Source organism: Embiotoca jacksoni, unplaced genomic scaffold (assembly GCF_022577435.1).
Source record: "Embiotoca jacksoni isolate LCO1_2020_lvr unplaced genomic scaffold, fEmbJac1.0.p SCAF_72, whole genome shotgun sequence".
NCBI lineage: Eukaryota > Metazoa > Chordata > Actinopteri > Embiotocidae > Embiotoca > Embiotoca jacksoni.
Genome location: NW_027185428.1, coordinates 1,047,289 through 1,335,646, shown reverse-complemented (window position 1 = coordinate 1,335,646; position 288,358 = coordinate 1,047,289). Strand labels below are relative to the sequence as shown.

Genomic DNA, 288,358 nt, shown 5'->3' with positions numbered 1-288,358 from the left:
GCCATGGCTTTTAACTAAGTGTTTACGAACAAATTTTTCTTCATCAGGAATATGGCAAATGGGATAAACTACACGGCCTAACTGGCTTCAAGTCACTTTGTGTCTGCAATTTTACAGAAAACAAGTATTTCAAATCGCACTTTCTCTGCCTAATTTAAAACTGCATCACAGCGTCACGTCTTAAACTAAGTGTTTACAAACAAATTTCTTCATCAGTCCTATTGCAATTGGGATAAACTACATGGCCAAAGTGGTTTCACGTCACTCTGAGTGGACAATTTCACAGGAACCACAATGTTTCAAAAACAGCCTTTTCTCAGCGAGAAAAGCTCAAAAACAGCATAAAACTGCATTACAGTGCCACGGTTTAAACTATGTTTTTACAAAGAAGATCTCACATCTATGGCAACTGGCCAAAGTGGTTTCAAGTCACTTTGTGTCTTCAATTTAACAGAAAACAAGTATTTCAAATCGCACTTTCTCTGCATAATGTAAAACTGAATTACAGCGCCACGGCTTAAACTAAGTGTTTACAAATAAGTTTCTTCAGCAATAGTATTGCAATTGAAATTGCCATTACCATTTCAATGGGATACACTACATGGCCAAAGTTGTTTCAAGTCACTTTGTGTCTGCAATTTAACAGAAAACAAGTATTTCAAATCGCACTTTCTCTGCCTAATGTAAAACTGCATTACAGCGCCACGGCTTAAACTAAGTGTTTACAAACAAGTTTACTACTCAGAACTATGGCAAAAAGGATAAACTACATGGCCAAAGTGGTTTCACGTCACTCTGAGTGGACAATTTTCACAGGAACCACAATGTTTCAAAAACAGACTTTTCTCAGCGAGAGAAGCTCAAACACAGCATAAAACTGCGTTACAGTGCCATGGCTTTAAACTATGTGTTTACGAACAAATTTTTCTTCATCAGGAATATGGCAAATGGGATAAACTACACGGCCTAAGTGGCTTCAAGTCACTTTGTGTCTGCAATTTAACAGAAAACAAGTATTTCAAATCGCACTCTCTCTGCCTAATTTAAAACTGCATCACAGCGTCACGTCTTAAACTAAGTGTTTACAAACAAATTTCTTCATCAGTCCTATTGCAATTGGGATAAACTACATGGCCAAAGTGGTTTCACGTCACTCTGAGTGGACAATTTCACAGGAACCACAATGTTTCAAAAACAGCCTTTTCTCAGCGAGAGAAGCTCTAATACATCGTAAAACTGCATTACAGTGCCACGGCATAAACTATGTTTTTACAAAGAAGTTTCCTACTCAGAACTATGGCAAATGGGATACACTACATGGCCAAAGTTGTTTCACGTCACTCTGAGTGGACAATTTCACAGGAAACACAATGTTTCAAAAACAGCCTTTTCTCAGCGAGAGATGCTCAAATACAGCTGCATTACAGTGACACGGCTTAAACTATGTTTTTAGAAAGAAGTTTCCTACTCAGATCTATGGCAACTAGCCAAAGTGGTTTCAATTCAATTTGTGTCTGCAATTTAACAGAAAACAAGTATTTCAAATCTCACTTTGTCTGCCTAATGTAAAAGTGCATGACATCTTAAACTAAGTGTTTACAAACAAGTTTACTACTCAGAACTATGGCAAAAAGGATAAACTACATGGCCAAAGTGGTTTCACGTCACTCTGAGTGGACAATTTTCACAGGAACCACAATGTTTCAAAAACAGACTTTTCTCAGCGAGAGAAGCTCAAACACAGCATAAAACTGCGTTACAGTGCCATGGCTTTAAACTAAGTGTTTACGAACAAATTTTTCTTCATCAGGAATATGGCAAATGGGATAAACTACACGGCCTAAGTGGCTTCAAGTCACTTTGTGTCTGCAATTTAACAGAAAACAAGTATTTCAAATCGCACTCTCTCTGCCTAATTTAAAACTGCATCACAGCGTCACGTCTTAAACTAAGTGTTTACAAACAAATTTCTTCATCAGTCCTATTGCAATTGGGATAAACTACATGGCCAAAGTGGTTTCACGTCACTCTGAGTGGACAATTTCACAGGAACCACAATGTTTCAAAAACAGCCTTTTCTCAGCGAGAGAAGCTCTAATACATCGTAAAACTGCATTACAGTGCCACGGCATAAACTATGTTTTTACAAAGAAGTTTCCTACTCAGAACTATGGCAAATGGGATACACTACATGGCCAAAGTTGTTTCACGTCACTCTGAGTGAACAATTTCACAGGAAACACAATGTTTCATAAACAGCCTTTTCTCAGCGAGAGATGCTCAAATACAGCTGCATTACAGTGACACGGCTTAAACTATGTTTTTACAAAGAAGTTTCCTACTCAGATCTATGGCAACTAGCCAAAGTGGTTTCAATTCAATTTGTGTCTGCAATTTAACAGAAAACAAGTATTTCAAATCTCACTTTGTCTGCCTATTGTAAAAGTGCATGACATCTTAAACTAAGTGTTTACAAACAAGTTTACTACTCAGAACTATGGTAAAAAGGATAAACTACATGGCCAAAGTGGTTTCACGTCACTCTGAGTGGACAATTTTCACAGGAACCACAATGTTTCAAAAACAGACTTTTCTCAGCGAGAGAAGCTCAAACACAGCATAAAACTGCGTTACAGTGCCATGGCTTTAAACTAAGTGTTTACGAACAAATTTTTCTTCATCAGGAATATGGCAAATGGGATAAACTACACGGCCTAAGTGGCTTCAAGTCACTTTGTGTCTGCAATTTAACAGAAAACAAGTATTTCAAATCGCACTTTCTCTGCCTAATGTAAAACTGCATTACAGCGCCACGGCTTAAACTAAGTGTTTACAAATAAGTTTCTTCATCAATAGTATTGCAATTGAAATTGCCATTACCATTTCAATGGGATACACTACATGGCCAAAGTTGTTTCAAGTCACTTCGTGTCTGCAATTTCATAGAAAACAGCATTTCAAGTGTCACTTTCTCTGCCTAATTTAAAACTGCATCACAGCGTCACGTCTTAAACTAAGTGTTTACAAACAAATTTCTTCATCAGTCCTATTGCAATTGGGATAAACTACATGGCCAAAGTGGTTTCACGTCACTCTGAGTGGACAATTTCACAGGAACCACAATGTTTCAAAAACAGCCTTTTCTCAGCGAGAAAAGCTCAAAAACAGCATAAAACTGCATTACAGTGCCACGGTTTAAACTATGTTTTTACAAAGAAGATCTCACATCTATGGCAACTGGCCAAAGTGGTTTCAAGTCACTTTGTGTCTTCAATTTAACAGAAAACAAGTATTTCAAATCGCACTTTCTCTGCATAATGTAAAACTGAATTACAGCGCCACGGCTTAAACTAAGTGTTTACAAATAAGTTTCTTCAGCAATAGTATTGCAATTGAAATTGCCATTACCATTTCAATGGGATACACTACATGGCCAAAGTTGTTTCAAGTCACTTTGTGTCTGCAATTTAACAGAAAACAAGTATTTCAAATCGCACTTTCTCTGCCTAATGTAAAACTGCATTACAGCGCCACGGCTTAAACTAAGTGTTTACAAACAAGTTTACTACTCAGAACTATGGCAAAAAGGATAAACTACATGGCCAAAGTGGTTTCACGTCACTCTGAGTGGACAATTTTCACAGGAAACACAATGTTTCAAAAACAGACTTTTCTCAGCGAGAGAAGCTCAAACACAGCATAAAACTGCGTTACAGTGCCATGGCTTTAAACTAAGTGTTTACGAACAAATTTTTCTTCATCAGGAATATGGCAAATGGGATAAACTACACGGCCTAAGTGGCTTCAAGTCATTTTGTGTCTGCAATTTAATAGAAAACAAGTATTTCAAATCGCACTTTCTCTGCCTAATGTAAAACTGCATTACAGCGCCACGGCTTAAACTAAGTGTTTACAAATAAGTTTCTTCATCAATAGTATTGCAATTGAAATTGCCATTACCATTTCAATGGGATACACTACATGGCCAAAGTTGTTTCAAGTCACTTTGTGTCAGCAATTTCATAGAAAACAGCATTTCAAGTCTCACTTTCTCTGCCTAATTTGAAACTGCATCACAGCGTCACGTCTTAAACTAAGTGTTTACAAACAAATTTTCTTCATCAGTCCTATTGCAATTGGGAAAAACTACATGGCCAAAGTGGTTTCAAGTCACATTGTGGCGATAATTTCACAGGAAACACAATGTTTCAAAAACAGACTTTTCTCTGTGAGAGAAGCTCTAATACAGCGTAAAACTACATTACAGTGCCACGGCGTAACCTATGTTTTTACAAAGAAGTTTCCTACTCAGAACTATGGTAAATGGGATACACTACATGGCCAAAGTGGTTTCACGTCACTCTGAGTGGACAATTTCACAGGAACCACAATGTTTCAAAAACAGACTTTTCTCAGCGAGAGAAGCTCAAATACAGCGTAAAACTGCATTACAGTGTCACGGCATAAACTATGTTTTTAAAAAGAAGTTTCCTCCTTAGAAATATGGCAAATGGGATACACTCCATGGCCAAAGTTGTGTCAAGTCACTTTGTGTCTACAATTTAACAGAAAACAAATATTTCAAATCGCACTTTTTCTTTCTAATTTAAAACTGCATCACAGCGTCACGTCTTAAACTAAGTGTTTACAAACAAATTTCTTCATCAGTCCTATTGCAATTGGGATAAACTACATGGCCAAAGTGGTTTCACGTCACTCTGAGTGGACAATTTCACAGGAACCACAATGTTTCAAAAACATACTTTTCTCAGCGAGAGAAGCTCAAATACAGCGTAAAACTGCATTACAGTGCCACGGCATAAACTATGTTTTTAAAAAGAAGTTTCCTCTTCAGAACTATTGCAAATGGGATACAGTACATGGCCAAAGTTGTATCAAGTCACTTTGTGTCTGCAATTGAACAGAAAACAAGTATTTCAAATCTCACTTTCTCTGCCTAATTTAAAACTGCATCACAGCGTCACGGCTTAAACTAAGTGTTTACAAACAAATTTCTTCATCAGTCCTATTGCAATTGGGATCAACTACATGGCCAAAGTGGTTTCAAGTCACATTGTGGGGATAATTTCACAGGAAACACAATGTTTCAAAAAAAGACTTTTCTCAGTGAGAGAAGCTCTAATACAGATAAAACTGCATTACAGTGACACTGCTTAAACTAAGTGTTTACAAAGAAGTTTACTACTCAGAACTATGGCAAAAAGGATAAACTACATGGCCAAAGTGGTTTCACGTCACTCTGAGTGGACAATTTTCACAGGAACCACAATGTTTCAAAAACAGACTTTTCTCAGCGAGAGAAGCTCAAATACAGCATAAAACTGCGTTACAGTGCCATGGCTTTAAACTAAGTGTTTACGAACAAATTTTTCTTCATCAGGAATATGGCAAATGGGATAAACTACACGGCCTAAGTGGCTTCAAGTCACTTTGTGTCTGCAATTTAACAGAAAACAAGTATTTCAAATCGCACTTTCTCTGCCTAATGTAAAACTGCATTACAGCGCCACGGCTTAAACTAAGTGTTTACAAATAAGTTTCTTCATCAATAGTATTGCAATTGAAATTGCCATTACCATTTCAATGGGATACACTACATGGCCAAAGTTGTTTCAAGTCACTTTGTGTCAGCAATTTCATAGAAAACAGCATTTCAAGTCTCACTTTCTCTGCCTAATTTGAAACTGCATCACAGCGTCACGTCTTAAACTAAGTGTTTACAAAAAAATTTTCTTCATCAGTCCTATTGCAATTGGGAAAAACTACATGGCCAAAGTGGTTTCAAGTCACATTGTGGCGATAATTTCACAGGAAACACAATGTTTCAAAAACAGACTTTTCTCTGTGAGAGAAGCTCTAATACAGCGTAAAACTACATTACAGTGCCACGGCGTAACCTATGTTTTTACAAAGAAGTTTCCTACTCAGAACTATGGTAAATGGGATACACTACATGGCCAAAGTGGTTTCACGTCACTCTGAGTGGACAATTTCACAGGAACCACAATGTTTCAAAAACAGACTTTTCTCAGCGAGAGAAGCTCAAATACAGCGTAAAACTGCATTACAGTGTCACGGCATAAACTATGTTTTTAAAAAGAAGTTTCCTCCTTAGAAATATGGCAAATGGGATACACTCCATGGCCAAAGTTGTGTCAAGTCACTTTGTGTCTACAATTTAACAGAAAACAAATATTTCAAATCGCACTTTTTCTGTCTAATTTAAAACTGCATCACAGCGTCACGTCTTAAACTAAGTGTTTACAAACAAATTTCTTCATCAGTCCTATTGCAATTGGGATAAACTACATGGCCAAAGTGGTTTCACGTCACTCTGAGTGGACAATTTCACAGGAACCACAATGTTTCAAAAACATACTTTTCTCAGCGAGAGAAGCTGAAATACAGCGTAAAACTGCATTACAGTGCCACGGCATAAACTATGTTTTTAAAAAGAAGTTTCCTCTTCAGAACTATTGCAAATGGGATACAGTACATGGCCAAAGTTGTATCAAGTCACTTTGTGTCTGCAATTGAACAGAAAACAAGTATTTCAAATCTCACTTTCTCTGCCTAATTTAAAACTGCATCACAGCGTCACGGCTTAAACTAAGTGTTTACAAACAAATTTCTTCATCAGTCCTATTGCAATTGGGATCAACTACATGGCCAAAGTGGTTTCAAGTCACATTGTGGGGATAATTTCACAGGAAACACAATGTTTCAAAAAAAGACTTTTCTCAGTGAGAGAAGCTCTAATACAGATAAAACTGCATTACAGTGACACTGCTTAAACTAAGTGTTTACAAAGAAGTTTACTACTCAGAACTATGGCAAAAAGGATAAACTACATGGCCAAAGTGGTTTCACGTCACTCTGAGTGGACAATTTTCACAGGAACCACAATGTTTCAAAAACAGACTTTTCTCAGCGAGAGAAGCTCAAATACAGCATAAAACTGCGTTACAGTGCCATGGCTTTAAACTAAGTGTTTACGAACAAATTTTTCTTCATCAGGAATATGGCAAATGGGATAAACTACACGGCCTAAGTGGCTTCAAGTCACTTTGTGTCTGCAATTTAACAGAAAACAAGTATTTCAAATCGCACTTTCTCTGCCTAATGTAAAACTGCATTACAGCGCCACGGCTTAAACTAAGTGTTTACAAATAAGTTTCTTCATCAATAGTATTGCAATTGAAATTGCCATTACCATTTCAATGGGATACACTACATGGCCAAAGTTGTTTCAAGTCACTTCGTGTCTGCAATTTCATAGAAAACAGCATTTCAAGTCTCACTTTCTCTGCCTAATTTAAAACTGCATCACAGCGTCACGTCTTAAACTAAGTGTTTACAAACAAATTTCTTCATCTGTCCTATTGCAAGTGGATAAACTACATGGCCAAAGTGGTTTCAAGTCACATTGTGGGGATAATTTCACAGGAAACACAATGTTTCAAAAACAGCCTTTTCTCAGCGAGAGATGCTCAAATACAGCTGCATTACAGTGACACGGCTTAAACTATGTTTTTACAAAGAAGTTTCCTACTCAGATCTATGGCAACTAGCCAAAGTGGTTTCAAGTCAATTTGTGTCTGCAATTTAACAGAAAACAAGTATTTCAAATCTCACTTTGTCTGCCTAATGTAAAAGTGCATGACATCTTAGACTAAGTGTTTACAAACAATTTTACTACTCAGAACTATGGCAAAAAGGATAAACTACTTGGCCAAAGTGGTTTCACGTCACTCTGAGTGGACAATTTTCACAGGAACCACAATTTTTCAAAAACAGACTTTTCTCAGCGAGAGAAGCTCAAACACAGCATAAAACTGCGTTACAGTGCCATGGCTTTTAACTAAGTGTTTACGAACAAATTTTTCTTCATCAGGAATATGGCAAATGGGATAAACTACACGGCCTAACTGGCTTCAAGTCACTTTGTGTCTGCAATTTTACAGAAAACAAGTATTTCAAATCGCACTTTCTCTGCCTAATTTAAAACTGCATCACAGCGTCACGTCTTAAACTAAGTGTTTACAAACAAATTTCTTCATCAGTCCTATTGCAATTGGGATAAACTACATGGCCAAAGTGGTTTCACGTCACTCTGAGTGGACAATTTCACAGGAACCACAATGTTTCAAAAACAGCCTTTTCTCAGCGAGAAAAGCTCAAAAACAGCATAAAACTGCATTACAGTGCCACGGTTTAAACTATGTTTTTACAAAGAAGATCTCACATCTATGGCAACTGGCCAAAGTGGTTTCAAGTCACTTTGTGTCTTCAATTTAACAGAAAACAAGTATTTCAAATCGCACTTTCTCTGCATAATGTAAAACTGAATTACAGCGCCACGGCTTAAACTAAGTGTTTACAAATAAGTTTCTTCAGCAATAGTATTGCAATTGAAATTGCCATTACCATTTCAATGGGATACACTACATGGCCAAAGTTGTTTCAAGTCACTTTGTGTCTGCAATTTAACAGAAAACAAGTATTTCAAATCGCACTTTCTCTGCCTAATGTAAAACTGCATTACAGCGCCACGGCTTAAACTAAGTGTTTACAAACAAGTTTACTACTCAGAACTATGGCAAAAAGGATAAACTACATGGCCAAAGTGGTTTCACGTCACTCTGAGTGGACAATTTTCACAGGAACCACAATGTTTCAAAAACAGACTTTTCTCAGCGAGAGAAGCTCAAACACAGCATAAAACTGCGTTACAGTGCCATGGCTTTAAACTAAGTGTTTACGAACAAATTTTTCTTCATCAGGAATATGGCAAATGGGATAAACTACACGGCCTAAGTGGCTTCAAGTCACTTTGTGTCTGCAATTTAACAGAAAACAAGTATTTCAAATCGCACTCTCTCTGCCTAATTTAAAACTGCATCACAGCGTCACGTCTTAAACTAAGTGTTTACAAACAAATTTCTTCATCAGTCCTATTGCAATTGGGATAAACTACATGGCCAAAGTGGTTTCACGTCACTCTGAGTGGACAATTTCACAGGAACCACAATGTTTCAAAAACAGCCTTTTCTCAGCGAGAGAAGCTCTAATACATCGTAAAACTGCATTACAGTGCCACGGCATAAACTATGTTTTTACAAAGAAGTTTCCTACTCAGAACTATGGCAAATGGGATACACTACATGGCCAAAGTTGTTTCACGTCACTCTGAGTGAACAATTTCACAGGAAACACAATGTTTCATAAACAGCCTTTTCTCAGCGAGAGATGCTCAAATACAGCTGCATTACAGTGACACGGCTTAAACTATGTTTTTACAAAGAAGTTTCCTACTCAGATCTATGGCAACTAGGCAAAGTGGTTTCAATTCAATTTGTGTCTGCAATTTAACAGAAAACAAGTATTTCAAATCTCACTTTGTCTGCCTATTGTAAAAGTGCATGACATCTTAAACTAAGTGTTTACAAACAAGTTTACTACTCAGAACTATGGTAAAAAGGATAAACTACATGGCCAAAGTGGTTTCACGTCACTCTGAGTGGACAATTTTCACAGGAACCACAATGTTTCAAAAACAGACTTTTCTCAGCGAGAGAAGCTCAAACACAGCATAAAACTGCGTTACAGTGCCATGGCTTTAAACTAAGTGTTTACGAACAAATTTTTCTTCATCAGGAATATGGCAAATGGGATAAACTACACGGCCTAAGTGGCTTCAAGTCACTTTGTGTCTGCAATTTAACAGAAAACAAGTATTTCAAATCGCACTTTCTCTGCCTAATGTAAAACTGCATTACAGCGCCACGGCTTAAACTAAGTGTTTACAAATAAGTTTCTTCATCAATAGTATTGCAATTGAAATTGCCATTACCATTTCAATGGGATACACTACATGGCCAAAGTTGTTTCAAGTCACTTCGTGTCTGCAATTTCATAGAAAACAGCATTTCAAGTGTCACTTTCTCTGCCTAATTTAAAACTGCATCACAGCGTCACGTCTTAAACTAAGTGTTTACAAACAAATTTCTTCATCAGTCCTATTGCAATTGGGATAAACTACATGGCCAAAGTGGTTTCACGTCACTCTGAGTGGACAATTTCACAGGAACCACAATGTTTCAAAAACAGCCTTTTCTCAGCGAGAAAAGCTCAAAAACAGCATAAAACTGCATTACAGTGCCACGGTTTAAACTATGTTTTTACAAAGAAGATCTCACATCTATGGCAACTGGCCAAAGTGGTTTCAAGTCACTTTGTGTCTTCAATTTAACAGAAAACAAGTATTTCAAATCGCACTTTCTCTGCATAATGTAAAACTGAATTACAGCGCCACGGCTTAAACTAAGTGTTTACAAATAAGTTTCTTCAGCAATAGTATTGCAATTGAAATTGCCATTACCATTTCAATGGGATACACTACATGGCCAAAGTTGTTTCAAGTCACTTTGTGTCTGCAATTTAACAGAAAACAAGTATTTCAAATCGCACTTTCTCTGCCTAATGTAAAACTGCATTACAGCGCCACGGCTTAAACTAAGTGTTTACAAACAAGTTTACTACTCAGAACTATGGCAAAAAGGATAAACTACATGGCCAAAGTGGTTTCACGTCACTCTGAGTGGACAATTTTCACAGGAACCACAATGTTTCAAAAACAGACTTTTCTCAGCGAGAGAAGCTCAAACACAGCATAAAACTGCGTTACAGTGCCATGGCTTTAAACTATGTGTTTACGAACAAATTTTTCTTCATCAGGAATATGGCAAATGGGATAAACTACACGGCCTAAGTGGCTTCAAGTCACTTTGTGTCTGCAATTTAACAGAAAACAAGTATTTCAAATCGCACTCTCTCTGCCTAATTTAAAACTGCATCACAGCGTCACGTCTTAAACTAAGTGTTTACAAACAAATTTCTTCATCAGTCCTATTGCAATTGGGATAAACTACATGGCCAAAGTGGTTTCACGTCACTCTGAGTGGACAATTTCACAGGAACCACAATGTTTCAAAAACAGCCTTTTCTCAGCGAGAGAAGCTCTAATACATCGTAAAACTGCATTACAGTGCCACGGCATAAACTATGTTTTTACAAAGAAGTTTCCTACTCAGAACTATGGCAAATGGGATACACTACATGGCCAAAGTTGTTTCACGTCACTCTGAGTGGACAATTTCACAGGAAACACAATGTTTCAAAAACAGCCTTTTCTCAGCGAGAGATGCTCAAATACAGCTGCATTACAGTGACACGGCTTAAACTATGTTTTTAGAAAGAAGTTTCCTACTCAGATCTATGGCAACTAGCCAAAGTGGTTTCAATTCAATTTGTGTCTGCAATTTAACAGAAAACAAGTATTTCAAATCTCACTTTGTCTGCCTAATGTAAAAGTGCATGACATCTTAAACTAAGTGTTTACAAACAAGTTTACTACTCAGAACTATGGCAAAAAGGATAAACTACATGGCCAAAGTGGTTTCACGTCACTCTGAGTGGACAATTTTCACAGGAACCACAATGTTTCAAAAACAGACTTTTCTCAGCGAGAGAAGCTCAAACACAGCATAAAACTGCGTTACAGTGCCATGGCTTTAAACTAAGTGTTTACGAACAAATTTTTCTTCATCAGGAATATGGCAAATGGGATAAACTACACGGCCTAAGTGGCTTCAAGTCACTTTGTGTCTGCAATTTAACAGAAAACAAGTATTTCAAATCGCACTCTCTCTGCCTAATTTAAAACTGCATCACAGCGTCACGTCTTAAACTAAGTGTTTACAAACAAATTTCTTCATCAGTCCTATTGCAATTGGGATAAACTACATGGCCAAAGTGGTTTCACGTCACTCTGAGTGGACAATTTCACAGGAACCACAATGTTTCAAAAACAGCCTTTTCTCAGCGAGAGAAGCTCTAATACATCGTAAAACTGCATTACAGTGCCACGGCATAAACTATGTTTTTACAAAGAAGTTTCCTACTCAGAACTATGGCAAATGGGATACACTACATGGCCAAAGTTGTTTCACGTCACTCTGAGTGAACAATTTCACAGGAAACACAATGTTTCATAAACAGCCTTTTCTCAGCGAGAGATGCTCAAATACAGCTGCATTACAGTGACACGGCTTAAACTATGTTTTTACAAAGAAGTTTCCTACTCAGATCTATGGCAACTAGCCAAAGTGGTTTCAATTCAATTTGTGTCTGCAATTTAACAGAAAACAAGTATTTCAAATCTCACTTTGTCTGCCTATTGTAAAAGTGCATGACATCTTAAACTAAGTGTTTACAAACAAGTTTACTACTCAGAACTATGGTAAAAAGGATAAACTACATGGCCAAAGTGGTTTCACGTCACTCTGAGTGGACAATTTTCACAGGAACCACAATGTTTCAAAAACAGACTTTTCTCAGCGAGAGAAGCTCAAACACAGCATAAAACTGCGTTACAGTGCCATGGCTTTAAACTAAGTGTTTACGAACAAATTTTTCTTCATCAGGAATATGGCAAATGGGATAAACTACACGGCCTAAGTGGCTTCAAGTCATTTTGTGTCTGCAATTTAATAGAAAACAAGTATTTCAAATCGCACTTTCTCTGCCTAATGTAAAACTGCATTACAGCGCCACGGCTTAAACTAAGTGTTTACAAATAAGTTTCTTCATCAATAGTATTGCAATTGAAATTGCCATTACCATTTCAATGGGATACACTACATGGCCAAAGTTGTTTCAAGTCACTTCGTGTCTGCAATTTCATAGAAAACAGCATTTCAAGTCTCACTTTCTCTGCCTAATTTAAAACTGCATCACAGCGTCACGTCTTAAACTAAGTGTTTACAAACAAATTTCTTCATCAGTCCTATTGCAAGTGGATAAACTACATGGCCAAAGTGGTTTGAAGTCACATTGTGGGGATGCTTTCACAGGAAACACAATGTTTCAAAAACAGCCTTTTCTCAGCGAGAGATGCTCAAATACAGCTGCATTACAGTGACACGGCTTAAACTATGTTTTTACAAAGAAGTTTCCTACTCAGATCTATGGCAACGAGCCAAAGTGGTTTCAATTCAATTTGTGTCTGCAGTTTAACAGAAAACAAGTATTTCAAATCTCACTTTGTCTGCCTAATGTAAAAGTGCATGACATCTTATACAAAGTGTTTACAAACAAGTTTACTACTCAGAACTATGGCAAAAAGGATCAACTACATGGCCAAAGTGGTTTCACGTCACTCTGAGTGGACAATTTCACAGGAACCACAATGTTTCAAAAACAGCCTTTTCTCAGCGAGAAAAGCTCAAAAACAGCATAAAACTGCATTACAGTGCCACGGTTTAAACTATGTTTTTACAAAGAAGATCTCACATCTATGGCAACTGGCCAAAGTGGTTTCAAGTCACTTTGTGTCTTCAATTTAACAGAAAACAAGTATTTCAAATCGCACTTTCTCTGCATAATGTAAAACTGAATTACAGCGCCACGGCTTAAACTAAGTGTTTACAAATAAGTTTCTTCAGCAATAGTATTGCAATTGAAATTGCCATTACCATTTCAATGGGATACACTACATGGCCAAAGTTGTTTCAAGTCACTTTGTGTCTGCAATTTAACAGAAAACAAGTATTTCAAATCGCACTTTCTCTGCCTAATGTAAAACTGCATTACAGCGCCACGGCTTAAACTAAGTGTTTACAAACAAGTTTACTACTCAGAACTATGGCAAAAAGGATAAACTACATGGCCAAAGTGGTTTCACGTCACTCTGAGTGGACAATTTTCACAGGAACCACAATGTTTCAAAAACAGACTTTTCTCAGCGAGAGAAGCTCAAACACAGCATAAAACTGCGTTACAGTGCCATGGCTTTAAACTATGTGTTTACGAACAAATTTTTCTTCATCAGGAATATGGCAAATGGGATAAACTACACGGCCTAAGTGGCTTCAAGTCACTTTGTGTCTGCAATTTAACAGAAAACAAGTATTTCAAATCGCACTCTCTCTGCCTAATTTAAAACTGCATCACAGCGTCACGTCTTAAACTAAGTGTTTACAAACAAATTTCTTCATCAGTCCTATTGCAATTGGGATAAACTACATGGCCAAAGTGGTTTCACGTCACTCTGAGTGGACAATTTCACAGGAACCACAATGTTTCAAAAACAGCCTTTTCTCAGCGAGAGAAGCTCTAATACATCGTAAAACTGCATTACAGTGCCACGGCATAAACTATGTTTTTACAAAGAAGTTTCCTACTCAGAACTATGGCAAATGGGATACACTACATGGCCAAAGTTGTTTCACGTCACTCTGAGTGGACAATTTCACAGGAAACACAATGTTTCAAAAACAGCCTTTTCTCAGCGAGAGATGCTCAAATACAGCTGCATTACAGTGACACGGCTTAAACTATGTTTTTAGAAAGAAGTTTCCTACTCAGATCTATGGCAACTAGCCAAAGTGGTTTCAATTCAATTTGTGTCTGCAATTTAACAGAAAACAAGTATTTCAAATCTCACTTTGTCTGCCTAATGTAAAAGTGCATGACATCTTAAACTAAGTGTTTACAAACAAGTTTACTACTCAGAACTATGGCAAAAAGGATAAACTACATGGCCAAAGTGGTTTCACGTCACTCTGAGTGGACAATTTTCACAGGAACCACAATGTTTCAAAAACAGACTTTTCTCAGCGAGAGAAGCTCAAACACAGCATAAAACTGCGTTACAGTGCCATGGCTTTAAACTAAGTGTTTACGAACAAATTTTTCTTCATCAGGAATATGGCAAATGGGATAAACTACACGGCCTAAGTGGCTTCAAGTCACTTTGTGTCTGCAATTTAACAGAAAACAAGTATTTCAAATCGCACTCTCTCTGCCTAATTTAAAACTGCATCACAGCGTCACGTCTTAAACTAAGTGTTTACAAACAAATTTCTTCATCAGTCCTATTGCAATTGGGATAAACTACATGGCCAAAGTGGTTTCACGTCACTCTGAGTGGACAATTTCACAGGAACCACAATGTTTCAAAAACAGCCTTTTCTCAGCGAGAGAAGCTCTAATACATCGTAAAACTGCATTACAGTGCCACGGCATAAACTATGTTTTTACAAAGAAGTTTCCTACTCAGAACTATGGCAAATGGGATACACTACATGGCCAAAGTTGTTTCACGTCACTCTGAGTGAACAATTTCACAGGAAACACAATGTTTCATAAACAGCCTTTTCTCAGCGAGAGATGCTCAAATACAGCTGCATTACAGTGACACGGCTTAAACTATGTTTTTACAAAGAAGTTTCCTACTCAGATCTATGGCAACTAGCCAAAGTGGTTTCAATTCAATTTGTGTCTGCAATTTAACAGAAAACAAGTATTTCAAATCTCACTTTGTCTGCCTATTGTAAAAGTGCATGACATCTTAAACTAAGTGTTTACAAACAAGTTTACTACTCAGAACTATGGTAAAAAGGATAAACTACATGGCCAAAGTGGTTTCACGTCACTCTGAGTGGACAATTTTCACAGGAACCACAATGTTTCAAAAACAGACTTTTCTCAGCGAGAGAAGCTCAAACACAGCATAAAACTGCGTTACAGTGCCATGGCTTTAAACTAAGTGTTTACGAACAAATTTTTCTTCATCAGGAATATGGCAAATGGGATAAACTACACGGCCTAAGTGGCTTCAAGTCATTTTGTGTCTGCAATTTAATAGAAAACAAGTATTTCAAATCGCACTTTCTCTGCCTAATGTAAAACTGCATTACAGCGCCACGGCTTAAACTAAGTGTTTACAAATAAGTTTCTTCATCAATAGTATTGCAATTGAAATTGCCATTACCATTTCAATGGGATACACTACATGGCCAAAGTTGTTTCAAGTCACTTCGTGTCTGCAATTTCATAGAAAACAGCATTTCAAGTCTCACTTTCTCTGCCTAATTTAAAACTGCATCACAGCGTCACGTCTTAAACTAAGTGTTTACAAACAAATTTCTTCATCAGTCCTATTGCAAGTGGATAAACTACATGGCCAAAGTGGTTTGAAGTCACATTGTGGGGATGCTTTCACAGGAAACACAATGTTTCAAAAACAGCCTTTTCTCAGCGAGAGATGCTCAAATACAGCTGCATTACAGTGACACGGCTTAAACTATGTTTTTACAAAGAAGTTTCCTACTCAGATCTATGGCAACGAGCCAAAGTGGTTTCAATTCAATTTGTGTCTGCAGTTTAACAGAAAACAAGTATTTCAAATCTCACTTTGTCTGCCTAATGTAAAAGTGCATGACATCTTATACAAAGTGTTTACAAACAAGTTTACTACTCAGAACTATGGCAAAAAGGATCAACTACATGGCCAAAGTGGTTTCACGTCACTCTGAGTGGACAATTTCACAGGAACCACAATGTTTCAAAAACAGCCTTTTCTCAGCGAGAAAAGCTCAAAAACAGCATAAAACTGCATTACAGTGCCACGGTTTAAACTATGTTTTTACAAAGAAGATCTCAGATCTATGGCAACTGGCCAAAGTGGTTTCAAGTCACTTTGTATCTTCAATGAAACAGAAAACAAGTATTTCAAATCGCACTTTCTCTGCATAATGTAAAACTGAATTACAGCGCCACGGCTTAAACTAAGTGTTTACAAATAAGTTTCTTCAGCAATAGTATTGCAATTGAAATTGCCATTACCATTTCAATGGGATACACTACATGGCTAAAGTTGTTTCAAGTCACTTCGTGTCTGCAATTTAACAGAAAACAAGTATTTCAAATCGCACTTTCTCTGCCTAATGTAAAACTGCATTACAGCGCCACGGCTTAAACTAAGTGTTTACAAACAAATTTCTTCATCAGTCCTATTGCAATTGGGATCAACTACATGGCCAAAGTGGTTTCAAGTCACATTGTGGGGAAAATTTCACAGGAAACACAATGTTTCAAAAACAGACTTTTCTCAGTGAGAGAAGCTCTAATACAGATAAAACTGCATTACAGTGCCACGGCATAAACTATGTTTTTACAAAGAAGTTTCCTACTCAGAACTATGGTAAATGGGATACACTACATGGCCAAAATGGTTTCACTTCACATTGTGGGGATAATTTCACAGGAAACACAATGTTTCAAAAACAGCCTTTTCTCAGCGAGAGATGCTCAAATACAGCTGCATTACAGTGACACGGCTTAAACTATGTTTTTACAAAGAAGTTTCCTACTCAGATCTATGGCAACTAGCCAAAGTGGTTTCAATTCAATTTATGTCTGTAATTTAACAGAAAACAAGTATTTCAAATCTCACTTTGTCTGCCTAATGTAAATGTGCATGACATCTTAAACTAAGTGTTTACAAACAGGTTTACTACTCAGAACTATGGCAAAAAGGATAAACTACATGGCCTAAGTGGTTTCACGTCACTCTGAGTGGACAATTTTCACAGGAACCACAATGTTTCAAAAACAGACTTTTCTCAGCGAGAGAAGCTCAAACAAAGCATAAAACTGCGTTACAGTGCCATGGCTTTAAACTAAGTGTTTACGAACAAATTTTTCTTCATCAGGAAAATGGCAAATGGGATAAACTACACGGCTTAAGTGGCTTCAAGTCACTTTGTGTCTGCAATTTAACAGAAAACAAGTATTTCAAATCGCACTCTCTCTGCCTAATTTAAAACTGCATCACAGCGTCACGTCTTAAACTAAGTGTTTACAAACAAATTTCTTCATCAGTCCTATTGCAATTGGGATAAACTACATGGCCAAAGTGGTTTCACGTCACTCTGAGTGGACAATTTCACAGGAACCACAATGTTTCAAAAACAGCCTTTTCTCAGCGAGAGAAGCTCTAATACATCGTAAAACTGCATTACAGTGCCACGGCATAAACTATGTTTTTACAAAGAAGTTTCCTACTCAGAACTATGGCAAATGGGATACACTACATGGCCAAAGTTGTTTCACGTCACTCTGAGTGAACAATTTCACAGGAAACACAATGTTTCATAAACAGCCTTTTCTCAGCGAGAGATGCTCAAATACAGCTGCATTACAGTGACACGGCTTAAACTATGTTTTTACAAAGAAGTTTCCTACTCAGATCTATGGCAACTAGGCAAAGTGGTTTCAATTCAATTTGTGTCTGCAATTTAACAGAAAACAAGTATTTCAAATCTCACTTTGTCTGCCTATTGTAAAAGTGCATGACATCTTAAACTAAGTGTTTACAAACAAGTTTACTACTCAGAACTATGGTAAAAAGGATAAACTACATGGCCAAAGTGGTTTCACGTCACTCTGAGTGGACAATTTTCACAGGAACCACAATGTTTCAAAAACAGACTTTTCTCAGCGAGAGAAGCTCAAACACAGCATAAAACTGCGTTACAGTGCCATGGCTTTAAACTAAGTGTTTACGAACAAATTTTTCTTCATCAGGAATATGGCAAATGGGATAAACTACACGGCCTAAGTGGCTTCAAGTCACTTTGTGTCTGCAATTTAACAGAAAACAAGTATTTCAAATCGCACTTTCTCTGCCTAATGTAAAACTGCATTACAGCGCCACGGCTTAAACTAAGTGTTTACAAATAAGTTTCTTCATCAATAGTATTGCAATTGAAATTGCCATTACCATTTCAATGGGATACACTACATGGCCAAAGTTGTTTCAAGTCACTTCGTGTCTGCAATTTCATAGAAAACAGCATTTCAAGTGTCACTTTCTCTGCCTAATTTAAAACTGCATCACAGCGTCACGTCTTAAACTAAGTGTTTACAAACAAATTTCTTCATCAGTCCTATTGCAATTGGGATAAACTACATGGCCAAAGTGGTTTCACGTCACTCTGAGTGGACAATTTCACAGGAACCACAATGTTTCAAAAACAGCCTTTTCTCAGCGAGAAAAGCTCAAAAACAGCATAAAACTGCATTACAGTGCCACGGTTTAAACTATGTTTTTACAAAGAAGATCTCACATCTATGGCAACTGGCCAAAGTGGTTTCAAGTCACTTTGTGTCTTCAATTTAACAGAAAACAAGTATTTCAAATCGCACTTTCTCTGCATAATGTAAAACTGAATTACAGCGCCACGGCTTAAACTAAGTGTTTACAAATAAGTTTCTTCAGCAATAGTATTGCAATTGAAATTGCCATTACCATTTCAATGGGATACACTACATGGCCAAAGTTGTTTCAAGTCACTTTGTGTCTGCAATTTAACAGAAAACAAGTATTTCAAATCGCACTTTCTCTGCCTAATGTAAAACTGCATTACAGCGCCACGGCTTAAACTAAGTGTTTACAAACAAGTTTACTACTCAGAACTATGGCAAAAAGGATAAACTACATGGCCAAAGTGGTTTCACGTCACTCTGAGTGGACAATTTTCACAGGAACCACAATGTTTCAAAAACAGACTTTTCTCAGCGAGAGAAGCTCAAACACAGCATAAAACTGCGTTACAGTGCCATGGCTTTAAACTATGTGTTTACGAACAAATTTTTCTTCATCAGGAATATGGCAAATGGGATAAACTACACGGCCTAAGTGGCTTCAAGTCACTTTGTGTCTGCAATTTAACAGAAAACAAGTATTTCAAATCGCACTCTCTCTGCCTAATTTAAAACTGCATCACAGCGTCACGTCTTAAACTAAGTGTTTACAAACAAATTTCTTCATCAGTCCTATTGCAATTGGGATAAACTACATGGCCAAAGTGGTTTCACGTCACTCTGAGTGGACAATTTCACAGGAACCACAATGTTTCAAAAACAGCCTTTTCTCAGCGAGAGAAGCTCTAATACATCGTAAAACTGCATTACAGTGCCACGGCATAAACTATGTTTTTACAAAGAAGTTTCCTACTCAGAACTATGGCAAATGGGATACACTACATGGCCAAAGTTGTTTCACGTCACTCTGAGTGGACAATTTCACAGGAAACACAATGTTTCAAAAACAGCCTTTTCTCAGCGAGAGATGCTCAAATACAGCTGCATTACAGTGACACGGCTTAAACTATGTTTTTAGAAAGAAGTTTCCTACTCAGATCTATGGCAACTAGCCAAAGTGGTTTCAATTCAATTTGTGTCTGCAATTTAACAGAAAACAAGTATTTCAAATCTCACTTTGTCTGCCTAATGTAAAAGTGCATGACATCTTAAACTAAGTGTTTACAAACAAGTTTACTACTCAGAACTATGGCAAAAAGGATAAACTACATGGCCAAAGTGGTTTCACGTCACTCTGAGTGGACAATTTTCACAGGAACCACAATGTTTCAAAAACAGACTTTTCTCAGCGAGAGAAGCTCAAACACAGCATAAAACTGCGTTACAGTGCCATGGCTTTAAACTAAGTGTTTACGAACAAATTTTTCTTCATCAGGAATATGGCAAATGGGATAAACTACACGGCCTAAGTGGCTTCAAGTCACTTTGTGTCTGCAATTTAACAGAAAACAAGTATTTCAAATCGCACTCTCTCTGCCTAATTTAAAACTGCATCACAGCGTCACGTCTTAAACTAAGTGTTTACAAACAAATTTCTTCATCAGTCCTATTGCAATTGGGATAAACTACATGGCCAAAGTGGTTTCACGTCACTCTGAGTGGACAATTTCACAGGAACCACAATGTTTCAAAAACAGCCTTTTCTCAGCGAGAGAAGCTCTAATACATCGTAAAACTGCATTACAGTGCCACGGCATAAACTATGTTTTTACAAAGAAGTTTCCTACTCAGAACTATGGCAAATGGGATACACTACATGGCCAAAGTTGTTTCACGTCACTCTGAGTGAACAATTTCACAGGAAACACAATGTTTCATAAACAGCCTTTTCTCAGCGAGAGATGCTCAAATACAGCTGCATTACAGTGACACGGCTTAAACTATGTTTTTACAAAGAAGTTTCCTACTCAGATCTATGGCAACTAGCCAAAGTGGTTTCAATTCAATTTGTGTCTGCAATTTAACAGAAAACAAGTATTTCAAATCTCACTTTGTCTGCCTATTGTAAAAGTGCATGACATCTTAAACTAAGTGTTTACAAACAAGTTTACTACTCAGAACTATGGTAAAAAGGATAAACTACATGGCCAAAGTGGTTTCACGTCACTCTGAGTGGACAATTTTCACAGGAACCACAATGTTTCAAAAACAGACTTTTCTCAGCGAGAGAAGCTCAAACACAGCATAAAACTGCGTTACAGTGCCATGGCTTTAAACTAAGTGTTTACGAACAAATTTTTCTTCATCAGGAATATGGCAAATGGGATAAACTACACGGCCTAAGTGGCTTCAAGTCATTTTGTGTCTGCAATTTAATAGAAAACAAGTATTTCAAATCGCACTTTCTCTGCCTAATGTAAAACTGCATTACAGCGCCACGGCTTAAACTAAGTGTTTACAAATAAGTTTCTTCATCAATAGTATTGCAATTGAAATTGCCATTACCATTTCAATGGGATACACTACATGGCCAAAGTTGTTTCAAGTCACTTCGTGTCTGCAATTTCATAGAAAACAGCATTTCAAGTCTCACTTTCTCTGCCTAATTTAAAACTGCATCACAGCGTCACGTCTTAAACTAAGTGTTTACAAACAAATTTCTTCATCAGTCCTATTGCAAGTGGATAAACTACATGGCCAAAGTGGTTTGAAGTCACATTGTGGGGATGCTTTCACAGGAAACACAATGTTTCAAAAACAGCCTTTTCTCAGCGAGAGATGCTCAAATACAGCTGCATTACAGTGACACGGCTTAAACTATGTTTTTACAAAGAAGTTTCCTACTCAGATCTATGGCAACGAGCCAAAGTGGTTTCAATTCAATTTGTGTCTGCAGTTTAACAGAAAACAAGTATTTCAAATCTCACTTTGTCTGCCTAATGTAAAAGTGCATGACATCTTATACAAAGTGTTTACAAACAAGTTTACTACTCAGAACTATGGCAAAAAGGATCAACTACATGGCCAAAGTGGTTTCACGTCACTCTGAGTGGACAATTTCACAGGAACCACAATGTTTCAAAAACAGCCTTTTCTCAGCGAGAAAAGCTCAAAAACAGCATAAAACTGCATTACAGTGCCACGGTTTAAACTATGTTTTTACAAAGAAGATCTCACATCTATGGCAACTGGCCAAAGTGGTTTCAAGTCACTTTGTGTCTTCAATTTAACAGAAAACAAGTATTTCAAATCGCACTTTCTCTGCATAATGTAAAACTGAATTACAGCGCCACGGCTTAAACTAAGTGTTTACAAATAAGTTTCTTCAGCAATAGTATTGCAATTGAAATTGCCATTACCATTTCAATGGGATACACTACATGGCCAAAGTTGTTTCAAGTCACTTTGTGTCTGCAATTTAACAGAAAACAAGTATTTCAAATCGCACTTTCTCTGCCTAATGTAAAACTGCATTACAGCGCCACGGCTTAAACTAAGTGTTTACAAACAAGTTTACTACTCAGAACTATGGCAAAAAGGATAAACTACATGGCCAAAGTGGTTTCACGTCACTCTGAGTGGACAATTTTCACAGGAACCACAATGTTTCAAAAACAGACTTTTCTCAGCGAGAGAAGCTCAAACACAGCATAAAACTGCGTTACAGTGCCATGGCTTTAAACTATGTGTTTACGAACAAATTTTTCTTCATCAGGAATATGGCAAATGGGATAAACTACACGGCCTAAGTGGCTTCAAGTCACTTTGTGTCTGCAATTTAACAGAAAACAAGTATTTCAAATCGCACTCTCTCTGCCTAATTTAAAACTGCATCACAGCGTCACGTCTTAAACTAAGTGTTTACAAACAAATTTCTTCATCAGTCCTATTGCAATTGGGATAAACTACATGGCCAAAGTGGTTTCACGTCACTCTGAGTGGACAATTTCACAGGAACCACAATGTTTCAAAAACAGCCTTTTCTCAGCGAGAGAAGCTCTAATACATCGTAAAACTGCATTACAGTGCCACGGCATAAACTATGTTTTTACAAAGAAGTTTCCTACTCAGAACTATGGCAAATGGGATACACTACATGGCCAAAGTTGTTTCACGTCACTCTGAGTGGACAATTTCACAGGAAACACAATGTTTCAAAAACAGCCTTTTCTCAGCGAGAGATGCTCAAATACAGCTGCATTACAGTGACACGGCTTAAACTATGTTTTTAGAAAGAAGTTTCCTACTCAGATCTATGGCAACTAGCCAAAGTGGTTTCAATTCAATTTGTGTCTGCAATTTAACAGAAAACAAGTATTTCAAATCTCACTTTGTCTGCCTAATGTAAAAGTGCATGACATCTTAAACTAAGTGTTTACAAACAAGTTTACTACTCAGAACTATGGCAAAAAGGATAAACTACATGGCCAAAGTGGTTTCACGTCACTCTGAGTGGACAATTTTCACAGGAACCACAATGTTTCAAAAACAGACTTTTCTCAGCGAGAGAAGCTCAAACACAGCATAAAACTGCGTTACAGTGCCATGGCTTTAAACTAAGTGTTTACGAACAAATTTTTCTTCATCAGGAATATGGCAAATGGGATAAACTACACGGCCTAAGTGGCTTCAAGTCACTTTGTGTCTGCAATTTAACAGAAAACAAGTATTTCAAATCGCACTCTCTCTGCCTAATTTAAAACTGCATCACAGCGTCACGTCTTAAACTAAGTGTTTACAAACAAATTTCTTCATCAGTCCTATTGCAATTGGGATAAACTACATGGCCAAAGTGGTTTCACGTCACTCTGAGTGGACAATTTCACAGGAACCACAATGTTTCAAAAACAGCCTTTTCTCAGCGAGAGAAGCTCTAATACATCGTAAAACTGCATTACAGTGCCACGGCATAAACTATGTTTTTACAAAGAAGTTTCCTACTCAGAACTATGGCAAATGGGATACACTACATGGCCAAAGTTGTTTCACGTCACTCTGAGTGAACAATTTCACAGGAAACACAATGTTTCATAAACAGCCTTTTCTCAGCGAGAGATGCTCAAATACAGCTGCATTACAGTGACACGGCTTAAACTATGTTTTTACAAAGAAGTTTCCTACTCAGATCTATGGCAACTAGCCAAAGTGGTTTCAATTCAATTTGTGTCTGCAATTTAACAGAAAACAAGTATTTCAAATCTCACTTTGTCTGCCTATTGTAAAAGTGCATGACATCTTAAACTAAGTGTTTACAAACAAGTTTACTACTCAGAACTATGGTAAAAAGGATAAACTACATGGCCAAAGTGGTTTCACGTCACTCTGAGTGGACAATTTTCACAGGAACCACAATGTTTCAAAAACAGACTTTTCTCAGCGAGAGAAGCTCAAACACAGCATAAAACTGCGTTACAGTGCCATGGCTTTAAACTAAGTGTTTACGAACAAATTTTTCTTCATCAGGAATATGGCAAATGGGATAAACTACACGGCCTAAGTGGCTTCAAGTCATTTTGTGTCTGCAATTTAATAGAAAACAAGTATTTCAAATCGCACTTTCTCTGCCTAATGTAAAACTGCATTACAGCGCCACGGCTTAAACTAAGTGTTTACAAATAAGTTTCTTCATCAATAGTATTGCAATTGAAATTGCCATTACCATTTCAATGGGATACACTACATGGCCAAAGTTGTTTCAAGTCACTTCGTGTCTGCAATTTCATAGAAAACAGCATTTCAAGTCTCACTTTCTCTGCCTAATTTAAAACTGCATCACAGCGTCACGTCTTAAACTAAGTGTTTACAAACAAATTTCTTCATCAGTCCTATTGCAAGTGGATAAACTACATGGCCAAAGTGGTTTGAAGTCACATTGTGGGGATGCTTTCACAGGAAACACAATGTTTCAAAAACAGCCTTTTCTCAGCGAGAGATGCTCAAATACAGCTGCATTACAGTGACACGGCTTAAACTATGTTTTTACAAAGAAGTTTCCTACTCAGATCTATGGCAACGAGCCAAAGTGGTTTCAATTCAATTTGTGTCTGCAGTTTAACAGAAAACAAGTATTTCAAATCTCACTTTGTCTGCCTAATGTAAAAGTGCATGACATCTTATACAAAGTGTTTACAAACAAGTTTACTACTCAGAACTATGGCAAAAAGGATCAACTACATGGCCAAAGTGGTTTCACGTCACTCTGAGTGGACAATTTCACAGGAACCACAATGTTTCAAAAACAGCCTTTTCTCAGCGAGAAAAGCTCAAAAACAGCATAAAACTGCATTACAGTGCCACGGTTTAAACTATGTTTTTACAAAGAAGATCTCAGATCTATGGCAACTGGCCAAAGTGGTTTCAAGTCACTTTGTATCTTCAATGAAACAGAAAACAAGTATTTCAAATCGCACTTTCTCTGCATAATGTAAAACTGAATTACAGCGCCACGGCTTAAACTAAGTGTTTACAAATAAGTTTCTTCAGCAATAGTATTGCAATTGAAATTGCCATTACCATTTCAATGGGATACACTACATGGCTAAAGTTGTTTCAAGTCACTTCGTGTCTGCAATTTAACAGAAAACAAGTATTTCAAATCGCACTTTCTCTGCCTAATGTAAAACTGCATTACAGCGCCACGGCTTAAACTAAGTGTTTACAAACAAATTTCTTCATCAGTCCTATTGCAATTGGGATCAACTACATGGCCAAAGTGGTTTCAAGTCACATTGTGGGGAAAATTTCACAGGAAACACAATGTTTCAAAAACAGACTTTTCTCAGTGAGAGAAGCTCTAATACAGATAAAACTGCATTACAGTGCCACGGCATAAACTATGTTTTTACAAAGAAGTTTCCTACTCAGAACTATGGTAAATGGGATACACTACATGGCCAAAATGGTTTCACTTCACATTGTGGGGATAATTTCACAGGAAACACAATGTTTCAAAAACAGCCTTTTCTCAGCGAGAGATGCTCAAATACAGCTGCATTACAGTGACACGGCTTAAACTATGTTTTTACAAAGAAGTTTCCTACTCAGATCTATGGCAACTAGCCAAAGTGGTTTCAATTCAATTTATGTCTGTAATTTAACAGAAAACAAGTATTTCAAATCTCACTTTGTCTGCCTAATGTAAATGTGCATGACATCTTAAACTAAGTGTTTACAAACAGGTTTACTACTCAGAACTATGGCAAAAAGGATAAACTACATGGCCTAAGTGGTTTCACGTCACTCTGAGTGGACAATTTTCACAGGAACCACAATGTTTCAAAAACAGACTTTTCTCAGCGAGAGAAGCTCAAACAAAGCATAAAACTGCGTTACAGTGCCATGGCTTTAAACTAAGTGTTTACGAACAAATTTTTCTTCATCAGGAAAATGGCAAATGGGATAAACTACACGGCTTAAGTGGCTTCAAGTCACTTTGTGTCTGCAATTTAACAGAAAACAAGTATTTCAAATCGCACTCTCTCTGCCTAATTTAAAACTGCATCACAGCGTCACGTCTTAAACTAAGTGTTTACAAACAAATTTCTTCATCAGTCCTATTGCAATTGGGATAAACTACATGGCCAAAGTGGTTTCACGTCACTCTGAGTGGACAATTTCACAGGAACCACAATGTTTCAAAAACAGCCTTTTCTCAGCGAGAAAAGCTCAAAAACAGCATAAAACTGCATTACAGTGCCACGGTTTAAACTATGTTTTTACAAAGAAGATCTCAGATCTATGGCAACTGGCCAAAGTGGTTTCAAGTCACTTTGTGTCATCAATTTAACAGAAAACAAGTATTTCAAATCGCAATTTCTCTGCCTAATGTAAAAGTGCATGACATCTTAGACTAAGTGTTTACAAACAAGTTTACTACTCAGAACTATGGCAAAAAGGATAAACTACTTGGCCAAAGTGGTTTCACGTCACTCTGAGTGGACAATTTCACAGGAACCACAATGTTTCAAAAACAGCCTTTTCTCAGCGAGAAAAGCTCAAAAACAGCATAAAACTGCATTACAGTGCCACGGTTTAAACTATGTTTTTATAAAGAAGATCTCACATCTATGGCAACTGGCCAAAGTGTTTTCAAGTCACTTTGTGTCTTCAATTTAACAGAAAACAAGTATTTCAAATCGCACTTTCTCTGCATAACGTAAAACTGCATTACAGCGCCACGGCTTAAACTAAGTGTTTACAAATAAGTTTCTTCAGCAATAGTATTGCAATTGAAATTGCCATTACCATTTCAATGGGATACACTACATGGCCAAAGTTGTTTCAAGTCACTTTGTGTCAGCAATTTCATAGAAAACAGCATTTCAAGTCTCACTTTCTCTGCCTAATTTGAAACTGCATCACAGCGTCACGTGTTAAACTAAGTGTTTACAAACAAATTTCTTCATCAGTCCTATTGCAATTGGGATAAACTACATGGCCAAAGTGGTTTCAAGTCACATTGTGGGGATAATTTCACAGGAAACACAATGTTTCAAAAACAGACTTTTCTCTGTGAGAGAAGCTCTAATACAGCGTAAAACTGCATTACAGTGCCACGGCATAAACTATGTTTTTAAAAAGAAGTTTCCTCCTCAGAACTATGGCAAATGGGATACACTACATGGCCAAAGTTGTATTAAGTCACTTTGTGTCTGCAATTTAACAGAAAACAAGTATTTCAAATCGCACTCTCTCTGCCTAATTTATAACTGCATCACAGCGTCACGTCTTAAACTAAGTGTTTACAAACAAATTTCTTCATCAGTCCTATTGTAATTGGGATAAACTACATGGCCAAAGTGGTTTCACGTCACTCTGAGTGGACAATTTCACAGGAACCACAATGTTTCAAAAACAGCCTTTTCTCAGCGAGAAAAGCTCAAAAACAGCATAAAACTGCATTACAGTGCCACGGTTTAAACTATGTTTTTACAAAGAAGATCTCAGATCTATGGCAACTGGCCAAAGTGGTTTCAAGTCACTTTGTGTCTTCAATTTAACAGAAAACAAGTATTTCAAATCGCACTTTCTCTGCATAATGTAAAACTGCATTACAGCGCCACGGCTTAAACTAAGTGTTTACAAATAAGTTTCTTCAGCAATAGTATTGCAATTGAAATTGCCATTACCATTTCAATGGGATACACTACATGGCCAAAGTTGTTTCAAGTCACTTTGTGTCTGCAATTTAACAGAAAACAAGTATTTCAAATCGCACTTTCTCTGCCTAATGTAAAACTGCATTACAGCGCCACGGCTTAAACTAAGTGTTTACAAACAAATTTCTTCATCAGTCCTATTGCAATTGGGATCAACTACATGGCCAAAGTGGTTTCAAGTCACATTGTGGGGATAATTTCACAGGAAACACAATGTTTCAAAAACAGACTTTTCTCAGTGAGAGAAGCTCTAATACAGCATAAAACTGCATTACAGTGCCACGGCATAAACTATGTTTTTACAAAGAAGTTTCCTACTCAGAACTATGGTAAATGGGATACACTACATGGCCAAAATGTTTTCACGTCACATTGTGGGGATAATTTCACAGGAAACACAATGTTTTAAAAACAGCCTTTTGTCAGCGAGAGATGCTCAAATACAGCTGCATTACAGTGACACTGCTTAAACTAAGTGTTTACAAAGAAGTTTACTACTCAGAACTATGGCAAAAAGGATAAACTACATGGCCAAAGTGGTTTCACGTCACTCTGAGTGGACAATTTTCACAGGAACCACAATGTTTCAAAAACAGACTTTTCTCAGCGAGAGAAGCTCAAATACAGCATAAAACTGCGTTACAGTGCCATGGCTTTAAACTAAGTGTTTACGAACAAATTTTTCTTCATCAGGAATATGGCAAATGGGATAAACTACACGGCCTAAGTGGCTTCAAGTCACTTTGTGTCTGCAATTTAACAGAAAACAAGTATTTCAAATCGCACTTTCTCTGCCTAAAGTAAAACTGCATTACAGCGCCACGGCTTAAACTAAGTGTTTACAAATAAGTTTCTTCATCAATAGTATTGCAATTGAAATTGCCATTACCATTTCAATGGGATACACTACATGGCCAAAGTTGTTTCAAGTCACTTTGTGTCAGCAATTTCATAGAAAACAGCATTTCAAGTCTCACTTTCTCTGCCTAATTTGAAACTGCATCACAGCGTCACGTGTTAAACTAAGTGTTTACAAACAAATTTCTTCATCAGTCCTATTGCAATTGGGATAAACTACATGGCCAAAGTGGTTTCAAGTCACATTGTGGGGATAATTTCACAGGAAACACAATGTTTCAAAAACAGACTTTTCTCTGTTAGAGAAGCTCTAATACAGCGTAAAACTGCATTACAGTGCCACGGCATAAACTATGTTTTTAAAAAGAAGTTTCCTCCTCAGAACTATGGCAAATGGGATACACTACATGGCCAAAGTTGTATTAAGTCACTTTGTGTCTGCAATTTAACAGAAAACAAGTATTTCAAATCGCACTCTCTCTGCCTAATTTATAACTGCATCACAGCGTCACGTCTTAAACTAAGTGTTTACAAACAAATTTCTTCATCAGTCCTATTGTAATTGGGATAAACTACATGGCCAAAGTGGTTTCACGTCACTCTGAGTGGACAATTTCACAGGAACCACAATGTTTCAAAAACAGCCTTTTCTCAGCGAGAAATGCTCAAAAACAGCATAAAACTGCATTACAGTGCCACGGTTTAAACTATGTTTTTACAAAGAAGATCTCAGATCTATGGCAACTGGCCAAAGTGGTTTCAAGTCACTTTGTGTCTTCAATTTAACAGAAAACAAGTATTTCAAATCGCACTTTCTCTGCATAATGTAAAACTGCATTACAGCGCCACGGCTTAAACTAAGTGTTTACAAATAAGTTTCCTACTCAGATCTATGGCAACTAGCCAAAGTGGTTTCAAGTCAATTTGTGTCTGCAATTTAACAGAAAACAAGTATTTCAAATCTCACTTTGTCTGCCTAATGTAAAAGTGCATGACATCTTAGACTAAGTGTTTACAAACAAGTTTACTACTCAGAACTATGGGAAAAAGGATAAACTACATGGCCAAAGTGGTTTCACGTCACTCTGAGTGGACAATTTTCACAGGAACCACAATGTTTCAAAAACAGACTTTTCTCAGCGAGAGAAGCTCAAATACAGCATAAAACTGCGTTACAGTGCCATGGCTTTAAACTAAGTGTTTACGAACAAATTTTTCTTCATCAGGAATATGGCAAATGGGATAAACTACACGGCCTAAGTGGCTTCAAGTCACTTTGTGTCTTCAATTTAACAGAAAACAAGTATTTCAAATCGCACTTTCTCTGCATAATGCAAAACTGCATTACAGCGCCACGGCTTAAACTAAGTGTTTACAAAGAAGTTTCTTCATCAATAGTATTGCAATTGAAATTGCCATTACCAATGCAAGTGGATAAACTACATGGCCAAAGTGGTTTCAAGTCACATTGTGGGGATAATTTCACAGGAAACACAATGTTTCAAAAACAGACTTTTCTCATTGAGAGAAGCTCTAATACAGCGTAAAACTGCATTATAGTGCCACGGCATAAACTATGTTTTTAAAAAGAAGTTTCCTCCTCAGAACTATGGCAAATGGGATACACTACATGGCCAAAGTTGTATCAAGTCACTTTGTGTCTGCAATTTAACAGAAAACAAGTATTTCAAATCTCACTTTCTCTGCCTAGTTTAAAACTGCATCACAGCGTCACGGCTTAAACTAAGTGTTTACAAACAAATTTCTTCATCAGTCCTATTGCAATGGGATAAACTACATGGCCAAAGTGGTTTCAAGTCACTTTGTGTGGATAATTTCACAGGAAACACAATGTTTCAAAAACAGCCTTTTCTCAGCGAGAGAAGCTCAAATACAGCATAAAACTGCATTCCAGTGCGTCAGTTTAAACTAAGTGTTTCCGAACAAATTTCTTCATCAGTCCTATTGCAAATGGGATACACTACATGGCCAAAGTTGTTTCAAGTCCCTTTGTGTCCGCAATTTCACCAGTAAAACTATATTAGTTTTAGAACTGGTAGAAGTATTAGTTTTAGAACTAGTAGAAATATTGGTATAAGAACTAGTAGAAGTGTTCATATTAGAACTAATAGAAGTATTCGTATTAGAACTAGTAGAAATATTAGTTTTAGAACTAGTAGAAATATTAGTATTAGAACTAGTAGAAGTATTCGTATTAGAACTAGTAGAAATATTAGTTTTAGAACTAGTAGAAATATTAGTATTAGAACTAGTAGAAGTATTCGTATTAGAACTAGTAGAAATATTAGTTTTAGAACTAGTAGAAGTATTAGCAAAAAAAAAAAAAAAAAAAGGTCAAATTTTCAGTCTTGTTTTGTTCAGATTAAAGTGCCATAGTTGGCACACAAACTTTCCGTGTCACCTGTGCTCATTACAACAGATAAGGGTGTTTGATTTTCCAAATTCAGTGGAAAAAAGAAGAAAAAATCACGTGAAAAGTTCAAATTTAACACAATTTGGCTTTGAGGTACAATGAAATGTTTTTTTTTTTAAAAAGTACATTTCTCTTTGAAGCTGTTGAGTTGTAATTATATCACAAAGGTGCAGTAAAGACATCAAGAGATTTCTGGTATCCAACATAAACGCTGTTTGATCTGACGATCTTCAATTCACTTACATGTCTTCAAACAAAAAAGGGCGTTGGAGGGTTGGTAACAGGAAGCAAAGGTTGTGTGTTAAATGAGCAGGTATGAAGCGTGTGGCTGTACCTCGTCGTTAGGCCGGTCCGTTAGCGGAGGACTGTGTCTAGTAGAAGTATTCGTATTAGAACTAGTAGAAGTATTAGTATTAGAACTAGTAGAACTATTAGTATTAGAACTAGTAGAAATATTAGTATTAGAACTAGTAGAAATATTAGTATTAGAACTAGTAGAAGTCTCTTGATCTCATTCTCTCTCTCTTTCTCATTCTCTCTCTCGTTCTCTCGCTCTCTTTCTCTCTCGCTTTCTCTCTCTCTTTTTCTCTCTTTCTCTCGCTCTGTCGTTCTCTCTCTCTCTCATTCTCTCTCTCTCACTCTCTCTCGCACGCTCGTTCTCTCTCTCGTTTTCTCTCTCCATATCTCTCTCTCTCGTTTTCTCTCTCTCTCTCTCGTTTTTTTTCTCTCTCTCTCTCTCTCACCAGCATGGAGGAAGCTGGGAACCAGATTGAACTTCATTCTGCTTCAGCTCCACATCACTCCAAATTGAAAGTAAAAAAAAAAGAAAATGAATTCTCAAATCCCACCACAATATCCTTAGAACGAATTGCATCACGTTACTATTTTGTCATTGTTACAATGTTAGTATTTGTTAGCATCATATTTTCATAGGTTTATGCTAACAGTCAACCTCACGGCCAAAGTCACCAGTGCCGCTTCATATGCAGCGTGTACAGAGTCTCGTTCTGCTCAAAATATTTAGGGCTCCATTGACGGTTACTTATGCATCCACAGGTTTGGACTCCTCTACCCAGGAAGCTTCAGCCCTTTGGGAGGTAGTCCCTGATTCCTGGACCCAGCCTGCACAGGTTTAACCTGTTCAGATCACAGTTTCAAGAAACAGTCCAATTAGGGTGCAAAGCTTTTCTACTTAACATAATTCACCCCTTCATGCTGTCCTGGTTATAGGTTTTCAAATTCTATGGACATCAAGATCCAATACTCAGTCCCATGAAATGATAAGTGGTTGCATATATATATATATAGCAATTAGCTACCACCTTAGCTGTTTCAAAGCGCTTTACAGTTTGCTGTTCACCCATTCACACAGTAATGTGCAGAGGACTGCTGCACCCACGGTGCAGGAAAGAGCACCGTCGCAAACTGATTGTTCTGACAGCAGTTCAAGTGTTCAACAGCAGGATGTCACAATATTTAATATCATGCATAACATTTTATTCATTTTATATCGATACTGTATGTACAATATCGTCTTTTAAACTTTTAGGAACAGTCTGTCCATGCATTTCATTCCATTACTCTATCCATCTGTTATCTATACCTTTCCTGGACTGGGCTGGAGTCTATTCCACCTTACTTTGGAGGCTCATCACAGGGGCAACACAAAAGCTGACATTTATCTGACACAGGCATTTTAAAATCCTCAATTAACCTAACATACATGTTTTTGGATAGTGGAAAGAGGCCGGAGAACCCGGAGAGAGCCCACACAAGCACAGAGAATATGCAAACTCCACACAGAAAGGTCGCCATCTCAGTGAGGTTAAAACCCCAGAACCTTGTGTGTGTTGGTCACTGGAGCACCATGCCGCCCACGTTTCCTTTAGTTACACAGCAAATCTTCCAAATCACTTCCATACAATATTCATCCCCTTCTATCTTCTTCCTACTTCCACTGTATCTGCACCCTGTGTTTCTTATACCTATCTTTTCCTACTTCCACTTCTGACCTACAAAGCACAAAAGGTCTTTCCACACTTAACTATAGTAAAGAACCCAAATAACAGACCGCAATGAACCAATCCTTGAATCCTTGAATCCTTGAATCCTTGAATCCTTGAAGCTGTGTTAAATCTTCAGTGAAATCACTCATGAATCAATGTTTAGATTTGACACAGATTTTTCATCCAGTCCACAAATACCAGCAACAATCAGAATAGATGGAATGATCACAAAATGACCGACAATTTAAACTCAACTTCATTCTTTCCATAAACTCTAATAATTGAATGATTTATCAATATTAAGGCAATCCCAATCTTTTATTTTATTTTGGAAATTTCTAAGCAGTTTGCCAGCAACCAATCTGGTAATCTAAAATTGTACTGCAGGCACTGCAACTGAGCAATCAATCTTAGTATGGATTAATACCATCAGTCCAGCATTAAAAGGCAAAGAATTATTACCAGTGGGTCAATATTAATTAGCTTTAACTAATTAGTTCAAACAACATGGAAATATATGATTCTGTTCTGCCAATGCAGACAATTTGGTTCCCCAATCTGTTGTGCCGCACATTGCTTTACTAAATGGTATTATATGATGTTTTTATCTATAATTTTACCTAAAATGATGAATACTTCACATACATGAATTAGGGTTATGCTGTCAACTCAGTAATAATTCCTTCACAATCTATTTACTATGTGGAATTCCAAATCATAAACTTGTAGGTTAAGTTCCAATAATTCTGTTACTACATTCAACCGACACATTGACCACGTCAACCTGTTAAAGATGAAAGGACTCATGTCTTTCAAAAAATTTGACAACTTGTCACTGTGTTTATCTGAATCAAACGTACCTATTATGATGCCGCGTTCACCAGTCTCACCAACCATAGCAACAGACAGACAGCCACAGCCATTTTGAAATCATCCTTCTCGAGTCTTCACTGACACCAAAATGACTTAAGCTATGCTACATCTCAGACTTCTACACTGGCTTCCAACCTGATCAAACTAAATTCAAAATGCTGCTGTAATTTATAAACACATTGCACAGTGCAGGAACAAAAGACCATTTTAACCTACTACTATGTTACAAACCATCCAAACTCCTCATCTATGACAGCTCTTTGCCTTTTAAAGTTGATATTCACTGTTGGAATCACAGACAGCCGCCGTCAGTGGATCTTACGTGGATATAATGGATAATTAGTGAAACACTTGGACTTCCACTAGGAGCAGCAAAAAAGTTAATTCATACATTTAAAACGCAGAATATTCTGCTTTTCAGCTCTGTGAGAAACTGAGAAGCAGATTCAACTACATTATCCAAAAATAGAGATATATAGTATGAGTTAGGTTTTATGTCTAACACTCATACATAACACTCATACTCATAGCATTCCCCTGTTTTTATTTGTTTATTTTATTCATTTATTTATGTGTTTGTTTTCTATTCCATTTGCTCGTTTTGGTTATTTGTTTGGTTTTGTTGTATTCATTACCTTTATGGTTTGGTCTTTTTTGCCTCCTCTTTTCTTAAATATTTACCGGTATTGACGTTATGTTTGACTGTGCTTTGCTTCTCTGTAGAGCACTTTGTAAACTCTGTTTTTAAAGGTGCTATATAAATAAAGTTATTATTATTATTTGGAAGTATGTATTGTAACTGATGGAGGATTCAGAAAATTCTGATATTTGACAGAAATGCAACTTTATTTATCCAAATAAAATCACAATCTGTTCCTATCGCAAGGTTATGATTGTGTCCACCTGTTTCCCTCAACGTCACCCGTTGGTTTGTGAACGTTATGAAGCCTCCAGTTCAGATTCTGTCCGTCACCATCTTGCTAGTTCGGAGTAGTTTGGAGCAGGAAGTGACCATATTTGGACGAACTGGGGGAGGAGCCAACGGTGGATCTGACTGATCTGATTGGAAACCTGAAGATACTACATCCTGCCCAACGATAGCTGTAACCTGACTGCACCACAGGCCTGTCAATCAAACAGACACGCCCCCAAAAACAGGTCTTTCTGACCGAGATAACTGATGGACACATTTTATTCACTTTGTATTTGATGAGAGAAGTTGAATGGGAGTCTATGGAGCCGGAGGCTTTTTGGAGCCGACCTCTAGTGGCACTTGGTGGTATTGCAGCTGAAGACACTTCTGGATCAGAACCATTTTACAGACATGAAGCTACGAACACTTTTATATCCAGTCTGTTATAATCTCCCTGATTTTTTTCAGTAAAAGACTTTGTTTTACTTTTTGTGTCTGAAAGTGCACTCAGTTCCTGACACATTGTTGAAAATACATATTCACAAAAGATTCTCATGATAATTGGGGCTAGAAAAAGGCTTTAATGTGTAAAGGTCTGTGAAAATATACTTGAAATGAGCACAAACTACACTCATTTTCCATGAAATAATCCTGAGAACAAAAGAACACTGCAACACAATTGAACCTTGTTTATTTAACTGATTTCTAAACACTTATTAATTACAGTAGATGAGGTAATCAATGTAAATACAGCAACAGTCAGTGTTTTAAACCATTTGTCAGTCAAAGTAGTGGGTCAGATTTTGTGAGTACAGAGATGCATTGAAGGCCGTATATTCTAACTGGAAGCCTCCAGCTGTAACTGAAGCATCAGAGAGGAACTTCAGTGTCATCACATTTCCTGCAAGAGACAAATCTTTTTTCATTCTGGTAGTTCAGAGATTCACATGTTTCCTCATGCTTCTACTTCTAAATAAAAGGGAGTTTACCTGTGCTGAGTATGTCATCTGGGAAATAATCGCCACAGAACCTGGACACAGATCAAGAAGAGAAAAAGCAAAGTGAACTTCTAATTTAATGTTAGCGAGTTTCTCAACCTTTTTTCTCATCATCAAAAAAAACTGAGAAATGATAAGATGTTAAATTACATTCATACATCCCTCCAGCTGTGAGAGTTTAAACTCGTGTGTTAGCGAATGCCTTACGATTGTAAGGCATTTCTAACGAGAAATCCCCCATATAGTGGGATCTAATTTTCCATTAGTGCTCCTCACCTTCCTGCAAAGCCTGACACGTCATCATAGCTGTCATACACCTCCAGGTAGTCGGCTAGACACGCCGTGTCGTCCTCCACATCAAACTCCAGGAAGTGGAGGCGGATCCTCTGGCCCAGACGAACACGGATGTGCCAGTAGCAAATCTGTTCGTCCTGATACTCGTCAGGGAAACCAGGAGACTGAATGATCTTCTCCTGATTGGTCAGCACTCCACCACACTCCTTGGCTGGAAGACACATCAGTGACAGGTGGGGATTAGACCTCTCAAATACAGCACATGTTTTAATGTACAAGTATTTAAAATTACACATAGGGATATCTCTGTAGCGTACAGGGAGCTTCCTCACAGCACAACACAAAATCAAAGGAATAAAATAATAAATTCACATGACAATAGTGGTGGAAAGTAGTTTTAGTAACGTGCTGCACTTCTGTACACATCTGAGCTATTCGTACTTTCTGCCACTATTCCTTTACATTTAACATGGTGTAATATTACACTTTTTACTCCAGTATGATTATTTAGCTTCTACTGTAAAAAAAACAAAAAAAGGGGAAAAAAATGCAGCAAATGTTTCATTTGAAAAATTTTAACTTTTATCTACTTTGTGGATAAAAGAAGATATATCTTCAGTCCGGAAGCATATCTTCCCTTTTTTGGGGGATTTTTAACCCGATCAACATAATGAAAATAATGATTAGATGCAGCCCTTCATTAAATAGTTAAAACATAGCTCCACTTTAACAATCTAAAACAGTAAAATCTGAATTTTACATGTTTCAGTGACAGGTGTCATTTAAATAATCAAATACAATTCCCTGGTTATACAAACAAACTTTAATTTAAGTAACATTTCTAATGCAGAATTTGTATTTGCATTGTAGTTTTTTTATAGTACGATATCAACATTTTTACTGAAGTAAATTTGAATACTTTCAATGACAGCCTTCCTCTAAGCTTCCTGAAATAGAAGCATTGTTTAAAGTTTGAAAGTGGCTTCCCATCCAAAGTGTAGTCGCTGCAGTATTTATCTTCCTACAACGCAGCTGACACCAGAAAAGTTGCCCATGAAACAAGTAAGAAAGAATTTAGGAGGTGAATATATATGTTGCTCCACAGAACACTGGAACAGCGGCATACTATGAAAGCAGTTTTAACACAATTTAATTACTTCAGTTAAGAAACATGCTATAAATGGATAAAAATGTAGATGCTTTATTTAATATTAAACTATAAAAAAAAGCAATGTGTTGTAGATCCCTGTTCAGGGCTACGGACCGTGTTACGAGATGTTAATGACAGTCGTAGAGTTAAACCTTAAAATCACATTGTCTTCAGCTGAGACAGGAAAATGGGAAAAAAAAAAATCCAAGTTATCTTTGGATACTACGTGTGACGGCAAAGTATAAACGCTGTCTTTCACTTTGAAATTGTTCTAAAAGTAATAATTTGGTATTTTTATGGAATTGTTTCATTAAAAGAATCCAAATGTTTGGAAGGTCCACAGTTCAAAATACCAGCTAACTGAATGTGAACACGAGAGTCGGCCACATGTGCCCAATTTATCACATCCTGTACATGTGAGCAGTGGGATGTGACCTGTGAGGACTGCAGTGGTGTGAACCAAGTTGTTTTTCCCTGGAGAAACCTTTTTTGAAAAACAGCCTATTTACAAAGTAATGGTGTCCATCCGGAGGTAAACAGCAGGAGCTCGGTGCAGTAGATTAGTACATGGTGGCTCATCAAACTAAAAGTAAACCAGGCAGCATCTTTACTTTTTAAACTAGTGGGGTTCACGATTATAGAACAAGTTACCAACTAAATAAAACATGTAATCTAAATGTTTTCATATTGTGGAGCAACTCACTCTCGAAATATAAAACTTGTTCGTAGTGTGAGCTCTGTTTCCATGCCAACACTAACAACTGGAATACAATCAGTAGACTTTTATGTAACGTATGTAATGTTTCCTACTCCAGGAAGTAGTCGGACCCTTAGCAACCACCTAGCAACAGAGAGGATTTCTAGTTCAAACTGAATAAATACAGAACATAGACACACTAAACTGCTCAGCTAGCTCAGTCTGGTTGGAACAAAGATATCTGATGAACAAAGATATTTGATGAACAAAGATATCTGGTGAACAAAGATATCTGATTAACAAAGATATCTGATGAACAAAGATATCCATGGACTCCTGTGTTTTTAACATTTTAGCTCCGTGTCATGTGTTCAAACCAAACCGGTCCAGCTAGCTGCCGCTAGGATTGTAAGTGCGTGATGTTACGGTACGGGTGCTCGGAGCGACCAAAAAGGACCAAAAGAGACCCGACTTCATCAAATGGGTCATTTAATAGAACTATAACAAGTAGAAACTACATTATATCACATATTATATGAAACTCTATTCTAATTCTATTTTCCCATTGAGGAGGTGGAGGGATATTTGTAGTGATGAGCAGGGTGTGATGTCATGATGATTTGACCAATCAGATTTCTGGGTCGGAAGCACTGGTTGTATAATAAAATATGGAGCACATTATACTCTGAGCCAGAAGTAAAACACATTACAAGCATATACAGGATACAGTACATAAATCTACAAGACTCATCATCATTAAATATGAAAAAGAAGTTATTTGATTTAGTTTGATATAATCAACTGAGGACATGTGCTCTCAGGCTGATGAAACTTCCCACAGTGTATTCTTTTCATCAGATTGCGGGATTGTGCTTCTGCATGTGAAGCATTTTGGTTGAAGGGTCTGTCTGTTGCATGTGAGCTTTTCTAAAGAATGAGGGATTATTTTCAGATGGACCTCCAGAAAACTAATAAGGAGTGACTTTAGCTAACAACACCGAGATAACTGATGGACACATTTTATTCACTTTGTATTTGATGAGAGAAGTTGAATGGGAGTCTATGGAGCCGGAGGCTTTTTGGAGCCGACCTCTAGTGGCACTCGGTGGTATTGCAGGTTAAGACTCTTCTGCATACGAACCATTTTTCTGAACCGGAACCTACGTCCAACTGTAGTTACAGTCTGTCATTGGTCTTCAAACATTCATGACCATTACTAAAGAGAAAACTGATTCAACGATAGGACAGGCAGTATCAGCGCCACAGCAGACACAGTGCAGACACAGCTGTGTGTAGAGGTAACACAGAGTCCAGGGCTAAATCTTTACCTTCGACGGTGTCTGGCACTTTGGAAAATGGATTCTCGGTTTAAACTGTACTAGCCAGATGGCAGTCATCAAGGAATATCAGGGAATATCAGGGAATATCAGAGAATATCAGAAAATATCAGGGAATATCAGAGAATATCAAGGAATATGAGAATATCTGGGAATATCAAGGAATATCATAGAATATCAGGGAATATCGGAATATCAGAGAATATCAGGGAATGTCAGAGAATATTAGGGAATGAGAATATCTGGGAATATCAGGGAATATCATAGAATATCAGAAAATATCGGAATATCAGAGAATATCAGACAATATCAGGGAATATCGGAATATCAGAGAATACCAAGGAATATCGGAATATCAGAGAATATTAGGGAATATCAGGGAATATCAGAGAATATCAAGGAATATCAGGGAATATCAGGGAATATAGGAGAATATCAGGGAATATCGGAACAGAGAATATCAGGGAAAATCGGAAAAAAATCAGGGAATATCAGAGAATATCAGAATATAGAGAATATCAGGGAATATCGGAATATCAGAGAATATCAGGGAATATCAGAGAATACCAGGGAATGTCAGAGAATATTAGGGAATGAGAATATCTGGGAATATCAGGGAATATCATAGAATATCAGAAAATATCAGAATATCAGAGAATATCAGGGTATATCGGAATATCAGGGAATATCGGAATATCAGAGAATATTAGGTAATATCAGGGAATATCAGAGAATATCGGAATATAGAGAGTATCAGGGAATATCAGGGAATATCAGAGAATATCAGGGAATATCAGGGAATATCAAGGAATATCAGGGAATATCAGGGAATATAGGAGAATATCAGAGAATATCAGGGAATATCATAGAATATCAGAAAATATCAGAATATCAGAGAATATCAGAGAATACCAGGGAATATCGGAATATCAGGGCATATCAGAGAATATCATGGAATATCAGAACAGAGAATATCAGGGAATATCGGAATATAGAGAATATCAGGGAATATCGGAGAATATCAGGGAATATAGGAGAATATCAGAGAATATCAGGGAATATCATAGAATATCAGAAAATATCAGAATATCAGAGAATATCAGAGAATACCAGGGAATATCAGGGCATATCAGAGAATATCATGGAATATCAGAACAGAGAATATCAGGGAATATCGGAATATAGAGAATATCAGGGAATATCGGAGAATATCAGGGAATATCAGAATATCAGAGAATATCAGAGAATACCAGGGAATATCAGGGAATATCAGAGAATATCGGAAAATATCAGGGAATATCAGGGAATATTAGAGAATATCAGGGAATATTGGAATATAGAGAATATTAGGGAATATTGGAGAATATCAGGGAATATCAGGATATCAGAATATCAGGGAATATAAGAATATCAGAGAATATCAGGGAATATCGAAATATAGAATATTAAGGAATATCAGGGAATAATCAGAGAATATCAGAGAATATCAGGGAATATCAGGGAATATTAAAACATCTTTTCCAGACAGGGAATGTCAGGTAATTTGATCTTTTTTTTTTTTTTGCACGTTTGAACTTTAGTTGCCTGGTTAGCTGGTTATTGTCAGTGTGTATGTTTGGTAGCTTTAATATTCACTGACACAAATTAAAAATGTAATTTATTAGGTTGTGAGATCATTACTGTTATTGTTAGTTAATTATTTGACTCTGCAGCCAGTATTTATACATGGATTTATTTTATTTTAATATCAACCAGGGGGCATGTGTCAGCCTGTTTTTAACAGATGTGACAACGGCAGCATGTTTTTCTGTTACAGGTCGTGGAGGTTCAGCTTCTTAGTCGATGAAAGTCGGAGTTTGAACTTTGATTTAAAGTGGGAACTCTGTGTTAAAGACTGGTGGAGAATTATTGAAAATGCCTACCAGAAGTTATTTCTGCTGAAGGAGGCGTATTAGCCTCTGAACGCTGTTTTTAGTGTTTTTTTTTCGCAGATGTACAAATAAATGATTAAATGGTTAAAAAAAGCGAATTTCCATTGTAGTGTTGTTAAAGAATAACACTATAATCTGTAAGCACCATTTCAAACAGGATCAAATGTTTGCTTGTCTAAATATGTTACAAAAGTACATTTCCATGGGCTGTACATATTTTTTCACGTGACTTAAAATGTCATAAGAGGAATTAAACATGAGTAAAGTCTGGAGAGTCGTTCAGGTGTGGTCTTTGCATGGCGTGTGTCTTTGTTAACACTTATTCAGTTACACCACTGACGTCTTATCCAGACTTATGTTTCCTCATTTCCTCCAGATTTATTCTCGGTCTGACCGTGATAACTCACAGGGTGGTGCAGAGATTGTGGTTTTGAGTCAAGACCACTGTGGTCTTTCCTGGTTTAGTTCTCTGTATCAGCTGTTTGACTCAGAGTGAGTCTGAGGAGCCTCAGACGTACTCCAGCCTCCCGCTGGGAAGCAGACATTTAATCACTGCCACACATTTGATCGGTTTGACCTCTGTGTTGTGGACCTTTTACTGACTGAATTTTCAGTTTTCAGTTTTTTTCAGACAGAAATTTCAAAACTAGCTCAGGGCTTAGTTGTTCATCTGCAGCTGTCAAGTAAAGAGGAATACATGAGTAAAGTTTTACAAAACAGCTAAAGTACAGCAGTGTTTTGTCACTTTATGGCAGCAAAAGTATATGTAAACACCACAGTGAATGAATTTCCCCTCATAAAGTCCACATAATTGGTTGTTTAGACACTCCGTGGACAGAAACATGAACTCAACATTAGCCTCTAAGGGTGCTTTCCAAACGTAACTCATCATTAACGAGGTCTGTCTGCTAACTGCTGATGGGAAACTGCAGAGGTTGATCTTTGTGGGTTTGTCACATGACATTTAAATCAGTAGAATTATGAAAATATTGATGAGAGCCATAAACTGGTAAATTAAACGGCGTACTCACAGTTTGGGTTGTAGCAGTACACGTCCCATGTCTCGCTTTTGTTCAGCCTGTATCCGTAGTCAATGATGCCGACTTTCCCAAAACCACAGTTGGCCCCAGCTTTGACGATGGGGTAGCCCACACGTCCTCTGTCGAACCATCCAGCAGCACACACATGGAAACCTGAAAAAAAGAAGAAACGCTGAGTTCATTTCTGCCCCATAGAGCCACTGATGTTGGAACAAATAAACTATTGTGTGCTGCCGGCCCCCCGTAAGACGAAGGCTTGACAAAAGCCTGCTGGTGAACACTTCGTTGTGTTGTTCTAGTTATTTGTGGAGACACAGTGACGTTAGCAGAGAGATGTAATCAGCAGACCCGAGCCAGAACAGCCCAGATAAAACCGGGACCTCCTGTGTGGAAACTCAGAGAGGCAGATTGTGACGCCAGAGCGAGTCCCTGGTTTCAATCTGCGTGCTGTGGGAACGCTGGTATTAACCACCCAGGGAGGTGTTAACAGGCTTTAACAATACCAATCAGAGTTTGGCACGGAGTCCTACAGCAGCCAAGAACTCGTAGAAGGTTTCACTCACTGCTTCACAGTGACCTTTAAACTATGAACACATGAATCTCTGCTCCATATTGTGAACATTTAAACTTTCCTTTGTTATTTCCATAGTAATGGTGGCATACGGCGAGGTAAACACTGTGAAAATGTCAAAACGATGAGTAGAATCATTGATGCACTCAGTCCTAATCCAGAATCTGTGGCCTCTCAGTGCGTCGTTTGTACATAACGTGACGGCCTGCTCAGCTTGTTCCAGCGCTGACTGCTCGGCCATATTCCAGAGGGATGACGGACACATCGCTGATGTAACACCAGGACCCTCAAACTCGACATTTGGGGTGTTTCATGGGAGGAAGAAAGACTAAACGCAGCCCTTCCTGCGCACAGTTAATGAAACGGTGGCTCAAACTCATCGGACTTATTGGAATCAGTGTTGGTCTGACAAAAGATTGTGTGTTTACTGTGAGAGAGGCAATTTTGATGAATCATCGTCCAGACGTGTTCCTCTGAATGTGTGTTGCAGATGCTTTGGTGAAGGCACCGCTGCAGACCTATTTGACGAGCCGCCTCCAGTTGTTGGTAAGTGGCCACCGTCCCTCCCTCGTATTTGCAGACAGCCTTGGCCTCTTTATACGTCAGCTGGTATCTTCCTTTGCGGGATTCCCGATGGTAAACTCCAGCTGCTTGTTCTGTCAAAGAGAGAGACAACAGAAAATGCTGCTGACACCATCTGAAGCCAGGAGGGAGAGGAGTGTCTGCCGAGCGTCTGCAGCGAGCTGCCTGATAGGCCGATACATTCAAAAGAATGATTTTAAACAAAGCTAAACATAAGACACGAACACAAAGGGTCTATTTTTCCCCATTTTGGTAGTTCATTAACATTTTGGTCACTTGCCCTCTCAGCAGGGAGTCCTCCGCTGCTTTACACATGCATGACTGCAGAGCTTGGCACAACACATTTGAGGTTTGCCAGCGGTTGAAATTTAGATCTTTTTAACCAGTTTGATGACCTCTCATGCTCAATCAACCTTTTCACCCTCACAGCTCCTCCGGTGTTCACATTTGGTCCAATGTACAAAACTAAGTTTCTGTAACATTGACTTGTCAAGGCTGGAGAGAGACAAAAAAGTTCAAATGAAACTTCTAACAGAGGATGGAAGTTGCATGAATTAATATTTTGAAAAGAAACTATGTTAATATAACTTCCAATAATCCCCAAAATGTCACAAATATTAATTGAACTACCATTTCTTGATTTGGAGAATTTTGAGATGAAGTCATTTCGCCAATGTTGACTGGCCTCATGTTATCAGGTCATACATTAATTAATCCTTATTTTTCTCACTAACGTGTCTTTGTATGAGAACATCAGCTTTTGCAGTCAGCATTAACAAACAATACTTTCTCACTATTCGAGGTAAAAATAGCCACGTGTGATGGATTGGAATAATTATGCAAATTATAATTGATCACGACAGAAACCATCCAGTAGAATGTGCAGATTGAACAGTAATGTTAGCTCGTCGATGGGATTCATCTCGATGAGAACACGAAATAAGAAGAAAAGGTTGAAGCTGCATGCGATAAGATCTTCTTAACAAACTCCTGAATGTTCCAGCGTAACTCGCATGTTTCTGACTACAGAGACCGGAGGAAAAAAAGGTATTTACCCAGCCATATTGAGTTGTGAAATATTCCGTTTTTGAAGCCCCATGCTTTAGCTTCTTTCAGCAGGACCGCGAGTGTCCAGAGGAGAGCCAAGACGCGCATTCTGCAGCCGTCAGTGCGCAGCTGCTCCGTCCAGATGTTTCCAGAAGCTCTGCCCTCCGCTGCTGCTGCGCTTATAAAGGCGGTGAGATCCTGACTACTGCCTCCCCAAGGAGCTGGGCAGTATCAAGTATCGCTACTGGATAATTCAATAAAACTGTAGCCCACTGGTCACTTACTGACTCTTGTACTATGTTCTGAAAAACACTTTTCACACAGAGATTAATGCTGCAGTTTCATATATTAGCCATATTAAATGTTTTTGTTTTTGGCCAAATTTAGAGAATCTTAAAATAAAACTTTTAAACTTATACAAATAAATCAAATCATTTAATTGTTTTTTTTTTTAAGGAAGGAAATAGGTTGCAGATTCTGAGTCTGATTATGTTGGAGGTTTCTTCTGTTAAAATAGAGTTTTTCCTTCTGTTGGAGGTTTCTTCTGTTAAAGAGAGTTTTTCCTTCTGTTGGAGGTTTCTTCTGTTAAAGAGAGTTTTTCCTTCTGTTGGAGGTTTCTTCTGTTAAAGAGAGTTTTTCCTTCTGTTGGAGGTTTCTTCTGTTAAAATAGAGTTTTTCCTTCTGTTGGAGGTTTCTTCTGTTAAAGAGAGTTTTTCCTTCTGTTGGAGGTTTCTTCTGTTAAAGAGAGTTTTTCCTTCTGTTGGAGGTTTCTTCCTGTTAAAAGAGAGTTTTTCTTTTGTTCTGTTGGAGTTTTCTTCCTGTTAAGATGGAATTTTTTCCTTCCTCCTGTTGGAGATTTTTCTCCTTATTAAGGAGTTTTTCCCTCCTAGCTTTCGTAGCAAAGCTATTAGCATTGAATTGTTGGGTTTTTCTGTATAATCCTTCACATTTCTGTTGTAAGGACTTTAATGTGGTAAGTGCCATGAAATAACCTTTGTTGTGATTTGGTGCTATATAAATAAAATAAAATAGAATTAAAATGGAATTGAATAGATATATTTTAAACTGAGCACGTGAAGTTATTGTATTTAAAGCTTGAAAATCCCTGGAACTCATTATTTAAAATTTCACCTCAACATGTTGTGCAGGTATCATGAAATGACAACTTTTCTTTAAAAGTGTACTTTTACATTAAGTCTTTGACCAGATTTTACTGCCACTACTTCTTTTCTGTTAGCCATATTAACGCCTTTTCACCACAGATGGTTGAAAGACACTGAATAATATACTAAACTTTTGCCATACAGGGGGTCACACTGAAGGGGTCACTCCATCGATTCTACACATTAAGATACATTTATTTATTATCAAAGTACTATTCAGCTTGTAGAAACAGTTCAGGCTGACCAGAGGGTCGTACATGCATTCATATCATCATGTCTTCACTGTCCAAACAAGTTCAAAAAGACAATAACATGTTCTTAACTGTTGTGTCTGGTATCTCTGCTCCCCCCCCCCTCCCCCCAAACGGTCTAGGCAGATGGTTGCCCACCTCTGAGCCTGGTTCTGTTGACGTTTTTTTCCTGTTAAAAGAAAGTTTTTCCTCCCAGCCGCTCACAGGGAATTGTTGATTGTTTGGGGTTCCACAGTTGTTAAGTTGTATTTTAAGAATATTACCATGTTAAGTGCCCTGAATAACCTGTTGTGCTGTGATTTGGTGCTATATAAATAAAACTCAATTGCATTTTTTCCCAAAAATAAATAAACCCTAAAAATGCCAGCAGGACTTGGGGATTATTTGCTTTGGGAGAGGACTTGGACCTTCTTTTGGGAACTTCTTGGAAACAATCACCGAGGTATTAAGCTCTATTCAATCAGGGTACTCCAAGTAGCTCTGAAGACCCTGGCGTTGCATGGCCCTGGCTGTATATTCTGTCTCATTTAAGCTCTGGCTTGGTCCAAGCAACAGAAGAGAAGCAACGTAGCTGCTAGAATTTGTTTCTCAACGGTTAAGTGTTACATTTGTTGGCCTGTCATTTGGTGTGCAGAGGTTCAATGAAAGCTGGCTCGCTGAGCTGCCTCAGGGTTGATGAAAGTGGTGAGTGAAAAAAACAAAAACAGTAATTGCGCCATAAAAACAAAAACAATGAGCTAAGAAAGAAAACTGTATATCTTTAAAACAGGCAGTTACTATGACCACTCCTTCACGTTACATTTAGTCATTTCATTTACAGTTGATTGTTGGCATTTCTTAAGTTAAGTTTTGTGTGTGCTGTGTTTCAACAGGAGAAAATGATTGTTCCTGTGAGTTCCTCTGCCCAGCTCCCCTGCAGATTCCTGTCAGCTCAGTTGCTCAACAACAGGCCAGTGTGGGGTTGGGGGGCAGGGGGTGTTGAAGGCATTGCCAAGTAAAAGGAACAGTGTGCAACACCATATGTGAGGTTTTCCAGATGTTATGTGCCTTCCAGTATTCAGTAATGATGTACACATTCTAAAGGTAAAGAAGGGAACTGTTTTCCCAGCATACCTTCACAACAACAGGAGTATAAAGCCCAAAGCAGAATCTAAGGAGGATTTGAACAACAGTTGTACAGCAATAGTGAGCGCCAATCAAAATGACTTTCTTCTGTGTTACACGTGGATAAAATCCTGTGGATAATGTGACTACTTCGGTTCACTATCAACATCGTTTCAAATGAGCTTTTTCCATTTCCAGACCAACCCGTTGTACACCATTTGCTCAGCACCAAACAGCAGACAGTTAGCAACCATCTGGTGAACGTAGTGGAGCATTTAGAAGCTAAATTTAAAGACATTTCTTTCAGAGGTGCAGACCAAAACAGAGCTAAAAAGTTTATGAATACTGGTCTTTTATTTGCCAGATGGCCAGAAACATATTTCCAAGTCAGTGATGATTTTTTTAAATTTTACATCACAATTTGTCAGTTTAGTTTTGAATGACGGTTTAAATTATGTTAAATAAAGGATGACACCAAAGAGCTGCACGGTGGTTTTGGGGCCGTTAGAGTCGCTCAGTTAGTTGAAGGTCTTCAGTTGCTCTTATTTTAGATCTTAGCTCTTATGACCCCTGAACAGTCACCTGCTCTATTTGAAATGGGATTTTCCCATTCTAAATCAAATTTGACAAACTATGGATCATTTGAAGGCACTAAGCCTCACAATTCATACTGTTTAAACAATCTTAAGGTAACACACCAAAAGCCGTTGCATGGGTGTAGACTGAGCACATGCTACGTTGGGATTGTCATGTGTTTACTATCTAGCACACTACGTAGTGGACAAGTGGTCAATCTGAGTGGATTTTGTTCACTACATAGTACACTATGTAGCAACAGAACCTGGGTTGTTGGGGGGAAGCGGCACAGTGAGCAAGCATGACAGCGATAAGAGTGCGTACACAGCAAGAGTAACTTTACTTGTGTAAGAAATTTTGTGACAATTTTGTGTCTCAATGAACGAAAACATATCAGCCCTCGGAAAAACATATTTATACTCATAAATTCGGTGTTATTACAGGAAGTCCATAGTAAACAATGTGAATCCCCCATTTATAACATGAAATCTCTTGGAGTCAGAATCGTGAGTTAATGTAAGAGCACACACACATACACAGATACCAATGACTGCTGGGTAAAACTATCCTGAATTGGTTCCAGATCTGGGAGGAAATGATCTGCCCTGTCTTCATTTTCAGTGCACCTCTCCCATTCAAACCCACACATGGAAAGTCCGTCTCAGACGTCGTAATTGTGACATACTGTAGATTACAGCTGCATTTTAATAGGAGATTCATCATCATTTCCATGTCCTACAACTGGCGAACTGGTTACGCGAGTGAATAGTCTGCATCGTGATTAAACAACCAAAACAGTGAACAAAATTATTTATACGACTGACATCATGTCTGTCCTGAGGGTAATAAATGCAAAACGCATGTTAAATGTGGACAGAAATAGAAGGAAAGGCAGGATGCTGTAAACGGAGCTCATGATACAGATGTTCTTTCTTTAACTTAACATTGATTTGAAAGAATGCTCATTAAATAAGTTTTAAATGTAGAACTGAAAGATGTTTCTTGTTTAAACGGCCAGAATAAAAATAAATCAGAACTTCAAATTCAGCAGTGCAGCACAGACTCCACTGTTCACTTGAGCCAGACTAACTTGTTTTATTGAAGTTGCCAACACTTAGAAAGAACAAGATGATTTCACTTGCCCTTTTTTAAGTTGGAGCAACCTCTTAAAAGTAAGTAAATGCAGATAGATTTCAAGTAAAATTAACAAGTTAATATTGAGACGAAGGCTTCTTTCAAAACTTCTTTGTCTGATTCGATTCTCTGACTTTTCAGTCCATTTGGTCCGAACCAAAATATCAGGACCAAAAGAGATGGTCTCGGTCCAGATCAAACTAAATGGTCCAGTTTGTTTGCAGTGTGAAAACAGTTTATGAATGGTTCGGACTTTCAAACCAATTAAATTGAGGCGGGCTATCGTCACAAATTAAACAAGAGGAGAAGAATAAGAACATTTGGCCGAGCATAAAAAAAAAATGTTGCACGTAACCATTAAGGACGTTAAAATGAGCTGCGGTAGCAATTTGGCAGAGGAAGAGACAAAAGTATTAAACTAAAAAGAATGATGTGCGGACCTGTGAGCACGAGACAACAAACTGGCACAGACAGACACACAAAGATGACATACACAAGAGGGCAGGAAAACATTTGGACACAGGTGGAAACAATCAGGGCAATCATACACATGAGTAACCAAAATAACAGGAAATTAAGTAAAGTAACAGAAAACATGACCTGAAGTTGGTGCAGCTTGTGAACGGAGATGTAATTGCAAACTGAACAAGATCAAAAACTATTTTAAATAACAAAACTTCAATAAAATTATGAATTTATTCAAAATGGCTTCAAAAATATTTGAAGTAAACTGTTACACAAAAGCTGCAAATGATAAAACAATGAAATACTTACTGGTTTTACTACATATACCAAAACAAGAGCTGCAAAAGGCAAAAATGGACACAGTAACATCAGGCTGCACTTAACAGTCTTTTGGTCACCAGTTTATCTGCTGATTATTTTTGCAATCACTTGAATGTGTGCTCTATGAAACATTTTAAAACAATGAAAAATATAAATCACAAATAGTCCACAACACTCAAAATATTCAACAATCTAAATACAAAAACAAGAAAAAAACAAAAACAATTTGCAGGTCAGCAGTTAACGAAGCAATGAGCACTGACATACTTTGAGACTCCTCTGATTCCCTGGATGTCCCATAAAGGCCCCCCCAACCTCATGAACTAACTGTCCATGATAAGTGTTGATTGTGGTCCCACTGGACACAACATATCTGACTCTCTGTCTGGCAATATCAAGCCAAAGACACATTCTTATCCTTATCAGAACCAATGTGTTCTTTATAACTGTGAGAGTGCAGAGAGTCAGCATGGGGAATTCAATTTGCCCAATCCACACTTAGCATGGCCTCTGCCCAATCCAACACCTTTCCCCACAACACCCCACCACATATGACATGTTTAGTAGGTCAGCAGTAGACAGCAAACCCTCCACATTTTCCCAGGCCTCCATCATATGGCTCCGGAGGTGGCACGTGATTCCCTGTAGTGACGCCTCGCCAGGAGAAGAAAGTGAAGCAGCAGAAGTAGCTGGCGAAGGACTGAACTGGTTAGCAGTTGTTTCCACACCTCTACCAATCTGTGTCACCTGACTGCCCATTGACTGCTCCAATAATCCCTGAAGAGTTGATAGTATTTACTGAGGAGGCTTCCTTCGATGGCTGCTGGGTCCGTATTGGTCAGATGCCTCTGTTACGCACTGTGGAGCGGTGGCTCGGGTGACCGGAGCGACAGGTGGGCGGAGTGACAGGTGGGCGGAGCGACAGGTGACCGGAGCGACAGGTGACCGGAGCGACAGGTGGGTGGAGTGACAGGTGACCGGAGCGACAGGTGAGTGGAGGAGTGAGCAGGCAGGCTGCAGATCGGTGCAGAGCTGGGGGCTGAATCCAGGTCTGAATCAGGTAATTACTGCTCCAGACGCTAAAGACAAGATGGACAGGAGACTAAAGTTCTGCAGGCCGGAGACTGGCACACGCCGACTGTGTTGTAGTTTTAGTCATGTAGAGTTTGTCTTCATAACTTACATAACAGCCTCCGTCTGAGGAAAATGTTGATGTCCCCAACAGCCTCATCCTTTCTCTCTGTGTCTTTGTATTTCCTGCATTATGTTACCCCCCTGTTGGCTTGCTAAAGTGTTAGCCTCTGTGGCTTCTCGACGCCGTCCACATTGTAGTTTCCTAGCAACGGTGTTTTTACAACTTGACTGCTTGAACGCCAAGCACATAGTGCACACGACTTCCCATGTTGTAACCACGAACTCAAGAGTTCCATTTGAATGCAGCATCGCTGCTCAGGGTGATGAGTGTTCGGAGATCAGTCACCGGTGGAGATTGATGAGCTGCAGAATATTGGTCTTTTTAAAAAAAAAAAGATATATTTATTTTGATTTTACAACTTAACAAGACAGAACTCCAGAACTTTAAGGATACAGTACAGAAGAAAAGAAAAAGGGGAATTAAATAAAATAAACAACCACAGCAAATAATAACACATTCGCACATCACCAGTCTGAGATAAGTACATCTTGGTTATAACATCATCAAGTCAGCACTGGTACCAGTGTTTTTAATCTGGCAGGGCAAAGTCCAGTCCGGAGGGGTCCACCATGTCTAAGACCGGTTTCCATATCTTGACAATTCCCTTGACATTGTCATGTAGAGTGTAGGTCAACTTTTCCAGAGGAAGAACTTCCAGAATCCCCTTATACCAATCGTCCGTAGAAGGGGAATCTTTAGAGATCCAGAATTTAAGAATAGTCTTTCGTGTGATAAATAGTATTCTAATCAGTTTGGCGTTGTCGTTACTCCACTGCTCACTTTAGCTGCCAGAATACATTGAGGAGGTAAAAGCTCCAGGTCATATCCGATCAAAGAAACCACCTCGTCCTTCACTTCTCTCCAAAATGTTTGTATCTTTGCACATTTCCAAAACACGTGTATATAAGTACCAACTTCAGAGTTACAGTTCCTCCATGTAGGGGAACCGAGGCCACGCCTGCCCCTCAGCAGTGGTGTACAATGCAGTCTGTGTAATATTTTAATTTGTCGTTCTCTATCTGTGCAACAGCTCAGAATGTTAAGTGTGTTTTTCATAATTAATGTCAATGTATTTTCCTTTATCAGACTCCATGTCAACCTGCCACTGTTTGCGGATGTGATCAGTGGAGTAACTAAGATTTAGGCCAAAGGTTTTGTAGACATGAGAAATGAATCTTTTTGGTTTGGGTTGTGTGAGCATTTCTTCCAAAAAGCACATGTTTGCAGCACGTAAGATTTTGGGTATATAATGTCTTATTTGTAGATAGCGGAAGAAATGGAGAGAGTTGGAGAGAGTAGTTGCTCTTCAGGCCCTCAAACGACTCCATTGTTCCTCCTTCATAGAGTTTGACATGTTGGTCCAGACTCTTCTCCTGCCAGAGCCTGAACACAGAGTCTTCACATGAGGGGGGGAAATCCGGGTTTCTCCATATGGGAGCCAAAACTGAAAAATGATTCTTAAATCTAAAGTAGACCATGATCTTGTTCCAGGTGTTCAGTGTGTTCCGTACTATAAAGTTATTTTGGACCTCCAGCTTTGCCCTTTTGTAGTTTATGAAGGGAGTTCTTTAAAGTGAGGAAGCCACAATTTGTCGATTCCATGTCAATCCATGCGTTTGTAGCCCCTGGATTCACCCACTCATTTACAGTATGTACCGCGTTTGTGCTGCCCAGTGGTAGAACTTTATGTTAGGGACTCCCAGTCCTCCCTGTTGCTTGCTTTTCTGTAGTTTACTTATTTTCATTTACTTATTTTCATTCTTTTTGCCCTGCCAGATGAATTGTGTGAAAATGTTATCCAAGTCAATGAAGAAGCTGTTGGGAATTGAGTTTGGCAGCATCTGTAGGGGGTACAGTAACCTGGGCAGTATATTCATTTTGAGCACGCTTATCCTGCCCAACCAGGAAGTCGATAAGGTTCCCCACCTGTTTATTGGGCTTTTTTAAATTAAATCTTTATTTTCAATTCGAAACGCATTGTTTTTATTTTGCAGCATCTAAACTTTTTTGGAAACGAAATTATATCAAAATCTTGAAGGCTTTTAATTTGAAATGAGGGCTTTTACTTTGAAACAGATACAGGAGGTTGTGACATTCAGCCGGCCGGGGATGTAACATTATTAATCATCCCACATTGATTCAGTCAGACAGATATGTTCATGGCTGTTCCAGTCCAGCCAAACACCTCTGAGCCAATTAAAAACATAAGATCTTAATCATGCTTTATTGTAATGCAGATACCTTTTTGTTAAATCTACGAATGCAACCCTTCAAATTTGATCTAATGTCAACATTTTTGCAGATTTCCATTTAAAAAAGCCTGTTAGGTCTAAATGTATTGCGTAATAAAGTAACACAATGGTGACTGAGTCTTGGGCCCACTGATGACGAAAGCCTTTGCATTTGCAATATTACATTCTGAGTAAGTTATACGTCTGTGGGGACAGTTCGTGACGCCATTTTTAATATATAGCGGTGGTTGTTGCCAGCGAGGTTAACGCAACTTCCAACTGACTAATGTCACACATGCGGCACCGTTTGGATCGTTGGGAAGTGAAGTTTAAAAAAATACACAGCTACAATTACTGATGATATTGTATCGCCTTATAAAGTGACGAGAACATGATATTTAACCATCTAGTCCAATATTTTGACCCCATTTAGTTCTGTTTTTGTATCATTTTTCTCTTTAACTGCCAGGTGCTCCACCGTGATACCCGGTAGTTGCTATCTTTGTCTCTCTGGGTTCATCAGTAGAAACAATGAGCTACAAGGTGCAAAAACATGTAATAGAGCTGAGGAGAAATGTAAATTTGGATTACTTTTTGACAACTACCACATCACATATCATAATTTTATTAATTATTCATATAAATTGTTCATTCTGGTTCAGGTTTAAAGTTATAATTAATGATATTACAATAACAATGTATGTGAAAGTTTCTTCTTATTGGAAATAAACAGGATTATCAGCTCACAATTTGGGTTTTAGGGCTTTAATGGTTTTAAGGTACCGGTGAGATTGCTTGTTGTGCAAATAAAGTCCCAATGACCTTGAACTATTTGGAAAAGATCCGCAGAACCAGGAAATTCTGCAGAATGTCCATGTGAGTATGTGGACGGTAATTACTGCCCTGAAATGACGTGATATCCTCTCCACACATGCCCAACATGTTTCTGGAGCAGGGCTTGTTTTATTGCTCCGACTCTCTCAGAGGCTAGCTGTTACTGTGAGCTGCCTCCACATGCACAACGAATGCAGCGGCCTGGATGGTGATGGATGTAGAGAGATGAAAGGGGAGGATAATAATCTCTTTGTTCTGGATTGTTCTCTCTCTTTCATTTTTATGGGCTGTACTGACCAGCTTCCATGACTTAACATCTTGGCAATGGCATGTGTCAAACTGGAGCTGTGGTGGGGTCAGTGAGGGTGTTTCCTGCTCTGGTGGTCTATGACACACATCCAATCATGCATGCACACTCGTACAAAAATGAGCTTTAAACAGCGAACCTGTCTTGTTTTTAAATGACTGGTAGAAACCAGTCATTTAAAAAAATCCTGAATTATCCATCAACAGGCATAAAACGTGAAAAACGGTCTTTGGTTTACTTCCACAAACCCAATTTCCAAATTAAATAAGCTATTAGCTGCTGTTTAATTCAATAAAAGGGAACTTTACAGATCGAAACCAAAGAGAAACAATAGTTCAATTCTAAAAATGTAAAATTGCATTCTATATTTTACAGGGAGCCCATGATGACAAGCTTATATCGGAGAAATATGATCTCTTCTGCTAAATTCTGTCACTACTCTTGCGTAATATTTTGGATCAACTGGAGGCATTTCAGAAAGTTGTTACCAGATCCTAAAAATAAGGAGTTAGTGGACTAGTTTTTAAGCATCACTCTGAGATCATTTTGTTCTTAATTTTGACAACAGGTGAGAAAAGTAATTACAAAAGATTTTCAAAACATTATCGAGAGGAACCCGGCAGTTGGGAGGAAAAAAAACACTCCCTTTTATTAAGGGACAAAAACCATCGGCAGTGGAAAGGAAATATTTCCCCAAAACCTCTGACAGAACCAGAGGTGGGCCATATGTTGACCAATTGGGGGTGGGGTGGGGCAGCATAGAGATTACAGGAACCAATAATCTGATGACGGGTCAGTAACAGAAAATCCAGGGCCAGCGATATCGGAAAAAACCCCACAAAACTTTGCAAGTAAGGAGAACTGCACAGTTCCTGCCTCTCGAACCCAAACTGGGAGCTGGTTTCACCGGAGAAGCATCTGAAAGATGAAAGTTCTACCTCCTGTTCTACTTTTGGAAACTCTAGAAACCACGAGGCCAGCACTCTGAGGGAAGCGCTCTGTCAGGATGATGTGGTTTGATCTTTCAGATGCAGCTTGGCCATGAAGAGCTTTGTTAGTCAGCAAAAGAATTTTGAATTCAATTCTTCATTTTCTGCTTTTGTTAAAACCGTCAGTATTCCCTCTACAGCATTTTGGCTTTTTAAAGAGTAATTACGATGTGATGACAATAAAATTAGTAGTTGAGCCTTCAAATAAGAAATGCATGAATCAACTTTTCTACTACATCGCACTGAGGCAGGATGTTCCCGATTTTATTAATATTGTGTCAATAAAAGAAAGCAGTCCTATTGCTTAATGTGTAATTTGAAGAATTTGTTTAAGGATAACTCATAGTAGGAGGTCAGGGTAATCTAGAGTAACCTTTTGGTGTTCAGGGCCAAATACAATAACAGTTTTGTGAAAAAGTAGAAAACTTATCGGTCACCCAGACCTTTCAGTCTTTAGTTTGTTTCATTCGGCTTCATAGAGACATGTGACTGGGTATCATGAGCATAAAAAAGGAAATTTATGCAGGTTTTTTTTTTTTTTATCAAATTATTACCAACAGGAAGCTTGTACAATGTGAAAAGTGTTAAGACCCAGCACCGAACCTTGTGCCACTCCATAAGTGACTTTTGTGTGAGCGGAAAATTTAATCGTTGATATGAACGAATTAAAATCTGATAGATATTACTTGAACCAACCGATGGCAGTTTATTTAATCCTAAACACAGGTTCCAGTCTCTGTAATAAATGTTGTGATGAATAAATACAGCACTGAGAACAAATATAGAGAGGAGTCCATTATCTGAAGCAATTTGTAACATCAGGGTCAGAATAACACCCGATAAGATTAAGTACAAAAAAGTGCAGGCAAGGCAGCGATAGCAAGGCGGGGTGGGAAGACAAACACGAGTCGAAGCAAGGGTAGGAAATAAACTGATGGAACAAAGAACATAAACTATAAGAACAAACGGGCCCAGATAATACAGAATAGATACACATCAGGCAGGTGCCCTGCAGGACAAGCTATCCCAAACACAGAGGGAAAAAACATGAGGGAGGGAAATAAAGACATCTGAAATGAGAGGGACAGTGAGAAACCAAAATAGAAAGAGGAAATGACATATTGAAAATAAGTAAAACAAAAAACACGACCTAGCGGGTTGGCTTGTGGGGATGGGCCAATCAGATGACAGAACTAACACTTTATGAGACTAAATTGGAGCTTTTTGGTGAGTCACATCAACCCTGTGTTCACAGACAAAAAGACCAAAAAAAAGTTATCCAAGAAAAGAACACCTGCTATAAAAAAAAAACTGGAATATGTTCACTTCTGTTTCGGGCTCAATGAAATCTCAAGTCTGTCAAGGTATGCTACAGCGAAACATGCTGCCCAGTGTCAGAAAGTTCTGTCCTCCAACAGGATCATGACCCAAAACACAAAATTAAAATCACCCTACAAAGCCTAAAAAGTAAAACATTAGACCTTTCTATAATCTGAATCCTGTCAATCCATGAAAAGAGCTGAAAAATGGCATCTGGAGAAGGCAGCCTTCAAACCTGAGAGCGCTGGCTCAGTTTGCTCTGGAAGAGTGGACTGAAGTACTGCTGACAGGAAGTCACGACTCATCGGTTTGTAGCGGTTGACTCTGAAGGTCGTGTTGTCGTTGCGATTTTCATTTTCTTAAATATTTAAAATATCTTGTTGAATTTAAAAATCGAAAGCAAAGTAATTTTTTTTATTAAATGTGAAGGCCAATTACTTTTGTCAGTTTTAATTATTCTTTTGATAAAATTGGATCTTTCATGACTGAATTTGCGGAAACAGGACAACTTTCACTTTCTCCCAGCGCCTCCCAGTGTTTAAAAACTTTACTCAAAATACAATCTGGTCGTTGTAAATCAGGAAGATTCTCTTCTGGCATATTCAGAAAAAATATCTCAGACAGCTGCTGCTCCTTTCTCGCATCTATTAAACTTGTCAGAGTTAAAGAAAGTGTTTTTTTTTATAATTTAGTAAACACTGATTTAAGATCAGTATGATAAAAAAAAAAAAAAAAAAAAAGTTTATTCTCCCACATAGACAACCTGCATGACCTGGATTATTAACAAACCAAACATGTTCTTGCATTGTTCCACACCAGAGCCTAAATCTACACTGACATCCTTCACTAGGGGGCAGCAGAGGGCAGGAAACGGGACTGTACATCTGGGAATACCGCCATGCTGTTAGTACATTTAAAAGCCAGAAGTACATAGAAACAGTAACTTGGCACACATGTTGAACAGAGCACTTGAAAACTAATGGCATTGACCTGCTGCATCCAGGATCTCCTGAAGCCTTATGACCACATTTCTGAACTGGATGCAGTAATCTGCTAAACGTGGCTGTTGGGTCAGAACATTTTAATATCATCTACTCTGTCATGTTAAAGCAGGACTTCATCCAACTCGTGGCATTAGGTTGGAAGCACACTGTAGTGTCTAAAGAAGAGCCACTCAAACTCTCCAGCTAGAGGGCTGGATAGGAAGATCACTGGGGGCTCGAAGACCGCCCACAATATTTACTCAATTACTGGCTGTAAATAACTATTTGTGGTACTATAATCTAGAGAATAGACGAAAGGTCTTGCGTGGTTCTCAGCAAACAAAGAGAAATGCTCTGTGATCACACATGTATTATATAATTATAGCAGAAACCCGATGCAGGCTGTAATTACATCTTGGCTGCTCTCTCCGTCGTTCTATTCTTCCTCTGTGGGTCTCGCGCTGAATGAAGATGAACAAAAATCACGTCTCCCTTTTGGTTATATGTTCTCACTTGTTGGACGTCAAATGTTACTGATGACTAAAATCAAAGTAAAACTCAATGAGTCGAAGACAGGACTGGCAGTAGCAGCACAGCAGCAGACATCCTGCAGGAGTGACCTGAAACCCAGAGAACATTTGAGGAGAGACCAAGTGGAGACCATCAGTGATGTCATCAACCATCAGTGATGTCATCATCCATCAGTGATGTCATCAACCATCAGTGATGTCATCGTTGGTTTGTGAACGTTATGAATCCTCCAGTTCAGATTCTGTCCGTCACCATCTTTGCTAGTTCGGAACAGTTTGGAGCAGGAAGTGACCATATTTGGACGAGCTGGGGGAGGAGCCAGCGGTGGATCTGACCTGACCATACTACAAATATCTAAAACAATATCTAAAACACAAAGTGTGCACAAAGTGAAGGGGTCTGAATACTTCCTGAAGCAGCTGTATTTGCATTTGCAAATGGATGTTCAAATTTGTGAAACCTCATCTTGGTACATGTTAATGCAAAAACAGATTTTTTTTTTTTTATTTTTTTTATTTTTTTAACTGAATCTGTTTCTAATTCTTAAATGTGTCCTCAGATGTGTCTGCACATTTAGAGATTTATGTAAATGTTACCAACTCTTATTTTTTTTACATATTTGTGTACACTTTCGCAAACATATGCTTCAGGATTCAAGAGTATACACATATGGATTGAGATTCAGCTTCATGATTTTTCACACAATTATTGACAATAATTGTACAGAGTAGGTGCAATACTTTGAAATTACACTGCAAAATGCTGAGTTGAATTAATTAAATATGTAATTACACAGTTATTTTTACAAAACTCCAGAGTGGACATAAAAAAAGATGTAATTGTGCGCTCGAATTACAATATTGTGATCACGAGATAGTATTTCGTTCGCATGTTTATGATATTGAGAGCTTGTGGATTATATCGTTAGCAACAAGCTAACTTTGAGGATGCTATCGACTATAGTTGGTCAACAGTGAACTTCATACCGAGGAGAAACAGTTGTTCTGTCTCTATATAGAAATTTATCTCGTGCACACGAACGAATTAAAACATGTACATAAAATGCTATCTCGTGCCATTTAGTATCTCGTGGCCTCGCTTCGTGAATTCGTCCACACGGTTAAGTTTTTTTCTCTCGATGGCCCCTCCGGACCTCCGTACATTCTGAAAATGCTTCAGCAGCATCATCGTATCTGGGAGGAGTCGAACAAATGAGGTGAAGTCGCAGCATCAGAGGACCCATTCGGGTCCTCCTGTGTTTGAACAGCCTTCCTGTCCGTGCAACTACACATCCCACTCTGAAGGTCAGAACCACTGCTGCAACACGTTTTTATTAAACTTGGACGTGTGCATATACACACGCGTGATGTTTCAGGTTGGACCCCAGACTGATGCCACTCCTCCTTCGTATGTTACGTTTTTGGCACCTTTGCAAAATCCGTTGCGTAGAGCTGAACCGAGCCAAACATGAGAGAGACGCTGGATTGACATAAACAGATTTATTATTGTGCTCTGTGGTGTTAGGTGAAGGTGGGCTGTTATCTCCTTGTGAGGACTCTACAGGAAGAATGCCACAAAAGATTTAAGTTTGAGCTGAAAAAGTTAGTGGTCGGTGAGTTTTAGTAAACTCAACCAAGACACAGCTGAGCAAAGTCCAAACTCCACAACGGAAAATATTTTCATTTCCTTTGGCACTCTATGTACACATGTTCTCATGTAATATTATTTACACACACTCTCCTCACTCAAACACTCTCAGACACACACAAACTGCAAGTCCCTGCCGCCAAACGAGCCACAAAGCCGCCGAGACTCCGCCTCCTCCACGGGGAATAACTACGGTAGATTTATGAGCTGGTGTTTCCACCCACTCCCTCTGGTGGCAGGGAGGACACGGCGTCACTAAGCAGTCACACTACGGACTCTGCAGGGAGACGGAGATCCGTCTCCAACCATGAATGCTGGACCTTCAGCATGAGAGACTGCAGTGGTGCTGCTTATTTACTGTTTAACGAGTGGCGTTAACAGATTCACAGGCTGCTGATATTTTACTGTCAACAAATCGAACACTATCGTGGTTATAACAACACGTATTTTCTGTGTATCCAGAATCCTTCATGACCTTGGGACGTGCTTGTTTTCATCGCTCCCACTTATACAGTGTAGCACTGCTGCAGATCAGGACTGAAACTCACTTATTGTCAATTTCAAAAGGTCATTTGGTCACAATTGGCTCATTCTTAAGATGACATCTTTATATTGCTTGTTTTTTCCGACCAGCAGTAAAAAAATTTTTTTTTTTTAATAATTTGCAACAATATAAAAAACCACAAAATAAGTAAATCCTTGATGCTAATTTAATCAAATTATAAATGGTTTCAGTTTCAAATTATAAATCACTTACAGGCAAATAGAGAAGTTTCATATTGCTGTGTACGTCAACAGTACTTTTTTTAACCAATGAAATAGTAATATGCGTCTTGTATTTAAATGAAAGAAGGAAACGTACATCTGCGTCTCCACCTGGAAAATGTTGGCCGTCACCATCTTGCTAGTTCGGAGTGGTTTGGAGCAGGAAGTGACCATATTTGGATGAGCTGGGGGAAGAGCCAGCGGATACTACGTTCCGCCCACCGATAGCTGTAACCTGACTGCACCACAGGCCTGTCAATCAAACAGACACGCCCCCAAAAACAGGTCTTTTTGAATCTTCTTTTCTAATGAATAAGGGATTATTTTCAGATGGACCTCCAGAAAACTAATAAGAAGGAGTGACTTTCACAAATGGCACTATAATGAGTCCTGGTAAGAATGTATTGACCTTGTATTTAATAAGAAGTTGAATGGGAATCTATGGAGCCAGAGCTGTCATGAAGTTTAAGGCACTTCTGCATCAGCCTCTTTAATCAGACCAGAACCTACATGCACTTTTATACAGTCTGTGGTTGGTACCCTGTAATTCAGATTAAGACAAGAGGGGTGCAATTGTAGCGCGCGCACACACACACACACACACACACACACACACACACACACACACACACACACACACACACATAGAAGAAATTAAAATCTTTACAAGACTTGACACCTAATATTCTCTGTGCAAAATGATGGGAAGAAGTCTATTGCTTAGTAAATGTCCAAAGTACCGTTGGCTTCATAGTTTATACTACAATGCATCTTTAGTGTTTATAAAAATATACAAAAATAAGCCAATGCCTTGCTGCTCTATATAAAGAATGACTGGTAGTTTGACGTGGTTAAAGTCATGGTTTCATGTTTGTTTGTCTCGTGTTGCTGCAGAAAAACTCAGCTGACTTTACTCTGATTTTTCTCTCCGTCTTAACGAGATGGAGGAGGTTGTGATTCGTTGCCATGATAGTCAGATCTTTTGTCTGTGGTGGGCTCGAATCTTCTCTGTAAAGATAAAAAGGCCACAGATTCCCCTTTTGGACACACTTGAAATCATTGTGTTATCAGTGTGTGGGTGTGCACTGTGCAGAGGGAGGAAGGTGTTCGGTCCACCGTCCACCTCCGCCCTATCCTCCAGGGGTCTGGACGTCAGACTGGTGCTCCTGCGCCCGGCGCTGACGGATCAGTGGACCCCTCCGTTGTGGGATTTCCCGTACATCAAATCCGTCTCTACAAAATGTGTGGAGACGGCTGGCTTATAGAGTGGGTTGGAGGCCTGTGAGGGAGAGAAACAAGGACAGGAAGTTACACAGCAGCACTAGCAGGGGGGGCTGTCTGATACTCTGGGTTCCCACGGGTCGAGGAATTTCATGGACTATCAGGGAATTTATCGCCATTTATGAAATAATATATTTTCCATGTAGTCTTTTTTTTTTTTTTTTTATCACGTTACTTCACGTGTTTCGTCTGAGGAGTTTTATCCTCTTTCAGTTCACCATCAAGTGGCAACACTTGATTTCTGATTTGATTTGATTTATTTGGCACAAATTTAAAAACACAAGATTTTGCAAGATAAAAAAAATTCTGTGCAGGAAGAGGTAAAAAAAAACACAGGGGGCTCATCTGAAGCCTGCACCTGGATAATGTTAAAAGTTCACAGTCAAAGTTTACATGCAGAAATAATATTGCTACATAAAAATAATGGAAACAAATTACAACAAAATGTATGACAACCACAGCAAAAATAATGAAGTTAATATAAAAGCACAAAGATATGAGTGTGTGTGTGCATGTTGGAGTTACAAAACAGCAGTTAATGTGTTTTTTAAGCACCTTTTAAAGCATTTTATAGAGAAACAGCTTTCTGTCAGATGGGAGAAGACATCCCATAATTTGGCACCAATATATCTTATTGAAAATTTACCTCTGTAGGTGAGAAGTTTAGGAGGATGAAGATTAGAGTAAGAATGAACCTGTGACTTTAGTTTAAAGTAACTCTTAAACTGTTCAGGAATATGTCCTTCTTTTGAGTCTCTCATAAATAAAAAGACATATTTGAAAAATATGAATATAATAAATAGTAAGAGTCTGGCGCTTGTGAATAGAGGGGGATGAACTGTGAATGTGTTCAGTACTTGTTACTGCGAACATGCAGGAAAATGTAATTTCAGAAGCTTTGGCTCCAAAATGAAGACTTCAAACACGAAGCTGAATGTAAAGTTTGTAAAACGACTGAAGATCTGTTATATATGGGAGAAGGAGCCTTTCGCTGCCATGGCAACAGTAGCGCTGCTACGAACACACGACGGGCTCATCCTTACCATTTCGTATCGGGCGCGTGAGCGTGCGTTCTGGAAGCGAGTGAACTCCCGCCTGTCATGGATGGTGATGACCAGCTTCCACACAGCGAGCAACACCACTCCCACCAGCAGAATGCTGCCCACCACCGCCAGCAGCACCATGAAGGCATCCGGCCCACCGCTGCACTCTGAGGTTAAACACAGCACACCATTTATTTAGACTGTTTCCTAGTGAAGCCGTCAACAATAATCACTCAGCAGAAAAATCAAATGACTAAAAACAGTGGCGGTCAAAACGATCCGCACTTGGTAGGCTGCATTTCTAGAATGCTGAGTCATCATAACTTGCCAAAGGTTTGATTAAAAAAGCAGCCAAAGACAGAGTCCCTGGTTTGATTGCATCAGGTGTATCCTCTGCAGTCTTAAAGCACCAACAGTCCAACACACACGTACCAAGGCAGGACCTTTTTACTGGCCAACATCTTGAACATGAGGAGTCCATAACAAGCAGAAGGATTATCTTCTCCGCTGTGTGTTTCTGAATGCGAGGTTTCGACTGAGAAGCAGCCGATGTGACGGCAGCAGCAGAAAAGCTACGTGAGGTTTGTTATTTGAAGCACTGACCTGGCTCCTTCAGAGCGGTGAGCACCGACTGACCGCTGGCGTGCTCCGAGTACGTGAACTTCATCACACAGTCGCTGTCGGTCTTGTAGAGACACAACACGGCGGCCGAGTCCTCCGTGTCTGCAACAGAAACACACAAACACACTTTTCATTTCAGGAATCTTACTAAACTCAAACAAATTGATTCATTCATTATCAGTTTTATTAGCTGCCTCATTTCCACATTATTAATATCAGCACTTTTAAAGGTTTGGTTTTCAATTCAAGAACAAAGAGAGAAAAAGGAAAAGAAGAGATGAAACCTGAGGGGAACTTCACGCTGAGTTGGTGTTTGTTACATAACTTGAATTTTTCATTCATACATGATGTTAAAATCATATTCTTTACATCTGTATCTGTAAAAAGGTCCAATCATGAAACAAATAATTAAAAAACACATGGAACCACCAAAGAAAAACTGTGACGCTGATCTGAGGTCAGCGCTGAGAAGTCTTGATTGACATGCTGATATTCTGGGTGTTGTCATGCAAACTCTTTTAAATCCTCACGAGGGAGGGTGAGGTACCCCCCTCCCCCCGACCCCCATCAGCCCCTCCTTCTCATGCGCAGAGTATCAGGAATGTACATGTGGAGGTCATTATGGCCGGTCAGACAGTTAAACTAGCGCAGAATGAAACACTTCAGATCTGAGCCGAGATAGACCGGTCCGATAACCGCCTCAATACCTGCACACAGAACCGTCATCATACAACAAGTAGTTCTGATCCAGAGATCTGATTGGTCAAATCATCATGATATCACATCCTGCTCATCACTACAAATATCCCTCCACCTCCTCAATGGGAAAATAGAATTAGAATAAAGTTTCATATAATATGTAATATAATGTAGTTTCTACTTGTTATAGTTCTATTAAATGACCCATTTGGTGAAGTCGGGTCTCTTTTGGTCCTTTTTGGTCGCTCCAAGCACCCGTACCGTAACACCACGGATAGTCACGCACTTACAATCCTAGAGGAGGCTAGCTGGACCGGTTTGGTTTGAACACACGACACGGAGCTAAAATGTTAAAAACACAGGAGTCGATGGATATCTTTGTTCATCAGATATCTTTGTTCATCAGAAATCTTTGTTCCTCAGAAATCTTTGTTCCTCAGATATCTTTGTTCAGTTGAAGACTATAAATCCTCTGTTGCTAGGTGGTTGCTAAGGGTCTGACGACTTCCTGGAGTAGTGAACATTACATACGTTATATAAGAGTCTACTGACGGGACTGATTGTTTTGCAGTTATTAGTCATACCCCATGTGTTGCCATGAAAACAGAGATCACACTAACAAAAAGTTTTATATTTAGAGAGTGAATTGCTCCACAATATGAACAGATGTAGATGACATGTTTTATTTAGTTGGTAACTTGTTGTATAATCTCAGTATTACACTGGAGGCTGTTTTAAACTCATTATTGCTACAAATCACTGTGGATTTATAACACACTGAAATATCTCCTGACTGAACGGCACTCATGATTTATAGATTAAGGTCTGTGGGGGATTTATTCTTCGCTAGCAGTTCTGCTAAGAATTAACTGACAATAACAGTAATTATCTCACAACCTAATAAGCTACATGTTTAATTTGTGTCAGTGAACATTAATGCCACCAAACATTCACACTGACAATAACCAGCTGACTAACATTATAGATACAGATGTGGAAAATATTACATTTTAATAAATGGAAACTCAAATTTCAACATGCAAACAAAACTCCCTGATATTCATGGACTTGGAACAGAAAATTATGAAATTCTCTTTCTGGAAAAGAGTTTTAAAATTTCCCTGAAACTGTTGCAGATGCTACAGATGTCATTACTTTTATCTGCCAGTCAGATGTGTGTGTGTGTGTGTGTGTGTGTGTGTGTGTGTGTGTGTGTGTGTGTGTGTGTGTGTGTGTGTGTGTGTGTGTGTGTGTGTGTGTGTGTACTCACTGAGGGTCTCCACAGTGATGATTTCATCCTTGCAGAGCCGCTGGCAGGTCTGGTTGTCTGCGAGTCTCCCCGAGTTGAACAGCCGGCACTCGATACACTCTCTGAAGAGGACGAGAACACGTGAGTGGAAAAGTCACGTAAATCTTATATTTAATAATTTTTCTTTATTTATACTCATGAGCCAATTTAAGACAGCAAAAGAAAACACACAACAATATAACTTTGTTAGATAGAGAGAGACGGTGGAGAGAAAAAATAATCCACAAACTCTCAATATCATTATTGTCTTTTACTGACAGTTTTTTATAATTGTGCTGGACATGCCGTTCAATATCGATCACATCCATATCTGTCATCGATTAGTCAGACTGGCTGTGGTGGCTACGCTAACAACAAGGCTAACAACCACTCTGTTAACTAAGAACAGCTGTAATGAAGGGATGTAAAGGATTATTGTTATTTTTGAGTTTGTGGATTAAATCGTTAGCAACATGCTAACTTTGAGGATGCTATCAACTTTATCGTTGGTCACTGACAGTTGAAGCAGATGAACTTCATACTGAGAGGAGAAAGACTGTTTGCTGTGATGTCTGGGTTCTTGTTTTCACTCAAGTAACTGTGAGTCAAAGAGAACAAGTTTAGAGTTAAACTGCTGGTCTTTTATTTCCAATTCTACGAAGGCCTAAATTGTATTTGACTTTCCACCAGTTTGAGGTAAAAAAGACTCTCCAAAAGAAGTAGGGACAAAATCTAGAGACTGTGTGAACGTTTTCTTTGTTTAGTAATCAGTGGTGAGTTTCTATTCCCAGGAGGTCTAACGAGCAGGAGGTGTGGTCTAATGAGCAGGAGGTGTGGTCTGACCAGCTGTAGCCAACCCTGTTATAAAAACCAGGAAGTGTTTGGGGTACAGGTCTACTCATCTCCCCCAAATGGAGGTTTTCTCTTTACCCACGTCCACTTCCTACCTCACTGTCTCTTGAGTTTCATGCTGTGACAGTTACTCATCCGGCACAATTAAACATTGTTGTCCTCTACCGTCCTCCAGGTCCTTTGGGAGATTTAATGGACGAATTAGACGTCCTCCTGTTAAATGTCCCAGAAAATGGTCCTCCACTTGTCCTTCTTTAACATCCAGACTGAGAAGTCATCTGACCTTGTGCTCTTCCTGTCTTCCTTTGCTGTCTCACTCAGTCCTTCCCCTCCTCCTCACAAAGGTTGGAACCACCTGGACTATATTTCACCAGAAACTGCTCCACATCTAACCTCACTGTAACTCCACTTCATGTCTCCGACCACTTCTTTATCTCTGACTCTCTCAAACTGACAACCTGACCACATCAACAGACTCTGGACCTGTCAGTCACAACATTCACTCCCTCTCTCCCTCCTCTCTCCCTCCTCCTCTCTCCCTCCTCCCTCCCTCCTCTCTCCCTCCTCTGTTTTATCTGCCCTCCCTTCAACTGACTCTTCCTCCCTCATGCATCCTAACTCAGCCACAGACACTCTCCTTTCTACTCTGTCTTCCTCTCTTGATTGTCTCTGTTCTCCTCCATGTCCTCCTGTCCTCCTCCATGTCCTCCCCAGCTCCGTGGTTGTCTGACTCGGTGCTCCCAGAGAGCCACTATGAGAGCAGCAGAAAGGAAATGTAGAAAATCGAACCACCCTGACGACCTGCTCACCTATCAATCTCTCCTCTCCTCTATCTCTGCAGCCAAAAGCTCCTTCTACCAAACCAGAATTCAATCCTCATTTTTCAATCCCAAAAAGCTCTTCTCCATCTTCTCCATCTTCTCCATCTTCTCCAACCTCCTTGACCCCCCCTCTCCCCCCTCCTCCCTCCATCCTTCCATCAAGCCACTTTGTCAACTACTTTACTAAAAAGATAGATGACATACGCTCCTCATTTTATAATCCAGCTTCTATAACTACATGTCCATCATCTTCATCCCCTTCGCTTTCCTTTTTCACCCCCGTCTCCCAATCAAGTTGTTACCTTGGTAACCTCCACCCTCCCCCCTCCCCATCCCATCTCACATTCTCCAGTCTATTGCTCCTGACCTTCTTCCTTTTCTCTCCATCTCATCAACACTTCTCTGTCAACGGTCTGTTTCCTGAACTCTCTGAAGGAGAGAGTGAACCTTCTCCTGAAGAAACCCTCCCTCAACCCGTCTGAAGTAAACAACTACAGACCGTCTCTCTTCTTCCATTTCTTTCCAAAACTCTGGAGCGAGCTATCTTTAACCAACTCTCCTCCTATCTCCACCATAATAACCTTCTTAACCACCAGTCTGGTTTCAACAGACCACTCAACAGAGACGGTCCTCCTTCTGTCTCTGAGCAGCTTCACACTGCTAGAGCAGCCTCTCTGTCCTCTGTCCTGATCCTTCTAGACCTTCTGCTGCATTTGACACAGTGAACCACCAGATCCTTCTTTCCTCCTTCAGGACCTCGGTGTCTCTCTGCTCTCTCCCTGTTCTCATCCTACCTCAACGACCTCACCTACCGGGTAACATGGAGAGGATCTGTGTCTGAACCTTGTCCTCTCACTACTGGCGTCCCTCAAGGCTCCGTCCTGGGTCCCCTCCTCTTCTCTCTGTACACCAACTCTCTCGGCTCTGTCCTTCACTCACATGGCTTTTCCTACTACAGCTATGCTGATGACACCCAACTGATCCTCTCTTTTCCCCGATCTGAAACACAGGTAGCAGCATGAATCTCTGCCTGTCTGACTGACGTCTCTCAGTGGATGTCCTCACACCACCTGGAAATCAACCTCCACAAGACCGACCTGCTCTTCCTTCCAGGGAAAGACTCTCCCACCCTCGACCTGACTACTACCTTCAACAACTCTGTTATCCCGACCCTGACTGATAAGAACCTCGGAGACACTCGACAGTCAACTCTCTCTTACTGCCAACATCACTGCAACAACATGTTCCTGTAGATACATGCTGCACAACATCAGGAGAATACATGTATGTCCTCTTCTCACTCAGAAGGAGGTCCAGGTTCTGGTCATCTCACGTCTGGACTACTGTAACTCCCTCCTGGCAGGTCTACCTGTTAGTGCCATTCATCCTCTGCAGCTCATCCAGAATGCCGCAGCTCAACTGGTCTTTAACCTCCCGAAATTCACTAACACTACTCCGCTCCTCCTCCTCCTCCTCTCCCTTCACTGGTTACCAGTAGCCGCCCGTATCCATTTCCAAACATTGGTACTTGCATACCGTGCTGCGAACAGATCGGGTCCAGTCTACATCCAGGACATGGTCCAACCTTACATCCCAGCCCGCTCCCTCCGCTCTGCTTCTACCAATCAGCTTGTTGCTCCTCACTGAGTTAAGCACTCTACAAAATCATGACTGTTCGCTGTCCTAGCTCCTAAATGGTAGAATGAGCTCCCCAACGACATCAGGACAGCAGAAACTCTGGACATCTTCCGCCGCAAACTAAAAACACACCTCTTCCGACTTTACCTTGAATAGGAGAACTTTAGTAGCACTTAAAATGGCACTTACTGATAGAACTTTGTAGTTTGGCTTTCTTGAAGAAATTGTATTTTCTTGATTCCTGTTGTTCTGGGTTTTGTACCCTCATGGTTGAAATGCACTTATTGTAAGTCGCTTTGGATAAAAGCGTCAGCTAAATGAAATGTAATGTCTCTCTTTATATCTTTATATAAGTTTATCTCGTGCACACGAATGAATTAAAACGTGGGAACGAATGAATTAAAACGTGGGAACGAATGAATTAAAACATGGGAACGAATTAATCAAAACGAGGGAACGAATGAATTAAAACATGGGAACGAATTAATCAAAACGAGGGAACGAATGAATTAAAATGTGGGAACGAATGAGTTACAACCTGGGAACGAATGAATTAAAACGTGGGAAGGAAAGAATTAAAACGTGGAAACGAATGAGTTAAAACGTGGGAAGGAAAGAGTTAAAACGTGGGAACGAATGAATTAAAACATGGGAACGAATTAATCAAAATGAGGGAACGAATGAGTTAAAACGTGGGAACTAATTAATTAAAATGAGGGAACGAATGAATTAAAACGTGCGAAATTAAAACGTGCATGAAATGCTATCTCGTACACACAATTTAGTATCTCGGCCTCGATTTAGTGATTCGTGCGCACGATTTGCATTTAGTTTGTGTTTGTGCAAACGTTTATCAACTTCACAGCAAGTGAAGCGTGCAGCACACAACACACTTCCATTCCAGATGTTTCCGTGTGCGTTGGTTAGCAGTGCTGCTACAGCTGCTTTAGATTTCAATACTTTTCAAATGAATAAAGTTCATTAAAATCTCCATTTGATATTTATTATTATGCTTATGCAAGAAATAAAGGACCAACTTCTGTCCAAAGCCTTTGGCCACCAAAGATGTAACGAGATGTTTCTTTCTTGTTGGACTTTATAACTGATCCTTCAGAACATGCAGCTGCATAAAGAATGCAAAACGCCCCCCCCCCCCTCAAAAATGATATTTTTTTCTAAGCCAATGGCCACAATTTCCATCAGATGTTGTTTTTTCAATATATTGCTTTCCGTACATACTAAACAAGCTTTACACAAACAAACCTTAAAAAAACATTTCCACAGAAGCATAAAAAACTGTAACACTGAATAATCTCAGCTGATGAAGCAGTAAACATGCTTATAAAATCAAGTCTGGTCAGGGGTCAAAGGTCGTCCCGTGAAGACCATTGCCTTGGAAAACCAGAGACGTGAGAGGAGGACACGGCGGTTAGTGTTCCTCGTCTCTACGAGACGTCGGGTTGGCGTTAACCTCGACTTCAGTCTCACGTTGAGGCGTTTCATCTCGCGGTGATTTTAAACAGCGCTTTCAGTTATTAGTTATTAGAGAGCATCTCTCTTCTGACTGTCATCAACACCGAGGTGAATCTGTGAGGTTTTGTTTGATCATGTGACCTTTCCCTGGTTTGCTGAGGACGAACTCTCCATCCCAACGTGACGCGTGTTCTTTACCTTTTAGTGCCGCAGGCGTCGGGGCAGGTGGGACATTTCTCACAGGTGTCTCCGAACGCTCCCGGCTCGGTGCACTGACAGTGGCCACAAACGCAGTGGCCCCGCCCACTGCACATCTGCCCGGCGTCCGAAACGCAGGATGCCGTCTCCGTGGAGCAGTTACAGTTGTCGCCGACATATCCGGCGTGGCATTTACACTCCCCGCAGTGACACTCTCCGTGACCTGGTGGGAGGAGCAGAGCGGGTCAGAACCACGAACACACGGAGAAACTTGAAAACACAAACCACAAACACATCGTCTGTTTACACTGGTTGAGTCGTGGTTCGACGGGGACCCACGACAACCCACATCTTATCAGTTCATTCTGAATTATTTGTGCCAAACTTGAAGACATTCTCTCGATGCATTCTTCAGATTAAACTCAACGAGAACACGACGGACGGACGGTCTGGAAACACAACGTCTCGGTCTGCAGCTGTCTTTGGCGCCGAGCCGTAACACGTGGAAACAGGTAGCGAGATGCTTTCCATAATTTGGTGAATGACAAAATTCCACAACAGCAACAAATGCAGCGATAAGAAATGTTGAAGTATGTTGATATTTGTAATCAGAAACAATGTTACTGTCCTCCGTCTTCCACACAAACACACACACATAAACACACACACACACACACACACACACACACACACACACACACAAACACAAACACACACAAACACACACAAGGAACCCTTTGACTCTCCCTTATCTCAGTCAGAAGCCCCGGCAGCTCTCCAGCACCGACCTCCTCCACTTCTACTACCAACTCCTCCACCTGTTATCTGTAGCGGTGGAATAACTCCAGCCTGACGGGAGGCCGCCGGGTCCCAGCGCCTCTGATCTGTCTCGGCCCCCAATCATCTTGCTCCCTCCAACACGAGATGGAGGAAGCATCACTGACAAGTTTATTCAGCACTAGTTGTTCCGAGACCACTTTAACGCACAATCACAGAGGGATGCAGTGTGGAGAGGAAGGAGACCAACTTCAGCCTGACATTCCTGCTCTGTATCACAGGAAGACACATCAGCACTGTAACGCTTTAAAGGGTGGCGGAGCTCCAAAAGATGAAGGTGACGATCCTGAAGCTGCAAACTTCTGTTACAGTTTACAACTGGATCTGAGCTGGTAAAAGAAGCAGCTTCATTATGCAGCTTCAGTCCTTCCTAACAAAAACACTGAAACTCAACACCAACAAGTTGCTGATTAATCAACTATTTTATGTCGTTTATCAAGAAAAAGTCTCAACATTTGCTGGTTTCAGCCTTTAAATGTGACATGTTGATGATATCTTTCAACTTATATGATAGTGAATGAATTCCTTTAGGTTTTTGAGACTGTTGGTTGGACATGTTTACCGTAAAAAAACTGACGAGGGGCATTGTACACTATCCTCTAATATTAATAGAACAAATAACTACTGAAGAAAATACATCAGTTTAGTTAATAATAGAAATATTATATTATGGAAACAAGTCAGTGATTTGTTTCAGTAACTGGCTGAAAGGGAAATTATTTGTTGCTTATATTATTTTCTTAATATTACACGTTTGAATGAGCAATTCAATTAAACCCGTTTTTCCAATAACTGATATATTTTGTAATATTCTGGTCTCTGTTGCTGTGCAGTTGCTCTTGTATGGAGGATGTAAACTGATTGGTCAATCCTACAGATCACCTACGGTATATGAGTTAACCACAGACTGGATATAAAAGAGTTTGTAGCTTCAGGTCTATAAAATGGTTCTGATCCAGAAGTGTCTTCAGCTGCAATACCAGCGAGTGCCACTAGAGGTCGGCTCCAAAAAGCCTCCGGCTCCATAGACTCCCATTCAACTTCTCTCATCAAATCCAAAGTGAATAAAATGTGTCCATCAGTTATCTCGGTGTTGTTAGCTAAAGTCACTCCTTCTTATTAGTTTTCTGGAGGTCCATCTGAAAATAATCCCTCATTCATTAGAAAAGAAGATTCAAGAAGACCTGTTTTTGGGGGCGTGTCTGTTTGATTGACAGGTCTGTGGTGCAGTCAGGTTACAGCTATTGGTGGGCAGGGCGTAGTATTGTCAGGTTTCCAATCAGATCAGCCAGATCCACCGCTGGCTCCTCCCCCAGCTCGTCCAAATATGGTCACTTCCTGCTCCAAACCGCTTCAAACTGGCAAGATGGTGACGGACAGAATCTGAACTGGAGGCTTCATAACGTTCACAAACCAACGATGACATCATTGCTTGATGATGGTTGATGACATCACTGATGGTTCCTGGTTGCTACCATTACATTTCCATTTCAAAGGATGTTAGTAGGAAACAGTGAAGACAGAAGCCAGAGTTGTAAAGAATGAGGGAAAATTAGGTCACAAGTAAATTCAATCAGCGTTTACGAGTGGCGACTCCTTCTGTCCAACATTCAATGGGAACAAACATATTACACTCAACCTCAGACACAGTAAGGAGGAGAAGGAGCCTCTGATCAGACCTGAAAGACTTCAGAGTCTTCTCAAAGTTAACAGGAAACATTTTGTCAAGTCATCAAGCAGTCAGGGTTGTGCAACAGAGTCTGGAATCTCAGACATGCGGTAAATTCCTTCTGTTTTTGTAAAAGCACTTCCTTAATTATTCTGTATTTTTCAACATGGAAAACCTGAGACTGAACAAATTAATTGGGTTTGGAGCACCACTCCCAAACCCCGGTCAGATGAGGCTGCCCTGATGACTGGCATGTGGCTGACTCACAGTAAAAACTCTGGAAATGACATCTCTGCTGTCTGGCCATTCAGAAGGCAACGAGTGTTTACTGTCCCAAAGAGTGTGGAGGATAAAAGAAGTGAAAGTGCAGCTGTTTTCACGCGGGCTTCCAGTTGCTACCAGGCCTGCAAACCGACTTCATTATAAAGGTTATTATATCACACAGGCTACGCTGTAATCCAACAACACCAATTCCAAAAAAGTTGGGAAGCTGTGTAAAATGTAAATAAAAACAGAATGCAATGATTTGAAAATCACATAAAAATGTTTTTATTGCAGATATACCAAAGACTTTCCAAATATTGGAACTCAGAAATGTTATTGTTTCATTTAAAATATGTGCTTATTTTGAATTTGATGCCAACAACACGTCTCAAAAAAGTCAGGACAGGATCATGTTTACCACCGTGATGCATCACTTCTTCTTTTAACAACACTCTGTAAACGTTTAGGAACTGAGGAGACCAGTTTCTGGAGTTTTGAAAGTGAAAAGTTGTCCTATTATAACCTAAGATATCATTTTAGTTGCTCAACATTTTGGGGCAACTTGTCATATTTTTAATTTTAATAATGCTCCAAATGTTTTCAATGGTTGACAGGTCTGGACTGCAGGAGGTCAATTTATCAGCCGGACTACCCATGCCATGTGCACTAATGCATCCTGTACCATCACAGATGCTGGCTTTAGAACCAAGTTGATAACAAGCTGGATGGTCCCTCTCCTCTTTAACCTGGAGGATGCAGCGTCCATGATTCCCAAACAGAATCTCAGATTGTGATCCATCAGATCTCAGGACAGTTTTCCACTTCACCTCAGTCCATCTTCAATGATCTTGGTCCAGAGAAGGCGGTGGTGTTTCTGGATCATGTTTCTTCTTTGGGGAGTTTTAACCTGCATTTGTGGATGCAGCGATGAACTGTGTTCACAGACGATGGTTTTCACAAGTGTTCCTGAGCCCATGCAGTGATTTCCACTCCAGAATAGTGTGTTTTTAATGCAGTGCTGCCTGAGGGCCCGAAGATCACCACCATCCAATATTGGTTTCCAGCCTTGTCCCTTGTATTCAGTGATTTCTCCAGATTCTCTGAATCTTTTAATGATATTATGAACCGTAGACGATGAAATCCACTAATTCTTTGTAGTTTTACATTGAGGAACATTATTCTTAGATTGTTGAACTATTTTCCAAAACAGTCTTTCACAGAGTGGTGAACCTCTCCCCATCTTCACTGCTGAGAGACTCTGCCTCTCTGAAATCATCTTTTATACCCAATCATGTTCCTGATCTGTTGCCATGGTAACCTGACTAGTTGAGACGTTCCACCAGGTGTTTTCTTTAATCTTTATACAACGTTTCTAGTCTTTTGTTGAACCCGTCACAACGTTTTTGTGACGTGTTGCTACCATCAAATTCAAAATAAGCACATATTTTTCATAAAACAATAACATTTCTCCATTTCAAAATTGGATATGATATATCAGTGATATATGATATGATAAAAGATATATCTTTGGTCTTTTTGCAATTAAATTTGAAAGTCATTGCATTGTGTTTTTATTTACATTTCACACAGCGTTCGAACCTTTTCGGAAACGGGGTTGTACAAATCAATCAGGTGCTGCCTCTTGGTCTTCATACTGCCCCGCTTGTGATGAATTGATGTCCAACACTACACCAACCATCATACCTTAACAGAGATGTTTGGATCAGGCTCTTTATCCCGTCTTTCCTTCTTGTTATTAAGAGGTAAGTGGTTTCATTTCTTCTGGCCGACTGTCGGGACGTTTTAATTCGCTGCTGCAGTGACATTAAATAGCGCTCATGATAAACACAGCTGCAGCAGAGGAGGAGACATGGAAAGAGTTCACATTCCTCAGAGCTTCCTCTTTCTCATGACGCTCCTCCAGACGTTCTGTCAGCCTGGACGAGCAGCCAGAACCGGGCTGAGTGCCACAGAGAACCGAGCTGATCCTGACACGTCTAACCGAGAAAGATGTTCTTCATTTCAGAACAGCTGTGCCCATTAAAGTCCAGCTGAGAGTTCTGTTATCTCTGTTAGCTGTTAACACAGCGAGGTCACCGGGCCTGATGCAGCCCAGTCTCTCTGGCGCCGCTCGCTTCTTCTGCTGAGTAAAAATATAGATTTGAATCTTGGAAAAAAGGAATACATGGAGAGAATTCAGTTCTTCATGGTACACCACTGACAATGAAGACCACATGAATGAATGACACAAATTACAGACTCGGTAGAGAAGAAGAAGATGAAGAGCTGCAAATGACGGCGGGCTGTGGAAGAGCTACTGAATGAACCCTGTGGTGAAACTTCTGTCATCATCAAAGTCAAAAATGAACTCAGAAACATGTTTGCCAACATGGATGAAACGTCCTTAAAGTACCTCACAAAAGGAATTTGAACATTTGAGTTTCCATGAGACCGTTAAACTCCATCTGCTTAGGGAAGACGAGAACAATAAATTAACTGACTGTTAATATAGATCATCCATCAGTGATGTCATCGTTGGTTTCAGTTTCAAATTATAAATCACTTACAGGCAAATAGAGAAGTTTCATATTGCTGTGTACGTCAATAGTACTTTTATTTAACCAATGAAATAGTAATATGCGTCTTGTATTTAAATAAAAGAAGGAAACGTACATCTGCGTCTCCACCTGGAAAATGTCGGCCCTCCTGATGACGTCTGATAAAGAAGTGGACTACAGCTGTGAATCCTCCCCAGAGCCGCGGGGAATTAACCACATCACGCATCACCGGTTACGTCAACCTGGACATCTCACAGCTGAGCTTGTTGAGGCTTCATCCTCACTGGGGGACAGAAATACAGCCCATTGAACTGGATTTGTGTCGATGTGGTTTTCTCAACCATCAGTGATGTCATCATCCATCGACTATCAGTGATGTCATCAACCATCAGTGATGTCATCGTTGGTTTGTGAACGTTATGAAGCTCCAGTTCAGATTCTGTCCGTCACCATCTTTGCTAGTTCGGAGCAGTTTGGAGCAGGAAGTGACCATATTTGGATGAGCTGGGGGAGGAGCCAGCGGTGGATCTGACCGATCTGATTGGAAACCTAATAATACTACGTCCCGCCCACCGTTTTACAGACCTGAAGCTATGAACACTTTTATATCCAGTCTGTGATTTAGATTGTCAATATTTCATTCATGCTTTAAAAACACAAAAAGAAGCAACACAAACAAAATGGAAGTATACATTATACAATAAACTCCCACATTTGCATGTTAGATTATTGATTCTCACACCTGAGTTGCAGCCTGTCTATTCTCTCAGAAAGGCTGAATTTAAAGAAACAATTCTGGGATCCAGAATATATTTTCATACTGAACCTACAGCCTGTGAAATCACTGGATTCTAACAGCATGTTTAAACAGGCTAAAGTAAATATCTGGGGCTTATGTAAGAGGAAATGAGCTGTCGGATTATTTTTAGAGGGATATTTGATGCACCATATCGTGGAGACCAGATTTAAAAATAGACAGGAGCTTCACTAATGCCTCTCCGTCAATAAAAGCACAGAAGATAAACAAAATGTGAACAGAGTAAATTATATCTGACATCTGGAAGACTATCATGCATATCCAAGTCTTGACAGAGTGCAGAGAGAAGCATGCTTTGTGGGGGAAAACAGGAAAGGGCGAGGAGATGGATATGACACGTCTAATCCATCAGCTGCTTGCAAACCTCGTTCCAGTTCTCTTCGAGCAGAGGAGCATCGTAACAGAACTAGGGAGTCAAAACTATTCAGCTCTCTACATTTAGATTTAAACCTACATTTTTAAAGCTATAATTTCTGGCCACATGACCAAAATGCCCGATGGTGACCGAAATGGCCTCCGTCCCACAGGTTGTGGTATGTTTGTGTGTGTACGGAAATGAAACATGGTCTGTAACCCTCAACACCTCCAGCTGCAGCCTGAATCCTGTTTTTTCCTCTTGTGAAAAGCTTCACTGACTATTTGAAATGCTCGTTGTGCATCAGAGTTCGCCTGTGGCACATGAAACATTTGTAAATAAAATTTTTAAAAAAAAGGCATTTCCTGTTGCTGTGGGAGACACTGCAGTTCGTAACTGGAAACTGGAATTTAACCTGTGTAAAATATTTAAAATAGGGTTGATACAAAGAACGTGTAGTTAATGATGGTGAATATTAAACTAAAGCAGCAAACCTACACTTTGAAACCAAAGGCAACAACGTTCAGTGTCCACAGAATGTTGTTCACAGTGTAGAGTCACACATACAGAACGTATGAACTGAAATTTACCTAAAGTGTTACTCTGATACTTCTTAGTTAGTTGGAGCAGCAACCAGCAGTGATGTCACCAACAGGTTTGTGAACGGCCGTTATGAGGCTTTGAGTTTGGATATAGGTCGTCACCATCTTTACTAGTTCGGAGCGGTTTGGAGCAGGACGTGACCATATTTGGATGAGCTGGGGGAGGAGCCAGCGGTGGATCTGACCGATCTGATTGGAAACCTGACGATACTAGGTCCCGCCCACCGATAACTGTAACCTGACTGAACCACAGGCCTGTCAATCAAACAGACACGCCCCCAAAAACAGGTCTTTTTAGGGCCCGAGCACCGAAAATTGGTGCGAAAGCCCTACTGTTTTTCGTAAAAATGTTCTTGGACGTTCGACGTTCTTATTCTTACGTAAAGTGATTTGCCTTTTTGGAGGATTTATCATATTCAAAAACTCATGAAAGTGGATACACATATGTCTCCCGGCGAAAAATTTTGTATTCTAGTGGAGTCGTGAGTGGGCGTGGCCAAACGGCTCGAGAGCGCCCCCTAAAGAGGTGCCCCGGCGGCCACATTTACCTAAATTCACGAAATCCGGTGGACACGTGTATCACACCTAGACGCACAAAAAAGTTACATTGCACCGTTACGTCAACTCAACAGGAAGTCCACCATTTTGAATTTAGTCGCCATTTTGGGCAATTCTGACACGTTGTACTTTGTCGAACTCCTCCGAGGGATTTTGTCGCACCGACTTGAATTTAGGTTCTATGGATAGAAAACATGTTTGGGATTAAATCTTCTTAAAATAATTTGTTTTTGTCGATGCGTGTGCCCGTGAGAGGCGGCCATTTTGAGCGTCTCGCCATGAAACTACAAGTTGCTTTAAATCTTATGTACATGGACCGACCTTCTCCAAACATCACAGGTATGATAACAGCCCCGCCCTGAAGACCCCTGTGGGGTAATATTCGCTCATAGTCATAGCGCCCCCTGTTGGCCACTGGAAATGACACTTTTCATACTTTCACATTCGACATCGAGCTGGTTGATCACATGAACGTAAAGTCGGGTCACAATAACCTAAACATGTAGTTGATGATATATTGAGACATTCGTTTGACTTTGTCAATGGGCGTTGCCGTGACGATGCGGCAAAGTTGGATGTCTCGCCGTGACACAGGAAGTTGATGTTTAAGGTCAAAGGATGCTTGAAACCTCACGAAACGTGTCACATACATCCGGCGTGGTGAGATGATACATGTAATATGTGTTTTGCTAGTGGGCGTGGCCAAACGGCTCGCTCACAGTGACACAGGAAGTTGATGTTTAAGGTCAACAGATGCTTGAAACCTCACGAAACGTGTGACCTCCGTCCAGGGTAGTGAGACTATACATCTAATATGTGTTTTGCAAGTGGGAGTAGCCAAACGGCTCGCCAGCGCCCCCTGCTGGAGACAGGAAACGAGACAAAAATAGAAACTGTAAGCGGGGATACGTGGTCCCTCGTGCACTGCACGTCGGGGAGACGACGCGCGGGAGTGCGAGGGCCCGTACATCACTGCTTGCAGTTTTAATTGAATCTTCTTTTTTTACACAACAATAACACCGTTGTCTGTTTTTCTTGTTTGTTTAAATATACAAAAAAAAAAACCTTTGCACTATTGTTTAGTTAGTTTTAATTTAATTTAATTATTCTATTTTATTTTATTCTATTTGTTGTATATACTGTGCATTTTTATATTCAATATTTTTTTACTGTTATTTTATTGCTTTCCTGTATCTATAAATGCTGCTGTAGCGAAAAAATTCCCCCTTGGGGATTAATAAAGTAACTATCTATCTATCTATCTAATGAATGAGGGATTATTTTCAGATGGACCTCCAGAAAACTAATAAGAAGGAGTGACTTTAGCTAACAACACCGAGATAACTGATGGACACATTTTATTCACTTTGGATTTGATGAGAGAAGTTGAATGGGAGTCTATAGAGCCGGAGGCTTTTTGCAGCCGACCTCTAGTGGCACTCGGTGGTATTGCAGCTGAAGACACTTCTGCAGCAGCCACATTTTTTATACCTGGTACTACTTTTATATCCAGTCTATGATTGGAGTGGGCTGGATCAAATCCAAAGATTACCCTTAAAGGTATCCGTTCCAGGCAGAAACCACTTCTCTCTTTATCTGCTTTGTAATGTGTGTTTAGAGACAACAAACTCGTTCTCAGGGGAAAATCTGTCAGTGACAAATCGCTGCCTCTCGCTCAGCACAACTCCAGAAAGAAAGAAACTTGGTTCCAGAGCCAGTAATGTCCTCAAAGTAGGATTCATTTGTATGTGTAGTTGTTGTCACTCAGTGCTCCTTCTCCACCACCAGGGAGGTGAGCCGGTCCAAATGGCCTGGTTCTGTTGGAAGGTGTCAGTTCATGAAGGCTGAATGACCAGCAGTGGATGGGTCACAGAGGAGTAAACAATAAAGCAGTTTAACGTGTTCATCATCCTTTCAGAGCTCAAGGCCACATATTTCGATTGTTGTTGTTTTTACTGATGTAGAAAGCTAAAAAAAAAAATGCAAATACTCACATTTTAGAGAGAATTTTAGGTCTTTTGAGGGAATTTGTGTCAATCAGCAAATCAATTAATCCTTTCAACACCGAACATTGTGATTCTTATTAGTGAGAGACAAATAGACAGTTTGTGTGGTGTTACCTCTTTTCTGAGCTGATTTAAAAAGCAACACCGCTTTGTGTGCTTTGAGCTTTGATCTCAGAGGGTTTAGAGCAAATAAATCTCCAGCAGCCCTGCCCTTTCTCTGGGAAGGAATGTAGAATATGACTGTATGACTTTAAATGAGAGCTCTGACTGCAGAACAATATCGCCATAAACCACTCAACTTAATTACACAGTAGGCTGTGGGATAAGGTTACTGACTGGCCTGGGACTGCACTGGATCTCTTATTTTATGCGTTCAAACGAAAAGCACATAGAAAAATGTAAAAGAAGCGGCTGCCATTGAGGCTCCCAGGTTGCAGCATGCAAAAATGTAAACCACTTCCTCTTTAAAATGGAATTTTGAAATATGTAAAAGTGTCCAATACAGGCATTCAGGCACAAACACATTTGTATATTCAGGGGAACAGACTGGTAGAATTATGGTCGGGTTTCATTTCAACCTCCAGAAATCGCTTCAACAACACATCAAGAAACTGCAAAAATAGTGACAGAAGAGGAGTGATGATTTCATAACAGTAAGAAAAAACATAAAAAAAACAAGAAGAGGAGAAACCCACAAAGTCTGAAGTGACGTAATCTCTAAAAAAGTCAGTAGACAATCAAACTGCTGATGAGGCAGAATTTCCTCCACAGAAAAAAGGAGGAAATAAAACAACACAAGACTATAATTCGCCAAAAAGAGAAATAGTATGAAGTAGGGATGTGTTTCAAATATTCAAATAGTCATTATAATCTACAAAACCTATTAGTATATGTGACTATCGTTGTTCCTGATTTCCCCTGCTTTTACTGGTGCCTGGTTGTAATGCGTTGCTCCCGTCAGAAGGTGGCAGTTATGCTCCTAAAAGCTGACTGCCAGCTGCCATTAAACAACATGGGAAGAAGAAGAACACACGCTGCTTTCAGGGGTCCGGAGGTTTGCAGGTAAAACTATCCCAGTATTAGATGTCCCGGTGCGAACATGAGGAAACATGCAAAGACGTCGAGAGCCGTCAGAAAGTTCTGTGGAACTCCTTCAAAACATAAATAAAGACGAGTGATGAAAACTGTGCACGCAAAGCTGGCAAACAAACTTCCCTCGCTAAGCTCACTCATTAGAGTGGAGCACCGAGCAAATGGCCGATCTCTGTATATTCATGAGTGTGTACACGGTCGGGCCGTGGAGGGGCAAATATTCGGTTAAAAATCAAATAGTTCCGAGCAAATTTGAAACAGTAGTTTTGCTTGAGATGCTGATCCCTAGTATGAAGCGTCCTGTCCTGTCCATGTCCTGCTTTAGGTTCAACCACAGACTGGATATAAAAGTGTTCGTAGCTTCAGGTCTGAAAAATGGTTCTGATGCAGAAATGTCTTAAGCTGCAATACCAGCAAGTGCCACTAGAGGTCGGCTCCAAAAAGCCTCCAGCTCCATAGACTCCCATTCAACTTCTCTCATCAAATCCAAAGTGAATAAAATGTGTCCATCAGTTATCTCGGTGTTGTTAGCTAAAGTCACTCCTTCTTATTAGTTTTCTGGAGGTCCATCTGAAAAGAATCCCTCATTCATTAGAAAAGAAGATTCAAAAAGACCTGTTTTTGGGGGTGTGTCTGTTTGATTGACATTATTTCTAATGTCTAAAACAGTTCGAGTCACTAAATGAGCTTTGCAAATTTTAAAGGCCACAAATGTGACGAGCACGCACACGCACACAAAAATGTGGGCTGTTAAACTGTGGAGGCCGAGACAAGCCCTCCGTTGTATACTGAGTTCATCAACAGAAGTGAACAGACAGTTAATATCTGGTGTGTATGAGATGTGAGGTAAAGTGTTTGCGTTTATACATTTAACCGTTCTTATACATCTCATTTCTTTTCTATATTTTTAAAAGTTCCTTTATGTGTTTTTATATGAAACACTGCATGTAATTATCTCGCTGTGAAGCACTTTGAGCTGCATTTCTTATATGGAAGGTGCAATACAAATAAAGTTTATTATTATTATTATTAAAGATTTGAAAGAGACAACTTCCTTCTTGTTAAGATTGTTTTTGTGTGTCGGTAAAAGAAGAATAAATCCAGCTGTGAGATATCCGACCTGCAGAGATGACTAAAACTAACAGAGCGTGCAGTGAGATCAGCTGATCTTTATGTGAATAACAGCACAAGCTTGAAGACCACAGTCATTACTTCTCTCTTGTTTACTTGTAGATTCTCCGGTCATCCAATCATAGGCCGCCTCACCGTCCACCGACGTTACTCAGTAAGCAGCGTTTTATAACTCCAGAGGAACCGGCTGTTTGTGAAATGCTGAAACTGTCTGCATCAGCATTTGACACGACAAAAAAATTATAATCATCACTATTTTTTCAAAAATTCAACATTGTTGGGCTTCATTTCTCTTGCTTCAAGTTGCAGTGGAGAATTTTTTCAAGTTCAATAATATCTGCGTTTACAAATTTTTACTGATTATTTACTCGAATTTACAGTTTTGCAGGGCAGACATAAAATGTTGAAGAAAAAATTATAAAAAATGAAAAGAAGGAAGGTTATTGAATTTTAAAATTCTTCTAAAAGTTGTTTATTTTGGTCTTGGAGCTGTTTGTAACTGAATTATCTTTTCTGTAAGGACATTATTGAAAATATGGTGGTTATAAGCAGTTAACTACATTGGAATTAATTTAGATTTCCAATCAATACAAGTCCAACATTAACTTCCTTTAACCCTGTTTTGGTCTCCACCAACAGCTGAAGGGAAATATCTGACTTTTAAGCTGCAAAATGTTGCACCATTGCTGCCAGTTCAAGTCATGTCAACTAAAACACTACTGAACCACAGCCAGCGAATCAAATGCACTTTACAGACCGTGTTGAAGGAACAATCAGCTGACACACCACAAAGCTTGACTGACATGCAGTATTTAAGATATGCTTCTTTTTAGTAAAGCATTTAATTATCACTGCTACATTTAAAAACAAATAGTGAAAACTAATCTTAAATCCAAATACAATGTTTCACACCTGAAAGGTCAGATCAGAAAAATGGTTCCGATGCAGAAGTGTCTTCATCTGCAATACCACCGAGTGCCACTAGAGGTCGGCTCCAAAAAGCCTCCGGCTCCATAGACTCCCATTCAACTTCTCTCATCAAATCCAAAGTGAATAAAATGTGTCCATCAGTTATCTCGGTGTTGTTAGCTAAAGTCACTTCTTCTTATTAGTTTTCTGGAGGACCATCTGAAAATAATCCTGAAACTACACTGCTCAAAAAAATAAAGGGAACACTTAAACAACACATCCTAGATCTCAATGAATGAAATATTCCAGTTGAAAATGTTTATTCATTACATAGTGGAATGTGTTGAGAACAAAATAACATAAGAATGATCAATGAAAATCAAAATCATTATCCCATGGAGGTCTGGATTCAGAATCATACTCCAAATAAAAGTGGAAAAATCAGATCACAGGCTGATCCAACTTCTGTGGAGATTCCTGAAGACAAGTCCAAATGAGTCTCAGTAGTGTGTGTGTCCTCCACGTGCCTGTATCACTCCCTACAACGCCTGGGCATGCTCCTGATGAGACCACGGATGTTCTCCTGAGGGATCTCCTCCCAGACCCGGATCGAAGCATCGGTCCACTCCCGGACAGTCTGCGGTGGACGTGGCGTCGGAGGACGGAACGAGACGCGATGTCCCGGATGTGCTGGATTGGATTCAGGTCTGGGGAACGGGCGGGCCGGTCCGTAGCGTCGATGCCTTCATCGTGCAGGAACTGCTGACACACTCCAGCCACATGAGGCCGAGCATTGTCCTGCATCAGAAGAACCCAGGGCCCACTGCACCAACAGATGGTCTTCAATGGGTCTGAGGATCTCATCCCGGGACCTAATGGCAGTCAGGGTACCTCTGGCTAGCACACGGAGGGCTGCGCGGCCCTCCGAAGAAACGCCTCCCCAGACCGTCGCTGACCCGCCGCCGAACCGGTCCCGCTGGAGGATGTTGCAGGCAGCAGAACGTTCTCCACGGCGTCTCCAGACTCCGTCACGTCTGTCACATGTGCTCAGTGTGAACCTGCTCTCATCCGTGAAGACCGCAGGGCGCCGATGGAGAAACTGCCGATCTTGGTGTTCTCTGGCAAAGTCCGATCGCCCCGCACGGTGTTGGGCTGTGAGCACAGACCCCACTTGTGGACGTCGGGTCCTCGTACCGCCCTCATGGAGTCTGTTTCTGACAGTTTGAGCAGAAACATGCACATTAGTGGCCTGCTGGAGGTCATTTTGTAGGGCTCTGGCAGCGCTCCTCCTGTTCCTCCTTGCACAAAGGAGCAGATAGCGGTCCCGCTGCCGGGTTGTTGTCCTCCTACGTCCCCCTCCACGTCTCCTGGTGGACCGGCCCGTCTCCCGGTATGTCCTCCGTCCTCTTGACACTGTGCTGACAGACACAGCAAACCTTCTTGCCACAGCGTGCATTGATGTGCCATCCTGGATGAGCTGCACTACCTGAACAACTTCTGTGGGTTGGAGACACCTCATGCTCCCTCTAGTGGTGAGGACACTGGCAAAATGCAAAAGGGACCAACGATCATCCAGGAAGGACGAGGACAGAGAAACGGTCTGTGGTCACCACCTGCAGAACCGTTCCTTTATAGGGTTGTCTTGATAATTGCCTCATTTCCACCTGTTTGTTCCATTTGTACAACAGCAGGTGAAACTGATCCTCAATCAGTGTTGATCCTAACTGGACAGCTGGATTTCACAGAAGTGGGATTGACTTGGAGTTACATTGAGTTGTTTAAGTGTTCCCTTTATTTTTTGGAGCAGTGTACATATCATTTCTAAATGTGTATATGACCTTCAGGATTATCTGTGCTTCAACATGTCTGTGCTGCAGCTACAATGACAACAATCTCGTTTTTATTTGCAGTTCTGTTATAAACATAAAGTAAAGTTTCTTTCTTGACTTTTACCAAACAAAAACTGAAGGGAGCTGTTTTCCTCAGTGAAGCACAGTTCCAGTAATGCTTGGCACGAACATGAATAAACACATATGGTCCTTATTTACTCTACGTGGAGGCGCACACACACCGTACATGCACATACACACACAGTTGCAGTTTTATTTATGGGGTAAAAGAGGGCTTGTGTAAGTCTGGAAAACAGAGCCGGGCTATTTCTGGCAACTAAAGACTGGTGAGTGCTGAGATCATCATTCAGAGATGTGGGTCAGGGGGGCAGGAGAACCAGGAAGTCAAGACTGAAGTAGAGGCAGAGCAAAACTGGAGTTTTGAAGCACAAGTCAATACACCAACAGAAAAACACATCTGATAAGGACACAACCCACGACCCCTTAAATCTGGTCGTGAAAAAATTTATCCTGAGAAAGATATTTAACAATTGAACAATGAACCTAAATCTTCATTACTTTTAAAATGGGTAATTTAGGTTAAAGGAAAGAACACCTTTTCTAAAAACATTTTTTTTCACAGCAGAACTTGACTTGACCCAATTCCATTAAATGTCCCAAAATTGATATAATTACTATAATTTTCTTTCCATAATTTCACACCAACCATCATCCATCAGTGATGTCATCGTTGGTTTGTGAACGTTATGAATCCTCCAGTTCAGATTCTGTCCGTCACCATCTTTGCTAGTTCGGAGCAGTTTGGAGCAGGAAGTGACCATATTTGGACAAGCTGGGGGAGGAGCCAGCGGTGGATCTGACCTATCTGATTGGAAACCTGACGATACTACGTCCCGCCCACCGATAGCTGTAACCTGACTGCACCACAGGCCTGTCAATCAAACAGACACGCCCCCAAAAACAGGTCTTCTTGAATCTTCTTTTCTAATGAATGAGGGATTATTTTCAGATGGACCTCCAGAAAACTAATAAGAAGGAGTGACTTTAGCTAACAACACCGAGATAACTGATGGACACATTTTATTCACTTTGGATTTGATGAGAGAAGTTGAATGGGAGTCTATGGAGCCGGAGGCTTTTTGGAGCCGACCTCTCGGTGGTATTGCAGCTTAAGAAACTTCTGGATCGGAACCATTTTACAGAGCTGGAAGCTACGAACACTTTTATATCCAGTCTGTGGTTAGCTCATATACTGTAGCTGATCTGTAGGATTGACTAATCAGTTTACATATTCCATACAAGAGCAACTGCACAGCAACAGAGACCAGAATATTACAAAATATATCAGAGGTTGACATCTGATACTGAACTGGATCTGTCAGTTTGACCTAAACTCTCCAAACAACCTGCTCGGGAGGCTGATAGCAGCGACCAGGTGAGCTCCATGGAAACAACACTGTCACACAATAAGGGAAACAAAGAGGGATTCAGACAGAAATGAAGCACCTTTAGGCGGCTCATGAGTCAGAACACTTCAGACGTAATCAGAGTAAAATGAGCAGCTCCTCGTGGACCAGCACCGATCCAGGAGGAACACAGTTATTTCTGCTAGCTGAGGGGGTGAAAGCCTTGATAGCACGTCCCGGGGGCACAGAGTCATTTCTGAAGCAGGACTTCCACAGAGCACTCGGCGTTAATTAACTGACAGACTGGGAATAGTGAGGGGAGGAAAGTGTGGAGGAGGCGTAACGTTTGGATTCATTAGGAACTCATTCTGGTTCCACAGAGGGACAACCTAAGGTGGTGGACATTTATGGATGATTAGCACAAACAAACAGCCATTCTGCATCTGTGCGTTCAGCCTTGTTGCTGACTCAGTGAAAGGCTTCTGTTTCTACTTGGTATAGATAAATACAGGCAGGCATTGTGATCGCGCCAAAACCGGCCCCACCGTCACAAAGCACTCTCTGTGGTTTCACAGGAACAGCCGTTGGCGTGGGGATGAGCCAGCGGGCCGCTCCAGCCAGGAGGTCCCAAACTGGAACGCTGAGTTTTGGACTCAAAGCTGTGGGAACAAACGGGCCTCAGCTTGTCCGGTACAGTGGAGCAGCCACACTGTGCCACAGCTTGCTTTTCTTAGCGAGTGTCGGTGCTTTCTGGGCACCAGAGTAAAGCCAGGGCAGCCAATGAGAGAGCAAGGATTTCAAGTTGGCATCAGGACAGAAATTGCTGATTAAATAAGTAAATTTATGTTTCAGGATGGAAATGTGAAGATAATTAAAGACCACATTACACCAATCACTGTATGGTTCAATGAGTTGTTGGTTCCAAATCTGTCCAACATTGAATATTTACTTGGATTTCTATTATGGAAAACAAGTGATCATTAAAACTGCAAGCAGTGATAAGTGGCCTCGAGCACCTGCGCCCGTCAGGGAGCCGGCGGGTCGGGGGTTGATGCGGCCGTGGAGTTTACCATGCTTCACGCATGTTCCACGCTTTGTAACGTTTGGAGCCTCCCTTGACCTTAAACTAACTTCCTGTGTCGTGGTGAAACCTCAAATTTTGACGCATCACCGTGGAGACGCCCTTTGACAAATACACACAGTCTTCTCAATATATCATCAGCAACAACTTCAGGCTTTTCTGACCCGATTTGACATTGATGTCATCAACCAGCACGAAGAAGCATGTGACAGTATGAAAAATATAATTTCCTGTTGCCAGTAGGTGGTGCTATGACAAGGACTGACTATGACCATGCAGATGTGTTCAGAGTGGGACTTTTATCAAATATGTAAAGTTTGAGGAAGATCGGACGATGAACATAAAAATTACAGCAACTTTAATGTCATGGCGAAACGCTCCAAATGGCCGCCACGCCACGGACACACCGTTCAACAAAAACAAATTATTTTAATACATTTTCATCCCAAAGGTCTAAAGACTGAACAGATCAAATTTCAAGTCGGTCCAATAAAATCTGTAGGAGGAGCCTGTTAAAGTACAACAGGTACAAATCGCCAAAATGGCCACTAAATTCAAAATGTCGGACTTCCTGTTGAGTTTAAGTCGTGGTGCCAAGAGACTTTTTTGTAGATGTACATATGATACACATGTCCACCAAATTTCATTCATGTATGTGAAAGCAGCCTTGAGATCTCATTTTAGGGGGCGCTAGTGAGCCATTTTGTGACATCCATGGCCAGAACATATAAAATACTTACATTTACATGGGAGCTGAATTTTTGTGCAAAGTTTCATGAGTTTCTGAGCATCTTAAAACCAAAAAGGATATTCATTTTTCAGAAGGACAATAATAAGTCCTTGCTTTACAACAGGTCCTTCGCTCCACTCGGCGTGTTGTGTTACAACACGCCCTCTGAGGCCAACACAAAACTAAACTAAATATTTAACAACTACTTTCACAGCTGAGCAAAGCCAGCAGGACACTCTTTCAAGCTGGGTAGGTGTAGTCAGAGGACACACCCAGAGCAGGCATGTGACATGACTCAGCATCATGAATAAGCATTATTGTCAAGGAGAACAATCAGCAAGCACAGCAGATCTACAGCGTCTGATGTCCGCTTGGAATCTCATTTAGCTCAACGGTCGTTCCAACCGAGAAGCTGAACCTCCTCGACCTCTAACAGAAAAACATGCTGCCGTTGTGCTGAGCAGACAAGAAACAGACACATCTGTTAAAAACAGGCTGACACATGCCCCCTGGTTGATATTCAAATAACTTCAGTCCATCTATAAATACTGGCTGCAGAGTCAAAGAATGAACTAACAATATCGGTAATTAGCTCGCAACCTAATAAGAAGCTAGATTTTCAGTTTCTGTCAGTTAGCATTAAAGCTACCAAACATGCACACTGACAATAACCAGCTAACTAATGCTACAGACACATACTAAGGATGGGGCACGAATTTCAAATATTAAAATAGTCGTCATACTCTACAAAATCAATTAGTGAATGCGACTTTTATTCTTCCTGATTTCCCGTTTCTAAAGGCGCCTGGTTGTCATGTGTTACTCTCATCAGAAGGTGGCGGTAAAGTGCCTGCCAGCCATCATGAAATAGAAATGAAGTTTATTCTATTTAAAATCAAATAGTTCAGAGCCAATTTCGAATAGTAGTTTTGCTTGAAACGCCCATCCCTACTACGTACATGGAAAACATTAAATTTTGATACATGGCAACTCAAATTTTAACAAGGACTTGTCCCAAAAAACTATCAAATTCCCTGACGTTCTCCGTCTGGAAGTTTTTAAAACTCCCTGGTCTTCCCTGCCCTCATGAGTTCAGCCGCTCGATGGAATTAAAAACAAGTCTTCCTGAAAGCAGAATTAAAGCCAACACGACCGACCGGCGTCTGCGGAAGATGTTCCTACCTGAGCAGAGGACGCCTTTGTGTCGGGCGCAGGAGAAGTCGTCACACTCGCAGAAGCTGCCGTAAATCTTGCCGAACTCAGACTCGTAGCACAGACACTGGTTGCAGCTGCACTCCCCTCGTCCGCTGCAGATCTGCTTGCCGTCGGCTTCCCTGCAGGCACTGAGGTACATGCTGCTGGCCTCGCCCTCCTGGCACTCACAGCGGGCGCCCAGGTAGCCCGGCTCACAGCGGCACGTTCCACAGTTATAAGTACCTGGAAGCCCAACACATCATTCATTCTGCTAATTATGAATCCAGGTTCATGGCATTTAAAATATCTCTATAAATTCAAAAATATGATCAGCAGGCGCTGGTTGAGGCGCTGTTAAACATCAAACAAAGGTAAAAAGCAATAAAGACTATAATTTATTTTTTTTTTTACTGACATTACCTCAATAACAACCGCAAGGGAGTCTCTCCATAATTACACCAAAGAGAGCAGTAAATTAAGGAAAATACTCAGTTAGTAAAAGTAACCCACCAAGTGTGACATTATTGGTGTTAAACTGTACGTTTATCAAAAACAGGAAGTCCTGTAGCCGTATTTTTCTGCCTCTGAAAGCTTTTGTTTCCTGCTGAAAGGACATGTTGATCTGTTCAGTTCAGCTTACAGTAAATAAAACTGTCATCAAACTTTACAATTATAGAAAGAGGCAGGAAAAAATTGTTGCTGATGAAGAATCAGAGTCCTTGTTTCAGTTTTTAAATATTAAAAATTTTACTTTTAATCCAAATAAAATTGGTTTGGTTTCAAAATATGTTGGCCTGATCTTATTGAGCTTTTACTGTTCTAATATTACATTCATTCTAGATTTATTAAGTTAAAGTATCGACTAAATCAGTCCCTCAAGAAAACCCTGTGATCGCAATAATTAACGCAAATTCAAGCAAACTCAGCAATATTTGCAGGAGCTCGAAATGTTTGAAAATTCGCCCAATTTTTTTTGAAAAAAAAATAATCAGCAGAATTTATGCTGAAAGTATTAAAAGCATAAAGTAAGTCTTTTAAAAAAAAAAAACCCTCTATATTAAAACAAATAACTCCTCATTTCCAATCAGAAAGTCTCTGCTCCTGTTTTCATCAACAGATAAAACTTTGGAAACTGGAACAAGCGGGAAAAAAAGGAAGTGACCGGATTTGCGCAAAATATGGCCTTCACAATAAAAGTTGTGAATGAATGTTTGTGATCAAAAGAAGTGATTCCATATTACTGGATGTTAAATGAGTTTTCTCCACACGTCCAGTTGTCAGAGACATCTCTTTGTTTGTTTCATCCAGTAGGTCTATGTGTTGAATGAACATGAATTAAACAGCATTTAAAGCTCTTATTTTGACAGCTGATGTAGTCCTTGTTTCTATATTCCAGTCACAGAAGGTCTATTCTGGAAACATACACGGCTTTTAGGACCTTTTAGGACCGTTTAGGAGCTTTTAGGTGCTTTTAGAAACGTTTAGGACCTTTTATCTCCACGGTTCTCTAAATTCAATAAATACATAAAAAAGATTAGAACTAAAATATTTCTGGGACGTGCAGCAGGATTATTATCACAGGAAGTGATTACACATGTATTCCTTTATCAGGTAGTGCTTTAAAAAAAAAAAAAATCATATTTTGCCCTTTTTTTTTTATTCCTGCAATTTCACGGAAAAAAAGTTCTTAAAACTCAACAAATTACATCGACATTTTTGAGAAAATCCACTGCAAAATCAAACATTTTTGATCGCAACAATCACAAAAAAACTGATAAATGGAAGAAAGTCATGCCGGTTGCACTACCTATGGAGCTGCAGATGCTGCTGTTGGTTTGGGCGGTCCGGCTGCAGCCACAGTCACACTGATAATCCACCGCCACCTCCAGCCGGTCTTTGAAGCCCACCGGCCTGATCGTGAAGCTCCGGTCGGCGCCGCGGGAGGGACAGCTCCTCGCCTCCACGCTCACGTTGAAAGATACCTGGAGGAAAAGGAAAAGCAGCGTGGTGTGAATAGAGAGAAAAGGTCTGAATTGTAGCACTGTGACTTTTTATTTGTCCAGTGAGCAATGTTTACATCAGGTCCAGATGATCCGAGAGATTACGTATCGTTTCTAAGGGACCTGAACCCTCTTGTGTCGAACACAACCAGCTGACAGCGAGCTGATGGATGTGAACTACAAATGAACCAAAGTTATGTTTACATCATGAGATTATTTCACCCACAGAGGAATTTGCAGTCAGAAGCTGATGTGATTCGGCCTGCACAGAAACTGGGACACAAGTGCTCCACCCATCTGATTACTCAGAGGAAGGAAGTCTGGTTAATGCTCCGATAGGTTCTACAGCTGTGTACTTAATCCCAGTAATCACCTTGAATCACATTTACAGTAGACTTCAGAGTATTTTCCTTTTGATGCTGACTAACTGAAATCGTGCTTCTGATGTTGAAACATATCGTGTTTTAAAAATGTTGAGGGAAAGTAGGACAGAGTCCGAAAGAAAGAGGAACAAAGTGGACCTGGACATGTGTTTGACTGGTTTGGTCTCACTGGAGGAAAAATGTATCTACGTTATGAAGTTAAAGAGACATACTTTCACTATATTTTGACAGGGTTTACATTAATTGTTATTAGTTTTCTGGAGGTCCATCTGAAAATAATCCCTCATTCATTAGAAAAGAAGATTCAAGAAGACCTGTTTTTGGGGGCGTGTCAGTTTGATTGACAGGTGCAGTCAGGTTACAGCTATCGGTGGGCGGGACGTAGTATCATCAGGTTTCCAATCAGATCAGTCAGATCCACCACTGGCTCCTCCCCCAGCTTGTCCAAATATGGTCACTTCCTGCTCCAAACTAGCAAAGATGGTGACGGACTGAATCTGAACTGGAGGCTTCATAGGATTCAACTGCGTGTTTCACCAAGAATACACAGCAACACTAATAAGTAAGTAGGAATCAACATATTTTAGCTCAGTGTCAGGGGGAAGGGCCCTTTGGGACAATTGGTTGTCACCTCAATCCAGTATAGAAGACAAGCGAAGAAACCCCCCGGGTCTGGTGCAGAAAGCTAAACGAGTTAACGAGGGACACAATTAAATTTACTCTAAATGTAAGTCGCGAGGAGTCCAGTTCACCCAATTATGAGGATCACAAGGACAACTATGAGGCTGTGGAGACATAGAGGGGGCAACTAGCTGAGAGGAAGTCATAGTAGTGGAGCCTCGGAGGGACGGCAGAGGAAAGAGATGGTACATTGAGAAAAAGCCTCTCAATGTTGTTGAGTGTGTAATCTAATTCAGGGAGACGCAGGGTAGCAAATGAGGGAAATGACAGCGTGTTGGATGAGACTATCGTAAAATGAAAGAGGCGGGAAAGCTAAAGCACAAAATAACATATATAGACTGGTGGAAACTTTTAAGCGAATATTTACAACTGTATCTGACTTTCATAAGGAATTTCCACGTGACGGAAAAAACAATCAGTGTTAACAAATAAATCTTTTAGGATGTTAGAATTCTTGTGACTGTTGGAAATTCAATTAACTGGGATTGAAAACAATTCATGAGGTCAAACAAAAAAACAATCAAATTCAAATGATTCTGGTTTGTTTGGATTAAAAAATCTTCTAAATAAAAAAATATCCATGGTGCATATTTTATATCAATGAATTCATTTGTATGAGCCCTTTCAGTCATCATACTGTTCTGTTAGTGCAACGATGAAAATCATTCTGGCTACGACACTGAACACCCGACATACAGCTGCCTTTTCAAAAAGGTTGGCCGGTGTGTAACATGTAAATAAAACCACAATGTGGCGATTTGCAAATCAGGTAAACCCATATTTAATCAAAAATAGACCAAAGACAACATATAAATTGTTGAAACAGAACTTTTTTTGATTTCTGAAAAACTTGCTTATTTTGAATTTGATGGCAGCAACACGTCTCAAAAAAGTTGTGACCGGTTCAACAAAAGACTAAAAGTTGTGTAACGCTAAAACAAAACCTGGTGGAACATCTGACAACTAATCAGGTTACCATGGCAACAGATCAGGAACATGATTGGGTATAAAAGATGGTTTCAGAGAGGCAGAGTCTCTCAGCAGTGAAGATGGGGAGAGGTTCACCACTCTGTGAAAGACTGTGTTGGAAAATAGTTCAACAATCTAAGAATAATGTTCCTCAACGTAAAAAATTACAAAGAATTAGTGGATTTCATCATCTACGGTTATAACAGGACAACTTTTCACTTTCAAAACTCCAGAAACTGGTCTCCTCAGTTCCCAAATGTTTACAGCGTGTTGTTCCAGGATCATGTTCACCACTGAGCTGCATCACTTCTTCTTTTAACAACTTTTATTTTAAACCTGTTGCTAACATTAAATTCAAAATGAGCACATATTTTTCATAAAACAATTAAATCTCTCACTTTCAACATTTATTATGTTGTTTTTGATCTATTTTCAATTAAATATGGGTTTAAATAATTTGCAAATCATTGCATTCTGTTTTTATTTACATTTTACACAGCATCCCAACTTCTTTGTAAACAGGGTTGTACATGGAGTTAGCATTCTCCTCCTGCTAGTTGATTTCTTTTCTGGCCTCCTCCAGCCTACTTTTGTTTGAGGTCATTGAGATGCAGCATCAGCCTCGATGGCGAGCTCACACAGACCCCCGCTCTCCTGTGACTGACGACGGGGATGTATCCTCCATGAACACTAGGAAAGTTGGCACCCAGCAGACTTTGCTGCTCCCCACCATCTCCTTACACTGCCGAGGATAAAAGACATGAGCGAGGCCCATCACCCCAGAGCTCGCTTTCCTTCACTGGTGTTATTGTGCTCCTATCACCCTCAACTCCTCCTCCATCCATCACCACCCCCAAACTGTCTGAAAATAAAGCAGTCAAGAAGAGAGCGGGGGTCTTTGAGAGAACAATCCTACCACGCTGAAGCCTTACCGTGTGACAGCACGGAGGAAACCGTCTCCTGCTGCCATTTCCACTGGATCCAAATCTCATTTGAAGCCTGAATAGAATATAAAGTGACCACCAAACAAAGGCCGGTGTCAAATTCAAGCAATCCAGATGTAGCATCATTCTCGGTCACCTGACCTCTTGCTTTAGTTTAGAGAGACGACAACAGAGAGTACTGCAGCTACTGTAGTTCAAATAGAGGCTAGCAGCCATGGAGGTATTCAGACCTTCAATATGCATTACTGCTGCGCACAACACACGCTCTTCTTTGTGTCATTAATTACAGCAAACAGCTGATATGCCTTTGCAGAGCTGGTGAAGTTGAAGGCGTGTATTAATCAGCCACTCCAGGAAATCACAGTCTTGCGATCGCAATAATTAACACAAATTCAAACAAGCGCCGCAATATTTGCGGGAACTTGCAATTTTTTTAAATTCCCGGGATTTTTCCACAAAACATGTCGTCATCAGAATCTGTGCTGAACGTATTAACATCATAAAGTAAATATTTTTAAACAAAACTCTCTTCATTAACAACAATAACTCCTCATTTCCAATCAGAGAGTCTCTGCTCCCGTTTTCATCTCCAAATAAAACTCTGTTCACAGAGAAACAGGAACAAGAGGAGAAACAGGAAGTGAAATGTGGTCTTCACATTAAAATGATGTGATTAAATGTTTGTGATCAGAGGAAGTGATTCCATATTACTGGATGTTAAATGAGTTTTCTCCACACGTCCAGTTGTCAGAGACGTCTCTTTGTTTGTTTCATCCAGCAGGTCTATGTGTTGAATGAACATGAATTAAACAGCATCTAAAGCTCTTATTTTGACAGCTGATGTAGTCCTTGTTTCTATATTCCAGTCACAGAAGGTCTATTCTGGAAACATACACGGCTTTTAGGACCTTTTAGGACCGTTTAGGAGCTTTTAGAAACGTTTAGGACCTTTTAGCAGCTTTTAGTAACTTTTATCTCCACGGTTCTCCAAGTTCAATAAATACATAAATAAAAAGATTAGAACTAAAATATTTCTGATGTGTAGCAGGATTATTATCACAGGAAGTGATTACACATTTATTCCTTCATCAGGTAAATACTATTTTTCTTCCTCGAATTGCAATTTTTGATAATTTCCCACAATTTTACACAAAAAAGAACTTTAAACACCACAAATTACATCATCTTTGAGAAAATCCACCGCAAAAATCGAACATTTTTGATTGCAATAATCACAAAAAAATTCCAGAAATCCTGGAGGGACTGAATAAGCTAGCATCACTAAACCCAACATTGGTGATTATGAGTGTCACAAAGCTCGTCATCAACTGGCTGGTTAACTCTGGGTTTCCCACTTCAGGTCAGAGAACAGTCAAATGAAAAAAATAAATAAAGAAATAACTACTGTTAAAAAAATTAAAAAAAAAAAAACTGTAGAGAGACAGAGAGATAGAAAAATATATAACAAGATAGATTAGAAAGATAGATGAAATGTAAAATCAGATTTATTTAAAAAGGCATCCTGAGGAAGACAAACAATATGTTTTCTCTAAGATGTTAAACCCTCTGATAAAATTCTCCAAAATGATAAACTGTGTCGGTGCACAGAGCCCGGCTGCTGGAGTCCTGCAGGATTTTCAGGATGCAATCAAGATTGATGAGCAGAGGCAGAGGCAGGTGTGGACAGGAACTCACCGTGTCTCCTATCTTCAAGTCAGCACACTTCCTGAGACCTGGCAGCGGCCTGCCGTCCTGGCAGGTGGCCGTGAAGGAGAGGCTGATGTCCTCCGGGTGGTCCCACACCGTCAGCTCCACTTTAGAACGGATGTTCTGAGGAGAACAGCAGCAGGACAGCAGAGTCAATTCACACATGCTCAGAAATCAGGGTTCCTTTCTCACATGGTAAAATAAAACCTCAATGCAACCGCATTTCTAACAGTTGCTGTTGTGCTCAGAAGCCTTTTCCAATGTCCGGAGACTAAAGCCACATTAATGTCACGCCTCCATCACATGAATCTATATTAAATATGCTGTAAAGCAAATTCCATGATTTGCTTCTCAATACATTATATGTGTGAAATGAGTCGCTGGAAGCTTCTGCAAAGATAGAAAACTTTGTTGCACTGAAATGTGGAGTTAAACTGTTGAACAGTTTCTCCTCCATCTCTACCTCAGGTTTTTTTTTAGGCGGAGCTAAAACCTAACCTATCTACGTCACAACTACCTATCTACCTCACAACAACCTATCTATGTCACAACAACCTATCTATGTCACAACTACCTATCTACCTCACAACTACCTATCTATGTCACAACTACCTATCTACCTCACAACTACCTATCTACGTCACAACAACCTATCTATGTCACAACTACCTATCTATGTCACAACAACCTATCTACCTCACAACTACCTATCTACGTCACAACAACCTATCTATGTCACAACTACCTATCTACCTCACAACAACCTATCTATGTCACAACTACCTATCTACCTCACAACAACCTATCTACGTCACAACAACCTATCTATGTCACAACTACCTATCTACCTCACAACAACCTATCTATGTCACAACTACCTATCTACCTCACAACAACCTATCTACGTCACAACAACCTATCTATGTCACAACTACCTATCTACCTCACAACAACCTATCTACGTCACAACAACCTATCTATGTCACAACTACCTATCTACCTCACAACTACCTATCTACGTCACAACAACCTATCTATGTCACAACAACCTATCTACGTCACAACAACCTATCTACCTCACAACTACCTATCTACGTCACAACAACCTATCTATGTCACAACTACCTATCTACCTCACAACAACCTATCTATGTCACAACTACCTATCTACCTCACAACTACCTATCTACGTCACAACAACCTATCTATGTCACAACAACCTATCTACCTCACAACTACCTATCTACGTCACAACTACCTATCTACCTCACAACAACCTATCTACCTCACAACAACCTATCTATGTCACAACAACCTATCTACCTCACAACAACCTATCTACCTCACAACAACCTATCTATGTCACAACTACCTATCTACCTCACAACAACCTATCTACGTCACAACAACCTATCTATGTCACAACTACCTATCTACCTCACAACTACCTATCTACCTCACAACTACCTATCTACCTCACAACTACCTATCTACGTCACAACAACCTATCTATGTCACAACAACCTATCTACCTCACAACAACCTATCTACCTCACAACAACCTATCTATGTCACAACTACCTATCTACCTCACAACAACCTATCTACGTCAGAACAACCTATCTACCTCACAACTACCTATCTACGCCACAACTACCTATCTACCTCACAACAACCTATCTATGTCACAACTACCTATCTACCTCACAACTACCTATCTACCTCACAACAACCTATCTATGTCACAACTACCTATCTACCTCACAACTACCTATCTACCTCACAACTACCTATCTACCTCACAACTACCTATCTACCTCACAACAACCTATCTATGTCACAACTACCTATCTACCTCACAACAACCTATCTATGTCACAACTACCTATCTACCTCACAACTACCTATCTACCTCACAACAACCTATCTATGTCACAACAACCTATCTACCTCACAACAACCTATCTATGTCACAACAACCTATCTACCTCACAACAACCTATCTATGTCACAACTACCTATCTACCTCACAACAACCTATCTATGTCACAACTACCTATCTACCTCACAACTACCTATCTACCTCACAACTACCTATCTACCTCACAACTACCTATCTACCTCACAACAACCTATCTATGTCACAACTACCTATCTACCTCACAACAACCTATCTATGTCACAACTACCTATCTACCTCACAACAACCTATCTACCTCACAACAACCTATCTATGTCACAACAACCTATCTACCTCACAACAACCTATCTATGTCACAACAACCTATCTACCTCACAACAACCTATCTATGTCACAACTACCTATCTACCTCACAACAACCTATCTACGTCAGAACAACCTATCTACCTCACAACTACCTATCTACGCCACAACTACCTATCTACCTCACAACAACCTATCTATGTCACAACTACCTATCTACCTCACAACTACCTATCTACCTCACAACAACCTATCTATGTCACAACTACCTATCTACCTCACAACAACCTATATATGTCACAACTACCTATCTACCTCACAACTACCTATCTACCTCACAACAACCTATCTATGTCACAACTACCTATCTACCTCACAACAACCTATCTATGTCACAACTACCTATCTACCTCACAACTACCTATCTACCTCACAACAACCTATCTATGTCACAACTACCTATCTACCTCACAACTACCTATCTACGTCACAACAACCTATCTATGTCACAACTACCTATCTACGTCACAACAACCTATCTACCTCACAACAACCTATCTATGTCACAACAACCTATCTACCTCACAACAACCTATCTATGTCACAACTACCTATCTACCTCACAACTACCTATCTACGTCACAACAACCCATCTACGTCACAACTACCTATCTACGTCACAACTACCTATCTACCTCACAACAACCTATCTACGTCAGAACAACCTATCTACCTCACAACTACCTATCTACGTCACAACAACCCATCTACGTCACAACTACCTATCTACGTCACAACTACCTATCTACCTCACAACAACCTATCTACGTCACAACTACCTATCTACCTCACAACAACCTATCTACGTCAGAACAACCTATCTACCTCACAACAACCTATCTACGTCACAACAACCCATCTACGTCACAACTACCTATCTACGTCACAACTACCTATCTACCTCACAACAACCTATCTACGTCACAACTACCTATCTACCTCACAACAACCTATCTACGTCAGAACAACCTATCTACCTCACAACTACCTATCTACGTCAGAACAACCTATCTACCTCACAACTACCTATCTACCTCACAACTACCTATCTACGTCAGAACAACCTATCTACCTCACAACTACCTATCTACGCCACAACTACCTATCTACCTCACAACAACCTATCTACGTCAGAACAACCTATCTACCTCACAACTACCTATCTACGTCACAACTACCTATCTACCTCACAACAACCTATCTACGTCAGAACAACCTATCTACCTCACAACAACCTATCTACGTCACAACTACCTATCTACCTCACAACAACCTATCTACGTCAGAACAACCTATCTACCTCACAACTACCTATCTACGTCACAACTACCTATCTACGTCAGATCACAGCCAGTTTATATAACCTTCTGCATGGCTCCTCCTCTCACGGTGAAACGCTATAAAAGCCTGGAGCTCATTTGCATAAGAGGTCAACCCACTTCACTTAAGTTCTACTCCTGCCGTAGTCAGATTGTTATTGTACATCAGCTGCTACAGGATGTCTCCCTCCACCTGCAAGTGCATCTTTCCTGGAAGCAAGAACCTCCAAAGCAGCGCTGCAGCGCTATTTAAATTTCCTACTGATGAAGGAAAAAGAGGTGGATTGATTTCATGAAGAGCTAAAGGAGACTTTAGGATTAACACCAACAGCCTCCTCTGCAGTGACCATTTCACAGTGGATTGTTTCACCAACTTCCACCGGAGACGGACGGAGTTCACGGACACACCGCTCCTCCTGCAGCGCAGAGCCGAACCGAGCTTCACCCTCATGGCCGTTCATCTCCCGGTCGCACCGGCACCGTCCGCCGCCGCCAGTTCACCACTCAGCGTAAGTTCTATGTGCTTGTTATAATTATACTAGATAACTTGTCCACAGTAACTCTGCTATATTTAGTCCGCGGTGCAAACCGCTAACGTGATTTTATTCGGTGTAGAATAACTTTATTTTCATGAAATGGGAGCTAACGTGCTAATTAGCTTCTATTGAGCTCGTAGCAGAGTTCAGAGGAAAATGTTCCGATAACCGCGGATTGTTTTATGCGTCTCAATAAAGCTCCGATAAGGAACTATAATATATGTAACTCTGTATTTTACATGTCGGGGTGATGGTGAACATGGACCAGAGGAGATCTAGTCCTCACGATTAATGAGGGGAGGGTTGTTGTTTTTGTACTCTGGTGTAACGTTACAATCACCGACCCTCTCGGTTACATGTACCGGTACCGGTCCAGATAAACGAGCCCGACTACACGTGGAGGAGGCTGCAGAGAGCAGGTGGAGATGGAGGGACATCAGTTGAAGAGAAAGACTGTCGGCTCGACCTGAGCAGGTACAAAGTTTGAATTGATGTGATGTAATGAATTGACATGTGATGTAATGAGTTGATGTGATGTAATGCAGCGTTGTTCATGTTGCAGTTGTTACAGAACTAAATCAACTCCTCCTCTCTTATTATCTCCACTATTGTAATGCAAGTCGTTAGAAGTAGTTGGAGACTCACTGTCTGCTGTCTCTGGTGTCCAGTTTGACTCCTGTGTTACAGCTCAGGGGGATAAGCTGGATTTGATTACATCTGTATGTTTCACTCATTGGACAAATAAATTCTGATTCTATTCTGTTTTCATAAAGCAGGCTGCTCCATCCACCAAAGAGACAGAGGACCAGTGGGACATCATGCATAAAGTCACCGAGAGGTTGGATGTCAGACGGACCGCTTAGTGTGGAAAAGAACTGCAGCCACAGGACTGTCATACAGAACACTGAACACCTCCCAGCCAGGGGACGGAGCTTCAGCTCCTTCAGGACACCCCTCCCCCCCAGTCTCAGAGCAGAGAAGACTAATTTAACATGTGCTTTTTATATTCAAATTTGGATGGGTAGTTAACAACCTATACTTCTGTGGTTTGATGGACTTAAAACGCATTTTCATTTGTGCTTTACAGCATCTTTAAAACCGACTCAGTGTTTCTCCATTGCCTGGAACTCTAGTTGTGTAACAGACTGGAAAAGAGTGAAACACCAGGAATGCATTTCTCTTGCTCGGCACACATTTTTTTTATAGACCTCAAGTTCTGGGTATGGATGCAGGTCGCATGGGTGCAGCATGGGTTCAGCTCGCATGCAGGTTGCATAGATGCAGCATGGATGCAGCAAGGATGCAGGTCGCATGGGTGCAGCATGGATGCAGGTCGCATGGGTGCAGCACGGATGCAGGTCGCATGGATGCAGGTTGCATGGGTGCAGCATGGATGCAGGTCGCATGGGTGCAGCACGGATGCAGGTCGCATGGATGCAGGTTGCATGGGTGCAGCATGGGTGCAGCACGGATGCAAATAGCATGGATGCAGGTCGCATGGGTGCAGCATGGATGCAGCATTGATGCAAATCACATGGATGCAGCATGGATGCAGGTCGCATGGATGCAGCATTGATGCAAATCGCATGGATGCAGGTCGCATGGATGCGCTGCCGGCCCAGTGCAACATGTGTGGACTCCGTCTGCATTCATTCGTGAACTTTTACTGCGTAACTTCTGCTGCCCTCGTTCACTCTCTCCCAAACACACTTGCACTTCTCTGACCTTTAACACAATCACAGCCAGCAGCAGCTTTGTGCTGCAGTTAAACTTGAGAAAAGCCCTCAGTGTGTTTGTCAGCCTGGTGAACCAGCCCAGACTTGTGGCAGCTGGAATGTTCATACGGCCATGAGTCAAAGCACTTCGCTCTCCATCCCTCCCACACACTCAGCACGTCCAGCATTTAACACAACTTTCTACCACTGAAAGGTGCTGCTGTGGGGCCAAAACAAGACGTTCCTCCTGACTGAGGTCGTGGAAACGCTGCACACCCACACAGGAAGACGTGTCAGGGAAGGTCGACTACATGTGGAACAGTTCTGGAGTCTGGCTGTTTAATAAGAGCCAATCAGGGTTTAGTCCAGGGCTCAGACACAGAGATATGCAATACTTAATGTGATAGGTCAGTTTAAAAGAATGCAAGTTTGCAGTTGTGGATGAATTCATTGAAAAAATGCTTCATCCCTCCATTAAAAGACATTATGTGGTGGAGACCTGCAGCCTTCGGTCTGTCAGAGAGTAACGAAAAGAAAGGTTGAAAAAAGAGCAATTATTGCTTCTTCTCCATTTATTATTCCAGAATGACCTTGAGCAGATTTTTTTTTTTTTTCTACCCCCAGCGAAAAAATTTGAAGTAATTGGGTTCAAGTGAGTTTTCAAAGTAACCGTTTTCTTTAATTAGGATCACATGTGTTCAGTGTTGTAATCAGCCTGTTTAAATGGAGACAAGTGGTCACTGTGCTGTTTGGTATCGTCGTGTGCACATCTGAGGAGATTAGACAAAACTATAGCGCAAACTATAGACACAAGCTGCCTCGAATCTCAACACTATCAAGGCCTCCTGGTCCATGTGAGCTGGAGGCTGATTAACTGTCACATCAGTAGGAAGGATTTGCGTCTGCACTGTGTTTCTCGTTCTTACTTGACTTTCTGTCTCTAGCGCACATAAACAGGAAATCAAACACTCACGAATACGTTCTTCACTCACGTTGTAGGCTGCAATAATCAGCTGGATGACGTTCTTGGAGTCCTGGTCCAGGATTTCTACTGTAGTTCCAGGTATGAGTGCTGTGAAGTTCTTTGGACATGAATTAAAGGAGATCATTAATAGTTCAGGTTTTAAGAAGAGGAACGTGATCTTTAAATCATGAAGCTGAAAAGGTAAATCCAGAGTACCTTATAAATAACGTACAGCCGCTTTGTAACCGCAAAGATGAGAAAGATGTTATTTTCTGCCAGTTTCTCCCCAAGAAGAGCCAGAGAAGGATAGTCCTATAGAGAGAGAAAAGGCATGGTGCATTGTGGGTATTTTTGACCACAGTATATAGATTTCCTAAACGAGAAACTCGATAATACATGTTGATGCTCATCTAAGCCCAGTGTTGTGTTTGCACTGTTGACACCAAAGTAGATGTTGATGCGGGTTTTATCTTTATCACGTGTAAGAATCACAAACAAAGTATTCCAGATGGCGCTTTGAGAACTGATTATTTTCATTATCTCTCTGAAGATTTCCATTTCAAACGGACCGTGAAAAAAAAATTAAACTGCTATTTCAGAACCAATCCAAGAAAACTTAGGTGCAGTTTGTCCCACAAACATGAAAAGAAATAACTGCAATGTGTTTATGGTTCAAGGTGAATATTCATCATTCATTCATTCCCTTTAATTTAGGATTTCAATACTGTAGTTTTTGTACGATAAAAAATAGTCTTCTGAAATTGTGCCTTTAGAGAAGAATAAAGCAGAATAAAAGTGAGCTAAATTATTCATCAACACAACATCAATCCATTTTTATAGCATTTGTCTTCTGGCACTTTCAGACACTTCAGCTTATCATGTGTGAAAGACTTTCAGAAACAAACCTACAGACTTCGTCATGCCATCATATTTCATCCTGAAGAAATGTTGGTAAGAACTAATATCAACGTGCTCTCGGGCTGAATTTACAAGTCAACATAATCCTGTGGTTTCACAGGTGTGTGTGTGTGTGTGTGTGTGTTGGCCCACAGATGATTTCCACCACAGGCTGTTGCCATAGGAACATATTCTTACTCATTGCCTGGTGAACTAAAAAATTAGAACATGTTTTTCAGGTTTCAGGTTTTTCTTTGCATGAAAGCATATCAACCACCCTGTAAACCAGGCTGCATCAAAGCTCAGACAAATATCCTAAAGAGGTTAACGTTCCATCATAAATTCAGCCTCCATTCAGCCTGCATTTTGGACAGCTAGAGTACCTGCGCTTTTTTTGAATAATGTATTTTTAAATGACAGAGGAGACGTCTTCTCTCCGAGCCAAACAACTCAAAGTGCAGCATGTCTTACCATTTTTGTGGAAGCGCTGTACTCGCTGTTGTCATTGAGGTGACAGCGACCGTCATGGGGTTGCACGAGGCCTCCCAGCCGGCCATCCAGAGCGAGGTGAGGAACGTCGTCAGTGGCGAACACCAGCAGGTGGTAAGCCTCTTTCCTCCAGCCGATCTCCTCCTGGCAGCGACGCACAGCAGAGGACACGACGCAAAGTTATTGTCATTTTTCTTGCTTATGGTTCTGACTCTGCCGGGTGGATCTGACTGATCTAATTGGAAGCCTGACGACGATACTACGTCCCGCCCACCGATAGCTGTAACCTGACTGCACCACAGGCCTGTCAATCAAACAGACACGCCCCCAAAAACAGGTCTTTTTTAATCTTCTTTTCTAATGAATGAGGGATTATTTTCAGATGGACCTCCAGAAAACTAATAAGAAGGAGTGACTTTAGCTAACAACACCGAGATAACTGATGGACACATTTTATTCACTTTGGATTTGATGAGAGAAGTTGAATGGGAGTCTATGGAGCCGGAGGCTTTTTGGAGCCGACCTCTAGTGGCACTCACTGGTATTGTAGCTGAAGACACTTCTGCATCAGAACCATTTTTCAGACCTGGATGCTACGAACACTTTTATAAACAGTAGATGGTTCATGTGAAAAACGTTTTAGAGCCAATAGAAAGAATCCTAATTCAGCAATATTCGAGCGCCTCGGTCCTGAACGCATCACTGAAGAACAGCCTCCAGTGTAATACTGAGATTATACAACAAGTTACCAGCTAAATAAAGCATGTAATCTAAATGTGTATCATATTTACTCTCAAAATATAAACATTTTTGTTAGTGTGAGCTCCATGGCAACAGATGGGGTATGAATAACAACTGGAAAACAATCAGTCACATCAGTAGACTGCATATAACGCATGTAATGTTTACTACTCCAGGAGTGACCAAAAAGGACCAAAAGAGACACGATTTCAACAAATGGGTCATATTTGTAGTGATGAGCAGGGTGTGATGTCATGATGATTTGACCAATCAGATCTCTGGGTCAGAACTACTGGTTGAATAATTACAGATAACTAACAGCAGGTTACTAAATGGATTCATAAACTGGGTTTAAAGGCATTTTTATGTCATTTTAATAAAACCTCATTATGGATAACATCCACAAACAGTGAAGAGTCACAACAAGCCAGAGTTTTCTGTAGTGAGTGCTGTCAGGCCATTATCATCAGGAAACAACAAAGAGGGAGGGGGGCAGAGTGACCACGTGACCGAGTGCTGACTTCTGCATGTTACTGAAAAAACACAGCAGTGAGCAGCTTTTGTAATTGTAACGTCCTGCCCAGTGGACGCCCCTCTCACGGGCCTCCGACAGATCAACAGGAAACGTGTTGTGAGGAGGAACTCTGGAGACTATTTCCTGTCAACGAGGATAAACAGCACAAAAGAAGCAAGCATTGATCTTTCAAGTAACTACAGTTTTCAAGCCCTGGTCATCACATTTATATTATAAAAAGCTTTAAAAAAAACAACAACAATCACAGCACATACAGAACATGAAAAGGTCCAAATTCAAGCAGCTGGTCACGCGGACCGACCCAGCCCCCCGGACCGACGTGGCCCAGTGGACCAACCCCCCCCCTTGGACCGACCCGGCCTCGCCCGGCCTGACCCAGCCCCACCCAGACCAACCAGGCCCCACCCCACCCTGCAGACAAACCCAGCCCCACCCCACCCCACGGACCAACCTGGCCCCACCCCCCGGACAGACCTGGCCCCACCCCACCCCGCGGACTGACCCGGCCCCGCCTCCATCTGCTGAGTGTCTGAAATACTGCAGCGCAAGTAAATTACAAGGCAGGAGCTACTTGCAGGAAGTCATTCTCTTCCTTCAGGGAGAGCAGAGCAGGGATGTGACCGGGCCTGCCAGCGACCCGGCCTCATGTTTAGCCAGCTGCATCACACTCCACTTCCTGTCTGTCCCCCACGGTGCTTTTAATTAACAGGCAAACAGGCCAGACGCTCGTCACGGGACATCTGAGCCCTTTCACAGCAGCTTCCCTCCGTTTGACCTGCTGTCACTGTCTGCTGGGACCAACTGCAAGCTTCATTCAAAAGGCTGTTAAATAACTTGGAGGTGAAAGAATATGAGCTTCTAATACAACAAACAGAATGCAATGATTTGCAAATCATATAAACCCATATTTAAATGAAAATAGACCAGAGACAACATAGCAAATGTTAAAACTGAATTTTTGTTTTGTTTTGTTTTATGAAAGATATGTGCTTATTTTCTACTTGATACCAGAAACACGTCTCAAAAAAGTTGGGGCGTTGGGGAACTGAGGAGACCAGTTTCTGGACCATGTTTCTATCTGGTTTCTTCTTTGGAGAGTTTTAACCTGCATTTGTAGATGCAACGATGAACTGTGTTCACAGACGATGGTTTTCACAAGTGTTCCTGAGCCCATGCAGTGATTTCTACTCCAGAATAGTGTTTTTAATGGAGTGCTGCCTGAGGGCCCGAAGATCATCACCATCCAATATTGGTTTCCAGCCTTGTCCCTTGTGTTCAGAGATTTCTCCAGATTCTCTGAATCTTTTAATGATATTATGAACCGTAGACGATGAAATCCACTAATTCTTCGTAGTTTTACGTTGAGGAACATTATTCTTAGATTGTTGAACTATTTTCCAAAACAGTCTTTCACAGAGTGGTGAACCTCTCCCCATCTTCACTGCTGAGACTCTGCCTCTCTGAAATCATCTTTTTACATTCAATCATGTCACTGATCTGTTGCCATGGTAACCTGATTAGTTGTCCGATGTTCCACCAGCTGTTTTTTTTTTTTTATCTTAACACAACTTTTCCAATCTTTTGTTGAACCAGTCACAACTTTTTTGAGACGTGTTGTTGACATCAAATTCAAAATAAGCACATATTTTTCATAAAACAATACAAAAAAAAAATCTGTTTTAACAGGTCTTTGGTCTATTTTCAGTTAAATATGGGTTTATGTGATTTTCAAATCATTGCATTGTTTTTATTAAAAAAATTTCCAACTTTTTTGGAAACGGTTGAGAAAGGAGAATGAAATGAAACAGTCACCTTACAGACGGCGGCCTGCAGGATGGCGTCGAATCCACCCTCAGGTGCATCTCGGTTGCGAGAGACCATCTGCTTCTGCACCTCCTCGTTAAAACGATCCACTTGATCGGTCAGAGGGAGGATGTGGCGGAAGCCGAAGGTGGGAACACAGTTGGGGAACAGCTTGTATCTGTGCAGGGCGGCAGAAAGAGATTCTCGTTTAGCGCCACCTACTGGCAACAGGAAACGACATTTTTCATATTTTCACGTGTTTCTACAGCTGGTTGTTCACATCGACGTCAAATCGGGTCAGAAAAGCATTGAGACGTTAATGATGATATACTGAGAAGACTGTGTTTTTGTAACTTCCCAAAAAGTGGCACATGCATCAGGCATGGTAACACCCCGACCCACAGTCGGTGCTCCAGCACACATATCACTGCTCGCAGTTTTCTTTTTTTTAATCTCGTATAATCGCTGCTCATCCAGCTGGTTTAGTAGGCGTCAAAATGTTGTCACCTGTCCTTTTAAAATTTCCCTGCCATGCTCCAGTTTGAGACACACAGGCAACCCCCCCCCCCCCCCACACACACACACACACACACACCCTGGCCATAACCTAGATGGGAAGTGATGCACGATGGCGGGGGATGAGAGTTAGTGCAGTGCAGTCTCACCTCCGGGGAAAACATCATGTGCCTGCCTGTCTGTCTGTCTGTCTGTCTGACCCCCCCCCCCCCGCCCCCGACTCTGCTGCCTTTCAGTTCGCCTGCATCATCAGCCCAGTGGATGATGGGAGTCGGGGGGCCATTTTATATGACTGCTGACTCGCTCTGCTTTATCGGATATGAAATATCCCTCATTCTTACAGTTGCAGTGTTTTGAACTATATTCATAATTGAAGGAAACAATATGTGGTATTAAAATAAATTGTGATTTCTTTCCGAGCTCTTTAGCTCAACATCCCATAATGACAACAACATGTTATCATACCATTTCACAGCACAATCGCACTCCAAACACGTCACTCCTGCGGCTGCTCACCCATTGCAGGGGTTCTCCTGGTACTTCGGTGCTGTGTAGGAGAAGGGGGACATGTTTTTGTCCACAAAGGAACCAAAACCCAGCCTGAAGTTGCTGGTGAGCTTGCCCATCTCCTGGGCCAGCTTGGTGCCCAGGTTACGGATGGTGTCCAGATCGTCTTTCATGGACAGAGAGAGGTCCATCAAGTAGTAAAGATCCACCGGGTAGTCCTCCACCTGCCGCACCTGCAGGCTGAACCAGGTCTGGTCTCCTGCAGGAACATGAGAGAAGAATCTGTTTTCCTGAACAGAAGACTTCTTTGCAGCATTTACAGGAATGTTTTTTTTTTAACTGTGTGTAAGTGTGATTGTTACCTGGTCGCAGGCTGAGAGAGATCTTCTGGGGCATGATCTGGACGACGTCGTACTGGGTCGACCCGGACCCTTTAGAACTCAGCGGCCTGTTCTGCAGAATGGAAAAGCGGCTGGTAGGGTACTCGATGAAGTGGGCCGCACAGGCCCTCTTCAGCAGGTTCTCACTGAAATCACAGCGTGACGTCAGAGTGCGCCCCCTCCCGAAGTCCTGCAGGACGCAGAGCCACAAACCTGCCGTTACCGACTGTGGTTGAAAAACACTGTGTCCGATTCACTAAAGGTGTGTGTGTGTTTGTTTTTGTGTGTGTGTGTGTGTGTGTGTGTGTGTGTGTGTGTGTGTAAAATCACGTGCAAACTACACACCACCCACAAAAAAACTGTCCAGCAGATCTACTGACAACGTGCAGTGAGGATTGAGTCTTTCAAATGTGCAGTTTTACACACGTTGTCCATTCTGCGTGTTTGAATGAACACGTCATATTGGGCGTTTCTACTTGAAGGTCTCAAATACTGGGAGATAAATGAATCAGCTGTGATGATATTTACTAAACCTGACAGTAGAATCAGGAGAAGTGATTGTTGTGTATTTTAGTACGACTGAAGGTTTTAATCAGATGAACATCAGGAGAGACGGCTGTTCTTATTGTGAAGGAGACGCAGGAAACCAGAGAATACGTAGAGAACGAGGTTTTACACCCGTTAAACATTTCTGATGTCAGAGGAAGAACTGATTCAGACATGTCGTCTGTCCATAGATGATATTTTAGAGTTATTGCCTGTCCCAGGTCCTGAAAGTGTCCCTCAGAGGATCCCTTCCACTCACGAAGCAATGAAACCGAGTCAGCTGCTCATCACAGAGATCTGGACCTGCTGCTCAGTGTTTGTTAGAAGATCTCATCCACCGTCCCCCTTTTTTATTTACCCACGTTTTATTATTAAACCATTTTTTTCCCCATCTAATATGTCATCTTCTCTGAATTCCATCTATTGATCTTTTGTTTTTCCCACATTGACTTTCTTGCTGATAACCTCCTATATACATATAGAGATAGAGATTTGCACCTGATATCAATGACATAATTACTCAGTAAATCACCAGTGAAACAGATGCAAAATAAATGTGCAAACTTTTGGAATAACTTATTTAGTGCCCTATATTTGATCTCAGTAAATCAGGCCCAGAGACGTTTAAATCTGACGTCACATGCGGCTAACGATCATTTGACCAAACCTGAACATCCACTGGTAAACAGCATCGTGCAACAATGTGCAGGTACCGGTGGTACATGACAGAATGATACCGGAAGCAGTACCTCTTGTGCGCACCAGGCGCAGCTGGGGTGAATCAGAAGGCATTCTTCACAGAATGTGGCGCTGCCACTCATACACATGTTGAGACCTGAGCAGAGGGTGGGAAACATGTTCACACATCCAAAACTCAAAAGGAAAACGGATCACTTCAGACGAGGGACAAAGAAAACACAAAGATATGTGACATATAACAACATTCCTGTTCATAGAGCCAGTATGCAAAACATGACACAGGTTTATATATTATGTGTCTTTGGTGGCGCACAATGACATATTCACAACTGTTGTATTTAACAAGTGCCATACTCGTATAAAATGCGACCTCCCGGTATCTGTGTGTGTGTGTGTGTGTGTGTACCGCGCTCTATTCACAGTCAATACTATACAATTCCTGTTGGTGTTTTTAGGAGGGGCAGCAGTATGTGGGTCGTTGCAGCAGCTCCAGACTGTGCTGCCTCTCCGGCTCATGTTGTTGTACAAACAGTGGATTGCTTTGTCCTACCTCCGGCAGTGCGCACCAACGTCTCCAGAAGCACGCAGCACAGCGCCGCGCGCCACGTCCACGTCGCCGGGCTCCACATGGTGTCACTCGGCGTGTTTATCACGGCGTTGTGGAAATAGCAGACTTGTATCTCTACTCTGGGTTGACACCGATGTGTTAGTGTCCCATCAGACCTCTGCTTGGGTTTGGCGCTGATCTGAACGTGCTCAGACCGTTTTAGTTCCACTCAGCACGAATTGTCGGCGCATGATGACGGACCGTGTGAGAGGAAGGCCAGTTTTACATCGTCCTGTAAATGTGCCTCTGAAGTTTCGGTGTTTGGACGCCTCTCCTGCCCTCCACGTCTCCACTACTTCACCTCCCGATAACAGCGACTCCCAAACGTTCCTGCGGTCTTCATGGCACCCGTCGGTTCGATAAATTCTAAATATGTGCAAAGACGAGCTGGAAGACGAAACAAAAAACACCCGAAACAATGACAACTGCGCAAAACTGATTTTCCTTCCCAAGTTTGAGTGTTGCTTTCTCGATCTGTCCGGTGGGCGACCCGACTGGAAGCTCCGCCCATTCTCAACCAGGGATTACATTAACCCGTTCGGTGCCTCGTTGAACAGTTGGCACCAGATCCTGACATGCGCACAGGCGCGTCATAAATTGGCGCGGACACCCCGTGGTGGTTGGTAAACACGGGCTCAGTCAGTGTCCGGGCCTGTTTCGCTAAAGCATAATTCAGATATCCAGGACAACAGAGTAAAGCAGGCTTGACCCAGTCAGGTCATCCTGGCTGCTTCTGCTTCACAACAAGCCTGCTGATCAGAGGGATGTTCTGAAGCAGCTTCAGCTGTCTTCATCTGAGCTGCTCAACTAACAGCTTTCTCTGAACTCAGGCTTTCTGCTTCAGCCTCTGTTTGTAGCATCTGACCAATCACAAACATGGACAGGTGTTCTGACAGCAGGGAGACACATTATACAAATGAGGAGCCTATCCCCGCTTAAAGTTGCTATTTTTGTCTCGTTTCCTGTCTCCAGCAGGGGGCGCTACGACTATGACGGAATATTACTATTGGGTGTCTTCAAGGCAGGACTGCTGTCAAAGATGTAATGTTTGAGGAAGATCGGAATATGTACATAAAAGTTACAGTCACAGGTTCACGGCGAGACGCTCAAAATGGCCACCACGACACGGTCACACCGATGGACGAAAACTAATTCAGGATGCCGAGACACTTTTCGGTACATCTCAGTGTGATACACAAGTCCAACAAATTTGGTGCATGTAGGTGAAACTAAGTGCCGGAGCTGCAGTTTAGGAGGCGCTGGTGAGCCGTTTGGCCACGCCCACTCGCAAAACACATCAGATGTATCGTCTCACCACGCCGGATGTATGTGACACGTTTCGTGAGGTTTCAAGCATCCTTTGACCTTAAACATCAACTTCCTGTGTTACAGTGAGACATCAAACTTTGCCACATCGTCACGGCGACGCCCATTGACAAAGTCGAACGAATGTCTCAATATATCATCAACTACATGTTTAGGTTATTGTGACCCGACTTTAGGTTCATGGGATCAACCAGCTCGACGTAGAATGTGAAAGTATGAAAAGTGTCATTTCCAGTGGCCAACAGGGGGCGCTATGACTATGAGTGAATATTACCACACAGGGGTCTTCAGGGCGGGGCTGTTATCATACCTGTGATGTTTGGAGAAGGTCGGTCCATGTACATAAGATTTAAAGCAACTCATAGTTTCATGGTGAGACGCTCAAAATGGTTTTTCTGTCCAATAAAAACTGGTCTAAAAAAAGGGCCATGAATCGCACACTGGGAAGTACAGATGTGTTGTTGTTTTTTAAACTGTGCAAACCTGTAGTCCTAATAGTGATCACACTAAGCTGAAACATTTGGTAAGTGACCACCAGCAAGTTTGTTGGTTCAGATTGCCAGGGACATGAGCCACCAGTGGAGCCCCTGTGGGGACATGAGCTACCAGTGGAGCCCCTGTGGGGACAGCATTGTGGGGATCGGGGATGGGGGGAAGGAGGTGGAGGGTTATGGAGATCAGCTCATGGGTCTGGGAGAATGCGAGACGGTCTGCAGCAGCTCAGCGTTTGAACAGTGAGACTCCTGTTGGGAAGACCTCACCATGTAATGGATTATTTAGTATTTATTGTATCTTATTTTTAAATCAAGTTAAAATTGTAGATTGTGTTTCATCTTTCTTCAAACAGCTTGTTTAAATTTGCCCATACTATGCCTCTCATTATGCGTGAATGGATTGTGCAATAATTGGTAAAGTCATTTAATAGTAATGGTGCAAGAATTTGCGTTTAGTGACCAGAGGGTAGCAAATCACTGAGTCTGAGACCAAAGTGGAAAAAGTAACAGCTGCTTCAGATGTACTGGTAGCAACTGGCTGATTATAAAGCAGTTATACATGAATATTCAAATCCCACAAAACACCAGAAAGGACTGAATGAAACAGAGCAGGTCGCTGCTTTCAAGAAGTTCACCAGGAAATGAAGGAGTTGTTTTGGTCCTCTGCATCATGTTGGCTGAGGTTGAGTGATGTGACTGACATCCCGAGCTGATCTCCAAGATTTGGTATCAGTGTCATCAAAGCATTTATTTAAATGATTGGTGTCGGCTACACTAAACTATAGTCTGCTCCTTTGTTTTACGTCAACTGTCATAAACAGAGAGCACAATTTGTGGCAGCATGCAGAAGTGTCCTCTGCATCGTGACATGTTCAGCTAACGTGTGCAATGAAGGAAAGTGATGTCTTAATGTCTCTCATGCTTGTGGTGACTTAATGTGGATTACTTACAGTTTACGGTTGCAAAATGTCATAATACAAAACGACATACAGTATATCCATTACTGTCCATTTAAAGTATAAGTACAACTGTGCAGAAGTGAACATTTTAAACCTAATAACTGTTGAAATGTTTTCTGTTTCAGGTGTAAATCTCTGTGGGAAGGGTTTCAAGGTAAGATAAGAAAACTAGAGACAGAAGATTTGTGGGGAGTCCAGTGAAGCTCAACTGGAAAAAGCTGGAAAATTGAATATCAGTGTGGTTGCTGGCTCAATATGTTCCAGTTGTGCTTTGACTGCTGTCATTAACTTGGTGACTTACAAAGATCTGTGTGCTCTGTGGTTGAAGGCTGACTGTCTGACACGATACCCTAAATGTTTGCTAAACAGTGATTGCATGGACATTGTTTGATTCTGGGCCATTGCAGTATATATGCGGAGACTTGGTTCTTTGCAGACGAAACAGTCATTTGATCATGGAGGCCTATTATCTTACGAATTGATATGTTCACATACAGTCAATCTGCTGTTTTGTAGGCCTATTTGTTTCAGAGACTTGGTATTGTTTAAAAACCAACATGACAGACGTACGAACAGGGCGCTGACGGCTACAGATGCGAGTTCAGTTTGACTGCATGAATCCCTTACCTCTCTAAAACTCCACCTCTGTCATTGGTTAATTTAAAAATGTCTAACACACGTGACCAGGGGAGGGGAGGGCCGATGTGGGGGTTACGTCATCAGGGGGTCACGTGAGTGGGGGGGGGGGCATGTCACCCTTTCCCTGTAATTAAATTAATTACTTTATTACAGGTCGTATACAATGGTTCAAAGGGTAATTAAATTACTTTATTACAGGTTGTATACAATGGTTCAAAGATCACCTGCTGTGGTCAAAGGGGTTGTCTGGTTGGAGGAAGTCATAAAAAGAGACGGGACAAAGGACACCTGCTGTGATCAATGGGGCTACCTGATTGGACGGAATCCGAAAAGGGGCAGGGCTTAGAATCATAAATCAATCAATCAAGTCATCAATCATCAATCTGACAGGAGGTAGGGCATACCTCTCTCTTTCAGGAGCCATTGAGCTCTCTCACTGCAGCCTCAGCAGTTTGGGAGCCAGTTACCATTACCATGGCAACTCTAAAAAGGACCCCAGATAGGCGGGCAGTTATCACACTGACATCAATGTGTTGATTTGGAAAGCTAACTGTCATTCTGACATTAAAACTGCTGCTGTTACAGGAAACAATGACTTTCTGGACACAACAGGTAACAAAACATAGTCAAAGGACATTTGTGGCTGCTTGATGAAACGTGATTATTCAACCAGTAGTTCCAACCCAGAGATCTGATTGGTCAACTGGACATTTGGATGATTTGTCAACCAGTCAGATTATCAAAAAAGTACGACACTGGTGATATTCTTTGTTTGTTTTTTCCCATGAAAAGACCAAAACCCAGAGTTTTTAGCCAAAACTTTAAAAGAGAATTGTTGTCTCTTGTCTTTTGGCCAAACACGATCCTCTAACGGACTCAATAGAGCGCCAAATGTTTATTATACAACAAGTAGTTCTGACCAAGAGACCTGATTGGTCAAATCATCATGACATCACACCCTGCTCATCACTACAAATATCCCTCCACCTCCTCAATGGGAAAATAGAATTAGAATAGAGTTTCATATAATGTGTAATATAATGTAGTTTCTACTTGTTATAGGTCTATTAAATGACCCATTTGATGAAGTCGGGTCTCTTTTGGTCCTTTTTGGTCGCTCCAAGCACCCGTACCGTAACACCACGGATAGTCACGCACTTACAATCCTAGAGGAGGCTAGCTGGACCGGTTTGGTTTGAACACACGACACGGAGCTAAAATGTTAAAAACACAGGAGTCCATGGATATCTTTGTTCATCAGATATCTTAGTTCATCAGATATCTTTGTTCATCAGACATCTTAGTTCATCAGATATATATTTGTTCATCAGATATCTTTGTTCATCAAATATATTTGTTCATCAGATATCTTTGTTCAACAGATACCTTATTTCATCAGATATCTTTGTTCATCAGATATCTTAGTTCATCAGATATCTTTGTTCATTTACTCTGTTATTTGTATTTCTCTACCTGTGTCTATAATGCTGCTGTTGCGAAAAAATTTCCCCTTGTGGGATTAATAAAGTAACTATCTATCTATCTATCTATCTATCTATCTATCTATCTATCTATCTATCTATCAGATATCTTAGTTCATCAGATATCTTTGTTCCAACCAGACTGAGCTAGCTGAGCAGTTTAGTGTTTCTATATTCTGTATTTATTCAGTTGGAGACTAGAAATCCTCTCTGTTGCTCGGTGGTTGCTAAGGGTCCGACTACTTCCTGGAGTAGGAAACGTTGCAAACGTTATATAAGGGTCTACTGACGGGACTGATTGTTTTCCAGTTGTTAGTCATGCCCCATGTGTTGCCATAGAAACAGAGCTCACACTAACAAAAAGTTTTATATTTAGAGAGTGAATTGCTCCACAATATGAACACATGTAGATTACATGTTTTATTTAGTTGGTAACTTGTTGTATAATCTCAGTATTACACTGGAGGCTGTTTTAACCTTATTATTGGCACGACGTGCTCTCATGTAATGTTGTTTAAATTGAACATGTGTGAGAGTTCCTGTAATAACTCACCTCACATCCTCCTTAAAAGCTGCTATGCTGACTTCAGAGACCTGGTGCTTCTTCAACAACAGCATCACATCACTTTAAAGAACACAAAGGTTTAGTTAAAGCCTCTGCTGCCCTCTGCTGGCTAGAGCAGCGATGTGCAATACATTGTGGTCATTACAAATTATGAATTACTATTTAAAGTTTTCCACGTATATTAATATTGTTGTCATGTGACAACTAAAAACAACAGTCTCTGGTACACTCGTACTTCTCTGAGGAACACTCACCTCCGTCACCTGACCGGGCAGGTTGGAAACACAGGATTGATCCGCTGGCTGATTCTACGTTAGAAACAGATTCACCAGAGGGGATTTGGGTGAATTCGATGTGTCCACATGTGTCGCTGTAACAGCGAACCTGAGCTCACCTTCCGGGACCCCGGCTGGGTCGTGTCCCGTCTCAGCAGCGTATCCAGGTCCTGGAAGATCCAGGTCCTCCTCGGCATCGTACCACGCCTCACTGTCGCCGCCTGCGTCGCATGCAGCTGCTGTCCACAGAAAGAAGTGTTCTGCTATTCAGCGATCAGCTGACGAACAGACTCATGCTGAAGCTGCTGCTGCTGCTTACACGCCTGCTGGAGCTGTTCAACCCAATGAGGAGGACGGAGACGTGTCTTCATCCATGTCCTCTTCGGTGTCTCAGAGCACGAACACACCTGGTGGACGTTCGGGGTGTCGTCATCAGGTCCTTCATCCTCATCATCTAGTCCTTCATCATCCTCATCATCTAGGCCTTTATGATCTAATCCTTCATCATCCTCATCATCTAGTCCTTCATCCTCATCATCTAGTCCTTCATCCTCATCATCTAGTCCTTCATCATTCTCATCATCTATTCCTTCATCATCCTCATCATCTAGTCCTTCATCATCTTCAGCATCTAGTCCGTCATCATTGGCATGGGATGGAATGGGATAGAATAAAATGGGATGGGATGGAATAGAATGGGATGGGATGGAATGGAATAAAATGGGATAGCATGGGATGGAATAGGATGGAATAGGATGGGATGGGATGGGATGGAATAGAATGGAATAGAATGGGATGGGATGGGAAGGGAAGAGATGGAATGGGATGGAATAGAATGGGATAGGATGGAATAGAATGGAATAGAATGGGATGGGAAGGGATGGAATAGGATGGAATAGAATGGGATGGGATAGGATGGAATAGGATGGGATGGGATGGGATGGAATAGAATGGAATAGAATGGGATGGGATAGGATGGAATAGGATGGGATGGGATGGGATGGGATGGAATAGAATGGAATAGAATGGGATGGGATGGGAAGGGAAGAGATGGAATGGGATGGAATAGAATGGGATGGGATAGAATAGGATGGGATGGGATGGGATGGGATGGGATGGGATGGGATGGAATGCATTACATTTAATTTAGCTGACGCTTTTATCCAAAGCGACTTACAATAAGTGCATTTCAACCATGAGGGTACAAAACCCAGAACAACAGGAATCAAGAAAATGCAATTTCTTCAAGAAAGCCACAAAGTTCTATCAGTAAGTTCCATGTTAAGTGCTACTAAAGTTCTACTGTTCAAGGTAAAGTCTGAAGAGGTGTGTTTTTAGTTTGTGGCGGAAGATGTCCAGAGTTTCTGCTGTTCTTATGTCGTTGGGGAGCTCATTCTACCATTTAGGAGCTAGGACAGCGAACAGTCGTGATTTTGTAGAGTGCTTAACTCAGTGAGGAGCAACAAGCTGATTGGTAGAAGCAGAGCGGAGGGAGCGGGCTGGGATGTAAGGTTGGACCATGTCCTGGATGTAGACTGGACCCGATCTGTTCGCAGCACGGTATGCAAGTACCAATGTTTGGAAATGGATACGGGCGGCTACTGGTAACCAGTGAAGGGAGAGGAGGAGGAGGAGGAGCGGAGTAGTGTTAGTGAATTTCGGGAGGTTAAAGACCAGTTGAGCTGCGGCATTCTGGATGAGCTGCAGAGGATGAATGGCACTAACAGGTAGACCTGCCAGGAGGGAGTTACAGTAGTCCAGACGTGAGATGACCAGAACCTGGACCTCCTTCTGAGTGAGAAGAGGACATACATGTATTCTCCTGATGTTGTGCAGCATGTATCTACAGGAACATGTTGTTGCAGTGATGTTGGCAGTAAGAGAGAGTTGACTGTCGAGTGTCTCCGAGGTTCTTATCAGTCAGGGTCGGGATAACAGAGTTGTTGAAGGTAGTAGTCAGGTCGAGGGTGGAGAGTCTTTCTCTGGAAGGAAGAGCAGTTCGGTCTTGTCGAGGTTGATTTCCAGGTGGTGTGAGGACATCCACTGAGAGATGTCAGTCAGACAGGCACAGATTCATGCTGCTACCTGTGTTTCAGATCGGGGAAAAGAGAGGATCAGTTGGGTGTCATCAGCATAGCTGTGGTAGGAAAAGCCATGCGAGTGAACGACAGAGCCGAGAGAGTTGGTGTACAGAGAGAAGAGGAGGGGACCCAGGACGGAGCCTTGAGGGACACCAGTAGTGAGAGGACAAGGTTCAGACACAGATCCTCTCCAAGTTACCCGGTAGGTGAGGTCGTTGAGGTAGGATGAGAACAGGGAGAGAGCAGAGAGACACCGAGGTCCTGAAGGAGGAAAGAAGGATCTGGTGGTTCACTGTGTCAAATGCAGCAGAAGGTCTAGAAGGATCAGGACAGAGGACAGAGAGGCTGCTCTAGCAGTGTGAAGCTGCTCAGAGACAGAAGGAGGACCGTCTCTGTTGAGTGGTCTGTTGAAACCAGACTGGTGGTCAAGAAGGTTATTATGGTGGAGATAGGAGGAGAGTTGGTCAAAGATAGCTCGCTCCAGAGTTTTGGAAAGAAAGGGAAGAAGAGAGACGGTCTGTAGTTGTTTACTTCAGACGGGTTGAGGGAGGGTTTCTTCAGGAGAGGGTTCACTCTCTCCTTCAGAGAGTTCAGGAAACAGACCGTTGACAGAGAAGTGTTGATGAGATGGAGAGAAAAGGAAGAAGGTCAGGAGCAATAGACTGGAGAATGTGAGATGGGATGGGGTAAAGGGGGCAGGTGGTTGGGGAGGTGGAGGTTACCAAGGTAACAACTTGATTGGGAGACAGGGGGGTGAAAAAGGAAAGTGAAGGGGATGAAGATGAAGATGATGGACATGTAGTTATAGAAGCTGGATTATAAAATGAGGAGCGTATGTCATCTATCTTTTTAGTAAAGTAGTTGACAAAGTGGCTTGATGGAAGGATGGAGGGAGGAGGGGGGAGAGGGGGGGTCAAGGAGGTTGGAGAAGATGGAGAAGATGGAGAATAGCTTTTGAAAATGAGGATTGAATTCTGGTTTAGTAAAAAGAGCTTTTGGCTGCAGAGATAGAGGCAGAGAAAGAGGAGAGGATTGATAGGTGAGCAGGTCGTCAGGGTGGTTAGATTTTCTACATTTCCTTTCTGATGCTCTCATAGTGGCTCTCTGGGAGCACCGAGTCAGACAACCACGGAGCTGGGGAGGACTGGAGGACATGGAGGAGGACAGAGATAATCAAGAGAGGAAGACAGAGTAGAAAGGACAGTTTCTGTGGCAGAGTTAGGATGCATGAGGGAGAAAGAGTCAGTTGAAGGGAGGGCAGATAAAACAGAGGAGGGAGAGAGGAGGGAGGAAGGAGTGAGAGAGGGAGCGAATGTTTAGTGAATAGAATGGGATGGGATAGAGTGGGATAGGATGGAATGGGATGGGATGGAATGGTATGGGATATAATGGGATGGAATAGATTGGGATGGGAAGGAATGGGATAGAATGGGATGGGATGGAATAGAATGGGATCAGATGGAATAGAATGGGATGGGGTGGAATAGAATGGGATCAGATGGAATAGAATGGGATGGGGTGGAATAGAATGGGATCAGATGGAATAGAATGGGATGGGGTGGAATAGAATGGGATCAGATGGAATAGAATGGGATGGGAGGGAATAGAATGGAATGGGATGGAATAGATTGGGATAGGATGGAATGGGATAGGATGGAATAGAATGGGATAGGATGGAATGGGATGGGATTGAAAGGGATGGGATGGAGCAGAATGGGATAGGATGGAAAGTGATGGAATAGAATAGAATAGAACAGAACAGAATAGAATAGGAAGGGATGGAATGGGATGGGATACATGTGGATGGTTCAATGTTCATTGTTTATAAGAAAACTGTATATACTGTTATTTACGATGTTGTGCCCTGTAGAAATGTGTAAAATGTTTACAGAACAAAAAAGAAAAGAACTGACACTAGCATAATGAACTAAAATAATGGAACTAATCTGCACCAATTGTTGTTTTTTCCTGCCAAACTGACAGTCTAATAACATTTGTAATTGTAATTGACATATATCTGGCATGGTGATCATTGGTAATTTCCATCAACATAAAATCAGTACTTGGAAATTATAACCCTTGATGTTGAAGGGTTTTCTACTGTGGAAGTATTTACAGGATCGTCCTGAGCTCCATTGCATTTTGGTTTTGACACATTTGGGATACACTTAGGCCAGTGGGTGGCAGTATATGGGATGGCTCATTAGCGTCCACTGATGTGCAACTATACAATCAGTCCCCATGCATATACTGGAGAACACCGCTGCAGTAACCACGATGCATGAAAGGGTTCAGCAGGTGGTGTCTACCTGTGCAGCAGTGCAACAGGTTACCATGGCGATCTGCTCAGAGGAAGCAGACAGAGGCTGAAGCTGCTCTGGAGGAACTCCTTCCAGGATCTTACGCTTCACCTGATTGTAGTCGGATTCCAGTTTTTGCAGAGCACCGACCGTGTTTGCCGGCGGGTCCGTTGGCCTGCAGCCAGAGGAGAATAATCAGCGCCGGCTTCTTCATTGCAGATTTACTTTACCAAACCTCTAGATACATTTATTACATCTATTTGATGTCTCAGCACGAGACTGACTTTGATACTGAAATGAAAACTCCTCACATCAGGGCGAGCAGAGTTCCCTGAGTGGACGTACAGGAGAGTCTCCAGCAGTGCTGTTGGCATGCGTCGTACTGCAGAGCCAGCAGAGGCACCTCTGCACGCCGAGCACGCCGCATGCAGTCATATTCATCTCTGAACTCGCAACCTGGACTGGAAAGAAATGAAAGCTGTGGGTCACCACTTCAGAGGGGAAACATACACACAAGTTTAATGTAGGAATGTCTGATGCTTTACTTTTTCCTTTTCTCTTGAGGCTCCTCCGGTTCTTTGGAGGTCTTGAGTTTGATGAATTCCTGAAATGTTCAAAAGGGATTGTTCATCACGTTACACCACCTCCTGTTGATCTCAGCTCTTTGGTTCTGAAGCTCACCTCAGTGAGGTGGTCCAAATCTGCCATGTGGACTTCAGTGATGATGTGCTGGTCAGCTGTTTGCAGGTGTTCGGTTTGGGTGGAAGCTGACGTGCACGGTGCCGGCTCAGTGCCGAGCGATGGAGAGGGGGGGTGCACTTCTTTGAAGGGTTCATCTGGATGTAAGACTATTTGTACACAGCCATTAAAAGATTACATCAATTTGACAGACTTGGGCCTCACACCAACACGATGCATAGACAGACCTGATGAAATGATCATCTATGAAAAAAAAAAAAAAAAAAAAAAAAAAATCAGTCGCAAGATTTATTTTCAGTCAAATTCAATGTGGTCCCTCTAATACAAAATAATGGGTACTGGCCAAAAAAAAGAAAGTAAAAACAAGGTCTCAAAAAACATCAGCTGTTGCGGTCATTTGAAAGTCAATTTGTTGATAATTTATTTTAAGCATAAATAACGTAGTATATTATGTAAACGTGAGTGTGAATGGTTGTCTGTCGTCTTTATCACAGACTGGATATAAAAGTGTTCGTAACTTCCGGGTCTGAAAAATGGTTCTGATCCAGAAGTGTCTTCAGCTACAATACCACCGAGTGTCCACTAGAGGTCGGCTCCAAAAAGCCTCCGGCTCCATAGACTCCCATTCAACTTCTCTCATCAAATCCAAAGTGAATAAAATGTGTCCATTAGTTATCTCGGTGTTGTTAGCTAAAGGGCAGCACGGTGGTGCAGTGGTTAGCACTGTCACCTCACAGCAAAAAAAAGGTTCCGGGTTCGAATCCGGTCCTGGGCCTTTCTGTGCGGAGTTTGCATGTTCTCCCTGTGCTTGCGTGGGTTCTCTCCGGGTTCTCCGGCTTCCTCCCATCATCCAAAAACATGCACCTCAGGTCAGGTTACCTGGCGCCGCGCTAGTGGCAGCCTGCTGCAGCAGCTCCCCCCTGAGAGCCCCCCTGCTGTAGTGAAGAAATTTCCCCTCGGCAATTAATAAAGTGTATAAAATCAAAATCAAATATTATTAGTTTTCTGGAGGTCCATCTGAAAATAATCCCTCATTCATTAGAAAAGAAGATTCAAGAAGACCTGTTTTTGGGGGCGTGTCTGTTTGATTGACAGGCCTGTGGTGCAGTCAGGTTACAGCTATCGGTGGGCGGGACGTAGTATCGTCAGGTTTCCAATCAGATCAGTCAGATCCACCGCTGGCTCCTCCCCCAGCTCATCCAAATATGGTCACTTCCTGCTCCAGTTAATCAATTATAAAAGTTGTTGTTAATTTATCAACAATTTATCAACCAACTGCATCTGTTCGTTTCTTATATGGAGTGCACAGACTCGGGCAAACACGGGCAGCATTCGTAAATGTTCAGCTCTACTGAGACATTTATCAGCTCTAAACTTTAACCAGCCGTGCAGCTCTGAATCAGGGATGGCGACACACCAAATCATATTTACACCTTTAAAATCCAGAACAATGTCTTATTTATTATTATTATTATTATTATTATTATTCTCAGTCAAAGGTAAACGTGGAAACTGAGTAAGGATGTTTGACCGTTCTGCACTTACTGCAGCTAACTGCATCACGTGACTCACACCAACATCCGTCGTCAGCTCTCATTGTTTTACTGGGAAATTAGCGTGTTTTTTTTAACCTGTATTTCTGGCGGCTTCTGTCCAACAGCAGTTCGGTGGTACGTAGTGAAAAATAAACACTCGAGTTCTGCAGCAGCTAAATTTTCCTCTGACGCCCCAATTCAAACATTTCATCACGTCGGTGGTTCGTAATCAAGATGGCGACCGCTGAGCTCTCCTCTTCAGGGACGTTTTGAGTGCATCATCCGGGTACTTAGGGTGCACCCGCATGTTTCCGGACTCAACGGCCTGTAAAACCGCGACGTCATGCGACAACATTAACGACAGACGTACCTGTTGACGTTCAGCGTGGCTCCTCGCGACCCGGACTGTGAGGTAACGTCAGTGTTTGACTGTCAGGGCAACGGTCACGGTTTATCGGGACACATCACCATGGCAACATGCGGAGCTTGAGATTACAGATCCAAACGTATGACAGCACCTCCTGCCGACCAACCAGCCCTCTGGTGGAGAAATCACAGCCCCACAAACCACTTTGTCTTTCTCCAACGACCTTTGCTAAAATATAGGATCCTTATTTTATGACGTCATCTGATGATTCCGCGTTTACGTCACTGAGGCCACATGGTGACTGTCGAGGCTGTAAACAGGCGCATGCAGACTTCATAGAGAGGAAACAGATTTTTAGGTAAGAAAGTTGATTTTTCACCAATACTATTTTTTGTTTGGTATTTATATGATTACAGATAAAAAAAATAATTTGTCTTATTTTGAATTGAGTTGTAGTTTTTCAGGCAAAATGTTGGAATATTATGAGAACATCAAATTTTTTTCCTGCTAATATCAAACCATGTTGATACAGCTGGTTAAACAATGATTGGCAGTGGGAGGGGGGGCATAGACAGTGGAAGAGAACGACTGACAGAGAAGTGCCTGCCAAAGTCTTACAAAAGCATCTAATGCTGTCAAAAAGAAGGAAAAGTCCATAATATCAGTTGTGAAGGAAAATCTGAGCAGAAGCTGAGTGACCACAATAAAGGAAGTAAAGGGAAAACAGAGACAGCTGTTCACAACGACAGCATTGATTCCATCCAGAACAAAGATATTACAGACAGTAGAAGGATGCTGTAGTTGCTGAGTGATGAGTCGCTGCCCTCCAAGAGTCAAAACCACGATTTAAAGACAACTCAGTGACTTCAAACCAACAGACAGGTCGAGCCTCGACTCAAGGAGGGGCAACGGGTCTGGATAGAGAAGAGACTAAAACACAAACAGAACCAACACAAACAGAAGAAGGCAGTTGTTAGAGCCATATTTTGTGTTGATAACAAATTATATTAGAATTTGCTTATTTACTGAGGTAATGTAAATCTTTCTTTGACTTATGAAATAAGATGAAATGAATATGCTGAGTAATTAGTATGTATTTGTTATGATTGAGCTCTCTGAGTTAACTAGAATTATTTCTTCATCTGGATCCTCGAGCTGTCTGTTAGATCTCATCCCAACTAAACTTTTTAAGGAAGTCTTCCCTTTAATTAATACTTCCATATTAGATCAGATCAACCTATCTATTGTAACCGGCTATGTACCGCAGGCTTTTAAAGTGGCTGTAATTAAACCTTTACTTAAAAAGCCGACTCTTGATCAGCTGTTTTAGGAAACTGCAGACCAATTTACAACCTGACGTTTATTTCTAAAATCCTTGAAAAAGTTGTTGCAAATCAACTTTTTGATCATTTACAAAGGAATGATCTGTTTGAAGATGTTCAGTCTTTAGAGTTCATCATAGCACAGAAACAGCTCTGGTGAGAGTTACTAACGACCTTTTATTAGCCTCAGATAATGGACTCGTCTCTGTACTTGTTCTTCTGGGCCTCAGTGCTGCTTTTGATACGATTGATCATACGATCTTATTACAGAGATTAGAAGACATTACGAGGATTAAAGGAACTGCATTAGACTGGTTCAAATCCTACTTATCAGATAGATTCCAGTTTGTCCATGTCAACAATGAATCTTCCAGACAAACAAGAGTTAGTTATGGAGTTCCACAAGGCTCAGTGTTAGGCCCAATACTTTTTACTTTGTACATGCTTCCATTAGGAGATGTCATCAGGAAGCACTGCATCAACTTCCATTGTTATGCAGATGACACTCAGCTATATCTTTCTATAAAACCAGATGAAACTAATCAGTTAGTAACACTTGAAGCCTGTCTAAAAGACATAAAGGCCTGGATGACCAAAAACTTCCTGCTTCTAAATTCAGACAAAACAGAAGTTCTTGTACTTGGTCCTAAACACCTCAGAAACTCTTTCTGTGATCACGTAGTTACTCTAGATGACGTTGTTTTGGCCTCCAGTAAAACTGTGAGGAACCTTGGAGTCATCTTTGATGAGGATTTGTCCTTTAGACACCATATAAAACAAATCTCCAGAACTGCCTTCTTTCATCTACGTAATATTAATAAAATCAGGAAAATCCTTCCTCAGCGTGACGCAGAAAAACTCATTCATGTGTTTGTTACTTCTAGACTAGATTATTGTAATTCCTTGTTGTTAGGATGTCCAAATTACTCATTAAAAACCTGCAGCTGATCCAAAATGCTGCAGCAAGAGTACTGACAGGATTTAGCAAGAGAGATCATATTTCTCCAGTTTTATCTTCTCTTCACTGACTTCCTGTGAAATCAAGAATAGAATTTAAAGTTCTCTTGATGACTTACAAAGCTCTACATGACCAGGCTCCATCATATCTTAGAGATCTTATAGAACCATATAATCCTAGCAGAGCACTTCTCTCTCAGTACGCTGGTCTACTTGTGGTTCCTAGAGTTTCCAGAAGTAGAATGGGAGGCGGAGCTTCAGTTTTCAGGCTCCTCCCCTGTGGAACCAGCTCCCAGTTTGTGTTGGAGGGGCAGAAACCCTCTCTAGCTTTAAGATTAGACTCAAAACGTTCCTTCTTGATAAAGCCTATAGTTAGGGCTGGCTCAGGTAGACCTGAACCAACCCTTAGTTATGCTGTTATAGGCCGAGGCTGCTGGAGGACCTCGTTACATGCTGAGCTTCTTTTCTTTCCTCCTACTCTTTAACTGACTCATACCTCACCATCTTCTTCTCTCCCATAGTTTCTTATTATTATCTGTTGTCTCCATTCAGTTCCTTCACTCGTGTAGTTTCTGTTCTTTCTTTTCCAGATGTCCCGTCATGGAGCTGCATGTCTCTGCTCTGCGCTTGTCATCTCCACCAACAGTTCTTCTCTTCTATCTCTATGCTGTCCTTTTCTCCCTATGCTCTCCTCTCACCCCAACCGGTTGAGGCAGATGGCCGCCCACCTCTGATCCTGGTTCTGTTAACAGATGCTCCGCCCACCTCTGATCCTGGTTCTGTTAACAGATGCTCCGCCCACCTCTGAGCCTGGTTCTGTTAACAGATGCTCCGCTCACCTCTGATCCTGGTTCTGTTAACAGATGCTCCGCCCACCTCTGATCCTGGTTCTGTTAACAGATGCTCCGCCCACTTCTGATCCTGGTTCTGTTAACAGATGCTCTGCTCACCTCTGATCCTGGTTCTGTCGGAGGTTTCTTCCTGTTAAAAGGAGTTTTTCTTCCCTCTGTTGGAGGTTTTTCTCCCTTAAAGAGAAGTTTTTTTCTCTCCTAGCTTATGTGGGAATTGTTGAATTGTTGAATTGTTGGGTTTCTCTGTATAATATTGTAAAGTCTTGCTGTAAGGACTTTAATGTGTTAAGTGCCGTGAAATAACCTGTGTCGTGATTTGGCGCTATATAAATAAAATTGAATTGAATTGAATGATTGTCAGCTGATTATCAGCTGTGATAGGGGAGAAGGAGGACGGAGTTTTTTGTTCTTCCTCACCAAACATGGAGGAAACGTGAGGAAGGGGCATCGGTACAGTCTTTGACCTCACGTTACAACGAGAATGTTTTGTAAACTTTTTTGATTAATGTGAGAATAAACAAAACAACTGAATCTGCAACTGCAGCGTTATGATTTGGAGCGGTTTAATGTGTGAGTCAAGTGGAGCTCTATTAAGATGGCACCGTTTCAATGAAAAGGACACGCCACCACAGCAGTTATCCCTCACGATGTTCAGACTGCAAATGCTGAAGTTCGCTTCCCATTCGGTACTTTAAGGAAAAGTTAAGGGAAACCTTCCTTCCAGCTTTGAGCCACTCATCGTCCTCTTCATGTTGTTAAAGCGTCTCAGACACTGTAGATGAAGCCTGAACGCTGTCCGAAACACATTTTCTATTTTAGGAAACCTTTATTCATTGTCAAAATAAAAAAAAGGACATTTCACTGCTTTGTTGACCTCTAGACTACATTAGACCTGGACTAGGTCCAGAACTGTAGTTGGTTGGACAGAAGGAAACACAAAACCCAGGAACCCCTGGAAAACAGAGAATTAACACTTTACCAACTGAGCCACCATTTCCAGAACAAGGCAAAAGGAAGAAACAAGTGTTTTATTAAGCATCATTTAAAACCACAATAACAGTTGTGTCCAGCTCTTTGCTACGCCGACACAGTAGGTGCACTTCTGCAGGCAAACTCCTCGTACACCGCACCAATATATATAAAAAAAAAAGGAGCACATTACAATTCAGTAAAACAACCCATTCTTCAAACATCAAAAATCTAAACCAAAAATTCTTCAGAGTGCAGCTGCTGAGGTAAACACCCTCCATCTTCCTGTAGGAAAGATAAAAATCCACCAGAGGGCAGCAACGGTTCATGTAAAATAAATAATCCTCATGACTGCAGTAACTAATGACGTGGGTGGAATGTGTGTTTGAGAGAATTCCGTTAGGCAACAGCAGGACTAAAACCTCCATCACCATGGTAATTAGCAGCGTGCAAGCTCAGCGAGTTGGCCCATATTTATCAGCAGTCATAGCCAGAGGACAGCAGAACTCACTCAAACTGGGTGTGAGTGTGAGAGAGTGTATGAGTATGAGTGTCCGAGTGTGTGAGAGAGTGTGTGTGAGTGTGTGTGTGTGTGTGTGTGTGTGTGTGTGTTTGTGTGTCAGAGTGTGTCAGAGTGTGTGAGAGTGTGTGAGTGTGAGTGTGTCAGAGTGTGTGTGTGTGTGTGTGTGTGTGTGTGTGTGTGTGTGTGTGTGTGTGTGTGTGTGTGTGTGTCAGAGTGTGTGAGAGTGTGTGAGTGTGTCACAGTGTGTGAGTGTGTCAGTGTGTGAGAGTGTGTGAGAGTGTGTCAGAGTGTGTGTGTGTCAGTGTGTGAGAGTGTGTCAGAGTGTGTGAGTGTGTCAGTGTGTGAGAGTGTGTCAGAGTGTGTCAGTGTGTGTGAGAGTGTGTTAGTGTGAGAGTGTGTCAGAGTGTGTGTGAGAGTGTGAGTGTGTGAGAGTGTGTCAGAGTGTGTGTAAGAGTGAGTGAGTCAGTGTGTGTGTGTGTGTGTGTGTGTGTGTGTGTGTGTGTGAGAGTGTGAGTGTGTCAGAGTGTGTGTGAGAGTGTGGGTGTGTATGTATGAGAGTGTGTGAGTGTGTCAGTGTGTGAGTGTGTGAGTGTGTCTGTGTCAGAGTGTGTGTCTGTATATTCATGTGGACAAATTGTGTTTTAAACCCATTGTTGTGAGGACATTTCTGAGCAGATTTAGTTTGATCTCCACATCATGGAGGGTTTAGACTTTGCTTTAGGGTGAAGTTGAGTGTTAGGTTTTATTATGGTGAGGAGAAGCGTGTTTGGCACCTGGTTGTGACGGTTAAGGTGCATTGAATGCCTGCAGTGATCTGAAGGTTCAAAGGACCACATTACATTTGGACCAATAACTTAAATGGAAGCAGCTCGTGGTCATGTGGTATGATGGATGTTGAGGGGCGACCCAAACACATTTCTCTCTGCTGGACACCAAGACAATGAATCAGCACTGTTGAAGTACGGACTTAAGCCAATGGCTTGTTTCACACAACCAGCAACCATCAGTGATGTCATCGACCATCAGTGATGTCATCGTTGGTTTAGGTTAGGTTAGGTAGTTACTTTATTAATCCCCGAGGGGAAATTTTTTCGCTACAGCAGCATACAGAAGCAATAAGATAATAATAGAATAATAGAAAAGCAATAAAATAGCAGTAAAATACATAAAATATAAATATAAAATATAAAATGCACAGTATATACAGTATATACAGTACAGTATATATCTATATATATTATATACAAACAACCAAGAAACACAGTCAACAGTGTTATTGTTATGTGATGGATTTTGCCAGAGGTGAGTTATTGTACAGTCTTATTGCGGTCGGCAGGAATGATCTCCTGTATCAGGAACGATCTCCTGTATCAGGAATGATCTCCTGTATCTGTCCTTGTGACAGCGGAGCTGGAGGAATCTTTTGGAGAACGTCCTCCTCTGTCCCTGCAGCAGGTGGAGAGGGTGGACAGGATTATCCAATATGGATAATAGTTTGTTCAGCGTCCTCCTCTCCACCACCTTTTCCAGGCTGTCCAGTTTGCAGCCAATGATGGAGCCGACCTTCTTAACCAGTTTGTTAAGTCTGTTGGTGTCTCCGGCTCCAATGCTGCCCCCCCCCAGCAGACCACAGTGAAGTACAGTTCACTGGCCACAACAGACTGGTAGAACATCTCCAACATCTGGCTGCACACATTGAAGGATCGAAGTTTCCTCAAGAAAAAGAGTCGACTCATCCCCTTCTTGTAGACAGCGTTGATTTTGGTCTTCCAGTTCAGTCTGTTGTCATGGAGACACCAGGTACTTGTACTCCTCCACCATGTCCACCTCCTCTCCCAGAACTCTCAGCGGTTGTGGAGCCGTCGTCTTCCTCCGGAAGTCGACCACCATCTCTCTGGTCTTGGCCACGTTCAGGAGGAGGTGATTTCTACCAGCCCACTCCACAAAGTCCTCCACTACTGCCCTGTACTCCTCCTCCCGTCCATCCCTTATACACCGTCCACTGCAGAGTCATCAGAGAACATCTGCAGATGTCTTGACTCTGAGTTGTTCTGGAAGTCAGTTGTGTATAAGGTGAACAGGAAGGGGGACAGAACAATTCCCTGAGGAGCTCCAGTACCACTGACCACCGTATCAGACAGCACACTGCCCAGACGGACAAACTGTGGTCTGCCTGTCAGGTAGTCAGTGATCCAGGAGACGGTGGACATGTCCACCCCCACCACCCGCAGCTTCTCGCTCAGCAGCAGTGGTTGGATGGTGTTGAATGCACTGGAGAAATCAAAGAAAGTGATTCTCACAGAGTCACCGGTTCCATCCAGGTGAGACTGAGCTCGTTGCAGCAGGTAGATGATGGCATCGTCCACTCCAACATGAGGCTGGTACGCAAATTGTAGAGGGTCCAGAGAAGATTTCACCAGCGGTCTGAGGTGGGCCAAGACCAGCCTCTCCAGCACCTTCATCACATGAGATGTGAGGGCAACCGGTCGGTAGTCGTTGAGGCCAGATGGAGTCGTCTTCTTAGGGACTGGAACCAGGCAGGATGTCTTCCACAGCACCGGGACCTCCTCCTGCTTCAGGCTCAGGTTGAAGAGGTGTTGTAGGACCTCAGCCAGCTGGACGGCGCAGGTCTTCAGGACCCCGGGGCTGATGCCGTCAGGTCCTGCAGCCTTGCGCTGGTGGAGTCTCCAGCTGTCTCCTAACCTGGCCAGTCGTCACAGAGAGGGGGGTGGGAGGGGGTGTCGATGGAGGAAGAGCCCTTTGAGATTGAGGGCTCTATGCAGTTCACCAGGGGGGGCAGAGGGGGGAGGGGGGAGGCAGCAGAGGTGTTTGGGAGGTGTAAGGTGTGGAGGAGACAGATGAGGGTGGTGAACTAAACCTGTTGAAGAAACAGTTTAGCTCATTGGACCTCTCCAGGTTCCCCCTGGTTGTTCCTCTCCAGGTTCCCCCTGGTTGTTCCTCTCCAGGTTCCCCCTGGTTGTTCCTCTCCAGGTTCCCCCTGGTTGTCTCTCTCTCCCTTTGAACCCAGTAATCTCCTTCATACCGGTCCACACCTCCCTCACGTTGTTCTGCTGGAGTTTGGCCTCCAGCTTCCTCCTGTAGGAGTCCTTGCACTCTCTCATCTTCTCCTTCAGGTGGAGCTGCACTCTCCTGAGCTCCTCCCTGTCCCCAGACCTGAAGGCTGCTTTCTTCTGATTAAGAAGAACTTTCAGGTCACTGGTGATCCACGGCTTGTTGTTGGGGAAGCAGTGTCCAGTCCGGGATGGTACGGTGGAGTGTTCACAGAATTTAATGTATTTTGTGATACAGTCCGTCCTGCTGTTGATGTCCTCCCCATGTGGTCCACACAGCACATCTCAGTCCGTGGACGCAGAGCAGTCCTGCAGGGCGTCTTTAGCCTCCTGTGTCCACCTCCTCACAGTCCTGGTGGTCACAGGCTGCCTCTGTACCAGGGGAACATACTTGGGAGTCAGCAGGACCAGGTTGTGGTCTGACCTACCAAGGGGGGGAAGGGCAGTAGTACTGTATGCATCCATGGCATTAGCATACAGTAGGTCCAGAGTTTTATTGTTCCGGGTGGGGCAGTTAACATACTGGTGCAAAGTTGGCAGTACTTTATCCAGACTGGTTAAAGTCTCCAGTAACTGCCAAAAATGCACCGGGATGCTTAGTCTGCAGTTTGGACACAGTGGAGTGGATGGTGTCCACTGCTGCCTCTACGTCAGCTGATGGAGGAACGTACACAGCGATAACAATGTTTGTGAACGTTATGAATCCTCCAGTTCAGATTCTGTCCTTCACCATATTTGCTAGTTTGGAGCAGTTTGGAGCAGGAAGTGACCATATTTGGACGAGATGGGGGAGGAGCCAGCGGTGGATCTGACCGATCTGATTGGAAACCTGACGATACTACGTCCCGCCCACCGATAGCTGTAACCTGACTGCACCACAGGCCTGTCAATCAAACAGACACGCCCCCAAAAACAGGTCTTCTTGAATCTTCTTTTCTAATGAATGAGGGATTATTTTCAGATGGACCTCCAGAAAACTAATAAGAAGGAGTGACTTTAGCTAACAACACCGAGATAACTGATGGACACATTTTATTCACTTTGGATTTGATGAGAGAAGTTGAATGGGAGTCTATGGAGCCGGAGGCTTTTTGGAGCTGACTGCTAGTGGCACTCGCTGGTATTGCAGCTGAAGACACTTCTGCATCGGAACCATTTTACAGACCTGAAGCTACGAACACTTTTATATACAATCTGTGGTTGATATTAAAAAAATGATCTTGGCCAGTATGTGAGAAAGAATCCTAATTCAGCAATATTCAAGCGCTTTGGTCCTGAATGCATCACTGAAGAACAGCCTCCAGTGTAATACTGAGATTATACAACAAGTTACCAGCTAAATAAAACATGTTATCTAAATGTGTTCATATTGTGGAGCAATTCACTCTCTAAATATAAAACCTTTTGTTAGTGTGATCCGTTTCCATGGCAACACATGGGGTATGACTAACAACTGGAAAACAATCAGTCCCGTCAGTAGACTCTTATATAACGTTTCCTACTCCAGGAAGTAGTCGGACCTTTAGCAACCACCTAGCAACAGAGAGGATTTCTAGTCTCCAACTGAATAAATACAGAACATAGAAACACTAAACTGATCAGCTCGCTCAGTCTGGTTGGAACAAAGATATCTGATGAACAAATATATATCTGATGAACTAAGATGTCTGATGAACAAAGATATCTGATGAACTAAGATATGTGATGAACAAAGATATCTGATGAACTAAGATGTCTGATGAACAAAGATATCTGATGAACCATGATCAGAGCTTGAAGCTCCGTCCACTTGTATATACAGCCTGTGTCAACAACCCTATTTAAAGATAACAATTATTTAAATTCCAGAGTCCTTAAATGTGAGGTCTCTGTTTACTTCCATTTATTTAACAGCTTCTCGTTAGCCTCACTGAACAGGAGCACATGTATTGGGTACTTTATTGTTTATAGGTTATACTAAACTAAATAAATTACAGCACTGAGGAAATGAATCCCGTTTTTTCCCCCGTGTACATAGCTGACCAGACGTTGCTCAAACACACATGCTACAGGTTAAAAGAGAGTAATCATCTACCCAGGAATACATCGGTGTCAGCAGAAACATGTGACTCAGACATCAGCCAGGTCAGCTGACTCCAGGCAGGAGGGAAGAGGAGGAAACACACCAGGGCTGCAGGCAGTGAAGCATTAAGGACCATTTATTGTACCCAGTACAGATGATCAGAAACTCAGCAGTGTAAGAAACACATTGTGGAAGGAGGGGAGGAGGGGGGGCGGGGCAGGAGGGGGGCGGGGCAGGAGGGGGGCGGACCGAAGCCTATACAAGTGCAGACAATCCCTGTGCTGGACTCCATGATATAAAGTGTGTCTTCACTTTGGCCTTTGATGGAACTCTGGCACTCTAACACAGAGACAGAGACACACCTCCCCACACCCACAGAGAGAGACAGAGACATACAGAGACAGAGACACACCTCCCCACACCCACAGAGAGAGACAGAGACATACAGAGACAGAGACACACCTCCCCACACCCACAGAGAGAGACAGACAGAGATACACCTCCCCACACCCACAGAGACATACAGAGACAGAGACACACCTCCCCACACCCACAGAGAGACAGACACACAGAGACACACCTCCCCACACCCACAGAGAGAGACAGACAGAGACACACCTCCCCACACCCACAGAGAGAGACAGAGACACACAGACCCCCCCCCCCCCCTCCACACACACACCAACCAGTCCAGAGGCTTCAACAGGAACAGTCTGCAGTAGTAGCATCATAAAGATAACAGCCTGTTTTTAAAAGGTGTCTATCGGAGCCAGAACTATAGAACTTGGACATTTAAACCCAAACAAACACAGCCTTATAGCAAAAATATATACTTTATAGAAGTTTGTCTTTGCCCCCGTTCAAAACGTAAATCATGAACTAAAAAAACAACTGCAGAGAATATCAGGAATATGCTCTTTGTTCACAGACGGTGAAGCGATATGTTTGTGGACACCATGCAGAGAGAAGCGGAGTCGAGTCCAACGTGAAGGAGTCCTTTCTTTTTGTTTTGCATGCAGCTTCCTGATGCTCCTGCCATACTTGGTGCATCAGAGGAATTAGTACACTGCCGAGGAAACATGGAGCACCCGGACAGAAATACAGGAACATGGGACCGTTTATCGCACGTACTTCTTCTGTTTTTATGAATTAAAAACACCCGCTGGGAGAATATACACTTCTGTATGTATCTCTAAATATGATGAATAAGGGTCCAGCAGGGGCGAACACACAGAGGAGTGTACCGAGAGGGCTTTGGGCTCTCGCTGTGGGGAAGCAGATACAATCTCTTACATGGATGAAAGAGCGGAACATTTACATGAGAAAGCAGCCCGACCGACCGCCGAGCCTGAAATACAGCAACGCCCCAGAAACCTGAGGTCTCTGACGGCGCAACAAAAATCATACAACAGCTGGCATATAAAAAAAACAAAAAAACAACAACAACTGCAGTCCTATCTACAGAAAACAAATTAGTGTTTCGATAATGTTGTGTCTCTTTTCGTCAATCCGTTTTTTTTTTATGCAAATTAAAGCCCTTTTACGGATCTTCTAGTTCAGATGTGGTGACGTGAAAATGTGGGAACCCAGAAAAGGCAACTCTAGGACAGCGCTGCTTTTACAAGTGTGCTGTTAGATTGGAAATGTTTTACTATGTGATTGTTTTTAACAAAAGCAGATTGTCACACAATCAGAAATGTTATAACTCTTGCAATCTTGTACGAAGGGGCGTCTGTCGATCCACTTCAACATGATGGCCCCGTGGCCTCGCTTCGTTTGGTCTCCACGGCAACAGCAGCCCCTCGCCTCACCTCAGACAGCTCGTAAGGTGGGCGGAGCTACCAAGTCCAGTCCACCTGTACCTCTGGTTTGTTTTGCAGTAGAAGAGCTGCTGCAGGGTTTCCCCTCGTTCTTTCTGAGCTGGGGAGCGTACGGAGTTTTGTGAAGATCTTCCAGGGAGCAGAAGAGGGAACCGAGTCGGAGCCGAGCGCTCAGTGGGTCCAGCTCTGGATTTTAAGCGTCGAGAGACTTTGGGAGTGTTTGCGTGTACGTGTGTGTTGTGCGACGGGACGCCGCTGCATTAGTAGCCGTAGCCGTCTGTGAAGGGCAGGCCCGCCACGCACTGCTCCCCGCCCTCCAGCAGGTAGGGGGCAGCGTCGTCGTAGTGGGTGAGCGGCAGAGTGTCGTCCTCCAGGCCCGGCAGGCTGTCCGGGTCCGCCTTCAGATTGGGCCTCTGGTTGTCGGGGAAGGCCATGGAGAACAGAGCCTCCGGATCGCACACGAACTTATAGACGTACCGCTCACCGGCCACCTGACAAACCACAAGACACACGTTTCACTCACAGGAAACCTCTGCATCAGCACTGCATGTTGAACATTTCTAAAGCTGGAATTTCCTTCACAGAACCTGGACTTGATGGTGAAAAGTCAAGTTCCAGCATCACATTGACTAATCTACCTATATTTTAGTTTTTCATGTCAATTCGGAGGCAGAGAACAGCTACCAAAAATTCATCATCATATTTAGCAGAAGAGATGAGGTCAGCAGCTGCTGGATCAGACGACCGCTCATGGTTTTATTTAAATGTCTCGGTCACTATTTTCACCCCAGTCGATATGTGGTTGCCGGGGAAAGGTGAGAGGAAAAGAAAACTGTGAACGTGCCTTTACCTTCTGCATGATGCCCTTCTCGTAGTAGTATCGTAGCGAGCGGCTGAGCTTGTCGTAGTTCATGGCCGGTCTGTTCTTCTGGATGCCCCAGCGACGAGCCACCTGACGGCGACACAAAAACACTTATTCGAAACTCAAATGTCTGTCTGCAGAGAAGAGGATGTGTGCGCACGTGTGTTTGCACCAAACGGGAACCGACCTCCTCGGGCTCGATGAGTTTGAACTCCATGCCCCGACCGGTCCAGGCGATGAAGTGGCCGTTAGCGGGGTCATCGAGCAAGGTGACGAGGAACTGCCAGAGCTGCAGGGAGCCGCGGCGCTGGTAAGGAGGTCCATCACGGTACACGGATGGCTCCTGCTTGATTTTACCTGGAAGTGGAAAGAGAGGGGGGGAAAAAATCAGGATAAATAATATAAAAGAGGCGGAAGGAGAAATCATAACGAAAACACAAGTGTCAATCATAGACTGCATATAAAAGTGTTTGTAGCTTCTAAGTGAAAAATGAGGACGATGCAAGCAGCAATACCACAAAAAAGCCTCCAACTCAACCATCATCCAGCAATGACGTCATTAACCAGCAGTGATGTCATCGTTGGTTTGTGAATGTTATGAATCCTCCAGTTCAGATTCTGTCCGTCACCATCTTTACTAGTTCGGAGCGGTTTGGAGCAGGAAGTGACCATATTTGGACGAGCTGGGGGAGGAGCCAGCGGTGGATCTGACCGATCTGATTGGAAACCTGACGATACTACGTCCCGCCCACCGATAGCTGTAACCTGACTGCACCACAGACCTGTCAATCAAACAGACACGCCCCCAAAAACAGGTCTTCTTGAATCTTCTTTTCTAATGAATGAGGGATTATTTTCAGATGGACCTCCAGAAAACTAATAAGAAGGAGTGACTTTAGCTAACAACACCGAGATAACTGATGGACACATTTTATTCACTTTGGATTTGATGAGAGAAGTTGAATGGGAGTCTATGGAGCCGGAGGCTTTTTGGAGCCGACCTCTAGTGGCACTCGCTGGTATTGTAGCTGAAGACACTTCTGGATCGGAACCATTTTTCAGACCTGAAGCTACGAACTCTTTTATATCCAGTCTGTGGTCCAAATATGGTCACTTCCTGCTCCAAACTGCTCTGAACTAGCAACATGGCCAAATTCCAAACTGGAGGCTTCATAACGTTCACAAACCAACAGGTGACGTCACTGCTTGCTGCTCTGTAATGTACTCCAACATGGACACAGTATGAAGCCGACTTGCTGTTTATTCTGCACCACTTTATAAGCACACAAGGTCCAGTATGTCTGCACTCACGTTTGTTCTTCACCTCAAAAATATTTCCAGTCTTACCGTCTAATTTTTCAGGAACCACGCATGTATCATCAAAGTAGAGCTGAGGATCTCGGTCGAAGGAGAAGCCTGGAATTGAAAAGAAATGGAGTATTAATGAGATGAAGGATGAAGGAGTAACTGAATGTACACGTTCCCCTCACATGCTGCTGACCACTTTCCTGAGCTGTCACAGGCTCGTCATGAAACCACTCAAACACACAATAATTTGAACTTACTTTCGTGGTTATTTTGGTAGAAGCTTCTCCCAAATGATGATTGACAGTTAGGCACTTCTGTAAACAAAGAGGAAGACAGGTGGTTATATTTAGAGCAGAAACATCCTCACTGTCATATCAAATGTGTAATACATCAAAACCCAGCTCACAGCTGACACACATATTTGGACCGCTGCCACAGCATTAATAGTGGAGCTCCGTTTGTGGAGTCTAAAATCACACTGAATATACAGTTCATCTACAGCTCCAACAGCTGGGCTAAAACACACACACACACACACACACACACACACACACACACACACACACACACACACACACCTAGGAGTGGACTAAGCCCTGATCAGATGATCAGAGCACACTGCACAGCTCCCATGTTCTCCAAGCCTTTAAATGGGATTAGCACTGTGGTGGCTGTATGAAATCTCAATGACAATCGAGTTATGCCCCCTCCCTCCCCCCTGGGCCCCCATCACTCTGTCCTCTGATAAGACAGCCTGACATCAACCTCGTGTTTCCTGAAGTCTCTCCCTCCTCTTGAGAAAAAAGCTCCAATGTTGGAACGGTGTCTTCATGTCAACGTAACGGTGGGCAGATCTCCAGAAAACGATGCGCTCCATGTCGACACACAGACACGCACGTCTTCTCCAGAGAGATGTCCACAGTGACGTAGGTATTTAAAGGCCATAAGAAGCTAAGAGGATTTGTCATTACATCACGGCCCAGGCTGCCGGTTATATGGACAGCAGACCAGGAATCAAGAGTATGAGAGGGAGGGAGGCAGAAAAAAAAAAAAAAAAGAAGCAGCAGAATTTGAGAAGAACAGCTGGGTGAGTGGGCGTGAGGATCAAACACCGCTGACAGCCTCTCCGCCATCACGGTTTGAAGAGAACCGGCTCCGTTGGCTTTGTGTTAAAACTGAGCTGAGTTTCCAGACGTGGCTGCGGGTCACTAAGTCCTCCCAGGTCACCGGCCTACATCTATTCCAGGTAGGGTCGGAGAAGAGGCTTTCTGCACCTGCTTCACTGACCCATTTACTTTCTGCCCTTGAAGGCTTACGCCGAGCTAAAAGACCCACTTTTACTTTCCTGGCACGACTCTGGAGGGATGATGCAGATTAGGATTGGAGAGAGAGCGTGAGTAAAAAGAGGCCTCTCCTGCATGCTGAAACTCTCAGGCGTGTGTTAGTGCCTCGAGCAAACATGGCCAGGCAGATTCCTCAGCCTCCGTCTGCTCCACAGTCCGGGACGTTGACCAACCGACGAGAAAAAAAAAATGTTATAAACCGAACTACTCACCAGAATCAAAGCAGAAGTCATGAGGCTCCTGCTTGATGGCCATGGGGTGGAAAGCAGGCCTGTGGGCGGGGCCCGGAGGAGGACCCGGGGGCCCCATGACGGGCACGCCCTGCTCAGTGTATCGTGGGTCGATGAGCTCCTGCTTGAAGCCTTGTGGAAGCGCAGCCACCAGCGGCTCCGACATCTGCCTGTGGTACGGAGGCCGGCCGTCACGTGACAGGCTGCTGCTGCTGGGGGGGGGCTGGGGCAGGAACGGGGGGCGCCCCTGACTGTCGGAGGGGGGGAAAGGTAGACATGGCTCTGACATCTGCCTCTGGAATCTGAACAAGAGGGAAGGAGGCGACAACACAACGTGATTCGGTCTGTTTCTGGAAACACAAAGTCCCTCCACCAGAACCAGAAGCTTCACTTTGGGTGCTCACCTGTGCTCAGGTGAGAAGCTGGAGACATCCTGGCCAATGGGTGCGCAGGGCACGGCGAAGGGGGGGCTGTGGACCGGGAGGGGTTGCTGGCTGGGGGGGGCCGGCGCTCGCCGTCAGAGGTTGCTGTACGTGCAGCGGACGCGGCCCCGGGGTCGAGTTGGCAACGTGGGGGTGTGGAGGGGGAAGGGAGGTCTGCTCACTCAGCTGGTGCGCTCCTGGTGTGCTGGTGGGGCCGCAGGGGGAGACAGGTGTGGAGGGGGGAGTTAATGGCTTGAACCCGGGAGTGGGCTTCCTGTCACAGGCACTGTGGAGGAGGAGATGGGGTCAGAGGTCAACAGGAAAACATACAACTCCCACAGGAACTTTATTTGCACATTTCAACGAGACAATTCAAAGTGCTTCACATGAAACCAGTAAAACATGACATTTAAAAACAATTACAAACTGATTCAAACATTAAAATAGATAAAGAGATAAAGGTAGATTGATAAAAATAGGATCCGGGAATCTGGTTGAGTGCAAAGCAGCAACCAGAGAAGTCTTCAGTCCTGATTTAAAGGATCTGAGAGTCTCAGCAGACCTGCAGCTTTCTGGGAGTTTGTTCCAGATATGTGGAGCATAGAAACTGAACGCTACTTCTCCATGTTTAGTTGTGACTGGGAACAAGAAGGAGAGCAGCAGATGACCTGAGGGGTCGGGATGGTTCAGAAGGTCGCAGCAGATCAAATGAACCGTTCAGTGCTTCATAAACCAGCAGCAGGATGTTGAAGTGGATTCTGTGTTGGACAGGAAGCCGGTGTAAAGACCTCAGAACTGGAGGGATGTGGTCCAGTTTTTTGGTCTCATTGAGGACTCGAGCAGCTGTCTGTCTGACTTTTTACAGAGACCTTGATATATTCTTCAGGTGATAGTAGACTGATTTAATACAACTGTTCAGGTTGAGATCTGAGTCCATGACGACTCTGAGACTTCTGGCTCAGTTTGTGGTTTTTAATGTCAGCGATTGAAGCTGACTTTCAATCGTTCTTCCTCGGCACCAAAAAAACACGACTTCTGTTTTATCTTTAGTTAATTGCAGAAAATTCAGGCACATGCAGTTGTTGATTTGTTTGCTGCATTTAGCCGACACCGACGTCGGACTCTTGGTAAACACACCTGTAGCTGTAAAGGCACTTCTCTCCGTAGGGCATGGGACTCCGGTCCTGGCGGCAGGGAGACAGATCCTTGGATGGAGTCAGCTCTCGCTTGATCTTGGCTGCTGGTGGGCCATGAAACATCACTAGATAGGACACGCAGAGAGAAGTAGCAGTGCATTAGATAAACTCCAGATATCCCATAATTGGAAGCCATAAACAGAGAAGCAGCAGTTATCTTAACCACATTTGCAGCAGACGGACCGTGTCTGTGCTCCCAGACTGACAGAGCCACTTAGCAGCAGTTTATCATCCGCCGTAATGACACTCGACTGCACTCTGAAAACAATCATCCGCCCACCGCTGCATGTAGCATGATACCAACCGCACTACATACACACAGCCAATCAGAGCTCTCGTCTGATTCCCATTAGGGCGAGCCAATACCAATACTCATGAATCAGTGAGGCTGTAATCTAATGGTGCCGAATGATTTTCTTCTCCCGGGCTGTAACCATTAGACACAAGCTGCAGCATCCTGCTTATTACCAGCAGTTTTTGGGGCACCGTGTAACAGCCAGGCAGAAACTGGACCCCAGAGCACCGAGCAGCGCCGGTCCAATGAATCCGCCCGCAGAGCCGAGCGTGTGCACGTGAGCTGTGAAAGCTAACGGCTCGGATGAGACCCGCCAACCAGAAAAGGAGCTGATGGGGAGATGAAGCATCTTACTCTGTCTAAGACCACGTTGTTTGTACAGAGTCAGCTGTTCAAACCAGACTGACACATGTCAATATTAAAATAAATCAAATACATGTCTAAATACAGAGGCAAAGAATTGATCTAACAATAACGGTAATTAGCTCGCAAACTAATAAGATACATTTACAATTTCTGTCAATGACCACTAATGCTAACAAACTAGCTAACTAACGTTACAGCTACACATCATCCATCAGTGATGTCATCGTTGGTTTGTGAACGTTATGAATCCTCCAGTTCAGATTCTGTCCGTCACCATCTTTACTCGTTCGTAGCGGTTTGGAGCAGGAAGTGACCATATTTGGACGAGCTAGGGGAGGAGCCAGCGGTGGATCTGACTGATCTGATTGGAAACCTGACGATACTACGTCCCGCCCACCGATAGCTGTAACCTGACTGCACCTGCCTGTCAATCAAACAGACACGCCCCCAAAAACAGGTCTTTTGAACCTGTTTTTTATATTAAGTCTGTAGTTTTATATTAAGTCTGTAGTTTTATATTTAGTCTGTAGTTTTATATTTAGTCTGTAGTTGTATATCCAGTCTGTGGTTTTACATCAAGTCGGTAGTTTTATATCCAGTCTGTTGTTTTATATCCAGTCTGTAGTTTCATATTTAGCCTGTAGTTTTATATTTAGTGTTTAGTTTTATATTTAGTCTGTAGTTTTATATCCAGTCTGTAGTTTTATATTTAGTCGGTAGTTTTATATATAGTCTGTAGTTTTATATCCAGTCTGTAGTTTTATATCCAGTCTGTGTTTTATATCCAGTCTGTAGTTTTATATCCAGTCTGTAGTTTTATATCCAGTCTGTGGTTTTATATCCAGTCTGTAGTTTTATATTTAGTCTGTAGTTTTATATCCAGTCTGTGGTTTTATATCCAGTCGGTAGTTTTATATCCAGTCGGTTGTTTTATATCCAGTCTGTGGTTTTATATCCAGTCTGTAGTTTTATATCCAGTCGGTAGTTTTATATCCAGTCTGTGGTTTTATATCCAGTCTGTGGTTTTATATCCAGTCTGTAGTTTTATATCCAGTCTGTAGTTTTATATCGAGTCTGTAGTCTTATATCCAGTCTGTAGTCTTATATCCAGTCTGTAGTTGTATATCTAGTCTGTAGTTGTATATCTAGTCTGTAGTTTTATATCTAGTCTGTAGTTTTATATCTAGTCTGTAGTTTTATATCCAGTCTGTAGTTTTATATCTAGTCTGTAGTTTTATATCCAGTCTGTAGTTTTATATCTAGTCTGTAGTTTTATATCCAGTCTGTGGGCTACAACCAAAGAAAATGTTACATTTCAATAAAAAAGGGCAACTAAAATTTAAACATGCAAACAAAACTCCCTGATATTCCCTGTATGGAAAAGAGTTTTTAAAATTCCTGGACCTGTGGGAGCCCTGTTTATAGGTCAGAGCTGCATGTGTGAAAGAATCACAGTGAAAAGTCTGGTTTTACTGAATAGCCTGCAGCCTGGCACAGCATTGACTGCCTCACACACACACACACACACACACACACACACACACACACACACACACACACACACACACACACACACACACAGTCACACAGTCACACACATACACACACACAGTACAAGGTCAGAGACGACACCACAGTGAGCCGACTATATGCAGACAACCTATAACTGCAGACAACCTTGGACAGAACGATCTATAAACACACGTCAATCCATCAACCTTGATAATAATGAAGCGTTTGGTTTGCAGCTCTCCGAGCTGCATAAACCAACATTTAACAGGCAGTCACCTCCACCTCCACCTCCACATTCTGCCTCTGCCTCCACCTCACGCGCATCAGACCAAAACATGAACGCAGAAACACCGAGCGGAGGTTGAGGGTTGAGGGGGAGACATCCATCCACTGCAGCATTAAAGGGATGTGCAAAGCATTTTTGGGGGGGGGTCAGTTTGAGGGACGTTATTCGTGGGTAGCAGGAGAATAACAGGCAGCTCTGAAGCTGCACTACCAACCAGAATCTAGTCCACTTCAGCAGCAGCAGGGCCTGAGTGCGGGAAAGTGTGAAATCAGATTAGGAGCCGGGCTCATGTGATGCCCCCATGCCAATCGGCTGATTAAACTCAAAATGGGGGGGGGGGGGGGGGGGGGGGGGGGGTTTCCCAGAGCTGTGTTTGGAAGACAAAGAACGAGTTCTGTATGAACACGACGGGACCTGGAAACCTGCTACTCCGACAGTGGAAGCCAGCGATATTCTTTTAACCTGATTTGTCAACGTCTTCCCAACTCAGGCAGGAAGCCGGCAGGACGAGCGAATTGTGAGCAGGTGGACGGACAACGTCCAGGTCACACAGATGGAGGAAGAACAGAAACGAGGTACTCACAGCTGTCCGACTGGAAATCTGGGACGAACTGTTCATCGTCGGGCACCTGGGCTGTAAAGAGAGTCACGCATGTCAGACCAACACACCTTTCATCTCCGACACGCTGACGTGTACAGCAGACAAAAACACAGAAATGTTCTCGCTCAGCAGTTTCTCATGACTTTGAGCTTCTTGCTCTGATTGCAAACTCAAAAACTGCAATATTTAATCTTTAATCTCAAATTGCTCCTATTTCATCCCGTTAGAAACACATCCGTAATAATTCCTCTGACATCCTGGTGTGTAAAAGTGAAATAAATGTGAATCTCACCTTCTGCGATCCAGATCTCCTGCAGCTGACTGAGGTCCTGGAAGAGTTCTAGAAGAAAAACAGTGAAGGAGGTTCAGGTTGAAGTTTGGTGCCATCGAATGTAAACATCTGGAGCGCCGATTAAAACGAGGCCGGTACCTTCGGTGTCCTGGGCGAGCTCCGTGTCCACAAACTTCCTCTTCCTGTCGATGTAGGGAGGCCTGTTGGGAGACACTGCCCCCACGTGAGACTTGTGCTGTTTGGAAGATAAAGAGTGAAGTCAGATGATGCAGGAGGTGTGAGCAGACTGTACATGTAGGAGTGACTACAGGGAGGTCGTTGGTGGAGTCAGAGAGGAGGTGAAGCAGGTGGTGTTATGTGCCAGGCTGTCACGTGTCCACTTACACTGGGAGGGACGATGAAAGGGACCTGCTGATCGTAGAATCCGTCCATGCTGCCTGTCAGATTATGGGGGGAGGGGGGGAGGGGGTCCAATATAAGGGGGGAGGGGGAAGTTATTTGCCTTAAAGAGACAGTGTCGGGGCCACGTTCAGGGTCACTGGAAAACATGAGCACAGAGCAGAGGCGTCACAAAACATCCTGTTCATTGTTGGACTGAGAGAAGCAAACAACAACAAATATTAAAAGGAGACAGAAAAGGTTCAAGGCAGGTCTGATACACCGGTTTATGTTTTAATACGTGCCAGGCTTCATCACCATCAAACCGCTCTCCTGACTGAGCTGTAGATCGGACCGGCACACTCCGGGAACTTTGGCTTCCAGAAACGTCCCCGCCCCCTTTTGGGGGGAAAACAAACGACTCTCTCCATAAACTTCAATGTAAAATAACTTTACAAAAACCAACCCGTTGTAAACCACCGGATCTAAAAGACTTTGAAAGAACATGGCGGCGCCATGTCTTGGGATTATATTCACACTCTACCTGCCATAAAACGTCACTTCCGTCTTCCCTGTATAGAGAGGAGCATGGAGCCCTTCTATCGGCATCTTTTTAAGAGTTGTTCACATCATTGTTGGTGCAACTAAGAGTCTCTGTGTAGTTAGTTATGTGGTTAGCTGTTTTACATTGAAGTCTGTGGAGAGGGGCGTTTGTTTTCCCCCAAAAGGAGGCGGGGACTGTTGTGAAAGCCAAAGTTCCCGGATGTGCCGTTCGGATCTTTAGCTCGTTGGAAGCAGCGCGATGTAAACACACGGTCATTAATCAACCGGTGTAATACAGTTATATAAGTTCCACCGGCCATCTGTGGGCACCACATCCCATAATAATCAGCTCGGAGATCTTGAGTTAAGGACTTGGACGGAAGAGTTTCCCGCTCTTCAGTCTCCCAAACCGGGTAGAAAACGAGCTGGTTAGTGTGTTATGGAGGCTCCGAGCTCCGAGCAGATCAGACACAACAACGTATTCAGTTTCCTTTGAACCGCAGCGTCTCCTCTCACTCCTCTCACTCCTCTCACTCCTCCCGGAGAAGAGTGACTGACTCACTCCTCGATCTGCTCCCAACGGAGGAGGAATGAAGGAGCGCTGCTGGGCAATAATTACAGGCGCACTTCACCTCAGTCTGCCCGGCTTCATGCTCCATTTCTATTACTTTAATTATTAATAATAGCTATGATTTAATTAATTCAGTTATCATTACTTAACTTTATTAGCTTTACTCTGGCATGACATTCACACAGTTAAAATAAAGCTGATAGTATGAATTTAAGTTTAGGTTAGGTTAACAATCAAGAAATTCACACGAAACCATTAAAACATCAGGCAAAAGAAAAGGACATTTAAAAACAGATTAAAACACTGAAGTTACTTTAAAAAGCAACAACGTGAAGCACTTTGCGTAGTGCATGAACTGTGCTTTAAAATCTATCACTAACAATAATGAAATGTGGCATAATTATGCTGAACCTCAGGAAATATAAACAAAAAACAATAAGCGACATGTTCCATTAAACAATTAGAAAAAGTTAACCACACGTGTCAAATAAAAGAGCACACTGTTAAACTTGGATAATGCTGATTACTTTTATCAAACTGTGTGCACGCTAGCTGATGGGGGGGGGGGGGCTCCCGACCACCCCCCCTCGCCCTTCCCCCGCCCTCCCTTGTTTTTCTCAATGAAGTGAAACTCGATCCGTGTGGAAACACTGAGGAAAGAAAAAATGGCCCGTTCATTCATAAAAAAAAAATTAAAAAAATCATAAACAGTCGCTGGCCGCTCGTGACCCAACAGCTAATATCCACGCAGACACGCAGATAAACCGAGACTCACATACAACACACACGACACACGGCGTCTAGTCACGCAGATATAAGTGAATATAAAATGGTTGCCAAAGTAAATATCTTTAAATAAGATGGCGTTGCGCTCGTTCAAAGACTAAAAAAGACCGTTAGAAAAACAGCTAGCCATAACACGGCTTCACAAAAGCACGTTCACGCCGATGTAAACACTGCAGCTTACCTTGTTGGTGTGTGTATAAGTCCTCTATATCGAAATAAGGTGTTAGAAATATCCAGATAAAAAACAGCGTGCTGAGAGTCGTGTAGTCGGCTGCGCGCTGTTAGACCGCTGTGCCTCCTTCGACTCACAAAACTTGACTGAGCTTTTCGTTGATGGCCCGGTCGGTTTTCCCCTGGGCGCGAGCCGCACGCAGAGACGTGCGCTGATTGGGGGATCGAGTCTGTCCATCAAGCAAGGAGCCAATGGCCGCTCCGGACCTCATGACTTATGTATGAGGTTTGGTTTGGCCAATCACGGCGCAGCAGTGACCTATTTTTATGAATGGCTGGATTTCATTCACATTTTTTTCAACCATCACTGTCAAGACGTGTTTGTTAAAAGGCCAGCTGCACTGGAAATATACTAAAGATACAAACCTACACAGATGCTGGAGAGACGTCAGTGTCACGCTCACTTTCCAGCCACTGTTAAGATAGATCATTGCACTGAAATATATATAGCCTATGTTAAATATACCCACGCTGTTTCATACACTGTACTTTATTGAGGATAAATGTAATCATCGCAATTAATTAATTATGAGAGGAGTGTCTAAAAGTTCCTTCCAGCATGTCAGGCATTTTAAAATCTTTTCTCTTAAAAGCACAACATTGCATCAGCAATGTGATCTACACACAGTAGGAAGCGTTGTGTCCAGCATAAGCCTGCATGTGGGACATATACTGTATATGTGTATATAACACACCTTCTCTGCTTATAAATTATAACACCTGGAGCATTCCAGGTTTTATTTTATTGTTATAATTATTTTTATTTTATGCTAAAAAAGCAACACAAAAATTTCCTTTAATTCTTTTCTGATACCATCTTATCATCACCATTATACAAAAAAGTATTCATCCCCAACACTGATCATTGATATTTGTTGGTTTCTGTGACCTAAATATTTTTGGGTTGTGTTTCATGACTTCAAATCAGTGGTAAAAGCAACATAGTCTTATAAAAGTGAAATAGATAGATAGTTACTTTATTAATCCCCAAGGGGAATTTTTTTTTTTTTTTTTTTTTTTTTTTTTTTTTTTTTTATGTTCTTCAGCTATGATAAAATACTTTTGGTCTTCACACAATAATTAAATGCACAAAGTATTCTTCAAGTATTTTTAACGTGCGTGTGAAGGAGCAGCTGTTGAAGCCCAAATGTTACAGGTTATAAATAAATAACCTTTATCCTTATTGCCTCCATCACCAAATTATGAATTCCTTTAAATAAAATCGGTTTGTGTGAACATCAGTATTTAAAACAGCTTGTGTGAAATCTGTAATCCCAGTCAAAGCCCTGCAGCCGTGATGCAGAGATCATAAGACTACTGCAGCGGCAACGCGTGTAGCTGTCACAGAGGAGAGAGTGCTATCTGCTGCTCGTCCCACAGGTCGGAGGTCAAAGGTAAACCGGCTGTCTTTCAGCTTCGAGATGTAGAGCTGAAAAACGTGGAGGTGAGAGGATTTAAAAACACGCACTGTCAAACTGAATTGTGTACATGTGTGAAGCATTAAATAGCAGAGGACACATCTTCTTTGAAGAGCAGCAGCCTGCAGGTCCACTGTATGGAGCACCTCTCGGGCGGTGCGGATGTGGTGGGTGGTCACTTGGAGGCGTGAGGAGAGGGAGCACATTGTGTTGCTGTTCTTACTCTTTCCTTAAATAAATGTGCCATATGCACACGGTGACACGCTGCCTGTGTGCATACCTCTCTCTCTCTGGATGACTGTGTAAGTGGGTGTCGTGGAGACGGGGTGAGATCTGAATGCCCAGTTTCCTGTTGCCTCCATGACTACAACCGTAGATTAGTGTGACACTGACATAACAGCCAGGTCAGCAGCACTGCCTCCATCCAATGTGGGCTAATCCCGAACTTCAGTCACCAAGGTGAGGACACTGTGCCTGGAACCTCTGACCCACAATCCTGCATCTATATATACAGACACAGATCTGAACTGGCAAACAGCAGTGTAGAAAGCCATGGAGCCTTTGATTATATCACATAATCTTCTTCAGATCATGGAGTTGTTTTTGGATTGCAGATGTCCCAGTCTGCATTTCACTTTTTTCCATCCATGGCTTAATACCTTCAGCTGCAGGCTTTTTTTCTTCTCAATTTCCAGCTATAAAAACATCCCCAAATTCAGTTCATAATTGATCCGAAACTGCGAAATGAACAACACTGGGGAAGATTTAAAAAATAAAACAAGTCTTTTTGGCTCCATCACCAGGAGTGAAGTCTGAAAAAACTCCAGCAAAACTCAATAAGAAGTCAGTGACACTGATGTTGTTGAATCTGTTTTAAAATTCTTGATTGCAACTCTAACTTTTATCATTGTAGCAAGCAGTAGTTGGTCACATTTTAAAAATGGCACCAGGTTGTGTTTTGAACACAGACTGTATATAAATAGTCTGAATATAAAAGTGTTCATAGCTTCCAGGTCTGTAAAATGGTTCCAATGCAGAAGTGTCTTCAGCTGCAATACCAGCGAGTGCCACTGGAGGCCGGCTCCAAAAAGCCTCCGGCTCCATAGACTCCCATTCAACTTCTCTCATCAAATCCAAAGTGAATAAAATGTGTCCATCAGTTATCTCGGTGTTGTTAGCTAAAGTCACTCCTTCTTCTTAGTTTTCTGGAGGTCCATCTGAAAATAATCCCTCATTCATTAGAAAAGAAGATTCAAGAAGACCTGTTTTTGGGGGTGTGTCTGTTTGATTGACAGGCCTGTGGTGCAGTCAGGTTACAGCTATCGGTGGGTGGGATCATCAGGTTTCCAGTCAGATCGGTCAGATCCACTGTATACCTAACTGATCCTGTCTGATAAAAATTTTCTTCATTGTGTAAAGTCAGTGAACTTCCTCTTTAAAACAGGTGGTTTAAAGTTCACTGTTGATGTGAGTAAAAGCTCCAGAACAGTAAGGAAGTAAACCATGTGGTTGCTGCTGCTGCAGTTCTTAAGACACGGATGAAGGCTGAGAAAAAATGCTAAAACAGTCCGTGACAAGGCGAAGCTGCACATGAACCATTAAATAAATGGTTCATGACACAAAACACTGTTTTGTTTGTTTACAACACATAACTAATTTAAACCTCTATATGTTTGTTGTCTTTGAACCTGACCTTTATTTTCATCGCAGCTAAAACAACATCCTCAGTGATGAAGTGAGTGAGAACATTATAATTGAGAGCCTTGGCAGTCGGTCCTCGCTTGCAAATGTCTGTCAAATTGCACATTAGAAAAAAGAGTGAAATGGGAAACAGTAGTGCCTCTGGGTGCAGGATGCTCTCTCACTGAGGGACAAGATGTGACTTGCCTGCTATTAATAGCACTTTGGAGATAATTCTTGCCTTGTTATCTTCGCCCGACTCAAGAAGCCTCGCCGAAGGCAGAGACTCTTCTGAGGCTCCAAGTTGTATAACGCTGTCTTTTATTATCTCTCTCTTGTCTCTTTCACGGTCTTAATTCAATGCCTCCTCCTTCACTCCAGATTCTCTGTCTGTCTGTCTGTCTGTCTGTCTGTCTCTGTCTCTGTCTCTCTGTCTCTCTGCTTTAGCCAGCTTTGCAGTACTGGACCACAGATCAGGGTCAAAAGGGCAACAAGATAAAACCATTGAAAATGACGAGGGGCTAAAGACACTCTTCTTCTAACGTGATTAGCTTATTGTGTTTTCAATAGTTTTTTGTTTTTGTTTTGCTACAACAAACCCCACAACAGTCTACAGCATGCTGGAAGCTCTCTCAGGCTCTACTTCAGGATGCTGGCCTGCTCAGAATAACAATGGAAACATGATGAAGTTTAGCAGGTATAATGTTAAACCATTCGTGTAGAAAAATATCATTAAACACAAAGTACGGTTAGAATAATTCGTTTTGCAGATTTACGAATCAAAAACAAACATGTTATCTGAAATAAACTTCAGATTATCAATCCAATAAATTCAAATCTTTAAGATATAATTTACTTTGAACCACAAAGTGTCGTCATGCTGGTGGCAAAAGATGAAATGAGGATTACCGAAGTCATCTGGACGCCACAAGCTACAAAGTCAAATTTCACATGACCATCAACATGTACACAAAATGTAATGCAATCAGTCCAACAATTCTTGAGATTTTTCAGTCTGGACCATTGACTGTATATGAAAGTAGACGCAGCTTCTGAAAAATGAGGCCAATGAATAAGTGCCTTAATGTGCAATACCACCAAGGGCTCGCTCCAAAAAGGCTCCTGTTAAACTTCTCTCATGATTTACAACCCCGTTTCCAAAAAGGTTGGGATGCTGTGTAAAATATAAATAAGAATATAATGCAATGATTTGTAAATCATGTAAACCCAAATTTAATTGAAAATAGACCAAACACAACATATTAAATGTTAAAACTGAGAAATGTTTATTGTTTTATGAAAAATATCTACTCATTTTGAAGTTGATGTCAGCAACACATCTCTATAAAGTTGTTCCAGGATCATGTTCACTGTGTTGCATCACCTCTTCTTTTAACAACACTGTAAACGTCTGGGAACTGAGGAGACCAGTTTCTGGAGTTTTGAAAGTGAAATGTGATCCCATTCTTGCCTGACAGAGGATTTCAGCTGCTCAACAGTTCAGGGTCTCCTTTTGTCTTATTTTTCGTTTCATCATGCACCAAATTTTTTAAATGGGTGACAGGTCTGGACTGCAGGAGGCCTACTAGGTGACGTCACAGTTGGTTGCTGCTTGGTTTGGCTGCCTCACGTATCCTGTGTCTGAGCTATCTATCCTGAGCGTTGGTTGTGCACGTCGTCAGACATTAATGCGATGCACCGATAGCTGTAACCTGACTGCACCACAGGCCTGTCAATCAAACAGACACGCCCCCAAAAACAGGTCTTCTTGAATCTTCTTTTCTAATGAATGAGGGATTATTTTCAGACGGACCTCCAGAAAACTAATAAGAAGGAGTGACTTTAGCTAACAACACCGAGATAACTGATGGACACATTTTATTCACTTTGGATTTGATGAGAGAAGTTGAATGGGAGTCTATGGAGCCGGAGGCTTTTTGGAGCCGACCTCTAGTGGCACTCGCTGGTATTGCAGCTGAAGACACTTCTGGATCAGAACCATTTTACAGACCTGAAGCTACGAACACTTTTATATCCAGTCTATGTTTACATCATTCAAATCAAGATGTTCTACTTACATCCTCGTTTCTCTGGTGCGCCCTGTAGTGGGCTCCTCCAGTAATACGAAGAGTACAGAGGTAAATATGTGAGCGAAAATGTTTACGACACAAACGGTTATCAACGTGTGGTTAAAAAAACCAAGAATATCTTTGATCTAATAATTTTTCTTAGTTCACTAGGAAAAGAACCGGTTGTGATTTAGATAATTTCTTGAATTGTTGAACAATCAAAGGTGGAATATAATGTGCATTTAATCAGTGTTGAAGTACAACTTTGCATTTTTCCTTTTCAAGCTACCTTGTACTTTTTACACCACAACATTTACTCACATTTACATACAGAATTCAACAAGTTTATTAATAAATCATTTGGCTGCCTACAAATGTTTTATTAGATGATAAAACTCATGACAGTGACTAATGTTACAATACTGCTTGACTCAAACAAAGGGACAAACATGCATATTGAACTTCCTTTGTTTATTCAGTAGAGTGTTGAGTCCATCAAACTGCTAACAAACAGGGAGGGTGACAAACAGTAGCGACAGACCGAGAGCAGACTGCAGGGCTGGACATATTGATTCTGCAGCCACTTTCAACCCAATCAGGTCCCGGACAACACAGAGGACAGTCTGGCCTTGACCCTCTGAGGGTGAGAGCCCCCTAACATACTGACCCTAAGGGGGAACAGAGGGCTCATGGCACAGATGCAGACTTTATGAATCCAATCAGTCATTAATTGTCCTCCTGGCTTCATACAGCAGCCTTTTCTTACTTAGTAATAATCCCTTAGTTATTGTGATATATAGAATCTGATTTCTATGATTTGATGATATAATGTAGATGTAAAGCAACAACACTGCTGCATCTGTGCCTCTGATTTTGAACTATATCAGTGGATCACACTCATCAGGACTGTAGAGACACTTCTGAACGGGATTCTGTCGATTAATACAAGAGCAGCTAGTTACAATCATGGGGTTGGGTGGTGGTAGTAGTAAAACACAGGACTCAGTAAATTAAATATGATATATGTAACAGTTAAAGGACGATAGAGGGAAATTGTTGTATTTTAATTGACACTGTGGGGTCATAGGCTACCCACTAAATTTGGGTTTAATTAAATTGAACAACAACTTTGTCTGATGTGAAACATGTTTGTTTGGTTTTCAGGCTCTTCAGTATTGTTTGAGAGTAATTATATCCTCAAAATATACAACCCTGTTCCAGAACAGTTGGGATGCTGTGTAAAATGTAAGTAAAAACAGAACAGGGTCAACAAAAGACTGTACAAGTTTTGTAAAGAAAAAAACATTTCAGAGAAGAACATTTCACAACTAATTAGGCTAACTGGCAACCGATCAGTTACCATCAAGATAATTTGGGTATGAAAAGGAGCATCGCAAAGAGGCTCAGAAGTGACGATGGGGAGAGGACTACGTGGGCAAATAGTGCAACAATTTAGAAATAATGTTCGTAAAACTGCAAAAAAAAATTGGGATTTCATCGTCTACAGTTCATAATATCATTAAAAGATTCAGAGAATCTGGAGAAATCTCTGAACACAAGGGACAAGGCTGGAAACCAATATTGGATGGTGGTGATCTTCGGGCCCTCAGGCAGCACTGCATTAAAAACACACTATTCCATACTGGAGATGACTGCATGGGCTCAGGAACACTTGTGAAAACCATCGTCTGTGAACACAGTTCATCGCTGCGTCCACAAATGCAGGTTAAAATTCTCCAAAGAAGAAACCAGATAGAAACATGATCCATCCATGAAGACATCCATTTCTTTTGGAAACTTTCAGCTCAGCCGGTCGTGTGCAGCCAAACACGAGGCAAACAGGAAGTAGAGACCCACATAGTTGGCTAATAATTTGTAAAAGTTCACCATTAACATGTGAAGGATGCATTGTGTGTGTGGGGGTGTGAGAGAGAGAGACAGAGTTCATGTCTTTATGAAGTTGAATTTATGAATGAAGTTATGTATCATTGGATAGAATTAGTGTGTTTATTTAGTAGCCTAGACCCAGACACTAGGATAGATACAGTTTATGCCTTGAAATCAATTATCTTAACAACCCAAAAATAAAAACATAGTGGAACACAGTTTACTTTGCTGGAGCTCACAGTGGCACTGCTGGCAGACTGTTACTTCACTCAGCAGGCAATGAGAGGAAACTGAAACATGTCCGTCAGGATTTGGGGGAAATATTGGGTCAAACTGACGTGATTAAAAGAAAACTAGAAGACTTTGAGGTTGTTTTTTTTTTAGAGGGGGAAGGTTAGGGACTCTTCTTCCTCCAGCACCACCTGACTGGTGCCATCAGGTCCTGTCCAATCCACTGAAGTTGTAAAAGTGCAGAAACAGCAATCTGAAACAGGGACCCTATAACTGCCACTGTGGGCCAATTGGGAGGAAATTCTATTGAAATGATTGCAACTAAATCTGTGATGCTGTTTTAATGGAAAAATCTACACCGAAGGGAAAGGGAGCAAAGGCAGGAGGCCGGCCAAAGACTGAACAGTAAGCAGAACATTATGATGCACTTTGATGGCAGGAGCTGCTTTAACTGTCTTCCACTGGAGCCCAGTGGGACTTGTTACGCAACTGCGTGAGTGTCTGTATGATTGTGCGCTAAATAAGAAAACATTATGTATAGGTTATTAATGCCAAGCTAAAGCTATAGCTACATGCTAAAGTTGGCGGTTTTACATGAATTCACAACCAGTCAAATTATCAAAAAAGTACGACACTGGTGATATTCTTTGGGTTTTGGTCTTTTCATGGGAAAAAAAAACCAATGTTTATTATACAACAAGTAGTTCTGACCAAGAGACCTGATTGGTCAAATCATCATGACATCACTACAAATATCCCTCCACCTCCTCAATGGGAAAATAGAATTAGAATAAAATTTCATATAATATGTAATATAATGTAGTTTCTACTTGTTGTAGTTCTATTAAATGACCCATTTGGTGAAGTCGGGTCTCTTTTGGTCCTTTTTGGTCGCTCCGAGCACCCGTACCGTAACACCACGGATAGTCACGCACTTACAATCCTAGCGGAGGCTAGCTGGACCGGTTTGGTTTGAACACGACACGGTGCTAAAATGTTAAAAACACAGGAGTCCATGGATATCGTTGTTCATCAGATATCTTTGTTCCTCAGATATCTTTGTTCATCAGATATCTTTGTTCCAACCAGACTGAGCTAGCTGAGCAGTTTAGTGTTTCTATATTCTGTATTTATTCAGTTGGAGACTAGAAATCCTCTCTGTTGCTAGGTGATCGCTAAGGGTCCGACTACTTCCTGGAGTAGGAAACGTTGCATACGTTACATAAGAGTCTACTGATGGGACTGATTTTTTTCCAGTTGTTAGTCATACCCCATGTGTTGCCATGGAAACGGAGATCACACTAACAAAAAGTTTTATATTTAGAGAGTGAATTGCTCCACAATATGAACACATGTAGATTACATGTTTTATTTACTGTAGTTGGTAACTTGTATAATCTCAGTATTACACTGGAGGCTGTTTTAACCTCATTATTGGCACTTCGGTGATGCGGTCCAGACCGAGGCGGTTGCGCGTTAAATATTGCTTGATTAATCAGCAAATGAAAAAAAGCACCCAACACATTTATTAACTCCTGTTTAAGTGAAGTGATGTTCACTAACTGAACCACGTTAAATACCACAGACAGACTACTTTAGATATTTTATCATGTTCATTCTCTTATCTTGAACTCAACCTGTTATCACCTCCTTTGTTTTCTGATAAAGTTGTTCTTCGTGACAGCAGATTACATCCGGACATCACAACACTAGTAACTGACCTCTGCTGGTCAATGAAGGATAGAAAGAGGAAACGCTGGGTCATCGAGTATTGATGAAATCATCTGCTCTTCGTCTGTCTGAGTCAGCTGTTGATGGTTGAGGGTCGAAGCAAATCACCATTTTCAGGGACAATATCTTCCTGAAACAAATTTCTGTGTCCTTTGTGAGCCCAATGATCCCAGAGGAAGGCTTTTATTTGATAAGGGAATTGATTACTTCAAAAGAGAGAGACACCAGCCCCTCCAGGAAATAATGCTCTTGCGATCGCAATAATTAACGCAGATCTAAGCAAACGCCGTAATATTTGTGGGGTGCTTGCAATTTCTTTAAATTTCCATGATTTTTTCGCAAATCAATTTGTCAAAAGAAGCTGTGCTGAAAGTTTGAACAGCATAAAGTAAGTCTTTTCAAACAAAACTCACTTTATTAATGAAAATAACTCCTCATTTACAATCAGCACGGCTCTGCCTCCTCATCAACCATCAGGGATGTCATCAACCATCAGTGATGTCATCATTAGTTTGTGAACGTTATGAAGCCTCCAGTTCAGATTCTGTCCGTCACCATCTTTGCTAGTTCGGCGAAGTTTGGAGCAGGAAGTGACCATATTTGGACGAGCTGGGGGAGGAGCCAGCGGTGGATCTGACTGATCTGATTGAAAACCTAGCGATACTACGTCCCGCCCACCGATAGCTGTAACCTGACTGCACCTCAGACCTGTCAATCAAACAGACACGCCCCCAAAAACAGGTCTTCTTGAATCTTCTTTTCTAATGAATGAGGGATTATTTTCAGATGGACCTCCAGAAAACTAATAAGAAGGAGTGACTTTAGATAACAACACCGAGATAACTGATGGACACATTTTATTCACTTTGGATTTGATGAGAGAAGTTGAATGGGAGTCTATGGAGCCGGAGGCTTTTTGGAGCCGACCTCTAGTGGCACTTGGTGGTATTGCAGCTGAAGACACTTCTGGATCAGAACCATTTTACAGACCTGAAGCTACGAACACTTTTATATCCAGTCTGTGATAATTACCCAAAACAATCTCTGTGCACCTGAGGAAACCGGAAAAAGCCTTCACATTAAAACAATGTGATTAAATGTTTGTGATCAGAGGAAGTGATTCCATATTACTGGATGTTAAATGAGTTTTCTCCACACGTCCAGTTGTCAGAGACGTCTCTTTGTTTGTTTCATCCAGCAGGTCTATGTGTTGAATAAACATGAATTAAACAGCATCTAAAGCTCTTATTTTAACAGCTGATGTAGTCCTTGTTTCTATATTCCAGTCACAGATGGTCTGTTCTGGAAACATACGCAGCTTTTAGGATCTTTTAGGAGCTTTTAGGAGCTTTTAGGAACTTTTATCTCCACGGTTCTCTAAGTTCAATAAATAAATAAAAAATATTAGAAGTAAAATATTTCTGTGATGTGCAGCAGGATTATTATGAAAGGACGTAATTCAATTTGTTTTCCTTTATCAGTTAAGCTTTGAAATTTTGTACAAAAATGTTTCTAATTCCCATAAATTTCTGCAAATAACTCACTTAAAACTCCACAAATTACATCGCAATTTTGGAGAAAATTCAACGCAAAATCAAACAATCAGAAAAAAGCCTCAGTGAAATCCTGGAGGGACTGAGATATGAACTGCGGACGTTCATGTCGGCTGCCTTTTGATCGGGTTATAAATCAGAAATAGATGTTTTAACTTTCTTTCTTTTTTAATGCAACTAGATTGTGTTTTTTCTTAAACATGCTATTTGAAAAAGTAAAAAGCACAACAAATAAATCAGATTTTTGCAGCAGAAAAGAAGTATGATGAGTCTGATGCACGTCTGATGCTCACTCTCCTTCTGATTCAGCAGGCATGCGGTGATGTAAATCAACTTCAGATAAAATATTATAAACAAATATATACACTTGGTAACATAGCTGTCAAAAAGCATTCTTCCAATAAATGTAATGCTACCGTAAACATACACTCTTTCACCATGGAGTTCTCCGCTCACTACAAATAAAGGACGATGACACGTGTCTGTAATGATCCCGTTGTACCAGTTCTACCAAAGAGCTTTACAGCGGTGCACAATGAAACATAAACTACTGCGTTGGATTACAATGACATGATGAACCTGATCACATCGTACATACAGTGAAAGAGGACTTCCTGTCTGGTTAACGAGTGTCAGAGGAACAACTCAGCGTGTTTTAAAGGGAAGCAGGCTTTAAAGGCATCGGCAGCTGGTTCTACAGTGGAGCTCAGTTTGTACCATCAGAGCCTCCCTCGGCCCTGAAGCACAGTCCAGCAGCAGTTTTCTAACATCTACCTCTCATCACGTAGAAACTTTTAACACACAGATTCACACTCGTTTCGAGTTTCGGAAGTTTTCAGAGTGGATTCAGTTTCAGTTTTAGTAAATTTCGAGTGATTTTCTTGAGCATTAAAATTTGTTCCTTCCAGTTGGGTCAGAATAATCTCACTCAAGGTCTTTAAGTACTACTTTTTTTTCTGCAGAGCTTTCAATTAGAGCATTACTGATGAAGACTGTGTTTAGAGCTCTGATCAAGGTATCATGTGAAACAGGAGATTGTTTGTAATTCTTCTATTTTCCTTCCACAGGTGAAGCTGAGGAAGGAAAATGATACAACACTAAATTGAAGTATGTTATAATGTGAATTAGACTGAGTAGAAAACTGCCTGCAGCAGATCTGAACCCCTCTAGGCTACAAACTGCACATTATCAACACTCATATATTAAAAACACATGATACATGAGCTATACCTACTCTCTAGAAATATGCATATACCCTGTCTGCACATACTGTCTGATATATTTTAATATATTTGTGGGGAAAGTGATATGGGTAATTTTTTTTATAAACACTAAACTTAGCTCAATCGTGTAGAGAACCCTTTTTTTAAATTTTTTTTTAATCAAATATCTGTTTCCTCTGTTACCAGTGGTTGAATAAATCCTAATGTATGACGGCCCCCCCAGGCAGCCTGCAGCTGGAGCTGGCTCTGACATCACTCTCCACATTGTGAGTGGATGTTTGACACGATAATTAAGGGTCGGCTTTCAGTGAAGGAGAAAGAGACCCTCCCTGAAATAGAGCGACAAATTTAGTTCCCCTGTCAATGCTCTGGTAAATAAACCCCCGGGAGCTGCTGTTGTACCCTTCAGGGGATTTATTTCCAACTTGACCCACCAGAAGTATTCTATGGTGTGATGAGCACAGGAGCTGTTGGCTCGATCTGGAGGCGTTTTCAGACCACAGGAACTTTTTCACCGTTGTAAGAACGATGGGAGGAGTTTCCCCCTTTTGTGTGCGTCTGCACCGCAGGAACTTAGAACCTTTTCGTTCCCATAACTATGTTTTGTGGGACTTTTTTAGCTCCTTCCTCTGCCTGGGTACTCTCCCCATTACCATGGGAACTGTGGTGACACACGGCAGCACAGACAACTGCCGGGTTTAAAACAGAGTAAACAGTAAGCAGGTGAACTACAGCTACTAACGAAGCCTTAAAACAGCAGAATAAAGTTTCAACTCGGCAGCAGAGCGTCACTTCACAGGTTCTGTTGGTGGCGTGAATGCAAACAGCAAAAGGCCTCCGAACCTATTTAGTTCTGGAGGAAACTCAGTGGGGGGAGGTTCCTCTCAAGAAGGTCCTGAGAACTGTTTGGTCTGAAAACGCCGTAGATGGAGCGCACCAACCACAGAGGACAAACTAGTTGCTAAAGAAAGCAAAGATGACCAAGAGAGTCTCTAATCTCGACTTTAAATTTGGACTCTAGTCAGTTTATACAGAATGAATTCTATGAAGAGGAGCTTTTGACTGTGGGACAGCGATGCTAAAGGGCTGAAATGCCTCCATGTTTCCACCCATCCGACCCAACCCATAAACAGAAGAAGTCAATAATGGATGAGGCCTTCTCTCTTCTGGGCTGCATCGCGATGTCAGTCTGCAGGGACGCCCTGCAGTCAGAGCTCTTACCAGCAACTACACTTTCATTATTCATAGAGAATATGAAGAGGTGGATCTGACTCTGTCTACTCACTGGCCTTGTAAACACACACACTTATTGCCACAAACACTTAAAGCCTCTTCTTTTTCTTATTGTACTGCTCATCACACCAAAAAAGTTGTGACGCTGTGTAAAATTGAAATAAAAACAGAATCCAATGATTTCCTGAACATATAAACCAGTATTTTATAACAGATAGACTAAAGACAACACATCAAATGTTGAAACTAATTAATTTTATTGTTTTATAAAAGATATAAGCTTATTTTGAATGGATGGCAGCAATACGTCTCTAAAAGGTTGGGACGGGGTCATGTTTTTACAACACTCTGTAAATGTTTGGGAACTGAAGAGACCAGATTCAGGAGTTCTGGAAGTGAAATGTGGTCCTATTATTGTCTAAGATATAATTTTAGCTGCTCAACAGTTCAGGGTCTCCTCTGTCATATTTTCCATTTTAATAATGTTTCAAATTTCTTAAATTGGAGACAGGTCTGGACTCACTGCTGAGTGGACTCCACCTCTCTGAAATGATCTTTTTATACCCAATCATGTTACTGATCTGTTGCTAGGTAAACTAATTAGTTGTGAGATGTTCAATCAGGTGTTTTTTTTGTTTTGTTTTGTTTTTATCATTACACAACTTTTCCAGTCGTTTGTTGACCCTGTCACAACTTTTTTGAGACGTGTTGCTGACATCAAATTCAAAATGAGCATAATATTTTTCATAAAACAATAAAATTTCTCCATTTCAACATTTGATATGTTTTCTTTGGTCGACTTGCAATTAAATAAGGGTTAATGGGATTTGCAAATCATTGCATTCTGTTTTGATTTACATATTAAACAGCGTCCAGACTTTTTCAGAAGCGGGTTGTACATGCTGCTGCTGTCTTTACCTTTCGTCTGGGTGCTCAGGGATCCCGGCAGTGCAGTACTGGTATATGGCGGCTGTTTTTTGGAGTAAGAGACTTGGTCTTTTGAAAGTGACAGAGGCGTATTCCACGGCTGGAGAAGAAGTTTGGAGACGAGACAGAGTATGAGGGTTACGTGGGAACAGTTCGGCACCGTGTGGAGAGTCGCTGCAGGTTCCTCCTCAACGTCAGGAATCTTTCCCACGTTTGGTCTCCAGCCAGGAGGCGGAGTACCAGCTGTCTGATAGAGATGGCTGTACAGTGGCATGCGTGTTTGCATATATGCACTACATATGTGTGTGTGTGTCCGTGTTCGTATGCGTGTCCTAGTCATGACTCCGGTTGTGTCTCTTGAAGAAGAAGAACGGTGTCTTCTGAGGCTGGCCGAGTAAAATGGGAACCTGGTTCTTGTGCGTGATTCTGACCTGAAAGAATCAGACAGAGAAGGAAATGATCAAATCTACTTGAAGGTAGAGTTAGTAGATTAAATGTGTTCATCACTTCCTGGCTTTTTACAACTGATGGTTACAGAATCACTCGGCGACCTTGCAAATAACTCACAGAACACAACAGGAAGCTTTCTATCTCCCACCCTCTTGAAGGTCTACTTAGACAAAAGATGGAACGGTTGAAATGCTGTGAGACTGAATGGTTAATAGCTGACTTCCTCTGGTTGTATGAATAATAGAGCCAAGCTGTGATATTTGATGGTACGACAGAACTGGAGGTCGAGGTTGGGGAAATTAAGAGGAGGAAAGATGAACCAAAAGGAGACAGAAACGAGACGAAAGCAGAGCAACACTCAGCGTGGTCGGCGTGCAGCTGACTTTATCAGCTTTAAAAGATAAGTGCCGGTCTGCTGGCTTCCAGGGGACGAATACAAGACCCAAAAACCACATCCAATCTAACACAGGGATCTGTCTGGTGCTGTGTTCAGCCAGGTAGCTCCAACTTCATTGTGAGCTCGCTGCCAGGCCTCGTGCCTTTGACTGCCTCCTCTCTGGCACACGAGACCCCAACACCAACAACATGGATCCACATACTGGGCCTGACAGGTCATCAGGGGTCAAAGTCTGGACACTTCTTTCACCCTCGACCCTTTGTTAGTTTGGCCCCTGATCTGACCGACCAATCAGGAGCGACTGAGCTGGACAACACGTCAGCAATATTAACATTTTACCACCATGTCATGTATTCAAACCAAACCGGTCCAGCTAGCCGCCGCTAGGATTGTAAGTGCGTGACTATCCGTGGTGTTACGGTACGGGTGCTCGGAGCGACCAAAAAGGACCAAAAGAGACCCGACTTCACCAAATGGGTTATTTAATAGAACTATAACAAGTAGAAACTATATTATATTACACATTATATGGAATTCTATTCTAATTCTATTTTCCCATTGAGGAGGTGGAGGGATATTTCGAGTGATGAGCAGGATGTGATGTCATGATGATTTGTCCAATCAGATCTCTGGATCAAAACTACTGGTTGTATAATTCTGGGTTATTAAAACCCTCCAGCAGGACACAGCTGTGTTTGGTCCAACATCTCCACTGCAGGAAAACCCAGTCTGGCTCAGCTTTTCTCGGAAAACAATGCGACAACATCCAGCATACTGGAGAACTTAACATACACGTATGTGTACGTATACGGTGTGAAGGATCCAGACAGTATTTGACGTCTCTACAGTCGACAATCTGATTTAAAAAGCTGCAGTTCATCTTACCGTGCAGGGCGGCTGCATCCAGGGCTCGCCATCGATCTGCATGGGCAGCCGTCGGGACGTCCTGTGAGGAGACAGTGGAAGGATGAAGAGGTGTGTGTATGTGTGTGTGTGTGTGTGTGTGTGTGTGTGTGTTGGGGGGTTTGGTGGGGTGTCAGATCACACACACCTCTGAGGTACCAAAGGCTCGTTAACACCGTCTCAGGGCTGGGTCAAACACTGCACCCTTTGTTCCCATGGGACCCGTTCCCAGACAGACCCCCACTCTTTAAACTCACAGACCCAATGAGCACACACACACACACACACACACACACACACACACACACACACACACACTCTAAAGTTATTTTAGGACTTTCATGCATGCCTCTCCAGCTACAGAAACACAGTACGGGAGAATGGGTGTGACGAAAGCTTTAATTCTGGGTTAGGAAAATATGACGGACAGTTTGCTGGACGAGTCGGATGAGAACTTGTAAATGTCACTTCTTTGGAGCAGAAAAACATCTGAACTACATCCACTTTCTACCGTCCACCATCACAGGAAACCATCATACATGGAGCTGAACCTGTCGTGTACATCTTGATCCTGACACACACTTGCATTACATATACGACATATTATTGGTATACTGAGTGTGCACGTATATACTGTATATGCTTAATTGCAATAGGTGTAAATGGGGATAAGCATTTATCATTCTGTAGCTGCCCCCCCCACAATTATGACGGATTAGGACGGAGCACATACACATGCAGGGTTTGAATTCCACAGTGGTTTTGGAGGAGCTCTGTTCTGGGTGGTTAAACCTTCTCTCTCTTTCCCTGCCGTTCCCACTTCAGGATCCGGGCATAAAGTTCTGTTTACGACCACAAAAAGCAAGCAGGCAACTGAACTCAGTGACTGTCTGTCTGCATCTTCTGTCTGTCTGTCTTTCATCTCCCCTGAATCCCTTTCAGTAATGTGGACATTGCGGCTCACAACACGACAGCGTTTCCTACATCCTGCAAGTCAGTCTGATAAAAAATAGAATTGATGAGATGCATCAGAGTTTGGGGAGTGACTCGTATAACTGGGGAGACTCCTTTGAAAGAGGTCGGGTCTTCTGCTCAGCTGCTTTGGGCTGGAGGAGGAGGAGGAGGAGGAGGAAGATGGGGTGAGCTGAGGTTCAGAGAGCATCTTTCTGTCAGACTGCTCGTTATCACCTCCATCGCTGCAGCATTGTTGCAACTGCAGCCTGTGACCTCTTTCTAATTGATATGTAGCCAAATGAACACATTTTTACAACTAATCTTTTTTTCAGGGACCTTATTGTACAGAAAATCACCTTGTGACTATAAAATGGAGGATTATTTAGAGCTTGTGTCCTTTTCAGCTCCTTTTCAGCTCCACTGTAGTTGGAACTCCGCACATCTGCCGTCTGTGTTGAACCTGTTTCTGCCTCTCATGCCTACCTTCCTATTTCAATATCCTATCCCACCATGGATGTGTTTGTGTGTGTGTATATATATATATCTATATATATATAGATATATCTATATATAGATATATCTATATATAGATATATATAAAGAAAGTTAGTTTTATTTATATATATATGTGTGTGTATATATACACACATATATATAAATAAAACTAACTTTCTTTGGCTAAAATGCTGTGTTATAACAAAAAGTGGTCATGAGTGTGTTTGATAGCATTTGAGTGATTGTTAACTTGTGTGTAACAAATGTGTTTGTTGGTGGGAACAATCTGAATGATTGAATTCTGAGCTACAATCCAGGCTTGAAATATATAATTTAATATCTGTTACTGTTTAGATACTGCAGGGATTTTCAAATGCACAATAACACTGGAAAGGAATGCATTTTTTATCCTCCATGTACGGGAGATGGATGCATTTTGTGGTGAAAGTAGAGTTTCCAGTTGGTTGAGCAGAAGGAAGATAAAGGGAGTGGAGGGTGGTGACATGAGACAGATGAAAGGTCGGACGGAGAACGGAGATGAGAAGCTAACAGGAAGGAGGAGGATGGTTTGCATGTGGGGAAAAGATGGAGGGAGCAGCTCAGAAAGAGTTGTGACCTGATGGTGACGTTGGCGCACTGGGCCAGCCGGCGTCCTGCACTCTTCAGCCCGGTGTAGATCTGTCCCATCTCTATCGCCCCCTCCAGGCCGACCACCTCCAACAACCGGTCGCTGAAATCTGTTACAGAGAGTGAAAGAGTGAGGCACAAATACACAATTTTTAATTCACAATGGACGTGGGAAGGTTCTGCTGGTATAGGATACAAATGTGTTCCAATTCAGCCAAAAACAAATTGACAAAAGTCTGTTGTTGTGGCGCCTTGTTGCTGAGAATCATTCTCCAGAAGTGATGCTTCTAACTCGGCCCCATCGGACATAACTGGCTTTGTTCCACGGTCAATTCTATAGTTTAGAAATATCACTTTTACAAACACTGAGTCTATTTTAAACAGTTTATTCACCAAAATCTGTCCTTTCAATTTGCATAAATTTTGCATTGTTCATGACCACCTACTCCGATCGTCTTGAGTTGTGGCTTTAGGTTTCCCTCCACCCAAGAATATTAGATATAAAATGAATTGAATTGAATGAAGTGAATATTATCTGGACCTGGAGATGTCTTCTATACTCTAACCCTGCTTTCAAAACACAAAATGAATCACTAAAACTAAAACTATAAGGGGGTTGGAAGACAGACAAGTGATGATACATGTTAATTTGAATCCTTTTTGACAGCACTTAAATTTTGCGTTTACATTTTATGAGACGATGAACCCATTAAGGATATTTTTTAAACTGCCACTTGAAAAACGTCTCCAAATTCAGTAACAGTTACACAACTATGAGACCAACTATGGCCTCTATGGATCAAAGAAAATTTTAGATACAATTCTCTTTTTCCCTAGGGAGGCTGTGGCTCAGACGGTAGAGTGGTTTGAACACTAATCGGAAGGTTGGTGGTTCGATCCCCAGCTCATCCTGTCCACATGCCCAAGTGTCCTTGAGCAAGACACTGAATCCTAAGTTGCTCCCGATGTTGTACCATCAGTGTGTGAATGTGCTCCTGATGGCAGCACCTTGCATGGTGATCTGTCTCATGAGTGTGTGAATGGGTGAATGGAAAAACATGTTAAAGCACTTTGAGACCGAAAGATGATAAAGCGCTATACAAGTACAGACCATTTACCATTCCCCATCAGAATGAGATTTGGTTACCATGGTGACACATTAGACATCAGCATTTGAGTGGGGAGAATATTTCCCTCATCAATCGATTAGGTAAATGCTGCAGCCTGTGGGGAGGCAGAGCTATATGGTATAGACCACCCACATCGAGTATGTCACTTGTGCTTCTTCAAGCCCCTCCCACAAAACAAAACATTGAAGTCTGCCAAAGAAGTTTATGACAGAAAAGAGAAAGTAGAAAAAGAAAAAAAGAAATGATGTGTTAAATTGCTACAGAAATCAAAAAGTCCCACTGAAATCAAATGAGCAATCAACCAAGTCACATTGCAGTGTATCGCTGTATTCACATTAGGCTATATTAATATCACATTAGGATATATGAGTAGTAATGAACACATTTCAGAAATTTCAGAAACCTGAGAAATGTTTGGTCTTCACAGCCGGTGTGATAATTTGTGAGGTGCAACAGTGAAATCTGTGTTGGTATCAACTCATCTACACAAATTAACTGTAGTGGGAAACAAATCACATGGTAATGAGAATCAAGCTGGATGACTTTTTATTATGACTTATGACATGTTATTTTTTTGCCAACCCATTTTACTTTGTACTGGTTTATTCCATTTTATCAGTATCTTTATTTCTCAATCTTGTCATTAGGTTAGGTTAGGTTAGGGTTAGGTAGTTACTTTATTAATCCCCGAGGGGACACTTTTTCGCTACAGCAGCATACAGAAGCAATACGATAATAATAGAACAATAGAAAAGCAATAAAATAGCAGTAAAATAGCAGTAAAAATATAAAATATAAATATAAAATATAAAATGCACAGTATAGACAGTATATACAGTACAGTATATAGCTATATATATTATATACAAACAACCAAGAAACTCTCCTTGTTCTGTTAAATCTTGTAATTGGAAAATGTGTTTTGGTGCTAGATACAAAAATAGAGCCTGAGTTGAGTGAAATTTCTGCCAAGGACAAGTTGGAGTCATGAATTTTCACGTGGAGGAATTTCAGGATGTAAAATAGGACCGTCAAGGCCAGCTTTTTTCTCAAATATATTGGAACCTGGAGGCACATGACTCCATACTTTACTCCCTGCAAGATGTCACAGAAGGTGCACAGTTGTTGGAAACGATGGATTCAAACAGATGATCACAAGAACATTCAGAATAATCAAAAGGGGCTGAAACTCTATATCCCCAACTTGGTTTCCAGAAAGGCCGACTTCATACAGGCAAAGATAAAGGAAGATGCTGAAAGACAACAACAATGATACTGTACCTCCAATTATCCCAAACTAACTATGGAATCTAAATCAATGGGCCTTGTCAAGTTTACTGGAAACAAAGGTTATTTTCACAGGGGGACAGTAGGACTGGTGAGCACTCCTGAGAGTGTGAGCCAACTGGTTCAAGAGAAGAGAAGATGGTTCCATTTTTACAGTCTTAAATACAAAAATCAGAAGAGACCTTTGACATACTACTTAAAACACTGTAGAGGAATTCTGTGTCCTCGAAAACCACGATGGCAATCAAATGACAGTTGTTATTGAAATAGTGGAGTTAAAGAATGCATGAAGATTTGGGGAGTGCATTTAAAGACTTGCGTGATGTTGGAGACACGTGCCATCAGATATCCACCCGGAGTAAAGTTAATATGAAGTTAACTTCCTGAGTCTGTTAAAAAGGAACAGCTTGCATACTGTATGTGGCTGACTGGAGAAAAGCTGTGGCACCAGACAATCGGTTGGGCGGTCTGTTGGTGTTGCCCAAAGGACAGAAATAACATGTACTGTATCAATAGTTCAAGCAGCTGAGGGATGAAGAGCCAGAAAACAAGCCAAGACTGAGCCGAGACATGGTAGAACCACGTCCACCCAGGCAGAAGAGTCCCGTGCAGGGTGAGTGGTCTGTGGTGATAGAAAGCTTCAGAGGAAGTTACGAGCACTGAAACTCGCACAGAAAGACACCAAAAAATTTGGGGTCATGCAAGAGGAGTCTCGAGGTGCATGAGGACAGTTAATACTGCAAACCCTCCTATCAATGTACAAACCTAGACCGACAAGGAGGATGACACCCCTGAGCATCACGACTATCTTTGCTCGTCGCCGTCCAAAACCGATAAAAGAGCGTATCCCCGCTGAAAGTTGCTATTTTTGTCTCGTTTCCTGTCTCCAGCAGGGGGCCACGCCCACTCGCAAAACACATATCAGATGTATCATCTCACCACACCGGATGTATGTCACACGTTTCGTGAGGTTTCATGCATCCTGTGTCACGGCGAGCGAGCCGTTTGGCCCCGCCCACTTGCAAAACACATATCAGATGTATCGTCTCACCACGCCGGATGTATGTCACACGTTTCGTGAGGTTTCAATCATCTGTTGACCTTAAACATCAACTTCCTGTGTCACCACATTAGAAACCACCGGATGAGTTAGCACTCTTTGTGTCAAGGTTCTGGCATCTGGGCTCGGACCTGCTCTCGCAGAAGGTTTTGGCCGAGTCGTATCATTAGGGCCCGAGCACCGAGCAAACAACACAGGCATGATAACAGCCCCGCCCTGAAGACCCCTGTGGGGTAATATTCACTCATAGTCATAGCGCCCCCTGTTGGCCACTGGAAATGACGCTTTTCATACTTTCACATTCTACGTCGAGCTGGTTGATCACATGAACCTACAGTCGGGTCACAATAACCTAAACATGTAGTTGATGATATATTGAGACATTCGTTCGACTTTGTCAATGGGCGTCGCCGTGACGATGCGACAAAGTTTGATGTCTCGCCGTGACACAGGAAGTTGATATTTAAGGTCAAAGGATGCTTGAAACCTCACGAAACGTGTCACATACATCCTGCGTGGTGAGATGATGCATCTGAAATGTGTTTTGCCAAACGGCTTGCCAGCGCTCCCTGCTGGAGACAGGAAACGAGACAAAAATAGCAACTTCAAGAGGATATACGCAGTCCCTCGCGCGCTGCACGTCGGGGAGACGGCTTCGGGGAGACGGCTTCGGGGGGACGGCTTTGGGGAGGCGGCTTTGGGGAGACGGTGCGCCGGAGTGCGAGGGCCCATACATCACTGCTTGCAGTTTTAATGATGTTTTATTTCTTAACTTTTAATTAGGTTCTCTCTTTTCATTGATTATTCTGTCTTTAGTCAAATCAGAACACCTGCTAAGTGTGACAAGTTTTCTCTTGTGCTCAGTACGTCATGCATTTTTGTGTAGGAAGCTGCATGTGTGGCATTTGAGTGCTGCCATTCATGCTGAAGATGGAAGAGGATGATAAAGGCTTGTATGGGAATAGGTTTGCTTCAACTGAGTCACTGTCACTTTACATTACATTTCATTTATCTGACTCTTTTATCCAAAGCGACTTACAATAAGTTCATTTCAACCATGAGGGTTTAAAACCAGAACAACAAGAATCAAGAAAATACAATTTCTTCAAGAAAGCCAAACTACAAAGTTCTGTCAGTAAGTTCCATGTTAAGATACTAAAGTTCTACTGTTCAAGGTAAAGTCTGAAGAGGTGTGTTTTTAGTTTGTGGTGGAAGATCAGAGTTTCTGCTGTCCTGATGTCATTGGGGAGCTCATTCCACCATTTAGGAGCCAGGACAGCAAACAGTTGTGATTTTGTAGAGTGTTTAGCTCAGTGAGGAGCAACAAGCTGATTGGTAGAAGCAGAGCGGAGTGAACGGGCTGGGATGTAAGGTTGGACCATGTCCTGGATGTAGACTGGACCCGATCTGTTCGCAGCACGGTACGCAAGTACTTTAATATTTCAGATGACAATTTAAGAGAAAATGTCAAAGCAGAGTAAGGAACAAACATTTCAAAATCTCTCAGAGGCTGTGCTTTTATTTTGTCAGTCCCTGTAGGAATGAAGAGTGGCACATGCACTAGTACTGTATGTGTGAGTTAAAGATATAGGACTTGTCATTGCTTGCAAGTAATAATATGAATATGAAGACTGTAGATGGTTGTGTGATGAGCTGTTTGTTTCATACCCCTCCAGGAGCATTTCAGAAGTGTTTTCACTCCCTGATATTTTGGACTTTCTGATTTGGTAGTTTTTCCTTATTGTGCTTTTTTATTTTTCCTTTTGTATGCTTTAAATGTTTCTATTTCTTGCCTGTTTTGTGTTTATTGCTGGTTTTTGCCACACCGTTGATATTTCACATACAGCCTGTTAGCAGTAGGAGAATCCATATCTTCCAGGGCGGTAGACTAGAAATTGATGTAGAGATGTGATATATACAGTATGATTGGAAGTCAAACCTTTAATATGTGCAAGCACGCACACACCTGTAACATACAATTTGTTAAAATGCATTGTCAATATTTTTTTAAACAATTTCAGTGTTTCAAAAAGTTGTTATATTGCTTAAATGTTAAATAAAAACTCTCAAATGCTATAATTTTGTATTAAAAAAATGTCAGTGCTGTAAAAGGTGTTTTCAAAGTGTCCAAATTTAAGAAAGCCTGCTGAAGTGGTGTAGAAACATTGTGCATTAGGACTGGGGCCTCGTTTCTCATAGATAGTGCGGTCCTTTGCCTCCATAGTCCTCCAATGCTTTTCAAATGATAATTGGAGAAAAGGAGAAGGAACACAAAGACTTGCAGTATGAATATGTTTGGAAGGAATTGTTTGTTACGAAACTGTGTTACTTAAACATTGTTCTGTTCTCCTAAATTCACATTTCGTCCTTGTGAGAAAGATCAGTCCGGAGCACTACAGCGGTGCGTTCATAATAGCTCAATTAGTAGGATTCATCCAGACCATAAATTCAACCACAAATGTAGCTGAAGTCCAATCAATAATGCTCTGCATCTAGCTTCAGCCGTCACCGCCGGCAGGGTAGCTGAAGACAGGTGGACATTTGCCTTTTGAAATGATCAATATATGCATCACGTAAAGTGTCACATCATCTCTCCTTTCCGTGAGTGTTTTCCTTAACTGACAGAGTATTATACCTGGTTGTATTGTGAAAGTATTGGACTCTGAGTTCATGAAAATATAGTCCAGAAAGGAAACTGCACCGAGACCTTCTCGGGGCTTCAGAGTCACCACAAGTTCAGAAAAAGGGACGTTACTTCATTTGGAGCGGGAAAATTCATAATTCTTTTCGTCCACTTGAAGGCAAAAGACCAAGCTGAGAAACAGCACTGTCATAATAACAACTTAGAAAGTAGCAGTAACCATTCATGCAGCCATCTGACTCAGTTCAACAATATAAGTCTTTTGAAGTTATGTTTTATGTCCACCTGATGAATTTAAATCTAAAATCCACAACTCTTCAGCCAGTCTTATGGAAAATAACAGGCACTTTAGCCACTTCATGTTCATTTACTTTGCCTGTCTGTCTTTTTCAGCTACAGCAGATTTAGCAGCTGTGCTAATGAGAGCCGTGAGAATGAATCAAAATAGAAAACATTGGAGCTGTAAAACCAAAAACAATGAGCTGAAAGATGCTAAAATTCCCCATGGAGAACTGAAGAGTTGGTTGGTAATTCGCTGAAATTGTAATTCAGATCAACTCTTTTCACATTAAACCTAGCTATTTGTTATTTTTAGTCAATTGTACTGTTTCACAGCTTTTTCCATACTGACAAAACTGGAGAACGATTTATTTACTTAGATCCAAAATAACTAATACATTTGTTTACTGGATAACATCTATCAAATGTCCACCATGTGTAACATTTTCTTACTCCCACCGGATTCTTGAAAACCCAGCTTCCCAGAAAAAGTAATCATGATGCAATGTCAGCGTCTTAAACGGCAGCTCCGGCTCTGATCACATGTGTATTATCATATAGTGTCCTGCGGCTGCATGCTGCTGCACAGACACACATCTCTGTCTCTGCAGAGCTTCCTAGGAAGTAGTCCTAATAGGATTGGGCATCCATTAAGAAAAGATGAAGAGTAAAACTGTTGGAGACGACGGGATGGAGAAGGGTTAGTGACGCAGTGCACACACAGAAAACTGCAATTAAAAGGAGAGCTGGATGTAACGAAGGACACGGTCTGTCATTTCTGTGTGAGTCGATAAAAGCTTGAAGCTGGTGTTCTTGTGTAGGTTAGAAGAGAAGAAGAGGGTGAAATTGTGTGTGACATGTCCTATTTTCGGATTGTAAAACAGCACTATTTATACATCCCTTTCCTGCTGTACTACTAAACATAAATCCCTTCCCTCGCACTCCCACCATACACCTCTACTTTATCCACACACCAAACATGGGCATGCCGTCCTGCCCGTGTCCCACTGAGAGCCTGATGGCAGAATAGCCTACTGTGCTGGTTCCCACCTCATCAGATCTCTGTGCTTTTGACTCTCAGGCAACCAGCACTGCTACTTTCTCAGTGAGGTAGAGCTAAGAATAGAACAGAACAGCCTCTTACATAACACAAGCCCAGTGCATTCTGGGATGGGATGGCATCGCTTTGCCAAGCAGCGGGCAGCGAGAACCATTACTGCTGTGCTGCACTATTTTCTCTGCTGTGCAGACAAACTGAAATGTATTCATTATTTTACAGAACAACACATTTCACATGGAGACTTGAAGAATCTGATCAAACGTTTTCTTCTAACAATAACATAATGATAAACAGGATTTATTGAATAAATGTAAAATATACATTTAAACTACAATAGAAATATATTAGTATGAAATTTAGAAAAACAAAGGACAAGCCTGGCTATATTTTGCATTTTTGTTATGTCAGCAAATCCCATAAAATGACAGATAAGTGAGGATATTATGAAAAGATTCTGACTGGTTCCCACTGAGCACAGAAGCAAGCTGCAAGACAACCCAGCAGCACTTTTACAAGGTTGCTGAGTATATCAAATAAATGAAGAGGCTGCACAACACTTTTTCAGATCAAAGTGATTTCAAGGAGACTTATTTTATATAAAAATGATCCATTGTTTCCTGTCCATTGAACCCACCATTAGTACCAACTGATGTTTTTCCAGCAATTTCATAAAATAGCCTGTATAGCTTAATTTCTTAAAAAGGACAAATTCAGTTGGAAGAGGAAATGTTTGCATGTTGGAGGACCAGATTAATAAATATTTCTGACATCAGATAGTCTTTGAATGGAGAGAGAACCAGTTTGTTGTCATATTCTCATTGACCCCAATAAAAGACATTATATTCGGCAAATACATCAATTTCATAAGATTTCTGGACACTGTAATTTTTAACAAACATCATTCAAAATGTTCACAATTAGGACACAAAGACAATTCAGTTGTTTAGTTTTCTTCAGTGTTTTTTTTGGACTTCATAAGAGATGTGTGACATTAAGACACTGACCCTTCTCCATTCACCATGAGCTTTTTAAAACAAGCCTTCAATTAGAAACTTAGAGGTCAATTATAATTCCACTTTTGAAGTAGCTGCTGCTCGTCAGTGTGCATCAGCTTGAGGTGTTGGGTTATAATTATGAGCAGATATATTTGTGTATCCTTCCTCTGCCCACTTGCCCCGCCTCCCCTCCCCCACCATCCTGCCCTCCTCCCTCACCCTCCGGCCTGTTATTGTCTCAGGGTGGTCCGAGTCATGGCAGATGGTCAAAAGGAGCTGCAGCTCACCTCGCCAGCCCCAGCGGAGGTGAAGGTACAGGGGAGAGCACTTGGCCGTTGGACAAAGAACACTATGTTACTATGATCCAGTACAAAAATACCGCACACACCATGCTGCCGAACCCTCGCCTGGACAAGGCTTCACTGCTACATTTCTGTCATCCAGAAACAAACTGTCATGAGAAATTTTTCTCGATGGGGAAAAAGAGAATCACTGGAAAAAAACCAAACATTGTATATCAGCATTTGGGTTTTGAAAAAGTTTTAAGAAATGCATCGTGTCATCTTTTCCATTCCCAACTGAGTGAAAGCGATTCTGAGCTGTCATTCATTAACTGAGTAAATGGATCACTGGAAGGCCGACTGCTCTCCACATCCACCCAACAACTCAGCAGCTTCACACACAAACTATTTCCAGCCACACACGCTGGTACGGGCGAACCAAAGTCATCCTTGTCTGCTGTTTCTGTTGTGAGAAGAAAACAATATGTGGATGTGATTGGCCTGAAATAGCCTCCTTTGTGGTGTGTCATAGCTTTACTGCTGTAGAGGCAGGGGGCTGGAAGGAGGAGCGAGCGAAGGCAAGGGGAGGGGCGGGAGAGAGCAGGGGGGTATAATTGGTCGATGAGGAGCAGTGTGTGTGTGTGTGTGTGGGAAAGGGTGGGGGGGGGGGGGTCACAGCGTCGGACAAACAGGGAAAGAAAACAAACGAGTCACGAAGGAGGGACAGAGCATGTCTGAAATAGCAGGTTTTTAAAACACTAACGCACTGCTAGTGTCAACCAAGTTATGTTCAAATTCTAGAGTCAAATTTATTTAGAAAGCAACATTTTTATAAAAACAATAACCTGGTACCAAAGTGCTGTACAATCCAAAGAACAGAATCTATTGAACAACCTGATAAAACCACAAAGACCAGTTAAAAGACGATTCATACGTCCATTATTTACACTTCATCCTGAACACCAGAGTGTGTATAAAAATGGACAGCTCTGAAAAATGAGGCCAATGCAGAAGTGTCTTCAGCTGCAATACCACCGACTGCCACTAGAGATCGGCTCCAAAAAGCCTCCGGCTCCATAGACTCCCATTCAACTTCTCTCATCAAATCCAAAGTGAATAAAATGTGTCCATCAGTTATCTCGGTGTTGTTAGATAAAGTCACTCCTTCTTATTAGTTTTCTGGAGGTCCATCTGAAAATAATCCCTCATTCATTCGAAAAGAAGATTCAAGAAGACCTGTTTTTGGGGGCGTGTCTGTTTGATTGACAGGTCTGAGGTGCAGTCAGGTTACAGCTATCGGTGGGCAGGACGTAGTATTGTCAGGTTTCCATTCAGATAAGTCAGATCCACCGCTGGCTCCTCCCCCAGCTCGTCAGCCAGGCAGCCACAGGAAGAACATGCAAACAGGAAGGCCTCGAACCAACCAGCAGTTTCAAACCCACAACCTTCCACTCTACAACTGTACTGCCTGTTAATAGACAATAAAATCGATGAGACCATAACAATTAAACTGTGAAGAAAATCCATTCTTGCACTGAGTTAAAAGTAAAATAATAACCAGGTGTTTTACATTTAAAAACAGGGAGTTTTTAAAGCGGCCAGTTTAACCTCTTGTTCCAGAGTTTTAAGGCTACGATCACTTCCATGCTTCAACCTTGATTTTCGGCCAATCAAGTGACCTTGACAGGACGTTAGATCAGAGATAGGTTTTAAGCCAGCTCATTTAATCAAATCCAATCCTAACTAAGTCAATCCTGAAATGTACAGGGAGCCAGTAGAGGTAAGATGTGCTCTCAATGTTGTGTTCCTGTTCAAAGACAAAGTGCAGCGTCAGTGTGAGAGGGAGACCTGGCCAACACCAACATAAAGAACCCCACACGAGTCAAGTGGGATGAGATAAAAGCAGATATAACTTTGACAAAATCATTAAACCATAAAAAGGGCTTGACCTTAAATAAACAGACTTTATTATCTGTTTAAAACCAGTGTCCATTATTACTCCTAGGTTTTACACATGGTTCCTGAGAACATTGACCACCGGGGCCACCGGGGCCACTGACAACACCGGGACCACCGGGGCCACCGACGACACCGGGACCACCGGGGTCACCGACAACACAGGGACCACCGGGGACACCGACAACACCGGGACCACCAACGCCACCGGGACCACCGGGACCACTGACACCACCGACAACACCGGGACCACTGGGGCCACCGACAACACCGGGAACACCAACGCCACGGACAACACCCGGGCCAACGACGCCATCGACAACACCGGGGCTACTGACGCCACTGACAACATCGGGACCACCGACACCACCGACAACACCGGGGCCACCGACACCACCGACAACACCGGGGCCACCGACAACACCGGGACCACCGACAACACCGGGGCCACCGACAACACCGGGACCACCGACGCCACCGACTACACCGGGGCCACCGACAACACTGGGGCCACCGACAACACCAGGACCACCGATGCCACCGACAACACCGGGGCCACCGACAACACTGGGGCCACCGACGCCACTGACTACACCGGGGCCACCGACAACACCGGGACCACCGATGCCACCGACAACACCGGGACCACCGGGGCCACCGACAACACCGGGGCCACCGGGGCCACCGACAACACCGGGGCCACCGACACCACCGACAACACCGGGGCCACCGACACCACCGACAACACCGGGACCACCGGGGCCACCGGCAACACCGGGACCACCGACAACACCGGGGCCACCGACACCACCGACAACACCGGGACCACCGACAACACCGGGGCCACCGACAACACTGGGACCACTGACGCCACGGACAACACCGGGACCACCGACCACACCGGGACCATCGGGACCACCGACGCCACCGGGGCCACCGACAACACCGGGACCACCGGGGCCACCGACACCACCGACACCACCGACACCACCGGGGCCACCGGGGCCACCGACAACACTGGGGCTACCGACGCCACCGACTACACCGGGGCCACCGACACCACCGACTACACCGGGGCCACCGACAACACCGGGACCACCGGGGCCACCGGCAACACCGGGGCCACCGGCAACACCGGGACCACCGGGGCCACCGGCAACACCGGGGCCACCGACACCACCGACAACACCGGGGCCACCGACAACACCGGGACCACCGACAACACTGGGGCCACCGACAACACTGGGACCACTGACGCCACGGACAACACCGGGACCACCGACAACACCGGGACCACCGGGGCCACCGACGCCACCGGGGCCACCGACAACACCGGGACCACCGGGGCCACCGACAACACCGGGACCACCGACAACACTGGGGCCACTGACAACACCGGGGCCACCGACGCCACCGACTACACCGGGGCCACCAACAACACCGGGAACACCGGGGCCACCGACAACACCGGGACCACTGACGCCACCGACAACACCGGGACCACCGGGGCCACCGACAACACCGGGACCACTGACAACACCGGGGCCACCGACACCACCAACAACACCGGGGCCACCGACACCACCAACAACACCGGGGCCACCGACGCCACCGACTACACCGGGGCCACCGACAACACCGGGAACACCGGGGCCACCGACAACACCGGGACCACTGACGCCACCGACAACACCGGGACCACCGGGGCCACCGACAACACCGGGACCACTGACAACACCGGGGCCACCGACAGCACCAACAACACCGGGGCCACCGACACCACCAACAACACCGGGGCCACCGACAACACTGGGACCACTGACGCCACCGACAACACCGGGACCATCGGGGCCACCGACAACACCGGGGCCACCGACAACACCGGGGCCACCGATAACACCGGGGCCACCGACAACACCGGGACCACCGGGGCCACCGACAACACCGGGACCACCGACGCCACCGACAACACCGGGACCACCGACAACACTGGGGCCACCGACAACACCGGGACCACCGGGGCCACCGACAACACCAGGACCACTGACGCCACCGACAACACCGGGACCACCGGGGCCACCGACAACACCGGGACCACCGACGCCACTGACTACACCAGGGCCACCGACAACACCGGGGCCACCGACACCACCGACATTGTAGCTGTGTAGGAAGCTGCATGTGTGGCATTTGAGTGCTGCCATTCATGCTGAAGATGGAAGAGGATGATAAAGACTTGTATGGGAATAGGTTTGCTTCAACTGAGTCACTGTCACTTTACATTACATTACATTTAGCTGACGCTTTTATCCAAAGCGACTTACAATAAGTTAATTTCAACCATGAGGGTTTAAAACCAGAACAACAAGAATCAAGAAAATACAATTTCTTCAAGAAAGCCAAACTACAAAGTTCTATCAGTAAGTTCCATGTTAAGATACTAAAGTTCTACTATTCAAGGTAAAGTCTGAAGAGGTGTGTTTTTAGTTTGTGGTGGAAGATGTTCAGAGTTTCTGCTGTCCTGATGTCGTTGGGGAGCTCATTCCATCATTAAGGTCCTGGATGTAGAGGAGGAGGAGGAGGATGAGGAGGAGGACGAGCGGAGTGAATGGGCTGGGATGTAGGGTTGGACCATGTCATGGATGTAGACTGGACCCGATCTGTTCACAGCACGGTACGAAGTACCAATGTTTGGAAATGGATAAGGGCTACTGGTAACCAGTGAAGGGAGAGGATATATATATATATATACACACGTTACCATATTTAATAGAATATTGTTACTACTTATTTTCTCTTTATATACCTTAAACATTTTATTTTATATATATTTTTCTGTACATTTACTCTATATAATATAATATGTACTGTATTTATATAACCTATGCACATCACACATAAAGCAATCCATATCACTGATGTAAAATAACTGCCATATAGAATATATTCTGGGAATTAACAATTAATAACTTTTTTTTGTCTTTTTTTTTTTTTATCACGCATCGATTATCTTTTTTCTTTACGTTTCAATGTGTTGGTCAAGGTGTATTTTTATTTATTTAGTTTATATAGTTTGCCTGTGCGTGTATTTATTATACATTTTGTTGTATATTTTTGTTACATTTTCCTAAAAATAAATAAATCGTTTTTTATTCTATTCTTTTATATTTTTCCTCTCTGTGTACTTATCTTTTTCGTCCCTGTATTCTTAAACTGTTGTGACAACTAAAATTCCCTCCTGCGGGATTAATAAAGTCTTACCTTATTTTATTTTATCTTAACTTAACAATGCTAAAACTACTACATGTCCCATTTTCCGTGAGGTGCGGCTTTAGACCTTATGACTTCATAAGTGGCTAGTCGCTGGCATTTTATAATGTTTTCAGGAATGAGTCATACGAGATCACCCGCCAGCTGTGGTAGTGGCTTTATGTCCTGCAGTCATTGTGTGTTCTGGACTTCTGGAGAGCTGCATGGCGTCACCAGGGCTCAGCTCACTAATGATGGTCAGTACAAACCACTGCCAGGAAATACTGGAGGGGATGTTTTGCCGTCTTCCACGTCACCATAAAGGTACAAACGTGGATTGGGGGCAAACTAGTGAGGTAGTCAGAGACCCCAATCATCTCCACGTCGGTGTCAAAGGGAGAGCTGGCAGGACCAGACATGGCCTCTTATTCAGGTATGGGTCGGGGTTACAAGAAGGTACACAGATTTAGTAATACCTGGTTCACACTACACAACATCTGCATTTCATAAGGTGATCGCGCTGGAAGAATAAGTTCTCACCAACCAACGTTTCTGTTGCTCACAACCTCTGTGATGTCATGAGGCAGGAGAGGTCAGGGACTGTTTATTATTTTCATGCTGACATCTTGGAGTCAAAACTCATAACAGACATGTAATGAGTAATGTAACTATGTACTGCAGTTGTTGAGTAATCTGTAAAATATTAATGAGTGCAATACCACTGAGGGCCGCTAGGGGGTCGGCTCCAAAAAGCCACTGGCTTCATAGACTCCCATTCAACTTCTTTCATCAAATATGAAGTCAGCAAATTATCTTTTACTATATATTTTGCTAAATTTGCCACTTCTGATTAGTTTTCTGGCGATCCATCTGAAAATAATCAACCATATTAATTTGTAATTTGGCCTCAAACAGCAGTATGTTTGGGAGCATGTCTGTTTTGACTGACACATGCTCGTGTAGCGTCCTCGGGTTCTCAGACAGATTAAGTCAGATCCACCCTTCGCTCCTCCCCATCGCATCCAAATATAGTAATTTCCTGCTCTGTAAAAATACTGTATGGAAGCAACAAAACAACCGGTGTCATCATTGTACATTGGTGTTTGGACACAGTGTTTAATATTCTTCCTCTCAACAGGTGAACCTCTGACATCAAGAGACCAAACAAACTGATATCACTGACATGTTACTGGAGTTACGACTGTAGTTTCTGTAAAGTTTCTACATTTTCACAACTCGTAACTGGAAACAACTGCATTAACGTCCTACTACTGAATAACGCTGCCAAGTATGAAGCAGACTGTTGCTCTGTTGCAATTTCAGTTATTGAGTGTAATTTGGGTGAAGCTGAATTTTTAAGATGTTCAGACAGAGTAAGAAGTGATTGTTTTTTTTTTTTTTTTTTTTAAATAAATGCCTTTAATAGAGACAGTAGTGAGAGAGATGACCAGAAACAAAGTGAAAGAAATGGTTTAACATCAAGGTCCAAGAGTGTAATGAACCATTCTCACAATTGTATAAGTCAATACAGCGGTTTCTTCTTTGGAGAGTTTTAACCTGCATATGTGGACGCAGCGATGAACTGTGTTCACAGACGATGGTTTTCACAAGTGTTCCTGAGCCCATGCAGTGATTTCTACTCCAGAATAGTGTTTTTTTAATGCAGTGCTGCCTGAGGGCCCGAAGATCACCACCATCCAATATTGGTTTCCAGCCTTGTCCCTTGTGTTCAGAGATTTCTCCAGATTCTCTGAATCTTTTAATGATATTATGAACCGTAGACGATGAAATCCACTAATTCTTTGTAGTTTTACGTTGAGGAACATTATTCTTAGATTGTTGAACTATTTTCCAACACAGAGTGGTGAACCTCTCCCCGTCTTCACTGCTGAGAGACTCCGCCTCTCTGAAATCATCTTTTTATACCCAATCATGTTACTGATCTGTTGCCATGGTAACCTGATCAGTTGTCAGATGTCAAACCAGGTCTTCTATTCTTTTTTTTGCTTTTTTGTTGACCCTGTCCCAACTTTTTGCTGGAATCAAATTCAAAACACTTCATAGAATAGAATTTCTCAGTTTCAACATTTGATATGTTGTCTTTGGTCTATTTTCAAATAAATATGGGTTTACATGATTTGCATTCTGTTTTTAATTACAGTTTACACAGCGGGCTGTATCCCATCTTGAAAAATATTTTTATGCTCTTTAAGTTTTATGATTCCAATTCATGAACATAAGAAGAAGAAAATATGAGTGGAGGAATAGCTATCACAGCAAAAACACATTTACATGCCATTTCCACAACACTGTTGTTCACATGGCAAGCTAGGTTACTGCTTACGTCTGTATTTTTGGTACAAGTTGGGGTAAATAAACATAGACACAGTCCAGCAGTCAGATTTTTGTAAATCTAATTTCTGTTTATTATAAATACATCTTTTACCTGCCATATCAGTTTAGCAGGAACTTTTTCCGTCTTAACACGTGTGCCGATGTTTAGATCTCAATGGTACAATTGATGTATGAGAATTACAGGTTACAATCCACTGTGTCAGTGGGTCTGGCTCTGTCGGCAGCTGAGTCCATGCTGAACAAAAGAAGAGCACAGAGGACTGAAGTGTCATCACTGAGGTCAGAAGTGCCCCTGGCCTCTCCCTCTCTCTCTGGGTAACCCTGGATGATTAAATTATCTGCAGCAAATGGATTTAAAAGCTTTAGTTTATTGTGCCAGAGAAAGAAACTGCCATAAACAGTTAGTTGTATGATAAACATGCAGCCATGCATAGACAGCGAAAGCAGCAAGCAAACACACACTTGAAGGCACAGAGACACAAAAATGCACACCGAGCATGGACGCACACATAGCTACTCTGAAACGAGAGCACTCGGCTCCGAGTCATGTTTACCAGCATTAATAGGAGATATTAATTTGATAACAGATAAATCCGAAGAGAAAACTCCATCACAAAGGTGCTGACATACACAACAGGGAATTAAGATATTGTACTCAAACTTTCCCTAATATCCATGTATGTATAGGATGGAAGTATCTAGCTTAACAATTCTTAAATATAACATATAAAGTGATATTCTCAAAGATTTTTATTGAAAGAAATGTCTGTTAAGGAACACTATCTGTCGCTGAATGAGGAATCACGAAGGTGAGTGAGCATGTGGCCCACGGATGAAGTATTACAAATTCAAGGCACTGAGTATCTGCTTTTATCCACAACTCAGCAGTGGTTTCAAGATTGTTACTATAAATGATTGATCAATATTACACGAGAGGGTGTGTTCTAACGCTTTAGCGCCTCGGTCCGGACCGCATCACCGAAGTGCCAATAATGAGGTTAAAACAGCCTCCAGTGTAATACTGAGATTATACAACAAGTTACCAACTAAATAAAACATGTAATCTACATGTGTTCATACTGTGGAGCAATTCACTCTCTAAATATAAAACTTTTTGTTAGCGTTTCCATGACAACACATGGGGTATGACGAACAACTGGAAAACAATCAGTCCCGTCAGTAGACCCGTATGTAATGTATGTGATGTTTACTACTCCAGGAAGTAATCCGACCCTTAGCAACCACCTAGCAACAGAGAGGATTTCTAGTCTCCAACTGAATAAATACAGAACATAGAAACACTAAACTGCTCAGCGAGCTCAGTCTGGTTGGAACAAAGATATCTAATGAACTAAGATGTCTGAGGAGCAAAGATATCTGATGAACAAAGATATCTGATGAACAAAGATATCCATGGACTCATGTGTTTTTAACATTTTACCACCGTGTCATGTGTTCAAACCAAACCGGTCCAGCTAGCCGCCGCTAGGATTGTAAGTGCGTGACTATCCGTGGTGTTACGGTACGGGTGCTCAGAGCGACCAAAAAGGACCAAAAGAGACCCGACTTCACCAAATGGGTCATTTAATAGACCTAGAACAAGTCGAAACTACATTATATTACATATTATATGAAACTCTATTCTAATTCTATTTTCCCATTGAGGAAGTGGAGGGATATTTGTAGTGATGAGCAGGGTGTGATGTCATGATGATTTGAGCATGTTCCAGATATCCAGTTGACCAATCAGATCTCTGGGTCAGAACCACTTGCTGTATAATTATCAATATTGATCTTTCATTCGATGTGGAGTAACTTCCAACACAACACCAACAACTCCTTTCTGACTCCAACAAAGACTAAAAACATTTCAGTGAAGTATTGTGTAGTAAGTTGGATTGTATTTCAATGGAGAAGTTTTTTTTTCTGGTCAGTCTGTGTAATGAGATAAGGAAAATCCCATGAGTTTGTTGAGTTCACTTGTTTAAGAGGCTTCTGTGTTGGATTTAGGTCAAGAGTTAAAACCTGGCCAAAGATTTACAACATGAATGGCGTCAATGCCTGCAAATGCTCTGGCACGTACCGTGATACAAAGTTGTGTGTCTGTTTGTGTGCACAGTACGGTGTGTAGTAATTCTTCTCTTTGTTCTGTGGTTATAAATACCTGGACATATGGACTGATTGGTCCTGTGGATCCAGAACACTTGAACTGAACTGACAAAGGGCTGGGGTAGCGGGACACATCAAAGACAGGACTTTCACCCAGGAGACCAGTTTGTATAAAAGCAAAAGTCAATGTGGATTTATTTTAAGTAATCTGAGGGAAAATCAAAAAGTTAAGAGACTGCAAATTCCAAGTTACGTCAGCTGTTTAAAATTAAGACCTTTATTAAAAATGTTATTGTGACTTTTTTATACATGCTTATTTGCAATTTGAACATGTAGCTGAAACTTGAGCAAACAGCACACATAACACTTTCTGGTCAAATTATTAGGTGAACTGACAAAAGCCGCAGGGAGTCAAATCGGGTGAGTGAGTGTGGTGGGGAGAGACCATTGTGTTGATGCATCGCTGAGAGTGCTGCATGTGGGATATCAGTTAAAAAATGTTTGATACCGGTACTGGGACTGACCCCTTGACTTCAATACTGGCACTTTTTTAGATAAAAATTGTATGAATCCATTTCAAGAAAATGTATAAAGGGCAAGGAGCTCCGAAACCTGGAGGAAGCTTGGAGTAGAGCCACTGCTGCTTTGTGCCGAAAGCAGTGGCTTGGGCACCTGATCAGGAGGCCTCCTGGGCAGATCCAAAACACAGTAGAGTACTTATGTCATATCTTCACCTGTCCGCTTCACCTGTCGGCTTCACCTGTCCGCTTCACCTGTACGCCTAACCTGTGCGCTTCACCTGTCTGCTTCACCTGTCCGCTTCACCTGTCCGCTTCACCTGCCGGCTTCACCTGTACGCCTAACCTGTGCGCTTCACCTGTCCGCTTCACCTGTCCACTTCACCTGTACGCTTCACCTGTACGCTTCACCTGTACGCTTCACCTGTACGCTTCACACAACTCCAAACAAAACCAATTATCTCCTGAAAGTGGACGTACCCACAGCTAAGGTCAGCAAGCTAGCAAAGAAAAGACAACAAATAAGCAGCTTTGGAATGACCAGGAGTTTTTTTGTTAAATTGTAATCACACTAGTGTGTTGGCTAAACCTTTTTTATAAGAAGCTTTCCTTTTTAAGTTTAAAGTCTCAATCCTATTCCAAGATAACCCTGAATTCAGTGTGGGAAGCTCCCTTCAAAAGAATACGTTACCGTTCTCACAGGTTGAGATAGATATCTATCTGTCTGTCTGTCTGTCTGTCCATCTATATTGAACAACACACAGGTGCCTGGAATCAGGTCGAATATCCAAAACCCAGGAACAACACATATTTCTGGCTTTTCTTTTCCTAAAACAAGGAACAGACTTTCATCCAAAAAAAAATAAAAATTGTCTTACAATATAATACAAGACAAAAAAACTCCCCAAAAATGTGATATTTATAAGGGATGTGGATGGAGAGAGATTTTGACTGAAAGCGAATGAAATCATACAGCAACGCGCAACTTTTCCTCCATTTCGTTGGAAGTTCTTTTATGTCAAGACATCAACCTTTTGCTTTGATTTCACGGGGAATAAAAAATGACTGTTGCCCCCAAACAAGCGAGCAACAGAGTTTCAGTCCTCTCAGCTGCTTCTCATCAACCCTCGGCTGTCTGTGGAGACTTTGAAAAGGTTATCGGCAGAACCCTCTGTTTGCTAACAAAATTCACAAAGTGTCCCTTCATCCAGAATAATGTGGAGTAGTTATAGTATTGCTAAAATCATATCGACATCACATATGATTATTCTAATGTTTCCTGCATTTAAAACACATCAACTACAAACACACTAAACTCACTATTCACCAGTTCTGCCTCCTATGTCTTCCTTGTTTCTGTCCTTTTGCACTTACTGTCATCTAGTCTGCCTCAGTATAGCACTGAAATCTCCATGGAAACAAGGTTTAGATCAGAGATGTAGGGACAGACTGAAGTTATGCTTTAATACCAAGCAGCAACCATCAGTGATGTCATCAACCAGCAACCATCAGTGATGTCATCAACCATCAGTGAGGTCATCAACCAGCAACCATCAGTGAGGTCATCAACCATCAACCATCAGTGAGGTCATCAACTAGCAACCATCAGTGAGGTCATCAACCAGCAACCATCAGTGAGGCCATCAACCATCATCCGTCAGTGATGTCACCAACCATCAACCATCAGTGATGTCATCAATCATCAACCATCAGTGAGGTTGTCAACCAGCAACCATCAGTGAGGTCATCAACCATCATCCATCAGTGATGTCATCAACCATCAGAGGTCATCAACCATCAGTGAGGTCGTAAACCATCAACCATCAGTGATGTCATCAACCATCAGTGATGTCATCGTTGGTTTGTGAACGTTATGAATCCTCCAGTTCAGAGTCTGTCTGTCACCATCTTGCTAGTTCGGAGCGGTTTGGAGCAGGAAGTGACCATATTTGGACGAGCTGGGGGAGGAGCCAGCGGTGGATCTTACTGATCTGATTGGAAACCCGACAATACTACGTCCCGTCCAGCGATAGCTGTAACCTGACTGCACCACAGGCCTGTCAATCAAACAGACACGCCCCCCAAAACAGGTCTTCTTGAATCTTCTTTTCTAATGAATGAGGGATTATTTTCAGATGGACCTCCAGAAAACTAATAAGAAGGAGTGACTTTAGCTAACAACACCGAGATAACTGATGGACACATTTTATTGAGATGTTCTCTGTTGTATTGCAGTTTAAGCCACTTCGGTATCGGCCTCATTTTTCAGACCCCGAGGAACATATCACCACTCGCTTTAAACAGCTACAGGAAGGAATATCGTAAACCCTGAATTGGTTTTGTTTTGGATGTTGTTTTTATGCCACAGTGCTCAGCCTTTTGTGGTCGCTTCATGTAAACAGGTAACAGGTAGGTCCGTTGTTATGTTGCTTCCAGCTCATCACTACGAGGATGTGCCCCCATTCATCTCTATTCACTCACCTTGCATGCAGAACTTGAGCTCCTTTGCATCGGTGACAATGGTGGCTGGCAACCTGTCAGGAACCTTCTTGCTCATGCGGTTGTAGTTCCTCCTCCTCTTTGTCTCACCCCACAGGTTAGAGCCGCCGTGCATGCTGGGAATGTTGAGCACAGCAATGCCCTCTAAGGAAGTGTTGCTGAGGTCCAAGATGATCCCATCGCACTGAGGATATGTCAGGAGGGATGACGAAAAGACAGAAATAATAAGGAAAACAGAAATGAGCAAAAAGAAACACAATACAACCAGATTTCATTTCATAATCTGTTTATCTCTGACTGGAAAAGTTGAATACAGATGATTCTTCCTCTGTGTTCGCAGTGAAGCTGCAGAATGACTGACACCAAGGTGGTAGTAGTTTGTAATGCAGTCGTAGGCCTGCAACACGCTGCCTGTGTGGCCTCATTTCATGTCGGCGTCCATGAGACGTGTGCGGTGCATCATTTATAAAATGGAACCGACGCCTATTTTTCACGCATGATTCCCAGCCAAAATATTCAGGGTATTCATGTGTGATCACATTTGTACTGTATGATCATAGCAGAAACTCAGTGCATGCTGTGGTGATATCATGAGGACCCTTCACCAGGTGAGGGGCGGGTCTTCTCCGCTGCTCTCTTTATCACTCCTCTGTCTCTGGGTCTCGCTATAAACGAGGATAAACAAAAACCACGAGGTGCTTTTGGGTTAGAACTCATCACTTGTCGGACCTCAAAAATTCACCTCCGATGTTATCAAAGAGAAACTGATTGATATTAGGACGAGCTGGGGGAGGAGCCAGCGGTGAATCTGACTGATCTGATTGGAAACCTGACGATACTACGTCCCGCCCACCGATAGCTGTAACTTGACTGCACCACAGGCCTGTCAATCAAACAAACACGCCCCCAAAAACAGGTCTTTTTGAATCTTCTTTTCCAATGAATGAGGGATTATTTTCAGATGGACCTCCAGAAAACTAATAAGAAGGAGTGACTTTAGCTAACAACACCGAGATAACTGATGGACACATTTTATTCACTTTGGATTTGATGAGAGAAGTTGAATGGGAGTCTATGGAGCCGGAGGCTTTTTGGAGCCGACCTCTAGTGGCACTCGCTGGTATTGCAGCTTAAGACACTTCTGGATCAAAACCATTTTTCAGACCTGGAAGGTACAGCCACTTCCTTATACAGTCGATGGTGTGGACACACACATGCAATGAGCTGTAGCTGAGCAGCGTGTGACAGGTAACGCACATGCTCAGTTTCACATGATCCAGTGTCCAGCTGAGACATATTAATGACAAATGAATCTGAAAATATATCCTTGATGTGCTGCTGTTTTCAGTGCATTTCATTATCCAATGCCAGGAGCTCAGCTGTTCGGGCAGAAGTTTCTTCAGCCAAAATATTCAGACCTTCACAAGTCGCACAATAACTAGAATGACCATTAGATGAAACTGTATTTTTGAAAGTTGTGTCAGGATTTACATGTTGAAATAAGAAGACAGAGGACTAAAAGTATACGAGTTGCTGCCTCAACATAGTGATCCATACAACAATGATTTGTCATGACTACAAAATGCATCCTGATGCATTACTACATAGACGGCAGCAAAGAGTCCTCAGTCGTCTGGATTCAGCAAATAACTCAAACTCACCCAAAAATGTCAACAACACACTGCTGTGACTCAGCATGCTTGGCTGACTAGTGCTGAGTCACAGCAACTACACCCACGCTGGACTTCACTTCACACCTTCAACATGCAAACAAACCGCAGAGGAATGCCTTTGTGTGTGTGTGTATAAACTGTGCAACACGTGGAAGTTGATACGAACATATATGCACAGAAACACATACTAATGAGTGCAGAAGCAACACAGCTGACTTTAAATGACTTTTCTCTGTTTGTAGAAATGAGGGTCGTTAAAGTTTGTATATAATATGTATACATATGTATAAGGTGTGAAATAGAAGTTCTGGAACTTCCGATCAAATGTCTGCGAGTGCTTGACACACTCAGCAATACTTAAAATCAGTAATGAAATGTAACAAGGTACATTAACATGTCTTCCTTAGATAATATCCATTTAATATCTAATATCTATTTTACTTTATACTTCCATTGGACTTGTGTATATATCTACACTTCAAAGGCAAATATTTGGTGGGATTGATAAGCAAGTTCTCGGCGGCCATTTCTCTTGAGAGGGCATCTCTCAGTAGACACAACGGGAGGAAGGATGGTGGAGTCGTGTGCTGCTTGGATTGTTCAAATCGCTGCACAATTCACGTTAGATCTCGGGCCCGAACCTCCCACATGTACGACTGAACACGTGTTTGTATTTGGCCACGATAACATTACGTCAGTAGCTAACGTTAGAAAATCTGCTGTCTGGACACAGAAGACTGATAACCAACCTGGTCATCACCATGGAGACTATTACAGCGACCAAACAGAGTAATTATTATTTGTACATGACATTTCTACGTGCCAGTGGACTCAGTAGTGTCTGCCAGTGAATATTTTCATGCACGTTGGATGTCACTTTATTCAGGCGTGCATACCCTGCAGAGTCCGCTGGCAGACACTCACTCAGTCCAAATATCTGAAACGCCTCGGCATCCAAGAAGTGAAGGATTTAAACTGAACGCTATTACAATGAGCAGATATGAGATATCTCAGTGAAAATGGGATTATACAACAAGTGGTTCTGACCCAGAGATCTGATTGGTCAACTGAACATTATGAACATGCTCAAATCATCATGACATCACACCCTGCTCATCTCTAGAAATATCACTCCACCTCCTCAATGGGAAAATAGAATTAGAATAGAATTTTTACATGTAATATAATCTCGTTTCTACTTGTTGTAGTTCTATTAAATGACCCATTTGGTGAAGTCGGGTCTCTTTTGGTCCTTTTTGGTCGCTCCAAGCACCCGTACCGTAACACCACGGATAGTTACGCACTTACAATCCTAGAGGAGGCTAGCTGGACCGGTTTGGTTTGAACACGACACGGTGGTAAAATGTTAAAAACACAGGAGTCCATGGATATCGTTGTTCATCAGATATCTTTGTTCCAACCAGACTGAGCTAGCTGAGCAGTTTAGTGTTTCTATGTTCTGTATTTATTCAGTTGGAGACTAGAAATCCTCTCTGTTGCTAGGTGGTTGCTAAGGGTCCGACTACTTCCTGGAGTAGTAAACATTACATACGTTACATATGGGTCTACTGACGGGACTGATTGTTTTCCAGTTGTTAGTCATGCCCCATGTGTTGCCATGGAAACGGAGATCACACTAACAAAAAGTTGTATATTTAGAGAGTGAATTGCTCCACAATATGAACACATGTAGATGACATGTTTTATTTAGTTGGTAACTTGTTGTATAATCCCTTCGGTCCTGAACGCATCACTGTTGTGCCAACAATGACGTTAAAGCACACCCTGTCATGTAATATTGCTTAAACGTATCACACATATAACGAGAAAAGAAAGTCCCATTTTTTGTAAAATTTTTTTTTTTAAAGTCAATAAATCAGAGATCAAAACAAAGTAATCATTTTCAGAAGTATTAAAAGTCTGATATGTTTTATTTGTGCCATAGAGCCCCTGTGTTGTCCAAAAACTGTTAAAAGCACATCAGTGAGCCACAATTTGGCATTTTTCTTCATTAACATGAATGTTATTCATCAATATATTTTGAGTCAATCTCAACATAAACATACATAAAGCACCGAATGTAGAATAATCCTCTGATGGAAATAGTTCCCAACAAATTCACACATTTACTAATGTTAAGTAACATTTGCTAAAAACTACAATGCTCTGGTGTTTTGACAGTTCATTGAGTAATTTTTTAAACATGGTGGGGGAAGACAGACTAAGAGATAATATGAAATAGATAACTACCCTCTCCACCTGACTGTTGGTTATTAAATCACATCTGGCTGGAGTGTTGCTGCACTTGACAAAGTATTGACAAGTATTGGTGAAATAATTAACATGAATTCAGTGTTGTTGTGCTTCATTTCTGTTGCATCAGAGTTTCCATTGACTATTTTTGGAGCAGGTTGCATAACATCACCATCACGAGTCCACGACCTTGAATTTAGATATTTGATTAAGGTGAAGTAAAAAAATTCTAGTTTGCCGGCATTTGTGAAATCTCACTCTGGACTAATTAAGGAAGTTGATGCTGTAATATGATACCAGAACGAAGCTGGTCTGGTGCTTCAGTGGGCGGAGCCCACATGAACAGACCAACCCAAAATCAGACAGACAGCTTTGCTGGATGTTCTACTTATTTCATCCCAGTTACAGAAGTAATTAAAACAAGATTTTATCAATGCAACTTTCTGATTCAGTTAATTTTAAGGTGATGTGAATCAGGCAGTTGACACGCAATCACAAAAAAACGTGATAAAATCCTGGAGGGACTGTACAGTTATGGAGCATTTTACTTACTCAATGCAGGGATTGTTTCTTTGTTGAAAGAATACGCTCGGCTTTGAACAGAAAGTGGAAGAGCTCTATATTAACAAAAGATCTGCAGATAAAAGATGTGTTATAACACTGACTTCATTAATAACACCTTCAATATGTCTGTCTTACATGTAACATGGCTTCCAAAGATATTCATGTCAGATTGTTTTTGAATTCTCAACCTTTTGCAGCTTGTCTGCATTCGTCTGCAGTCATTTCTGAAAAAGGATGTTTCTCGTGTTTTCTGGGAGTCTTGCTGTGCTTCAAGCACCCAGGTGACACATTATGCAGTGCTGTATGACAGAATGAGGCATTCAAGGACTTTATGGAGCATTAATCTGACGATGAGCTAATTATACCCCACTTTAGGAATATAAGCAAAGTACCTTGTTGTAAATTTCTGCTTTACTTTTCAGAAAAACAAAAGAAGCGAATGTAAAAGCCTGTCAGGAAAAATACAGAAAAGCAAATGTTTTGATACGTGGAGTTTTAAATATCACTCTTTTGTTTTTAAAGACACAGCTGCATTGTTTCTATCAGCTGGCCAACCAGTCAATTCCTGTCACCACTCATCCACCATGCTGTGATCAGGCTGTGACTCACCTCCACTTCTATGCATTCGTTGAGTTTCTTGCAGGTGGCAGATATCGTCTCAGTGGTGCCGAACTCAAAGTACCAAAGCTTGTTCTTCTTTCTACGGAGCGAGACAGGAAACAGAAGACAGACAGCGTTTGTTTTTTTGTGAGCACATTAGAAAGTAGTCCTAGTAAAGTGTTATGAGCCTTCAGCGGGATTCGTTTTTGGTGTAGTGGACACATATTGAAGCTATCCGGTGCCTTGAGTCATCTCACATTTTCTGACAGCTCAGAACAGCTAGTGGTCATGAGAAGCAAGAGGTCAGAGCTCCATTGATCGCTGCACCCCGAAGCCTTCGAGCTGGCGTGGCGGCTACATACTGAAGCACAGAAAGTTGACCCACCATCGGTCAAACAGGCCGTCTGCTGTTGTCCGCTCGTCCGTCAAAACAGCGCCGTGAGCTGCAATGTGAAAACGGCCTGTGGACTGCTGGTAGAGACTGAGATAAATACTACTGGGATTCAACCTCCAGGTCTGACGTGGCTCATCCGCCCTGCAGGATGTGTCAGAGGTGACCTGATGGACGTAGTTTTGTTTTTATCCTGATTCATTTGTAACCATGCTGATTATGAACAGTGGTTGAATAATAAGGTGAAATCTGTAGTGGGGCATCAACGGTAAACATCATCCCAGCGGGGATGTGTGCGTTTTCAGTAGTTAGAAGACTCACTGACAGTACGACTCAGAGACCCAAAGTCCTCCTAACCTGTCGACAAAATCAGTGATAAACACACTGATGCTGTGTTCCAGATGTTGTACTCGTGTTCCAGATGTTGTTCTTGTGTTCCAGATGTTGTTCTTGCGTTCTAGATGTTGTTCTTGTGTTCCAGATGTTGTTCTTGTGTTCCAGATGTTGTTCTTGTGTTCTAGATGTTGTTCTTGTGTTCCGGATGTTGTTCTTGTGTTCTAGATGTTGTTCTTGTGTTCCAGATGTTGTTCTTGTGTTCTAGATGTTGTTCTTGTGTTCCAGGTGTTGTTTTTGTGTTCCAGATGTTCTTGTGTTCCAGATGTTGTACTAGTGTTCCAGATGTTGTTCTTGTGTTCTAGGTGTTGTTCTTGTGTTCCAGATGTTGTTCCTGTGTTCTAGATGTTGTTCTTGTGTTCTAGATGTTGTTCTTGTGTTCCAGATGCTGTTCTTGTGTTCCAGATGTTGTACCTGTGTTCCAGGTGAGGTTCTTGTGTTCCAGGTGTTGTTTTTGTGTTCCAGATGTTGTTCTTGTGTTCTAGATGTTGTTCTTGTGTTCCAGATGTTGTACTTGTGTTCCAGATGTTGTACCTGTGTTCCAGGTGAGGTTCTTGTGTTCCAGGTGTTGTTTTTGTGTTCCAGATGTTGTTCTTGTGTTCTAGATGTTGTTCTTGTGTTCCAGGTGTTGTTTTTGTGTTCCAGATGTTCTTGTGTTCCAGATGTTGTTCTTGTGTTCCAGATGTTGTTCGTGTGTTCCAGATGTTGTTCTTGTGTTCTAGGTGTTGTTCTTGTGTTCCAGATGTTGTTCCTGTGTTCTAGATGTTGTTCTTGTGTTCTAGATGTTGTTCTTGTGTTCCAGATGCTGTTCTTGTGTTCCAGATGTTGTTCTTGTATTCTAGATGTTGTACTTGTGTTCCAGATGTTGTACCTGTGTTCCAGGTGAGGTTCTTGTGTTCCAGGTGTTGTTTTTGTGTTCCAGATGTTGTTCTTGTGTTCCAGATGTTGTTCTTGTGTTCCAGATGTTGTGCTCGTGTTCCAGATGTTGTTCTTGGGTTCCAGATGAGGTTCTTGTGTTCCAGATGTTGTTCTTGTGTTCCAGATGTTGTACTTGTGTTCCAGATGTTGTACTTGTGTTCCAGGTGTTGTTTATGTGTTCCAGATGTTGTTCTTGGGTTCCAGATGAGGTTCTTGTGTTCCAGATGTTGTTCTTGTGTTCCAGATGTTGTACTTGTGTACTAACTCTCTCTATTCTGAGTGCATCAGTGTGTTAAAGTACACTAACATCAGAACACTACAAGTACCAGGATGAAGCACTCAGAACGCTCCAAACAAGAAGTGTGCAACTCTGGACACTTTCCACCCTAAACGGTCGCCATCCTGGCTCTGTAGAGGAAGGGGCGGGGCCACCGGCATAACATATTTTCAAATTAAAGCGTGTGAGGAAGCTGCAGCTGTTCCTGAACACAAAGTTTTTCTTTTTCACTGGATAGAAGAATCAGTGTGTTTATTGAGTGCTTGAACACATGTAGATGTAGAACACAAGCAGAACATCTGGAACACAAGTAGATGTAGAACACAAGTAGAACATGTGGAACACAAGTAGAACATGTAGAACACCAGTAGAACATGTGGAACGCAGCACAAGAGTCTGCAGCCCTGCTCTTGGCTCTGTGATGCTGTCCTTAGGCAGAGCTGAGCTTTATGCTGAACACTAACATCATAACTTGCTCCCTATCAGAAACCTGTGAGGATGTTTAGCAGTTTTACAATGTCTGCTTTCTTCTATGGTTTTAGCCTGCTAACAATTGCTCATTAGCACGTAAAGTACAGCTGAGGCTGCTGAATGGAGGGATTACCTGAACAAAGAAAGCTGTTTTGGCCTCAAACTAATTGTGGAGCAGTTCACTTGATCTGACCTCAATCTGACCACCGGACTCTGCAAGTTTGAGTCTCGCCCACTTTGCAATGTCAAAGGTTCTCAGCAGCTCGTCTGCAAATGAAGCGATGTCGGACCTGGATTAGAAACACAGTATGTGGCCTTCTTGATATTTGGTCTGGTTGGATCCTCTTCAGGACGTTCTTCCTCTAAGATCCTCGACATTATTAGCAGTGAACAGTCTCACGTGACTTTCAGTGAGAAAAGCTCAGCGAGTGAAATTTTAGTTTGTATGTTTTTATCACAGACAGTAAGTTCAAGAATGAACCTCCATGTTTTTTGAGCATGTGCTCAAAAAAGAATCTCAAAGTGATACATTTCATGATACAACGTTGGCATGTGCACATGATGTGGGCGTAGCGGACGGAGAGTATTTAAACAGAACAGGACCTACAGGATCCATCACACACCTTCAAAGGCTGAAGTTATTAAAACATTCATAAATTTTAGAATTAACATGCACAATACTGAACATGAAATGATAAAGAAACGATTATTAACTTGTCTAAAGCCGTGTTTTTTGTGCCGCTAATTTTCTTTCTCTTTCAGGTTAATTCCTCCCCAGAAACCTCCACTGCTGTCAGATCAGGGGATTATGAGCATATTTGAGATCACAATTAGAAACAGTTGTGATTCTCAACAAGGCGAGCTGCCTGACCTCATTAAGCTGCTTCCACTTGAGACAGCATGGAAGAAATGCAATTAACTCATGTTTTTTTCCCGTCTCTTATGGACAGCGAGTGCAGCAGGGAGACGACCTGACTAAGCCTTTTATTCCCAAGTTTCTGCACAAAAACTAATGCTAAACAAGAACAAAAGGATCGAAGATTTTATGTTAAAAATGAAGGACACACTTTAATCTCATTATGAGGCTCCAGTTCAGCTTACAAAAGTGAAGCACATTTTGAAGAAAGGAAACGTGCTTTATAGGTTCTTGTGTTCAACATCTGGGTTTTGTGTACTATATATATCCTGGTCTCTACATCTTTTAACTGATGGTTCAAAGAGACGGCCCTCAGAGATCCGGGGTTATCTTTCTTTTCTCTTTTATCACCTACTCTTGCTTCTGCCTGTGATAATGAACTCAGATACAGGACTAAGGATGGAAACAGCATTAATTATTGAATTTCAAAGAACAACCCATCTCTTTTGTTCTCATTCTTACTGCCGCTGCTCCTCTGTTTGTATTTTTCACAGTATGTTAAACTAATTAACTGTAGAAGGAAGCATTAACGTTGTCATCATACAAACAACATGAAACACCAGCATAAAAAGCCCAGTTCCCAAGTGAGACAGCGGCCTTCATAACAAGCTCCTACACTTTACTACTCAATATACAAAGTAGGACTACACTTTGTTACCATGGCAACAACCTGTCACTGTTTGATTTGGGATTAGAGCCACACCTTCAGGAACTGTACTCCAGTGTACATGCGCGCGCGCACAAACACACACACACATTAAATGTCATAAACTGTCTTCATCTGCCTTCATCCTGTTCTGCTGTGATATATCAGGATTATTTTTGAGACCATTGACAACTCGTTTTATAATTAGTTGACAATGCAACCCGAACCAGAAAAGACCTGCACAAACCTTTACGTAAAAATGAACAAGAGTTGGAATAGTTGTCATTCCAAATACAACCCCGTGTAAAATGGAAATAAAAAAAGAATGCAATGATTTGTAAATCCCATAAACACAGATTTTATTGCGGATAGACAGAAAACAACAAATCAAATGTTGAAACTGTATATAAGCTCATTTTGAATTTGATCCCAGCAACAGGTATCAAAAAAGTTCCATTGAGCTGCATCAACCCTTGTTTTAACAACACTGTAAATGTTTGGGAACCGAGGAGACAAGTTTCTGGAGTTTTGAAAGTGAAATGTGGTCCCATTCTTGCCTGATAGAGGATTTCAGCTGCTCAACAGTTCAGGGACTCCTTTGTTGTATTGTTCATGTCCTGATGCGCCAGATGTTTTCAATGATTGACAGGTCTGAACTGCAGGAGGCCAGTTTATCAGCGGACTCTTCTACTAGAGATCCATGCTGTTGGAATACGTGCAGAATGTGGTTGGACGTTGTTCTGCTGAAATAAACAAGACCTTCCCTGAAAGAGACGTTGTCTGGATGGCAGCATATGTTGCTCCAAAACCTGAATATATCATTCAGCATTAATGCTTCCTTCCAGATGTTCAAGCTACCCATGCCATGTGCACTAATGCATCCTGTACCATCACAGATGCTGGCTTTAGAACTGAGCTGATAACAAGCTGGATGGTCCTTCTGAAGTTTTACACTTCGCCTCAATCCATCTTAAAGGAGTTCATTCAGAAAAGTCAGATATTTTTCATAAAACAATAAAAATTCTCAGTTCCAACATTTGATATGTTGTCTTTGGTCTATTTTAAATTAAATAAGGGTTTATGGGATTTGCAAATCATTGCATTCTGTTTTTGTTTACATTTTACGCAGTGTCCCAACTTTTTCAGAAATAGGGTTGTATTTGTGGCAGGACTTTTAAAGCATGGCTCCAGGCATATATAATCATGTGCCAGAAAGTTTAGCTTTAACACAGACAAGGCCAACGCTGCCAGTATATTGATCCCACAGTTTCTGATAATTGTGGCTCAGTGTGAAATTAGGTTTCCAGATTAAAGTGGTACGTCACTAGCTGGTTATGACGTTGCTTATTAGCTAATGGTATTAAGATGTGGCCAAACACTATTCAAAGTACCACTCTCCACCTCATTGACTGCTCAGCGTCAGTGTCTCTCACTCCTAGTGGCTGTTTTCAAAATATCACATTCACTAACCTGCTGTTGAACTTCTCAGGGTGCTTTTCCCGCATAAGATGAAAGCGATGGGCGATGGAGGCATCCTGTTGGGGAAAACAGAGACAACATCACCTACATGACATCAGTCCTACACATTAACACAGCTTGTGATAGGTCAAAAGCCAAAGCATAAAAATAAGTTAGACTTTAAGTGAAGTATGGTGTTTGTCTGAAAGCCAGTTTATGCTTTTTGTATTTGCATGGCTGCACATGCCCAAGAGAATCCCGGTGGGTGCATATGTCCTGATTTTGGCCCATATATTTTTATATATATGCAGGTCTTGAACACTTGTAACGATGGGGTAACAAGGACTGAGCCCAAATGCACGACTGAAGAAGATAAACGCGAGAACAATGCCTCGAACGAAGAGCACGAAGGACAACAACGAACGGGCACCGACCGACAAAAATACGCAGACTCAACACACAAGAGGGTGAGAATACAGTTGGACACGGGTGGAAACGATGAGGGCGGAGGCGAGTGGCGATCAGCAGTGACGTCGCCCGTTGGTTTGTGAACGGCCGTTATGAAGCCTCCGGTTGGAATTTGGCTGTCGGCATTTTGCACGTTCGGATCAGTCTGCTGGACAAACGCAACATCTAGCTACGGTACTTTGTCAAATAAAAGAGCTTTTACCCTCTAAAACAACTGAGATGCATTCATAATACTGAACTGCAAAAGTCCAATAAATAACAGGAATTTAGATCTAAAGGCCCAGATGTGAACCTTGTCTGGTAAATGTGTTCAACATTTTTGTAATGCATCCAACATGGTTTAAATCATATTAATATAAAGACACAAAAATACCGTGACTATCCAGCAAAATGCTTTACAGCATGTAGTCACACAGCTTCTACACAAAACACACTTGAGCACTGAGTGGATAGAAATCAAATAGACAGAGCAGCTTTAACTTGACTTCAGGTTGAGCTTGACCAGAGCTCCTTCTGTTCCACTCAGGCCCGAGGATGTTATCTGTCTCTGACGGTTTACAGCTGCTGTGCATAGAAAAGAAGCTCAAGATCAACTACATCAACAGCAATAACATGAGCTGCTGTTTGAGACACTAAATGTGTTTTTGCCTCTGTTTCTACTTCCTGGAAAAGCGGCTTTATTTCATGTCATTGTAAATCGATGTTATTTTAGTCAACCAGTTTACCTTCCTTCAATAGAAGAGGCTTATATTTATACCAAAGTGTTGCGTCCTGCAACTGTGACAGGCGAAACCAACGTGATGACAGGCTGCAGGTGTTTGTGAGCAGCAGGAGAACGGAAGATTCTGACGAGACAGGTGTGCCGGTGCCATCACACCCATCAAAACCATGAAGCGGTGCTACCGGACCACCGCTGTACACCTCTTTAGTCCGACACGGAGATCTCACAGCATCAGCAGATATCAGATCTAAAAAAGAGCTGCTTTAACTGTCAGGGAATATGATGACAGAGTCTGGGAACAAGGAGACGCCACAGGAGGTCCAAAGAGCTCAAACTAAAGAGCTGATTATTCTTTGGTTATCATCATCAGGAATTCAGAGACTGAAAGTCCTTTACAATCCTCCCAAGGAGACCTGTGTTCATGTTTTTCTGTGGTTTTGGTACACTGCGGAGGCTGCAAAGCTCCAAAACATGTTGTCTGTCCCTAAACGTGCTGTCAGTCCGCTGCTGCTGGCGATCACTGAACACAGCAACGTTTGAATGCCTTCTATACCCCTGAAAAACGCGGCGGTAACAACGCGTGACATTTGGCATCGCCTATAGTTGCCTGTGTGATGAAGGTTGTTTTGATCTTGCCGTTTGAAGTTGTGCTCGTGGTGTGTGGGGGCAGGAAGAGGTGCAAGGGGACGGCTGATGTGAAAAGAAGGACGGGGAAAAGAGAGTGACAAACAACAAAAAACAACAAGAACACTGGCTGGGAAATGTCACCTCAGTGCAGCCGGCGGAGGGAGGATTTCCAGATCAGCCCGTTCACTGGCCTCTGGTAATGGGCTCGGTTGGCTTAATGTCAGAGAAATGTCACAGAGGGCCTCAAATCTCTCACATCCTCTGATACTGGAATACTGGGACACTGGTAACACTGGGATTTTACAAACTCAAATCTTCATTTATTTCCTATATCAACAGAAACATTCCTGTCTGTATTTAGCTAATTTACATAGAAACTAAAATACATGAAAAGGCGTGACTCTAAAATTTTATTTAAGATTTTTAAAAATAATTTGAACTTTCATTTAACTTTAATGAGATTTTTACTCTTTCCATCTTTGTTATTGTTCTGTGTCTACTTGAAGGCAGAAACTGGGGTTGATCCAGGAATGTAAAGAATAAAACAATAAATTCGATTTTTGCCAATCTCATCTCAGTTTATGAGTTTGTTGATTCAATACATGTTGCAGCTCCTCAAGCTTCTTAAAGGCATCTGAGCAGTTTTCTGAGTATCGCTTTGTGTTTTGAGATCGGTATGTACATGTAAAGGGAGGCTGTAGTCTCTCCCAGCTGACTGTGGGCAGCAGAATTACACAGCAGAATGAGAAAACCCAGGAAGACCAATATGTCGCTGCACCAGCTCGGATTTCTCAACCAAATTTCACGACAGTCCACCGAGTTGTTGTCAGGAGCTCCCGGTCGGACTCCGCTGCTCTACCTGCATCTCCACACCCACGACTCTCCATCCAATTACGCATGAACACAAATCACAAGACAGAGCGGGAGCAGAGCTTTGTAACGATGGCGTCACATATTAGTGGACATAAATAATCCCGTTATGAAGACGGGTCCGACAAGCCTGGCTACTCCGACTGTCGCTCGCAGATTCAGTTTCCTTCTCTTTGAATAAAGTCTGGAAACTCGGCACGTTTTAAAGTTTGCAGCTACTCTGAAGGGCGGACCAATCGGAGACCGGTGTCGGTGGTTAACTGCATTTGTCCCGGCCCTCCTCCACTGGGATTGGACGGCTGGTGACAGTGACGAGCGCAACTCTCGGTGACCAGAAAGAAACACTGAACGTTCAGTGCTCATCACCTCGTCACGTCTCTGGCGTTCATTAAAAACAACGTTAAAAACATTCTGTACTCAGCAGACAATGCTTTGTTGGACTCGGTAGGTCGTTGCAGCGGTGGCAGAGTATCGGCCGGTTTAGGTGCATGCTGATTGGTTCAAATGAACCCGAGGTAGTGGTATGTAGTAGGATGGAAGGACTGCAAACGGTTCTCTATGGAGGGCGAACAGATGATATTCGCACAGTGAAACTGGGTCGGGGTCGCTGCAGGCTACGATCAAACTGCAGGACAAGTGTCCCACAAACATGCTTCTGATGCTGCCAGATTCCAGACAACCTCCTAAAAAGATATCTCTACTGACAACATTATGTGGTGAGATACATGTAAAATCAGACAAAACTTTGTGTTCCCATACACACACACTCAAAGTGCACACAAATCCATGTAAATGTTTGTAAATCTTATTTTCCATGTGTAGATTCTACATTTGTAAGACTAATTTTCCTCCAAATCAAACGGGCGTCTCACTAAAGGAGGGAGAGTTTCAATCTTGCTGGTATTCAAACAAAACCACAGAAGTGAAACTAAAATAACTGTATTATCGTTGCTCAATTTTTACTGAATATACAGAAATCCTGGAGCTTTCCTAGCGGATCGTCACCTGCATGTCACAGATTACACGGCTGAACTGAAATTAAAGAAGGAATCACAATCAGAAAAGTGAAACTACTTGTCTGTCAGATTGAAAACAGCTGCTCACGCTCTGCTTTTGTCCACTCACGGTTTGAAATAGTTAATGTTACACATTTTACTCATCTGAGAATGGAAGGCAACGTTTCGGTTTTTCAAAGCCGATCTAGACGTGTGAAGATGTTTGTGAGTCCACGTGTTGGACCATGTGTGTGCCGTTCCTCCCGTCTTTAAGACCAGCCAGGTGTCACTCAGCATGGTCATTCATTACCGTGGTAACCTGGCCTGATTTTGGCAAGCACTGACTTCCTGTCACTGATACTTCCCCTGACCTTCAGTCTGTGCCAGGACGACTCCATCGCTCTCTCGCCAACACATCCCTTCATACGCACACAGACAGATCCTGGCCGCCTTGTTTTCTGACCACTCATCCGTTTTAGACATTGAATTAGTAACAAGATGTTCCAGTGACATCTTTGTTTCATCCAGACATGGGGGATTTACGGCATCGTGATTGGCATCATAATTAATTTACAACTAACTACTTTCTCTAACTTCCAGGGAAACATGGGGAAGACCAGATGATGTGAGAGTGAGGAAAGGACTCGACAAACATTTGCACGCCACTCTGTTGTACGAAAGCTTTATACACAACCTCCTCCTTGAATATGATTTGATCTCTCTTCACGTCAATGAAGACCACAACTCCCATGATTCCATGCTGCTTCATGAGATCTTCAAACTCCAGCAATTCGAAGCAGCTTCAACATATCCAGGATATCTTTCAGTTATCTGGCTTAACTTAATCTAACAAATGAGACTGAGCACATTTACTCTTGGGAGGTAAATCAAACGACTAAAAAACAAATGTAAAGAGACATGAAACTATTACAAGGTAACCAAAATGACAAGAAAAGCAACAGAACTAATTAGAGCACTGAACAACCTCAAAATGGCCTGAAAGAGAAGCAAAGAACAAAGAGAACAAAAAAACCTTCATGCAAAACTACCAAAGACACTAAACGACCACAAAGATGCAAAACAACTACAAAGAAATAAAAAAGGACCACAAAGACTTTTAGATTAATTTAGTTCTGGAGCTTTTCACTGTATCACACACTCTTCTTCAGCAAATGGGGTTCGTCCAAGCGCCAACCATCAGTGATGTCATCATCCATCAGTGATGTCATCGACCATCAGTGATTTCATCGTTGGTTTGCGAACGTTATGAATCCTCCAGTTCAGATTCTGTCCGTCACCATCTTTACTAGTTCGGAGCGGTTTGGAGCAGGAAGTGACCATATTTGGACGAGCTGGGGGAGGAGCCAGCGGTGGATCTGACCGATCTGATTGGAAACCTGATGATACTACATCCCACCCACCGATAGCTGTAACCTGACTGCACCACAGGCCTGTCAATCAAACAGACACGCCCCCAAAAACAGGTCTTCTTGAATCTTCTTTTCTAATGAATGAGGGATTATTTTCAGATGGACCTCCAGAAAACTAATAAGAAGGAGTGACTTTAGCTAACAACACCGAGATAACTGATGGACACATTTTATTCACTTTGGATTTGATGAGAGAAGTTGAATGGGAGTCTATGGAGCCGGAGGCTTTTTGGAGCCGGCCTCTAGTGGCACTCACTGGTATTGCAGCTGAAGACACTTCTGCATCATATTTCAGACCTGAAGCTACGTCTACTTATATATATATGTATATATATATATACAATCTGTGGGTTCTTCCCATTGAGGCTGCTAAAAATACTTTGTAGTGAAATCATTTTTTACAAGAATAAACGTGTTTTCTTCAGATATTAAAAAATTTCCCCTCGGGGATTAATAAAGTAACTACCTAACCTAACCTAACCTAACCTAACCTATTGTAACACTAGCTGCATTAGGATTCAAGAGCTGCAGGGATGTCTGCAGTGAACAGCAAACTCCTTCACATTTCAGTTGCCCTGATGCCAGCACTTCTCCAGCATGACCATCAGAGGAGCCATATGATAGCAGACACCCCCCGGCTAATGGCAAAGGCAGGGGCTGCAGTGCACATTTGGAACTGGCCATTAACACTTGGAATCATCTTGCATTGCACACCACAGTCATGTGCACTCACGTACACACTTACACCTGTGCACCCGTCCACAGAAGCTGCTGCACCGTCACACATGCTGCAGATGGATCAGCTTCCTCATTGAAACATGAGGTGGCATCTTTAATGGCTGCTGACATGGTGTGATTTCCTTCTCTCAAATTCCTCTCACAACATTCTTTCCAGGCTGCAGGTCAAGTGAAGCGACACTGACCTGCATGTGGAAGCAGATGGTTGAAGCTGGAAAGGCTTGATTTGTGAATATAGGGTGTATTATTTTACTATCTTCCACTAAATGAACTTGAATGCTGAAATACATCTTATATAGTGAAGCTGAATCAGTAGTTAGAGCTTCACACGTCCTTCATGTAACGCTGTCAACCTCCACAGTCAGCATACTGCACAATGCTCCTTTAAACAGACACTAAACCCCATTATACATACAACTTTATGTTCATTTCATCTCCTAAATACTGTAAGAAAATATTAGCACTTATAATATGCGGTAATATAAGTAAAACGTGTATTTGTCACTGCTAGGGATCAATTAATTGTTATCTCATCTAAAATCTCATCATGTACCTTGTGATTTGCAGCTCCGGGTGGCTGAGCGAGCCACATGCCCAACACTATGTCATCCACAATTAAGTCAGTGAGATAAAGGACAGATGACTGTGGAAGCTTTCAGATTCAGCCTTGCAAGCCTCCTGTCTCCATAGCAACCAAACCCTGGGTAGGAAGGTCTACGATGAGATGACAGGAAATACAAACCTTGTATGGTTAGTAAACCAGATTTGAGGTCTTACTAATGGCGACATCATCGGTGTGAGTCAGAGATTTGGTTCGCTCAGGTGTCGTGTGCACCAGATACTCGACCATCTGTCACTACGGCTCCTGGAGGTGCAGCGATCTGTCGCTCTGTTCAGCGTTCGGCCACATTGGAGTGATGTCAGAGACACAAGGAACCTTTACACTAAAGAAAAAAGCTTGGCTTGTTCTATATTTTTCTTCACGTCAACAAATCCCATAAAGATCATTAAAGTGTTGGTCCACTTCTGAGTGCTTCACTCTCAGCTCCACGTCTGTTCATAAAAGGTTCACAAACAGACTGCGTGGCATGTTTTTTTAAGGCTGAATTGTTGTGGACTATTTTTAGTGTCAGATTGCAGCAGTGAAAAGGTGTTTGTGAGATTGACTCAAACTATACTGGAACTATGAAGCTCTTTGAAATGTTTTTAATCATTTTAGAACGACACGAGAGGAATAAGTTATATAGAGATCCTGGATGGAGATGATGGGCTCTGTTCACATCAATATGGGCGCAGCACAAACATCAATCCATGTTCTGTGCGTTGGGGGCAGATGTAGGGATGGTCAACCATTTTGTCAACTTGATGAACACGGGCACAAGCTCATGTGTGGAGCAGTGTTAGGCCTGGAACACACAGCCTGCGTGGCTTCTTTTCATTTCGGCGTCCACGTTAACGGATGAGAGCATCCTCACTGCCTGCCGAGACGTGCGTCGCGTCATTTAGAAAATAGACCCGATGGCTATTTTTCACGCGAGCCGCACGGTTCCCGGCTAAAATATACATGGAAATGATCTGTGATCACATTCGTACCGTTTGATCACAGCAGAATCTCAGCGAAGGCTCTAACTACATCATGTAGACACTTGACCAGGTGGTTTTCTCTCTCTGTATCGCTAGTCTGTCTCTGTGTGTCTGTCTCACCTCAGAGCGAAACACAAACCACGCAACAGCATTTTGGATACAATCATGGACTGAAAAATGAGGTCGATGCAGAAGTGCCTTCAACTGGAGTACCACCAACGGCCACTAGAGGTTGGCTCCAAAAAGCGCAAGTTTTCATAGACTCCCATTCAAAATCTCTCATAAAATCTCAGTCAAAAAGTTTTCTGTACATCCAGATTAGTTTTCTGGAGGTCCATCTGAAAATAATCCCTCATTCATTGGAAAAGAAGATTCAAGAAGACCTGTTTTTGGGGGCGTGTCTGTTTGATTGACAGGCCTGTGGTGCAGTCAGGTTACAGCTATCGGTGGGCGGGACGTAGTATCGTCAGGTTTCCAATCAGATCGGTCAAATCCACCACTAGCTCCTCCCCCAGCTCGTCCAAATATGGTCACTTCCTGCTCCAAACCGCTCCGAACTAGCAAGGATGGTGACGGACAGAATCTGAACTGGAGGCTTCATAACGTTCACAAACCAACGATGACATCACTGATGGATGATGATTGGACCACACCCAACAGTACTGTCATGGGGTCTTGCCGTACACATGTACCTACATCCCTTCAGCAAGATGAGGAAGTTGGCAAAAGAAAAGATTGTCATGGACGGTCAGTAAGAAAAGCAAAGCATCATATCATGAGAGCTTATCAGATCTATCAGTTACTCCTGCCTTTGTATAACTAGATAAGTAACTACTTGAGGAAATACACAATGTAACAAGTACAATACTGAGAGTGATACTTTGACTTATTACTTCCCAATTCTGAATACTGTCATATCTGATTATGAAATGATGACACAAACTAGTAAATGTGGGAAATGGAAGAGATCAAAATCATCATTAAACTAAGACCGCCAGTCAAATATTAATGTCCGCCTCTGTCTGACACACAGGTGGCGCTAGAAAACAAGTTGGTGCAGTTCATACAGACTTCATTTGATGTATAAAACTGTGAGAATGGGCAAACTGCAACCACCAACATATAGATGAGTGTATCTGTAACTGTCAGTGTTTCACTTCCATGTTGTGTGTCTACACTCACATACAGTATGAAGATATCAGTGGGGGTTCAGTTGTGTAACGACACCGTGGTGCATCTTTTTCCTGCCAAAACCCCTCAACTACTACCTGTGCACGTATGTCCTCTTCACACATATGTCACTTCTGTTTATTCATAGTCTGCTATTCATAATACGGTGGACTGCACGAGTCTGACAATACGCTGATGAGAGCAGAACTGATGGTTAAATGGTCGGACTACTTTGTAAATCTCTCCATAGGTGACATTTTGCTATAAAGAAATACTAAAACAAAACAATTCTTTAACCCGTTGTGAGGACACGTCCATTATTTGATGACACTGAGGCTAAACCAGCAGACCAGCCTGTTGATAACTTCATGAAGGCCTTGTTTGTCACCTCTGTATAAACGTCCCTGAGGCCCTTATACTCATATCTCCATCAGGATAAGATCAAAGGTTGCTTAGCAACTGGTACCTGGTAGCATGTTTCTTTCCCACCAATTAAAAGACCAAACCTTCTCAAGAGGAAACAGAAATTCACTGATGAATGGGCTAATTGTTAATGTCCACATGGATCAGAGAACCTTTGTCACTGTATTATCGTTGTAAAAACTACTTTTCATTTTAATCTGACAGTTTGGAAGCAGGGATTTTAAAATTGATGAGAACCAAGAACTGAAATTTAAAATTCCAAATAAGTATTACTGTAATAATGCATGTTAATTACTACTTAGTAGTGACTGAGTTTTGTAAATTTACAAACAATGGTGATGAATTACCTTTTTCTCAATGAGACTAACTGACTAGAAAGACTTTCTGTGACCCTTTGGAAGTTAGCTGATGTACTTTTGTAATGTTTGGAGCTGGATTTTTTTTTTTTATACACTTTATTAATCCCCGAGGGGAAATTGGATGACACAATATCACAGATGTTTTTTTTTCTGTGGGACCAAACAAGATTTCAGATGTTGGGGCTTTTTTAATTGTAATTAGCCAATGCCAACACATTTTGCCAAAACCAATTAAGCTAAATATTCAACCAATTAATATTGATAAATTGATAATGATTTGTTTTTTTTTATTAAATGGTAAATAATCTGCACTTATATAGCACTTTATCACCTTAGCGGTCTCAAAGCATTTTACACGGTTTCATTTACACACATATTCACACCAATGGCAGCAGCAACTTGGGGCTGAATGTCTTGCCTAAGGACACTTTGGCATGTGGACAGGAGGACACGGGGAACAAACCGCCAACCTTATGGACAGCCAGCACAACCATCAGAGAAACAGCCTCCCACAAATACATTTTAGTAGTACAACCACGTTTACAAAAAAGATGTGATGTGTAAAATTTAAATTTAAACAGAATGTAATGATTTCTGAATCATATAAACCCATATTTAATTCAAATTAGGCCAAAGACAACATATCAAATTTTGACTGAGAAAAACAGGAATTTTATTGTTTTCAGAAAAATATGCTTTTGGAAGTTGAGAGGACCAGTTTATGGAGTTTTCAAAGTGAAATGTTGTCCCATTCTTGCCTGATAGAGGAGTTCAGCTGCTCAACACTTCAGGGTCTCCTTTGTTGCATTTTTCATTTCATGATGCGCCCTTTCAATGGTTGACAGGTCTGGACTGCAGGAGGTCAGTTTATCAGCCGGACTACCCATGCCATGTGCACTAATGCATCCTGTGCCATCACAGATGCTGGCTTTAGAACTAAGTTGATAACAAGCTGGATGGTCCCTCTCCTCTTTAACCTGGAGGATGCAGCGTCCATGATTTCCAAACAGAATCTCAGATTGTGATCCATCAGACCTCAGGACAGTTTTCCACTTCACCTCAGTCCATCTTCAATGATCTCGGTCCAGAGAAGGCGGTGGTGTTTCTATCTGGTTTCTTCTTTGGGGAGTTTTAACCTGCATTTGTGGACGCAGCGATGAACTGTGTTCACAGATGATGGTTTTCACAAGTGTTCCTGAGCCCATGCAGTGATTTCCACTCCAGAATAGTGTGTTTTTAATGCAGTGCTGCCTGAGGGCCCGAAGATCACCACCATCCAATATTGGTTTCCAGCCTTGTCCCTTGTATTCAGCGATTTCTCCAGATTCTCTGAATCTTTTAATGATATTATGAACCGTAGACGATGAAATCCACTAATTCTTTGTAGTTTTACATTGAGGAACATTATTCTTAGATTGTTGAACTATTTTCCCAAACAGTCTTTCACAGAGTGGTGAACCTCTCCCCATCTTCACTGCTGAGAGACTCTGCCTCTCTGAACTCAATCTTTTATACCCAATATTGTTCCTGATCTGTTGCCAGGTAACATAATTAGTTGAGGTGTTCCGCCAGGTTTTTTATCTTTCCACAACTTTTCCAGTTTTTTGTTGAACCTGTCACAATTTTTTTGAGGTGTTACTGCCATCCAATTCTAAATAAGCATATGTTTTTTTTTGCCGTTGAAATCCAATATCAGGCAAGAATGGGACAACATTTCGCTTTCAAAACTCCAGCAACTGGTCTCCTCAACTCCCAAAAATGTCCAGAGTGTTGTTAAAGGAAGAGATGATGCAGCACAGTGGTAAACATGACCCTGTCACAACGGTTTTGAAATGTGTTGTTGGCATCAAATTTAAAATGAGCATTTTTTTCAATAACATTTCTCTGTTTCAACATTTGATATATTGTTTTAGGTCTATTTTCTGTCAAATATGGGTTTATATGATTCATAAATCATTGCATTCTATTTACAACTTTTTTGGAAACAGGGTTGTAGAAAAAAATAACATTTGTAAATGATTTTTAACAGTTTTTTGAGTATCAAATCTGGTAAATAAATACAAACCATAGAATGCATCGTTTGGACTGTGTAAATCTGATCTTACATGGCCAGCCACACAGGGAGTACATTAAGGAATTTAAATGTAACAGCAGTATGTAATGTTATGGGTCCCTTACCACTCCAATAGAGAAGTAGTTGTTGACGATGCTGTAGGGGACAGGGTCGCCCTTCTCCTCCTTGTCCTCAGGGACAATGTCTATGTTCCAGCGGTCCAACACCACCTCTGTGCTGTGCTCGATGTCCCGAAGGAACTTCAGCAAGCTCCCGCCCTCATAACCTGCCAAGAATAGCCATACAGGACAGAGAGGTGGATAACAACACAAATGGGTTCACAGACACGAACAACAATCAGGCAACCTAACGGTGTGATGAGGGCGTGAGGGATCGTCACACTCCGAGCACCGTGTGAAATGGGAGCTTGTTTGCGTCTGCACATTGTCTCACTGGTACTGGAAGACTCAGAGTTCTCACTTTCCCATTGGATCCTTCACTACATTTCATCCTGAGTGTGTACATATTCAAGCTGTAAACTGATCTCCAGACAGTTTACTAGGAATACGAGTAACTCTGTTTTGGTCATTGTTTCTTCTCTTGGATGTTTGAGCTGTAAAGAATGATGTTTGCTCAGTTTGACACTAGACGCCTGTTTTTACTTTCCTCTGCAAAAGGTGGAGCAGGATTTTTGACAATCTGGTTCAATATGCATATTACATGAGTATGATGTGGAAACCTGAAGCCACTATGTCATACTGGGGGTCGTGTCCCTCCCAATAATGAGACGTAACCAATCTGTCCCCCCCAATAAACAGCAGAAAATGTTAAAGAACGTGTAAAATAAAAATGAAAATGAGTTTTTTAAGTTCATCACACCACAGAAGAATGTGTGTGATGGCACCCATCCAAATTTGAATGAATAAGACAAGTATGTGAAATTAGGCTTTGAAATAGTGAGAAAATGAGCAGTCTCCCCTGCTCTGAGACTGTATGTATTCTCCTTTTATGAACACTGCCAGCTGTTCTATCTCTTGTTGTATATGTATATATATACATGCTTTTATATTTGCCTATATGTGCATATTCAGTGAGAGAGGAGGCGGAGATTTAATTTTAAGAATTTCCAAATAGATAATTTACCTTTTTATAGAAAAATCTTATCAGATCAAATTATCATTCAAAACCAGAGTATATTTCTATTTACATCTGAGTATGTTTGGATCAAATCTTAAACTGAAAGCAGTTAAAATTGATACCTTTATATCCCAAAAGTTATCAAATGACAAACGTGAGGATGTATGGAGTTTCTAAAGTGACTTTCAGCCCCTTTTTCAGCTCTCTGCCTCCAACTTTGCTCTTTTGGATCCCTTCAGCACTCTCATACGACATTTTGGCTGCTGATGGCAGCTGTGTTTAGAAAGAAAGACAAACACAGAGACTTTGGTGAACATAGTGGAACATTTAGCAGCTAAAGAGTCAGATATCTCTCTGAAGAGTAGATGGAGACCAAAAGCTAAAATATATTGAATATTGGACTTAAGATTCTTCAGGTGTCTGGACTCGAACTGAATATGTTGCTCTCTAACTGCTGAATTGTAAATGAGCAACTCTTTGCTCAAAAGTTGTTTATATGTCAATGTTGTGTTCGTAGCTCATTTCTGCTGCCCCCTCTCCCCCCCAAAGTGACAATAAAGATCGGTTATTGCATACTTTATAAACGTATGGTGAAATCCCAGTAAACCCAGTGAACACGTGTTTGAGTGATGGTCTCACCTCCTCCCCAGCGCAGGCAGCGAGCCAGGTCGTTCCCCGTGCCCAGCGGGAGGATGGCCACCGGGGGGTGCCTTGCAAAGCTGGCCTTATCTGAAAGGGAAAACACAAACACATCCATCCATACTAAGTAAAAAAAATTATGGAAGAGACACAAGCACATTAAGACGGATCTACTTCATGAAGAGTAAAAACTTCTCTGTGTACAGGAGGAATGTGTGGGAGGTCTGGAAAGTGATGTTTACTATAGATTGGATAGAAATTCTACTGTTCACCTTAAATCTTCTGGTAACACGTCACTGAAGGGTGAATGAGTTATCAAAGATTCGTGCATGACTAATCATTACTTTATGCATTAGTACCTCATGAATTCATCAGGAAGTAACATGAGTTCAAAGTCTTTCATTCATGATCTCACATGATCAACACATCATTAAGCATCAACTAAGCTGAGTACATCATCAATGATTAAGATTTATTCAGCATGATCATGATGAATTCCTCAAACTGTGCAGCACCAAGCACATCATGACATCATCATTATATATATTTTTTGGTAACCTGCAGGTTACTGTGAATAACACACAAACATAATATCATGTGATAATATCAAAAAGACATCATAAGAATTGAAAAACATTTGTGTTCCCATGTTTCCTCTCTGACAGACTTCTATCTATGCAGTTACAGTATCACAACCAACAGACAAAATGTTTAGGGTTATAGAGAAACAAGGTCCAGGGCGTGTTCAACAGTTTGTGTCCTTTCATAGAGATAATAAGAGTACCTATACAGTCGAGAATCCAGCCCACGGTGCCGTCACCTCCACAAGCAAGCACCCGGAAATCAGGCACGTCGTGGAAAAAGTTCAGCCTGGGAACACAGAAGATGAAACCAACGTGAGCAGAAAACAAGTGTTTTCCAGAAGGTGTTGTTGATGTTGATGTTACCTCTGTTAAGAATGCTGTTTCACACGGTGTAAATCTGTTAATTGCATTTCACAAGAGTTCACAAGACAGAAATTGTGTGAGCTGTGAATGAATGAATGACCAGAACAGAGAGACGGGAGAAGACCGAGGAAGACAGACGGGAAGTTGAATGGACGTCTGCAGCAGCTCCAGTTGGAGTGCTCACAGAGTGCATGACCTTCAAAGCGAACTTTAATGTGGGACAAAGGTGTCGACTGAAGCTTTCATCGGTCTCCTTCATGAGACAGCTGCACACAGGGCACAGATGCCTTCCACACCGACCACCTGGTCCTGCACAGTGACGATCCGCAGACCTTTTACATTTTAAAAGGAGCACAATATATTGTACGGGAATTAAATAAATGAACTGAAGCCTGATTAAACTTGTTACTTTGTGTCCTCCAGCTCTGTCGTTGTCCCTAACAGCTCTTACAAACTCTTAAGTTTGACCCACATGCTCATTTACTACAATGAACACTGCAGTGTATCTATCACACGCCCATCCACGAGAGCAAAACGTGAGATAGACACGCTTCGGCCTGTCTAGGGCGTGAAACTTGCATGTTTTACTGTAGTGGACGGAAATGAAACTTACTGCACGCTCAGAGCCGTGTGATTTACAGGAAAATTACATGTTTTTATGCAAAAAACACCTGGTTGGGGTTAGAAAACAAAATATTTTTTGGCAGTCGAAACAAATAAAGTCCAAAAGAGCCTCCTCAGTCTCTGATGTTCCTGTCTTCTCAGTGGTCCACTCATATTAAAGTAGGTGGTGGGTTATTTCAGGACTGTGTTTGAAGGCGCAGAGGCAATGAGGCAAACAGCCCCCTCTACAGGCCATCCAGAGAAACAGCACCAAGGAGCTGTGTATCCCATCCAACCTAAACCCCTCGGTGTCAGCAGGAGATCTGAATTAATGCTGACTGTGTGTGAGGATTCATGTTAGAAATCTTAAGAGAAGCATCAACAAAGAGCCAAGTGCAGTTTACAGGAATCAAGGGGCTGACAATGTTTGTAATGACTTGAAGTACAGCGAGCTGAAAGCATTCCCTGAACTAATCACTGTGAACGAGCTACCTCTCACCTCAGAGCCTGCTGAGCGTGTTGCTAGGGAGCCCATGGTAACAGATGAGGGGAGTTAACCCTCTGTGTGACAGGAGACCTTAGTTCAGCCCTGTTTGTTTATCTCAATTGACTTGTGCACACTGTAGAGCACTAATCTCCCACTGCACAGGAATACCAGTTATGTCACCTCATTTGAGAAGGCCCCATCTGATACATGAAAAACAGACCTAATGATGTAGTTTAGCCAGAAAAGGAGCTTCTTTCTTAATAATTACTGAGTCCCAATCACAACTAATGTTCTCAGCTACGATTGTGAAGATTTAAATATGAAAATCTGTTTGTGAAAGAAATGTTAAACAAAAACAGAGATTACTGGACAGTCTGAGGATGAACTTTGACCCCTCTGATAAATCCAAAACCAATCATCTTAACTCGTTTGTCCCACAGACTGTTAATAAAAATCTTTGGAGCTTCCAGCTCTGAAAAATTAGTCCGATGCAGAAGTGTCTTAAGCTGCAATACCAGCGAGGTCAAGCTGGAGAAGTGCTGGCATCAGGGCAACTGAAATGTGAAGGGGTTTGCTGTTCACTGCAGACATCCCTGAAGCTCTTGAATCCTAACGCAGCAAGTATTACAATATCTGAAGAAAACTACTAAAAAACTACTAAAACTACTAAAACTACTAAAAAATACTTTGTAGTGACACATTTACTCTTGTAAAATATATTTTACAAGAGTAAATATATTTTACAAGAGTAAATGTGTCACTACAAAGTATTTTTTAGCAGCCTCAATGGGAGATTGTATATATATATAAGTAGACATAGCTTCAGGTCTAAAATATGATCCAGAAGTGTCTTCAGCTGCAATACCAGCGAGTGCCACTAGAGGTCGGCTCCAAAAAGCCTCCGGCTCCATAGACTCCCATTCAACTTCTCTCATCAAATCCAAAGTGAATAAAATGTGTCCATCAGTTATCTCGGTGTTGTTAGCTAAAGTCACTCCTTCTTATTAGTTTTCTGGAGGTCCATCTGAAAATAATCCCTCATTCATTAGAAAAGAAGATTCAAGAAGACCTGTTTTTGGGGGCGTGTCTGTTTGATTGACAGGCCTGTGGTGCAGTCAGGTTACAGCTATCGGTGGGCGGGACGTAGTATCATTAGGTTTCCAATCAGATCGGTCAGATCCACCGCTAGCTCCTCCCCCAGCTCGTCCAAATATGGTCACTTCCTGCCCCAAACTGCTCCGAACTAGCACAGATGGTGACGGAAAGAATCTGAACTGGAGCTGGAGGATTCATAACATTCTCTGATATTCCCTGATGTCCCCTGATGTTCCCTGATGACCCCCGATATTCCCAGATGTCCCCCGATATTCCACGATATTCCCTGATGTCCCCTGATGTTCCCTGATGTCTCCTGATATTCCCCGATGTCCCCCGATATTTCCCGATATTCCTGATGTCCCCTGATGTTCCCTGACGTCCCCTGATGTCCCTTGATGTTCCCTGATGTCCCATGATGTTCTCTGATGTCCCCTGATATTTCCCAATGTCCCCTGCTGTTCCCTGATGTCCCCCGATGTCCCCTGATGTCCCCCGATATTCCCTGACGTCCCCTGATGTTCCCTGATGTCCCCCGATATTCCCCGATGTTTCCCGATATTCCCCGATGTCCCCTGATGCTCCCTGATGTCCCCCGATGTCCCCCGATTTTCCCCGATATTCCTGATGCTCCCTGATGTCCCCTGATGTTCCCTGATGTCCCTTGATATTCCCCGATGTCCCCCGATATTCCCCGATGTTTCCCGATATTCCTGATGTTCCCCGATGTCCTTTGATGCTCCCTGATGTCCTCTGATGTCCCATCATGTTCCCTGATGTCCCCTGATGTTCCCTGATATTCCATGATGTCCCCTGATATTCCCTGATGTCTCTCCATGTTCCCCGATATTCCCCGATGTTCCCCTGATGTCCCTGATATTCCCTGATGTTCCCTGATGTCCCCTGATGTTCCCTGATGTCCCCTGATCTCCCCTGATGTCCCCCGATGTCCCCTGATGTCCGCTGATGTCCCCCGATATTCCTGATATTCACCGATGTCCTTTGATGCTCCCTGATGTCTCTCCATGTTCCCCGATATTCCCCGATGTTCCCCTGATGTCCCTGATATTCCCTGATGTTCCCTGATGTCCCCTGATGTTCCCTGATGTCCCCTGATCTCCCCTGATGTCCCCCGATGTCCCCTGATGTTCCCTGACGTCCCCTGATGTCCCCTGATATTCCATGATGTTCCCTGATGTTCCCCAATGTCCCCCGATATTCCCCGATGTTTCCCGATATCCCCCGATGTCCCCTGATATTCCCTGATGCTCTCTGATGTCCCCTGATGTCCCCCGATATTCCCTGATATTTCCCGATGTTCCCTGATATTCCCTGATGTCCACTGATGTTCCCTGATGTCTCCTGATGTTCCCCGATGTCCCCCGATATTCCCCGATGTTTCCCGATATTCCTGATATTCCCCGATGTCCTTTGATGCTCCCTGATGTCCTCTGATGTCCCCCGATGCTCCCTGATGTCCACTGGTGTTCCCTGATGTCCACTGATGTTCCCTGATGTCTCCCGATGTTCCCCGATATTCCCCAATGTTCCCCTGATGTCCCTGATATTCCCTGATGTCCCCTGATGTTCCCCAATGTCCCCTGATGTCCCCTGATGTCCACTGATGTTCCCTGATGTCCCCTGATATTCCCCGATGTCCCCCGATATTCCCCGATGTTTCCCGATATTCCCTGATGTCCTTTGATGCTCCCTGATGTCCTCTGAAGTCCCCTGATGTTCCCTGATGTCCCCTGATATTCCATGATGTCCCCTGATATTCCCTGATGTCTCCCGATGTCCCCCGATGTTCCCCTGATGTCCCTGATATTCGCTGATGTTCCCCAATGTCCCCTGATGTCCCCTGATGTTCCCTTATGTCCTCTGACGTCCCCTGATGTCCCCTGATGTCCCGTGATATTCCCTGATGTTCCCCGATGTTTCCCGATGTTCTCCGATATTCCCAGATGTCCCCTGATATTCCCCGATGTCCCCTGATGCTCCCTGATGTCCCCTGATATTCCCCGATATTTCCCGATATTCCTGACATTCCCCGATGTCCTTTGATGCTCCCTGATATCCCCTGATGTTCCCCGATATTCCCTGATGTCCACTGGTGTTCCCTGATGTCCCCGATGTCCTTTGATGCTCCCTGATGTCCTCTGATGTCCCCTCATGTCCCCTGATATTCCACGATGTCCCCTGATGTTCCCTTATGTCCTCTGATGTCCCTTGATGCTCCCTGATGTCCTCTGATGTCCCCCGATGCTCCCTGGTGTCCACTGGTGTTCCCTGATGTCCACTGATGTTCCCTGATGTCTCCCGATGTTCACCGATGTCCCCCAATATTCCCCTGATGTCCCTGATATTCCCTGATGTCCCCTGATTTTCCCCAATGTCCCCTGATGTCCACTGATGTTCCCTGATGTCCCCTGATATTCCCCGATGTTTCCCGATATTCCTGATGTTCCCTGATGTCCTCTGATGTCCCCTGATGTCCCCTGATATTTCCCGATGTCCCCTGATGTTCCCTGATGTCCCCTGATCACGCCTGATGTCCCCCGATATTCCCTGACGTCCCCTGATGTTCCCCGATGTCCCCCGGTTTCCCGATGTTCCTGATATTCCCCGATGTCCTTTGATGCTCCCTGATGTCCTCTGATGTCTCCTCATGTTCCCTGATGTCCCCTGATATTCCCTGATGTCTCCCAATGTCCCCCGATATTCCCCGATGTTCCCCTGATGTCCCCTGATGTCTCTGATATTCGCCGATGTTCCCCAATGTCCCCTGATGTCTCCCGATGTCCCCCGATGTTTCCCGATATTCCTGATGTTCCCTGATGTCCCATGATGTTCCCTGATGTCCCCTGATATTTCCCGATGTCCCCTGATGTTCCCTGATGTCCCCTGATCACGCCTGATGTCCCCCGATATTCCCTGACGTTCCCCGATGTCCCCCGATATTCCCCGATGTTTCCTGATATTCCCCGATGTCCCCTGATGTTTCCCGATGACCCCTGATATTCCCTGATGTCCCCTGATATTCCCCGATGTCCCCCGATATTCCCCAATGTTTCCCGATATTCCTGATATTCCCCGATGTCCTTTGATGCTCCCTGATGTCCCCTGATATCCTCTGATGTTCCCTGATGTTCCCCGATATTCCCTGATGTCCACTGGTGTTCCCTGATGTCCCCTGATGTTCCCCTGATGTCCCCTGACGTCCCCTGATGTCCCCTGATGTTCCCTGATATTCCATGATGTCCCCCGATGTCCCCCGATATTCCCCGATGTTTCCCGATATTCCCCGATGCTCCCTGATGTCCACTGATGTTCCCTGATGTCCCCTGATGTCCCCTGATGTCCCCCGATATTCCCTGATGTCTCCTGATGTTCCCTGATGTCCCCTCATGTTCCCTGATGTTCCCTGATGTCCCACGATTTACCCCGATGTTCCCCGATATTCCCTGATGTCTCCTGATGTCCCCTGATGTTCCCTGATGTCCCCTCATGTTCCCTGATGTTCCCTGATGTCCCCCGATGTACCCCGATGTTCCCCGATGTTCCCCGATATTCCCTGATGTCTCCTGATGTTCCCTGATGTTCCCTGATGTCCCCTCATGTTCCCTGATGTTCCCTGATGTACCCCGATGTACCCCGATGTTCCCCGATGTTCCCCGATGCTCCCTGATGTTCCCTGATGTCCCCTGATGTTGCCTGATATTCTTCTGACCTGTGTTAACCCTCTAAAGTGTATTGTGTTGTTTTCTGTCTTATCTTGTCATGTCATGAACACTGGTCCTTTAAAAATGCACTAATAAATGTCTATTTATTTCTAATCAATCAAACAGGTAGAGATCATTCTCTTTGGATAAAAACTTTTTCTGTCAGAAAGTTGTCGTGAACTGTGATGCAGTTAAACTACAGGATATGATGACGTTATATCTAGTGAACAAACAAAAGGCTTTAAAAGTCTTGGACCTCAGTTTTGACGTGTGATATCACGTCCACTTAATGCAGTCTTTGTGTTGGATGCGGCGCGTATCGTCGGCAGCGTTCTCCCCACAGACCCGTGTGCATCATCGGGTCGCCTTTCTTACGATGGCTCTGAAGGGCATCACTCTGCCTGTTGTGACTGAGAGCAGAGACAGGAACACTAAAGGCAGCTGAGAGATTCACACAGACGGGTGTGAAAGGACGGTGAATCGACTTCACCTTCGAGTCCTCCGCACCGTGATGTGTTTCTCCCATGAATGGAAGAGGAGCCGCAGAAGAATTCATCCAGTTCAGGTACACAATGTTCTCAGCTCTGACATATGCAGAACTACGTGTGGGTCAAGAGGTCAAACAGCCAGTGTGGCGTTAATGCTGCCTTCCTGTTTGCTTCCAACAACCTGCAGCAGGTCGGTGTAAGATGACGGGAGGAGGTGGTTCACAGCAGAACCCTGACTCAACAATACCCAACCGGAACTTGGAGGGACAGGTCCAGGCTAGTCTCCTGCTGTGAGTGAACCGGTGTCCAGCTTGAGAGCTCCTGTGTGTCGCTGAATGTGCATTTCTGACTGAAAGATAACATCTTCTGCCTCCATTTATCCATTCGCTACAATATGTTGGATTCATGTTAATGTCTATTTAAAGACATTTAAATGTGTGGGAAAAAAATTGGGGGAAAAAAATATAAAAAATTGTCTAATCAACCAAAAATTTCACGACCCCCTACAGTACCTCCGCGGACCCCCTGTCGAAGACCTCTGAACTAAATGATGGTATGAAGTTTGTATAATTGTTTTTAATATGACGTTACCCGTTGGTTTGTGAACGTTATGAATCCTCCAGTTCAGATTCTGTCCGTCACCATCTTGCCAGTTCGGAGCGGTTTGGGGCAGGAAGTGACCATATTTGGACGAGCTGGGGGAGGAGCCAGCGGTGGATCTGACTGATCTGATTGGAAACATGACGATACTACGTCCCGCCCACCTTATAAAGAGCTTATAAAGATAGATAGATAGATAGATAGATAGATAGATAGATAGATAGATGGATAGATGGATAGATGGATGGATGGATGGATGGATGGATGGATAGATAGATAGATAGATAGATAGATAGATAGATAGATAGATAGATAGATAGATAGATAGATAGATAGATAGATAGATAGATAGATAGATAGATAGATAGATAGATAGATAGATAGATAGATAGATGGATGGATGGATGGATGGATAGTTAGTTAGTTAGTTAGTTAGTTACTTTATTAATCCCCAAGGGGAATGTTTTTTGCTGCAGCAGCATTTATAGATACAGGAAAGCAATAAAATAACAGTAAAAAATATGAAATATAAAAATGCACAGTATATACAATAAAATAAAACGTTTTTTTTTTTTTAATTTTATATTTAAACAAACAAGAAAAACAGACAATGGTGTTAAAGCCTATAGTTAGGGCTGGCTCAGGTAGACCTGAACCAACCCTTAGTTATGCTGTTATAGGCCGAGGCTGCTGGGGGACCTCGTTACATGCTGATCTTCTTTTCTTTCCTCCTACTCTTTAACTGACTCATACCTCACCATCTTCTTCTCTCCCATAGTTTCTTATTATTATCTGTTGTCTCCATTCAGTTCCTTCGCTCGTGTAGTTTCTCTTCTTTTGCAGATTTCCCGCCATGGAGCTGCATTTCTCTGCTCTGCGCTTGCTGTCTCCACCAACAGTTCTTCTCTTCTTCGCCGTCCAGCTGACTGAGGTCCGACAACACCTCTTCAACCTGAGCCTGAAGCAGGAGGAAGTCCCGGTGCTGTGGAAGACGTCCTGCCTGGTTCCTGTCCGTAAGAAGACGACTCCATCTGGCCTCAACGACTACCGACCGGTTGCCCTCACATCTCGTGATGAAGGTGCTGGAGAGGCTGGTCTTGGCCCACCTCAGGCCGCTGGTGAAATCTTCTCTGGACCCTCTGCAATTTGCGTACCAGCCTCATGTGGGAGTGGACGATGCCATCATCTACCTGCTGCAACGAGCTCAGTCTCACCTGGATGGAACCGGTGACTCTGTGAGAATCACTTTCTTTGATTTCTCCAGTGCATTCAACACCATCCAACCACTGCTGCTGAGTGAGAAGCTGCGGGTGGAGGAGGGTGGACGCGTCCACCGTCTCCTGGATCACTGACTACCTGACAGGCAGACCACAGTTTGTCCGTCTGGGCAGTGTGCTGTCTGAGACGGTGGTCAGTGGTACTGGAGCTCCTCAGGGAACTGTTCTGTCTCCTTCCTGTTCACCTTCTACACAACTGACTTCCAGAACAACTCAGAGTCAAGACATCTGCAGAAGTTCTCTGATGACTCTGCAGTGGACGGTGTATAAGGGATGGACGGGAGGAGGAGTCAGTGGACGGTGTATAAGGGATGGACGGGAGGAGGAGTCAGTGGTCGGTGTATAAGGGATGGACGGGAGGAGGAGTCAGTGGACGGTGTATAAGGGATGGACGGGAGGAGGAGTCAGTGGACGGTGTATAAGGGATGGACGGGAGGAGGAGTCAGTGGTCGGTGTATAAGGGATGGACGGGAGGAGGAGTCAGTGGACGGTGTATAAGGGATGGACGGGAGGAGGAGTCAGTGGACGGTGTATAAGGGATGGACGGGAGGAGGAGTCAGTGGTCGGTGTATAAGGGATGGACGGGAGGAGGAGTCAGTGGACGGTGTATAAGGGATGGACGGGAGGAGGAGTCAGTGGACGGTGAATAAGGGATGGACGGGAGGAGGAGTCAGTGGACGGTGTATAAGGGATGGACGGGAGGAGGAGTCAGTGGACGGTGTATAAGGGATGGACGGGAGGAGGAGTCAGTGGACGGTGTATAAGGGATGGACGGGAGGAGGAGTCAGTGGACGGTGAATAAGGGATGGACGGGAGGAGGAGTCAGTGGACGGTGTATAAGGGATGGACGGGAGGAGGAGTCAGTGGACGGTGTATAAGGGATGAACGGGAGGAGGAGTCAGTGGACGGTGTATAAGGGATGGACGGGAGGAGTCAGTGGTCGGTGTATAAGGGATGAACGGGAGGAGGAGTCAGTGGACGGTGTATAAGGGATGGACGGGAGGAGGAGTCAGTGGACGGTGTATAAGGAATGGACGGGAGGAGGAGTCAGTGGACGGTGTATAAGGGATGAACGGGAGGAGGAGTCAGTGGACGGTGTATAAGGGATGGACGGGAGGAGTCAGTGGTCGGTGTATAAGGGATGGACGGGAGGAGGAGTCAGTGGACGGTGTATAAGGGATGGACGGGAGGAGGAGTCAGTGGACGGTGTATAAGGGATGGACGGGAGGAGGAGTCAGTGGACGGTGTATAAGGGATGGACGGGAGGAGGAGTCAGTGGACGGTGTATAAGGGATGAACGGGAGGAGGAGTCAGTGGACGGTGTATAAGGGATGGACGGGAGGAGGAGTCAGTGGACGGTGTATAAGGGATGGACGGGAGGAGGAGTCAGTGGACGGTGTATAAGGGATGGACGGGAGGAGGAGTCAGTGGACGGTGTATAAGGGATGGACGGGAGGAGTCAGTGGTCGGTGTATAAGGGATGGACGGGAGGAGGAGTCAGTGGACGGGTGTATAAGGGATGGACGGGAGGAGGAGTCAGTGGACGGTGTATAAGGGATGGACGGGAGGAGGAGTCAGTGGATGGTGTATAAGGGATGGACGGGAGGAGGAGTCAGTGGACGGGTGTATAAGGGATGGACGGGAGGAGGAGTCAGTGGACGGTGTATAGGGGATGGACGGGAGGAGGAGTCAGTGGACGGGTGTATAAGGGATGGACGGGAGGAGGAGTCAGTGGACGGTGTATAGGGGATGGACGGGAGGAGGAGTCAGTGGACGGGTGTATAAGGGATGGACGGGAGGAGGAGTCAGTGGACGGTGTATAGGGGATGGACGGGAGGAGGAGTCAGTGGACGGGTGTATAAGGGATGGACGGGAGGAGGAGTCAGTGGACGGTGTATAAGGGATGGACGGGAGGAGGAGTCAGTGGACGGTGTATAAGGGATGGACGGGAGGAGGAGTCAGTGGACGGTGTATAAGGGATGGACGGGAGGAGGAGTCAGTGGACGGATGTATAAGGGATGGACGGGAGGAGGAGTCAGTGGACGGTGTATAAGGGATGGACGGGAGGAGGAGTCAGTGGACGGGTACATCATTCCAGATACAGGAGATCATTCCTGCCGACCACAATAAGACTGTACAATAACTCACCTCTGGCAAAATCCATCACACAACAATAACACTGTTGTCTGTGTTTCTTGTTTGTTTAAATATAAAAAATATATATTTACTGTACTGTATATACTGTGCATTTTTATATTTAATATTTTTTACTGTTATTTTATTGCTTTCCTGTATCTATAAATGCTGCTGTAGCGAAAAAAATTTCCCCTTGGGGATTAACAAAGTAACTACCTACCTACCTACCTCTATGCTGTCCTTTTCTCTCTCTGCTCTCCTCTCACCCCAACCGGTGGAAGCAGATGCTCCGCCCACTTCTGATCCTGGTTCTGTCAGAGGTTTCTTCCTGTTAAAGGGAGTTTTTCTTCCCTCTGTTGGAGGTTTTTCTCCCTTAAAGAGGAGTTTTTTTCCCTCCTAGGTTATGTGGGAATTGTTGAATTATCTGTATAATATTATAACGTCTTGCTGTAAGGACTTTAATGTGTAAAGTGCCATGAAATAACCTGTGTTGTGATTTGTTGCTATATAAATAAAGTTGTATTGAATTGATAGCTGGAACCTGACTGCACCACAGGCCTGTCAATCAAACAGACATTCTTTTTGAATCTTCTTTTCTAATGAATGAGGGATTATTTTCAGATGGACCTCCAGAAAACTAATAAGAAGGAGTGACTTTAGCTAACAACACCGAGATAACTGATGGACACATTTTATTCACTTTGGATTTGATGACAGAAGTTGAATGGGAGTCTATGGAGCCGACCTCTAGTGGCACTTGCTGGTATTGCAGCTTAAAGCACTTCTGCAGTGTTTATACGTGCTGAGAAATATAATGTGAGGTAATGGTGGATATCTGTCCAGAGGGCAATTGCCGTTATTGCGTTGCTATTAATCTAGCAATAGTTTCATCAGAACACCTGCTGGTAGAAGTGATGAAAGAGTCACTCCAGGATTTCACTGATTTTTTTGGTGATCGCTACGATCAAAATGATTAATTTTGCGTTGTATTTTCTTTAAATTGTGACGTAATTTGTTGTAGTTTTAAGTGAGTTTTTTGCGTAAAATTGACAAAATGAGAAAGTGGTGAAAGAAAAATGTGATTTTCACAAGCGCTATAAGGAATAAATGTGTAATCACTTCCTGTGATAATAATCCTGCAGCACATCAGAAATATTTGAGTTCTAATCTTTTCTATGTATTTACTGTACTTAGAGAACCGTGGAGGTAAAAGCTCCTAAAAGCTCCTAAAAGGTCCTATAAGCTGCGTATGTTTCCAGAACAGACCATCTGTGAATGGAATATAGAAACAAGGACTACATCAGCTGTCAAAATAAGAGCTTTAGATGCTGTTTAATTCATGTTCATTCAACACATAGACCTGCTGGATGAAACAAACAAAGAGACGTCTCTGACAACTGGACGTGTGGAGAAAACTCATTTAACATCCAGTAATATGGAATCACTTCCTTTGATCACAAACATTTAATCACATCATTTTAATGTGAAGACCACATTTCCCACAAACCCCGTCACTTCCTGTTTCTCCTCTTGTTCCGGTTTCCTCAGCGAACAGAGTTTTATTTGGAGATGAAAACAGGAGCAGAGACTTTCTAATTGGAAATGAGGAGTTATTGTTGTTAATAAAGTGAATTTTGTTTGAAAAAATTTACTTTATGTTCTTAATACTTTCAGCACAGATTCTGATGATGACATTTTTTGCGGAAAAATAGCACAAATATTTCTGAGTGTTTTAACGATTGCAATCATGATATCGTGATTTCCTGGAGGAACTGATGAAGGGAAATGAGCATAGTGATGTTTTGTGAAGGTATTTTGCGATGCGTCTCGGCCTCCAATCATGTTCAGTACTGCAAGAGTGTGTATCATCAAAACCGAATGGGCAGCAGCGGTCCAGTGAAGACAGAAACATGCGTCCCACTAATTCACGTCCAGTTGGATGAGCGGAGAGAACGCAGCTACAACAGAATCACTTCCATCGTCCATCCTTTTGATTGATTTATGAAAAAGTGGACCTACCCGACCATCGGCCCTCCTCGGTCCAGACTGTACACCTGCCTGGGGTTCAGCAGGTACCTGAACTTCCTCAGTACCCTGGAGGGGGAAAACACATGATGGAATTACTTATACAATTAGAGTGAACAGCGGTTACCAAACACAACACGCTGATTATCACAGCTGGATATCTAACATATACTAATATCAGATGAAATATCAGATGTCACCAAAGCAAATGTGGGATAATGAGTATGTTTATGTGGGACATGTGCTGAGAGGTCGTCTGAAGCTTTGCTAACTTAGAAGATAAAAACACACGATGCGGGTCACAGGTTAGACCTCCAGCGTCTGAAGGACTAAACAAATATATTTGATCTAAACGCAACTTCCCAACCTCTGACGTTAATTAACAGTAAACATAAAAGGAAGCTGACATTTCACAGGAAATGGTGGTGAGCCGTGCCAGCTGTGTGTGTGTTTGTGTGTGTGTCACATGTTAATGCATTCATAAGCGAACAGGAAGTGGGAAAGTTCCGACCTATGAGGCGGAGAAATCCCCTGAACGCCTCTCCAACTGAGAAGTCGGTCTGACATCATGATGTGAGAGCATTTGTAGGTGAAGGGAGAGAAACACCTGCTCAGCGCAAGAATCAATCGCTTCGTATTTAATTTAGGTCGTACTAATTAGTACTAATTAGAGTAGAGTGTTGTTGCGGTAAAAAAAAAAGAATAAACAATATCATTAAACAATACTAATTACGACATTGATGTTTAACGTAAAGCGTTAACAATCCTCCCACACGGCCGCTACTTTGTTTCCGTTACTTTGTTTCCGTCACTTTGTTTCCGTTACTTTGTTTCCGTCACTTTGTTTCCGTCACTTTGTTTCCGTTACTTTGTTTCCGTCACTTTGTTTCCGTTACTTTGTTTCCGTCACTTTGTTTCCGTTACTTTGTTTCCGTCACTTTGTTTCCGTCACTTTGTTTCCGTTACTTTGTTTCCGTCACTTTGTTTCCGTCACTTTGTTTCCGTTACTTTGTTTCCGTCACTTTGTTTCCGTTACTTTGTTTCCGTTACTTTGTTTCCGTTACTTTGTTTCCATCACTTTGTTTCCGTTACTTTGTTTCCGTCACTTTGTTTCCGTCACTTTGTTTCCGTTACTTTGTTTCCGTCACTTTGTTTCCGTTACTTTGTTTCCGTTACTTTGTTTCCGTTACTTTGTTTCCGTCACTTTGTTTCCGTCACTTTGTTTCCGTCACTTTGTTTCCGTTACTTTGTTTCCGTTACTTTGCTGTTTTAAACGTTATCTGCTAAAAACAACATGTCAAAATGTCGTGTACAAATAATAATGACTTCCATGGTGATGGTCTCCATGGTGATGACCAGGTTGTTTGTCACTTTTCTGCGTTCAGACACCAAATAGAGCAGATTTCCGGCAGGCGGCCATGTTGCTTTCTTGTTGTCATCATGTGAACGCTCTCAATGGGGAAGTCGGAGGTTACCAAGTCTGAACGTTCCCACTTCACAGCTGCCTGAACGCACCATTAAATCAGCTCCAGGAATAATGATTCCGTTTGTAGAAGAGTAGAGTTTTAGTTTGTGAGCTCTTTGCTCTTCCATTTATCATCATTTCGTTCTGACAAGTTGTCAGTCCTGATTCTGCACTTTCTTCTAACGTTAAGAGAACCAGCGATTTACAGTACGAGCTTCAATCATGTAACAGCTGGCTCGTCACTGGATTTCATTCGACTACTAGAATAAATAAACGACTAAATAGATAATTCAGCCTTCTACACAACTTGTTGAAACATTTTTGTAGAGGACAGAAGCTTATAAATAAAACTGCAATTCGGTTTGATGAAATTAAATACAGATTAAAAAATAGCAATACAAAATGTTCTTGTTCTCATAAGGTCTTTTTTAGAGAATAATTTCCTTTCTGATGGTAATAAAGACAATGTTGCTATGGAAACGTGTCAGGCTGAGGGTCTGATTGGCCGGTGGGGAGCAAAGCCACAATGAAGACATGAATTTACTGTACAGCTTATGCAACCCTCTGCGGCACTAATTGATTTCAGTCGAATAAAAGTTGAATTAAAGAGTCACACGGTACAAAGACACTGATCAGCAGGACGTCCATGTCATCCTGTCCACCCGATGGACGCTGTACAGAACGTGCAGTATAAATAATTTTTGTAAGTTTCACAACACAGAAGTCTTCTTTCCTATTGTAAGACAAATATCAGTGCGGCTTATTGTAAAATGCTTCTGTTCAGTTCATAAACAGCATTGAGACAAACAAATGAGCTGAGACGTCCAAATAATCATAAATAAATACATAAATGTGTTTGTATGACGATCATTTAACTTAGAATTTGCTTTTTAAGGAGTAAATGAGAAAAAAATAAGTTGACATGATACAGAAAAGCAAAATCAAATGTTTAAATGACAGATAATTATAATATAATAATATTGTGAAATGCCAAATAAAAAATTGGACGTAAAACTGCTGAATTGAAAATGTAAATGGTCAAATGTAAGATGACCGTCAATCATGGGAAAGGAAGGAAACATGAAAATTTAATCTAATCTAAAAAAAAAATCTAATAACACATCAATTTCATCAAAATAAAGTCATTCTTTTCTACTTTCATCACAAATCATTCACCACATGTTTGAAATGTCTGGTTTGGAAGATGCGGCGGAGACGGTAACTCACCGCTCTCCTTGCTGGCCTCCACTCTTGGGGTTGACCAGGATGAGGAGCGGGTGGATGCCTGGCAGAGGGGTGACCTGGAGAACGATGGACAGACAGACTTCAGTAACCAACCAGCTGTGAGCGCTTCTTTTGTTTCTTTTCCAACAACCTGCCGCATGAGCTGCTGCTGACGACGGGCGTACCTGCAGGGCTTGTCCGTCTCCAGGAGAGAACTTGAAAGTCTGGTTGGTGTCGTCGGGACTGGTGCTGGGTGGAGACTCGCCCTCCTCACGCTTTGCCACAGAGTGACGGTCCTGCAAAGGATGGACGTGCCAGGAGATAAACTCATTCAGTTATATGGAGGACACAGAAAACAGGTGCAATCAATATTTCAGCATCTCTAAAACACTATACAGAACCCACCTTAGATGGAAGCACTTCTCTTTATTAATAAAAAAAAAACATTTAATGTCATGCAGGTGCACGAGTCTATCCAATCATCACTGAGTGTTTGGTTGGAGGAATGTTTTGAATGCTTTCTGCTGCCGACGTGTTCTTAGTCTGAAATGAAGCGGTTGATTGTCCAAACACAGGAAAAGCTTGAAGAGGCCTCCACATGTACTTTTGACACACTAACGTCTTGGCTGATGCAAATTTTCTCCTAAAATTGATGAAACATTTTGAAACTAATGTTTAATGTGCTGAAAGACAGGATTGGGAGAGTTAAGCAGAAATTCTATTTCACAAAATCTAATTTTTTTAACGCTCGTGTTGTCCTCGGGTCAAAATGACCCGCAGCTGTGTTCAAACAAGTTCTATTTTATTTCTATATTTTTATATTTTTTGGGATCATTGGTCATCATTCTTTAAAGAAACCCTCACAGCCTCCTTGTCACCAATGATCCCAAAAAATATGAAAATAAAATAGAACTTGGTTGAACACAGCTGCAGGTCATTTTGATCCAAGGACAACACAAGGGTTAATTCAGAAATCTTGCAGGCTTTCACCATTTAACTAAAACAAAAAAATAGCGGAAAACTTTGAAGATTCAAAGCTTTATCGCTCAAATGAGTTCCTCTAACAAACTTTTACTCTCTAAAAAAAATGCAGCTGCAGGTTTTCAACCAGAATCAGAAAGAATGAGCACATTTCAAAGCTTTTAACTTCATTCTCCAGTCCAAGTGAAAAAGTTGTGCAAAAACGAGTGAGGAAATGATGTCCAGCCGTTTCTGAGATACACAAGAGTGAAATGGACAGCCGAGTCTGACCTTTGACCTCCGATCACCGAAACAAAGCACTCAATCCTCGAGTCCAAGTGAACGATTGTGGCAATTTGAATAAAGTCCCTCTGAGATATTGTGTTCAGAAAAGAATGGAGACCTGAGGCCAGAATGACCTTTGACCTCCAAAATCAAATCAGTTAATCTTTGACAGTGAATAGTGGTGCAAAAAAACTCCATCGAGGCATTCTTGAAATATCAGATACCCAAGCAATGTGAGGCAGGCGTGACCTTGACCTTTGACCTCCAAAATCTTGTCAGTTCATAACTGTTAAAGATTTTGCCAAATTTGAAGAAGTATTCTCGAGGAATTCCTGAGATATCACAAAGTTAAAAGGCACAGTGACCTTAAGCTTTGACCAGTGATCTTTTATTTTGAACTTTGACCTCCAAACTCTCATCAGTTCATTTTTGAGGCCCAAGTAAACATTGGTGCCAAATAAAAAAAAAAAAAAAAAAAAAAAAAAAAATATGAAGGCTCTCCTGAGATATCATGTTTGTGAGAATGGGTAAAATTGAGGCCACCATTACCTTCGACTTTCGACCTTCGACCCATGTGACGGCCCCTTTCTCTGTTGTCATTGTCTCTGCCTTTCTCTGCATCTCTCCCCTAATTATATTCAATTCTCTCAATTATGTATGTACATGTGTATATACACTGTGTATATATATATATAGAGATATATATAGAGATATATATATCTCTATATATATGTGTGGTGATGTGTTTTTTCAAGTATCGTCTTGTCACAGTTTTGTGTCCCATTTTGTCTTTTTATAACATTTGGGTTGAAGGCTTGAGGCTGTTTTCCACTCGTTCCGTCTCCAACACGACTACCAGAGTGAATCTCCGTTGTTAAAGTGGCTGCCCCGTGTCTCTGTGTCTCCGGTGGCACCACGGCCCGTCTCCGTGTCTCCGGCAGCACCGTGGCCCATCTCCCGTGTCTCCGGCGGCACCGCGGCCCGTCTCTCAGCGTCTCGCCACGCTAATGATAGACAGCGAGTCTGTTTGTGACGGAAGACGCTCGGAGACCGCGGCGATCTGAACAGAGCAGATCGGATCGGCAGGAAGTTTGTCGAGAAAACTAAATAAAACTCCGGGAAAGTTTTCAAAATAAAACACCCATGTGTAAACTACTGGTCGTAACAAGCTTCACTTCATCAGCATCTACCGCCGTGCTCTTTAAATCTGGACAAGAAATACGTTCTCCTGCTGCTGCAGACACACGATGTGAAATAGTGCCACAATAAACAGGATTCATGTTTTAATGATTAAAACTCAGCAGCTGTTTTAACTTTGTCTGCAGGCTGCAGCACAAAGTAGGAAATGACAACCATGAACACAACGGATAAAAAAGAAGCCATTTAACAACGTTTACCTGATAGAAGAACAGAAATGAAGGAAATATGACTGAATGAGGAAGGAAGATAAAACACATCTGACACGCCGCCGCTGGAAGATGAAGCTGCTCAGTAAATATGGAGGTTGGGGGGGAAGTTGGGATCGAGCCTCTCTCTTCTCAACACAACACAACACAACACGGCTTCATCATTGATTGATTTGTTTTTGTTAATCTTTTCTAATTGTGCACTCACACATCCAGACACGCTTCACATCACTGACTGAACATCCCACTGTTGCAGTATGAGTTGGCAAACTTAATATAAGTTTGATTTATTGCGTGTTAAACCATGACCCAGATTTGTAACACTGCCAAAATCATCAGTTCATTGGGGAGACAAAATTCATGTTTGAGCCAAGTTTGAAGAAATTCCCTTAAGGTGTTCTTCAGATATCACATTCACAAGAATGGGTCAAACAGAAGGACTGGCTGCTGTTGCTATGGATACCGCTGGTACAGAGGCATAACGAGGAAAAATATTGATTTGATTTTTCTGTGTTTGTTTAGTGTTCTTTATATGAAGTTAATTGGTAAAGAGCAACTATTTAAGGCCCCGTCTCAGTGCTGTGTGTCGTCTGGTGTTCAGCCAGCGGAGGAAAAGCTTCTCACCAGGACGACGGGGCAGATGTACGACGGCAGAAGAGTGTGGTCCCTCAACGCTCCTCCGTCGCACTCCGGCTTCACGTTGGATGCACACTTATTATGGAGCTAAAGGAGAGAAGAGAGGCAGAAACATAAGAACTGTGGGTGTCGTCCATCTGTGACACATATCACATTAAACATCAGCGGCATGAAACTCTACATTTCTGAGGTCATTTCATCTGACAGGACTCACTGATTATTAGAGTCCATATTTCATCACTCAGATAGGAAACCGTTCGTACATCTGTGCAGGGTGGTTTTAATGCCGGGATGTGAAGGAGCCTTTTGTGAGTGCAGGTTTAATCATGAGCCAACTGAAAGTCAGCGGTGACATCTAGTGGATGTGAAAGGAAATGCAAAGTAAAATGGATGCGAGTGAGTTGTTGGATTAACATACATCTGTCACAAAGTTCAGAGTTGATCCTCGTGAAGATAAAAGTTATTCACAAACAACTTCAGAGAGCTCCTCAGGAGGAAAACTGTCCGGATCAGGGAGGAGGACTTTAAGAGGATGAAGAGTTTCTTCATCAGAGGAGGAAAGTGATGAAGTCCAGCGAGCTCAGAGAAATATTCTTCAAACACTGAATGACTTGATGAAAGTGTCCAGATTGTCTGCAGGAGGATGTCTGTGGTGGATCTCATCAGAGACGTCACTTCTTCCACCAACACAACAACAGACGTGGAAGTGATGAAGATGTTTGAGTGTAGAAATGACTGGAGTCTGTTCAACCTTCATCAGCAGTCATTACACAAACACGCACTTCATTTAACTTCCACTGGAGGTCGCTGTAAGTTCTGTGTCATTATCAAAGAGAGCATTTTGTTTTATCAACCAATCACATCTTTGAAAAGGAAGTGTCACTTAGCAACGGGGTGGACCACACCTCCTCGCTAAGATAAAGGTCCCTTCTCTGTTCAGAGTTGCTCTGAGACGTTTCCTAAATCTCTCCTAAGATGAGACTCCTTGATAAAATGTTCTGGTAGTTAAGAGCTCTCATCGATGAACCCCCGGCATCTCCATCCAGTAGCTACTGGTAACGTTCACATAAAAGAAGCTTATCCAGCAGGTTTGGTGGAGCTCAGCTATGTGAATAAATGTTAGTGTCTGAGAGCCAATCATGTAACTTTTATTTCAGCCCTGTTGTATAGTGTGGACTGTACAACAGTATGAGGCTGATCCCAGCAGAGGAAAGCTTTACATTTCAGGGTCAGGTTGGAGTCAGGGTTGTCGGTTGCTTTATGTCTCCAGGATATAAATATACACTCAGGTGCCAGTTCATTAGCATGACTCAGCTAAAATGAAGGCAGTCTAATACAACAGTCCTACAACAGTTTTAAAGAGTGTTAAATTCAATGTAAGATCATTTTGGAGAATGTAGTTTGCGGTGCTGGTGATTTGTAGTGGATCAGAGAGAGAGAGAGAGATGTTTCTTATACTCCACGACTTGTAAAACACTAGAACATAAAGATAATTTAAACAGGTGGACGTTCACTCTTTCTTTTACCTGAAGCATGGTCAGTCATGTTCACTTCAAATAAACTTGATTTTATTTCCTATTTTTTATTTTACTTGATAAATTACACTCTACTCAAGTAAATATTTCATTAGAAATGTTTATTCTCAAGCGATTATTTTGATTACTACTTCTACTTGGATTCTGAGTAACTGTATTTTTGCTTGAGTAGTTTTTGGATCCTCTACCCTCCTCTGAATCTTTCTGATATAAATAATAACAGAAACACCTGTCAGTTTAACATCCATTCAGTGGAAGCAACACTTCTATTTTACAACTTTCACAGTAATAGGATTACTGTTAGATGCAGCTGACTGCTAGGTGTACCTAATAAACTGGCAACTCACTGTGTAAACATTTCATGAAAACATAATGCCTAACAAATAAAGAGAAGCATAAACAGTAATTGTAAAAATACTCTACAACAAATCTGTTCTGCCTTTTAAAACCAAAACACAAAACTGAGTCTGGAATAAGATTTTTTGTCTCTTTTATATTTTAACATTTTAATGATTCTATTATATTTTATAACTCATTTACTACAAATATGTCATTTAAAAAAAAATTATGATTTGTATGAACAACAAAAACTCGTTAAAAACCAAACCAAAGAGACTGAGCACAGTCGCAGCTAGCTTTAGCTAAAGCTAGTTATTGACTTTTTCCAACCTTTATTCTGTATCTGAAAAATAAACTTTAATGCTCCAACATACCATTTCTTCTAAATAAATAGAAATAGCAGTGTTGATGTTTTGTCAGAGACTAAGACTAAGTCTTGTGTTGCACAGATATCTACTAAAGTTAGCACGCTAAACAGCTAGCGCCTGCCTGCCTGTCTCGTAATACCACAAGTCAGTCCAACTTCAGAGGAAGAAGTAGTGTTTTCTGAACAAGAGGCAACTGGCAGTGACGTCACCCATTTAAAAAGCCTCCAGTTCAGATTCTGTCCGTCACCATTTTGTGAGTTCGGAGCGGTTTGGAGCAGGAAGTGACCATATTTGGACGAGCTGGGGGAGGAGCCAGTGGTGGATCTTACTGATCTGATTGGAAACCTGACGATACTACGTCCCGCCCACCGATAGCTGTAACCTAGTAACCTAGTAGTTACACCACAGGCCTGTCAATCAAACAGACACGCCCCCAAAAACAGGTCTTCTTGAATCTTCTTTTCTAATGAATGAGGGATTATTTTCAGATGGACCTCCAGAAAACTAATAAGAAGGAGTGACTTTAGCTAACAACACCGAGATAACTGATGGACACATTTTATTCACTTTGGATTTGATGAGAGAAGTTGAATGGGAGTCTATGGAGCCGAAGGCTTTTTGAACTGTCAAAGCATCCATCAAGTTTTTTCCGACAGTGTCGGTGTCAGGTCCTGTGTTCGTATGTGTTTCAGAGTGTGCGTTAAAGCGTACTGTGGTGGTTCGTTCCCAGCAGATAAGTTGAGTTTCTCTGTACAGTACATGTCTGTAAAGCTGTTTCTCTGTAAGAAGTCAGTCACAACTAAACATGGAGAAGTAGCGTTCAGTTTCTATGCTCCACATATCTGGAACAAACTCCCAGAAAGCTGCAGGTCTGCTGAGACTCTCAGATCCTTTAAATCAGGACTGAAGACTTCTCTGGTTGCTGCTTTGCACTCAACCAGATTGCAAGATCTGGATTAGCTTCTGTATTTTATTTCTGACACCGCACTGTAACTTTTATCTTATTTTTATCAATCTACCTTTATCTCTTTATCTATTTTAATGTTTGAATCAGTTTGTAATTTTTTAAGTTTTTAAATGTCATGTTTTGATGTTCTACTGATTTTATGTGAAGCACTTTGAATTGTCTCGTTGTTGCAGTGCAAATGTACAAATAAACTTGCTTTGCCTGTATGCTGTCACCGACAGTGACATTACATTAAATTTAATTTAGCTGACGCTTTTATCCAAAGCGACTTACAATAAATACAATAATAAGTTTATATTATTAATATGTCTGCTGTTGATACATGGTTCACACCCGTTATCAGTGCTGAGATGACGAGCTGAATTAGCTGTCCTGATATTCTTACCCTCACTGCCCATGCCTGAACCTAACCAACCTAAACTATACTGTTGGTCACACATTTAACACCCAACTGCCTGCTGACTCACTATCGCCCACTAATGCACAAAGTGGTATTAATTCTTTTTAACTTTAAATGTTTTTTAGTTTGTCCATGAGTACATGATCGTATTTTTTTGAGAAATAAATATCCTAAAAACTCATTGAATAACAGTTTTACAGATTATTGAGCTCTTACATTTCAGCTGAGTGCTCTGATCTTCACTAGTTGCTGCTGTCTGCCTTTCTGAGTCAGTGTTGATAGACCTGCATGCTTGCTTGTGTTTCTATTAGTCCGTACAGGAGACTATGGCCACAGCAGATTGAGGTGTTAGATGTCTGACGGCAGGGACTCACAGTGATCTGACACCAGACACAGTGCAGGCCCGTCAGGCCTTGATAGCACTTGATGCTTCTGTGACAGCGGTCGCACTTGGTCGGAGAGTTTCCTTCCATCCAAACATGCTGCATAGCCTGCAGGACAGAGGACAGCGGGAGAAGGACATTTTAGCATTCAAGTATTTCCTGCTTGTTTGATTAAGATTTGGTATAGAAAATGGATGGACGGATGGATGTATGGATTTTGAGGATTTCAATTAGTTATTAAAGAAAATGCAAAACTTTGGAACTATTGTCAGGTTTGTTTTTTCTGACCAAATCGAATTCAAATATATAATAAGTTGGTTTGACAGAAACAAAACTTTCTGTGATTATTGAAAGTTGGTACTTCCAAACACAGTTTATCAAGGAAGAAATAACACACAAATGGAGCTTCAAATAACAACAGACACTTGTTTCCTAAGATAAAAAGGTGAATATCCCTTTCTTGGCCTCAAACATGAATTAAAACACACATTTTGCAGGATACTCATTGTTTTGTACTGCTCCTTATTTCCCCAAATATCTACAACAGTGGCACGATAACCACTGGGAAGATGGAGAAATGACTTCATGAATAATTATGACCAAAGTTGTCAGTCATTTATTAAATAGTACAAATACATTACTGATCAGAGGTTCACAGTAAGTTTTAGTCAGAAATGTACAACAGATTTTAATCAACATGTGACCTGAGCCAGAAAAATAGTTCTCATCACATCCATGCTAAAATATAGAGAACCTTGCATGAGCTCACAGGCTATCCCATAATCCTCCCTGCTCTCTTAAACAAGACCAGGAACCAGCAGCAGTTGCCTTAACAGACTGGTCAGTAGGGTGTCGAAATTTAATTCCAATCGGAACCAAAGCGGAGCCGGAGCATCGTATCAATAAGCTTTGATGTTAACGATTCTGCTAACAATACTTGAGCAATTAAAACTTTTTTTTTTTTTATTAATTATTGAGCTACATTTGTTATGCACTCCAACTACATTTCTGTTCCCCGCCTGCTCTGACAGCAGTGGAGAGAATAAAGATGAAAAGTGTGGATAATTATCACTACAGTCGATTTTTGGCAACGTTTACATGTGACAGGAATGTGGAGGTCTGCATTTGATGTGGGAGGAGCATTAGTGTTGTGGGCGGATCTTTAATGATGTGAGACGAGCATTAATGATGTGGGTGGATCATTCATGATGTGGGAGGAGCATTCATGATGTGGGAGGAGCATTAATGATGTGGGGGGAGCATTAATGAGGTGGGCGCAGCATTAATGATGTGAGTGGATCATTAATATGTGGGAGGAGCATTAGTGACATGGGCAGATCAATCATTCAGTGATGTGGGCGGGACATTAGTGATGTGGGCGGAGCATTCATGATGTGGGCGGATCATTAATGTTGTGGGAGGGGCATTGGTGATGTGGGAGGAGCATAAATGGTGTGTGCGGGGCATTAATGAGGTGGGCGGAGCATTAATGATGTGAGCAGATCATTAATTATGTGGGCAGGTCAATCATTCAGTGATGTGGGCGGAGCATTAATGATGTGGGAGGAGCATTATTTATGTGGGTGGATCATTCATTCAGTGCTGTGGGCGGAGCATTAGTGATGTGGGCGGATCAATCATTCAGTGATTTGGGGGCTGCAGGTAAACCACTCCAAAATGATGTTTTTTCTCTTAAAATAAACCAACGAGAATCATTCAGAGTGTCAATATGGTTTTGAATCAATAAGAAAGTTTACTAATAAAATAATTGTTGAATTTTGTCACATCGTTTAGTTGTAATGTATTTATTTTTTGTACCAATTTCTGGAGAGAAGTATCAGAATGGATAAAGTCCTAACAATATCGCCCCCTACTGGTCGGTGTCCCATTAGCCTGCAGCATCAGTCCGTGTTATCATGTGTAGGCTGAACGCTCCCATGAGACGTGTTGGTACTTACGTTGGTGTGTCTCCGTGACTTGGCGTATGTGCTGATGCAGGCAGCGATGTCTTTGGACACGCAGCGTTCATGAACCGTGTACTTGCACACTAAAGGAAAACAGCATGAGACAACAGTTTGTGGAATTGTTACATCATTTATACTACAAGCTTCAGAAATGTTTGGCAAACTAAAACATGACTGACGGAGAATTTACTAGAAAGTTGACGGCATCGCAGATCATTTCAGACGATAAGTGAATATTTGCATTGAACAGTAATAAAATCAGCTCTAGAAAGTGGAGAGAACTCAATCAATAATGAAATTACACATGATGACACCGTTCATGTAATTTTTGGTGATGGCTGTGGGGACGTTTAACTGAAAACAACTCAGACTGAGACGCTCATATGCACAAATAAAACAACCTTAAATTAGAGCCAGCTGCAGGAAGTAAAGAACAGATGAGGAATGACTGAGACTGAGAGAGGAGGCGGTCCGAAGAGGAGAATAATGGACACCAGGAAACAGACCAACAGGTGGACACGGTGGAGACTCACAGGAGCAACAGAGGCCCTGCTTACGGACTCCCAGCAGCATCGTGTGGCAGAAGTTACAGTAGGCTGGTTTGTTGAAGTGCTTCAGACGCCAAACATGTTGCCCGTCTTCCTGAACGTTCTGCAAGACATCGAATGGTAGATTACACCTTTAATTTGGGTTTTCTGACTTGTTTTACTGGAACACGATCAACTGGGCTGTGATGTCATTCCTAGCGCCACCTTCCGGTTTCAATGGAACGCAGCATTGGATTGGAAGCCACACTTTTAAAGGGAAAACTCCATCTCTCAATGAAGCAATATTACATGAGAGGATTTGCTTTAACGTCATTGTCGGTACAATTTCTCAGTTTCAACATTTGATATGTTGTCTTTGGTTTATTTTCAATTAAATCTGGGTTTACATGATTAACAAATACCATTCTGTTTATATTTACATTGTAAAAGCGTCCCAAATCTTTTTAGGAAATGGGGTTGTATTTAAAGGAGTTGGAACGAGATGATACTGTCATTCTGTGAGGAATAAGATGACTTCGAAAACCTTGAAACAAAGGGACAACAAAAGTGGAAAAGTGTACATTAAGGGGTAAAACATTCAATATCAATATTAGCATCAGCCTTAAAAATGAAGTGTCATTTGAGTTCTGATCAGATCAAAATAGGATTTGTAAAAATTCTGTGGCACAAAGGAACTAGTTTTGGAGATAATGTTTTACATTTCCATAAGTCAGTCCCTCCACGAAATCTGGAAATAACGTAAATTAAAGCAAACTTGCAATTTTGCAAAATTATCATGATTTTTCTTAGAAAAATGTCGTCAGCAGAAGCTGTGCTGAAAATATTACGGCATAAAGTAAATCTTAAAAAAAAACCTCACTTTATTAACAATAATAACTCCTCATTTCCAACCAGAAAGTCTATGCTCATGTTTTCATCTCCAAATAAAACTCTGTTCACTGGAGGAACAGGAACAAGAGGAGAAACAGGAAGTGACGGGGTTTGTGGGTCTTCACATTAAAATGATGTGATTAAATGTTTGTGATCAAAGGAAGTGATTCCATATTACTGGATGTAAAATGAGTTTTATCCACACGTCCAGTTGTCAGAGACGTCTCTTTATTTGTTTCATCCAGCAGGTCTATGTGTTGAATGAACATGAACGGTCTGTTCTGGAAACATACGCAGCTTTTAGGACCTTTTAGGAACTTTTATCTCCACGGTTCTCTAAGTTCAATAAATACATAAATAAAAAGATTAGAACTAAAATATTTCTGATGTGCAGCAGGATTATTATCACAGGAAGTGATTACAGATTTATACCTTTATCAGTAAGTGCTTAAAAAAACAAATAAAATAAAAAGTCACACTTTTCTTTCCCGACTTGCAATTTTTTTCAAATTCCTGCAATTTTATGCAAAAAACTCACTTAAAACTTCACAAATTAAATCACAATTCTTAAGAAAATCAGATGCAAAATCCAACATTTTTGACCGCAATAATCACAAAAACTCCTGGTGGGACTGATAAGTAAATTTTGAGTAACTGAACTTTGAAAAAAACAAAAATACACTTAAAAACAGATGTTAGTCATGCACACACGTACCGTATCCATGCCTAGCAGGACCAGTAAAGGGATGGTGGTGAGGCCTCCTCTGATCCACTCCTCCAGTGTGACCGTCCCGTCTCGGTCAAAGTCGATCTCTTCCATCATCTCCCTCAGAATCTGAAGTGACACAGATAAATGTCTTTCAACAAAGGCACAAACTGTGTCGGTTTACCTCGACAGAAAAATCACAGGCTGCAGTATTATTATTTGTTCCATAAGGTAGATATACAATGCAGGAAAGCATGTGCTGTGACTCATACTGAGATATATTCTGACATTGGGTAACTGCTTTTGGTTCAGGTAGAGCAAAATATCACTATTTTAGTTGTGATTATTCTGTTGATTACTAACTAACAGTTTGGCTTGTAAACAAAGTGAGTTACCGTGAGATCCTGACGAAGCTCAAAATTATTTAAATAAAATCAAATTCATGACATCATTAAAGAAAGGCACAAAATTACAGAATTTGAGAAGCTTGGACCGTGTTTTTTTCCCCACGAAAAATAACCCAATTGCTTAAGCTAATAACAAAGTACCTTATTTCAATTTACAAAGTTTTCCTTTAGACAGTTGTGGAGTCAATTTGAAGAAACCTCATACAGAAGAAAAAAACTCTCTTTTAACATGAAGAAACCTCCAACAGAAGTAAGGAACAACTATCTTTAACAGAAGAAACCTCCAAAAGAAGGAAGAACTCTCTTTAACAGAATAAACATCCAACAAAAGGAAAAACTCTCTTTCACAGAAGAAACCTCCAACAGAAGGAAAATCTCTCTTTTAACAAGAAGAAACCTCAAACAGAAGGAAGGAAAAATTCTCTTTTCACAGAAGAAACCTCCAACAGAAAGAAAAACTCTCTTTTAACAAGAAGAAACTTCCAACAGAAGGAAAACCTCTCTTTTAACAAGAAGAAACCTCCAACAGAAGAAAATAAAAACTCTCTTTTAACAGAAGAAACCTCCAAAAGAAGGAAAACCTCTTTTTTAACAGAAGAAACCTCCAACAGAAGGAAAAACTCTCTTTTAACAGACGAAACCTCAAACAGAAGGAAGGAAAAATTCTCTTTTCACAGAAGAAACCTCCAAAAGAAGGAAAACCTCTTTTTTAACAGAAGAAACCTCCAACAGAAGGAAAAACTCTCTTTTAACAGAAGAAACCTCCAACAGAAGGAAAGAAAAACTCTCTTTTAACAGAAGAAACCTCCAACCGAAGGAAGAACTCTCTTTTAAAATGAAGAAACCTCCAACAGAAGTAAAACCTCTCTTTTAACAGAAGAAACCTCCAACAGAAGGAAAAACTCTCTTTTAACAGAAGAAACCTCCAACAGAAGGAAGGAAAAACTCTCTTTTAACAAGAAGAAACCGACAGCAGAAGGAAGTAAAACCTCTCTTTTAACAGAAGAAACCTCCAACAGAAAGAAAAACTCTCTTTTAACAGAAGAAACCTCCAACAGAATGAAAAACTCTCTTTTAACAGAAGAAACCTCCAACAGAAGGAAGGAAAAATTCTCTTTTCACAGAAGAAACCTCCAACAGAAGTAAGGAAAACCTATATTTTAACAGAAGAAACCTCCAACAGAAGGAAGGAAAAATTCTCTTTTCACAGAAGAAACATCCAACAGAAGGAAAAACTCTCTTTTAACAGAAGAAACCTCCAACAGAAGGAAGGAAAAATTCTCTTTTCACAGAAGAAACCTCCAACAGAAGGAAAAACTCTCTTTTAACAGAAGAAACCTCCAACAGAAGGAAAGAAAGACTCTTTTTTAACGAGAAGAAACTTCCAATAGAAGGAAAACCTCTGTTTTAACAGAAGAAACCTCCAACAGAATGAAAAACTCTCTTTTAACAGAAGAAACCTCCAACAGAAGGAAGGAAAAATTCTCTTTTCACAGAAGAAACCTCCAACAGAAGGAAGGAAAACCTCTGTTTTAACAGAAGAAACCTCCAACAGAAGGAAAAACTCTCTTTTAACAGAAGAAACCTCCAACAGAAGGAAAGAAAAACTCTCTTTTAACAAGAAGAAACTTCCAACAGAAGGAAAAACCTCTGTTTTAACAGAAGAAACCTCCAACAGAAGGAAAAACTCTCTTTTAACAGAAGAAACCTCCAACAGAAGGAATTGAAATCTCTCTTTTAACAGAAAAAACCTCCAACAGAAGGAAAAACTCTCTTTTAACAGAAGAAACCTCCAACAGAAGGAAGGAAAAATTCTCTTTTCACAGAAGAAACCTCCAACAGAAGGAAAAACTCTCTTTTAACAGAAGAAACCTCCAACAGAAGGAAGGAAAAATTCTCTTTTCACAGAAGAAACCTCCAACAGAAGGAATTGAAATCTCTCTTTTAACAGAAGAAACCTCCAACAGAAGGAATTGAAATCTCTCTTTTAACAGAAAAAACCTCCAACAGAAGGAAAAACTCTCTTTTAACAGAAGAAACCTCCAACAGAAGGAAGGAAAAATTCTCTTTTCACAGAAGAAACCTCCAACAGAAGGAAAAACTCTCTTTTAACAGAAGAAACCTCCAACAGAAGGAAGGAAAAATTCTCTTTTCACAGAAGAAACCTCCAACAGAAGGAAGGAAAACCTCTGTTTTAACAGAAGAAACCTCCAACAGAAGGAAAAACTCTCTTTTAACAGAAGAAACCTCCAACAGAAGGAAAGAAAAACTCTCTTTTAACAAGAAGAAACTTCCAACAGAAGGAAAAACCTCTGTTTTAACAGAAGAAACCTCCAACAGAAGGAAAAACTCTCTTTTAACAGAAGAAACCTCCAACAGAAGGAAGGAAAAATTCTCTTTTCACAGAAGAAACCTCCAACAGAAGGAAAAAATCTCTTTTAACAGAAGAAACCTCCAACAGAAGGAATTGAAATCTCTCTTTTAACAGAAAAAACCTCCAACAGAAGGAAAAACTCTCTTTTAACAGAAGAAACCTCCAACAGAAGGAAGGAAAAATTCTCTTTTCACAGAAGAAACCTCCAACAGAAGGAAAAACTCTCTTTTAACAGAAGAAACCTCCAACAGAAGGAAAGAAACACTCTTTTTTAACAAGAAGAAACTTCCAACAGAAGGAAAACCTCTGTTTTAACAGAAGAAACCTCCAACAGAATGAAAAACTCTCTTTTAACAGAAGAAACCTCCAACAGAAGGTAGGAAAAATTCTCTTTTCACAGAAGAAACCTCCAACAGAAGGAAGGAAAACCTATATTTTAACAGAAGAAACCTCCAACAGAAGGAAAGAAAAACTCTCTTTTACCAGAAGAAACCTCCAACAGAAGAAAAAACTCTCTTTTAACAGAAGAAACCTCCAACAGAAGGAAGGAAAAACTCTTTTAACAAGAAGAAACCTTCAACAGAAGGAAAAACTCTCTTTTAACAGAAGAAACCTCCAACAGAAGGAAGGAAAAATTCTCTTTTCACAGAAGAAACCTCCAACAGAAGGAAAAACTCTCTTTTAACAGAAGAAACCTCCAACAGAAGGAAAGAAACACTCTTTTTTAACAAGAAGAAACTTCCAACAGAAGGAAAACCTCTGTTTTAACAGAAGAAACCTCCAACAGAATGAAAAACTCTCTTTTAACAGAAGAAACCTCCAACAGAAGGTAGGAAAAATTCTCTTTTCACAGAAGAAACCTCCAACAGAAGGAAGGAAAACCTATATTTTAACAGAAGAAACCTCCAACAGAAGGAAAGAAAAACTCTCTTTTACCAGAAGAAACCTCCAACAGAAGAAAAAACTCTCTTTTAACAGAAGAAACCTCCAACAGAAGGAAGGAAAAACTCTCTTTTAACAAGAAGAAACCTTCAACAGAAGGAAAAACTCTCTTTTAACAGAAGAAACCTCCAACAGAAGGAAGTAAAACCTCTCTTTTAACAGAAGAAACCTTCAACAGAAGGAAAAACTGTCTTTTAACAGAAGAAACCTCCAACAGAAGGAAGAACTCTCTTTTAAAATGAAGAAACCTCCGACAGAAGTAAAACCTCTCTTTTAACAGAAGAAACCTCCAACAGAAGGAAAAACTATCTTTTAACAGAAGAAACCTCCAACAGAAGAAAAAACTGTCTTTTAACAGAAGAAACCTCCAACAGAAGGAAGGAAAAACTCTCTTTTAACAAGAAGAAACCGACAACAGAAGGAAGTAAAACCTCTCTTTTAACAGAAGAAACCTCCAACAGAAAGAAAAACTCTTTCAACAGAAGAGGCCTCAAGTAGAAGGAAAAATTCTCTTTTCACGGAAGAAACCTCCAACAGAAAGAAAAACTCTCTTTTAACAAGAAGAAACTTCCAACAGAAGGAAAACCTCTCTTTTAACAAGAAGAAACCTCCAACAGAAGTAAGGAACAACTATCTTTAACAGAAGAAACCTCCAAAAGAAGGAAGAACTCTCTTTAACAGAATAAACATCCAACAAAAGGAAAAACTCTCTTTCACAGAAGAAACCTCCAACAGAAGGAAAATCTCTCTTTTAACAAGAAGAAACCTCAAACAGAAGGAAGGAAAAATTCTCTTTTCACAGAAGAAACCTCCAACAGAAAGAAAAACTCTCTTTTAACAAGAAGAAACTTCCAACAGAAGGAAAACCTCTCTTTTAACAAGAAGAAACCTCCAACAGAAGAAAATAAAAACTCTCTTTTAACAGAAGAAACCTCCAAAAGAAGGAAAACCTCTTTTTTAACAGAAGAAACCTCCAACAGAAGGAAAAACTCTCTTTTAACAGACGAAACCTCAAACAGAAGGAAGGAAAAATTCTCTTTTCACAGAAGAAACCTCCAAAAGAAGGAAAACCTCTTTTTTAACAGAAGAAACCTCCAACAGAAGGAAAAACTCTCTTTTAACAGAAGAAACCTCCAACAGAAGGAAAGAAAAACTCTCTTTTAACAGAAGAAACCTCCAACCGAAGGAAGAACTCTCTTTTAAAATGAAGAAACCTCCAACAGAAGTAAAACCTCTCTTTTAACAGAAGAAACCTCCAACAGAAGGAAAAACTCTCTTTTAACAGAAGAAACCTCCAACAGAAGGAAGGAAAAACTCTCTTTTAACAAGAAGAAACCGACAGCAGAAGGAAGTAAAACCTCTCTTTTAACAGAAGAAACCTCCAACAGAAAGAAAAACTCTCTTTTAACAGAAGAAACCTCCAACAGAATGAAAAACTCTCTTTTAACAGAAGAAACCTCCAACAGAAGGAAGGAAAAATTCTCTTTTCACAGAAGAAACCTCCAACAGAAGTAAGGAAAACCTATATTTTAACAGAAGAAACCTCCAACAGAAGGAAGGAAAAATTCTCTTTTCACAGAAGAAACATCCAACAGAAGGAAAAACTCTCTTTTAACAGAAGAAACCTCCAACAGAAGGAAGGAAAAATTCTCTTTTCACAGAAGAAACCTCCAACAGAAGGAAAAACTCTCTTTTAACAGAAGAAACCTCCAACAGAAGGAAAGAAAGACTCTTTTTTAACGAGAAGAAACTTCCAATAGAAGGAAAACCTCTGTTTTAACAGAAGAAACCTCCAACAGAATGAAAAACTCTCTTTTAACAGAAGAAACCTCCAACAGAAGGAAGGAAAAATTCTCTTTTCACAGAAGAAACCTCCAACAGAAGGAAGGAAAACCTCTGTTTTAACAGAAGAAACCTCCAACAGAAGGAAAAACTCTCTTTTAACAGAAGAAACCTCCAACAGAAGGAAAGAAAAACTCTCTTTTAACAAGAAGAAACTTCCAACAGAAGGAAAAACCTCTGTTTTAACAGAAGAAACCTCCAACAGAAGGAAAAACTCTCTTTTAACAGAAGAAACCTCCAACAGAAGGAATTGAAATCTCTCTTTTAACAGAAAAAACCTCCAACAGAAGGAAAAACTCTCTTTTAACAGAAGAAACCTCCAACAGAAGGAAGGAAAAATTCTCTTTTCACAGAAGAAACCTCCAACAGAAGGAAAAACTCTCTTTTAACAGAAGAAACCTCCAACAGAAGGAAGGAAAAATTCTCTTTTCACAGAAGAAACCTCCAACAGAAGGAATTGAAATCTCTCTTTTAACAGAAGAAACCTCCAACAGAAGGAATTGAAATCTCTCTTTTAACAGAAAAAACCTCCAACAGAAGGAAAAACTCTCTTTTAACAGAAGAAACCTCCAACAGAAGGAAGGAAAAATTCTCTTTTCACAGAAGAAACCTCCAACAGAAGGAAAAACTCTCTTTTAACAGAAGAAACCTCCAACAGAAGGAAGGAAAAATTCTCTTTTCACAGAAGAAACCTCCAACAGAAGGAAGGAAAACCTCTGTTTTAACAGAAGAAACCTCCAACAGAAGGAAAACCTCTGTTTTAACAGAAGAAACCTCCAACAGAATGAAAAACTCTCTTTTAACAGAAGAAACCTCCAACAGAAGGAAGGAAAAATTCTCTTTTCACAGAAGAAACCTCCAACAGAAGGAAAAACTCTGTTTTAACAGAAGAAACCTCCAACAGAAGGAAAACCTCTCTTTTAACAAGAAGAAACCTCCAACAGAAGGAAGTAAAACCTCCCTTTTAAAAGAAGAGGCCTCCAATAGAAAGAAAAATTCTCTTTTCACGGAAGAAACCTCCAACAGAAAGAAAAACTCTCTTTTAACAAGAAGAAATCTCCAACAGAAGGAAATAAAAACTCTCTTTTAACAGAAGAAACCTCCAAAAGAAGGAAAACCTCTTTTTTAACAGAAGAAATCTCCAACAGAAGGAAAAACTCTCTTTTAACAGAAGAAACCTCCAACAGAAGGAAAGAAAAACTCTCTTTTAACAGAAGAAAACGCCAACAGAAGGAAAACCTCTCTTTTAACAGAAGAGGCCTCCAACAGAAGGAAAAACTCTCTTTCAACGGAAGAAACCTCCAACAGAAGGAAAGAAAAACTCTCTTTTACTAGAAGAAACCTCCAACAGAAGAAAAAACTCTCTTTTAACAGAAGAAACCTCCAACAGAAGGAAAAACTCTTTTAACTGAAGAAACCTCCAACAGAAGGAAGTAAAACCTCTCTTTTAACAGAAGAAACCTCCAACAGAAGGAAAGAAAAACTCTCTTTTAACAGAAGAAACCTCCAACAGAAGGAAGTAAAACCTCTCTTTTAACAGAAGAAACCTCCAACAGAAGGAAGTAAAACCTCTCTTTTAACAGAAGAAACCTCCAACAGAAGGAAAGAAAAACTCTCTTTTAACAGAAGAAACCTCCAACAGAACTAGGTTCTAGCGATAGGTGGTGCAAGTATTGCACATTATTTTTTAAAAGAACAATAAACTCAAGATACAGACAGAAACAAGAGATAAACTGGAAATTATTTGAAACACTAAATGAAAATGATCTTGGATAGAACAAACGTCCCAATGTTGTTCTTTTACTCTCTTTGGAACGAAAGTACACTCTCTGGGAGGCACTTGAGGTTTTCTGCTGCCATTAAGCGAGAGGAAATAAAGATAAAACCTTCACAGAGTGGCTTGTTTGTGTTTCTCCTTCTGTTTTGCGTCAGACTTTATTGCAGTTGAGTGTGTTTACTCACCGGTCGCAGTTCTGTTGAATCCCACTCCAGATACTCTGCAACATGCACCATCTGATTAATGATGCGATCCAGCTCCTACAAAGAGAAAAAAACACACCTTACAGGACCAAGAGATGGAAACCGAAGCTTCACCTTCCAGCATGACACTTGATGCATTTTAAACATGGAAAAGAAAAGAGTCTTTTCCTGTATTCCTCTGTTTATGTGATCACCTGAGGACATGAAATTAAACTGAAATCCTCCATTACGAGTGAGCTGGTGGAAATGCTCGGCTGTAACGGGCGAAGAGAGGGGCCAAACACAGAGAATGACGGACAGCGAAGACGGTCTACTCACCGAACTGTCCAGAACGCCGTTACCGTCGGTATCATACAGCCGGAACATGACTAGAGGAAGAAGAGACAACAGAGATCCATGAAGTTAGTATTTGTCTGACGCTGTGACATGAACTCTTGGACTCTTGGACTCTCTGCAAGGCTGCAGGACCTGACGGCATCAGCCCCGGGGTCCTGAAGACCTGCGCCGTCCAGCTGGCTGAGGTCCTACAACACCTCTTCAACCTGAGCCTGAAGCAGGAGGAGGTCCCGGTGCTGTGGAAGACGTCCTGCCTGGTTCCTGTCCGTAAGAAGACGACTCAATCCGGCCTCAACGACTACCGACCGGTTGCCCTCACATCTCGTGATGAAGGTGCTGGAGAGGCTGGTCTTGGCCCACCTCAGACCGCTGGTGAAATCTTCACTGGACCCTCTGCAATTTGCGTACCAGCCTCATGTGGGAGTGGACGATGCCATCATCTACCTGCTGCAACGAGCTCAGTCTCACCTGGATGGAACCGGTGACTCTGTGAGAATCACTTTGATTTCTCCAGTGCATTCAACACCATCCAACCACTGCTGCTGTGCGAGAAACTGCGGGTGGTGAGGGTGGACACGTCCACCGTCTCCTGGATCACTGACTACCTGACAGGCAGACCACAGTTTGTCCGTCTGGGCAGTGTGCTGTCTGATACGGTGGTCAGTGGTACTGGAGCTCCTCAGGGAACTGTTCTGTCTCCTTCCTGTTCACCTTCTACACCACTGACTTCCAGTACAACTCAGAGTCAAGACATCTGCAGACGTTCTCTGATGACTCTGCAGTGGACGGTGTATAAGGGATGGACGGGAGGAGGAGTCAGTGGACGGTGTATAAAGGATGGATGGGAGGAGGAGTACAGGACAGTAGTGGAGGACTTTGGGGAGTGGGCGGGTAGAAATCACCTCCTCCTGAACGTGGCCAAGACCAGAGAGATGGTGGTCGACTTCAGGAGGAAAACGACGGCTCCACAACCGCTGAGAGTTCTGGGAGAGGAGGTGGACATGGTGGAGGAGTACAAGTACCTGGTGTCTCCATGACAACAGATTGAACTGGAAGACCAACATCAACGCTGTCTGCAAGAAGGGGATGAGTCGACTCTTTTTCTTGAGGAAACTTTGATCCTTCAATGTGTGCAGCGAGATGTTGGAGATGTTCTACCATCTGTTGTGGCCAGTGAACTGTACTTCTAGTAGTCTGCTGGGGGGGAGAGGTGGGGGGGAGGGAGGGTGAGCATTGGAGCCGGAGACACCAACAGACTTAACAAACTGGTTAAGAAGGCCGGCTCCATTATTGGCTGCAAACTGGACAGTCTGGAAAAGGTGGTGGAGAGGAGGACGCTGAGGAAACTATTATCCATATTGGATAATCCTGACCACCCTCTCCACCTGCTGCAGGGGCAGAGGAGGACGTTCTCCAAAAGACTCATCCAGCTCCGCTGTCACAAGGACAGATACAGGAGATCATTCCCGATACAGGAGATGGTTGCACTATTGTTTAGTTAGTTTTAATTTATTTTAATTATTCTATTTTATTTTATTCTATTTATTGTATACACCTTGCATTTTTATATTATATATTTTTTACTGTTATTGTATTTCTTTCCTGTATCTATAATGCTGCTGTAGCGAAAAAAATGTCCCCTTGGGGATTCATTAAGTAAGTAACTATCTATCTATCTATCTCTCTCTCTCTCTCTCTCTCTCTCTCTCTCTCCCCCGGTGGCCACTGGGGTAAATATGTGCAGGGTGCTACTTCAGTACCAGGACGCAGGGGCCCGTGTACAGAGATCAGCCTGGTCATGTCAGCGCCCGGCGGCCCTGGATGGACCCTAGAGGCACCCTGGAGGCACCCTGGAGGCACCCTGGAGGGAACCTGGAGGGACCGTGGAGGGCACCTGGAGGGAACCTGGAGGGACCCTGGAGGGACCGTGGAGGGACCCTGGAGGGACTGTGGAGAGACCCTGGAGGCACCCTGGAGGCACCCTGGAGGGAACCTGGAGGGACCGTGGAGGGCACCTGGAGGGAACCTGGAGGGACCCTGGAGGGACCGTGGAGGGACCCTGGAGGGACTGTGGAGAGACCCTGGAGGGAACCTGGAGGGACCCAGGAGGGAACCTGAAGGGACCCTGCCAGGACGGGAGGGGACAGCCTTCTTACTCTTGCTGTCACCCTGAGTGGCCTTATTCAGAGGTATCAGAGGCCTGAACAAGACACACATCACATATGACAGCTCCGCCTATATCACTCACACTCCAGCTTGTCCTCTGGTGTCCCCCTCTCCAGCAGGGACAGGTAGCACACGATGTCCTTGAGGAAGACCACCTGAGGCGATGGCAATGGCGATGAAGAGGCTTTCTGGGGCGAAGAGCTCCTCCGCAGTGACAAATGCTTCTCAGAGTGGCTACTATCTGTTGGTGTACAACACAAATATTCAATACTACTCATACTACCCATCAACTCTTCCTCCACCGCGCTGGTTCCTCCGGTACAATGAGTGAAACAAACAGAGTATAATTAGCCAATATTACATGAGAGGGTGTGTTTTAAGGTCATTAAGGATTGTAAGTGCGTAACTATCCGTGGTGTTACGGTATGGGTGCTCGGAGCGACCAAAAAGGACCAAAAGAGACCCGACTTCACCAAATGGGTCATTTAATAGACCTAGAACAAGTAGAAACTACATTATATTACATATTATATGAAACTCTATTCTAATTCTATTTTCCCATTGAGGAGGTGGAGGGCGAGATATTTGTAGTGATGAGCAGGGTGTGATGTCATGATGATTTGACCAATCACATCTCTGGGTCAGAACTACTGGTTATATCAGCACCAGTAAATTATATATGTACTCACTAGTTTGACTGTTCAATGTAACACTGATCCCAGTGCAGCGGGTAGAGTTCAAACAGGAGAACTGGTTGACAGAACACTATTTACAGCACAGATGAAGGGCGGTGATGTCACCGGCGGCTCAACAAAACAATATGTGACTAAACTAAATGGAACGGGTAATGTTCAAGTTAAATAAATGCCACATTGCAAAGCGCTCAAATCAAATCTCGTATTTTGTTTCTTTTACTCATGACTTTTAAAAATGTAGCGTACATCAGACTTTATTAAGTAGGTGTCTTCACTTTTTACCTTCCAAACACTTTTCACACCAGCAGGAACTTCTATGAAACCTTTCACGCGCTTTGAAGCCCTATTACAAAAGGTTGCACACTCAGAGGCAACATATTTGACTTCATTTAAGATTTTATAAATAGGCGTGTAACAATATGTGTAACAATATGCTGCAATACAAAAATGGCAAATTACATTGTTGAAGCTGTAACATATCATATAATATGAATCTGATTTGTTACGGCTCCCAAAGGTTTCCAGGTTTGTTTGTAAACATTATGCATCCCACTGTCTGGTAATGTTAAGTCATAATCTTTAAATACGTGGCTAAATCAATAAGTGCAGAGACTACTGCTCTACATGGAGCAGCAGGAAGATAAAACCCTGACGAGTAACTGGTATGTTTCATCTCCTCATCATCATCAGTTCCTGCGTGTTTGTAAGCAGTGTTCTGCTGTGTAGGTACGTCTCGTTATCACAGAGCGAACATCAAAGTTTGAGAAAACTTTCTGGTGAACAGAGAGAAGTCTAATGGAGACCAACCTGGTGAGGAGCTACGATTGTGTTGTCGTGTTGGAGAACCCTGTTGCCATGGCGACACAGTTTGGGTCATTAGAAGTGACCGTGTGTCCTTGGATGTCTCAGAAGGTCCAGCAGAGCTCCGTGGTTTCACTCCAACCCTCAAAGAAAACCAGCTGGTTCTCCTGATGCTCTTCTTCCAGAGTTGGACGGAGACGTCCTGAACGTCTCTAAGAACACGTCTCCAGGTGTCTTCGTGGTCTCAGACCTCCTGAAGCATCGTCAGAGTCTCCGTTGATGATTTCCAGAGTTTGATAGTAAACCTGACGTGAAGCCTCTGGTCATGTTCACGGAGAAATCAGAACTAGAACTCTGAACCAACACCAGAACTCACATGATGATGATCCAGAGATGAAGTTTGGACCAGTTCCTCATCAGGGTTTTATCTCTCTGCTCCATGTAGAGAATTTGTCTGAGAAATATATCACTCTACCCTCGTATGTCTGTGTCCTATATTTACTCTTTAACCTCATTATCATTTTTTAAACCTAAATTAATTAACTTTAGCCACAAATAAAAGTAAAAAATAATAGTTTAATTAAATACAAAATAAATGAAGTGACAAATAAAAAATTAGCACATGATAAAATTCTGTTCTGTCATGGGACAACTTCACCATCTCCAAGGCAGCTGAGCAACAGACGAATATCAGGGTCTTACTGATACTCGTCTTTTTATAAACGCTCATTTTAACATCCAAGCTGGACAAACCTGTCAGCTGTCTGAAAACAGCGTTGTGTGTTTGTGACCTCACCTGGGGAGAGTTTGGGGGAGACGGATGGCCTGGCAGGGCCAGCGTTGGGTGTCAGGGCGTTGCTGCTGCCCTCGGAGGCTCTGACCTGGACGCAGGGCAATCTGTGGGGCCCCCCTGGCGTGTTGGCCCCGGCCCCCGAACGCTGTGAGGAGGAGCGAGATGAACCAGGAGAGGTGGTGACTCCTGAACCTGCCGGGCTCATCACCACACCGGAGAGCTCCGGCGTGTGTCGGCCCATCGCAGACATGATGCTTTTCCCGTTCATCCCTGTTGGTGCAAACACGGAAAGAGACAGTGTGGGCAGAGGGGGCTAATAAATGTTGATTAATTGTAAGGAATAACTTCAAAAAATACTGCAGAAAAACTGTCCAACAATCCAAATGGAAATGAACTTGAGATACACAGAGCAACAGGAAGCAGGTAAAACACTGCAGATACCCACCGACCCACGGCCAACACACCACAACCCACATCAACACAACAACAGCACAGAAGCACGAAGGGAGCAGGAGGTCGGAGCCAGCAGGACTAATGTCCCATAAAGATGACATCATCCACATGATACAAGCTAGTCGCCCTGCTCTGGTACCTGTGATGGGGGCACAGGCCACTTCGGTGTGAATAGAGATGCCTGCATCGATCGAACGGGCGTCTGTGGTCAGTCATTGATTGGAGGGAAAAAACAGACAGGGGCAGATGCAGCAACAGTGAGTTAACCTCAGGGAAGAAAGAGGGCTCTGATGTAATGGTGTTTAAGAACAGACTGTTCACAGAAAGTGGATGATTTGAATCAGTATATCAAATTAAGAGTCCTATTTTTGGAACCTTATTTAAAAGTACAAAGCTGGTGTTTTACTGCCTCATCAGTGGACATAATAGAAAACTCAACTATGTGTTGAGGACAGGGTTAAAGAGGCCGATAATGCCAGGTCAGAAAGCAGAAAACAAGATATAATATCCAAGTAGCATAAGTGCGGTTAGCATTTATCTATACCTATTCAACAGACATAAAAAAATAGCAAATAATAATAATAAATTAAAACTGCAAGCAGTGATGTACGGGCCCTCGCACTCTGGCGCACCGCCTCCCTGAAGCCGCCTCTCCCCGAAGCCGTCTCCCCGAAGCCGTCTCCCCGACGTGCAGCGTGTGAGGGACCGCGTATACCCGCTTAAAGTTGCTATTTTTGTCTCGTTTCCTGCCTCCAGCAGGGGGCGCTGGCGAGCCGTTTGGCCACGCCCACTCACAAAACACATATCACACGTATCGTCTCACCAAGCCGGATGTATGTGACACGTTTCGTGAGGTTTCAAGCATCCGTTGACCTTAAACATCAACTTCCTGTGTTACGGCGAGCGAGCCGTTCGGCCACGCCCACTCGCAAAACACATATCAGATGTATCGTCTCACCACGCCGGATGTATGTCACACGTTTCACATAAACTCATATTTAATTGAAAATACAAAGATAACATTTCAAATGTTGAAACGGAGAAATGTTATTATTTTATGAAAAATGTTTATTTTGAATTTGATGGCAGCAACACGTCTCAAAAAAGTTGGGACGGGGTCAACAAATGACTGGAAAAGTTGTGTAAAGCTAGAAAAAAATACTCTGGTGGAACATCTGACAACTAATCAGGTTACCATGGCAACAGATCAGGAACATGACTGGGTATAAAAGATGATTTCAGAGAGGCAGAGTCTCTCAGCAGTGAAGATGGGGAGAGGTTCACCACTCTGAAAGACAGTGGGAAAATAGTTCAACAATCTAAGAATAATGTTCCTCAACGTAAAACTACAAAGAATTAGTGGATTTCATCGTCTACGGTTCATAATATCATTACAAGATTCAGAGAATCTGGAGAAATCGCTGAATACAAGGGACAAGGCTGGAAACCAATATTGGATGGTGGTGATCTTCGGGCCCTCAGGCGGCACTGCATTAAAAACACACTATTCTGGAGTGGAAATCACTGCATGGGCTCAGGAACACTTGTGAAAACCATCGTCTGTGAACACAGTTCATCGCTGCGTCCACAAATGCAGGTTAAAACTCTCCAAAGAAGAAACCAGATAGAAACATGATCCAGAAACACCGCCGCCTTCTCTGGACCGAGATCATTGAAGATGGACTGAGGTGAAGTGGAAAACTGTCCTGAGGTCTGATGGATCACAATCTGAGATTCTGTTTGGAAATCATGGACGCTGCATCCTCCAGGTTAAAGAGGAGAGGGACCATCCAGCTTGTTATCAGCACTCATTTGAGTTTACAGAGTGTTGTTAAAAGAAGAAGTGATGCAACACAGTGATAAACATGATCCTGTCCCAACTTTTTTGAAACATGTTGCTGCCATCAAATTCAAAATGAGCATATATTCTTCATAAAACAATAACATTTCTCCGTTTCAACATTTGATATGATGTCTCTGGTCTATTTTCAATTAAATATGAGTTTATGAGTATGATTTGCAAATCATTGCATTTTTTTTATTTACATTTTACACAGCATCCCAAGTTTCTGGGAAATGAGCTTGAATTATAGCAAATAATATAACAAATATTTCCTTCTTTGACTTGAAACCTACATAATAAAAGTGCATATTTGTAAAATGTAAGAAGCGGAGTTTCTGGAAATATTAGAACCGGTTGGGAGCAAAGACGTGAAGATGTTACTGAGGACACTAAAACATTGTGATGGCCATTTTCTGCTTTTCACTAAAAAAACGTTAACAGTTGTCTGGGAAATCTTAACCGCAACATGTGGAAATGTACGAACACAGAGATGATCAAACTCCCAAAGGACCACAGGATGTATCAGGAAGCCATCACGCATGCAAACTAGAAGCAAGTTCTGTATATCAAAGGCTTTGAAGTTGGTTTGGAAAACGAGTAATAATAATACGACGAGGATGGATTTGCAGCAGTTTATGAAGGATGACAGACAGACCGAGGACTCTGGGTGGAAGCAGAGCTGGAAAGACACAAACTAATTTAACTGAGACACCGGGACTGTTTGTCACTCATGCTGCAGCCCACATTTCAACTCTTCACTTGTTGCCTCTTACTTACAAGGACTTTGCTAGAGACACATTTTCTCTCCAGCTGGTCTGGAGGGAGGAAGAGATGCTTCATTCTGGTGGAAGTCCTTGAGACATCAGTTTTTGGTGGCCTAATATGTCTGTATGTTTTAAACCATGTCTTTGTATTCACAAAGACATGGTTTAAATATAAATTTGCAAAGAGACAATCAGACTAAGGAGGCAGCGTGATCTCACAATATTTTTCTGTCATTGAGATAAAATTATGATAACTGAACAACAATTGAGGTTTTTTTAAGACATAATATATCAGTTAAACAGAGTACTGTAATGTATTGTTCTCATGAGTGTTTTGTTGGAGATCAGCAGTGGCTCTAAACCTCTAAAAGGCCAACTAATCCGACGCCTTGCATCATCTCCGATCTTGAGCACAAGAGAAAGGTTGGCTTGTTGATGGCCACGGTGTGAAAAAGCTCTCCGGCTGCATGAGTTTCAATCCAGACAGCAACCTTTGATTGTAAACCTGAAAAACATTCCAGAGGAACGAGAGAAACTGGCCAACGTTTGACTTTCATGTCGTTGTGAATCTCTTCTGAAAATCTATTTGCTCAAAATATTAAAGCTAGAAGTAAATATGTCAGTTGAAGAGCTACAAGCAGCAATGAAAAGGTTTTCTTTGACCTGATGCTGTCAGTCTGTGACAGAAAAATAGCAAATGTGTCCTAACTGATGTATGACATCATGAACGTGGCACAGCGTCGTCTGCTGGAAGGTGACAGGTTTTACCAGCCAGAAACCAGCAGCAGTGTTTCACACGTGTGAAGTGTAAAGCCTCCTGCGGTCGTAGGCGCTGTGTTAAGGCTTTGTCGTCGCATCTCTACTTTATCTATTCTTACAAAGTGGTTCATCAACATGGCCAAATATCCAAGTCTGTCGTTCTTCCAGCCTTCAATTACATCGCTGTATATATGACACGATGGTGCTGGAAGAACAACAACTTTTGCAGCTGCATCTCAAAGGCACAGATGATTTATTGATGAATGTATGGCTTTCATCGACTCCCTTTATTGGTTGGACATCCACATTGAAAGTGGGAATTTGTTTCCCTTTAATATATGCAATGAATGTCTGCAATTTGTGTTAAGAACTGAAAAACCAACGACTTTCACTGGGTTGATGGTCATTGCTGATCAACCATGATAGAACCAATCGGATGGTTTCCTGAATAAACGCAGAAACCGCATTTTATCACCTCTGTTTTATTCAATTTAGGCACAGAAACCGCTCAGTTAGTTTTAGATATAGATCAGGGTTTTGGTTAAAACATAGAACCTCATCTATCATAAATACTATAATAAACAGGAACATTCATTGCTGAAGGAAACAGGAAATAAACACCAGTCTCCAGGTCCAATGTTTAGTCAGCCCAGCCCTCCTCCTTCACCTCCAACATCATTACTGCAGCCACTGAGTGTGTTTCCAGGTGAACATAACCGATGGCACAAAGCATGTGATCAGTGGTGTGAAAAGACACAAGCAGCCTACCCAGTAAGCTCATTCCTGCCGGTGACTGGTCTGGAGAACAACCTCCCGTCTTGCTCTTGAAGGAGGTGAAGAGATGCTGACACAGCTCTTCTGGGATGTCGTTCTCCAGATAAGTAGCCATGAAGAGCTGGAAGCCCTCGTAGTCGATGGGCTGCACGGGACAGAAAAGAGCGAACAGGTTCACAGAATTACTGAGATACGCTTAGAAATTACATTTACATCAAAACATGGATGGACAATTATTTTTTCACAATGTTGACAAAAGATTAATTAAATGAAGGTCTGTCAATATCTTCTTAAAAGTAACAGCTTAATTGAAATATGGTTTAAAGTCATTAAATGAGTTTCATTGTGTGAGTTAGACCAGTCAACTGACCGCCACACAGTAGGAACTGAACAGAGTTAATGAACATGTTAAGGATGTAATACAAACAACTAAAGACGGTATATTAACACTCCTGAGCTGCAGCGCTGAAAACAAAAATGTTATGTTGTTCATGCTCCCATGAGCCTCATGAGATGACCCCGTGACCTTCGGCCATTTCCCCTCTGACAGAGTGACAGACCATCAGCAGACGAGGAGGAGTTCAGTTAGCAGACAGAATGTGCATGCAGTCAGTGGACACAAACACCACACAGCATGCAGAGGCTTACTTGGTTGAGAACGTCTTGCTTCTGTTTAACAGTTGGAACAATGAGGAGGAGCAGGAGGAAGAAAAAAGGGAGGAAGGAGGAAAGAGTGAGGGAGGAGTGGGTCGAAGAAGAGCAGGGTTAGCTGCTTTGTGTGAGATGACATCTGAAGATGCTGTTCAGGCTGACATGATAACAACCTGTGCATCACCAGGTAGGGAACACATCATAGTGGAAAAATGACAGAACACTAATGCATCAGTCAGCAGACTTTAGGACTGACATGAATTTACAGACATGAAGTTTACGACATGTTGGATTCAGCATGAATATTCACAATCATGTCCAAACGCTACAAACGTGTTAAAAATGAATAATGTATGTCAACTGTGAACATAAATGTTACATAATTCTTTATCAGAGATTTTGAGAAACATGTTCCATCATTAAAAATGTTATCAGACAGAAAACATGTATAATCAGAATGGCACTTTGAGCCAATAGTCCACTCTGAGATGTGAAAACCACTACGACTGTATTTGTTCTGTGTTTTGTGATGATTCATCATTAGCACAATGTACTGGACTCTACGATGTATATGGCATTGAGTGGGCCATATGTTAATGAGAGTGAAACGTGTTTATTATACAACCAGTAGTTCTGACCCAGAGATCTGATTGGTCAAATCATCATGACATCACACCCTGCTCATCACTACAAATATCCCTCCACCTCCTCAATGGGAAAATAGAATTAGAATAGAGTTTCATATAATGTGTAATATAATGTAGTTTCTACTTGTTATAGTTCTATTAAATGACCCATTTGGTGAAGTCGGGTCTCTTTTGGTCCTTTTTGGTCGCTCCGAGCACCCGTACCGTAACACCACGGATAGTCACGCACTTACAATCCTAGAGGAGGCTAGCTGGACCGGTTTGGTTTGAACACATGACACGGCGCTAAAATGTTAAAAACACAGGAGTCCATGGATGTCTTTGTTCATCAGATATCCTTGTTCCTCAGATATCTTTGTTCATCAGATATCTTTGTTCATCAGATATCTTTGTTCAACAGATATCTTTATTCATCAGATACCTTTGTTCATCAGATATCTTTGTTCATCAGATATCTTTATTCCACCCAGACTGAGCTAGCTGAGCAGTTTAGTGTTTCTATATTCTGTATTTATTCAGTTGGAGACTAGAAATCCTCTCTGTTGCTAGGTGGTTGCTAAGGGTCCGACTACTTCCTGGAGTAGGAAACATTACATACGTTATATAAGAGTCTACTGACAGGACTGCTTGTTTTCCAGTTGTTAGTCATACCCCATGTGTTGCCATGGAAACGGAGATCACACTAACAAGTTTTATATAATTTTTTTGTATCTATATTTTGCTCCACAATATGAACACATTTAGATTACATGTTTTATTTAGATGTTAATTTGTTGTATAATCTCTATATTTCACGAGACGGTGTACTTTAATGTGATTATGGGCGCCACAGTTATGCGGTCTTGTGTTTTTAACTACCCTCTCATTGCAATTGTAGATCTGAATTTAATTGTGCCACGTACAGTACATGCATCTGTGGGAGTGATGGGATGTAACTTCAACTTCAATAACTAATAAATATATTAAACAATAAAATATTAAATAATTATAAAAACTTGACTTAAATACTAGGAATGTCACAAAAAAACAACACTTTAGTACAAAGTCAATGCCAGAAATCTGAGAACGTTTTAGTAGTTTTATTTCTCTGGTACTAAAAATGGCATCAGGAGCAACTGGCCTGTTGCAACTAGAGGAGAATAATAACTACGAGTTGTACATGGAGATAACTTGCAGTTGGATGATCACAAGTTACAGACAACCAATCAACAGTGTGACGCATCGTTTGGAAGAAAAGAAGGAGAAAGTTGTCAAGGTGAGAGATTCAGTTGTTAACGGTACGACTGACGACATGTTGTCAACAACCCAGGAAGGTTTCTGTTTCACCGAGAGCTCGGCACCGGTCAGTCCGATCAGGACTCACTACAGAACAGTCGCATGTTTTGTTCTTCGGTCGGTCTCTTTATCTGTCGTTGGGTTTGTTCCTCGTGTGTCTCTTCCTGTCTCTCACGTCCTGGTCCTGGATTGGTTGTCAAAGCCATGGCGCCGGTCTCTGGCTGGGTCACCGGTACCGCATCTCCGTTCCCTGCTCCTGGGCAGTTCGCCAAGGCCATGTCACCAGTTTCCAGTTTGATTGCCGACGTGGCATCTCCATTTCCTGCTCCTGGGCGGGTCGCCGATGTCCCGCTGCCAGTCTCAGGCTGGGTCACCGACGACACCATCAGTCGCTGCTCTTCAGCAGGTGGTTTACTCCACGCCAACAGTCTCCCGCCGGGTCGCCGGCAGCACACCACCAGCGCCCAGCTGGTACGATGCTGTCTCTAAAGTTGCTGCTCCTTGGCGGGTCGCCGACGCCACACCTTCAGTCCTGATATTCACAGCATTGGTGCGACTGTTGAGTTTGTTCCTTGTTTCTCTCCTCTGCCCACCAGAGGCCCCCTGTGGTTCCTGTCCTGTTTCTCTCTATGTCTTAGCCTCCTTCCCACCCGGCCCACCTCCCCTGCTCGCTGCCTCCCATCTGCCCAGCGGCATTAGAGAGCCGACGTTCTTCATGTCGTCTTCAGGAAAAGTCCATTTCCTTGTATTAAGCCCTCATGTTTGGAATGAACCTTGTTTTTTTTTTTGACTCATTATTGTCCTTCTGTGTACTTTTAATGGACCTTGTCCATTGATCCAAGTAAAGTTCTTTAAACCTGGCGTCTCCGTGTCGTGCGTTTGAGCCTTGATTCCTGTGAATTGTGACAATTCGGGGTGATTTCAGCTTTGACTTTAAGTCATTATCTGTTCCTCAGACACATTCACAGTCTTGAGATGTCATTGTTCCCGGCACAGATCCGAGGCACGCTCCATGATCTCCAGGAGCGCTGGTGTTCTTCCTGGTGATGGGACTTGCCAAACAGCTGGAGTTTCTTTCACCTGTCCAAAGGGAATTTTTTCCCAGATGCATTGTGGCTTGTTAATATGCATTTTATTGAACTTCAGTGTGTTTTGTTTTCATGCCTTCATGTGATATCCACATCCAGAGACAGTCTGTTCTCCGGGTGTCCGTCCACCCTTACATATGTACATACGTCCCATGTCAACACGATCTCTCAAGCATTCCTTGATGGAAATTCTTCAAATTTGGCAAAAAGATTTAGTTGGTAAGATGAATGAACTGATTCAATTTTAGGGTTCAAAGTTCATGGTCACTGTGACCTCACGTTCCTTTCATCCATCCGTCTTGTTCTTGTAAATGCAATACCCCACAATAAAACACCTTGAGTGAATTTCTTCAAACTTACTCGGCGTAAAATTCCCTTATCATCTACAACAACCTGATGACATTTTAGTGGTTGAAGGTCAAAGTTATTGTCACCTCACGTTGACCCATGGTCACCAACGAGATATTTGAAAGAAATTTCAAATTTTGCTCATATTTTAAGTACGCCTCTACAGAACTGATTTTGGTGCTCAAAGGTCAAAGGTCAAGGTAACTGTGAACACAATGTTTCAGGAACGCTTTGACATTATTGCCAAAGAATTTAAACAATCTTTTTTAAAGTCGGTGCATTAGTTCTGTGGTCTTCCCATGTCTCCTCCTCCTGAAGCATCCAGGACTTCTTAACAAAGCTCAGCTCTCACTGTTCAATGATATAAACTTTGTTTTCTCCCAAATCCCCACAATTTAAGACCTAAATCACCCTTTCAGCAATAAAGTTAATCTTATTGTTACTGTTGAACTATTTGTCTATTTGTGCTCCCGGAGAAAAGATAACATGTCGTGTTTAATACGTGGTCAAGATTTCGGGTAGGTTTTAAACAGATGGATGCAAGTGAATGCAAATAAAACCTGTAAATGTAATCAGACTGTGGTGTCTATTAAAACCCTTTCCTTCACAGAAACCACTCGATTCACATCAAAATAGGACAAAGTAAAGCAGATCTCTTCTGCACGCCAAGACAAATATACTTCTAATACGCTTCTGTTTGGAGCTGCTATAACTGAAGAACACGTCGTGATGAGGATCCTCCTGCAGCTCAACAACCTCCGAAGGCCTGCCAGACATTATTCATATCACTCACTTCTCCTTTTTTGGCCAAACAAGCCATAAGGTTTTAATTGCTGTGTGTGTGCAGCACAGCAGGTTCACACAAGGGGATCATGTGCACACGAGCCACAGAAAACACACCGACTTTTCACATCCTACACTGTAGATATCAGGAAATACAAACAGCTGCATTCATATTTTGACAGATAGTCTTGAATGTCGGCTGTACATGCAGATCCCAGACCGGCTGAGTGGATCTGTCCATCTGAAGTATGACGTTATCACACTAAAAGCATGCGAGTGTTATTCTATGATCACCACTTCAGTTGAGACCGGCTCGGCCAGACTTTAACCAACGAAGAGGGGGTAAAAACTTGGCATCCTCGGTCTGCTAAATATAGCTTATCATTTTTAAAAAATGCCAACGTGTGTTTTTAAAAGAGGAACTGATTTTCACACAGTTGTTGTCATGCTGATCCAAAACTTGATGAACAAAGAGGAAAATGAGGTGGAAATACGGAGTAATCTGATGACCACGCGTCAGAGTATGCCAAAGTGAAAAATAAATGCTGATTTGAATGTTATATATATATTTATGTTATTAATTAGTTATACAATTATAAATACATTCACCCTTGCAGTAACTGTGGAGCTGGTTTGTTGGGGCTGATCACCATCATCAATCACAACCTCCAAATTACACATAACTGGGATAGAAAAAGTATGCCAAAGATAAACTGTTAAAAATTGGCATTGAAAACAAGTAACAGACCGAATAAGGTGACAATACTTTGGTTAAGGTTTAGGCACAATAAACCACTCATGAAAGATGGATTCGATTATAATGAATATTTCATTATGATATGAGGACCTTCATCATTACAACTACAATTATAAAAACAAGACTGAGTGCAGTCACGGTTAAAAGAACGGTTTGTTAGCATTTGATTTATTTTATTTGGTGATTTGACTAAAAACTTAGCATTTTCACAGAATTTTGGAATGTATATATTTAAACAATATTTACTTAAAAGTGCAAAGTGTGCCATAAAAATAAGAACCACAAAACACGAGTAAAACTAGAATTGCCGCCTTGCTGTTTTATGCCTTTGCCAACCAGTTAAGTTGCACTTTAAATTAGGGATGGATCACGGATTTTGAATATTTGAATAGTCGTTTCAATCTCCAAAATCAATAAGTACATACGACTTTCGTTCTTCCTTATTTCCCCTATTTTTACCGGCGCCTAGCTGTGATGCGTTACTCCCGTCAGAAAGTAACGGTAATGCACCTAAAAGCTGCCTGCCAGCCGCATTAAATAACATCAGGAGAAGAAGAACACGCAGCAAATATTCAAAGAAAAATCGAATAGTGCAGAGTGAATTTGGAATAGTAGTTTTGCTTGAAATTCCCGTCCGTAGTTAATGTTACTTGTCCAGACTCAAGGTTGAAGGTCTCTCCATGGATGTCCCACAGGACTCAGATCAGGGCTCATTGGCCACTTTAGCACAGTCTACTGTGTTGTGATTGCTTGTCATTCTGGGTGAATTTAGCTTTGTGTCACATTTGAACAGTTTGAAATATTTGGTGAGTGTGTTTTGAGTTTGTAGGGCTGTATAGAGGTCTGTTCCACTTCTGCTATCAAAACTTCTATCAGAGGACAAAAGCAAAGAAAAGGATGAAACTAGTTGAAATTTCTCCCTTGTATGTGTCACACCTGATGAAATGGTGTAATTATGTAATTTGGTTGACAATTGCTAAGCAAGTCAGCTAATAAGTTCATATTGAGTGTTCATGGGTAATATGTGAGCATAGAAATGTGAGTCAAACCTAAAATAAAAAGCGGTGATATGCGGGCCCGAGCACCTGCCCCATCGGGGAGCCGGCAGATTATGGAGTTTACCATGCTTCATGTAAGTGCCACATTTCAGGAGGTTTCAAGCATCCTTTCACCTTAAACCTTCATGTGTCATGGCTAAACATCAAACTTCGTCACATCGTTATGGTGACGCCCTTTGACAAATACAGTCTTCTCAATATATCATCAGCAACGTCTTCAGGCTATTCTGACCTGACAGTATGAAAAATATAATTTCCTGTTGCCAGTAGGTGGCGCTATGATGATCACTGAATATGACCATGCAGATGTGTTCAGAGTGAGACTTTTATCAAACATGTAAAGTTTGAGGAAGATCGGACAATCTACATTTAAATTACAGCAATTTTAATTTCATGGTGAAACGCTCGCACAGTCCAATAAAATCTGTAGGAGGAGCCTGTTAAAGTACAACACGTACAAATCGCCAAAATGGCCACTAAATAAAAAATGGCGGACATCCTGTTGAGTTTAAGTCGTGGTGCCAAGAGACTTTTTTGTAGATGTGCGTATGATACACGTCCACCAAATTTCATTCATGTCGGTGAAAGCAGCCTCGAGATCTCATTTTAGGGGGCGGTAGCGAGCCATTTTGTGACATCCATGGCCAGAACATATAAAATACTTCCATTTACATGGGAGCTGAATTTTTATGCAAAGTTTCATGAGTTTCTGAGCATCTTAAAGCCAAAAAGGATATTCATTTTTCAGAAGGACAATAATAAGTCCTTGCTTTACAACAGGGCCTTCGCTCCACTCGGTGCTCGGGTCCTAAAAATTAGTGACACTGTCAAAAGTCCAAATGAAGTCTGTTCAGTCTATAACACAGCTGGGAGCTGATGTCAGGTGGCACATTTAATGCTGAGCGTGTGTCGGTGGATGACTCAGCATTTCGATGATCGATATCACCCAACATTAGAGGAGCTTCAGCATCGGATGACGTCACAATGTGTTTGTGTCCAAGTGCCAGAAAGAAAGAGAATAGCAGCCAGAATATGACAGAAAGACACGAAGGCCTATGATGGATGATGGAAGAGGGAGTCGGGGTCCACACACCTGCTCAGGATTATATTTGGAGAGGACTCCTTCACCGTGAAACTCCTCCAGCACATCTTTCAGCTTCTTTGAGGAGTCTGCAGAGAAACACAGAACAGAGTTATTCTTACGTTTACAGCTCTGACTCATGTAGTTTGGACGGCCCGGCACCATGTTGTTGAGCATCTTTTGGAGAAAACTCAATAAATATGGTGCATCACATATGCAAACTAAAAACGTATCTGTAATAGGAAGAGCAACATGTGTTGAGCAGCCTTTGGTACTGTCCCGTTTGGTACTGATGTTTGGCCGTTTTTTAGACTGTCCTGGTTCTGCCTGGTCGCCACGCTTTTTACCATCTCTGTTGTGTTTTTTTTTGCAAATTGTCAGTAAAGACATGAAATGTCCTGTGTTGAGGGTGTTTCTGGGTCCAGTCGGTCAGCGTTGCAGCGTTGCAACGTTCTGCTGCTGATCCCTGCAGGCAGCTTTACAAACACGTTCAAGAAGAAGTCCTCCAACATTTCATTTCAACCAGTCAGTGTGAACAGTTCTGATTACTGCCAAACACGTATTCATAGTTCTTTAACACAACTCACATTAAGACTCATGTTTTGATTTCAAAGTAGGACCAACAAAATAAAATAACAAGTATGTTGATTATAACTGACTGTAATAAAGGAAAAATGTTCACGTGACATCAAACCAGTCAACATCAAAGTCAACTCTGCTGAATAATAATGAAGCTAACGATCGGGTTTACAACTTTTCAACAGGGCTTGCTGAACGTTTAGATTTCACCTCGGTGTGGTTGCTTACAGCGATGCTCGTTGATTTGATTGATTTCACACCTTTAGGGCGCCAAACAACACAACTGGTATCAAACATGTCAACTTTGAGGAGTTTTGAACGATGTACGTTAAAGTTAACGAATGTGGAACATTGAAGGATATTTTCCAGCAGTTCTCCTGCTGGACTGAACCAGAGTTCCAGCATCCAGACGACCAGACTGTTCAGTAGAAACAGATTCAGGATGTCCCAATACTCAGCATGTTAAACCTCGTAGACCTGAAGTACCAGGATGTTCTACTATATCATCCTGTTCTGCAGTCTGCAGGTCAGCTTCACACTCCAGCTGTTCTGACCCACACTCCTTTGCAGCGGAAGATACGTCACATCGAATGAGCCAGAGAAGGAGAAGAAAAATAAGAAGAAGTAGAAGAAGGAGAAGAAGAAATATAAGAAGGAGAAGTAGAAGGAGGAGGAGAAGAAGAAAAATAAGAAGTAGAAGAAGGAGAAGGAGGAGAAGAAGGAGAAGAAGAAGAAAAAGAAGAAGGAGAAAAATAAGAAGAAGGACAAGAAAAAGAAGAAGGAGAAGAAGAAGGAAAAGAAAAATGAGAAGGAGAAAAAGAAGGAGAAGAAGGAGAAGGAGAAGAAGAAGAAGAAGAAGAAGAAAAAGAAGGAGAAGAAGAAAAAGAAGGAGAAGAAGAAGAAGGAGAAGATGGAGAAGAAGGACGAGGAGAAGAACAAGAAGAAAAGAAGGAGAAGGAGAAGAAGGACAAGAAGAACAAGAACAAGAAGAAGAGACATTCAAAGGAAGCGTACTCGTTCCAATTCGCCTCCTTTTTCTTTTTACTTCAAACGTTGCGCTGCGGATCGCAACAGATGTGACAAAGTGGGTCAAAGGTCACATTTCTATGATGCAGTAGTTTGTCCTACATACATGTACATACTACATGTACATACTACATGCAACAGTACGTACTTTGTAAGGTAGCTGCAGTCCGTACTACAAGTAAAACTAAATAGTGTGTGATTCTGAACGCAGAGTGAATCTCCGTTATTAAAGTGGCTGCCCCGTCTCTCCGTGTCTCCGGCGGCACCGCGGCCCGTCTCTCAGCGTCTCGCCACGCTAATGATAGACAGCGAGTCTGTTTGTGACGGAAGACGCTCGGAGACCGCGGCGATCTGAACAGAGCAGATCGGATCGGCAGGAAGTTTGTCGAGAAAACTAAATAAAACTCCGGGAAAGTTTTCAAAATAAAACACCCATGTGTAAACTACTGGTCGTAACAAGCTTCACTTCATCAGCATCTACCGCCGTGCTCTTTAAATCTGGACAAGAAATACGTTCTCCTGCTGCTGCAGACACACGATGTGAAATAGTGCCACAATAAACAGGATTCATGTTTTAATGATTAAAACTCAGCAGCTGTTTTAACTTTGTCTGCAGGCTGCAGCACAAAGTAGGAAATGACAACCATGAACACAACGGATAAAAAAGAAGCCATTTAACAACGTTTACCTGATAGAAGAACAGAAATGAAGGAAATATGACTGAATGAGGAAGGAAGATAAAACACATCTGACACGCCGCCGCTGGAAGATGAAGCTGCTCAGAAACTGCGGCGCACACGTGACCTGACGGACCGTCTGCATTAAATATGGAGGGAACAAGGATGCTTGGATCGATGCTTAAAACCACTTTGTGTTAATATAGAGAACAGAGAGAAAAGGTGTTAATTCAATGAACCATTGGGAATCAGTTACTCCTTCTGATCTTAGTATTTCTATTCGTCCCTCGGACTAGTGAAGCTAACATGTTGCATGCTATTCATGCACCTCTGTAGGACAGTGATGCCTTGCTGAGAGTAACACAGTTCATCCTCCTCACTGACAGACAGACAGCAGCAGTCAGACAGACAGACGCTCCTTTGACTAACAAATACAGCTCAGCGAGGGAAGCGCCGGCCACGGTTGTTCTGAAAAACAACATGAAGGAATCATGTCGGCTGAAGTCCTGCTCTCCTTCTTAATGTCACAGATCGTTATATCCCTGAACCTGTAAAAGGTAGAGGCTATCAAATTCACAACATCACCAATAGACTGCTTTTATAAGCCTGTTGAAATGAACAAGCTGCTTTACGTCCAATCAGCTCGGACCTGATGAGGTGAAAGCTAATCAGCTAAAGCTAAACATCTCCTCCCATTGTGACAGTGAAGACGGTCATTTTGTGGGAGTTTAATGCTTCTATTTAATTCATCGAGCATTCAAGACAGAAGCAGCCGAGTCGTTTCCTGTGGAGTTCATGATGTCATCAGTGTTTTCTACGGACTCTAACCAACAGAGAAAAGAAAGCTACGTGCTGCAGGTTTAAATATGACTCGTCTCTAAATACATTGAGAATATCACAATCATAGTGTCACTATACGAGGCTAAATCATAAGTGCAGAGACTGCTGCTTGTACACGGAGGAGCAGGAAGATAAAACCCTGATGAGTAACTGGTACAAATATCATCTCTTGATCATCATCATGTTTCTGTGAGCAGCGTTCTGGAGCGTCTGTGATGTTTTACACCTGAAACTTGATCAGAGCGAACATCAAAGTTTCAGAAAACTTTCTGGTGAACAGAGAGAAGTCTAATGGAAACCAACCTGGTGAGGAGCTACGATTGTGTTGTCATGTTGGAGAACCCTGTTGCCATGGCGACACAGTTTGGGTCATTAGAAGTGACCGTGTGTCCTCGGATGTCTCAGAAGGTCCAGCAGAGCTCCGTGGTTTCACTCCAACCCTCAAAGAAAACCAGCTGGTTCTCCTGATGCTCTTCTTCCAGAGTTGGACGGAGACGTCCTGAACGTCTCTAAGAACACGTCTCCGGGTGTCTTCGTGGTCTCAGACCTCCTGAAGCATCGTCAGAGTCTCCGTTGATGATTTCCAGAGTTTGATAGTAAACCTGACGTGAAGCCTCTGGTCATGTTCACGGAGAAATCACAGAACCAGAACACTGAACCAACACCAGAACTCACATGATGATGGAGTGACTAAATTTGTACCAGTTCCTCATCAGGACCCAAGTTACTAAGCTTAAACTTTTCTGCTGCTCCCTGCCACATGAGTAGTAATCTGGGAACTTATTGATTTACCCTGGAATTTACATTTAACTTAGAGTAAAGCACAGGCATGTTGACTTGGACTTTTTGGATTTTGGCTTCCTGGCAGCTTTATGTTTTGTTAAATTGACAAAATGAAAAGTTAGATGTCAGAACATCTTAAAAAGTGCTGAACACAACCAGAAGTCTGAAAAATGTAAAGCAGTCGTAAAAGTCTCCTGAATGCTGCATGAAACCTTCAGCATGAATACCACAATATTTAGTTTTACATCGGATACACACACACACACGTCTGAGTCTTAATGAGCTGAAAGACATATGTGTTTTAGATGGAGGGTACTCACACTCGCTGTACTGCTGCAGCTGGCCGAACTCCGCCGGGCTCAGACACACCCAGCTGTCTCCCATCCTGTCTGCAGCCGGCGGGCCGCGCTGCCTGTCGGTCCACGAGCGTCGCTATGGGGACTGACGGTTATCCTCGGGTCGAGTTGTTTGATGAGACAAAGGCGAATAAGTTTTGGGATGTCATCTCTGCCTCTTCACAATGAACACTTCGCACGGAGGAAAGATGATGTTTAACTGAATATTTATATTGTCATCATGAGTCGCAAAATACAAAATGTTGTTGCTTTTCGTCGACTCGTCGATATGGTTCAGCTGCGTGTTGCAGCAGGGAGAATAAAGTCCAGTCAGGCGTACGTCCACAAATCGACCTTAACTGGTCCTCCACTCAGAGACGGCACGAGGTGTCTCAGCAGGTCTGCAAAACAGAAGAGAGGAAGAGGAGGGGAGAGAAAACATAACACATCAATGAGGTCATCAATAGTCTCTGAAGTAAAAAATATATCGTGTATGAACGGCTTCATATTAGCAGTCAAAACACAAACAAACATCTCAAAGTGCTTTTAGAGGAAGAGGAGTATCAGAAAGTCGACTGTTTCTACGTTATCATCTGGTTAAGGCAATTTATAGTTGAGAGTTTTGTCCTTGTGCACTTGCCGTAGTTGATGAGGTCATACTTTGATGCATAAACGTGAGTCAAATCATTCCTTTACTTATATGGAACCCTCATATTCAGATATAATTGATTCCTAGAGTTTTGGTTTCTAGCGCTTTATGTTTTTAATGCTGCTTGAGTGGATGCTGCTGTGTTAGCCGTGGTCTCCACCTGCCTCCATGGTTTCATACTACTTGCTCATGTACCTTACTTGTCTTCATCACTAATGTTAGGACTGTGATATTTTTTGCGTCTGCATATGATGTAGAGCGTCGTTACTGCCGAGCATTTCTTTGCTCACGGTGTTCATGATCACATGGCTGTATACAACTCACAGTTCTATAGTGCAGTTACTTTGTTTTGCCACTAGAGAGCACTTATGACCACAAAATTATCTTTTTGGGCCAGCCTTTGAGTTTAGTTATATCAAAACCACAGACTGTAACTAAAAGTGTTCGTAGCTTCAGGTCTGTAAAATGAGACCAAAGCAGAAGTGTCTTAAGCTGCAATACCAGCGAGTGCCACTAGAGGTCGGCTCCAAAAAGCCTCCGGCTCCATAGACTCCCATTCAACTTCTCTCATCAAATCCAAAGTGAATAAAATGTGTCCATCAGTTATCTCGGTGTTGTTAGCTAAAGTCACTCCTTCTTATTAGTTTTCTGGAGGTCCATCTGAAAATAATCCCTCATTCATTAGAAAAGAAGATTCAAGAAGACCTGTTTTTGAGGGCGTGTCTGTTTGATTGACAGGCCTGTGGTGCAGTCAGGTTACAGCTATCGGTGGGCGGGACGTAGTATCGTCAGGTTTCCAATCAGATCGGTCAGATCCACCGCTGGCTCCGCCCCCAGCTCGTCCAAATATGGTCAGTTCCTGCTCCAAACCGCTCCGAACTAGTAAAGATGGTGACGGAAAGAATCTGAACTGGAGGATTCATAACGTTCACAAACCAACGATGACATCACTGCTGGTTGATGATTGGTTAATCCTCTATAACGAAGATAAAACTTTAATTTCTCAATTTATGAACCTGAATATTCAGATTTCATGTCACCGTTATGTTACTAAGATGAATGTTATAATATTCTTGTCCTGTCTTTGACCTGTAAATGTCCAGCCTTCAACCATTCAAATTCTTTGGATTCACTTCTCCGTGCCTGACTGACCTTAAAGGTGCTGTCAGAGATCGCATCTCTATCACACGGAGGGAGGACGGACGGTAGAGTTTGAGGGAAAAGAGGAAGATGAGAGTGAAATATGAACGAAGAGATTCACGGTGAGGTGATGAAGACGTCAGGACACTGAGGAGGAGACAAGTGAAGGCTACAGAGTGACTTCATGAGACTCAATTTATAGTTTTTAATCAAGTAAACTATACTATTGTGGTAACTCTTTCTTTATATCAAAATGTACTAAATATGTTCAGGTGACAGACTTGGAAACAACAGACTAAAGAGAGTTGAAAGTACAGTAATATATTTACAGCTCCTTTGGGAAGTTCAGATTTATCAGTTATGTCATTCACATGAATTTAACAAATGTAACTCAGTGTATCCTGAACCAACTAAATCAGTACACTGGTTTGTGGTGCTCACACCAAAAGGATTCTACTGGAGGGGCGGCGCTTCTAGCCAGAACCATTTTAAAGAGCCCTTGAAGAACCTTTGCATTTTCAAGGTTTCTTAGAAAGAAAAGACTTCTTAAAGTGAGTTACACATTACTAACTAGAGGGGTGATATGGCTCTAAGATACTATCACCATCACCATATATCTGGATATTTTTTGCGATATCGATATTCTTGACGATATGACAAAATACTGAAAAATATTTGATTCGTAATAATATACAATTTCAACAAAAGTGTTATAGATTTAGATATAGTCAGCAAAAATGTAACATTATGCCTTCAAAGATTCATTAAAAACTAAACAGAAATGACCTGTGAGTTCTTTAGTTTGTAAACAGCAGTATGTTGAAGTGAGATTGGGATCCGGTCGACAGCGCTGAAGTGCAGCGGCACAGGATGACTAACACGATCAACTGCAGAGGAAGTGCACATCATCAACATCTCAAAACCTTTGCTGCTCCAGAGAAGATATTTAGGTGGATTTATACCTCCAGTTTTTCCTTTCACGCGATCAATCAGTGTTTAAAAGTGAAACTGTGTCATAATTCTCCACTTAAAAGGGTTTCCTTCCTGGTTGCCCTAGGCGACAGCTGCATGTTCTAATGGGCTTCATATGTTTAGTGATGTCACTCGTGAAGGGAACACGGGTCTGTATGTATACACAGTGAGTGTGTGACAGAAGCACAGCATGTGCCAATCAAGTGTGCAGTGCCTCCCCTATGACCAGAGGGATTCCTTTTGGTTCATGAGGTTGCCCGGCAACCGTGTAGCTGTGATGTCACAGAGACACACAACAAAGAGCAGCAGCTATGGAGAGACAGATCACTACGGTTACAGTGAAGAGATGAAACTGAGCATGTGTTCTCAGTGTAAACAAACTAAGTGGATTCTTTATTGAACCACAGAAAAGCATTTGAATTTATGAAGCAATAATTTAACATTATGCTTAAATTAATCAGAAATTAGCTTTCTAGCAAAGAGTTGAATGAATGAGTGAAGCGTTGAACTGTTCACAGACGATGGTTTTCACAAGTGTTCCTGAGCCCATGCAGTGATTTCCACTCCAGAATAGTGTGTTTTTAATGCAGTGCTGCCTGAGGGCCCGAAGATCACCACCATCCAATATTGGTTTCCAGCCTTGTCCCTTGTGTTCAGAGATTTCTCCAGATTCTCTGAATCTTTTAATGATATTATGAACCGTAGACGATGAAATCCACTAATTCTTTGTAGTTTTACGTTGAGGAACATTATCCTTAGATTGTTGAACTATTTTCCCAAACAGTCTTTCACAGAGTGGTGAACCTCTCCCCATCTTCACTGCTGAGAGACTCTGCCTCTCTGAAATCATCTTTTTATACCCAATCATGTTACTGATCTGTTGCCATGGGAACCTGATTAGTTTTCAGCGTTAGACAAATTTTCCAGTCTTTTGTTGACCCTGTCATAACTTTTTCGCCCGCATCAAATTCGAAATAAGAATATATTTTTCATGAAAATATAATTTCTCAGTTTCAGCATTTGATATGTTGTCTTTGGTCTATTTTCAATTAAATATGATTTTATGTGATTTGCAAAATATTGCATTCCGTTTTAATTTCAACTTTTTCTTCGTAACACGAAGATAAGAAATATCTTAACTACTCACCCAAATTCCTAGAACTAGAACTATGTTCGCAGGAAGATAAATGTGGATCTTTTTATTACCACTCAATCAAGTCCAACACAACTCCAGTCTGATGTCCAGAAATTCACCACCAGGAAGTGTTCCAAGACATAAAGCGTGTGTGGAGAGCAGGACTGTCAAATTAGGATAGTGATGATGATTACAGTGATACCACTGAAGAGGAGGGAAGGTAAACAGGCACATTAATTATGCTCACAGAGGAAAAGACAGAGAGGAGAACAAAAGCAAAGGGCAGAACTGTAAGTTGTGAAGCAGTTTGCTTCAACATAACAGTGTTTGTGACCGACATCCCGCTGAGGAGGGCTGAGCAGGAAACTGTGGGCTAAGCAGGCCCTCGCTACAGGAAGAGTGTCTAAATAGCTGCAGTGGAGCGTTTTCACGGTCTGCTGCCGGAAACCAGACGGCTGAGCGACCGTATGATAAAAGCATCCACACAGCAGCTTCTCTGTGTCAAACACAAGTCACTTACAGGACTGAGATAATTGTCACGATCCAAGCACTTCTAAATATAGACATCTCGCTATAACTGGGTCGGTAGCTAACTGAACAACTGGAGAAACCTCCGTTAATTATTCGGACCCGAGTGGTGCGAAGGCACCTTCATAATTCAAGGAATTATTATTTTTCTGACAAGAGTTGCCTTTTTGGCAGCTTTAACATACTCAAAAACTTGTGAATCTTGGCACACCTGTCAATCGTGACAAAAATTTACATTTTGTATAGGTTTTGTGAGTGGGCGTGGCCAAATAGCTCGCTAGCACCCTTTAAACTGCAGCACCGGTGCCTACTTTCACCTACATGTATGAAATTCGGTGCACACGTGTATCATACCTACGTCTACAAAAAAGTCTCCGGTACCATGACCTGAACTCAACAGGAATTTGCATTTTTTTGGCAAGTTACACGTGTTGTACTTTGACGAACTCCAACAGAATTTATCGGACTGACTTGAAATTTGGTCTTCAGGCCCTTGGGATGAGAAGTTAAAAGGTCGTGTACTTTTTGAACGGTGGATGAGACGCTTAAAATGGCCGTCACACCATGAAACTACAAGTTGCTGTAATTTTTATGTACATATTCCGATCTTCTTAAAACTTTACATGTTTGATAAAAGTTCCATCCTGAAGACATCTGCATGGTCATATTCAGTCATAGTCATAGCGCCACCTGCTGGCAACATGAAATGAGATGTTGCACACTTTTACATGCTTCTTCCAGCTGGTTGATCACATCGACATCAAATCGGGTAGGAATAGTGTTTACACGTTATTGATGATGAATTGGCACGCCCGAGCGTCGCCATGGGGATGCTCCAAAGTTGGACGTTTCGTTATGCCAATTGAAGTTGTTTGTTTAAGGTCAAAGGATGCTCGCAACCTCATCAAACCTGGCACATGCATCAGGCGTGGTGAACACCACAGCTGCGTACAAACCCGACCCGCTGGCTCCCTGACGGACGCAGCGACAAAGCCCGCATATCACTGCTCGCAGTTTTATTTATTATTATTCAGTGAAGCTCAAATTTCTTGGCAGAGCTTTTGGTGCCCCATATTTATTTTTTCACATTCTCATTAAAACTGTTGGATCATTCCTCAAATGTTCATCGACACCAGAGCTCAGTGGCACGTTACACAGGCTGCAATGAGACCTGGGACACTAATCTTAAATGTAAATGTTTATAATAGGGGCACATACTTCACCCAATTAACACCTCGTTGCCAAAGTCAGGAAATTTAACAGCAATGTCATGAATCCTGTATACCCCTTTATCAACAAGTGTGGGTCACAGAAATGGAACATACTCTCCAGGAACTGTCCAGCCTGGTCGGTGGCTGTAAAGCACCTGCAGCAGCTCCTGTCTGCTCGGGATTAGATTTGCATTCTCCTGTGTAGGTGTGTTTGTGTGTGTCTGAAATCCACATCAGCAGTGCTGCCTGCACATTCAGAGCTTTCTTTAAAACGAGCCAATCAAACAGCTGAAGTGCGTGTGGGCTGAGGTTTTAATTCTTTCACCTTGGAGACCGAAGCGGGGCACTTCTTCAGTGTTAGTCATTCAGGCACTTGAATCACTGGAATAATATGGCAGGTTCCCTCTGCTTTGTTCAGTGCCTGTAACGGCTCATTAGGCTCTTTGTAGTGTTCAAAGATGCTGAAGAATATGTTTATAGTACTTGAACTATAAAGAGAGGTTGTTAAGAGGAACCACCCGATTGATAAAATGCCAAAGACACTAACACATTTTGAACAAGCGGTTAAGTAAACATTTTCAAACTGCTAAGTTATTAGCATTTAAAGCTGCAGTGCTGACCTTCGCCCTTCCCTTGACAGTGACAGTACTTTCAAAAGCACTGTCAACTAGGGCAGCACAATTCATTAAATCACAATCTCACTTCACGCCTCTATGCGATCTCATTTATTAAATGACAAGAGTTTTGCCACATTTTTATTCAGGACATCAGCCACGTCAAACCATGGCGCCTTGTCTCTTCCTCCATCAATAACAAGGTAGCGTTACATCATGTGAAGCAGAGCAGCAGAGTCAACGATGAAATGACAACACTCAGAGGAATACTGGTTCAAAGGGTAAAGAAGAGACGACCAGAGACTACAGCTGGTTGTTTTTATGTTCAGTGATTCATGAACCGTAAAACAGAGTTCCCTTTCTGTTGTCCACAGTTTATATATGCAGATATCCTGACGGGTATCATGTTGAGTTCTGCCCGCCCGCTGAGAATTACATGCACCACGCAGGTCCGCTCGAGTCCGTCTGCACCGAGTGCCGCTCACAGCTTCACTTTTCTTCGCTGTGAATACAGTCTGGTAGATCTGAGAGACGGACCAATCAGTGACCGGTATCGGTGGTTAACCATGTTTGTCCCGCCCCTCCTCCACTATGATTGGATGGCTGGTGACAGTGACTGAGTGCTACAGGTCCGATTGTCGAAAAATAAGCCCTAGAGAATCATTTCAGTTCACTGAATGTACAGGCTGTTCTCTGCAGTCTGTGTTTGGCACAGAAGGAGACGGTGGTCTGAGAGGAGGTTACGTTACAGACGGTCAGAGACATCGAGAGCTGTGGTGTCGTGGTGATTTGGTGCTGTGTCCCAAACTTACTGCATACAGTCATTCAGTAATCATAATCTCGTATTAATTATTGTAATTATGACAACAAGGATTTCCTGAAAAAGCTTCTTTTTTTTTTAACCAAAATTAGGGGAATTCCCTCATGTTATTGATGTGCTCATTTTAAGTGAAGATATTTCCCCAAATCTTATAAAACCTCACATAACACAGAACTGTTGTCCATGAGCTTAAAAAGGATTTGAAATGGTTTTGCAGGACGCAGACACATCATGTGCTCCTGCTGATACAGGCAACAGACCAGAAACCTTTCTGTGTGCTCATTTTTTTTGGGAATCAAACGCAGCTCTTTGGGAATTCTCTCTGCGTCTAATTCAGATGTGATGTCACCAAGTGCCTCCCGGAAAAACACCATCTTGCGATCGCATTAATGAAAACAAATTCAAGCAAACTCTGCAATATTTACAGGAGGCTGCAATTCTTTTTTAATTCCCACGATTTTATTCGCAAAAAAAGTCGTCAGCAGAATCTGTGTGGAAAGTAATAACTGCATAAAATACGTCTTTTCAGACAAAACTCACTTTATTACCAATAAAACTGTCAATTACATCGACATATTTGAGAAAATCCACTACAGAATCAAACATTTTTGATCAAAACAATCAAAAAACTGGAGGTACTGTTTACCTGGCTTCTGGTTGATGCAGGACATCCTGTAGAGATTTGGGAGTTTTTGTACCTGGGTCTGATTTACTGAAGGTCTGTGTGTGTAAAATGACCTGCAAACTTCACACCACCTGCAAAAAGATGTCCAGCTGATCTACTAATGACGTGCAGTGAGGATTGCATCTTTCAAATGTGCAGTTTAACACACGTTGTCCATTCTGCATGTTTTCCGGCATCATATGTAATATTGGACGTTTCTGCTTGAAGGTGTAAAAAAGGTGCTTGAAGGAGACACAGGAAACCAGAGAATACGTAGAGAACGAGGTTTTACACCCGTTAAACATTTCTGATGTCAGAGGAAGAAATTAATCAGAAATATCGTTTGTCCAGCGATGATATTTCTGAGTTATTGAATGAACTGAAAGATGATTGACAGCCAACAACAAGGAGGAGCCAAGAAATACCAGCAAAGTCAGAACTTCTTCCGACTCAGCATTTTGCTGCCTCTGGGTGGTTCCAGCGTATCTCTGCTTGGATCTCCCTCCAGTCCTGTTATTCAGGTGAGCTGTCACATCCTGAATGAGTCCTGCAGAATTCACAGGTAGCTTCATCAGGTTCACGAGACCTCCAGGAACTGAATGAAACATCAGCTGCTCATTACAGAAAGATCCGGACCTGCTGATCGCTTTGTTAGAAGATCTCATCTACCGTCCTGTTTTATTGTTGACGTTTTATTATGAAGACTTTTTTCTCCTTTTTGTTTTTCCCACAGTATTGACTTTTTTGCTGATAATCTCCTATAAAGGGTTTTGTTCTTGTTATATTTATATTTCTTAATTTCAATGGGATCAGATTTCCTTTTGCGGTCGCTCTGTTTTCCATTGCTGGAATCACTTTAACACACAAACCCTCACTTAAATACAGAGATTTGCACCTGATATCAATGATGCAATTACTTTGTAAATCACCCACAAAACGGGTGCAAAATAAATGTGCAAAATTTTGGAAAAAGCACACAATTTAGTACCTTTATTTGAGATCTTAGTAAATCAGGACTTTAATGTCTTATTTATTTCTGTTTGGTATTTAATTTAATTTAATATACATCCTCCCCTGACACACACAGAGGGAATCACAAACATAGCACATGAGAAATGCCCTCTCTAAATTAATTTCGTCCCAAAGCGAACCACTTCTCCAGCAGTGGAAAACATTTCTGAGTTTCTTTCCGTACGAGGTATTTAATGTGCTGCATCAAAGGTAATCAGACAAAGTTCAAGACAAATTTAGTGACTGATTCTCGAACTGCATGTGGGCATGGATGACCTTAGGGGCTGCAGACTGAGCTCCATCTTTACCCATAAAAGGACTGCTCCTGATCGCTGACACACACACACACACACACACACACACACACACACACACACACTGTTCCTGCTTGTTGTCCCAGACTATCTTCATCTCTCAACCCTTGTTGTTCCAACTGCCTGTTTTCACTTCCTCTTTAAAGAATGGAAGATGGATCTTCTCTGCGTTAGTTAATCTCAGTGTTCACAGCTCACAGCAACCAACATCTGCTAAACTTCTACCAGTTTTGGGCCAACAGCAGGTGTCCATTGTCAACGTAAGGAAAAGACATGGATGTGTGCTGTGCGGTGATCTACTGTGGTTAACGACCACAGTGCAGAATGACACTGGAGGGGAACACTATGATGGTGATGAGCTCTGCTGTTCTCCAGCCTACTGGGGATGTAGCCTCACAAATACCAGGAGTATTTATGGAAGGTCTGGGTGTCATGGCAACTGGGGGGGGATTGTGTGTAAAACGCAGAGTCAGATGGAAAGGCCAAGCTATAAACAACTGACTGTACTGTACTTAAAGGGGAGCGGCTCTTCCTCTGCCTGTGATGGATCGGTGTCATCTATATGAAGCGGCATTATGAATGAAATACTTCTTTCCCCAGAGCCAAGCTTTATCTACACCCTTCATAGGCAAAACGTCCATCATTTTGTTAGTAACTACTATATCTCTTCCAGATACGTTTTAAAACACAAAAATTTAAATCAAATTATTATTCTTGGATGAAAAACGTGTAAAATGTGAATATCGTTTGTCCTGAAGACTAAATGCAGGACACAAGATGCTCGGCTGAAAAGTCAGTTCTCAATGTATTGATTCTGCTGGTTTCAAGTTTTCACATCTCACTTGTGTAAGATGCATATTGAGCCAAAAACTAACTGTAATGTCACAAATCTTTACTTTCAGGTGAAAAATACTTGTCAGTAATGTATGACAGTATCACATGAACAGCATGTTCTGTATTTGGATTTGATCAAATATTATAGCAAAGGTCAATTCCTGGTTTTGATTCAGATCAAAGATAAAAACCAAACCACATGCTCTGAGCTGTACTGAGGACAGCATTAATGGGTATATAAGGACCTTTGTATACTTTACGGTAGTTAACTTGTCAAACAGCGTCTGAAACAGACAATCACACTCACTGAATGGAAGTTTGACATGATATCAAGGCAGGAAGTGAACGTCTCTGTGTTTATAATAGAGTGCAACAATATAAAAGCCTTCAGAGAGAGACTATCAGACACCATGTGGACACTCAGAACACTTTTACCTTTAGACTAACATGACATTTGTATGGAGCCCTGGAAAGAAAAAAAAAAATGAAATCGCGCCCACGAGATAATAAATCGTGTGCACCAGATGGCATTTTGTGCGGTTTTCCAGTGGAACGATTCAATTTTGAAGCAGCAATACAAAGTGTGATGATCGAGACAAATAAGGTCAAATGTACAGAGCTCAGGAGAGAAAAATAAATTAAATCGTGGCCACGAGGTAGCATTACATGCACACATTTTAATTAATTTGTTCGCACGAGATATGTTAATATAGAGAGAGACAGCTATAAACTATAAAGTCAATAGCATCCTCAAAGTTAGTGACCATATTTGGACAAGCTGAGGGAGGAGCCAGAGGTGGATCTGACCGATCTGATTGGAAACCTGACGATACTACGTCCCGCCCACCGATAGCTGTAACCTGACTGCACCACAGGCCTGTCAATCAAACAGACACGCCCTCAAAAACAGGTCTTCTTGAATCTTCTTTTCTAATGAATGAGGGATTATTTTCAGATGGACCTCCAGAAAACTAATAAGAAGGAGTGACTTTAGCTAACAACACCGAGATAACTGATGGACACATTTTATTCACTTTGGATTTGATGAGAGAAGTTGAATGGGAGTCTATGGAGCCGGAGGCTTTTTGGAGCCGACCTCTAGTGGCACTCGCAGGTATTGCAGTGGAAGCTACGTCCACTTTTATACACAGTCTGTGATGTGAAGGGAGTTACTGCTGAACTGAATGTTTTGGAAATGTTCCAGCTGGATCCAGAGGTTAAAGCTGATTCTGTTTGACATGGTGAAATGAAATTAGAGAGACAAGTAACACTTTGACATGTAACTGGTTCGTCCACCGTCTCCTGGATCACTGACTACCTGACAGGCAGACCACAGTTTGTCCGTCTGGGCAGTGTGCTGTCTGATACGGTGGTCAGTGGTACTGGAGCTCCTCAGGGAACTGTTCTGTCTCCTTCCTGTTCACCTTCTACACAACTGACTTCCAGAACAACTCAGAGTCAAGACATCTGCAGAAGTTCTCTGATGACTCTGCAGTGGACGGTGTATAAGGGATGGACGGGAGGAGGAGTCAGTGGACGGTGTATAAGGGATGGACGGGAGGAGGAGTCAGTGGTCGGGTGTATAAGGGATGGACGGGAGGAGGAGTCAGTGGACGGTGTATAAGGGATGGACGGGAGGAGGAGTCAGTGGACGGTGTATAAGGGATGGACGGGAGGAGGAGTCAGTGGACGGTGTATAAGGGATGGACGGGAGGAGGAGTCAGTGGTCGGGTGTATAAGGGATGGACGGGAGGAGGAGTCAGTGGACGGTGTATAAGGGATGGACGGGAGGAGGAGTCAGTGGACGGTGTATAAGGGATGGACGGGAGGAGGAGTCAGTGGACGGTGTATAAGGGATGGACGGGAGGAGGAGTCAGTGGTCGGTGTATAAGGGATGAACGGGAGGAGGAGTCAGTGGACGGTGTATAAGGGATGGACGGGAGGAGGAGTCAGTGGACGGTGTATAAGGGATGGACGGGAGGAGGAGTCAGTGGACGGTGTATAAGGGATGGACGGGAGGAGGAGTCAGTGGACGGTGTATAAGGGATGGACGGGAGGAGGAGTCAGTGGTCGGTGTATAAGGGATGGACGGGAGGAGGAGTCAGTGGTCGGTGTATAAGGGATGGACGGGAGGAGGAGTCAGTGGACGGTGTATAAGGGATGGACGGGAGGAGGAGTCAGTGGACGGTGTATAAGGGATGGACGGGAGGAGGAGTCAGTGGTCGGTGTATAAGGGATGGACGGGAGGAGGAGTCAGTGGTCGGTGTATAAGGGATGGACGGGAGGAGGAGTCAGTGGACGGTGTATAAGGGATGGACGGGAGGAGGAGTCAGTGGACGGTGTATAAGGGATGGACGGGAGGAGGAGTCAGTGGTCGGTGTATAGGGGATGGACGGGAGGAGGAGTCAGTGGACGGTGTATAAGGGATGGACGGGAGGAGGAGTCAGTGGACGGTGTATAGGGGATGGACGGGAGGAGGAGTCAGTGGACGGTGTATAGGGGATGGACGGGAGGAGGAGTCAGTGGTCGGTGTATAAGGGATGGACGGGAGGAGGAGTCAGTGGACGGTGTATAGGGGATGGACGGGAGGAGGAGTCAGTGGACGGTGTATAAGGGATGGACGGGAGGAGGAGTCAGTGGACGGTGTATAGGGGATGGACGGGAGGAGGAGTCAGTGGACGGTGTATAGGGGATGGACGGGAGGAGGAGTCAGTGGACGGTGTATAGGGGATGGACGGGAGGAGGAGTCAGTGGACGGTGTATAGGGGATGGACGGGAGGAGGAGTCAGTGGACGGTGTATAGGGGATGGACGGGAGGAGGAGTCAGTGGACGGTGTATAGGGGATGGACGGGAGGAGGAGTCAGTGGTCGGTGTATAGGGGATGGACGGGAGGAGGAGTCAGTGGTCGGTGTATAGGGGATGGACGGGAGGAGGAGTCAGTGGACGGTGTATAAGGGATGGACGGGAGGAGGAGTCAGTGGACGGTGTATAAGGGATGGACGGGAGGAGGAGCCAGTGGACGGTGTATAAGGGATGGACGGGAGGAGGAGTCAGTGGTCGGTGTATAAGGGATGGACGGGAGGAGGAGTCAGTGGTCGGTGTATAAGGGATGGACGGGAGGAGGAGTCAGTGGTCGGTGTATAAGGGATGGACGGGAGGAGGAGTCAGTGGACGGTGTATAAGGGATGGACGGGAGGAGTCAGTGGTCGGTGTATAAGGGATGGACGGGAGGAGGAGTCAGTGGTCGGTGTATAAGGGATGGACGGGAGGAGTCAGTGGTCGGTGTATAAGGGATGGACGGGAGGAGGAGTCAGTGGTCGGTGTATAAGGGATGGACGGGAGGAGGAGTCAGTGGTCGGTGTATAGGGGATGGACGGGAGGAGGAGTCAGTGGTCGGTGTATAAGGGTTGGACGGGAGGAGGAGTCAGTGGACGGTGTATAAGGGATGGACGGGAGGAGGAGTCAGTGGACGGTGTATAAGGGATGGACGGGAGGAGGAGTCAGTGGACGGTGTATAAGGGATGAACGGGAGGAGGAGTCAGTGGACGGTGTATAAGGGATGGACGGGAGGAGGAGTCAGTGGTCGGTGTATAAGGGATGGACGGGAGGAGGAGTCAGTGGTCGGTGTATAAGGGATGAACGGGAGGAGGAGTCAGTGGACGGTGTATAAGGGATGGACGGGAGGAGGAGTCAGTGGTCGGTGTATAAGGGATGGACGGGAGGAGGAGTCAGTGGTCGGTGTATAAGGGATGGACGGGAGGAGGAGTCAGTGGACGGTGTATAAGGGATGGACGGGAGGAGGAGTCAGTGGACGGTGTATAAGGGATGGACGGGAGGAGGAGTCAGTGGACGGTGTATAAGGGATGGACGGGAGGAGGAGTCAGTGGACGGTGTATAAGGGATGGACGGGAGGAGGAGTCAGTGGACGGTGTATAGGGGATGGACGGGAGGAGGAGTCAGTGGTCGGTGTATAAGGGATGGACGGGAGGAGGAGTCAGTGGACGGTGTATAAGGGATGGACGGGAGGAGGAGTCAGTGGTCGGTGTATAAGGGATGGACGGGAGGAGGAGTCAGTGGTCGGTGTATAAGGGATGGACGGGAGGAGGAGTCAGTGGTCGGTGTATAAGGGATGGACGGGAGGAGGAGTCAGTGGTCGGTGTATAGGGGATGGACGGGAGGAGGAGTCAGTGGTCGGTGTATAAGGGATGGACGGGAGGAGGAGTCAGTGGACGGTGTATAAGGGATGGACGGGAGGAGGAGTCAGTGGTCGGTGTATAAGGGATGGACGGGAGGAGGAGTCAGTGGACGGTGTATAAGGGATGGACGGGAGGAGGAGTCAGTGGTCGGTGTATAAGGGATGGACGGGAGGAGGAGTCAGTGGACGGTGTATAAGGGATGGACGGGAGGAGGAGTCAGTGGTCGGTGTATAAGGGATGGACGGGAGGAGTCAGTGGTCGGTGTATAAGGGATGGACGGGAGGAGGAGTCAGTGGACGGTGTATAAGGGATGGACGGGAGGAGGAGTCAGTGGTCGGTGTATAAGGGATGGACTTGAGGAGGAGTCAGTGGTCGGTGTATAAGGGATGGACGGGAGGAGGAGTCAGTGGACGGTGTATAAGGGATGGACGGGAGGAGGAGTCAGTGGACGGTGTATAAGGGATGGACGGGAGGAGGAGTCAGTGGACGGTGTATAAGGGATGGACGGGAGGAGGAGTCAGTGGTCGGTGTATAAAGGATGGGCGGGAGGAGGAGTCAGTGGACGGTGTATAAGGGATGGACGGGAGGAGGAGTCAGTGGTCGGTGTATAAGGGATGGACGGGAGGAGGAGTCAGTGGACGGTGTATAAGGGATGGACGGGAGGAGTCGTCAGTGGACGGTGTATAAGGGATGGACGGGAGGAGGAGTCAGTGGTCGGTGTATAAGGGATGGACGGGAGGAGGAGTCAGTGGACGGTGTATAAGGGATGGACGGGAGGAGGAGTCAGTGGACGGTGTATAAGGGATGGACGGGAGGAGGAGTCAGTGGTCGGTGTATAAGGGATGGACGGGAGGAGGAGTCAGTGGACGGTGTATAAAGGATGGATGGGAGGAGGAGTACAGGGCAGTAGTGGAGGACTTTGGGGAGTGGGCTGGTAGAAATCACCTCCTCCTGAACGTGGCCAAGACCAGAGAGATGGTGGTCGACTTCAGGAGGAAAACGACGGCTCCACAACCGCTGAGAGTTCTGGGAGAGGAGGTGGACATGGTGGAGGAGTACAAGTACCTGGTGTCTCCATGACAACAGACTGAACTGGAAGACCAACATCAACGCTGTCTACAAGAAGGTGATGAGTCGACTCTTTTTCTTGAGGAAACTTCGATCCTTCAATGTGTGCAGAGAGATGTTGAGGATGTTCTACCATCTGTTGTGACCAGTGAACTGTACTTCACTGTGGTCTGCTGGGGGGGGGGGGGGGGGGGGGGGGGGGGGGAGGGAGGGTGAGCATTGGAGCCGGTGACACCAACAGACTTAACAAACTGGTTAAGAAGGCCGGCTCCATCATTGGCTGCAAACTGGACAGTCTGGAAAAGGTGGTGGAGAGGAGGACGCTGAGGAAACTATTATCCATATTGGATAATCCTGACCACCCTCTCCACCTGCTGCAGGGACAGAGGAGGACATTCTCCAAAAGACTCATCCAGCTCCGCTGTCACAAGGACAGATACAGGAGATCATTCCTGATACAGGAGATCATTCCTGATACAGCAGATGGTTCCTGATACAGGAGATGGTTCCTGATACAGGAGATCATTCCAGATACAGGAGATGGTTCCAGATACAGGAGATCATTCCTGATACAGGAGCTCATTCCTATCCACTGCAATCAGACTGTACAATAACTCACCTCTGGTCAAATCAATCACACAACAATAACACCCTTGCACTGCTGTTTTGTCTGTTGGTTTGTTCTAATTCATTGCACTGTTGTTTAGCTTAGTTTAGTTTATTTAATATTATTTTATTTTATTGTATAGAATGTGCATTTTGTTTTAAATTATATTCAATATTTTTGCCCTGTAAATGCTGCTGTAATATAAAAATTTCCCACTGAGGGATTAATAAAGTATCTATCTATCTATCTATCTATCTATCTATCTATCTATCTAATAGATGTTATTCTTGATGTGACTTTTGGCTTTTAAGGTTTAGTGGTTATTTAGACATGAACATCACAAATAACTACAGGCTGGATGACTATGTTGTTTTTTTCAATTTATTTAGTGTGACAATGATCACCATTTTATGACAATTTTATTGTAACAATGCAAAATGGGTCAGTTCCAGTGATTAGGACATCATCACCTTCATAATAAGTTTGAGCCTGCAACTTTAGGATTTTGGTTGAATGTTTTTGCTCTCACAGCAACAGTTTTTGGCCACAGCAGTGAGCTGTTTTCAGAGAAAAAGCTCTAAAAAGACTCTGTGCTCTATGTGCTCAGACATCACAAAGTAAAGCTGGTGAACAAAGAGGGGAATTTAACCATTAAAAGACACAAAAAACAGTTAAAAGAAAGTGATTATTGGACTTTTAATCACCAGGTGGTGACATAAAGCTCATAAACAACTTTTCCATGCTGACTTAAAAACAACAAAGCTGCCTTCAAGAGGCCAAAACATGGGTTTGAACAACATTCAGCCAGTTCAACCTGTTGACACTGTTTCAAAAATGAAATCCAGAAAACGGCTGAAATATATTCAATTACAGATCTTGTGCCGGTACAGAAATCCTCAAGGTGGGAAGGGTTGAAGGCTCAGCAGCCAACCACCTATCTAGGTTTTCTGCCTGGACATCAAATAGTGCACATAATGGTGGAGCTAACAACAATGCTTCCAGTCACCTGTGAGGGGCGCTGTGATGCTGAGAGCTACTGATTGAATAAGTGACAATAATGAGTGCGTTTGGTTTTAAAGATTCATGTGGTGAACACCTCCGTCACTTCATTTCTCTGGTAAATGTTCACGTTTCTTGTGTGGTGGTGTTTGATAATCGGGATCATCTTCTATTCGGGTCACTATGGGAATTAAAGGAATTAATTTGAATTGGAGTGCGCCTGCTCTGGTCCTAATCACATAGATCCTCACTCAGACAGGTGACTGATCACCTCTTAATCCTCCTGATGAATTACTGTCTGATGGGTCCCCAGCAGGAGGCTTCCAGCACCGTCTTCACAGACCTGCACCAAGTGCTACCATCATTTCAACATGCTCACAACATCCTCACGCAGTGTGCACACACATGGCCGTGTACTGTACGCTGCACACCGTGAATGTGGGCAGCATGACAGCACTGCTGAATGATCCTCATCCATTCAGCCTCCCGCTCAGACGCTCTATCGTGTTTCTGCCTCTCTCTTTTTCTCTATTGATCTTCTTCTGACTCGCACAGCTCTGCCCTCTCTCACAGAAGAGGATCAGTCCCTCGTGTTCATCACCAACCAGGTGGATGCTATCGAGGAACAAATAACCCTGCATTCGGTAATGGCTTGATGAAATGTAATTAAGCATGCCCCACTGGAAATCAATCATGAGAAATCAAGTCTCCAGCTAAGCGCCATTCATCCCAAAGAGGCAACCTATACTCAACATAAGGACAGTTTCATCACAGATTTAAATATAATAGCATTAGATGTATTGTTAAAGGCAGTTATCTCAAGATAAAAATAATAATCTGGAGTATAAATAATTATTCTGTTAATTTAATATATCCTGCTGATGTCCAGGATCTACATGATTTTTTTCCCCATGATTTTGCCCTTGAATTTCAATGTCCAGACTAAGGTCACTGAATCGTTGTCTTGGAGTATGTTGTCAGGATATTTTTAAGATGTTTTTTCCTGGAAAAGATTGACCTGACCCAGAGAGGTGTGTCAAAAACCAGCTGATCAAACTACTGTATTGATCCTGTGTGCTGAACTGTTCTGTGGCCAGCTGCTTCCTAAGGCATCTTCTATATATACACACACACACACACACACATATATACATATATATATACACATATACATACATACATATACACATATATATGTATGTATATGTATATAGCCTATGAAGTTGAATTGGCTAAAAAAAACAGAAAAAAAACAAATAGGTATACCTATGCAGTAGCAAAAAGATAAATGTGCCATAAAGCAAAGACAGATCAGACTAAAGTCATGACAACAACCAGCGCGCGCACCGACATGGAAGCACGAGAACAACACAGACATGGGAGAACACAGGAGGAGTAATCACAAGAAAGTCTGTCCTACCTCTGGCCATTGCTGCTCCCACTACCGTCCATGTAACATCCCTGTTTGATGGTTGAATGAAGACCCGGCTGGTCGGACGGACAGACGGACGGACGGTGTCCGTGTGGCAGGACTGAACTCGTCTGGTTCCCGTAGAGCCGACAGCAGCCAAACACTCAGCTCCATGCAGCACGGCGGCGGAGGTAGTGAAGCCTCAGCCAGGACAGCACCAACATCCCTCCCATCCAGCCTGAATTAATGAAGGCTTTTTTCTCCCGCTATCGCCCTCCCTTTCCCCGTTCCTCTCTCTGACTCGCACGCGCATGGCTAACGCGCTCCTTTCAGCTTCCCCGTGTTGGTCGGCTTCCTCTCGTGCTCTCTTTCCTCGTTATGTCTCGCTGATCAACAACTGTGAATGCTTTCTTCTCTTTAAATGTTGACACAATTGCACAAAAGCACCGCATGTCTTTTAATTAGCTAATAACAAGCAGAAAATAAACCAATGAATGAATAGCTGCAAAAAAGATAGAAAAAGAAAAGGATTTGCCCCGTTTTAGGCTAATTTTGTTTAAGTTCCAGTTTAAGTGTCAGCTTTGCTGAGGAAGGTTCCAGACTGAGTGAAATGACCCGGAAGTAAAAAAGTGGCCATATTTATGTTGTGTTCAAATGGAGCTCCTGTGTACAACACGGGAAATCATGCCCACTATATGCTTGGCACTGAAGCACAGACTGTATATAAAAGTGGAGTTAGCTTCCGAGTTTAAAAAAAATTGGCTAATGGGGAGGTTCCTTAAGATGCAATACCACCGAGTGCCACTAGAGGTCGGCTCCAAAAAGCCTCCGGCTCCATAGACTCCCATTCAACTTCTCTCATCAAATCCAAAGTGAATAAAATGTGTCCATCAGTTATCTCGGTGTTGTTAGCTAAAGTCACTCCTTCTTATTAGTTTTCTGGAGGTCCATCTGAAAATAATCCCTCATTCATTAGAAAAGAAGATTCAAGAAGACCTGTTTTTGGGGGCGTGTCTGTTTGATTGACAGGCCTGTGGTGCAAAATCTTTTAGTAGTAGTAGTAGTTTATCATAACAGGAACACTAGAAAAATAAGGAGACAGCAAGCGTTGCTCTTTTCAAAGGCAAAACAAAGTCAATGTGCTACAGCACCTCTTAAACCCACAAATTAACAAATTAAACCTCAATTGTTTTATCTTTACAGAAACCACATTATTAAAATCATCATTTGTGGCTTCATGGCCCCCGTGTCCTTCGCAGCACTTGGCAAGTGAGCAAAGTAAACAAACACATTTCCCAAAATATTGAACTATTCCTTTAACCATGACTACCACTTCTCCTAATGACTCTCCAAGCACGATGACCATTACAGATCAAGAAATCATGCTTTGCAAAAACACATGGTTGGGGTTCGGTAAAAGAACATGGTTGAGGTGTCACCTCCTGGATTCGAACCTCATCGTCGTATGGCAGCCTGTGACTCACGGGACCTTGGTCATATCATCCCACGTCACATGACATTTACATGCATGTAAGTTTCCCGCTTACAAAGTGAGTAACTTTCACGCCTAGACAGCCCAAAGCGTGGTTATCTTACGTTTTGCTGCAGTGGATAAGCGTGTCTATGTCACGCTTTGCTGTGATGCTGGGTTGGATAACAAATGAGCATCATTACGTTTCCCAAAATGTATTTTCGGTTTCAACATAAACACAATTACTAGCAGGCAGAACAATCTGTGCGGGTATTTCTGTATTTTCAGAATAAAATTGAGTCTATTTTGATTTCGTTCTGTTCACAATGGTCCTTTATTTACAGAAGAAAATAAGAAAAAAAGTAAATCTGAACGAGAAACCTCTTCTACAGTTTCCTTGACTATTTTTTGCCATTCATCAAACCGGTAGTGTGTGGGTACCTCATGGAGAAGACATCAGGCTCGTTTCATCACAGCAGTTCAAAAGCATCAAACAGTATGAGAAACCTTCAAGAGTGGTTAGCGAGTAGATTTAAAAAATGTGATGCTCAGATTGAAGGTTGCAAGTACGTTGGTTTCATGAGAAATCATCCGTGTGGGTTTGAACCACATTCTGCGGTTTCACTGCCTCCAAACTTCCTGTTTCTCTTCGACATTAATATTTTTACAGTCTGAGTCAGGGACAACTAATGTATGGGCTGAAAATGATAGTGTACACATACCTCATCAGCATGTGTGTTGATTACACAACAATGCAGGCAGCTCCTCATGCACGCAAAAACCAGTAAGACAACTGCAAACAGGAAGTAGGAGGTAGTACGAAATGGACCAACGATGCAGAAACAACACATTCATGCTTTTTTATTCCACTGATTCAGCTCTTTAACATGTTTAGCTTTTTTTCAACTAGTAAAATGACTGGAAAAAATTGCAAGAGTAATTCAGTCTGTGTATCTGTCTCATCTGAGCTCCATTCATCTGCATCAACACCTCCCCCACAGCAAATGTATGAAAGGGTTCTGAAAAATCGAGAGCCATTGGTAACATTTGTGCACATTTCATAACAGCACACTCACCGGCTGGTAAGTGGCTGACGACTCACTCACTGAAACGAATGGCTTGTTTTTTTGTGGCCTTGACATCAAGCATTCATTCCTGCATCAGCTGGCAGTCATTACAAAAATGATGTACACATTGAGAATTATTTGCCAGGCCTCCCACGAGATGTGCTCATTGAAAGCATCCACTGCTCAGAATTAGTTATAGAAGAGACGACCCTCAAAGATCAGCGCTGAACTATGAAGACAAGATCAAAACTGCACATTAAAGTCGTAATCGTTAAATACGTGCAGCTTAATACAACAAGGCTCTTTGAAAAGACACTTTGATCAAGAAATCAGTCAGTATTACGGACACCAACAATGGGATTAAACAAACAGTTTTCCAGACAGCTCACTGTGGCTGATCGTTCTTGTTGCATTTCTCTTTTGCAAAACTTCAACAAATGGCCGCTTGTCTTGCTCTGCAGGTACGTCACTAATTGCTGTCTACACTGAAAATAAAAGTTCTATGAATTTACTTGATTTGAATGTGTACATTCATCCCATGTGATCAGAGTGTGGCCATCTCACAGACTTTTCCTCTTCAAACAAAAGTATTTAATTCACATTGGACTGCTTGAAATAATCATGTTGCTTCAAAGTAATATTTTTCAGTTACTATAATGCCATATTATTGAGAAACATTAAAGCAATTTCCTTCTGCTCATGTTACTTGATAGTTAACTGTAATGCCAACCTGATTTCTTCCTGCTAATATATTTCAAAGGTATTATGTAACTTTAAAGTAAATGCTTTATGTCCCAAGTATCCAAATTAAGTCTGCAAATCCAACTTGATTCATTAACATTTACTCGATCCAAATTTATTGTAGATTTCCGCTCAACCTTCATGTGTGTGCAAATACAAAATTACAAATGTAAAAACCTTGTTTGCAACTGACCAAATAGGTAAAGAGTCGAGAGTTCTGTTCTTCACTGTCTCTGTAAAGAACCCAAAAACTTTGCAGAACCATCTGCACACATACTAGTGGATTCAAACACAAATACAATATGTTAACCAAAGAAAACTCTTTTCACAGCAGCATCACGACTAAGAAAAAAAGAAAATTATTCATAAAGTGCAATGGATTCAACAAATGCAGTGTGTCCTGGGGTTTCCGTGTTTCACCTGTTAAAAGCCTCTCATTTGAAGCAGCCGTGTTCAGTAACTTAACAGAGCGGCAGCGGCAAGTTTGAAAAGGGCCCAATGGTCCGCCACTCCCGGAAAATGCAGATTCTCACTGTTGTTATACCACAAATCTCTGCTGGTACAAACTACTTGGCTGAATGTGTTAGGATTCCTGTCCCAAGTCTGTGAGCCTGAATTTGGGTCCTGGTAAACATCACCTCATAACAGAATAAACCGACCAAAGAAGGCCACACACTCGGGGCCGAGGTACATTGCTTTATTTCAATATTTTGCCTGTCAGGCCCCCCGGAATGATCCCGTTTCCGCTGAACCCAGGACTGGGTTTGAGGGAACCTGCCTGGCCTTCTGGGACCCCCCCCCCCCCCAGAAGGAGGCGACACCGGGGTCACCGGCCATCCGGTCCTGCTACGCCCCTGGTCTCTGGACATGTAGCCATCAGTCGCCACGAGCGAGCCTACAACCCCATCAGTCGCCACGACCGAGCCTACAACTCCGTCAGTCACTACGAGCAAGCCTACAGCCCAGTCAGTCGCCACTACGGACTCTCTACCCCTGCAGCGCCGGTGAGCGATCCAGACGCCATTCGGGATGAGAAGTTGGTCTGCAGGATCATGCAGGCCCTTCTTCCAGCTGCGGCCAATGATCCAGACGCCATCCAGGCCAGGGCGTTGGCCCCCAAGGGCCTGCAGCGTGGCCTACGCTGCAGTAGCGCTGCTCCTTCGTTTCCTGTCGCTGGACGGGTCGTCGACATCCTGTCTCCAGCTCCTGCATCCTCCAGCGCGGTCGACGCCCCTCCTCCAGCTCCTGCTG

At 42.1% G+C, this 288,358-nt stretch overlaps 4 protein-coding genes across 8 annotated transcripts; all 4 read right to left on the bottom strand.

The window, feature by feature from the left end:
* Positions 1-35,846: 35,846 nt before the first annotated feature.
* tnfaip6 (tumor necrosis factor, alpha-induced protein 6) lies at positions 35,847-44,999 on the bottom strand. The gene is made up of 6 exons (XM_069177373.1): positions 44,870-44,999; positions 43,751-43,888; positions 42,653-42,814; positions 36,489-36,717; positions 36,204-36,244; positions 35,847-36,115 (listed from the first exon to the last, which is right to left on the bottom strand). Exons 1-6 carry the CDS (start codon positions 44,967-44,969, stop codon positions 35,994-35,996), a joined length of 792 nt encoding a protein of 263 aa, XP_069033474.1. The 5' UTR covers positions 44,970-44,999; the 3' UTR covers positions 35,847-35,993.
* A 14,750-nt stretch (positions 45,000-59,749) lies between these two features.
* On the bottom strand, positions 59,750-111,375 carry itgb5 (integrin, beta 5). The gene is made up of 16 exons (XM_069177368.1): positions 110,816-111,375; positions 110,316-110,401; positions 109,003-109,210; positions 108,650-108,899; positions 107,627-107,795; positions 104,521-104,682; positions 103,369-103,464; positions 103,181-103,270; positions 96,323-96,457; positions 91,458-91,632; positions 89,639-89,893; positions 70,592-70,814; positions 65,592-65,692; positions 63,605-63,724; positions 63,002-63,168; positions 59,750-61,956 (listed from the first exon to the last, which is right to left on the bottom strand). Exons 1-16 carry the CDS (start codon positions 110,892-110,894, stop codon positions 61,864-61,866), a joined length of 2,409 nt encoding a protein of 802 aa, XP_069033469.1. The 5' UTR covers positions 110,895-111,375; the 3' UTR covers positions 59,750-61,863.
* A 22,091-nt stretch (positions 111,376-133,466) lies between these two features.
* Positions 133,467-160,489, bottom strand: etv5a (ETS variant transcription factor 5a). Its single transcript, XM_069177395.1, is given in 14 exon segments — positions 133,467-135,659; positions 136,013-136,120; positions 136,218-136,387; positions 137,378-137,446; positions 137,596-137,652; positions 138,894-139,213; positions 139,316-139,408; positions 139,410-139,619; positions 140,471-140,594; positions 143,572-143,622; positions 143,882-143,929; positions 144,020-144,116; positions 144,266-144,419; positions 160,334-160,489. Coding segments are annotated over 13 exon segments (1,626 nt in total). The 5' UTR covers positions 144,314-144,419; positions 160,334-160,489; the 3' UTR covers positions 133,467-135,428.
* On the bottom strand, positions 157,109-284,121 carry LOC138215306 (diacylglycerol kinase beta). 5 transcript variants are annotated; one of them, XM_069177393.1, is made up of 27 exons: positions 283,838-284,117; positions 265,640-266,055; positions 261,427-261,503; positions 254,375-254,395; positions 253,721-253,871; positions 249,726-249,788; positions 249,137-249,403; positions 246,927-247,085; positions 244,661-244,710; positions 244,325-244,399; positions 236,807-236,926; positions 235,231-235,324; positions 234,668-234,756; positions 232,701-232,817; positions 228,706-228,804; positions 225,616-225,726; positions 225,434-225,507; positions 222,736-222,810; positions 210,146-210,231; positions 209,362-209,451; positions 207,711-207,871; positions 196,160-196,224; positions 190,687-190,777; positions 185,570-185,771; positions 164,158-164,278; positions 162,075-162,135; positions 157,109-160,773 (listed from the first exon to the last, which is right to left on the bottom strand). In XM_069177393.1, exons 2-27 carry the CDS (start codon positions 265,701-265,703, stop codon positions 160,675-160,677), a joined length of 2,682 nt encoding a protein of 893 aa, XP_069033494.1. In that variant the 5' UTR covers positions 265,704-266,055; positions 283,838-284,117; the 3' UTR covers positions 157,109-160,674. The 5 variants fall into 5 exon arrangements, 4 of the variants coding, with proteins under 4 accessions (XP_069033494.1, XP_069033492.1, XP_069033493.1 ...); XM_069177391.1 differs by having other exon boundaries at positions 235,207-235,324; positions 283,838-284,114; XM_069177392.1 differs by lacking the exon at positions 254,375-254,395 and having other exon boundaries at positions 235,207-235,324; positions 283,838-284,116.
* Between the last annotated feature and the right edge of the window lie 4,237 nt (positions 284,122-288,358).

What these genes read in the sequence shown, in the direction of transcription:
- itgb5 (XM_069177368.1), bottom strand. Translation starts at nt 110,894, where the DNA reads ATGTGGAGCCCGGCGACGTGGACGTGGCGCGCGGCGCTGTGCTGCGTG. An exon ending in GGCTGTACGTTATTTATAAG is followed by an intron (nt 103,271 to 103,368) that starts GTACTCTGGATT and finishes TCATGTCCAAAG; the next exon opens with AACTTCACAGCACTCATACC. An exon ending in CAGCATCTGCAGCTCCATAG is followed by an intron (nt 89,894 to 91,457) that starts GTAGTGCAACCG and finishes TTGGGCTTCCAG; the next exon opens with GTACTTATAACTGTGGAACG.
- LOC138215306 (XM_069177391.1), bottom strand. Translation starts at nt 265,703, where the DNA reads ATGGGAGACAGCTGGGTGTGTCTGAGCCCGGCGGAGTTCGGCCAGCTG. An exon ending in GCTGCAGCAGTACAGCGAGT is followed by an intron (nt 261,504 to 265,639) that starts GTGAGTACCCTC and finishes GTTTCTCTGCAG; the next exon opens with ACTCCTCAAAGAAGCTGAAA. An exon ending in CTCCCCCAAACTCTCCCCAG is followed by an intron (nt 247,086 to 249,136) that starts GTGAGGTCACAA and finishes GTACACCAACAG; the next exon opens with ATAGTAGCCACTCTGAGAAG.
- tnfaip6 (XM_069177373.1), bottom strand. Translation starts at nt 44,969, where the DNA reads ATGCGCGTCTTGGCTCTCCTCTGGACACTCGCGGTCCTGCTGAAAGAA. An exon ending in GTACTGCTACAACCCAAACT is followed by an intron (nt 36,718 to 42,652) that starts GTGAGTACGCCG and finishes TGTGTCTTCCAG; the next exon opens with CCAAGGAGTGTGGTGGAGTG. An exon ending in GTGTCAGGCTTTGCAGGAAG is followed by an intron (nt 36,245 to 36,488) that starts GTGAGGAGCACT and finishes ATCTGTGTCCAG; the next exon opens with GTTCTGTGGCGATTATTTCC.